Source organism: Acinonyx jubatus, chromosome B4 (assembly GCF_027475565.1).
Source record: "Acinonyx jubatus isolate Ajub_Pintada_27869175 chromosome B4, VMU_Ajub_asm_v1.0, whole genome shotgun sequence".
Lineage (NCBI taxonomy): Eukaryota > Metazoa > Chordata > Mammalia > Carnivora > Felidae > Acinonyx > Acinonyx jubatus.
The window spans coordinates 138,785,238-139,031,621 of record NC_069387.1 but is presented as its reverse complement, the minus strand read 5'-3'; the positions used below and the strand labels follow the sequence as shown (position 1 = coordinate 139,031,621).

The 246,384-nt window shown below is 54.4% G+C and overlaps 7 protein-coding genes and 5 long non-coding RNA genes across 22 annotated transcripts; 5 read left to right on the top strand and 7 right to left on the bottom strand.

Moving 5' to 3' along the window:
* Nucleotides 1-2,938: 2,938 nt before the first annotated feature.
* On the bottom strand, nucleotides 2,939-10,519 carry PANX2 (pannexin 2). The gene is made up of 3 exons (XM_027070390.2): nucleotides 10,239-10,519; nucleotides 4,760-6,217; nucleotides 2,939-4,231 (listed from the first exon to the last, which is right to left on the bottom strand). Exons 1-3 carry the CDS (start codon nucleotides 10,462-10,464, stop codon nucleotides 3,888-3,890), a joined length of 2,028 nt encoding a protein of 675 aa, XP_026926191.1. The 5' UTR covers nucleotides 10,465-10,519; the 3' UTR covers nucleotides 2,939-3,887.
* A 1,571-nt stretch (nucleotides 10,520-12,090) lies between these two features.
* Nucleotides 12,091-21,218, top strand: LOC128311006 (uncharacterized). Its single transcript, XR_008288934.1, has 3 exons — nucleotides 12,091-15,458; nucleotides 19,578-20,483; nucleotides 20,911-21,218. It is a non-coding gene; the product is annotated as an uncharacterized LOC128311006 (long non-coding RNA).
* MOV10L1 (Mov10 like RISC complex RNA helicase 1) lies at nucleotides 18,399-90,280 on the bottom strand. 7 transcript variants are annotated; one of them, XM_027070392.2, is made up of 27 exons: nucleotides 90,123-90,280; nucleotides 88,456-88,640; nucleotides 77,772-77,934; nucleotides 70,986-71,098; nucleotides 70,248-70,435; nucleotides 67,791-67,934; nucleotides 67,058-67,299; nucleotides 66,512-66,644; nucleotides 64,988-65,182; nucleotides 62,310-62,424; nucleotides 55,519-55,696; nucleotides 55,172-55,242; nucleotides 52,009-52,100; nucleotides 45,210-45,268; nucleotides 44,702-44,799; nucleotides 33,593-33,701; nucleotides 32,955-33,133; nucleotides 31,570-31,716; nucleotides 31,000-31,121; nucleotides 29,526-29,625; nucleotides 28,437-28,601; nucleotides 25,511-25,684; nucleotides 20,697-20,846; nucleotides 19,756-19,863; nucleotides 19,035-19,172; nucleotides 18,853-18,944; nucleotides 18,399-18,656 (listed from the first exon to the last, which is right to left on the bottom strand). In XM_027070392.2, exons 1-27 carry the CDS (start codon nucleotides 90,220-90,222, stop codon nucleotides 18,647-18,649), a joined length of 3,570 nt encoding a protein of 1,189 aa, XP_026926193.2. In that variant the 5' UTR covers nucleotides 90,223-90,280; the 3' UTR covers nucleotides 18,399-18,646. The 7 variants fall into 7 exon arrangements, with proteins under 7 accessions (XP_026926193.2, XP_026926194.2, XP_053055535.1 ...); XM_027070393.2 differs by having other exon boundaries at nucleotides 33,602-33,701; XM_053199560.1 differs by lacking the exon at nucleotides 90,123-90,280 and adding an exon at nucleotides 89,407-89,979.
* LOC128311004 (small nuclear ribonucleoprotein G-like) lies at nucleotides 40,665-44,690 on the bottom strand. Its single transcript, XM_053199566.1, has one exon. The coding sequence runs from the start codon at nucleotides 42,106-42,108 to the stop codon at nucleotides 41,920-41,922; it is 189 nt and encodes a 62-aa protein (XP_053055541.1). The 5' UTR covers nucleotides 42,109-44,690; the 3' UTR covers nucleotides 40,665-41,919.
* Nucleotides 90,281-90,589: 309 nt separating the features above from the next.
* On the top strand, nucleotides 90,590-116,881 carry MLC1 (modulator of VRAC current 1). 3 transcript variants are annotated; one of them, XM_027070395.2, is made up of 12 exons: nucleotides 90,591-93,402; nucleotides 93,780-94,023; nucleotides 95,553-95,642; nucleotides 97,030-97,083; nucleotides 97,465-97,566; nucleotides 103,701-103,799; nucleotides 104,300-104,371; nucleotides 105,291-105,407; nucleotides 108,697-108,753; nucleotides 109,399-109,521; nucleotides 113,429-113,581; nucleotides 114,730-116,881. In XM_027070395.2, the coding sequence occupies exons 2-12, from the start codon at nucleotides 93,844-93,846 to the stop codon at nucleotides 114,898-114,900; spliced, it is 1,218 nt and encodes a 405-aa protein (XP_026926196.2). In that variant the 5' UTR covers nucleotides 90,591-93,402; nucleotides 93,780-93,843; the 3' UTR covers nucleotides 114,901-116,881. The 3 variants fall into 3 exon arrangements, with proteins under 3 accessions (XP_053055540.1, XP_026926196.2, XP_014941428.3); XM_015085942.3 differs by having other exon boundaries at nucleotides 90,594-93,402; nucleotides 114,826-116,881; XM_053199565.1 differs by lacking the exon at nucleotides 93,780-94,023 and having other exon boundaries at nucleotides 90,590-93,402.
* Nucleotides 107,924-114,610, bottom strand: LOC128311005 (uncharacterized). Of its 2 annotated transcripts, none has more exons than XR_008288933.1 (4): nucleotides 114,026-114,610; nucleotides 113,142-113,628; nucleotides 112,317-112,583; nucleotides 107,924-111,945 (listed from the first exon to the last, which is right to left on the bottom strand). It is a non-coding gene; the product is annotated as an uncharacterized LOC128311005 (long non-coding RNA). The 2 variants fall into 2 exon arrangements; XR_008288932.1 differs by having other exon boundaries at nucleotides 114,040-114,610.
* A 1,456-nt stretch (nucleotides 116,882-118,337) lies between the features above and the next one.
* Nucleotides 118,338-176,453, top strand: TTLL8 (tubulin tyrosine ligase like 8). The gene is given in 14 exon segments (XM_053199557.1): nucleotides 118,338-118,785; nucleotides 125,996-126,087; nucleotides 129,373-129,511; nucleotides 130,167-130,240; nucleotides 132,006-132,134; nucleotides 133,226-133,340; nucleotides 134,787-134,894; nucleotides 141,015-141,201; nucleotides 153,454-153,602; nucleotides 155,666-155,909; nucleotides 157,907-158,342; nucleotides 158,932-159,412; nucleotides 175,832-176,103; nucleotides 176,105-176,453. Coding segments are annotated over 14 exon segments (2,640 nt in total). The 5' UTR covers nucleotides 118,338-118,643; the 3' UTR covers nucleotides 176,177-176,453.
* Nucleotides 176,454-180,462: 4,009 nt separating this feature from the next.
* On the top strand, nucleotides 180,463-205,253 carry IL17REL (interleukin 17 receptor E like). Its single transcript, XM_053199558.1, has 17 exons — nucleotides 180,463-182,390; nucleotides 186,935-186,962; nucleotides 200,041-200,190; nucleotides 200,370-200,479; nucleotides 200,710-200,824; nucleotides 201,082-201,126; nucleotides 201,381-201,520; nucleotides 201,721-201,792; nucleotides 201,873-201,927; nucleotides 202,414-202,577; nucleotides 202,646-202,690; nucleotides 202,976-203,033; nucleotides 203,225-203,388; nucleotides 203,582-203,662; nucleotides 203,849-203,906; nucleotides 204,622-204,810; nucleotides 205,084-205,253. Exons 1-17 carry the CDS (start codon nucleotides 182,076-182,078, stop codon nucleotides 205,107-205,109), a joined length of 1,815 nt encoding a protein of 604 aa, XP_053055533.1. The 5' UTR covers nucleotides 180,463-182,075; the 3' UTR covers nucleotides 205,110-205,253.
* Nucleotides 194,500-203,190, bottom strand: LOC113602668 (uncharacterized). Its single transcript, XR_008288931.1, has 3 exons — nucleotides 201,398-203,190; nucleotides 200,022-200,994; nucleotides 194,500-195,141 (listed from the first exon to the last, which is right to left on the bottom strand). It is a non-coding gene; the product is annotated as an uncharacterized LOC113602668 (long non-coding RNA).
* A 10,967-nt stretch (nucleotides 205,254-216,220) lies between the features above and the next one.
* LOC113602669 (uncharacterized) lies at nucleotides 216,221-222,481 on the top strand. Of its 2 annotated transcripts, XR_008288930.1 has the most exons (4): nucleotides 216,221-216,302; nucleotides 217,916-218,048; nucleotides 218,369-219,168; nucleotides 220,128-222,481. It is a non-coding gene; the product is annotated as an uncharacterized LOC113602669 (long non-coding RNA). The 2 variants fall into 2 exon arrangements; XR_008288929.1 differs by lacking the exon at nucleotides 220,128-222,481 and having other exon boundaries at nucleotides 218,369-219,376.
* Nucleotides 222,482-231,006: 8,525 nt separating this feature from the next.
* Nucleotides 231,007-233,943, bottom strand: PIM3 (Pim-3 proto-oncogene, serine/threonine kinase). Its single transcript, XM_027070400.2, has 6 exons — nucleotides 233,576-233,943; nucleotides 233,352-233,461; nucleotides 233,197-233,247; nucleotides 232,744-233,113; nucleotides 232,025-232,201; nucleotides 231,007-231,940 (listed from the first exon to the last, which is right to left on the bottom strand). Exons 1-6 carry the CDS (start codon nucleotides 233,658-233,660, stop codon nucleotides 231,753-231,755), a joined length of 981 nt encoding a protein of 326 aa, XP_026926201.1. The 5' UTR covers nucleotides 233,661-233,943; the 3' UTR covers nucleotides 231,007-231,752.
* A 7,782-nt stretch (nucleotides 233,944-241,725) lies between these two features.
* Nucleotides 241,726-244,830, bottom strand: LOC113602864 (uncharacterized). The gene is made up of 3 exons (XR_003424393.2): nucleotides 243,305-244,830; nucleotides 243,024-243,197; nucleotides 241,726-242,749 (listed from the first exon to the last, which is right to left on the bottom strand). It is a non-coding gene; the product is annotated as an uncharacterized LOC113602864 (long non-coding RNA).
* Between the last annotated feature and the right edge of the window lie 1,554 nt (nucleotides 244,831-246,384).

Here is a 246,384-nt window from a genome sequence, read left to right as displayed (position 1 = left end):
GGTGAATAGCAGGGAGGGATGCCCTTTAGAAAAGGAAGAGGGAGACATGTCTGCACTTCGGGGCCCTGGGACAGGCTGTTCTCTGGGGCCACTGGCTGGAGTGGGGGCCTCAGTAGTGCCTGCCTGGAGCAGGCTGTCCCGCCCCCAGCCTGGAGCCGCTTGGGAGTGAGGGGATAGTCCAGTCCAGACCGGCACCGGGATTCTCCTCAGGTTCCAGGAAGAGAGGCGGTGGCTGCAGTCCCAGGCTTCTGAGCGGCTCTGGCACTGGTGGCTTGTAGGGGTCACAAGCTCCCCCGGCCACTCCTGGTGTGCGGCTGGGGCGCTGGCCGGCAGGCTGGGCTGTTTGCCGGCTGAGCTCTGTATACGAGAGACTGCATGTGGGGCCTCCGGGCTGACACTTCTCTCCTGCAGCTTCTTGGTCCCCAAAGGGCCTAGCTGGCCTCCGGGTGGCCTCTGTCCTAAAGGAGGACACTCTGGCCCGTGCGCCTCTGGTGCGCGCTCGTGTCCAGCTATCGTTCTCCCCTGGGGGCCGGTCGTGTCTGTCCTCCCGACCACCTCGGCCATCTTCACATAGGAGAGCAGCAGGGTTTTGCCAGGCAGTATGCTGAGGGGTGGGGGCACTTCCCCGGGGTCTGGAGTGAGTCTGGTTGAGATGCCCCCGTGGTGCTGGCGTGGCCCGTCTGGGGCACGTGGGATGGAGCGCGAGGTCTTTCCTGAGCCGTCTCCTCTGAGCCGGGGACGGTTGCCCACACCTGCCACAGTGCCCTGGCCAGAGGGAAGGAGAGAGGAGATGGGGCTTCAGATGAACACTGGAGCCCGTGGGGCGCCCCCCTGCCCTCACCGGGTTGGGTGGCGTCCCTCAGCACCTGCGCTAAGAGGTGTGCTTCTGTGGGATGATTACGGGGGCTCTCCTCTTCCCCAACAAACCAGGGCAGGGGCTCAGTCACACTCCAAGGACAGACCTCTGGATGAGACTGGGTCTGAAGTGTCCTGCTCGGCCTTGGCCCAGGGGACAGGTGGCCGGCAGCCTGGCAGAGCCATCTCACCCAAGACACGGAGGTGGCTCCGTGGGACCGGGGGGGGGGGACTCTCCAGCAGGGGTGCCCCTAGCCCTGCCTGGACCTGTGTGTGTGAGGATGTCCCTCACCCAGCGGTACCTGTGTTCGCTGGCGGGAGGAAGGGTGCGTAAGGCAGACTCGCCGCGCCTCTGCGGGGCCCTGGGGCCGCATCCACTCTGAGTCCACTCTGAGCAGAGCCACGGGGCAGGATGAGCCAAGCGGGGCCCGGCTGAGCTCTGCATGTGGACGGGCGGCAGTGGGGAGGTGAGCGTGGCCTTGGAGGGTTGGGGACTCCAGCTCCACTCACGAAACGCCAGGGAGGCTGTGGCCAAAGCAGCCGCATGAGGCCAGCACGACTTGAGTGCCCCAGGTGGACACAGCCACCCCGCCCAGGGTCACGGGGTCGGTTGATGGCGGGGGGGCCAAGGGGGGCACTGCCGAGGGGCCAGGGGCCGGTCCCACCCTGTAGGACCGGCTGGGCTGCTCAGGTCCTACGGGGACACAGGGTCTCTTCCCTGGACACATGGAAACAGTGAGTGCCAACCCGAGGGGCGGTGGGCTTCACGGCCTGGGATGCCCGGCCGGAAGGAGTGTCGTGGCTCAGGTGAGGGGGGTGCTCTCCGGGGACAGGGTGTATTAATGATGCCTTTTCGTTGCCTCGTGTTCTGACACCGGGCTGTGCCGACTCCTCCCCGGGCTGGCTAATTCCTAGAGACAACAAACTCCCGTGTGCAAACCGGCCAATCCAGAGTCGGCCCAGCACCCCCTCTGTGGGACTCCCACACTCTCTGTCACCTGCCCCCACCACCCAGGGCGGGTGCCCGACAACTAGGGGAACCCCGGGGCCCGCGGACGTGACTCACACCAGCCAGTTCTAAGCCTGCACCTGCCTCAGCCACAGGAAAGTCTCCCTCTCTCGTTCCCGCTCTGCCTCCCGACCGCCTGGTGCTTCCCCCTGTGGCCCCCAGCCTGGGCACGTCGTGCCCCCTCCCCTTGGGGCCTGTGAGTGATGAGCTGTCTTTCCAATGGCAGTTGTCCCCTGATCTGCTGGCCTCCCCAGACCAGAGTGATGGTGAAACTTGCGTTCGCAGTCAATGGAGGGATGCAGTCCTTTGCTTGTGTCTCTGAGTGATCACCCAGCTCTGGGGAAGGTCAGGCTCCCCCCACGGACAGGCCTGCCGAGGGGATCCCAGGGGGCCGGGCCAGTCAGGTCTCTGTGGCACAGCAAGTGGGCCCGCTTGATCTCTGCCAAGCCTGACCGTGTGAGGCCGGCACCCGCCTGCCCTAGCGCCCACAGTTTGCTGGTCTGGCTGCCCCAGCTCGCTGCCTCCAAGGAGCCCCTGTTCAGATTCTCGGGGTCATCAGCCTTGGACTGGAGGGCGTGTGGCTGCAAGGTGGACCCATGGGACTGCCCTCAGCCCCAGCTGAGTCCTGGGCCCAGTGTTGAAGGTGCCCTGTCCTGGGTCCCTGTAATATCATGAGCACCCCCAGACCACATCGAGGGTGCCTCTTCCGGGAAGTGTTCTCGGCTCTCCCTGCTCCCCTGAGTGTACCCAACAGGCCCCTGCCCCCCAAGCATCCGATGGAGGGGACAGCTTCCTGGGGGCTCATGCCTTTGTCTTTGCTGCGTCTGCGAGCCCCGATGGGGCAGGGCTCACCTGAGTCACCCCATGGCGCAGAGGGCGGGCATGTTAGAGGCCACGACCTGTCAACCACAAGTGATAAACGCTTGACTGTGGGTGCGGTAGAACCCCCAAGGTGACCTGGAGGGCAGCGGGGCACCTCCCACGGCCTCCCGTGACCGTGGTGAGCAGAACCGCCCTGACGCAGGAAGCTCAGAGCACAGGCCTCCTGCAGACGGACCACACGGGACTCGGGCGGTATCAGAATAATATTTATTGATATGCTCGGTGCTACCTTGTTAATACTGTCACGTTGTCACCGTGGCTGAGGTAATAGGGACAGACCCTCCGAGCGCCAGCCCTGGGTGCCCACGGGAAGCAGCGTGGGCCCTCAGGTGGGGGGCTGGTGGCCTGGGTGGGGGGACGTGGTTATTGCGTTGGACTCCTTCCCTTGCACGCTGGCGTCCACACCGTCTCAGCCCCGTGCCCAGTCACACACCCGTGCATTCGCGCTGGCGCCCGCCCGCTCGTGCCCACTCACGCACACATCCACTTGCACGCTGGCGCCCTCACCCTCTCGCTCACGCGCCCACGCACACGCCGTCCTGTGTCCTGATAATACGTACACTCGGTAGTTACAGTAATCATAGTAAAATAAAGTACGGGTATGTCGGGGTACGAGGAGAAAGTGCATATGTTGATCTGATGGAGGGTGGGCCCCGGCACCTCCCGCCCCGGGGCTCCTGGTCCCTGCAGCGGGGAAACCTGAGCATGGCCCCTCGGGCACAGCTAGGCCTGGTGGTGTGCTCACCCCCAGCCTCCTTCCAGGCTCAGGACCAGAGGCGTCCTGCCACAGCCTGGCCCCTCAGGGCCGGCATCCTGGACCCAAGACAAAATGGACTAAAAAAATACACTCTTCAATCTCACAGCTGAGCGCCTGCTGCGGGGGGAGGGGGAAGGCGGCTCCAGGCCTTGCCGGCTGGGGGCTCCGCTGGGGTCGAGGCCAGCCCCTGGTCCGGCCGGCACCCCGGCGGTGCTGCCTCGGGGGCCGGGTGGGCAAGGTGCCGGGCCCCGTGGCATGCGGACAGGAGGCCAGGAGGTGCGGGCGGTTGGGGGGCAAAGCAGAGGGGCCACACCCACTCGGGGCTGCGGTCAGCGGCACTGCCGGGCCATGCGCTGCTCTGTGGCGGCCGGGCAGCCCTGCCCCTCAGAACTCCACAGTGCTCACTACTGTCCTGGGCTCGTCAAAGGTGGCGATGAGCATCTGCTGGGGCGGGGGGATGGCGATGAGGCTGCCCACGTCCGGGGGAGCCCGGGGACCCCCGTCCTCCTCTTCCCGGGCTTCGTACAGCGTGCTGATGTGCAGCAGCGGGTGCGTGGCGTTGCGGCTCAGGATAGCCAGGGGGTCGGGCTTGCCCAGGCTGGCTGGCGACAGAGGAGCTGTGGCGGGGGCTGCGGGGGGCGAGCAGACGTGAAACGGGCCCCCGGGGGGAAGCGTGGCGCGGGCCGGCTCTGCGGGGTACAGGATTTCCTTCTCGGGGAGCGGAGCGTCTGCCAACAGCCAGGAACACAGGCACGTCACACCCTCGGGCCACTCCTCTCTCCACCGGGGCAGACCCACCGCGGCAGGCAGGCTGGCCGTGGGAGGGCGGGCTGTGGCTTAAGGCCCCCCCCCCCCCACCCCGAGTGCCCCGCGAGGGCTTGATTCTCTCTCTTTCAGCCTCCTTAGCCAGGCGGGGCCAGGCCGACCCCCTCTGCGCCACCACCTCCCACTCAGCCTGTTTGGGCTCAATCTCCCGCGGCCTCGGGAGCGGCAGTGCCCATTTCCAGACCCTTCTCTGGAGCCGGAGTGACCCTACTGTCCTATCCCCCTGGGGCTCTCCTATCTGCTTCACGGGGGCCCGGTAGGGCCCGCCTGCAATGTCCCCTCAGGTTGGAGGCTGCCCCCCTCCCCCTCCCCCCCAGCCGCCCACCAGCTTCGCGCACCCAGCCGGCTCCTCAGCGCCTTTCACACGGTTCCGGGAGGACGGCGCGCGGGGGGGCTGCCTTCCCCGGGGCCCGGGGTGCCCGGCTGCCTACCTTTGGTGGGGGCTGCGGCCAAGCCGAGCGCGCACTCCTCCGCCTGGGACAGGAAACCCCCTTCCTGGCTCCGGGAGGCGGGCAGGGCGGCGGCGGGCACGGCCTCGGGCTTGGCCTTCTTGGTGCCCAGGATGTAGGGGTGCACGTCCAGGGAAAAGTGGCGCGCATGCTTCTTGTCGGGGGCGGGCCCCGCGTCGCCCCCGCCGCCCTTGTAGTGGTGCGCGGCGCGCGCCCCCGCGTCCAGCAGCGGCGCGATGAGCGTGTCGGTGGCCGTCTTGCGGCGCACGGGCTTGGGCTTCTCGGCCTTGCTGTTCTCCACGCGCATGATGGCCAGCGGCTCCTTGAAGGGCTGGGGCAGCGGGTTGCTGGTGGGGATCCACTTCATCTTCTTGCGCGGCCGCTTGACCACGGGCGGCTCGGCGGAGCCCTCAGGCTCGGCGGGGTTGGCGCTGGGGTCGACGGTCTGCACGCCCGCGTCGCGCACGGTGGGCGTGGCGTCGTGGTTGGACTGGGCCAGCGCGGCCAGCAGCTGCCGCACCACGTTGTCGTACATGAGGTCGCTCTCGTTGGTGATGAAGTCCAGCCGGTTGAGCGACTTGATGTGGTCGCGGTTCTCGTTGCAGAACATGGCCAGGATGTTGATGTCGCAGAACTGCGAGCGGCGCCACTGCCGGCGCGTCTTGATGCCCACCTTGTGCAGCTTGTCGAAGATGAAGTTGCTCTTGCGGAAGATGAAGAGGTGGATGAGGTTGACGAGGATGATGAGGTTCATGGCGCACAGCAGCACGATGTCCACGCCCGCCACGATGCGCTGCAGCTGCACGGACGGCAGCTTGCAGCTGACGCGCACGGCGGCCGCCCCCGCCGCCGCGCCCCCTGCCGGCCCGTCCGGGGACGCGCCCAGCGCGCACGTGAACTCGTTCTGCTTCTGCGTGGCGTAGTAGGTGCACAGGTAGGAGATGGGCGCCACGCTGAGCAGTAGGATCAGCAGGTGCCGCGCCAGGTACAGCTTGGCCAGGAAGTTGCTGCGGCCGCGGCGCTCCAGGTACTTCTCGAACAGGTTCTGCTCCGGGCTCTTCTCCTTTTCGGCGTTCTCGATGATCTCGCGCCTCTCGCGCTCCGTGATGCCGGGCCCCTTGGACTGGATCTGCTTCTCGATCTTGGGGGCGCGGCCCTCGGCGGCGCGGTGGTAGCAGTTGTCGATCTCCTGCAGCAAGAAGTTGAGCTCCGAGGTGAGGCGGGTGGAGGCCAGGAACTCCCAGCCCAGCGCGGGGACGTACATGATGGCCGCGAAGGCCAGCAGCGAGTAGGGCAGCAGCTTGTGCTCAAACAGCGACGGCCACAGGCTGGCGTCCACGCCGGGCAGCGCGTCCCGCAGCTCCGTCCAGCAGTAGCCGCGAGCGTACAGCGCCTGGTCGCGAGTGAAGTTGTGCGGCGTGTAGCAGTAAATGGGCTCCTCTGGGGGCAGACAGGAGACTCGGGCTGGGGTCTGCTGTTCCCCACACAGAAGGGCTCCGGGGCCCAGGAGATGCTCCATCCCTTACGACCAGCCCGGGGCACGGAGGTCTCACCCAGGTTCCCCCCACCCCCCAGCAGTTGGCTGTGGCACAGGGTGGGGGGGGGGGTGGGTACAGCCCTGCCAGTCCCAGCCCCCACCCGCGACTGACCTGCACTTCAAACCTCAGGTCCCTCTCCGTATCCAAAGAGTCTCTGTGTGCACCGGGGGAAACCCAATCCCAGAGGGCAGCAGGACAGGCCCCTGGGCCCAGGGCCCTTTTCCGGCGGCAGAGTTAGACCCCTGGCCCTGCACTGCCCGCGGCTTCATCTTTAAGAGGGCAGATGGCCGGGGCAGGTCCCACCTGGCCAAGGGCACTTATAGATGTGGGCCCTGCCTGCCGTGCAGGGGTGAGGGGTGCCCGTCCAAGACCCATTGTCCCGGAGAACGGCAGACCTGGGAATCCCAGACGCTAGGTGGGCAAGGGCAGGGACCTGGAACCTGACACGAAGCCTCACCAGCAGGACCGCAGTGTCTGCCACCAGGAACAGTGGATGCTGCCCGAACTGCGAGAAAAGTGGCCGTCCCTGGGCTTTGTTTTCCCTCCCCGGTGATGACGGGCACAAAAACCACAGCAAAAGAATGCGTCTGGTGCTGCAGGGGGCCCCCACCTGGCAGGCTCGGTGCCGTCTGCAGCACTGGCTCCCCAGGCTCACGGCCGCTGAAGGACCCGGCCACTCTGCCATCGGGCCAGCTGGACCCCTCTCACCATGCAGAGCGGGTCAGCGGCCTTCCTCCAGTGCTGCCGAGATCCTACCCCCAGACCTGGCTCGTGGCCGCCACGTCCTCCCAGGGAGACTTGGCCCCTGACATGTGTGGCACCCCTCCCCCGAGACCATTCAGCGCCCCCCACCCCCACCCCCCCAGAACCTCAGGCTCACCAGTCCTGGGAGGGGCAAAGCGTTTGCCTTCTTTTCTTTTGGAAAAGGGCACACACTCTGGGGACACCTGCACGCCTCCAGGGTAGAGTGGCACACCCAGGTCACGTGGGGCCACTTCAAGGAAAAGCAGTCGTCGGTTCCCCTGCGCGGACCCTGTATAACGTCTGAGGAACCCGGCTTCCCTTGAGGCTGTCTGCCCATCTGGCCCCTCTGTCCACTGCTCAGGGGTCAGTGCCGGTGGGGGGGGGGGGGGCTGCTCGCAGCAACCCCGGCCGGGAGCCATGGGGTCTTCCTGCTGCCCGCTGCCCCCCACCCTGGGGATGTGCCAGGTTCTAGGCCAGGAGGCCGGTGCCACCGCATCAGCGCCTCACCACGCTGGGTGGTGCCACAATGTTGACTGTCGTGTCCCCGATGGGCAAACCCTGCTCCAGGGGGACCCTCACGCAGTGAGGACCCAGGCACCGGGCATCCACCCTGAGCAGGGTCGGCGGGGGAGTGTTGGAGGCCCATGCCCCCAGCCAGCTCCCAGCAGGCGGGTCATGGATCCTTCTGGCTGCCACAGGGCACATGCTGGACCCTTGCCCCTGGGCCGACACCTTCACAGATGGATGCTGATATGGTGCTGGGGGGACGGGGTCCCCAAGTGTGCTCCTGTCCGGGGTGGGGGCTGGGCAGAGGGGCCTCCAGAGCCTCTGACCTCATGTCTCTCTTGCAGTCCTGCCCCAGCCCGTCCCCATGTGTCGTCGCAGGGTCTCTCTTGGAAGTTCACCCTGTGGACATGTGGTTCCTGCCTGCAGGGCGCTGTTTCCTGCGCCCCACTGTCCTTGGGCCTGGGGAGGGGGAGGGGACGTGGGTGCTTCTAAGCTCTGTGTGAAGCACCAGGAGATGGGTCACTTCAGACTACGACAAAGCCACCGTCCTGCCTCGAACCTTAGTCCAGGCGAGGGGAGCGACCACTGGAGCAACGCATCTCAGCGACGCAAGAGAGAACACTTGATCAGCTGGTGCCAGCCCTGCTTCGTTCCGTGATCTGGGACACACTATCCTGGGGCAGCCCTGGACCCCCAAGGCCAGGCGTGTTCCCCGGGGCATGCCAGGTCACAGGGGGCCAGGCTCACAAGGCCTGCCTTGTCCATGCTCAGGACCCAGGTGGACGCGTGCATGTCAGTGTGCAAATGTAGGTCAATGTGGAGGGGCAGGCCGGCACAGGAAGGCTCAGGGCGCCCCCCGGACCAGGGATGAAGGATGAACTTGGGAAACGCCAACAGCCCAAGCCTGGCTGGATGCAGAGGGGCACTGAGGCTCCACACGGGGTGAGCTGGACTCCCAGAACCTCAGAATGGAGGAGACAGGAGAGTCACCTGAGGATGACAGTCCTGAGCCTGTCCCACTGTGCACATCTGTAGGGGACAGAATCGTGTCCCCCGAAAAGATGTTCCAAGTCCCGACCTCTGGTACCTGTGAATCTGACCTTGTTTGGAAATAGGGTCTTTGCAGATGTGATCGAGATCAGATCACACTGGAGTAGGGTGGCCCCAACCCAATGACTGGAGTCCTCGTAAAAAAGGGGAATTTGGACCCAGACACCCAGGGAGGAGGTGCCCTTGTGAAAATGGAAGCAGAGACTGGGTGAGGAAGCCGCAGAAACTGGAGAGACAGGAGGGACCCTCCCCGGAGCCTCTGGGAGCCAGGCCCCGCCCACACCTGGATTTTGCACCTGTGGTCCCCAGACTGTGACAGCTGTTCTGTTGTTTTGAATCACCAAAGTTTGTGCATATTTGATCCAGTAGCGTTAGAAACGGAACACATCCACATGTGCCCTGAGTGACACTTGTGGGTCACACCTGTGTCTGAGCGCATGGAGCCTCCCGTCCCCGAGGGAATGTCCTGTCCTGGGCATGTCTGAGTGTCTGGGCACGTACTCCACTCAGGTCTGAAGTTCCCAGGTCATGAAGACCCCTAAAAAGCGAGCCCTTTGAGGCAGAACCAATGCAGAGTGCAAGAAGGTCTGCCAATGTCACTCAGGGGACAGGGTCACATGTCCCTCCTGGAGGGGTGCACAGGAGCCCCCACCCCCTCTGCCTTGGGCCGGCACCTCTGGCCCTCGAGCATGGCCAGTGGAATGCTGAGGGGCCCCCGTGGACCCATCGCCAGCCAGATCTGGGTGGGGGGGCGCCACTCCCTGCCTCCAGCCAGCCAGCAGCCTCCGCCTGGCCGACCGGCTCCTTAGGGAGGGCAGGGGCACTGCCCACCACTCTCCTCCTCCTCACCGCCCCCCGGCCCCGTGCCTCCTCCCACTCCTCAACCCACCTCAACCAGGGTCTTCCTGGTGCCCCCCCTGACAGCCACTTGCGGCCTCGACATCTCGGACTCCCCCTGTGCTGGTTCCCGTCTCTGCCCCTGTCGAGCCCCGTCTTCCACCTGCACCGGCCTCACAGGCTCCCCGCCTCCGGCTTGCCAGGAGGGTCCACTGCCCGCCAGCAGGGTGCTCGGCCCAGCCTCCCGGACCTCCGCGGCGTCCCTTCGCGGGCTCGCGGCGCCCGGACCAAGGCCTCTCCCCGCCGCCGGCCGGAACCCGCCCGCTTCTCAGGGACCCTCGCGGCGAGCCCGACCCCCCGCACTCCGCCTGCCGCGCGGGCGCTCTGCCGGCCTTTGGCATCAGCTGTCCTTCTCTCCACTCCTCCTCCGCTCAGAGCCTGCCCACTCCCCCTCCCGGGCTCGCCTGCCAGACCCCGAGCCTCATTTACACCTGAGACCACCGGGTCCCGGACGGGTCCACCCGCTGCTGGCGGGGCGCGCGCGGAGAGTGGGAACAATGCATCCGAGGCGCGGGGCGGGGGGGGGGGGGGGGGGTCGGTCTCGCAGGCAGCCCCGGGCGCCTGGCGACACAGGGGCGACGATGCGGGGAGGAGGGGGGCGGCCTTCGGGGGCGCGCTGGGAGGCCCCTCACCCCCACCCCCAGCCCCAGCCCCAGCCCGGGCCCGAGCTAGTGCCCGGCGGCGGGCCGCCGGGGCGGGGGCTCGGGGCGCGCCCCCAGCCTCACCTGCGAAGTTCTTGGTGAAGACCAGGGTGACGAGCAGGATGGGGACCAGCACGGTGCCGATGGTGACCACGCGGTCGAAGGGCAGCTCCAGCTTGAGCTGCAGCAGCAGCGCGGCGAGCGCGCCCGCCTTGTCGTCCTGCGCGCCCGGCAGGATCAGCTCGCGCAGCTTCTCCCCGGCCAGCAGCGCGGTCGCCATGTCCGCCGACTGCTGCAGGAGGTGGTGCATGGGGGGCGGGGGCGCGGCCCGGGGGCGCGGGCGGGGCGGCGGGGCGGGGGGCGCGGGGCGGCGGGGCGGGGGGCGCGGCGGGGGCGGGCGCCGGGCCGGCGCGGCGGTGGGGGGCGCTCGGCCGCCCCCGCGGGCAGGGGTCCGGCCGCCCGCGCCCCCGCCGCCCCCGCCTCGGCTGCAGCCCCGGCCGGGCCTGGCGCGTCCCTCCGGCGGGGGCGGCGGCCGCTGTCCCTGGCTGGGGCCGGGGCCCCGCTCCCACCGCGGGGAGGGGGCTGTTTACCTGCGGCGACTCGCGGCGTGGCTCCGCCCCCCCCCGCCCCCCGCCCCCCCTTCCCCCCGCCACGCAGCTGCGGCGCGGGCGATGACTTTGCAAAAAAGATTTAAATTAAATAAAATGAATTAACGCCGGCTCGCCCCTCCTCCTCTTGCTCGGGGTTGGGGGGGGTGGGGGCCTCGCCCGGCTAGTGGCCGCGGGAGCCGCCCCGGCGAGGAGGGGGTGTCGTCGTCCCGCCTCCGGCCGCCTCCGCCAACTCCCTGCCCGGGGCCTGGACGCGCGCGCGGGGGCCTGGGCACCCCTCCCCGGTCTGGGGCCGCGGCCCGCGGACACTGCGGGGCGTCTTTCCCGCCCGCCCTGCATCACCTCCCGCGGCCCCGCTTCCTACCCTGCCCTGCACCTCCTCCCTGTCACCCGCCCCAGCCACTTGTCCCTTTGCCTCATTCGACAGACACGCTGGGGGCCGGCCTGTGCCAGCTCCCGGGGGAGGCTCTGGGGTGCTGGCACCCCTTCCTGATCTTCGTCCCCGCCCCCGGGCGTCCTCCCGAACAACTGCGCGCACACTTCGGGGTCTGCCCCGCTGCCTGCAAGACCCGCGGCGGTTCGTCAGTGTTTCCTTGGATTCTTTCATGGCCGGCCCCCTTCCCACTATTTTGGGACACACATGTGCTGCCTTTGTGAGATACTTCTGGTCGCAGCTTTAACTTGCTTCTGCAGTTCCTGTGTCCTGGGCACCAATGTTCACAGGTCCCGGACCACTGCGGTGAGCCAGTCAGCCCACAGCCCCGCGTGGGGGCTGACCGAGGGGGCGCCCGGCACCAAGCCTGCACTCTGTCCACACTCTGCATGTCTCCACCTTTCTTGAGGGTCTCCGCACTTTTCACGATTATGTTTCTGAACGATGGATGCCCACCCTTGGCTTCCAGCCCGTTTTACTTGTCTACTACATACTGAGGGGGCTGCCTTCAATTTCCTATCCCTCCGGTAACACGGGCACCCACCCCCTGCAACCCAGACACCCACATACAACCCAACTCCCTTAAAGCCCAGCTGCCCCTGGATAAGCCAGCCACACCCCCCAAACCCCTGATGCCCCCCATAACCCTCACATCCCCCAGATAATCCAGACCCCCCCCCCCAGATAAGCCAGACACCCTCAAAAATAACCTAGATGGTCCCTAGATATCCCAAACACTCCCCATCTAAACCAGGTGGCCCTGGATAATGGCATGGACATCCCTACAGCCCTCTGGGACACCCCCTCCCCCCTTCCTCCCCCCTCCTCCTCCCCCTTCCCCCCCCTCCTCCTCCCCCTTCCCCCCCTCCTCCCCCCTCCCCCTGCCAGCGGTCCTGCTGGGCACTTACTAGGTTGCTTTCCAGAAAGGCTGGACCACACTCTTCCCCAGAAAAAAGAAGTTCTGTCCCCTAACATTCCCAGCTCTTGTCATTATTTGCTTTCTGGTATGTGTCATTCTAAGGGCTGGAATGTGGTTTCAGTGTTTTCAGTTTGCCTTTTTCTGGTTACCAGTGGGTTATCGCCTGGTCAAGCCTTCTGCACATCGAGAGTCCCTGTCTGTGGTTCATTTGGAAGAGGTCTTGGACTTACATCAGCCTTTTGGTTAATCCATTGTAAGGCCTTCTTCAGGTCTGTCTGTTGGGTCTATCCATGGGATCTGGATAGGAATCCTCGATTTAGATGTAGTCAAGACCACTGTTTTATTTGTTTGTTTTATGGTTTGTAGTTTTTTTTCTTTGTGAGATCTCAGAGGCATCCCAGTGTCCCTCTAGGAGCAGGACAGCTTACCCTCCACACTCATTCTTCCATGGCCTTCAAGCAGATATGTTGAAATGTGCTTCATTTTGGTGTTGCCGTGAATTGGTGACGTAATCTCTAATCTGGAGATTTCAGATGACTGTACCAGAAGATTGCAACCCAAGCAAATTCCATAGGTAGTATTACTCCTTTAGCAGATACATTTTTAGCTGGAAGACCACGTGTGGAGGTAGAAATGCAGCTTAGTTTTTCTCCATAAAATGAGCTGGTTTTCCCCACACTGTTGACTAAGCAATATATCCTTTCTCAGACCACCAGGTGTCATCACCACATCTGGAACGGGTTTGTCCTTGTGATGGCTTTGTCATATACCAAATATATGGATCGGCAGGTACCCCTTTACTCCTTCTCAATTACCATTTAGGTACTCATGACCTTGACTTTTCCACATATACGTCTCAGAAAGACTTTGTCAAGTTTCCAGAAAGGAAATCTAGCTGGAATACTGAGATTGGCTTGAACGTATACTAACTTGGGGACGACTGAAATGTGGACAATTGTTAAGTTCTCCTATCTATGAACATAGTATGTTTCTTCATTTATTTAGATCTTCTTTATGTATTGTCATAAAATTATAATAATTTCTCTGTAAATATTGTTGCATGGGTTTGTTAGGTCATGTCCTAGACATAATTTTTGTTCCTCTGTACACGGCATCCCATTTTCTGCGATGTGTTTTAGCTGGTTAATCTGGTGCAGAGGAACGCTGCTGACCCCGGTGTGATCGCCGAGTTGGCCTGTGGGCATCAGCAGGTTGTAGAGTGCAGTCGTGGCGGTGACCCTGCATGCTGTGAGAAAGGCTAGGCTGCTGTCCCATCCAGCGGGGGAGCGTCTGGACATCATGGGAGGGGCACCCAGGCAAGCTGAGGCCGCCCCCCACCGCCCCATGGCAGCAGCTGTCTTACTGCTGTCCTCGCTCCCCAGCCTGGATGGGGCTGGGGTGGGGGCCAGAGCAGAGTGTCCGGGGATGACACCCCGGGCCAGGCTCAAACCCTGCAGAGACTTGGAGCCCAGCCCTCCTTTGTTCTCTCCCCAGGAGAATGTGCAGGAAGCACTGGGGAACAGGGGCTATTGCTGTCCTCGCCCCGGGCTGGCTCGGCCAGGCTGAACTGGAGGGATCGTGCTCCACAATCCTGTCTCCAGGGAGGACCACACTGGGGAACAGCTTGCCCGTCTTGTGGTGAGACATTAGCATGTGGCTTTTCACACACGGAGGGATTCTGAGAGATCGAGTGACAGTACTGTGGCCAACGTTTAATCCAGTCATCTCTGTAAAGGCAAAACCAGAAACCAGAAACCGAAGTAATGATGGACCCTTACTGCAGCTGTAAGCCGTGCTCTGCCACAAACACGGACAGCGTGTTAACCGATGCCTTCCCAGGGCAAGTTTACTTCTGCGTTTACTCACGAACACCTACAACACACGTGTGTCATTTTGATTAAGTACTTACGGTAACTAAAGAACAAGAATCCTGGTGAATTTCTTGTTACCAGGTTCAGTCTTACGGTTTCACGGATCAAAACTAGTGTTTCCCTCAGGGCACCTGGGTGGCTCAGTCAGAAGAGTGCACAGCTCTTGATCTCGGGGCTCAGAGTCGGAGCCCACATTGGGTGTAAAGATTACTAAGAAAAATTAACTTGAAAACAAATGGCTGGGTGCGGGGGGGGGGGGGGGGGGCTGGGTGGCTCTGTCGGTTGAGCATCTGACTTTGGCTTAGGTCATGATCTGACCGCACGTGAGTTCAAGGCCCGGGCTGGGCTGTCAGGCGCAGAGCCTGCTTCGGACCCTCTGTCTCCTCTCTGCTCCCTCCCCCCACTCTCTCTCAAAAGTTAATAACCATTAAAAAAAAAACCCCACAAATGGCTGCCTCAATACACATATTAGGTCTGGAGAAGAAGCAGAGAGTGAGCAAGAGGCCAGGTAGGAACCAACAAAACAGCACAGGGTCATTCTACCCCACACTGACTATGGGCTGGCTGGGAGCTCTGTTCCGGTCTGTCCCCTCATTCTGGGGACTAGCAGCCACCGTCCCAGGGGTACAGCTTCACACCTTTGTCATTTCTGCTCATTCTTCAGGAGCCAAAGCTCATGCCTGGGGCATCTGTGGGGTGTGGGTGGCTGGCACACACACCGCGTGCCCCGGAGAAGACGGTCTGTGATGCCCTCAACGTTCAACCCAGTACATTTTGCAATGGATATACTTGGGCGGGCAAAGTTCTACGGGAAGGGGGAATAAGGCAGAGCATCCAGCCACAAAGGGTCAACTTGCTGGGTCCTTTTTAAGTGGACCGGGGCACTTACAACGTGCTGGGAACCAGTAGTCTTAAACAAGAGAAACGGTAGGCAACTTAAAGTAAGTGACAGTACACGGCTTCCAAATTTCCTTTCCAGGATCCCCAAGCACAGAACTTAAGCTCAGTGTACCTGCCTGCAGGAACCTCTTCGCTCAGTTTCCCCAGGAGTCCTCGCTGCTGTAGGTGGCCTGGCCTCCTGTAGGCGGGGACTCTGTCAAGGGCAGACCCCGTGCACTTTATCCTGTGCTCAGCAGAGCCTCCGGCTTGGTCACCGGACCTGGCCTCCCACCCCGTCTCCTGCCTGCTCCAGGCCCAGCGAAGCTGCACTCAGTGCCCTCCTGCCCAGGTGCACCGAGTCCTCTGCAGAATGACCCCACCTGGTCTCCCACCACCCCCGATAACCCCTCTGGACCGTTGCTGAAGAGCATCCTGGCCTGGGACACCCGCCCTGCGCGACGCCAGCCCAGCTCCTGGCTGCCTGCAGGACCCTGATTGCTCTGGCGCCTGCCTCTCCACAGTACAAGCCCCGCACCTGTGGCCTCTTGCAAGCGTGGACATCCAGTCACTGCAGAGCCGGGCAGGGCTGAGCAGGTGCAGACCTTTGGGGGGGGGGGGGAGGGTCGGCAGGGGGTTGCAGCCCTGGGACGCAGTGTGGGTGGGAGCGAAGGGTCAGTTCTGGGCCCACAGTCTCGGGGGTGGTGGGGGTGGGGGTGGGGCCAGGGGGCAGTGGCACTGGGACTCCAGCAGCTGTCCCATGAGGCCACTCAGAGTGCCTGGCTCTGGGGCAGCCAGTGCAGGAGGCCAAAAGTGGTTTTGTTTTTTTTTTCTGTTTATTTACATTTGAGAGTGGCAGGTAGGGGCAGAGGGAGACACAGAATCCAAAGCAGGCTCCAGGCTCTGAACTGTCATCACAGAGCCCGACATGGGGCTTGAACCCATGAACGGTGGGACCATGACCTGAGCCAAAGTCGGACGCTCAACCGACTGAGCCACCCAGGCACCCCCACAAGTGGGTATTTCTTGAAGCAGCAACACCAGCATGTTCTCCTGTCGTGACAGCTTTGTTCCTGGGTGCAGCCCCTTTGCCACCAGCTGACCCACAGCACGCAAGTGTAAGGGGTCTGGGGTCAGGAGAGCCCCATCCTCGGGCAGGGCGCCAGCATGGGCTCTGGGCTGCACCACTGGGGCCCCTGTCCCCACCTGTAAAGCGGGAGGACGGGATCTCCAGGGCGGCAGCAGTGGGCTGAGGGACAGAGCCTTGATTAGTGCCCTGAGGTCCTGAGGTGACCTTGGGACCCCCAGTGTGGGGAAGGTCTTATCTTCCTCCCCTCCCTCCCTGTCCTTGTCCGTTGCAGGACCAACAATTCTCATTTGCCTACCTGCAGCCTCTGAGGGGCTGGTGTCTCACGTGGGTCTGAGTTCAATGATTCCAGAGGAAGGGCGTGTCTCTGGCAAGGCTGGTTTGGGTCTGCGGCAGACACAACTCGGGCTCCCCGTGGCCGGTTCCCTTTCCTTCCCGCTGCATGGCTCCCTCTTCCTGCCACAGCCTTGGGCTCTGGCTGGTGGTGGGGGGAGGGGGCGAGAGGACATGGGGGGGTGGGGGGACTCGAGCCGCCGCCCAGGCCCCAGCTGGGCCCGATGCTGTTGTTGCCACCAGAAATCCTTGATCGTTTTACCCGATGGCACTTTGTACATGAGGTCGCTGCCCCGTGTTGCCTGAGAGCAGAGAATTCTCACTGACCCACGAAGGTTTCCAACCGCTTGCTTTTTGAGGCTCTGGCTGCTCCTGTGGAACTGTGGTCCCTGAGGCCCAGAGAAGGGCACTGGGTCCCACGCGTTCACCGCTGCCCCTTTTGCCCCTGGAGTAGCATAAGCAGTGCGGGACAGGGGCCTGTGCACCCACATCCCATTTCCAGGACAACTCTGGGTGGCATCGTGGGGCCGCACGGGCCACAAGTAAGCCCCTTCCACAGGCCGCAGGGCATCAGCGTGTGGGGCTGTCACAGGCAGGCACGCACAGAGGTCTGGACCCCAGGCTCGCCTCCCCAGGGCGGGGCCTCCGCACAGAGAGCGTCAGGGACAAGTCCCAGACGTCCCCGAGGCCTGGCCTCTGCTCCCGCCCTGTGAAGATGTGCTCCACGACCAGAGAACTCGGTCCCTCGCTCAGACCAGCTCTCAGTGTGTTTTATGCATGTGATCCCCGCCCTGCCCAAGAAGTGAGTGTGCAAGGTAGTTTCTGGTCAGGCTGCCTCCACTCCCAAACAGCTGTTTGCTCTTGGTTTATTCAGGAGCATCCAGGGTTCCAGAACCACCACCAGCGACCAGCTCCCAGGGCACCTTCCCCAGATCCTGAAGCCAAAGTTGAGAAAAGACACACAGACCCTTCCGGAGTGCTCTGCCTCGGCAAAAGACCCTGGGAGTGAGGAGAGGACCCGCCCAAGGCCCAGACCCTCAGGAGGCCGGTGTGAAGGTCTGGGAGGGAGCAGAAGCCCTCACGTAGCCAGAGGAGTATCCCCATCTGCCTCCAGGAGCAGACGCCGCAATGGGGCAGGCCCCTGAACCGTGGGAAGGGGGAGTTTGGAAGTAGGTGTCCCCGGGAGGGGCGGTGAGCACCCAAGAACCCCATGTTCTGGCGACAAGGCCTGGCCCTGGGACCTGCACTGCTGGCCTCTGGCCTGGGCAGGACAGCGGAGCAGCAACCCCACCCCCACCCCCACCCCACCTGCCCCCGGGCTGCTTGCTGCCCTGTCATGTCTGACTCTTCCTGGGAACAGCTGGCCTCATGTCTGGTGTGCGTGGGGTGGGCCCTGCCTGGGCCTCCACACACTCCCCGTGCAGGGAATCATCCTAGCTGCCTTCCTGGAGGAAGCAGTCATGTACTCTAAACACAAGGGGGACTCGGAGCCTCAGTAAGGAGTGGTACAGCCACCGCAGGCCCCCGTGTCTACGCAGTGGCCTGTGTCTTCATGTGGGGAGTCCTCTTGGGCACGAGGGCTGGGGGTCATGGGCCTCAGTGTCTGCTTCTCATGGACGGTGAGGGTGTCTGTCTGGGCATCTCGGAACCCAGGGCTCATCCTGTCTCCTGTGCAGGCTGCTGTGCACCCCTCCCCCCACGCCCCAACTTCACTGGGAGGCACGGCCAGAGACTTCATGCCTTCACTGGGCTCCTGGGTATGTGGGTCCCCAAGCCTGGTGCTGTTCACACAGGCGCAGACCCCAGTGTGTAAATGCTGCCTGCCCTTCCTAGAGGATTTGCACAGATGGGCCACCTTCTTGGCCAGAGGGGACGGGTCCCACCGAGCTGTACCAGGGTTCTGGGTGAGTGGGATGCTGACCCCACTTCTGCATGGCCACCCATCCCCAGACAGAAGCCCCATAGAGGCCCCGGGCTCTACACGGCTGGCAGGTGAAGGGAACACTGGCTCAAGGACCCGGAGAATGTCTGTGAGCCTGCAGGGATCAGAGGCCACACGGAAGCACAATTGCTTCCCAGCACCCGGTGCATTTCGAGCCGGAAAGCCACACCAGGTGTCCCATGTGCACATTTATTTTGGTGATGGGTTGTAGTAACCGTCCAGTGGCGGGAACGGGCTGGTGTGGGAATAGCAGGTTCCATCGGACCCCGTGGCCCCTACGCTCATGGCCAAGGCTAGGGTACAAGGCAGGCTGCAGGGGCCCCAGCACAGAGACGGGGACAGCAGCTCCCTGTGGTATGGCACCAGGCCCAGCAGCCCTGCCTTACCAACTGTGGCTGTGGATCCGGTCCTGGGGGCGCATGTCTAGCCACAGCTGCACGTGGGGAAAGGGGAGGGGGCCAGTGAGCTGGGATCCCCACAGCAGCTCAGGCTGGAGGCCTGGGGGCTGTGGCCTCTTGCAGGGACCCCAAGCGATCTGCATCATCCCAACACTGGACAGAAAGCAGGTGAATGAGGTGGGCTGGCAGGGAGGGGCAGGGCAAAAGCTGGAGGACAGACACAGAGCTCACTCCGGCAGTGACTGAAGTTCGGGAGGTAGATCGCACCCCGTGTAGACACCGTTCGTAATGCTGTATTCCAGTAATGCACCAAAACAGGGGTCCTGTTGAAACACCGAAGAGCCCGCCTCAAAACCCCAAGCCGTCCCAAGCGGTGCCTTCTACCCAGGCCCTTCCCTCCTCGGCAGACTCACTTTGACCAGCACGTGAGGGTTTCCCAGCACAATCAGCAAGGCTTTGGGTCTGGTGATTGCAACATTAAATCTTTTTGAGTTGGACAAGAAACCCAAAAAATATCTATCGTCTTCAAACCTGTCTTCATTTGACCGCACCTAAAAAACACGAAAATGAATAAAAACGGTATCGTATCCATTTTTTTGGCATGGAAAGAAACTCGATATTTAAAAGCATTTAAAACTGTTAAACATCAGCAGAACCCCATTTTTAGTTAAAGAAGGAAAAAAACACCAGTGGTGTGGAGGGAGCCTCGTCGCCATCGTCTACACAGGAGACCCTCTATCTCTGGGTGTAGAGTGGTAGGCGATTCTGACTTCCATCGTCGTGTCTGAATTTCCTAACTTATCTGCTGCTCACACGTTCTGTACGAACATGGAGTTTTGAGAGTCACAGCGGGTTCTCCTGGGGCGGCAGCACCGAGCCACCGTGGCCCGCGTGTGGGACCTTTACCAGCACGTTTACTGCTTCTTGCTGGATTTCGGTTACTTTTTTGTCTGCAGGTGTCGCGTCTTCTAAAGAGCTCCCTGCAGTTACGGCTCGAGAGGGCTCCGGAACATCTCCGTCCTGCCAGTGGTCGCCTGTGCTACCGACCAGCCTCCGCCGCTTTCGACCGGAAGGACATGAACCTCAGGTGGTGTCACACACACCGTCACCCCCACTCAAAACAGGAATACCTACGGTGGAGATGATGATGATCAAATATTCTTGCCCTTGAAACTCCTCTACCGATCCAACCTTTATGTCCATCAGATCAACATTTCGCAAAAGAATTTTGATTTTTTCCACCTTTGAAGCAGACAAAAAAAGGACAGAACTTTACAAATCTGACCATTTCTTTACATATTTAAGCACAAGGCAGATATTAACCAACATGCACTGTTGCTTATCACTTCCAAATCGTATTTCATCTAAGTTGATTAGGACACAAATTCTGATTTCAGACACAGTGCACTGGGGAAAGGGAGAGGGGGCAGAGTGTCTGGAGTGACGTCTCCCTCTCCCCACAGGTGCACATGCCTGCTGCTGGGCGGGCCTGGCCATCTCAGTGGGGACGGTGCTGGGACCCACAGCCGGGCAGGCTCCAGAGCGCCACACCCCAGGGGCCTGAGGGGCTGGACAGAGGCCCGGAAGCAGGCTCTGCACAACAGCAGCCGGAAGGCAGGGGCAGACGTCTTTGTGAAAGAGCCAGCTCCTGGGGGAATGGGAACGGCTGTCACAGAAGCAGGATGCCGGGTTCTGGACTGTGTGTCTAGAGACCAAGGTCTCCAATGGGTGCCGGTGAAGTAAAAACCAGTTTGCAACCTTGGAGAAAAGTGCGCAGAAGACGAAAGCTCAGTGCTAGGGGGAAGCTTGACTGTCCCCCAGGAGGACGCGGATGGTGGCCCACTGCCCGCTCCCACTGCCAGGTAAGCCCAGATGGAGCGCCCCAGCCCCTGGGAGCAGGGTCTGAGGGTCCGAGCACCAGGACACGGGTGTGGGGCAAGGCTAGCGGGGGTGCGGGGAGGCCGGGGGTGCAGCGGCTGTGGAAGGACTTGGTGCCCCCTGAGGGAGCTGGTCTCCACCCGCCTTCCGGACTCTGTGAACGCGACAGCTCAAAGGAGCGGTGGGCAGGCCCATACCTGCTTCCGGTAGGGTGTGATCACACCAATATCGCTTGCAGACACCTGGCTGGAGATGCCCCTGGCCAGGAGGCAGCAGTAGCGCATGACCTGGACGGCTTCGGCCGCGTTGAACCAGGACGGGCTCCTGCCTTCACGAGCTTCGCTGCCCTGAGTTACAATTCGGAGATAAGAGAATGGCACACCCAGCCCCCAGACTTCATTTCCTCAACAGGTGCTGTGAAGGGGGCTGTGAACAAGGAAGGAGCAGAGCAGGTGTCGGGATACGGCACGTGTGAGGCAGAAAGTACGCCCGTGCTCCTGCAGACCTCACACCCCGGTGGGCAGACTAACTTCAGTCACGGTCACGTCCGCCACGGCCGCAGCAAGGGCCCCGGCGGAGAAGGGCTGCTTGGGGGCGGCCCGCGATTTGCTGACAGGAGTGGATGGGCGGTGATGCACGTGCAGGAATTGCCAGGCAAAGAGCAGGGTGCTTGGCGAGGGTGGGGATGCGGGCCCTGCCGGGGAACCACAGGGCGTGCCACAAACAGGCACAAGCAACCGGTGCGGCCCAAACCTTGGGAGCCGGGGCCAGAGCAGACCACGGGGCCTGCAGGGCGGCGGCCGGCTGCAGTCAGGCAGGTGGGCACGCACTCGGGGCCCCCCTCCCTCCCCACGTGTAGGCCTGGGCCCTCTCAGCCAGCCATCAAAGGAGCGTGCCTCCGACCCACACGCACGCACAGGTGCTCAGCGTCACCGATAATCAGGGAGACACAGGTGAGAGCCACAAGGTCCCCCTCACACATGGTTTCTACGAAGAAACAAAACAAGCGTTGGGGAGGATGTGGAGAAACCGGACCCCTGTGCACGGCCCACGGGAATGTAAATCGGCACGGTCACTGTGGAAAACGGTGTGGCGGCTTCTCAAAGAACGACACCGGAAATCCGATGTGATCCAGCAATCCCACTCGAGGGTCTCAGAGACATACCGTATGCCTGTACTTTGCAGCATTCCGAACAACAGCTACAACGTGCAGGCGACCCAAGTGAGTCCGTGAGTGGATGGACAGATAAACCAAAGACGGTCCATCCAGACAATGGAATGTTATTCGGCCTTAAGAAGAAAGGAACTTCTCACACCCGTGTCCTGAGGACTTTGTGCTGAGTGAAATAAGCCATCACAGAAGACAATACTGGAAGACTCCACTCATAGGAGGCACCTACAGGAGTCAGATTCACGGAGCCAGAAAGTAGTTGGTGGGCGCCAGGGGCCTGGGAGCAGGAAGGGAAGTGAGTGTTTAATGGGGACAGAGTTTCGGTCTGGAAAGATGGAAAAGTTCTAATAACTGGATGCAAAACAATGTGAATACGTTTAACACTGCTGAACTGTACATTTGGAAATGGCTAAAGTAAGTTTTATGTCACATGTTATTTTGGCACAATTAAAAAAAAAAGAGAATACCAGACACAGCAATTGGACTGTATTAACCTTGAGGATGTTTTTTGCTGTTGTTAAGCCGTACGTAATTTATCTGGGGCAGAAAGACAGGGAGACACAGAATCCGAAGCAGGCTCCAGGCTCCGCACCGTCAGCGCAAAGCCCGGTGCGGGGCTTGAACTCACGAACCGTGAGATCGTGACCTGAGCTGAAGTCGGACGCTCAACCGACTGAGCCACCCAGGTGCCTTTTTAATTTTTTTTAAAGTTTATTTTGTAATCTCTACACTCAACATGGGGCTTGAACTCACAACCCTGAGATCAAGAGTTGCATGCTCTTCTGACAGAGCCAGCCAGCTGCCCTGTAATTTATCTTTGAGATTGACAATAGAGAACTACAAACAATTTCAGCGTGATGGTGCTTAGGCAAGAACTTACTGAAAGAGAAAAAACGCCGAATAGCGACCAATCACCTACAAAAAATAAGGAAAAGGAAGAAACCATGAAAATTGGTAATAAAGGTGAAAATGAAGGAATAAAGGTAAGAAAGCATAGGTTGGACTGACTCATCTCATTAAAATCAGAGACTCTCAAACTGGGTTAAACATGAAAATGAGCTGTTCTAAGAAAGATACGTACGGTAAGATGATGAAGAGAGAAAAAGAAGGGCTACGATACCAGATAAAAAGAAACAAGCAACGGCGACATTAGTATGAGTTACCAGATGGAATTTCAGGCGAGAAACAAGAAACAGTAGGGAGAACGTAACATGAGGAGGAAGACAATAGTGACTCGTATGCAGGAAACACCTCGGCAGTTAAGTCCCTAAGGCAGAAGCGACTGGAATTCACAGAGGATTTGATAAAAAAGCACAACTATAACGAGAGACCTCACCGCGCCTCTCCCTCCGCGGGCGTGCCGACATCAGGACACAGGGGAGCTGAACCACAGACTCCAAACGTTTGTTTAAAAATATACACGGAACTTGCATCCCTCAAATAGAGCCTATACCTTTCGGGGGTATGTCCTCAGAATATGTACCCAACCTGATATCTAGTTGGCCGCAAATTTTTAAAAGCAGAGAGTTTACAGGCCATTGTTCTTGACCACCTAATAAAATTAGAAACAACAAAAAAGAGGTGGCCAAAGAATTCTCAGCCACTTGAAAATTAAGAAAAAAATACTCCTCTGTAACCCTTGGATCAAAAAAAAGAGAAGAAAGAGAAAGTTATAAATGTCCAGAAAGTTGTGAAAGAAGATCCCTCAGCAGACACACGTGGAAAGGAAGGTACAGGTCGGCATCCCCGGCGTCTGCCTAATTCAGAGGATGAGGAGTTACAACAAACAAAATAGATACGCACGTTAGCAGGGGGATGATTAAAGACAAAGCAAGATGAACGAAGCAACGAGACAAAGCGGAGAAAATGCAAGTCAGTCCGAAGTTGGCTTTTCAATTAGACCAGGGCTTGTCACATCTCTCCTGTCAGGGACCAGAAAGTATCCCAGGCTCTGACAGGGCTATGCTGTCCTACTCCACTCTGCCATGGCATCAGCCACCTGTCCACTGCGGTGCAGGCTTCCGACCGTTTCTCTAGGAGGACAAGACCACAGCTACCTTGGTGGCTCCTCCTGGGCCGCCCCGGGGCTCAGCCCTGCCCCACAATGTTCACACGGCACGTTCTGCTGTGCTCCTTCTGCTGAGATGTGCTGGGCTCGGGAACGGAGCAGGAGTCAGACAGAGGTCCTTCCAGAGCCTCCGCAGGGGAAGCGGTCAGTCAAGGTAACACTTCAACGAGGGGGGCACCTGCCAGGGAGGGGGCCTGCCGTCGCATCTCGGGGACTGGAGCGGCCTGCAGGAGCCACGGGTGAGGGTGCAGACGGAGTGCAAGGGGCAGGCCTTGACAGCAGCCCTGAGGCCAAACCCTTTTTGCTCAAATGATGGCAGTCGACTGTTCTCCGCAACCCAGCCCGAGGCCTCATCACCCGTTTTATGCTCAGGGCCCAGAGTGGAGCCTGGGACACAAGTAGGCCCTTGAAAAATTCTTACTAAATAAATGTTTTTGGACTGTGTTTCACTGCCTATGTTTTTTGGTTTTTGGTTTTTTTTTTTTTTTTGAGTCTACAAGTATGCTTCTGTTGGCTATTGCTTGTAGTATATCTAACTGGCTCCGTATCTCATTCTGCTACAAACACTTTTTGCACATTTAAAACACATCTGCACGTTTATAATCCATTCATTTCTCATGAAAAAACCCGTTGTGACTTCTATGTAGACTTCTATGCATTAAATATAGGAATTAATTTAGGCAGAACAACACTGGCCTGTCTGTTCATGAACATCACCTGTCTCACTTCACACGCTCGGGTCCAGTTTTCTCCCTGCAGCCATCCTGCTTACTTCTCCTTAGGCTGAAGTCTAGCGAATGTCAGGGAGATCTCCGACATTTTCTACACTTTCTGCTACATTTTCTAACTTGTTTTTCTGACATACAGGGAAGCTTCTGAGGACGGACAGAAGAGGGGCAGGATGTTCCCGGGAAGGGGGACCGGCACACGAGGTTGGGAGAAAACACTGGTCAACAGGGCTCTGTGGCGGGTGTCTCAAGCTGAGAGGGACTGGTCTCTTTCCTTGAATTCTCTTTTGTCCAAAGGGTAGCCCCTCCACAGCCACAGCTGAACATGCAACCCCACCCCCTTCCATCCACTTCTGAGAGAGCACATGGCAGTGGCACCGTCACCTGGATTCACGCACCCCCAGCCCCACCGGCGCCTCCTGTCCCGGGGTTGGGGCGCAGCCCCAATTCTGGATGAGAACTCGGGGGCAGTTAATGCAAAAGATGACTTCTGGTTCTAACAACAACCAAATTTCAATACGGAGTCTCTGATGTTAGGGCACAGTTGGCACTTTTTGGGCTACTGAGCATCTAGCTCTTGCCTACTGGGGAGCCCCCCACCTGGTGAGGCCATGGTGACGGGCAGGTGTCCCCACCCCACAGCAGTCCCCTCGCCTGACACAGGCTCACAAGGGGTGCGGTCCTTCTTGGTGGGCACGGGGCCTCCTGGTACCCAGCTCCCCCAGCTCCGCATCGCCCCAGCCTCCCCCTCAGTCACACGACGCCTTCAGGCCCCTCCACCCTCCAGTGCCCACTTGGGCCAGCACTTCCGAGTCTGTTCTGTGTATAGTCACCTGAGTGGCCGACGGGCCGGCCTTGCAGGGGGAGAAGCCCTCCTTACTGGTTCTACTCTTCGGCATCAGCGTGGCCATCTGCCCACTGGCAGCTGGTGAATGCCCCACTAACAACGGACTTGAACAAACCACATGTGATGAACACGCACAGACCCACGAACAGCACTGAGGGCTCACGCGGCCACTAGACCACTCTCGGCGCACGACTCACCCTCACGCCGTGGAATATGAGCGGGAAGCCTTTCTTCGGTAACTTCTCCCAGCCCAGCAGGGAGGTCACCACCTTGGGGTCTGCGCACACTTCGAGCTCTCTGTGGTAGAACAGCCTGGATGGCAGTGCCAGCAGAGCTGGGTGGGATCTGTAGTTGTTCACGAGCTTTGTCACCTGCAAAGAGAGAGATGGAAACGGGTCCAGAGCCAAACTGGCACACGCGTGTCACACTTCTGTCAAAAGGAGAAATGCCGAGACCCAGCTCAGATTGTAGCCCTGGGGGCGCCTGCTTCTGCCTGTCCTCCCTCTCCTGGCCTGTCACCTGCCAGCTCCTCAGGAAGTGCTCCCGCACCTCTAACGACTTTTTGAACAGAGGGTTTGGTTTCTTTTAATTGAAATATAATCAACGTACGGTGTTATATTAGTTTCAGGTGTACGATATAACTATTTGACAGTTTCCTACGTTTCTCAGGGCTCGTTAGGAAGAGTGCATTCTTTTTTTAAGTGTATGTTTTGGGGGGGGGAAGGGGGACGGAGAGACAAAATGCGAGTGGGGGAGGGGCAGAGAGAGAGGGAGACAGAATCTGAAGCGGGCTCCAGGCTCCGAGCCATCAGCACAGAGCCCGACGCAGGGCTCGAACTCACAAACTGTGAGATCGTGACCTGAGCTGAAGTCAGACGCTTAACCCGCTCTTCTCGCCCCCTCCCTGCCCCAGCCCCCTGGACTGGTTTGGCTCAAGGCTTCTCGACCCACCTCCTCTTCTTTGTGGCTCCCCCGTCTCTGGGCCCAACAGCTTCCCGGGTGTCGCCGCTTTCCCGCAAGGCATCGCCTGCTCGCCATCTCAGCCTCCCACCGGGCGCCCCATGCTTTGATCCCACCACCACGCCGCAGGCAGGGGGGGCGCACCGCCATCCTGCCCTGCTTGCCAGGGCCCGGCAAGAGGGAGGGAGGCTCCCTGACAAATCAGGTGGTAGGGCAGCTGCTGGGAGGGGAGGCCAACCACACCTGGTGGCCTGCTGGCATCTGTGTGGCTCCGCAGCACGGTTGGAGGCTCCCACAGCTGTGGTGGCTGTGGCCGTGACTGGGACCTGATAGTGAGGCAGGAACATGCTCAGTGCTGCCTGTGATGCCTGCTGGTGGCTGTGCTGAGTGCCCAGGCTGGGCTCCCCACTGGCCACCGAGGCGCCCTTGCCCCCACTGGACTCCTCACTGGCACTAAGCATGAAAAATGCGTCCTCTGTCCCAAGGATTTTAGTGTCCACCACTCGACAGGAATGCACTGTCGCTGCCAGGAGAGCTCTTCACCTGGAAAACGCGTTCTGGACTGCAAAGCCCCAGGACCTACGGACCTGATGACACGGGTTTGCTGAGAAGTGCAGTGCTCGTGAGCGAGCCCCTCTGAACCCACGGGTAGGCTCAAGGGCCTGTTCTCACAGAGAAGGTGGACGTCAGGAAAAGAGAAGAGGAGAAAGCTACTCGCTGGTCCCCCGAGTCCAGACAGCTGAGGGGTCTCCCTCAGGGGTGGAGGGGCTGGTTGTGCATCCGGCCGCACACTCCCCTCCATAGCCACTGTCCCGCAGCCCCGGTCTTTCTACGAACTCATGAAGCCTGGTCTCATGTCAGTTGCAGGCAGCCACTGGCTCCTGGACCGTGGGGCCCTCGTGGCTAAGGGCACATCCCCCTAAGCCACAGCCAGCTTGAAGCCTGGTTGGGACCTTGTTGCGAGCCGCTGGTGACGTCACCAGCACACAGAGCGAGAGTGACCTGTGTCCTGCCTCCAACTGGCCTGGGGCCTCATTGGTGGAGGGGGTCTTCCCTCATTCCGGGGTGAGAACCCGGTAGGCCCCAGGACTTTTCTGTTGATCCACGGTGACAAATTTCAGCTCCGCAACTACAATGTGTTCAGCCTCCAAAATGCTAATCAAGGCCCCAAACTCAAACTCAATTTGGCATCTCAGCTCCTTGCACCCCAAGCCAGGCCCTGTGTCGGCCTGTAGAGCACCTGGCGAGAGAGGCCCTCTGCCCCCAGAAACTCGCTGCAGCTTCAGGCGCCCTGGGGAGAAGGAAGGTGCCGCGCTGTCAGGCAGAGGAGGCTTTGCTGCCTGTGAGCCCGGGGGGGGGGGGGGGGGGGGGGGGGGGGGATGTGGATGCCAGGGGGCGCACATGCGTCTCCCACAGGCAGGGCGCTCTTCGCTGCCCAGTCTGGGCTGGCATGAGCCCACTGCTGCCCTGGGCTTGCCTTGGGGCAGTCTTCCACGGCCCTCAGCACCTCCGGAGGGTCCAGCTCTCCCCAGCCCATGCCACTTCCCCTGCTGTCTTGCCCCCTCTGTTCTCCAGGTGGGTAAAGGGCCTGAGGGCCCATTGCCTGGCACAGGTCCCAAGCCGTTTCCAGGAAAACCTGCCCATGATCACCACGCCTCCTTTCTGTTTACTGTTAAAGTTTAGAAGGAACTCTCCTTTTGTGCTGCAGGAACTTACAGAATGTGCTACTTGGCTCACTTTAACGAGGGACCCCAGAGACCCAAGGCTCCCAAACTCCAGTGTTCCTGCGGGGGAGGGGGCTAAAATGCAGATTCCAAGGCCCATCCCTCTGAAGCGGTCACAGTCTGGCTGAGAAGGGAATCTGCAGGTTAACCAGCAAACTAGCACCGCAGGAAGGAGACACGGCCTCTTCTTTCAGACCATGAACTAGAAGGCTCTTTCCCGTTTTCCCACATTAACTCAGATTTAACTCTTCTCGTGTTTGGCCCCACAGAACCTCAGCCATCAGCCTTAGACGGGACTGCCTGGAACGGCTGAGCTACTGGGACAGAGGTGCTGGCAAAGTCCCTTCTGGGATGGGGGAGGGGAGTGTGAGCTCAGTGCGCACGGGGACTGGGGTGGAAGGCCATGAGGAACCACGTGCCACGGGGAGTCTGTGCTTACCAACAAGGGGTTGTAGGCGCCACAGGCACCGAAAGCGTCTTCGTCCCTCATATACACCGGCCGAGACATCAGTCTTTCCAGCATAGACACATTCAGCCCGTAGGCCATGGCGAGTCTGGACTTGATAACCGGGCCGAGCTGCATGGGGTCTCCGGCAAGGACAATCTGTGGCACACAGGCGGGCACCCACACTAGTGCAGGGACACAGACTCGCAACCACAGCTGGGAAAGGTTTGGGAAGTGGGTCAGCCACGTGTGCACCAGGCTGGCCTCCGCCTTCTGGTGGCCGGGCTGGCTGAGGCTCCCTGAGGGCAGGCTGGGAGGCGGCCGGCCCCCACCATCACTTGGGCTCCAGAAGACGGGGGACGCAGCACGGCTGCCCGAGCAAGGTGGCAGAAGCTCAGATGAGGGCGGCAGGATGTGAAGAACAAAGTGGCTGGGTGGCCTCTGTCTCTGTCCCCTGGAAGTGCACGCTGGGCCCCTTCCCCTTCTGCCTGCGGGCCCTGGCCCACGCCCACCGCCCACGGCCCACGCTGCAGCTGAACCAGGTCTTCTCCCTGCTCTCTGTGCTGCCCCCACACCAGGCAATCAGGATGGGAGGAGGCAGGTGTCTAGGGGACCAGGAGAAGCTAGGAAGGGCCCTCCTGAGTGACGGACGTGTGCAGAGGAGAGGGCCAAGGGAAGCCTGAGAGGACCCCAGGTCACCATCAGGGGGAGTGCTGGAGGAAGCAACAGGTGTTGAGTAGGAAAGAGCCAAAGCATCAGCCTGGGATAAAAGGGGTTAGCAGCAAGGGGCAGGGGGGGAGCAGAGGGGTTAGAACGCTGGGCGGTGAGCCAGGAAACGCCTGGATGTCCCTGTCTGGCTGCACCAAGACTCTTGGAGTCTGTTTCCCAAGCGAATCAATCTAGGCAGAGCAGCCCTTTCTTCCTCGTCCACGCAAGGCCCTAGCGTCACGGAGCCTCGGGGTCCGTGGTGCCTCACCTGAGCCCGTCACCCCTGTGACACCTGTCTCACCCTGTGCTGGGGTGTGCAGAGCGCACGCCAGAGCAGGGGAACGGGATGAGAACCCCACAGCAAGCAGGCCTCACCTGGCCGTTGGCGTCTGAGACCAGCCCCAGAGGAATAAGGCATTCCGGCTCACTGGCCTGTCCTGCTTCATCCACAAACACGTGTGTGAAATGTCCGACTCTAGAACCAAAGGTGTACTGAATGGTCATTTCTGTCTAAGTGTCTTAGCCAGCGACACCCGACTCACACGGCAGGGCCACGTCTGCCCCAGGGCCTGGCAGTGGGGCCGGGAAGGTGGGTGTCACCTGGGCAGATTAACTACAGGCCACGGGCCTGTCAGGAGACCTGAATGAAGTCCTGTCAGCACCTGGGACTCTACAGGACGTAGGTGCGTGTGTAAACAGACGCAGGGGGACAAAGGATGAGGGTGGGAAGGAACAACTGAGGAGAGGCTGGGGCGGGCAGCTCCACGACGGGGCTCACAGCACAGCAGGCCCTCCTCGGTCCCTTGAGGCTCGGACTGACAGCACGCCGGGAGCGGGCAAGCCTGGTTGGAACGCTGCTCCTCTACTCACGGACCGTGTGACCCCGTGCCTCAGTTTCCCCCACGTGACTGCTGCCCTCCCCGATCCCCCTCATGAGCGTGCTCTCGGCCAGGACAATACCCCAACCTTCCAAGCCGACGGGGGTGGGGGGGGGGCGGGGGGGGAGGGGAGGGGAGGGGCCAGGGGATAGCGCAGAGCACGTGTGCACTGGGCCCCAGGCAGCCTGCAGAAAGATCTGCGGCAGGGACACGGTGCCGGGAGCCACAGAGCCACTGGCGACAGGACAAACTTTGGGCCGAGACCAAAGAGCCGCCATCAGAGCCCAGTGGTGTGCGGTGAAGTAGAGCTGGACCCTGACTTTCTCCTTCTGCTGGGAGTCAGGCTGCGGCCCCACAGCAACACCCACAGGTCCCTCCCGACCAAAGGGGGAAATCGCAGGCTTCCGGTTTTCTACCCCATGTCCCAATTCCTGCTGAAGAAACGCAACATTATGTACCTTTCTTAGAATATAAGCAGCACTTAAGTTTTCAATTGCATTCCTCAGTTATTTAAAGTTACTTAAAAAAAAATTTTTTTTAATCTTTATTTTTGAGAGAGAGACAGAGTGTGAGCAGGGGAAGAGCAGAGAGAGGGTGACCTAGAATCCGAAGCAGGCTCCGGGCTCCGAGCTGTCAGTACAGAGTCCCAGAGCCCGAAGTGGGGCTCGAACTCACGGACAGTGAGATCATGACGTGAGCCGAAATCAAGAGTCGGACGCTTAACCGACTGAGCCACCCAGGCGCCCCTACTGAAAGTTACTTTCATCAGTCGGTACTGTTCCTTTTTACTTGCAAGCCTCCTGCAGCCCCAGCTGCCACAGGCTCCTTCCTTATCCTTTCCCCCCTCTCGCCGCTGGGGTCTTGGGGTCTCGGCACGAGTGTGGCTTCCCTGCGCCGCCGCCCAGCAGGCCAGCCTCCCCTCAGACAGAAGCTCTGGGAGGCCAGAGACCCCGGCCGTGCCTAGTGCCTACCTCACTCCTATTTGGTAAAAGAGCCCCGCACTGCTGCACGTTGTGATTATTATCCTGAAGCGCGAGGCCTTCCAGATGTCTTCTCCATCTTTGCAATACGCTTTGATAGCATCGACGATCATCTGGAGGGAGGGGGGGGGGTCAGTTTACTTTCCAGAGAGTTAAGTGTTTCTTTCAATTGGACATAGTCACAGAGCTGAAAACAATTCTAAAAGATGATGTCGTCCTAGTCCCACTTCTTAATTAAAACTAAGTAAATGACTGAAGATTGTTTTCTTAAATCAAAATATTTTATATTTTCATACCAATTTAGTCCATGTTCTACAGACTCTGGAGCCATGAATATAACACAACATCCTGGAGATCCTTCCCCAAAACAAGTGCATACGTTTTCTAGATTCAGTTTCTTTTGTTAAGCAAACCAGGAATTTCTAATTTTCCCAAAGGGACAGCAGAAGTGCTGCTATTTAATAAGCTGCAAATGCTCATCTCGCAGAAGCAGCAGGAGAAAGGACCTCGAGTTGGGTGCGGGTGGGAGGGCCTCCATGGCAGCAGGCGGGGACGGCTCACCTCCTCGAACCTGCAGGTGGCATTCACCCGCACCATGGCGCCCGGCCGCAGCACCTGGCTCTCATGCAGTCGCAGACACACGAGGTCGGCTGCACTGTTGGAGGGCGCACACACCAATATGCGACTGTCCGGCAGAGCGCGGTGCACCTTCAACCAGGACACAGGAGAAACAGAGGTGGTAAACGTCAACCTGCCAAGTACGGACACGGGTCGGGAGGCTGACGCCAACGTGCGCGAGCTCACTACGCGGGTTTGGCCGTGTGGGCTCACGTGTGGGCTCAGACTCACGCAGGGATGATTCTTCCCATCGGGTGCACATGCCAGCAAGACACGAGGGCAGGCGAGGGAGTTCTCTGTCCTCCCAGACCCCAGGCTACCCTCCCACCGCAGACACAGCGTCAGATTATTCTCGTGTGCACGGCTCGCGGTACGGTGCCAGCTGCACACTCAGCACACACCTGCTAATCTGAATCCCGAATGACACAAAAATACTACACGCGATCTCCACCAATTCAACTTTTAAATAATGGAAATACCAGAAACTTCTGCAGAACGGTGGCTGAGCTACTGTAACGGGAACTTACTTTCTGCAGGAAAATTTCATGATGTGATGAGTCAATGATGATTCTTTTTTTTAAAGTAATCTCTACCCCCACCATGGGGCTTAGACATCCCACAACCTCCAACACCAAGGGTCAGGGTCGTATGCTCCCCTGACCGAGCCAGCTGGGCACCCCAGAGCGACTGACCGTTCTAAGAACAGAGTCCTTTCTACATTCCATATACGTATATGTTTGTTTATTCATTATTTCCACCTGAACAATTTCCATCTTTAAGTGCCTGGCACGATAGGCTACACTTTATTTTTTAAATTTTGTTTTATTTGTTTGCTTACTTACCTATTTGTTTACATTCAAGTTAGTTAGCATATAGTGCAATAATGATTTCAGGAGCAGACTCCAGAGGCTCATCCCCTACGTATAACACCCAGTGCTCATCCCAACAAGTTTTCTTCTTAATGCCCCGAGCCCATTTGGCCCATCCCCCCTCCCACAACCCCTCCAGCAACCCCGTTTTTTCTCTGTATTTAAGAGTCTCTCCCTGTTTTTGTATTATATTTGCCTCCCTTCCCTTCTGTTCATCTGTTTTTGTACCTTAAATTTCACATATGCGGGCAACAGAGTCCTTTCTAAACCGATGAAATAAGCTTTGAAAACCCTACATGCTCCCATAAACAATACAGAACAGACTCAGCTAAACGCGAAGTAACGGGTTTTTGAGCCTGTCCCCGCTTTCTGACTCTGCAGGAGCTAGCACTTCCCAAGGACGTGAAGGCCCAGTGTAGAGCCGAGTTTACTGGTGGCCGTGTCACCACCTGTGGTTACCTGTAAAACAGCCTCTATGATTGTCACTGTCTTCCCGGTTCCAGGAGGCCCAAACAGAATGTACGGGAGCGGGCGGCAGTCGCCACTGAGAATTCTTCGAACCGCTAACTTCTGGTTTTCATTGAGCACGGGATTGAAAAATTCCTTTTCTCTCGCCTTGGGGATCTGGGCTTCATTTACTGGATTCAGAGTGCAGAAATGGTGTTAGGCACAGCCGGAGCACGGGTTAGTACGGGCCACCATGACAGCCGGGACACTGCCAGTCAGGCAGGGGGGCTCCTTAGAGCCCACTGCTGAGGCGCTCTTTCTAACAGCCTCAACTCGGGCAGGCAGAGTGGGGAAAATCAGCTTAGCCGAGGGCAAAACCACCGGCCACTTAATTCATTTTTCTGCTTTACACGTGCAGCATCACCTAGCATGTTGGAGACGCACTCTGGGAAAGGTCAACGAAAATAGCCCGTCGTCACATCTCAGGTCGAGGACCTAACCTGAAACCTCACGTCCCCAGTCTTCAGTGGAGACAAGCGTTCGTTGCTCTGGCTTGTGGTCAGACCACACACACCTCCCGACCCGTCTCGCTTCTGCAGGAGCGGGCCGCGCCAGGGGTCGGCTCGTAGGCAGCCCCTCGCAATACGCACCCAGGTTACCTGGCTTTCTGGCAAAGGCTGCCAGCCCCAGTGCGTCCTGGGCACCAGCTTGCCTCTCCTTTGCTGCGTGTTTACTTTGGTCCTTCGTGGATTTCCAATTCTAGAAACAATCATGCAGAAAAACAGCCTTAAAAAAACCCTTGCGTTTGTTTACACAGCTTTGAAGAGTGAACATAAGCACTGCTGACGTTCTACTTTTTTTTTTCTTTTTTCATTTCTTTTTTTTTCTTTTTGCCTGGATCCCCCATTCTACTTGTTTTATTTACTTAACAGGTCTTTGCATGGATCACAGGTCACGTAGTTTCAAAACATAATAAAAATACACGGCATCTGATAAAAAAGCTGCTAAAAAGGTGTATGTTTTTTTAAATCCCCGTACAAAAATAAATATAACAGACTAAATCTTGTGATGGCGACTCCAGAACAAAGGGTTACATGTATCTAAGGTGTATTTTTTTTCTGCATCCTCCCCGCTGCACCTGCTCACCTACCAGGGAGATCCCGCAGTGGCTGAAGGCAAGTCCTGGGGTCCCTTGCTCCCGTGGAACCCTTCAGGCAAAACCCTTTTCTCTACAATGTAAACAAGCCCTCCCAAGGACAGCTCAGGTTAGCACTCACTCTGAGCATCACGCGCCTCTCAGGCACCGCCAACGGCTGGCGGTGCTTCTCTACCAGTGGTGTTCCAAATCCTATAGAAGAACCGGTTCTGGGTGAATTGAAACATTAACCGAGTTTGTCCTGGACCGAGGGAACTGGTTTTCAAATTTCCCGTTACATACAATGCTGTAAGTAACACACAGCTCGGCACATTGATCACAGGATTGCATCACAGGATCACTTTCCTAGGACAAATCCTGCAAGGAAAATTGTTACTAAAAATTTCACTGAGGGGCGCCTGGGTGGCTGAGTCAGTTAAGTGCCTGACTTCAGCTCAGGTCATGATCTCGCAGCACGTGGGTTCAAGCCCCACACCGGGCTCTGTGCTGACAGCTCACAGCCTGGAGCCTGCTTCGGATTCTGTCTCCATCTCTCTCTCTGCCCCTCCCCCACTCATGTTTGCTCGCTTACTCTCTCTCAAAATGCAAACACTAAAACAATTTAAAAAGTAAAAGTTTCACTTAGAAATTATACACACGTTGCCAAATTTTTGTCCAGAAGGACACAGCAATTTACCTTCCCATGCGGTGTATGCCTCGAAAGTGGCATGACAAGTATGGACAAGTCGTGTCACGCGTACACACGACACTATCACGATTCGACAAACACTCCTGGGCTCATAAAACGTCCCCCGCTGCCAACAGAGCGCTTCCAGTTCCTAGAATGCTTCGTACACGGAAGCCTCGATCGTGCACTTTTTGACATCTCTCCAGTGTGACGAACCGTCCTGAGGCCCACCTGTGCCACCCCTCTCACTGCTGAGAACCACTGCGCCAGGAGAACGTCACGCAACTCCTCTACCCACTTGCATGGGAACGGACCCTGGGCTGGTCCCGCGTTGGCCAGGACTGACAGCGCCGTTGTCAACGCTTGTGCGTCACTCCTCGCACGTGCGTTGCCGGGGCCAGCGCCACGAGCGAAGCGCTTGGACCGTATGGCAAGTGCAGGCCTAGCTTTCTTCAGGAATTCTCTTCGAAAGCGGCCGTGCCACTCTGCATCCCCACCGGCCCGTGCCGGGCTCCAGCTGTTGCACACACGCACGACCCTTAGTGGGGTCGGTCCCGTTAATTCCATTTTCGCCATTTTAATACCGGTGTAGTAGCAGAGTTCCCTGTGTTTTAACCTGTGCTCCCTAGGGACTAACGTTATCTTTTCATGACTTATCATTTGCATACAGACAGTCCCTGACAGTGGTTTGTCTTGTGATGGTGTGAGAGTGGTACACGTTCTGTAAAAACTGTACTTGGAGTTTTGAATTTGGATCTCTTCCTGGGCTAGCGGTATGTGTGGTGCGATCCTCCTGTGTTGCTGGGCGGCGGCCTCAGCCCCCGGTCAGCCCACGATCACAAGGTCAACAACCATCCTGTACCCAGACAGCCATTCTGTTTGTCACTGAGAGTGTAGCACTCAGTACGTTACACGAGGTGTTCGCTTTATCATCAACAGGCTTTGCATTAGCGGATTCCGCCCCACTGTTACGAGCGCGTCTGAGGAAAGCCAGGCTAGGCTGTGATGTTTGGTAGGTTAGGTGTTTGCTCCGTCAACTTATGGCATTTTCAACCTATGCTGAGTTTAACAAGACGTGACTCCACTGTAAGCGGAGTAAGATCTGTATATTCTTTGGTGAAGTACGTGTTCACGTCTTGGGTTCAGTTTTAAGAGCCTCATGCTCTGGCGACAAGCTGGCTGGGCACTTTGTAGTTGTTTTAAGTTGAGCACTTCTTCAATTACTGAGTGTACACACTTCTTTGTTCTCAATACGTCTTTCCTCAGATATGTGATTTGCAAAGATTTTCCGTCTTGTCATCTGTCTTTTCATTGTCTTTAACCAGGTCTTTTGAACAGCAAAATTTACTTCATTGGAGTCCAAATTTATCAGTATTTTTTCTTTATGGATCACATTCTTAGCATCTTATCTAAAAACGCTTTATCTTACCTAAATATATTAAGATTTTCTATCACGTGCTTTTCTAGAAATTTTATGGTTTCAGGCTTTATATTTAGGGCTACGATCTGTTTTGAGTTAATCTTTGTGCAGGCCGTGAGGTATCATACCTCTGTACACAGACACAACTGTCATGGCACCTTTTGTTAAAGGTTATCCTTTCCCCACTTTGACCACCTTTGCACGTCTATTCAGTCAATTGTCCAAATTCCCGGTCTATTTCCAGGCATTCCATTCTGTTCCACGGATACATTTGTTTGTCTTGATGCCAGTGGCACACTGTATTGATTGTTGTAACTTTGCAACAAATCTCCAGATCAGGCAGGGTGAGTTCTCCGAGTTTGTGTTCTTTTCCAAAGTTGTTCTGAAAATTCTAGGCCTTGTGCATTTCCATACAGACTTTGGAGTTGGCTTGTCGGTTTCCACAAAAATGTCTGGTGAGATTTGGACCTGACTGGCACAGAGTCTGGAGGCCGGTTTGGGTTTCTGATACATGAACAGTTTCTCTCATCAGTGTTGTGGGGACTCCAGGGGTACAGTCTTGCACATCTTCTGTCACATTTACCTCCAATGTTTAAGAACATTTGGATACTACCTTATATAGTATTAAAAATTTGATTCTGGGTGTTTAATGCTAGTGTGTGTGTGTGTGTGTACACACACACACACACACACACAATTTATTTTTGTATACTGGCCTTGTATCTTGCAAGTTTGCTACCCACTTACTAATTCCACTAGCTTCTTTTCAGAGTCCATCGGATTTTACACACAATACGGGTGCCTTTTATTTTTCTTGCTGCAGTGCTGGTCTATGACCTCCTGTAGTGTCGAAGGTTAGTGGCAGGAGTGGACGTGTCTTGATCCTCACGGGAAAAGTGCATTTGGTCTCTCACTGTGTGGGTTTTTTGTAGGTAAAGGAAGTTCCCTTCCATTTCTAGTTTGCTAAGCCTTTTGATCAGGAATGGATGTTGGGTTTTGTCAGATGCCTTTTCTGTATCTATGGAGATGATGGTTTTTCCTTTTTGGGTTGTTAACATGATGAATATCACAGACTGACTTTGGAATGTTAAACCGGCTTCTCATTCCTGGGATGAGCCATTCTCCTGGTCTCCTCCATATACACACCCATACATATGCATATGAGTTCTCTCTCTCTGAGTTCTCTAGAGAAACAATCAACAGGGCATACACGTATAAGCTAAAAAGAGATTTCTTAGAAGAAACTGGCTCATGTGTTGACAGAGGCTGAGAAGTCCGGGGTGTGCCCCTGGCACGCTGGAGACACAGAACTGATGGTCCGAGTCCAAAGGCAGGCCAGGACGATGTTCCCACTAGAGGCAGTAGAGCAGGGGGTGTCCCGCCGGGCCTGCCTGCTCCATTCAGGCCTCCCAGGAGGGATTACCCCCCCGGCCCCCACCCACCATCAATCCTACCCAGAAACACGACTGAACTAGGTATCAAACACCCTGGGCCCCAGGCCAGCTGACACGTCAAACGTCAAGAGTCCCCCAGGACTCTTCCTCAATCTTCTTCAAAATCCGCAGCCCACAGTGACGTCACCTATCTCCTCCCGGATTCTGGTGACCTGTGTCTTCACGCTTTTCCCCCATCAGTCTTTGAAGTTTATCAATTTTATTGATCTTCTCTGAGAACCAGCTTTTGGGTTCACTGATTCCTCTACCGTTCTTCTGTTTTCTATTCCACTGATTCCTGTACCAATGTTTATCATTTTCTCTCTTTTGCTTAGTTTGCATTTTATTTGTTCTTATTTTTCTAGTTTTCTGAGGAGGAAGCTGAGGTCACTGACTTGAAGCCTGGTCACTCAGCACTGTAAATCTGCCTGACGAGGGCTCTGGCGGCCCCTTAGTGTTGGAGGTGCTGTACCGTCACTTTCACACTGGGAAAAACACTCGCTTATCTACTGATTTCTTCTGTGATCAGTGGGTTGCCTATGAGTGTGTTTTTGGTTTCTTGAGATTTGGGGATTTTCTGGAGATCCCTCTGCTATTGATTTCTAACTTGAGTCCACGCGGTTACACAACGTATCTTGTATCACTTTCATCCTTTTGCATTTGGTGGCCTTGTTCTATGGCCCCAGATAAGGTCACCAGTAGTGCGTGTTCTGTGTCCACCTCTACACAAAGTGTATGTATTCAGTTCTTTCCAGGTGGGGTGCTCTATAAACGTCCCCCTGGGGCGCCTGGGTGGCTCGGTCTGTTGGGCGTCTGACTTCGGCTCAGGTCATGATCTCACGGTTTGTGGTTCTGAGCCCCACACTGGGGGCTCTGTGCTGACAGCTCAGAGCCTGGAGCTTGCTTGGGATTCTGTGTCTCCCTCTCTCTCTCTGCCCCTCCCCACTCGTGTTCTGTCTCTCCTTCAAAAGTAAACATTAAAAAAAATTTTAGGGGCACCTGGGTGGCTCAGTCAGTTGAGTGACCGAGTTCGGCTCAGGTCATGATCTCACAGCTTGTGAGTTCGAGCCCCGCGTTGGGCGTTGTGCTGACAGCTCAGAGCCTGAAGCCTGCTTCGGATTCTGTGTCTCCCTCTCACTCTGCCCCTCCCCCACTTGTGCTCGGTCTCTCTCTCTCTCTCTCAAAAATAAACATTAAAAAAATTAAAAAAAAACAAACAAACCAAACATCCCTCAGGTCACAGAGGCTGACTATTGTTCTGTTCCCTTGCACTGATCACTTTCAGTCAGTCTGTTCTGTTATTACCAGAGGGAGGGGTGCTGACGTCACTGACCAGCACACGAACTCGTCTGGTTCTCCCTGCAGTTTTATCAGTTTCTGTTTCGTGTGCCCTGAGTCTGTTACTAGGTGCAGAAGTGCCTAGGATTGTTAGGCACTCCTGAGATACTGTGACACCACCTTGATCCTCCCTATGCTCCGAAACCTACTCTGACATTCACACAGCCACCCCGCCACCCCATCCTGTGACTGTTACTGTCTTTCTTGTTGATACCTCTTCCCATCTTTTACTTTTAACTTATTTGTGTCTTTATATTTAAAATGTGTTTCTTAGTGGGGCGCCTGGGTGGCTCAGTCGGCTGAGCGTCCTACTTCAGCTCAGGTCACCATCTCTCGGTTCGTGAGTTCGGGCCCCACATCGGGCTCTGTGCTGAAAGCTCAGAGCCTGGAGCCTGCTTCGGATTCTGTGTCTCCCTCTCTCTCTGCCCCTCCCCTGCTCACACTGTCTGTCTCAAAAATAAATTTAAAAAACTTTAAAATGTGTTTCTTATAGGCAGCATATAGTTGGGTCTTTCCTTTTTATCCAAGCCGGCAATCTCTGCTTCTTAACTGCCGTGTTTGGACTGCGAACACATGATGTGATTACTGATGCCGTTACATGTAACTCTCTCACTTTGCCATTTGTTTTCTCTGTGTCTCAACTGTTCTAGACACACAATCGTAGCCAGAGATGTCAACGCCCACTCTAAGTAAATCACTGCACAGGTGGGTGGGAATTAAGTAAGGTCATGGTACAACTGTCCATGTGTCCGTCTTTTTCTGGCTACTTTTGAATTGTTTTTATAATTCCATTTTATCTCCTTTGTGGGTCTAGCTCTTTATATTTGTTATTTCAGTAGTTGCTCTAGGATTTAGAGTATATATCTTTAACTGATCACAATTTACTTGAAGTAAATTACACCAATATGGTATAAGAGAAGTGACACTCTCTTCTCCCATCCCTTGTTTAGATCTACGTATGTTACAAACTACGTAATACGTTGCTACTATTTCAAGAACTTAAAAAATCAATTATCTTTTTAAAAATTATTTAAGTATCACTTAAAAATGTTACCACGGTAAGAACATTTCACTTCAGATCTTCCCTCTTAAAAATGTTCCTATGTACAGTATAGCATGTAATGCAGGTCAGAGCTGTAGAGCAGACCCCCAGAGCTTGCCCCCCTGTAGGACTGAGACTTTGTGCCCACTTGTCAGCAGCCCTCCATTCCCTTCCCCCAGCCCCTGGAGCAGGCTCCAGGCTCCGAGCTGTCAGCACAGAGACTGACACGGGGCTCGAACTCACGAACCACGAGATCATGACCTGAGCCGAAGTCGGACGCTTAACCAACCGAGCCACCAGGCTCCCCGTGGGTCTTATCATTTTAGAGATCTCATATGCTGGGGCGCCTGGGTGGCTCAGTCGGTTACGCATCCGGCTTCGGCTCAGGTCATGATCTCACAGTCCGTGAGTTCGAGCCCCGTGTCGGGCTCTGTGCTGACAGTGCAAAGCCTGGAGCCTGCTTCGGATTCTGTGTCTCCCTCTCTCTGTGCCCCTCCCCTGCTCATGCTCTGACTCGCTCTGTCTCAAAAATAAATAAAAAAACATTAAAAAAAATTAAAAAAAAGAGATCGCATATGAGATGGATCCTGTAGGACATGGCTTATCTCTCTGAGTATAATGTCCTCCAGGTCCACCCACGTCATCACATTTTATAGGATTTCCTTCTGTTTAAAAAGTCAGTTACTGAGTGCCTGGGTGGCTCAGCTGGTTGAGCATCTGACTCTTGGTTCCAGCTCAGGTCACGATCTCACAGTTGTGACTGAGCCCCGCATCAGGCTCTGTGCCAAGTACGGAGCCTGCTTGAGACTCTCACTTTCCCTCTGCCCCTCTTTGCCGTGTGTGTGCTCGCTTTTAAATGAATTAAAAAGTTAAAAACTCAGTTATCTTTTAAAGAGGATTTTTTTCTGCAACAAAACATTCTTTACATGTCCACACCCACTTATCATTTCTGGTCCTTTTTGCTCCTCCAGGGAGGCCATCGTGTCCCTCTAGGGCGGTTTCCGTGTGCTGTAAGGGCTCTCGTGGCTGGTGGTACAGGTCAGCGGTAACTCCTGCCCCATCTTTCAGCTCAGGCACGTCTGGATAATTGTGTACATCCTCTTCATTTCTGCAGTGTAGGTTGGGCACAGAGTTCCAGGCGGACAGTGTTTCCTGCCAGCACCTTCCAGAACCACCCCGCTGCTATCAATAGGAAATCTGCTGCCGTTCCTTGTTCTGCTCCCCTGCTTATAATGAGACTTTGTTTCTAAGGTTTATAAGTTCTTTCTAAGCAACTTTCAGGCATTTGATTGTCATGTGTCTTGGTGCAGTTTTCTGCAGACTTCTTGTACTTCAGGTCTGTTAAATTTCCTGGAGATGTGTGTAGGTTTATAGTTTTCACCGAATCAGGAAAGTTTCCACTGTTTTTTCTAGTATTTCTTACACTCCCCTCTCTGGGACTCTAATTGTGTGGATGCAAGGCTGTGGGTACTTGTCCCACAGCTCACTGATGCTTTTTTGGATTTTTTTTTTTTTTAAGATTCTTCTTTATTGTTTCGCTTTGCTGAGTTTCTATCCGTGTTCAAATTCACTAATATTTCTGACTGTAGTCTCTAGTCTGTTAGTTGTCTGATATACTTTTCATCTTAAGACCTTCAGTTTTTGTCTCTAGAAAGTTATCTTTTATTGTTTATATCTCCACTGAATGTGGAGCATATGGAGTATAATTATAATAACTGTTTTGACGTCCATGTCTGCTAATTCCTACCACTGTTACTACTTTTTTGACTATTACAGAAGTTTATTTAACAAGAAAGTTCAATATGAAAATGCACAACCTGATTTTTATATAGTAGGAACATGTTTATATAGTAGGAGCTACGGAGAGGGGACACGTGGAAGCCACTGGTTTCTTCCATAACACACCCGTTGTTAACAATGCTCATTCCAAGGCTTCTAACAGGATGACACAATTTCCTGGAATTACCACCATTCCAATGTCGTTCTGCTGCCCACTAGTTGCCATCTCCACACGTCCATCTTTCCCAAGATTCATGAAGGGACTGAACCCCCGCAATATTCCCTGGACATGTCTGCCACCATTTAATCTCAATGACAATTTCTCGTCCATAAATTTTTCAACTTAGGAGGGTGAGCTTTGTTAATGGTGTCTACTCGGCAAGCTCAAAGACACCCCCAGATGGAATTCATGGCATCCTTCACGCTCCTGCATTATTAGGCCTGGCATACCACTATTATTTTCTTTAGTTGATTTCAACTGATGGAATTGTTTTTTAAATTTTTTTTTTGGTATGGAAACCAATTTGACAATAAATTTCATATTAAAATAAAGTAGCAATGTTAAGTCCTTAAAAAATAATTTTTTTTTTTTTTAAAGAGCACAAGCTGGGAAAGGGCAGAGAGAGGGTGGGGACAGAGAATCTGAAGCAGGCTCTGCGTGTTATCAGGGCAACCCAACGTGGAGCTTCGAACCTACAAATCGTGAGATCATGACCTGAGCTGAAGTTGGACGCTCAACCAAATGAGGCACCCAGGCGCCCCTGAAATTCCTTATTATGGACAGTGTTTTTCAGTTTATTTCTGGATTAGATACCAGCTGTTGTGAATTTTACACCTTGTGGGTATGTACTCCCGCAACTATCCTTGACCTTGGCTGTGGGATGTGGCTGCACTGCTTGGAGAGCCACTCTCCGCTGGGCCCGTGGATGGGTGGGGCTGGCAGGCAGTGTAGGGCTAGATTCTCCCCACCCGCAGGCAACACCCTCTGAGGACTCTACTTGTTGCCCTGTGAATTCTCTGGCTTTGGGAACCAGTCGTTCCGGCACTGGGGGAAGGGTGGGGGTGGGTTCAGGCTTCCTCTCTGCTTTCCAGGGCTTCTTTCCCAGGCATGCATTCGTGACACAACTCTGGGGCGGGGGGCGGGGGGGGGGGTGGCTCTGCAGACCCTTCTTGTCCTGTGCTCTCCCCCAGTCCTCTGCCCTGTGAATGCCATCCACCTTGTCCTTACGCTGCCACCAGGTGTGTCTCCTCAATTCTGTAGACCACTGGCCTCCCTTTCTGCTCCCTGGCCAGGGAGCTCTGAAGATCGTAAGCTGGGGCAATCACAGGGTCACCTCATTTGCTTCCTCTGTCAGAAATCACTGTCCTAGGACATGCGATACACAAGTATCTGAAACTGTTGTGTTGTGTGCTTTGTCTGAGTTTTGATTAGTTAAGGTAGGAAGGCAGATTCAGTCTCTGTAACTGCATCTTGGTTGATGTGTGGAATGACCTCAAGTTCATTTGCGACCTAGCTTATCCATAAGAAGATCATGTTCTGCATTTAAACATATTGAGGTTCAGCTGATGAGGAATGTGACCCACACAAACAGCACCACCTCCCCCACCTGGCACCGAGTCCCCATCAGGGTGACAGACCCTCCCTGAGAATCAGGCCACAGGGTGGACGGGCGAGCGGGGTGCTGCAGGTGACGCTGTGTCTGTTCCACTGAAGATCCTTTGCTACTTTTAGATCGGGTAAGAAAGAAAGGTGATTTTAATGGAAACTTTTTAATGTTTCCTTCATAGGATTTTCTGTGAATATGTAGGTAAGTATTCTAAAACTATCAGTTTTGCATTTTTGGAGAGGGGCTACAAAATGGTGAAAGGGTTTCTAAATATTAGAATTAAAATTTTGTATTTTTTATATATTTAAAGCATGTTCAAAAAAGCAAATTCGAACAGCACAGTACTCTAGGTTACAACCCCCACCACAGACATGGAGAGTTTTTCTCATTACTGGAAACACAATGATAAATAAAACCATTTCTGTTTTACTCATATAAACATTTGGACAGCCTAGACGATAGCTGGCACAAAACAGGCACTATGTAACTATTTATGGAACCGGCTTCCATAAGTGAAAAATAAACTATCTTTATAATCTTCATAAAGATTACAAATGTTGGGGTGCCTGGGTGGCCCAGTCCGTTAAATGTCTGACTCCTGATCTTGGCTCAGGTCATGAGCTCAGGCTTTGTGAGTTTGAGCCCCACGTTGGGATTCTCTCTCTCTATCTCTGCCCCCCCCCCGACCCCTCCCCTGCACGCATGTGCATATGCTCCCTCTTGCTCTCATAATAAATAAACTTAAAAACCCACAAAAAAACAAAGATTACAAATGTTAATCATTTGGTGGACGCATGTTCTTCCAGACATTTTCTATGCATATATAATCATATAAATGTGCTTGTGCCTGAGTGTATGAGAAAAGCATATACTTTTAAAATTAAATGATAAGCTCATATAAACAGATCTGCACCTTGGTTTTCTCCACTTACTGTACCGTGTAACTGTATATAAACTTCACGCTAAATCTGTTGTTTGAATACCTTAGCTTTTACTTATTTACCGCGAGACAGAACAAATGCGCGCACATGCATGTGAGTGGGGGAGCGGCAGAGAGAGGGAGACAGAGAATCCCAAGTAGGCTCCGTGCTGTCATCACAGAGCCCAACACGGGGCTCGATCCCACAAACCACAAGTTCATGACCTGAGTCAAAATCACGAGTCAGACCAACTGAGCCACCCCAGCCGCCCCCGAATATCCTAGTTTCATTTGAGCTGTGATCTTGGGCTATATTTGAACGACACCCCTCTAAAATTCCAGGCCATTGAGAACTAACGTACCATCTACGAAATATTTCAAAGTCATCGAAGCAATACCTTGCTGGTGGGCTGGCCATCACGTTTGGTGTCTTGTACGTCGTTCCAGTTTACCGTCACTTGGGGAGACTGTAAAATGATTTCTTCTGGAAACAACACTTTTAAAACGAGATAAGAAGGTAGGTGTTACCGAAAGCTTGAAAACGATGAATGAACAGCAGCAACCTAGGCTTTTCCCATCTGGGTCCCGTACTTGGTTTCTCGGCTACAGCAGAACAGCAGTTCTGGGTACTGCTCACAACGGAGCCCTGTGCCCATTTGGAGGCACAAAAGTTAATTATGTTACGGAGGGACAAGCACAGGGCAACGGCTTCAGTTTCAGTAATTTCCACACAGATTAAATAGTAAAGAGACACTGAAACTTGCCAGTGGCAAAGAAAAACGTTGGCTATCACATAATTTTACTTGTGATATACGACCGAAGAGACTGTGTTTTACACAAAATTTTACATGGAACTTGTAAAAATACTCTGGGAAGAAGTGAACTATCATTCCACAAAAATAATACCTTTAACACCTAAGTGGATGACGTGTTCAAGCGCAAAGTGACACCGTCTGCTCGTGGTCCTGCCAGAGAGAGAATATCAAATAATTCACCTCCAGTTTAGAAATACTGGCCTAGTACTGGTCGTGGAAATCTAACCTGTACGAATACTTATAGAGGGGCCGTCTTAGAGTCAGAGCCCCCGAGGTTCTCAGAGGCCCCGCCAGGGAGTCTGGAGCGCAGGGGCTCATTTTTCAGTGGGTGTCTGTCTATACACAACATGACAACATTAGGAGGTTTACAGAAGAACTTTAAACAGAGACATCCCATGTATGGGGACAGCAGGGACTCCTTCCTTTCTGGGAGTATTTCTCTTTTAAATATATAAAGAGAACAAGTAGGGGGAAAAAACAGAAAAACAGCCTAAAATATTAATACCACTATCTCAACAACAAAGTAATTTTTATTGTAAAGATTTAAACCTCTGAAATTCACAAGTCAAAGTTAAAACATAAACTGAGGCTTATTAACAATTTTAAGACTCTGAGTAAAAACTGATCCGAACCAGGCAGCATCCCAGGCAGCGGACAGAGGGGCTCCGAGGAGCTGTCCGATGCGAAGGACTCCCGCAGCCAGAAGGCAGCGGGCACGGCACGAGGGAGTTATCCCGGGAAAAACAGGGGGGCCGGCTCTCCCCAGCTCGCTTTCCGTGGGGGCGGGCAGGGGTCCGGCAGGTGGAGCCTCACCAGTCCTGACCAGTCCTGACCAGGCAGTTCCCGACCGACCAGCCTAAGATTCCGTTTCGGGGGAGCCAAACCGGTAATCGCCTCCCTGTTTGGTGACGTGGCACTCAGCATAAGCCACTCCGTTGTGGGCCTGTCTTGTTTCTTAACACAACAAACAGAATTAAAAACGTAAAATAAAACCTCATCTTCAATGAAATGGGATGACCAAAGCTCCAAGGCACAGTTGAAGATGGACGTCTGTTCCAGAAAGAACATCTGGCCTTCAAAGAAGCAAAGGTACAAGAGCTGCTCCATACCAGCTCAGAAATCGGGCCGCATACAGGTTTCTGGAAAATTCAGACTGAGGTGTAGAGCAGACACTTCACGGTCGCCCTCCGGTGAGTCGTGGGTAGGGGGTGGGTGGGCGGGTGGGGGTGTGAAGCTGGCAAAACCGAATGCACAAGCACAGCCCTCAGAGGCCCTTCCTCTGGGGCCCCGCGCACGAGGCTCCTGGCAGCCCTGCTGTGTCCCCGCAAGGACTCTTCACACACAGTTACCTGGGCTCCAAGACACTCAAGCGGATCAATTCAAGGGGAAGAAACAGAGGAACGGCCAGGCCTTCCCGGGGGAGGCTTTCCAAGCTCCGTGCCTGGCGAGCCGGGGCCATTCCGCCTCTGCCCGAGAAGCAGGAGGGGAGCTTCCGACACCTTTCAAAGGGCACAGAAGACCGGGACATGTCACAAAGGTAGCGCCAGGCAAACTAGACAAGCTGGTCACCCTGCAGGATCACGGCCTTCCTTCTAAAGAGCACGCCAAACGGGAATAAACGGTTTCTCAACAGATCCCAGAAGCACACTACAGGAGGAATTCACCAAAATAAAAGTAACATGTTTTTCATCCTACACACACAAGAAAGGTCTGACCCGAAGTTATCCAGTGGAAATACTTCATCTCATGAGCACGCCGAAGGTAAGCAATAATGATCTCGAGAAATGCCAAAAAGGCAATGAGCGTAATAGCTTAAAGTGGAGACCGATGAATCATCTCCCGACCTGACTGATCTGAAAGACAGCAAGATACTAAGTGGTAAAATCCTAGAGTATTTATTTGCACTAAAACGTGAAACAAGTTAGAGGTGGAAAACCATGAGGAAAACGCTAGACAAGACTTCCAAAGGAGGACAAAGAACAAAAGGAAAAAACACGGAAAGCTCCGCTAAGTGCACCCCATGGTTGGAAAAGAGACTCCACGCTGCCAAGATGCCAGTTCTCCCTACATCCACATCACTGTGCAGACACGGAAGACGACTTCCTGCCTCACTATTCCTAACAGCAAACACCTGGCAACCGAACTGGGCCCTGGCTGGGTGACTTGTGCTCCGACCTTCCACAGGACAGCACTCAGCACTCACCCAGCACCAAACTCCAAAATCACAAAGGAAGAAAGGTCTCACGTCAATGACCTCAACTTCCACCACCAGAAACTAGAAAAAGGGGAGCAGATGGAACCCCAAATAAATAAAGAGCAAAGCAGAAGCCAAAGAAATAACAAGTAGAAAGAGCCTGCAAAATATGAATGAAATCAAAAGCTGGTTTCCTCTTCCCTCATAAGGCTGCACTGAGAAGCCTGTAGCCAGACCTAAGAAGGTAGGTATTCCCACTGTCAGGCACGAGAGAGGGGGACATCATCAGTACAGATTCGGAAAGTACTACTGCTAAGGAAATACTAGGCTATTTCACGCAAATGCACTACTTGGATGAAATGCACAAATTCTTTTCTTATAAGACACATACTGCCAAAGCTCACTCAACACACAATTGGTAGCCTAAATAGTTACTGATTTATTAAAGAAATCAAATTTGTAGTCAGAAAGTTTCCTGCAAAGAAAGCTCCAAACCGAGAAGGCTTTACTGGCAAATTGCACTGAACGTTTAAGGAAGAATACCAATTCTACATACTCTACACAAACTAGCCCCCAGAACGGAGGAGAAAGTGATGATTTTTAACTTATTGTGAGGCCAACATTATCCTAATACCAAAATCAGAAAAAAGATAATTTCAAGAAACCACAGACCAACACACCACATAAGCATAGATGCAAAAATTAATAAAATTCTGGCACACCATATCAAACGTATTAAAGGAAATTACATTAGGGCCAAGTGAGGCTTATTCCAAAAATGCAAAGTTGATTTTACATTAGAAAACCACTCAGTATAATGATCTTAATAGACGAAAAAAAAAAAAAAAAAAAAGGAAAACCACATGACCACCTGGATACAGAGAGAGCATCTGACAAAACCCCATACCCAGCCATGACTGAATGCTCGCAGAAAACTTGAGGCCATCTCCTCAACCTGATGGAGGGCTGAATACAAAGGGCTTACATCCAGCTCACGTGGTGCCTGACGTTCAAGACTGAATGGATGCTACACCCTCAGGTCGGGAACAAGGCCACTTCCGTGAAATGCTATTCTAGCCAGTGCAGTCAGGCAAGGAAAAACAATGCATTCAGATAGGAGAGGAAGCAGTAAAGCTCTTTACTTGAACAAAAAGGTGGTCTATGTAGAAAATCCCACATCATCTGTAAAAGCTACTAGAACCATCAGATGCATTTAACAAGCTCTCGGGATACTAAATTAACACACAAAAATAAACTGCATTCGTGAATAGCAGCTAGAAGCAACTTGAGGTTAAAATTACTTACTGTTTACCACAGCATTACATTTTTTTGAGAGCTGGAAAAATCTGACAGAAGATAAGCAAAACACTCCCGGTGAGCGGTGCAGACACTGGTCAGAGAAATGAAACACAGCCTGACTAGCTGGAGAGAGGGACCGTTTTCAAGGGCTGGAAGTCTCGATATGAAGGTGCCAATTCTCCCGTGAACGGACCTAAAAATTCAACGTGATCCCAATCAGAATCTCAACAGGTGCCGTGCAGACACCGGCAGGCTGAATCTAAAAGGCACACAGGAGCACCAAAGACCCCAAAGAGCCCCCACAGCCTGGCAGGCAAGAGGAGGAGGACCAAGAGGAGGGCTTCTACTGCCTGGGCTCAAGACGCGGCAGCACGAGAACACGCATGAACGGCAGCGAGCACATGGAGAGCTGCTCAGCTTTACTCAGGAGGGAAACGTGCACCCGGGCCACAGAGAGGCACCACCTCCCAACTAACAGAAGGACCGAAATTAGCAGACTGACCGGCCCAAGGCTTGTGAGCAGGTGGGGCGACGGGACCCTCACACGAGCTGCTGGAGATGCAAATGGTGTAGCTGCTTTAGAAAACTGTTTGGCACCACAGGACCCAGCCATCACACCGCCCCACCCAAGAGAAAGGGACCTGGGTCCATCCAAACACCTGTACGCAGACGTTCACAGCAGCTCTCTTTGGAACGACCGACGTACGGAAAAACCCAATGTCCACCCACAGGTGACTGGACAGGTGAGCTGTGGCAGATTCCTCTAACGACACACACTACTCAGGCCTCAAAAGGAGCCAAATCAGAATCACTGTTATACACCTGACAACTACCATTTTCAAAAAGGCAACAAAGTCATGTAACAGTACGGTCAAATCTCAAAATAATTCTGCTAAGGGAAAGAAAGATGCCAGGCAAAAAACAGTAGGTCCTGAACGTTTCCATTTATGTAAAACTGTACAAAGTGCAAACAAACGTGCTGCCCGTGGCCCGGGAACGGTGGGCGGAGAAGGAACGAGGAAGGGGCACAGGAAGTGTCTGCGGTGGTGGATGTGCTCTTTCACGGGATGTACACACGTCCAAATCCTCAAACCGTACGTTTCATCAGGCACAGGTGACCACACGTACGTTGTATCTCCGTAGGCCCACTTCTTTTCAAACAGGAAACTTCCTATGGGAAGCAAGCACTCACAGAGACGTGCGGCCCACCTGCCCTGTTCAGAGGCCCCACCCTCAGCTCTGTTCAACCCGTGGAGCAGCGGTGCTGCCCATCTTCCCGTCTTTCTTAACAAGTGGGGAACGTACATTTTTTTGGAAGTGAGAATTCTGGTTTTCCGTAACTTAACACAAGCAAGCAACCTAAACCCTAACCGGGACGGGCAGAGGCTCCAGAGAGGCAGACAGCTCCAGGCTGTCAGAGGTGGCAGCCGGGCTCGTGCTGAGGTGCCCGCCGCTCCCACCCGGTCTCTTATCTCTTCCACCTTCCACCTGGCCGCCCACCAGCCTGCTCAAGACCTGGGCCCGTGTCTGTCCATGCGTTCAAGATCGCTGCCTTCCAGCAGCCCCTTGCTGCCGGTACCAGGCCCACAGACCCTCTGGCTGTTCTTGGACACCTTCTCTCTGGCTCAGCCCCACGGCCTGTCACACCTGCCCTCTGTCCCGCGTCCTTCCGCAGGCCAACTCGTGCACCGCCTTCCGCCCGTGCTCTCTTCTCCCTCCCTGCCTTCTCCTCCCTTTCAGTGGGCCCACTGCACGGTCCAGGGGGACACTCGGTCAGAAACGTCCACGGACAAATTGGCTCTTTCGTCCTGCCAAGGACCCCTGTCCCACCTGGCCAGGTCCACCTCTTCCCACACATGCTTCCTCACCCCTGTAACCCCTGCCATTGCAGGGGCTCTACTGAGCTGGTTTCTCTCATTTCAAGAACCGTCCCCTTCCTGGACCTCACCTAGCTCCCACTCCACCTGCTCTGCTTCCATGGCCAGTAACGGCCTCTCCCTGCTGACCCTCAACCCATTCACGCCCAACACACTTCGAGCTGGTGGCAGTCCCAACACTCAAATGTTCCTTAAATAAAATTAATATAAAAAAAAATCTCTGATCTATCTTAAAATTAGCACCTTCTCATACTTAAAAGATGCAATGAAACAACAAGCAACAGATCTAGAGAAGTTCTCTGTAGCATGCCTACCCAGGAACAGCACAGCACAAAGGACACAGAAAGGACTCCTACAAATATCAAAAACCAAATTACTCAGAAGGAAAAGATATGAGCCAGTATTTCAGAGAGGAAGAAATCTTGTGGCCAAGAAACATGGAAATTCTGAACTCTATATGCAGTCAGAGAAATGCACCTCCAGACCATAAGGAGACATTACATACCTAGCAAGCTGGCACAAATTTAGAAGGCTAACGAAGCCAGGTTTGGGCTGGCATGGATCAAGAGGTTCTTACAGATGCCGGTTCTGGGGATCTCTCATGTCACCACAGGTAAAAGCTGAAATGTACATCCCCCAAACCACAGTCTCACTTCTAAGTGTACAGCCCAGAAAACATGAGTGTCTGTGCACAAGGAGGGAGAAGGTACCCACAGAAAACCTTCAGAGCAGAGACAGGGCCAATGTCCGTCCACACAACAAGTAGAGTAGTGGACTCACCCGGGGCGGGGGGGGGGGGGGGGGAAGCAGTAGGTGACACTGAACAGTGACACACAACATGGAGAATCCTGGTAACATGCCAGTGAAATCCTCCTAGACACTAGGGACCGCAAGCTCAAAACAAACCCAAAAAATACTTGGGGCACCTGGGTGGCTCAGTCAGTTGAGTGTCCGACTTCAGCTCAGGTCATGATCTCACGGTTTGTGGGTTCGAGCCCCGCGTGGGGCTCTGTGCTGACAGCTCAGAGCCTGGAGCCTGCTTCGGATTCTGTATCTCCCTTGCTCTCTGACCCTCCCCTGCTTGCGCACACTTTCTCTCTCAAAAAATGAATACACGTTAAAAAAAATTTTTTTTAAATACATTTTTCCTGTGTGTGGGTGTATGTGTGTGTGTATAAAGATGCACAAACTGTTTTTTCTTTTTTAAAGCAAGGGAGAAACAAATACAAAATCCCAGTTAGTTGGGGGGGGGGGTGCAGTAGATGAAAGGGAGGGGACGGCAGGTTGGCAGGGCCACTGCTCCACGCTCGCAATGTGGTAAATGACAAGATCTCAACGTACTTAAAGTCCAGAAATGAATGAAGAGAAAATGTTTGCAACTTTGGAGTCGTGACCTAGAAACACGAACACCCCACGCTGCCTCCCCCACCCCGGCACTTCCGGGTGGAGAGACGGACGGAAGAGGCTGCTGCCATCAACAGCGAAAACGCGCTTGCAGGAAGAGACACCGAAAGCCTCACCGGTTATATGTAAATTCCACATCCATGGGTTCAAAGTTATATGCTTGTTCAAATTCTGGGTTAAGTTTAAGAGTTACTTCTTCTTCGTGAACCTAAAAAGGAAACAAACAATTTAATTTCCATACTTTACATTGGATTCGTTGGGACAATCTTCTATCTTTAGTAACACATCATGAAACCCTTTACAGATTTGAGCTACACTTGGGCATTTTAAATCCCTGCAAAAATAATCAAGAGGATTAAATCACAGTGTTGTTTGGTGTCGTTACACTGTCCACACGGGAGGACCTGGTCGGTGGACGCACCCACACCAGCACACTTACTGAGCTTCTCACTGGCTGCACCCTAGAGATCTGGGCTCTGGGGAAACAGTGTGCCACACAGGTCTTCTCTGAAGAAGACGAGAAAGCAAACAATGACCAATGCAGCGAGGGGTACCTGCCGCAAAAGCACCTCCGTAAAGAGGTCATTCCAAGACTTCCCCTTCCAGAATAGGGAACCTATTATCCTGGGACCCTCCAGCCAAAACTAACGCCTGCACAAAGCTGTTCCTGGACAGGCGGGGCAGAAAGGGAATTTCTAAGGGAGCACGGGAGGAAAGAAACAAACAAAAAAAAACAGGAAGGAAAGCCCTGAGTTGAAAAGGGGTGCAAACTGAATGAGGGCTGCCAGGCGGCGCGGGCTTCACGGAGGCCAGGTGACCGGAGCCGGCTCTGGTTTGTGACAGGAGGCCGGCAGGCACACGGTGGTGGAGCTGCCCCGTCAGCAGGGCCCCTCCCTGCAGCAGAGCAGAAGCCACAATCCCTGTGGACGGAGGGGGAGCCCGGCACGGGTCCCCAGGTTTCCCAGGGATGGAGACAGATGAAAATGAATCTGTAATTAAAGATCACCAAGCACACAAGGAAGCAAATCACCAAGAGTGAGGGTCAGCAAAAACAGCCATCACAGATCTGGGCCCGAAGGACTTCACATACTGACAGTTATTTCTAGAAACCTGAAATACTACATATGAAATTTTTAAAAAAATCCATAAAGGAAAAGATAAACAAACCTAATATAAAAACTAAGAGAGCAGGATACCCGGGTGGCTGGCGGTCGAGCATCCACTCTTGATTTCAGCTCAGGTCATGATCCCAGGGCCATTGGGATAGAGCCCCAAGATGGCTCTGCACTGAGCATGGAGCCTGCTCAGGATTCTCATTCTCTCTCTCTCTCTCTCTCTCTCTCTCTCCCACTTTGCCCCTGCACCCCCCCCACCCCCGCTCATGCTGTCTCTAAAATAATAAAACAAAAAAACTCACACCTCTCTCCCTCCAAAAAAAAAAAATCCAGGGCACCTTTAATAAATCAAGCAGAGTGCTTGGAGATGAAAATCATGCTCAATGAGATAAACTAAGCAGGAAAGGAGGACATGACCATGTCTGTTTCCAGGCACATGCTCCTGGCAACAAGGAGGCCCCTCTGTGGAGGTGACTATGGTGGCAGGGGTCAGTGCTGGGGCCCCCCGGACTAGCATGAGTACACAACCTGCCAGATGCACAGTGGCCTCACTCTGGAATGTCCCCACCAGCTGCTGCCAGGGTGAGAACACTGTGCCGCCTGTCAAGGAAGAACCAATCTGACATCAACGGAGTAAGTAAGTACTCATCCTGGATGCATGTCCTCTGCCCACCACACCACCTGTGGGGCTCTCCTGAGGGGCTCCTGGACCATCATGGTTTCCTATGCCACTGCACTGGCCAAAAATGAAATTCTAGAGAATCAAGTACAGCGATGGGCTGAGGCCTGTAGAGTTTACTAACTCGACCATGAATTCCATCACTCAGAGGCAGATGACTTTGTGGAATATCCCACCGAAGGATGAGTAAGGGTGCTCCACACCCCCAAGGCTTCAGTGTGGGTTTGTCAGCTTATGGTGCTGGCGCCCCCCCAACCAGTGTTCAGGACCCAAGGGGGCCTTGTACCTTCAATCTCTGGCCCTGCTGCTTCTGAGGCTTTAGTCCCCAGGGCTTCCTCCCTGAGGGGCACAATCGGGTCTACTCTTTGGAAGCTAAGACTGTGCCAGTTGGCCATAATGGGCTCCTCATACCTCTTGGTCGACAGCCAGAGTGGTTACAGCTGGGGAGGTTCAGGCTAAGTGGCCACCACTCTGCAGGGGGAGAGAGGGCAGCTCGCTGTGCCGCCACATCCCTGAGGACAGTCAGCGGGAGCAGCTGGCAGGGCGCCAAGGGTCGGCTCCCTCCCTAGTCGTCCCCCTCCCCACGACCAGCTGCACTGGCCAGGGCTGGCGCTGGTGTGCTGGTGCAGAATGCGGCAAGCGTGGCTGCGGAGGCTGGATGTCGCCCCTCTTGCAAATCCTTACCAGACCCTTCTAGTCCCCGCAGCCCATCCCCACTCCAGAGGCAGGGCGCTGGTGCGTCCTCAGTTAGTTTTCTGCCTGGGGCAGTGAGCAGGCTTCCCCTGACCCTTCGCGGCAGTGCTACGAGCAGGGTGGCAATGGAGACCAGCTGCCGAGTCACACAACCTTGCGGTGGGCCAGGAGGGGCTAGAAAAGCCAACAAATCTCCACAGAAGCAGTAAGAGCTGTAGACTTTTAAGTGCATTTTTCCTTCCGAGGCTCTCTCTTCTGGAGCACATTCAGGATGCCCAAATCTGACTAAATGCAAACATCACAACTTACACTTGATATGTTTAAAAGGTAAATATGGCTATACGGCTTACGTGATTGAAAATTACAGGACTTAAAAATTTTTTTAATTTATTTTGAGAGCACGTGTGCGAGGGGTTGGGGGGGGCGAGGAGAGAGAGACAGAGAGAGAGAATCCCACCCAAGCAGGCTTTGAGCTGTCAGCACAGAGCCCAAGAGCCCAACGTGGGGCTCGAACTCATAGAACTGTGAGATCACAAGCTGAGCCCAAATCCAGAGTCAGACAAGACACTTAACTAACAGAGCCACACAGGCACCCCAAAAAGTATGTAATTTTTGAAAAGCTATTAAGTTCTCTTTCTGCGTCAAATTTATTTAAGTATTTACTTCATCCTGCATCTTCTGAAGTACCGTCAAAGCCTGAAGACGCGCCTCTGCCCCAGCCAGGGTGGGCAGGTGACCCCCGACTGGCCGGAAGGGCTGGCCCAGCACTAGCGGAGCAGGCGCGCCTCTCACCTCAATCACATAGCCGATGTACTCGATGACATGTCCGCTGTACTCTTGGCTTTTTAAGACCAGCTTATCACCTAGTTAAAAAACATAGCGTGACATGTAAAACGATACAATCACAGAGCTTTGCTGCTGTACTATAAAATCAAACGCTGTGAACAAACGTCAGCGGGGGTCAGCTGCTTAGGAATCGTGTCACCACGGCCAAAGCGCAGGGCTGGGTGCACGGAAAACTCTGAGCCAAAGCAAAGGAAGGGAGACGACGGGACTGCAGTATTGCGGTTCACGCGTTCTCCCCCAAAGGGGGCAGCGTCTGCGGTCCCTCTAGAAAACAGGACACGTAACAAACCCACCTGCATACAGAGAAGGCCTACTTTCAGCCAGTCCTGGGACCTCCAGAACCAGCAAATCCCCATTTCTTTTCAAGGTGACCCCACTCATGTTATACTCTTTCAGTTCTATTTCTGCATGAATCTCCTCAAGCCAGAGCAAAGTCGAAAACTTCTCCTTGTAGTTTGACATGTTCAAAAGCTGAAAAAAAAACCCAGCAAGTTAGTGAGAGCAGGGTCACACGTCCGACACGCCCGTGCCCAGGAAAGCGGCGGGCACTGGAGCCGCTGTGTCCAAGCTGCTGAAACTCAGCGGACCGGGGAGAAGGCAGCTTTCAAACACCGACCACCACCAGCATGGGACAGTGGCCCGTGTACCCCAGGGAGCCTCGCGACGGCCCCGGCTGCCACCTGAGAGCTGCCAGGCCCTGGCGCAGAGGGCCAGGGGAGCTGTGTGGTCTCTGCACTGAGGGCATGGAACTGGGGTCCAAGGAGGCCAAGGTGGCAGAGCGCCAGGAAGAGAGAGCGGCACAGAGGTGTGGAGCACTTCGGAGGGTCCCGTCCGGGCTGTCAGCCGAGCACTGGTCAGTGCACGAGTATAGGAAACCATGTCATGTTGGGACACCCAACTAATGGGATAAGAGCAGGGCTCGACCAGCACCCGGGCTGCCACCATTCTCTGGGGTGGGGGCCGTTCTGTGCATCGTTGGGCACTTACCAGCATTCCTGGCCCCTACCCACTTGCTGATACTCGCGCCCCCCCCCCCCCCCCCCGCCCGTCATGACAGCCAAAAATGTCTCCAGGGCTGAGAGCCACTGGATTAGATGGAATAATTCCTAGAGCTCACACAGGATCAAGAACAGAGTGGTTCCCATCAGCCCCAATGGAAAGGCTTGTAATAGACGAGACATCAGACCAAGCATTCCAACAGGTATTGGACCCACCTAACAAAGCCTTAAAGCCAAGCTTGAAAGTATTTGTTTCCAAGTAACTTAACTGCATCCCAGAACAAACTTAAAAATATTTTCAGGAACGGAAAAATATCCAACAGCTGACAAGATAAAATCCAGTGTCTGGCATTGAAAACTTACGAGGCTTAGGGGTGCCTGGGTGGCTCAGTCGGTGGAGTGTCCGACTTCAGCTCAGGTCATGATGTCGTGGTTCATGAGTCTGAGCCCCACGTCGGGCTCACTGCTCTGAGTGCACAGCCTGCTTTGAATTCTCTGTCTCCCTCTCTCTATGCCCTTCCCACTCTTGTGAGAAAAAAAAAACAAAAAAAACCCAGCTCTCCCTCAAAAATCAGTATAACATTTTAAAAAAACGGTCAGCAGACTTAGAAAGAAACAGAAACTACAACTTACAACGGGGAGAAAAACCTCTCAACAGAACCAGATATGACATGTATGACAGAATCTGCAGACAAGGACACTGAAATAGCTGTTCTTTGAAGACCCAGAAAAGACTGAGCGCGTGAAGTAGACACACAGAAGATCTAAAAAAGAGCCAACTGAACCGGTGGAGAGGAGAACTATCATGTGTGACATTAAAGCACACTGGATCAGACTACACATTGCAAAAAAAAAAAAAAAAGGACTAGTGAACTTGAGGACTGGCAATAGGAACCTTCCAAAATGCAGAGGCAAGTCCTGAAGACATCTGAGCAGAGCATCTCTGAGCTGCGGGGCGGCTCCAAGGAGCAACGGGAATCTGAAGAAGGGGCTCAGCAGAAAGACTATCTGAAGACAGAATGGCCAAAAAATCCCCAAATTTGAGGAAAACTGTGAGTCCATATATCCAAGAAGTTTAAGGAACCCCAAGCCCAGACATTGGAAGAAAACTGTCCCAAGGCATGTTGCAAATTATTTTTTTTTTTACAACTAGTGATAAAGAGAAAACCTTAAAAGCTGCTGGAAAAAAGTGCACGTTACATGCAAGAGAACAAAAGGTAAGAAGGAGAGCAACGAGCCAGAAGACAGCAGAGCGGCCTCTGCAAAGCTCCAGCCTAGAATTCAAGACCCAGCAAAAATCTCTTTCAAGAATGGAGGTGAAACACTCTTCCAGACACACAAGGGCCGAAAGAATCGCTCACTCGCAGATGAGCACCAAAGACGTTCCCTTTGTTTAGCAGAACAAGGACCCCATGGGGGGGTGTGGGTCCACGCAAAGCAGTGGACCAAGAATGGGAATTACATGGTAGGCGTCAGAAAAGACTTCTCTTTTAAAATGCTTTTAAAAGATAACGGACGATATATATGCAAAGTAAACACGGTAAAACACAGCATGAATCTCAGAGCGTACGTAGAAGCCGTATTTATGACATTAGCAAAATGTCCAAGAAAAGAGACCGAGAAGGTGCTGCCATGGGGGTCTCACCATGTGGGACACACTAGACCCCTAGATGCTTCAAGCTTGTGCTACGCCGACACGACACCACCTTCCACACGCAGCTACTCAACGCTGCACTGAAGTAAAGTTAAACAGAACTGAAGACTCCATTCCCCTGGTGCAGCAGCCACATTTCAGACGCTCCACAGCCACCTGTGGCCAGTGACTGCCATGTCAGAGAACACAGATACAGAACATGTCTATTGCAGCAGAAAGTTCTAGTGCATAGCGCTGTCAGAAACCCTGAGGCGACAGGACACACGCTGCAAAAGAAAAGTTACCAGCCGAGAGGGGAGATAAACGAATTACAAAATAAAAGCAGAAAAAGAAAAAAAAAGGAAACAATGAACAAATACAAATAGCAAAATGATAAATTTAAACAAAGTCATATCAGTAACCACACAAACGCGAAAGTAAAAACAGCACAATTAAGGCAGAGACTGTCAAATAGGTAAAAGAGCGAGAACCAACTGAGGGCTTCCTATGAGAAACACGTTTTACTGACAAACTTTTTTAAGTATTTATTTATTCTTGAGAGAGAGACAGAGTGTGAACAGGGGAGGGGCAGAGAGAGAGAGGGGGACACAGAATCCGAAGCGGGCTCCAGGCTCCGAGCTGTCAGCGCAGAGCCCGACGTGGGGCTCAAACTCACGAACGATGAGATCGTGACCTGAGCTGAAGTTGGACGGTCAACCGACTGAGCCCAGGTGCCCCGAGGAACACACTTTAAAGATAAAGTCATAAATGGGGTACCTGGGTGGCTCAGTTGGTTGGGTGTCCGACTTCAGCTCAGGTCATGATCTCGCAATTCGTGAGTTCAAGCCCCATTATCGGGCTCTGTGCTGACAGCTCGGAGCCTGGAGCCTGCTTTGGATTCTGTGTCTCTCTCTCTCCCCCCCCCCCCCCCCCCGACTCACTCTCTCTCTCTTCCTCGAAAATAAACATTAAAAAAAATTTTTTAAAAAGACTTAAAAAAAAAAAAGGTAAAATCATAAACAGGTTAAAAGTAGGACAAAAGAAACACCATGTTAACACTGATCAGAAACAAGTTGCATAAGCTACACGAGTATCACACAGAGTAGATTCCAGAACCAAGAACACCAGGAATAAAGTGAGACGTTTCATGCCGAAAAAGGGGCTAACCAATGAAGATGACATGATAACCATGAATATTTCTGCCCCTAATTACAGAGCTGCGATACAGGAAGTAAAGACCGATGGCCTGGCATGGACAAACAGACACGTGTCTACGGCTATAAGTGACACTTGCCTCTCCAGAAGTGGTGGGACAGGAGACAGATGTCAATTAGGACACAGAAGATTTCAACAACACTACTGACCAACACACCCTGATTTTTACAGAATAACCCACTACTAATGGCACAAAGCATGTTCTTTTCAAGTGTGCAAGAAATACTTAGCAAAACAGATATTTTAAGCTATGAAACAAATGTCAATAAACATAAAAGAGAACAAATGAAACCAAGTAAGCAGAGGAAAGATAGTAAGAATCAGAGCAGACATCAATGAAAAAAAAATAGAAACAATAAAATTAAAAGCTGACTCTCTGAAAAGATTAGTAAAAATTTATAAACATCTAACCAGAATGATCAGGAAAAAAGAGGTGCAAATTACCAACATTATAAACAACTTCATGCAAATAAATTAGCTTAAACAGTAACAAAGTCCTTTAAAAAAAAACAACCCACAAAAGCTCACTCAAGAAAGAAGCTGATTTGCCCTATCACTACTAAAGAAATTGAATTCCTAATTAAAAATCTTCCCACAAAGAAAACTGACCTGAACGCCTTGCTGGTAAATTCCGTCAGAGATTTAAGGAATGAGTAGTACCACTCCTACATACACACTCGTAGGAAAATAAAGAGGAGGAGACACCCCAAACCATCCTAGGAGGCTCACGCTACGCTCGAATCAACACAGGACAAAAGTGTCACAAGAAAACCACACTACAGACCAACGTGCCTCGTGAACACAGATGAACGCGTGTGCACACACGTGAGTGCTATCAGAGGAACAGAAGGCTGATCTAACATCTGGAAAATCAAAGGAATTCACCACGTGAACAGACTGAAGAAAGAAAACCACACGATCCTTGCAACAGAGGCAGAAAAAGCAGCTGAAACTCACGAGATGGACCATTTTCAGGTGGACAAGTTAGCGCACCGAGCACATTCACGGTGTGGTGCGGCCACCTGTAATGACAGCCTGACCCGGTCGGCACTGCCTCCCCCGGCCCCCTTCTTCCGGCCCCTGGCTGGAAGGCAGCCCGCCAGCCTCCGTGGCCAGGTGTCTTGTGACACACAGCCATGCAGTGTGGGACTCCTCCTGTGTAGCATCAGTAGGTGAGCTGAGGAACGCGCTCCCGTGGCAACGACACAGCCCTAAGAAGCAGGGACACAGCAGTACCAACTGTGACAGATGTGACCTCGCCTCACGGCGCTGAATCCCAGGTGTGGGTATGGCCGCTTCCTCCTGGAGGCCCCCCAGGGAGAAGCACGTCCTCCTGCCCGTTCTTCTCCGAGAAGCGCCACATCCCCACCATCACGGGCCAACCGGCCCGTCCACCTCCTGGGGTCCGACCCTCCTGGTGCCCTCCCACAAGGACTCCTGGGCTCCGCTGGGTCGCCTGGAAAATCCAGGGTCATCTCCCCCACCTGCCGAGTCCCCTCGACCATGTGAGGTGACCCCGGTCAGAGGTGCCGGTGTGAGTCGTGGACATCTTTTGGGAGCTGTTCTTCTGTCTACCACACAGACGGACCTCAAACCAAAATAACTACGCCGAGTTAAAGGGCCAAAGAAAAAGAATACTAGGATTCTGTTTGTAGAATTCCAAAAAGGAAACAAAAATCTGGCGACAGAAGGTGGAGCATGTGAAGCAGAGAGATGGGGTGGGGGCACACAGAAATGCTGGGGGGACAGAGGCATCCCTCATCTGGACCGCGGTGACACCGTGCTCATCAGAGCATGTGCCCATACTCACGCGGGCTGCGGGGACGCTGACCAAGGGCACGTCTCACGGGCAGTTACATGACTAAACAGACCACACCCGCGACACAAGTCTGGAACCTTCAGCCTCACAGCACTTTTCACAACTGGTACCATCAACGTTATCGCTTCAATTTTCATCTGCGAACTTCTGCCTTCATGAGGAAGGTCCCTTCCCGGTGCCCAGGCTCACGTGAAGGGGAGTCAGGGACACACAGGCTCTCATCATGGTCCAGTCACTTGGCCTCAGGGTGTGCCCCCTCCCCCCAACTATTTCTACGGCCAGCCTGCTGCCACGGAACCTAGTTCAGACCCGGAACTCATTACGGATACCACAACACCTTCCTAACAAGCTTCCTCGCTTCCAGTTTGCGGCCCGCTCCATCCACGCTCTGCAACACTGGCCCCTCCAAGTGGCCATGCCAGCGGCCCAGCCACGCAGGGCTGTCCCACCTGCCCGGTGTCTCCATGTGCTACTCACCGTATGTGGCCTCTCTCTCCCTCTTCCAGAAGGCTAGCAAGTCTGGGAGGGGGGGCCCCTCTGACCTGTGCCTCCCGAATGCACGCCACGGCACCGCGGGAGCCTCCCCTGCCCGGCCGCTGGGGGCCCAGAGCCTCGCGGGAAGGAAGGGCCCCACTACCCCTAGGGGCATCTGCTCTGGTTCAGACAACCACTCCCCAGGTCCTCGCTTCCCCCTAAACCTTCTTTCCTCTGCACACAGCCCCACGTCCACCTGTTCTCCCCTGCCACACGTGCTCAGCGCACATAAGGGCGCCCTCCGGCTGCTGTCTGGTCTCCCCGTCATCACCTGGACACCGCACAGGCTCGTGGACCCCCGAACCCCATGGGAAGTGCCCTCCTGTACACCGGGCAAGTGCTCTCCCCACCAAGCAGATGGACACTTTCCTTTTGCCTGGACTTGGTTTCCATGTGCTCACAGGCATGTGTTCCCTGTCCCTGGGCTCCTCGGTGCCACCCCTGCCCTGCAGGGGCCCCGCTCCGGGTCTGGCTTCAGCCACCACCTCTAACAGTGGACAGGCTGGACGAGACTTCCTCCGGGAGCCACCAATGGGCCCGAGCACAAGGCAGCACCATGGCACCTGGCAAGGGCGGCAGCTGTGTGGCCCTGCCGTCCCGGCTCTGGTCCCCGCCCTGGTCCCGATGGCTGCAGGGCCTTCCCACACATGACGCCTTCCCAGCTGCTGAGAATCTGACTCTGGAGGGAAAGCCACGCCAAGCAGAGACAGGCCGGGCTGCCGGCGTCCCCACAACTAGTGTCGGCGGCAGGAGGACCTGTCTCCCATGAACTGGAAATTCCCAGCCAACTGTGGCAAAAAATGAACCCGGTAGGCTCCCCCTGATTCCGTCAGAAAACTCAAGTTTTTTCTCAGTGAAGAGTATTTTCTCAGACCCTTTCCCTACCTCTGCAAGTAACGGCTGAAAAGTCAGAATGTCGATTTTTTGTTCCACACATTTCTTAAGTCTATCTGGTATTGGATACTGTGGAAGGAAACTTGGAAGTTGTCGTCTTGAGTTCCTTAAAAAAAAAAAAATTCCCGAGTCAAAAGTAATTCTTAATCACCCACACGTTTTCCACCAGCCCTTTTCACTAGACGCCCTTGTCCGCTTCAGAAAGGCTAAAGGTCAGTCAGTAACCGAAACTAACACGTGGACTGCTGGTGTCCATCCGTAGTTTGCAAACTCAGCTGCTCTGGGGCCCTTTCCGTCCCTGGGCCCTCTCTTGTCCTCAAGAGGAGAGGGGCTGCAGCACCCAAGGGCCCCTCGGGTCCCGTGAGTCTGAAACAGCCACTCTTAAGCTTCCCCTCAGCTAGCTCTTCTGCCACTTCGAGCCTGTCAACGCCAGAACCATCCCCGCAATGCTGCAGGACCACACGTTCGGTAGAGGCTGCTCTGATGGGCCCTGCCTTTCCGGTTTCCGCCTGGAGCTTCTCTGGGGAAACAGGCCTCGGCTCGTCCCGGAGAGGGAGGTGCGCAGGTGTCACCGAAGCCGGCCACCGCCAGGATGAGGAACATCACTGCTGCCATAGGTGAGTCTGATAGAGAATGACCAGGAAGGAAGCAGCTGGAAGAAGAGACAGTTGGAAAGACGACAGGGGTCACACGGGAGGTCCGGTGAATCTTCGATGCCAGGCTGTCCAGCCGCGTGAAGTGAAGAAAGGCACTGGGCACTCCTCCCTCATTCCAAGTCCTGCTTCCAGCTCAGGCCTGAGCGCAGAGGGTGGGACACCCGTACCCCCGCCTCCTTACTCCACAAACGGTCACCTCGGTTGTACGTCCCTGTAGCTAGGCTCTGGACGGGAAGGCTGCTTAGAGAGAAGCTCTGTGGCCGAAAGGCCCCTGGAAGCGCCAGAGCCACCAGCAGCAGCACCGGGAAGGGCCGCCACCTCCCAGCTGAGACACGGGTTGTGGCAGGAGCTCCATCAAAGCACAGTTCGAAGTACACGTCAAAAGTGGAGGTGTTCGTAAGTGGCAGCAGAGGATTAACTACGCACATGGACAGCATAAAGCGGACAGGATCCTCGCCACACACGCGTTTAGACAAAAGGCCTGAACAGTGTCACGACTTGGCCTCAAAATGCATGCTGAGTTAACAAAACATGTCTGTTTACAGCCTAAAACGGTTGGGAACTCAGCTGAGAAGGTCCTGGCACAAAGAGGCCCTCAACGGACTGGCTAAGCAAACACAGACAATGCCATTCCGGGCGGGGAGCAAAGGTGGCAGGATGTGCGTGGTGGGGTGGTGGGCAGGTGCAGGTACTGGGAGTTCCAGGAGGCCCACGCCAACCAGGACACTCTGGGTCACTACCTTGCCAACAGGAAACCAGTGTCTCCTGGTTTAGAGACATTCCCACACAGCAAACAGGGAAGCAGCTGATCAGGGGACTGTTGGTCTAGTTCATTCCTCTAGTTAAAGCCAAATGATAACTAGAAAGTTGCCTGGCGTACCACTATGTGACAATCTGGGGTTCTTAAACGTTCCTATAATTAAGGCCCTATCATTCAGGATGTTTTCCTGCCTATAGGCTATGGTAACTGCTCTCGTGTTCCACGTTCCATCCCCAGAACATGTCCTTTCCACGACCAATGGTTCTTACTCCTTACTGATCGCTACTGATCACTCCATGTTGGAAACTATGTCTTTTACATATCTCACCTCATTTAATCTTTGTAACCAAGTGAGGGAGAGACTATCGTTTTATGAATGAGACCGAGGTTCAGAAAGGCTAAGAAACGAGCCCAAGGTCACACAGCACCTTGGTGGCAGTGCTGGATTCAAATAATGATATAAACCCAAAGCCAACCACATACCACTCTAATAGTTTTTTTCTTTAGTCTGCAAATTAGCAACATCCTTCACACCTTACCTGAAATTGTTACTGGGCAAAAATGTGACCTGACATCCAGGGTTTTCTAATATTAGAAGGGAAGTACCCGTTACTCCAGGAACTCTGGGCAGGACCGAGGTTAAACCTGTCAGTTCCTACAGCGGGGGGTGGGGGGGGGGGTGGGGGTTGGGGCGGGGGGAGTCTTCACATCACTGAGCAAAGTTGGGAATCGTCCTCACATCCCTGTCCGATTTTCTGGCACCAAACTTCAAAACAATCTGCTTTGTGGAGATTTCTGGGTCCAGCAGCAGCAGACGGAGCATGTTGTCCTGTAGCACTTTGTGGAAGCCTCTCCCTCAGTCCCTGCCTGGGCGGTCGCCCACCAGCCACATCTTGTGGCCCCCTTGCTGACGGGTGCCTCTGGGTGCCTGTGTGGGATGCGGGATGTCTCAGTAGCCAGGCTGGGCTGCTGGGAACATAGGAAGCTGGGGGGTGGGGTGGGGAGCAGCCGGGGTGGAGTTGGGGCGGAGGGGGGGCACAGCCTACTACTCCGTCCTCACACTGTAGAGCCATTCTGCAGACAAAACTTGACGAGCATTGTGAAAACACACCCCTCCCCCAAGTAAGGCGACTGAAAGAGGCGCCCGCCACAGTGCCCCCCCACCGCCGCTCTCCAACAACACAGCAGCCACACGCGTCTCTCACACCCCACGAGCGCACTGTGGATCCTGAGGTCTTTTCTGCTCACAGTACCTTTTCTGTGCGGTCACGACAACTGTAGTTTTTGTGGATGTTAACGTGGGAGTAGTTTTAGACTTCTTCCAGGAAAACGGTTCTCGGACGGCTATTAGAGACTCCTCCCTGCTGACCACGTTCACCTCCAGGAACCGCCCGATCGTGAAGCTGGAGAAGCAGAGCAGGAGGAGCTCCCTGCAGCGGCCTGGGCTCCTTGAGAAGACAAAACGCATCAGAGTTGTGGTCAGAAGACAAGCGGGCCTGACAGAGTTTCCCTTCGTGCGCGTGTGTGACAGGGGCTACGAAACCACGGTCACCCCTAGTTTTTACTAATTCTTCTCAAAGGAAAAAAGGAACTTTCAGAAGCAAGGAACGTATCATTTTCCTATGATCAAATCAGCCACATAAGCTGTAATTCTCAAATTTAAGAACAACGGGAAAGACAGTGTCGTCAAGTTTTAATCAGAACACGTACAATGTTACCAGAAATCTTGTTTTCACTTTGCTTTCTGCCCAATTTCCTCCTGCTGCTGTAATTCAGGTTCTACTGGACGCTCCACACATTGTGCTCACCTACTGCCTTTTCACAGATCTCTTATCGTCACATTAAAGGGATCCTTTAAAGTGGTGGCACCACATACCGCTGACTGAAGGGCAATCTGTGTGAATGGTCAGTCATCCATGGGTTTGAAGCAAGGTGGCGGTTTAATCAGAGTCGCATTTTAATGACGACGATGATGATTTATTTATTTTAAGAGAGACTGCACACGCACAAGTGGGGGAAGGGCAGAGAGACAGGGAGAGAGAGAATCCCAAGCAGGCTCCAGGCTGTTGGCGCAGAGCCCTACGCGGGGCTTGATCTCACGATCCTGGGATCGCGACCTGAGCTTAGATCAAGCGTTGGACGCTTAACTCACTGACCCACCCAGGTGCCCCCAGAGTTCCATTTTAGAAAAGATTTAGAATTAGCAACGTAGAGGACTACTGAGAAAGGAAGAGGCCTGCAGCCCAGATGCCCAGCTGGCGGGACCAGCGGGCAGTGGGGAGCAAGCAGGCAGGGTTGGGGAGCTCGGGATTCAGGAAAGGAGGCAGAGGAGGAGAAGGACCCTCAGGCTCGCCTGCCTGCTGCACGCAGCCTGCACAGGGAGGGAGGCCTCAGCCCCCTGCCCCGGGAGCCTGCATCGGGGCCAGCTGCCCAGGTGGAGGTGGAGGTGGAGGTGGAGGGCAAAAAGGCCTCAGCTGAGGGAGCAGGAGGGTGAGGGGAAGGGAGGAGCAGAGGCTGAGAGTGCACAACAGGACCGAGGGTCAGAAGCCGGGTGAACGGGGTGAGGGCAGCGGGTCAGGCTTGGGGAGCAACTCCTTGGGTCGGTAAACTCACTAAAGCCATTTTCTCCCCGCTGATTTTTCTCAAGGTTTTGTCTCATCAAAATAGTTAGGAATATTCTATAACCTCCAACCTAGAAGTATCACACGGGAAATCTACAGAGACGAATGTACAAATGTTCCCAAAGTAAACTCCCTCCCGACCCTCCAGCCACGTACTTTGCGTCACACACAATCACGATGAGGGTTTTTCCACCTGGAGGGATGAGCCCTCCGGGGTCCAGCTCTGTCGCCTGCTTCCTTGGTGTTGCCTTTTCTTTGTCTCCGTTTTCTCCTTTACAGGTACAGTCATCTGGGAGATGGAATTTAAACCAAAATGAGATCAAGGGGTAGGCTGCTCCTGACGGCAGGTGCTCGCGGAAACGAACGCTCACCCACAGACAGGCACGCACACAGCCAAAGCACCAGACAGCAGCGGACAGCGGGCAGCCTTTCCCGAGTTCAGAACTATTCACGGGAACCAGCACGTCTGAAGCACTTCTGGGATCTGTCGAGCTATTTCTGCTCTTCTCCTCAGCCACAAAACATCAGAGAAGAGCCCAGAACCAAAAAGCTCGCAGTATAATCCGTTGCACCGGCTGGAGTGCTCTGGCCACGCGGGCCCCCGGCCCCCCCAAGAGCAGCTTCACTGTCACGCGGGCCCAGCAGGGCACACAGGCAGCCAAGCCCCAGCTGGCCGAACACGGTAACAGGTGAAACGTCTACCTGGAGAGATGTCTCCGTTGTTCACCAAACTGCTCTCTGACGCCTGAGAGGTTCTGTTTTTTTGGTGGCTGTCTAGAAAGTTAATATTTTTATCTGAAAAATTCTTCTTCTCAGGAATAGGAACAAGAGACCCTGCTGGGCATGTCTGGGCTTTATCCAGCATTTGAAATCTGAATTGTTTAGCTTTATCCCAGCCAGCCAGTTTACAGCTGACTAAGTTTTGAGGAATGTCTCCTTTATTCCTGGAGAAAGAAAATGAGCCATGAATACAGATAAGATCCTGAAGCTAAAATAATCAGCTACCATAAAACACAGAATTCAATCTGATGAGTGAGAGATGACTGTAAATACCTTTGAAAGTAAAAAGAATATTTTAGGCTGAAAAACTAAAAGATTTCCATAAAGGAAAAAATGAACAAAGTAAAGTTGGTTCTACAGAAAGTCTTTAAAAAATTTTTTTTAAATATTTATTTTTAAGAGACAGCACATGAGTCGGGGGGCAGGGGAGCAGGGGAGGGGCAGAGAGATTGGGAGACAGCAGATCTGAAATGGGCTCCATGCTGACAGCACAGAGCACGACGTGGGGCTTGAACTCATGAACCATGAGATCATAACCTGAGCCGAAGTCAGATGCTTAACCAAATGAGCCACCCAAGCGCCCCTATTCTACAGAAATTCTTAAATCACAACTTAAAACCTGTTAAACGTAACTTTATTTGAGCACTAAACTTACTCTATCCAGATCACCATATTTTTACTTTCTCCTTCTTTTAACGTTCCAAAATTTGTCAACCTCGTGACTTCGATGTCACCTTTGTTCTTCAGTAAAAGTGCTCCACAGAACTCGTCGGCAGTCTCTTCAAAGGCAGAGGAGTCCCTGGAGAGAGCACCCATAGAACAGCATCACTGTGGCAGGCGTCCTAAAGCACCACTCCCCCTTCTCCCCAGCACCCAGGGAACTGGGATGGGGAAGACAGCAGGAGGAACTGCATCCGGACAGCAGAAGCTCAGCCTTTGCGCTCATCGATTGGGACTGTCTTTTGGACATTCAACTGGGCAGGCAGACTGTGGGTGTGAGTGGGGAGCACACACGGGGCCAACGCTGTGGAATGGAGTCCAGCTCATGGAGGGAACCCCCACACACACAGCCTTGATGCCCCGTGCTGCCCCCAGCAGCCTCTTCTCTGGGCACATGAAACCTGAGTGGGGTGACAGCACCTAAACTCTCCCAACTCTCCCAGGGCAGAAACACGGGTCTTCTCTGTCCAAGGCAGTACTCCTGGGGCTAGAACAGAGCTGGGCACACAGAGGGCATTTGTTGAGCTTGTGAAGGGCGGGACATTCGTCTGTTACAAACTCGGGAAATGGGCACTGACTGCCCAGTGGCTGTGAGTTCCCTGGGATCCAGCAAATTCCCTTCATCCACCGCTCACCTGCTGACCCCCCGCTCTGACCAGCGTCAGCAACGAAGCGGGGACACTTCCCTTGCCCGTGGAGATGACTATTTGAGGAGGTCAACAGTCAAGGGAGAAGCCTCACGCGATCCATCTGGGATTAGAGGGACCCTCCCCAAGGAGAATGAGCACCCCCAGACCTACATCTGAGTCCACTGCAGCCTGGGGGCCACTTGAGGAGACTCCCCAGAAACTGACCATCCACAGCCGGGGAGCCCACTGGTGGTGCCCCTGCCCACTCAACGATGCTAGTCCACACCCACTGTGAGCCACCAAAACAGCAAATCAGTAAGCCACAGGGCATGTTAGAAAGTAAATGTTTAAAAAAACCCAGATTGGGCAATAAGAATCTAGAAGAGGAGACAAACCGTAAGTCATTCCAATGAATATACTTGACCCTGAGGCCTAAGATGGCAACTGCTTTCTGTCGACGGTCAGTCATGGACCGGTCACCATCCTACAACCCTCCTGTGCCCAGGGCAATCAGGAGCCTAGTTAAATGCAGTGTTGTTTTCAAGCATTTCTGAGCTTAAACGAAGAGCCAGGGAAGCGCCTGTTTTCACGATATGGGTGTTTCCTTAAATTGGGCGGTGGCTCCAAGTGACCAGTTGCCCACTCCTGCCCCAGGGCTTTGGGCTGCTGCCTGGTGGGAGCAGGACAGAGCTAGCAGGAGGCCCAAGAGCCCAACTCAGAGGCGGGCGGGAACCGCTCTCCTCTCGTGGCACCGACCCCGGGCAGCGAGTCCTGCCTGTCTCATGCTCGCACCACTGGGTCCATCAGAGGGAGCTGACACTAGAACTCCTGTGCCTCCCAGGCCTTCTTGGGCTGTGAGAGGAGGTGAGGGCAATGCGTCTGGCTTCACCGCCCCACAGGTGGGCCTGAGTCATTCTCCAGCAGGAAGCAGGGTCCTGTGGGGCAGGGGAACGGGGGGCACTGGGCGGCCAAGGGTGACAGTGATTGCTAGACAGGGTGGGGCAAGGTTCCCACATGGCGGAGTCTCCCCACCCCACACATCTCCACAGCCTTGAGCCAGGCGGTCCATCCTCCTGAGTGTCACGTGCCACCCGTGACCCAGTGGCGCTCCCCGCGGTGCTGCTCCTCACAGTCCCCACATGTGCCCCGCTCCCGAGGTGCACGGACAGAGGCAGGTGCTCAGCGCAGAGCAGGACACAGGACACAAATTCCTTCCGGCATAGAACCTGCATTCTAAGTTTATCCTCTAGGAGAGGATAAACAGAGTCACTAAGGGACACGTAGAGCAAGCTCACTGGAGGTTAAGTGCTAAGGAGAGAAAGTGGGCAGAGGACAGGGCAGGAGGCAGGGCAAGGCTGCCGTTTACACTGGGAGCTCAGGGGAGGCCCCACTGTGTGTCATACACACACGTGGACAAGGTGGGAGGTTACTGGGGACACAGAATGAAAGAAATTCAACAATTCTCAGAACCTACTATGTTCAACACTTTTAAAAAAAACGCCAACCCGTGAAAGATGAACAAAAGATAGAAGAACCCACCAGAATGTGAACACTGCCAATAAGACTAAGGGTTAAGAAGGAACCATTAACTCGAACTTCAATCAGACACAGAGACCGCTGAAAACCTTCCAGAAGATACTCTCCCTTTAACTACCCAGTTCAGGATTTGGACAGGCTATGACCTGAGGTTATTCAAGCAACTCTTAAAGTACACTTATATTGGGCCTCTCCCTTCCCAGAGAAGAAAGCCATTTCCCCATTACCGTCTTTTCACTGGGGTCATGCACAGGGCTCTCCAGACGTAGCATGACTGGCTGCTCTCCACCACCACGGCACTGACCATGTCATGTCTTTGAGGCACATATCCTTCAGCAAGTTTCAGAGAGTCCAAGGTGAAAAAGATGCTGTCGTCTATCACCCCGTTTTTCCCACAGAGGCTAGAAATGCAGACCTGTGAGCACAGCAGCAGACAGCTGTTCAGACGTGTGCGTGCCGGGGGCCTCCCTCCAAGACCAGAAACACTTGTTGAACCGAGGGGCAACACCTTCCCTGGGCCCCACTGTAGACCAAGTCCAACCTCTGGCAGGGGTGGGGGGGCTGGTCTCAGAGAAGCAAAGCCATGATGATTTCATGAACGTGGAAGGACCCCGGAGCCAAGGCCGAGGTAGCACGGTGGGAGCGTGTCAGGCAGCACCCTCAGCCCCAGTGTCCAGTGGCCAAGCACACCCGCTGTCACGGGCAGGCGCCAGTCCCGCACCCACCCCACTCAGTCCCAGCGGTCACACTTTCACGTGCTGTGTCAACTACAGAGCTTAGAGTTTCACGGGATGAGTGAGCCAGGCGACCTCCAATTACGTCCCCGCGGAAACCAGTGCTCTCGGCAGGGAAACGGGGGCTTTTTGGCCAAGACTGAGCCTTACTTAGCTTGACTTCCCAACGCACCCAGAAGCCCGGGCTGTGGAAACGCAGGAGGACGAGGGCAAGCGAGGGCCAACACCTACCCTGTCCACGCGCTTGTACCTCAGCGGCTTCACGGAGATGGCCTCGCTGATCCATGTGCCTGGCCGGATCCAGTACTCTGCCTCCACCCAGTCTCCCTTGCAGGGCTGGAAACCTGCAGGCAGGGAAACCATGGTGCTTACTCAGTAATGCTGGTAATTATCAACGTGTGCAATTCATTCTGAAGTTCTGATTCACCGAAACCAGTTCCGTCCTCTCTAACGAGCAGTTTACCAATCTTAATTCTCATCTAGGTTCACCCAGTTGAACGGAGCAGACGCTGTTACAAGACCAACCTTTCCGCAGCTTCACCTTCTCTTGCCTGCGAGGGCAAAGGCAGGGAAATCGGGGAGGGCTGTGGCCAGCGCGGTCACACACCTGGGCCGCACGGTCTCAGGATCCTATCTGCTTTCAAACGGCGCCCACTGTTTTCACAAGTATTACTAACGACTGCAGCAAAACAAGCTGAGCAGCAAATTTCTTACACCTCCAGCTTCTAGGGAGGGCAGGCACATGTGTGGTTTCTCTGCTAGGTGGGCACGCCTCTGTGCCAACTCTTTCCAGAAACAGTGTGAGTCCCCTCCCCATCAGGTACACACAGAGTACTCGGTGACAAAGGGAAGTGTGCTCAGACCTGAGAGTTGGGGAGCACTCTGTGCCCCTGCCAGATCCCGGGTGTGCCAGGTAGCTGTGCTGTGGCCTGCAGGATGCAAGGTGTCACTGGGCCACAACTGGCAGGGTGGGTGGGAATGTTGGGAAACTGTAGGTTCAGTGACATGACATGGCTTAACCTTCCTGAGGTAAAACACAAGTGGTCTGAACAGGTTTGCTATGATGCTTGGTGTAAAGCTACTACCGATTAGAACCTTTTTGTTATTTTGCAGTAAATACTTCTTTTAAAAATATTTCATTTTTTTAAGTAGGCTCCACCCCCAACGTGGGGTTCAAACTCATGACCCCAAGATCAAGAGTCACATGCTCTACCGACTGAGCCAGCCAGGTGCCCCCGCGATAAATACTTTTGACAGCAATCAGTTCAGAAAACAAAAGTGCATAATTTAAAACTGGCTTTGTTTCTCAAGAAAGCTGGTGATCAACACCTAGAGCCCAAACATCTGCTGACATCTACTGATCAGCACGAGGGCCACGGGGGCAGCACTGGTGGTAAGAAACCAGAAGAGACAAACGTGCTGGAGCACCGGCTTCCACATGAGGTGGTATTTTAAGAGGACACTCCCAGAAGCACAATTTAACAGACCGTAGAGACGCGTTTATATGTTGTTTGATAAACCATGGCTTCATTTATCAAATAACTGTTTAATACAATTCTGCTAAATTTTTATTCCAAATCTCTTAGACATACGTGAAAAATGGAGCAATGTGTCAGTTGGATAAAAGTTACTTCAAAGCGAAAACAGTGAAGCAAATTCAAGTAACAGTTTGATTTTCTTTCCCCATCAGAATTATGGAATCAAAGTAAAGACTGTGGAAGATCACTCTGTCGAAGGAAACATTTCTGACGTCACTGTGAATTCAGTTTAGAAATTCAACACTGGAGGTAACATTATTTGTTTTTATAGTACAACATGAAAACAAGTTTTGATAAAACAGTAATAAAGCACCATCACACAAACAAGATCCCGACACGTTAAAAAAGCCAAGAGGCAGAAATGTACTTGGAACCGTGGTGTGTAAAGTCACGCTTGCTTCCACACATGCCGCGGTGTCCAATGAGCCGGGACACAAGCTGTAGCAGTTAAGATTTAGATGCATTCACAGACACACAGAGGTAGCCAAACCATAAAACTTCTATGACAAAAGTCATCTTAACAAAACAACCAAAACCACTGGGTCTAGCAGCCCTGGTTTGTCTGCTGCTCCACCATCCGAATTTCACAGACGTTTGAACCTTTGCAGATGCACTTTGCAAATCAACCAAACCTACGATGGTGCTCCTTTTCGTTTTTTAAGTGAGACCTCTAAATTTTGGTTACGCTTTGTTCAAAATCAGTTGGGAATATTTAATCAAAGTACTGAATAAAATGTGGAACCAAAAATTTTCAGCTTTTGAAGTTTTTTGTAAGTTGCAGTTATTGAAAATACAGCTTGAGGCAGCCTGGGTGTCTTAGTCGGTTGAGCATCCGACTCTTGATTTTGGCTGAGGTCATGGTCCTGGGGTTGTGGGATCGAGCCCTGTACTGGGCTCCGCACTGAGCGTGGAGCCTACTTAAGATTCTCTTCCCCCTCCCCCCACTCGTGTTCTCTCAAAGGAAGGAAGGAAGAGAGAAAGAAAGGGAGAGAGAGAGAAAGAGAGAAAGAAAGAAAGAATGGAAGAAAGAAAAAGAAAGAAAGAAAGAAAGAAAGAAAGAAAGAAAGAAAGAAAGAAAAAAGGAGATACAGCTTGTAAACAGGAAGACAGTGACACTGATCTGCACCAAAGCAACAGAGGAAATGAAATAATGAGACCCCAGGAGCCTGCATGGCACACGCAGATTAAAGCTGAAGTCTTATGACTGGATTCAACACTATCCCAACTTGTGTCAAAAGAGTCTTCTAGGGGCACCTGGGTGGCTCAGTTGGTTGAGCATCCGACTTCGGCTCAGGTCATGATCTCGTGGTTTGTGGGTTTGGGCCCTGCGTTGGGCTCTGTGCTGACAGCTCGGAGCCTGGAGCTTGCTTCGGATTCTGTGTCTCCCTCTCTCTCTGCCCCTCCCTAGCTCATGCTCTGCCTCTATCAAAAATAAACATTAAAAAAAAATTTAAAAAAAGAGTCTTCTAACAAAGCCCTTTACTTAAAAAAAAGTTTATTTGAGACAGAGCAAGCACACGTGGGGGGAAGGGGAAGAGAGAGAGGAAAAGAAATCCCAAGCAGGCTCCTCACTGCAGCACAAAGCCTGAAACGGGGCTTGAACTCATGAGCCATGAGATTATGACCTGAGCCAACATCAAGAGTTGGACGCTCAACCGACTGAGCCACCCAGGCACCCCAAAGCCCTTTACTTTTTATTGGATAAGTGGATATTCTGCGATGGAGTGAATGAAATTGATGAGACCTATAAATTTACAATATCCAAATTTGGTGTAGCATTCAAAAAAATCATAGAGACAACTTATTTGATAGGTTTTAGTTTATGATAATATTGGAATACCTTTGTACTCATAAAGGCAAACAAGACAAAACAAAAAACCAGTACCTGTAAAAACATCTGGCCTGAGATAGTTATACATTTCAAAAGAAAAAACCCTGGACTTGTATCTTACATTTAGCAGAACTTGTTCTGAGCTTACTAGTATTTCCTCAATTAAAAACGTTACGGCCTACAGGGAGAGCCAATCAAAGGTTTCAGTTTCACATTCATCAACCATACAATACCACTTTGAAGAAGATTCCAGACCACTGTATAAAAAAATAAAATTAAGACACTGAAAAATGCATATTATTTTTTAGAATACCAGTGACATGGTGTTACAAACACTGAGAAACTAAGATATTATGTACCAAGAATGCAATGACTGAGTAATAAATATTAAGCTGTTTTAATGGACCCAAGTATTTTTTTTCTAAAAAGAATTTCAGGTTTTGCAATTTCCGAATTATGCTACTTTAAAGGTCCACCGCTATAGTAAGATCAATCCGTTAATTGATATGCAACTATTTCAAAAATGATTTAATTTTAATTAATTTTAACACCCCTTTCTACAGCTCACCTGTGTACCAATCTTGATCCTAACTTATCTGGTCACCCTGGCTATAGCTCTGGCCACTGGAGAGGAATACAGCCATAGTCACAGCGTGAGGTGGGGGTGTGATCCTAACCTTGCTCGCCTCTCTTCTGCTGACTGGTGGGTGTTGGCTAATCCCAACCAGAAGCCAGAGGGCCAGGCTGGGCAGTCCATACTGGGCAGGCCTGGGGGCAGAAAGGGGTGGATGCAGAAAGGCATCAGAGACTGTGTGGTTCCAAAGGATAAAGAACTCTGGCCAAGGGAGAGGGTGGGTGTCAGAGATCTGTTTTGACCCAGGAAGGAGGGGGCCAGCGACTGGGTAGAGGTTTTCAGACAGAACATCTGAGGACCTCAGGGACGTTGCAGATGAAGAGCAGTCCCTGTAGAGGCACACTGGTCACTAAAGAGCACCCTGACGCAGCGCACAGCACCCTGTATGATGTGTGTGGCATTGGGTTCTTGGGCCTAGTGAAAGATCTCAGAAAGGATCCAAGGGATTCACTCTTTATCTCACAAGTGGGTCCGTAAATCAGTTTAACGTGAAAGTAAAGAAACAACCTGACTAATGACCCAGGCTGAGAGCTCAGGCCACACTGGTTATGTGGATATGCAGGTGCCATTGGGCTGACCAGTGCTCACCCTGGAAATAAAGAAGAAAGAAGCAGATCCATCATACAGACTTTAGACCCATTAGGCCAGTGATTCCCACCCAGGGCCATTGTGTCCCCCAGGGGCCATGTGGCAGCCATGTCTGCAGACGTTCTGGAGTGTCATAGCCAGGGGCTGGGATGGCAGTTACTTGCATCTAGTGGGCAGAGGTCAGGGATGCTGCTAAACACATTGCACAAGTCACAGGCCGGTCACCACAACCGAGTGACCAGCCTCAAATGTTACAAGACAGAGCACGACAGAGCCTGCTTTAGGCTGAGTGTTTAACTCCCTTTCTGCCTTGGCCAAAACGGTTAAGGATTCAATGGATATTCATGTGTAAAACAGCTTGAGCCCTGCTACTGATGTTAAGAATTCCTATGAGTAGAAAATAGGGCACCTGGCTGGCTCAATGGGTAAAGAATGTGACTCTTGATCTTGAGGTTGTAAGTTCGAGCCCCATACAGAGGGCAGAGTTTATATTAAAAAAAAAAAAAAAAAGAAAGAAAAAGAAAAAGAATTCCCATGAGTGTTATTTTTGGGCCTAGATCTGAAATGTCATCCACAAAACTGGGCTGATGGCCACCACTACCCCTGTAGTCCGATACTTCGGGGAGCCAGTGATCCTGAGACCCTACCTCCCACCTTCACTGTTCAATATTCACAGGTTCCCACCTCTCCCCAGTGACACCCCTTCCTCAGTCACATCTTGTCATCCTCCTCTGCTCAAGGTACTGTACATAACTGAACTGACTCACCCAGGTTACCTTGGAAGGTTTGGGACATAATCTGTGCTTCACCTGGACCCTCCCCACAGAGCCCTTGATCTGCTCTGCACTCAGGGAGGCTGAGCATTCCCGTGCCCTAGAGGCACCCCAAGCCGGTCCGCCTCCTGTCCCATCACGTCACTCACGCAGTTCTCGCAGAGCAGAGAACACTGTGCTGTCGACTCCCCCTCCCACCAGAACAGATTCTACGAGCAGTGGGTCGGGAGACGGCCTTCCAACATCTGCTGAATGGCTGCCAAGAAAGAGACCGTATATTCTGACTCTGCCTTAGGGGAACAAAACACCTAGCCCAATTCTTCCTCTTCTTACCTTCAGATCAGACATTCGCATGGCAGCCTGCCTCCTGTTCTCGTAAATAAACCTGCACCTTTCCGCTCAGGCGCTGCTGACCGCTGTGTCCATGCTAGCCCCAACCCAGAGGTAAGGAGCTAGCAGAGAGCACGTGGCCCACAAGCTCTACCATCTGGCCTTATCCAGAAAAGGTCTGCAACCTCTGCTTTGGATTCCCGTTACCTTTCTTCATGTCGTGTTTTCTCTTTCAAGAATGTTCTTCTTGCTGTCTATGGCAGGTCATCAACAATTTGGACTCTCTCAGCTCAAGAAGACGGGAGACTGTGCTGGGAAATCCCTCCACCTATGCCTCAGGTGCCAGTCCTCGTGGTGAACTACTTCTGTACCTTCCAGCAATCGCTGCAGCATGAACCATGTCCCAGTCTGGGAGTGACTTCCTATTGGCATAGTTACGGGGACCTAGGGATTCCCTTTGGAGCTGAGCAACTGTAGGATCAGTTTTTCCAGAACTGACAGTTTCTCTGACAGAACAGAAAATTTTAAATCCCAGCCACCTAACAATTTCATTCCGGAAACTCCTAGGGTTATCAACAAAGGTCAGAGTCCTGGCTTTTACATCCGAGAAAAGCAGACAAGCAAGCTGGCTGGTGGGCTGACCTAATTGCCCTCCTGCACTGGGCTCCCTGGCAGCCAAGGTGGGAGAGAATTCCGGCTCTTCTCCATGTCTCTATGTGGGGCTGGCAGGGTGAGCAGCTGGAATTCAGCTCAAGAAGCACCTCCACCAGGCAGCTTTTCCAATTCCTGCCCAATTCCAAGACGTGTACAGGTCTGTCTCTCCTTGGGAGAGAGCAGGTACACAATAAATGGTTGTTGAGTCAAACTCAAAAATGGCATCGACAAATTCTTCATTTAGATATAAAAACAAAATTTGAGTTCAGCTAAAAAAAAAAAAACAACCCGACACATACTTGTGGAGAGGTACAAAGTTATCCCCAAGCCCTGTGTTAACCCATTTGAAGTACTGTGAGAACAGTCCCCTTATACGTCTGCAACACCGTTGACTTACGTCAGGAACAATACTTCTGTGGAAAGAACAATTACCTGGAAGATTGTGACTCCATTCAACAAATGACACAAAACAAATCACAGCAGTCTATACCACCTACACCACTTGGAGCCAGTGCCCGGTGAAGCCGTTCTAGTCTAAAACCCTCGCAACAAAGCACGCTCAAATTTGACCCTTTCAATATGTATAGCCATCTCAAATCTCAGTCATAAAATTAAAAAACCCCCCACAAAACCTAACCTTAAATTTAAGTAGAAACCCATCTGACATACCTTCACAAACACTCTCCAGAGAGAAGTACGTGGTCTGACTGATGTAGCCAGCACCTTCCATCAGCGACGTCACACAGCCAATCAGCACTTGGGGGCTGGAGTCTAACAGCCCTCTGCTGCGGTTTTTGCCGTCATCTTCCCATTTATCAGAGACAGCTTCCACCTGTAAGACAAACGAACCACTATTCAAACCGTAAGAGGACCACAAGAAAAGCAACTGCAGGCCAGTATCTCTTAGGACATAAGTATTAAAAATGCTCCATCAAATACCAGCAAACCCAATATGGCAGTGTTTTAAAAAGGTTACACACCACACTCAAGGCGGGTTTATTCAGAATGCAAAGACAGTTCAACATACCAGTCAATAGAATACACCTCACACTGGGTAGGCATTTGACAAAACAACATCCTCTCACGAGAGAACACTCAAACCAGGAACGTAAGGAGACTTCCTCAACATGATAAAGCCCATGTATGAAAAACCCACAACTAGCATCACGCTCAATGATGGTAAGACTAAAAGCTTTTTCCCTAGGATAAGGAACTAGGCAAGGATTTTGCTACCTCTGTTTAAAAAAAGTGTTGAACGATATTTAGTCTTCCAATCCATGAGCACGGAATGTTTTTCCATTTCTTTGTATCTTCTTCAATTTCCTTCATAAGCTTTCTATAGTTTTCAGCGTACAGATCTTTTACATCTTTGGTTAGGTTTATTCCTAGGTATTTTATGATTCTTGGTGCAATTGTGAATGGGATCAGTTTCTTTATTTCTTTCTGTCGCTTCATTATTGGTGTATACAAATGCAACCCAAAGCGATCTACACATTCAATGCAATCCCAATCAAAATTGCACCAGCATTCTTCTCAAAGCTAGAACAAACAATCCCAAAATTTGTATGGAACCACAAAAGACCCCGAACAGCCAAAGTAATTTTGAAGAAGAAAACCAAAGCAGGAGGCATCACAATCCCAGACTTTAGCCTCTACTACAAAGCTGTAATCATCAAGACAGCATGGTATTGGCACAAAAACAGACACCTAGACCAATGGAATAGAATAGGGACCCCAGAACTGGACCCACAAATGTATGGCCAACTAATCTTTGACAAAGCAGGAAAGAATATCCAATGGAAAAAAGTCTCTTTGGCAAATGGTGGGAGAACTGGACAGCAGCATGCAAAAGGATGAAACTAGACCACTTTCTCACATCATACACAAAAATAAACTCCAAATGGACGAAAGACCTGAATGTGAGACAGGAAACCATCAAAACCCCAGAGGAGAAAGCAGGAAAAAACCTCTTTGACCTCAGTGCAGCAATTTCTTACTCAACACCTCTCCAAAGGCAAGGGAATTAAAAGCAAAAATGAACTACTGGGACCTCATCAAGATAAAAAGCTTCTGCACTGCAAGGGAAACAGTCAAAAAAACTAAAAGGCAACTGACGGAATGAGAAAAGATTATTTGCAGATGGCATATCAGATAAAGGGCTACAAAAATCAGTTGTATCTGTATGCATTTGCAATGATCATTCCAAAAAAGGAAATTAAGAAAACAATTCCATGGGGCACCTGGGTGGCTCAGTCAGTTAAGTGTCCAACTTTGGCTCAGGTCATGGTATCATGGTTTTGAGTTCGAGCCCCGTGTCAGGCTCTGCACTGGCAGCACAGAGCCTGCTTGGGATTCTCTCTTCCCCCCCCCCTCTCTTCACCCCTCCCACATGCACGTGTGCTCTCTCTCTCTCTCAAAATAAATAAACTTAAAAAAGAGAAAACAATTCCATTTACAATACCATCAAAAAGAGTAAAACACTTAGAAATAAAGTTGACCAGGGGCACCTGAGTGGCTCAGCTGGTTAAGTGTCTGACTTCGGTTCAGGTCATGATCTCAATTTGTGAGTTCGAGCCCCACGTCAGGCCCTTAGGCTGACAGCTCAGAGCCTGGAGCCTGCTTCAGATTCTGTGTCTCCCTCTCTCTCTGCCCTTCCCCCCTCACACTCTGTCTCTCTGTCTCTGTCTCTCTCAAAAATAAATAAACATTAAAAAAAAAAGCAAAGGCAATTAAAAAAAGGATAAATTGGATTTCACCAAAATTTAAAACCTCTGTGTACTGAAGGACACTATCAAGAAATACTGGGAAACTAACCCACAGAATATGAAAAATATTTTGTAAATCACATATCTGTTAAGAGATTAACATCCAGAATATGTAAATTCTTTTTTTTTAATTTTTTTTTTTTTTTGTATTTGAAAGAGAGAGAGCACGTGTGCATGAGCAGAGGAGGGGCAGAGAGAGAGGGAGACACAGAATCTGAAACAGGCTTCAGGCTCTGAGCTGTCAGCACAGACCCTGATGTGGGGCTTGAACTCACGAATCATGAGATCAGGACCTGAACCGAAGTCGGCCGCTTAATTGACTGAGCCACCCAGGAACCCCTGTAAAGAACTTCTCTAACTGAACAAGAAAATAAACAAGACAAGGGGCGCCTGGGTGGCGCAGTCGGTTAAGCGTCCGACTTCAGCCAGGTCACCATCTCGCGGTCCGTGAGTTCGAGCCCCGCGTCAGGCTCTGGGCTGATGGCTCGGAGCCTGGAGCCTGTTTCCGATTCTGTGTCTCCCTCTCTCTCTGCCCCTCCCCCGTTCATGCTCTGTCTCTCTCTGTCCCAAAAAAAAAAACAAAAAACAAAAAAAAACGTTGAAAAAAAAAAGAAAATAAATAAGACAATAAAAATATGGTTAAAGGACTTAAACAAACATTTCTCAAAAGATGACAGATAAATGGCTAATAAGCATATGAAAAGATGTTCAACATCAATGATTATTAGGGAAAGGTAAGTCAAAACCACAACAAGATACCACTTCATATCCACTAGGATGGCTACTGTCAAAAGAACGTAAAGTAACTGCAATCCCTGTGCATTACTGGGGGGAATATAAAATGGTGTCTGTGCTACGGAAAGTTTACGGTTTCCTCAAAAAGCTAAACACAAAATTACCATATGACTCTGCAATTCCACTCCAAGGTATATACCCAAAAGAGAACAAGGACTCTAAGACACCTGTTCACAGCAGCACTATTCAGAATAACCAAAAGGTAGAAACATCCCAAGTGTTCATCAACAGGTGGGTGTACAGGGGCGCCTGGGTGGCTCAGTCGGTTGAGCGTCCGACTTCGGCTCAGGTCATGATCTCACGGTTCATGAGTTCGAGCCCCGCGTCAGGCTCTGTGGTGACGGCTTGGAGCCTGGAGCCTGCTTCAGATTCTGTGTCTCCCTCTCTATGCCCCTCCCCTGCTCATGCTCTGTCTCTCTCAAAAATAAATATCATAAAATTAAAATACAACAGATGAGTGTACAAAGTGTAGTCTATACACACAATGGAATATTATCCAACCATCAAAAGTAATGAAATTCTGATACATGTTACATGGATAAACCTTGAAAATATTCTGCAAAGTTTGATAATGCAAACACAGACGGGCAACAATCACATGCTTCCACTGAGACACTAGAAGTGTCAAATTCAGAGACAGGAAGTAGAATAGCAAATTCTTGTTTTAGGGATGATGAAAAAGTTGTGAAAATAGTGGTAACGGGTGCACAACATGAATGTTCTTAATGTCACTGGACTGTACACCTACAGATGATTAAAATGGTAAATGTATGTATATTTTACCACAATAAAACCTACATAAAAATATGCAAAGAAACTGCACATCCTTCATGAAATCAGTCAATACTACCTAACATTGGTAAATCAAGCAAAGGTGTAAACATATTGTTCAAGTGAATCAGGAATCTACTGATGAGCTAAGAACAGAAACCAAGAAAAGACATTTCCCCAGAGAAGACATCCAGATGGCCAACAGACACTTGAAAAGATTCTCAACATCACTCGTCGTCAGGGAAATACAAATCAAAACCATGAGATACCACCTCACACCTATCAGAACGGCTAAAATCAACAACACAAGAAACAAAAGGTGTTGGCGAGGCTGTGGAGAAACGGGAACCCTTCTTGCATTGTTGGTCGGAATGGAAACTGGTGCAGCCACCGTAGAAGACGGTGTGAAGGTTCCTCGAAAAGTTAAAAACAGAATTACCCTATGATCCAGGAATCACACTACTGGGTATTTACCCCTAAAACACAAATACCCTAATTTAAAGGGATACACGTATCCCCCAGCTTTATAGCAGCATTAGCTACAAGAGCCAAAACATGGAAGGAGCTCAAGTGTCCACCGACCGATGAACGCGTAAAGAAGATGTAGTAAATACATACTGCGAAAATTTACTCAGCCATAAAAAAAATGAAATCTTGTCATTCGCAACAACATGGGTAAAGATACGGCATAACGGTAAATAAAAGAAGTCACCTAGGAAAAGACATACAATATGATTTCACTCATATGCAGAATTTAAAACACAAAACAAATGAGCTAAGGGGGAAAAAAGGAGAGACAAACCAAAATATAAGACTCATAACTATACCAAAAAAACTGATGGTTACCAGATGGGAGGTGGGTGGGTGGGGGATAGGTGAAATAGGTGATGGGAATTAAAGTTTAAAAAATTAAATAAAAATGAAAATGACACTTGAATCCTAGTAGTGTCTCTGCTAAAGGTACAGCAAGCCAAGGATGGGGAGTGGGAGAAATGAAGACTGGACAGGCTGATGAGGTGAGATCATGCTTGAAAAAGAAGCTATGCAGAAAATTCTGCCCAGAGAAAAAGTTCCTGTTTTAAAAGCTTATGGCAGATTGTGGTAACCGTTGCAAAACTCTCTGAATATATTAAAACCCCGAATCGTACACTTTAAATGGGTGAACTGTACAATATTAATTACATCTCAATAAAACTCTTACCAAAAAGAAAACTCTAAATTTCCCCATATAGAAACTTTAATTTAAAAAAGCTGAACCCAACAAAAAAGGGATAAAGAACATAAAAAATAACTCATGGGAAAAATGTAAAAAATTAATCTGCTTTAAGGCTTAAATTCAAGTTAAATTTATGAGGTCACTTTTCACTTATTATTAGAGTGGCAAAGATTTCAGAGACTGATAATATACACATCCTTGACAACTCTGAATAACAAGCAGTCTCTTTCTGCTCCTGTGAGTATAAATTAATTTGTATATTACTGGACGATAATCTGATAACCACTGAAATGTTGGGTGTGTATATACTTTGACTTAACAATTCCACTTCTAAACATTATAGCACAAAAATACCATTTTTAAATGGAAAAAAAAAATGAACAAAAGAATCCACTAATTATATTTGCTAACTGGATAACAAAGGGTCTACTCTTTCCACCATCTTGGAGCCTGTGGAGGTCTGCTGGGAACAGGACTCTGAAAGTGACAAATACGTCTGGAAAGCTGTGGTCCAAAGTCATTTTTGCTGGCTGCAGCGGGGTCTCTGGAACCAGAGAGAGCACACAGCTCTTCTTAAAAGTGAAGGTGTTTATGCTCCAGATGAAACTGATTTCTATTTAGGCAAGAGATATGCTTACATGTACAAGGCAAAGAACAATACAGTGACTCCTGGTGGCAAATCAAACAAAACCAGATAGAGTAATCTGGTGAAAAGTTATGCTCATGCTCATGGAATCAGCGGCATGGTTCTTGCCAAATTCTGAAGCAACCTTCCTGCTAAAGCCACTGGGCACAGAATCCATGGGATGCTGTACCCCTTGAGGATTTAAAATAACTGGAAAGTAAATAAATACAGGTGTAGATTTGTTCTCTTGTATTTAGAAAAAAGGGTTCAATGATTCTTTTTTTAAAAAAAATTTATTTTTAAGTAATCTCTACACCCAATGTAGGACATTTTCAAACCCACAACTCTGAGATCAAGAGTTGCACTCTCAGGGACTTCAACACCCCACTTACCGCAATGTATAGATCATCTAAACAGAAAATCAACAATGAAACAATGGCTTTAAATGATACACTGACCAGATGGACTTAACAGATATATTTAGAACATTTCATCCTAAAGCAGAATACACATTCTTCTCCAGTGCACATGGAGTGTTCTCCAAAATAGATCACATACTGGGACACAAATCAGCCCTCAACAAGTACAAAAGGATCAAAATCATACCATGCATATTTTCAGACCCCAATGCTATGAAACTCAAAATCAACAACAAGAAAAAATGTAGAAAGATAAATACTTGGAGACTAAAGACCATCCTACTAAAGAATGAATGGGCTAACCAAAAAGTTAAAGAGGAAATTAAAAAGTACACAGAAACCAATGAAAACGATAACACCACAGCCCCAAACCTCCAGGATGCAGCAAAGGTGGCCATATGAGGGAAGTATATAGCAATCCAGGCCTTCCTAAGAAAGGAAGGAAGGTCAGATACACAACCTAACCTTAAGTCTTAAAGAGCTGGAAAAAGGGGTGCCTGGGTAGCTCAGCCGGTTAAGCATCCGACTTTGGCTCAGGTCATGATCTCACAGTTAGTGAGTTTGAGCCCCACATCAGGCTCTGTGCTGACAGCTTAGAGCCTGGAGCCTACTTCGGACTCTGTGTCTCCCCCTCTCTCTGCTACTCCTCTGCTCACACTGTCTCTCTCTCTCTCTCTCCTCCAAAAATAAATAAAAAATAAAAAACACATTAAAAAAAAAAAAAAAGAGCTAGAAAAAGAACAGCAAATAAAACCCCAAACCAGCAGAATACAGGAAATAATAAAGGTCAGAGCAGAAATCAATGCTATCTAAACCAAAAAAAAAAACCAAAACAACAACAAAACAAAACAAAACAAAACCAGTAGAACAGATCAATGAAACCAGAAGCTGGTTCTTTGAAAGAATCAACAAAATTGATAAACCACTAGCCAGTTTGATCAGAAAGGAAAAGGACCCAAATAAAATCAAGAACGAAAGAGGAGAGATCACATCAACACGGCAGAAATACAAAGTAAGAGAATATTACAAAGAATTTTATGCCAACAAAATAGGCAATCTGGAAGAAATGGACAAATTCCTAGAAACATATAAACCACTGAAACAGGAAGAAATAGGAAACTTGAACGGACCCACAACCAGTAAAGAAATTGAATTAGTAATAAAAAATGTCCCAAAAAACAAGGGTCCAGGGCCGGATGCCTTTCCAGGGGAATTCTACCAAACATTTAAAGAAGAGTTAACACCTATTCTCTTGAAGCTGTTGCAAAAAACAGAAACGGAAGGAAAACTTTCAAACTCTTTCTATGAAGCCAACATTACCTTGATTCCCTAAAAGGACACCTAAAAAAGGAGAACCATAGACCAATTTCCCTGATGAACATGGATGCAAAAATCCTCAACAAAATACTACCCAACTGGATCAAATAATACATTAAAAAAATTATTCACCAGGATCAAGTGGGATTTATACCTGGGATGCAGGGCTGGTTCATCACATCAATAAAAGAAAGGACAAGAACCACGTGATACTCTCAATAGGTGCAGAGAAAGCATTCGACAAAATACAGCATCCTTTCTTGATAAAAACCCTCAAGAAAGTAAGAACAGAAGGATCATACCTCAAGATCATAAAAGCCATATACGAAAGACCCACCGCTAATATCCTCAATGGAGAAAAACTGAGAGCTTTCCCCCTGAGGTCAGGAACAAGACAGGGATGTCCACTCTCGCCACCGTTATTCAACATGGTATTGGAAGCCTTAGCCTCAGCAATCAGACAACACAAAGAAATAAAAGGCATCCAAATTGGCCAGGAGGGGGTCAGACTTTCACTCTTCACAGATGACATAATACTCTATATGGAAAACCCAAAAAATTCCACCAATAAACTGCTAGAAGTAATCAACGAATTCAGCAAAGTCACAAAATATAAAATCAATGCACAAAAATCAGTTGCATTCCTATACACCAATAATGAAGCAATAGAAAGACAAATCAAGGAACTGATCCCATTTACAATTGTACTAAAACCCATAAAATACCTAAGAATAAATCCAACCAAAGAAGTGAAAAATCTACACACTGAAAACTATAGAAAACTTATGAAAGAAATTGAAAAAGACACAAAAAAATGGAAAAATATTCCAAGCTCCTGGATAGGAAAAACAAATATAGTTAAAATGTCAATACTACCCAAAACAATCTACATATCAAAATAACACATTCCTCACAGAACTAGAACAAACAATCCTAAATTTGTATGGAACCACAAAAGACCCCAATTAGCCAAAGCAATCTTGAAAAAGAAAACCAAAGCAGGAGGCATCACAATCCCAGACTTCAAGCTATACTACAAAGCTGTAATCATCAAGACAGTATGGTACTGGCACAAAAACAGATACTCAGATCAATGGAACAGAATAGAGAACCCAGAAATGGACCCAGAAACGTGTGACCACCTAATCTTTGACAAAGCAGGAAAGAATATCCAATGAAATAAAGACAGTCTCTTCAGCAAATGGTGCTGGGAAAACAGGACAGCGACAGGCAGAAAAATGAACCTGGACCACTTTCTTACACCAGACACAAAAATAAACTCAAAATGGATGAAAGACCTCAATGTAAGACAGAAAGCAATCAAAATCCTCAAGGAGAAAGCGGGCAAAAACCTCTTTGACGTTGACCGCAGCAACTTCTTACTCAACACGTCTCCAGAGGCAAGGGAAACCAAAGCAAAAATGAACTATTGGGACCTCATCAAAATAAAAGCTTCTGCACAGAGAAGGAAACAATCAGCAAAACTAAAAGGCAACCACTGGAATGGGAAAAGATATGTGCAAATGACATATCAGATAAAGGGTTAGTATCCAAAATCTATAAAGAACTTATCAAACCCAACACCCAAACAACAAATCCAGTGATGAAATGGGAAAAAGACACTTCTCCAAAGACATCCAGATGGCCACCGACTCACGAAAAAAATGCTCAACGTCACTCATCATCAGGGAAATACAAATCAAAACCACAATGAGATACCACCTCACACCTCAGAATGGCTAACATTAACAACTCAGGCAACAACAGATGTCCGGGAGGATGTGGAAAAAGAGATCTCTTTTGCGCTGCTGGTGGGAATGCAAACTGGTGCAGCCACTCTGGAAAACAGCATGGAGGTTCTCAAAAAATTAAAAATAGAACTAGCCTATGACCCAGCAATTACACTACTAGGTATTTACCAAAGGGATCCAGGTATGCTGTTTTGAAGAGGCAGATGCACCCCCATGTTCATAGCCGCACAATCGACAACAGCCAAAGTATGGAAAGAGCCCAAATGTCCATTGATGGATGAATGGATAAAGATGTGGTATATATATACAATGGAATATTGGCAATAAAAAAGAACGAAATCTTGCCGTTTGTAACTACAAGGATGGAACCAGAGGATATTATGCTAAGCGAAATTAGTCAAAGGAAGACAAATATCATGTGACTTCACTCATATGAAGACTTTAAGATACAAAACAGATGAACATAACGGAAGGGAAGCAAAATATAAAAACAAAACATAAGAGGGGCGCCTGGGTGGCGCAGTCGGTTAAGCGTCCGACTTCAGCCAGGTCACCATCTCGCGGTCCATGAGTTCGAGCCCTGCGTCGGGCTCTGGGCTGACGGCTCAGAGCCTGGAGCCTGTTTCCGATTCTGTGTCTCCCTCTCTCTCTGCCCCTCCCCCGTTCATGCTCTGTTTCTCTCTGTCCCAAAAATAAATAAACGTCGAAAAAAACAAAACAAAACAAAACATAAGAGACTCAAATACAGAGAACAAACAGAGGTTGCTGGAGGGGTTGTGGGGGGGTGGGCTAAACAGTAAGGGGCTTAAGGAATCTACTCCTGAAATCACGTGCTAACTTGGATGTACATTATAAAAAATATGTAAATTATAGAAAGTAACAACAACAACAACAAAAAGAGTTGCACTCTCCACTGACCGAGCCAGCCAGGCACCCTAATGATTAACATTTTTAACAAATTTTTAAAAGACTATAAGAAATACTCATGTTGGGGCCCCTGGGTAGCTCAGTCAGTTGGGTGTCCGACTCTTGATAACTGGCTCAGGTCACGATCTCACGGTTTGTGGGATTGAGCCCTGAATCTGGCTCTGCACTAATAATGGTGCAGAGCCCACCTGGGATTCATTCTCTCTTTCTTTCTGCCCCTCCCTCACTTGTGCATGCGCATGCACGCTCCCTCAAAATAAATAAGCATTAAAAAAAGAAATAGAAATGTTGTGTTCTTTTCCAGAGCATAAAATTACCAACGAGCTTTACTTCCTAAATTACAAATTTCTGTAGTCTGAATAACATATGATGACCACCGTTAGTTTTTTAAGGCAGAAATCATTATAAAAACAAAAGCAGCCCCAAGAAGGTACATTCCACTCCCTGTCTCTCCCACGTTGTCTGTAAGAGGTTAACTAAACAGAAGGATGGATGGGCACCTGGGTGGCTCAGTTGATTAAGCATCTGACTTTGGCTCAGGTCATGATTGTTCGGGGACTGGAGCCCTGTGTCAGGCTCTGTGTGGAAGCTCAGAGCTGAAGCCTGCTTCGGAATCTGTCTCCCTCTCTCTGCCCCTCCCCCCTTGCGCTCTGTCTCTGTCTCAAAAATAAACAAACATGAAAAATTTTTTTAATTGGAAAAAAAAAAAGGATGGAAACATAAAGCCCCATGGTGAAGAGAGACTTCACAAACAACTCAGGCCTTACCCTAATTGCTTTCAGTCCACTCGACACTTTATCTTCTTGCACAAGTGCAATAACTTCCTGTCCAACATTCAGAAGCACTTTGCTAGTCACAGCCTCACTGGAGAAGTAGATCAAATCATCAATCATGCCATAATCGCCGCAGTACCTTGTAACCACACCCTGGACGGTTTTCAGCTTGGCGTCACCTGAGATGCATAAACAAAGACGTTACAAGGCCCATGAGTAAAGCAAGCCCACCCTATGATTAAGCCCCACCAGAGAAAGGTGGAGGACAAGCGCATCCAATAAGTTTGGAACCCTCTGCAGTTGGGGGGGGGGGTAGTCTTCAGAAAGCAGGGTGTTTGAGGTAGACTGCCCAAGTTCCTCTGAGGGGTGTCACAGGCAGCAGACTCAGTGGGGGGAGCTCAGACTCGAGAGCCACACCACCTGGGTTTGAGTCCCAGCTCTCCTGCTGCCACTTTATCTCTGGGCTAGGTCCTTCCCCATTAACCGTGCTAGGCCTCTTCCCAATTGTAAAGTGGAGGCAGCTACAGTCTCCACCCAAGACAGCTGTCTGGGTGGCGGCGGCGAGCGGTCCAGGGCACAGATTTCTGAGCGGCCGGCCCAGGTTATAAAGCACCACTGTCCTACGCTGGCGTCTGGAGAACCATCTCCCTGTGCTGGGATTACCACCCTCCCGTCTCTCCAATCCCGCCGGCAAGGCGTTAGCAGATTCTGTGTCCCCTCCCCAAACGAGGTGCTCCAGGAGATTCCGGGCTTGGGGTGAAGTCTGGCCCAGAGACAGGGCACGCGCCCGTCCACGCGGCGCGCCTCCCCACCGCCGCCAGCAAGCCGGGCGCGGGAGCTCCGGCCGAGGTTCCCAGCCCGGATTGAACCGGCAGGCCCCGGGCTGATTGAAGGGACTGGCTCCAGGTTATAGATGGCGATGCGGGCGTCAGCAGGTCTGCGTACATACGGCTCGCAGCGCGCTGCCCTCAACTCCTAACGCGCCGGCTGCGGCTTCGGGCCCTTCTCAGGAGGACGTCACGTCTTCAGAGGCCAGAGAAAGCGACTGCACAATCAGCACCCTGAGTCCAGTCAGCTCAAGGTCACCAGGTACCAGAGTCCCAACACAGTCCAGACCGGACCAAGAGAACCTTAAAGGCCTTCTCGAGAGGAAAGGCAGGACAACATAGGACTGCGAAAGGACAACTGCGACAGCTCAGGGTGAACTGCGAAAGGACAACCTGGGACAGCTCGGGCTGCACTTTTCAGAGCTTTCCAAACACGCAACCGCAAGTGGCGGTGACGACAGAAACTAGAAAGCCCGCCGCACTTAACACTTCAAAGCGGAAACAAGAAGGACCCGGAGGCGGCGCAAACCCAAAGGAAGACCAACGCCCTAAATCATAGTCCACACGAGGCCTTGCTCAGCTACGGTCACACCTTCGCTTTGACCTCAAAGAGCGAACGATAGGCGGCAGCATCTCTCAGAGCGCGCTCACGATGCACAGCGGCTCGCGGCTGGAAACTCCATCAGGGACCCCGGGACCACGACCTCACGACCTCCGGCTCTTGTCCCCCTCCTCCCACTTCCGAACAGCCCCGCATTCTGTTTGGCCTCAGGCTCCGGCAGCTCGAGCAACACACCCCGGGGCACCCAGGCCCCGGGCCCTACCCCCAGGCACCTTCCGCGAGCTCGGGCCCCGGCTGCCCGGCCTCCTCCCCCTCGGCGCCGTCCGCCCTCCTCCAGAAGAACGCCACCAGCTTGGCCGCGAGGCGCAGCATGGCCCTGCCACCTCTGTAGGTGTCCTCACGCGGGCAAGCGGTCCGCTGCCCAGGACCAATGGACTTGTCGCGCCTGCGCCTGCGCACCCGCTCTCTCCCTCCCCCCACCCCCGCTTTGAGACTTCGGCCAATGGGCTCTCTCCGCCCGCGCCTGCGCAGGCGCCCGCCGTCTCGGCCAATGGGGTTGCTGCGTGCGCCACGACCGTTAGTAGTCGGTGGTTGGCCGTTGGCGACCGTTGACACGCGCGGCTCAGCTAGGCGAGGTGCCAGGTGGGCGAGAGGGCCACGCGCTGTCGCGCGGTGGGCGGGGCCTCTTGCGTGCGCGCGGCCTACGTGTCCGTCCGCCTCCCTTCAGCGCGCACGTCTCCGCTGCGAGGAGGTTCTGTTTCCGACCTTCTGGAGTGCGTAGTGCGCCGCCAGTGGAGTTTTCTCGAATGCTGGTGGCCGCGCCCTTCTCCAGTCTGGGGCTGTTGGTAGGAGCCGGTGTCCCTGACTCTGCCGCGCCGACCGCCCCCTGCGCCTCCGGGCCAGAGGTTCCCCGACTTCATCCGTCTCTTCAGAAAGCGTGCGTCTCGGTGTCGGTGCGAACTGTTATTATTTCCTGCCTTTTGTTTTTTTCTCATTTAATTTGTGTTTTTCTAACGTCTTGAGGTGACACGGAGTTCTGGAACTTTCTTTTGCTCAAACCTAGGCATTTCAGGCCGTAAGCGTGTCTCAGCTCGAATTCGGCCGCATCCTCCAGAATGTGACCCGTAGTTTTGTTTGGCTTCTCGCCGCCTTTGTGGGTGTTGCTTCGAGTCCTGGGGCTTCCTTGTCTGCAGGAGCAGTGGTTGCCTTCCGGGTGTTGCCGGCCTTCGTGCCGGGGTCGGGGAACCCGGGCACTGGCGGCTCGGGACGGCCCTCGTGGTTCCGCCCGAGCGCGGTGTGAGCGGGGTTCCTCGTCCGCGCGGTGAGGACCCCGCGCCCGGAGCATGAAGGAAGCCCTGCTGAGTCCTGGCCGTGCACTGGGCGCTGGGGACACCCATGAGCATGAAAGGGTGCCAGGGCCCCCCCGCGGGTGCGCGGGGTGTGCAGCGCATGCTGCCCGCCGGGGGGCGCCACGGACGGGCTTCTAGAGCGAGGGTGACGCGCAGCAGGAGTTTCCACTTCCTAGGACTGTCCCGTGTGTCCGCCAGCCTGGATTCGGGACTCTCCACCCCAGCTTTTCAGTGCGACCACCTGGATGCCCAGCGGAGCCTTCGGTCTCATGGCGAGAAGGACGCTGCGGACCCTCCCTCCGCACCTGCTTCCCCCAGTCTTGTGAAGGGTCAGGTGGGACAGCCGCACCTGCCCTGCTCAGACTGAAGCCTTCCGCCCCCCTGAACTACTGACCCTCTCGCCCCACGTCTTGCTGACTGCAGATCGTGTTGGCTTTTCAAGCTCTCCCCGAAACCTGGCCGCTCCTCGAAACCGCCTCTGTGCCCCACCTCAGTCCCGGCCAGCACCTGCTCTCTTGTGGCCTGTTGTCCACCCAGCAGCCGCTTGCTCCTCCACGCAGAACCTTCCGGCACGTCCATCTCAGAGTCCAAGTTAAGGTTGTCTCCATGCCCACAGGTGCCTCCTATCTGGATGCCTCACCTCATATGATTGCTTTGTCCATCGTCCTCCAGCCTGGTCACCTCAGGACCTTTGCATCCGTGGCACCCTTGCTCCAGCTCTCTGCGAGACTCCCCTCTTTGCCTTCTGCATGTCTTTGCTCAGATGCCTCCTCAGTGAGGCCTGCCCTGACTCCCCCAAGCAGCAACCCCCATTCCTTCCCTCCCCCACCATAAAGCACACTACTTATCTTGTGTGCTTCTGTCCGGCCATTAGAATGTAAACTCCAGGCGGGAGGGACTGTGGACTGCTCTGTTCCTTCTGTAAGCATTCATTGAAGGACAAGGGAAACGTTGAAACATGAGTAGGATCTGAGGAGGCAGGGAAAGGAGGAAAGACGTTTTAGGAACAGTAGTGTATGTGAAGATACCGTGGAACACAGGATTTGTTCTGAACGTTGGTATTGCCACTGGAAACAAGGAAGCATTTTTCAAGTGACTAGGACTCCAGGGCCTTGAGTTTGCTCCACAATTTCTGACTCAAGGCAGCTTGCATTTCTTAGGGGTAGAACAACCTTGGAAAGGCACAGAAATGGTGAAATTTGCTTGACGTTTTCTTCAAACAAGAAGAAACACCAAGGGTTCAATCTCGCCGCACCAATTCCTACTAATTCAGTTATCATTTAAAAGGGAGTCCGTAAAGAAGTTTGGGAGGTTTTTCAATCTGTTCAAAATCCCTTCTTAACTTCCCGGGTTATAGTTTGTGAAAACTCTAATCTTTGCTTGGTGGAAAAGCTAAGACAACAGAGCATCCCATTATGCAAAACCAATGCCTTTGCTCAAGCTTTATGTGGATTTGCAGTTTGAGGAGCTGGTTTTTCAGAATGCTTTGATTCGAGCTACTTTATGGCTCCCATGTCAACAAAGAAACTGTCGCTGTAACTGTCAGGGCGCCAGTGTCTGGGCGAAGCATACTCCCGTCCTTTTTCTTTAGCAGAAATAAAAGGCACAGCAGGACTGCTAGGGCTGCCCACGGGAGCCAATGAGTCAGAATTCCAAGCAGTTCAAGGGCCACGCCAGCCATGTTAAACGTGCAGATGTGTATGTGACCTCGTGAAGAAGGTCTTCCTCTATGATCTCAGAGCATCGATGGAAGAAAGCTGCTTTGAAGGGTGTATGACAAGGTGTTTGGATAGTAAGGTGTTTCAGAAACGGACACCCAGCACTCCACCCTGCCCGGACTGGGTGCTTCGTGTTGTGCTACTCTTAGGTACACTTCTTTCCTGTGAGATGCCTGCCGTGGCACCTGTGTGTGACCCAGCTGCCATCAGTGGAACTGAGGGACCCCTTAATTTTTGGCAGAGTTGAGACGGCACGGAGCAGTGCTCTGAGCCAGCAGTTACACAACCACCGCGGAACTTTCCAGGGTCACTCTCTTCATCTCATTGAAATTCAGGAAGCGGCACTCCTTCCCCTGGCTTAAGTGCAGTTTTGCTGGGCTTTTGTTCCATTTGTGAATAGTTCTTGCTGGAAGCCCCGGGCAGGATGACTTGGTAACGGCCCCTCACCCAGAGACCAGCCCTCCCAGCGCCAGAAACCACCGGAGGTAAGCGTGCCCACGTTAAATCGCTAAGTGTGTGTGTGTATTTTGTGGTCTCACCTTGAGCAATTTAATGTTCTTTGATAACCAGCACGTCATGGAACTCGTAAGTGTAGCTGCTAATGAGTGTGAAGCTTGAAATGTTCTGGAGAGCCCGGAACAGTGAGGCACTTAAAACCTAAAATTCCACCCTGAATCCAGACCGTTCAGGGTTGTTTTACTGGGAAAGTGATTTTACTTATAGACTTGGGTGCTAACTTTTTCTTCAAACTTGTAGCATCTTGGTATGGATGGTGTTTCTTTTGCTGGAAACAACGTGCTTTAATTAGAGTTGTTTATTCAGTTGTTGAAAATAAATGATAATTTTGTTACTGGTAAATAAGCGGCAGCAGAGGTGACTCCAGAGCTCCAAGTGCATCTGTTGTGTGGCTCTGTCCCCTGAGCACCATGGCACGGGATGAGCAGTGCAGGGAGGAGCTCAGTTATGACCGGATGCCCACCCTGGAGCGGGGAAGGCCGGAGGCCGGGAGCTACACCTCAGACGCCAAGCCCAACGACCTTCAGCTGTCGACAAGGCTGCCTCCATGCTTCAGTCACAAGACATGGGTTCTCTCTGTGTTGATGGGGGTGAGTAGCTCTTCACCATCCACCACGAGGTGTCTTCTGCTTTGGGTGCCATTCCCAAGTGGCCTGGGAGAGGGCAGATCCTAGGTTATTTCTGCTTCTGGAGAGTCTCATGTGTGCTGATGTGCTTACTTTGCTTATTTTTTCTGAATTATTTTTCTCGGTTTGCGAATATTTACCACAATAGCCCTGTTGGCCTCTGGCTGTGGCTTCTCTGTGTCCCACCAGGGTTGGGACAGTCCATGCTGACCATCTGCTGTTGGGGTAGCCTCCATGGCCCTCCACTCCTGGTGGGGGGTGGTCTGGAGTTGCCCTGCAAAGATGGGAGGAGGGGCTGTGCTCTTAGGGCAGACCTCTGGCAGACTGAACAGTGGGTCAGTGTCCCAGGATGGGAAGTCAGGGCCATGGAGCAGGAGAAAGCCCAGGGGCTGGAGGGACAGGGTCAGCAGAGAGCTGGGGGCAGACCTGGTGCCAGGACATTTGCCTTCAGACATGCTTGGGTGTGCACTTGACCCCTAAAGGGGTCATTTCAGCCTGAGTGCAGGCTTGCCTGGGGCTGGGCCATTGGATGCACCTCTCTTTAGGCAGGACCCCAGGTCTCCTGTGCGACCCAGGCTGAGAGCCAGGATCCTGGTGGGGACCTCGCCCCTCACCGGGCTTCCCCAGGCCACCCTGCAGCACCCCCAGTGGTCCTGCCCACCCTCTCCCTGAGCTGTGACCCTGTCCTACTGAGACTGGAACCCCCATCTGTCTGGGGTGCAGAGCAAGTTCCTCGTCCCTGTTCCTGGGGCTGACATCACACAGCTGCTCAGCCTCCTCGCAGTCCCAGGGCTCTGGACTCTGTGCGCTGCCCACAGCTGCCTGTAGCCAGGGTACTTAATCCTGCTCCTCCCCTCCTCACTTAGGTGTGTACCATGGTCTCCCTGGCTCCCCAGGCCCCTGTGTCCCAGTGCTCCCGTCACAGTGGGGCATTCATGACTTCCCCCCAGTCCAGACCCTTTGTCTGAGTCGTTTAACACTGACCCCTGCCCCACAGCCTCAGCCTCTGTAGTGAGTTTCTGTCTCTCAGACGTGACCTGAGGCCTGGGTGTCTCTTGGGCCTGCAGCCCCTGACTTGAGCATTTTCCAGCTGTCCACTTGGATTAGCTTTGCAGAGAGCATGGGGTGGGGCTGTTTGCCAGCCCCCGAGGCTGGCCCTGAGTGTGGGGGGTTATCCTAAACCCCCTGAAATTGTACGTATTGGGGTAAGGGTGTGTTCTGGGGAGAAGTGCCGTTTTTGCTTTAAATTTCAACAGAGACCTCTCCCTCTCTCGCCCAAATAAATGTTGAGGCCCTTAGTCTGGCGCTGGAGGGAAGAGTGGGTCATGGCCATTCTTCAGGGAGGAGTCAGGTCTGGCGGAATCCAGGCATCAAAGTTGGCATTGTACAAACTGTTGAGTTTGACCCAGGAGGCAGTCAGAGGACTAGTTGTTTCGCTGTCTGATTTTTCAATGTGCCTGTGTTGTAACCTGAATTGTGCTGCTATTTTGCAGAGCTGTCTGCTTGTGACTTCGGGGTTTTCGCTTTATCTGGGAAATGTGTTTCCTTCCGAAATGGATTACTTACGTTGCGCTGCAGGATCGGTAAGCATCGTTCCTCAGTTGCATCTTTTAGTACCGAAATTTGAGGTTCTGAGTTTCTTTGCTCCAAAATTTGCTAGTTGGCTGTCCCTTACTCCTCATTAAGAATGTCCTCATCTGGGGCACCTGGGTGGCTCAGTCGGTTAAGCATCTGACTTCGGCTCAGGTCATGATCTCACACTCCATGAGCTCGAGCCCAGGGTCGGGCTCTGTGCTGACGGCTCAGAGCCTGGAGCCTGCTTGGGATTCTGTGTCTCCCTCTCTCTCTGCCCCTCCCCTGCTCATGCTATGTCTCTCTCTGTCTCAAAAATAAATAAAAACGTTTAAAAAATTAAAAAAAAAAAAGAATGTTCTTACCTGACTTTAGTTTTAAATGAGATTTGTTACTTTTGAAAATGATTGATGTAGCAAGTCTGAATGTCACTCCATAGAGTCCCACGCAAGAAATGGCACTTTGATTTTTAACTTACAGCTGCGTGTCGCTTCGGGCTGTCCTGTGGGCTGGCAGGGAACCTGGCTTCTGCCCTCTTAGGACAAAAGTCCTTGCAGAAATTTGACCCATTTCCTACTGTTCTCTCTGGAATCTTCTAGGTGGTCCCTTGTCACTACTGGAGCAGTCCTCCTTGGGGAGGGGGTCACAGTGATTTCTGACCCCCATGCTCGAGGACAACACTGACCTGGGATGGGTATCTCAGCCAAGTCCTTGGTAGTGCCCTTTACCTTCAGAAGGGACAGGCTAGGGAAGCAGGTCACATGGTCCCACCAGCTCCCCCTCCCCTCTTGGAGGCATAGCCCCTGGGGCCCCCTCATCCAACTTCTGCTCTGCGTCCTGCAGTCTCTGGGATCCGTTTCCATGGCGTGCTGTGCTCACTGCGGGGTCTGCAGGGGTCGTGTCACCCACAGGGGCAACACCTGGCATGGCCCACAAGGCCCGAGCTGATGCCCTTCCCTTCACCTCCCCACTACCCTGACACCTTCACTCTTGCCTCTTTCTTTACTTCTGTGGGGATCAAGCCTCCTAGTGACTCTGAGACCCCTGTTTCCACATTCTTCACATGTAGATGTTTTTCCCTTTGGGGTAATTCTTGAGGTAAGATGAAGTCTGCTCTTGTGCAATTGGTAGAGGTGACAGTTCGACGTCTAAGTGTATTTAGTGAGAATAGGTTTCACTATCTGTCTCTTTCATCTCTTCAGAAAAACATTTTCCAGAATAAGTCATTTTGAAAGTCACGGGACCTTTCACCATTGCCAACGCTCCTGTGCCCAGTTGACTGGTGGCACTTGTTTGGCTGGCATGTCTTGGGTCGTTCTGGAAGCTTAAGCCTTGCAGTGCAAGTACAGATGTCTAGGTGATTCGCCCCTGGCTCACGGAGCTCTGATTTCTTTTCAGTGCCTTCCCTCGGCAATTGTGAGCTTTGCTGTTTCAAGGAGAAACATCAATGCGGTGAGTCCGGCTTTCTGTGCGGTCTCTGCAGATGTGGGGGCAGCAGTGTGGCTTTGGGCCGTGGAAGAGCCTCGGATGGCAGAATGCACCAGCAGTCTGTGGACCCAGGAGGCAGGCCCAGGCCACCTGCAGGGCTGAGGGGCACCTGCGCGCGTGTGCATGCTGGGATGTGCCTCCACTGCCTGTAGCCCTTGTGCCCCCCACTGCAGGGCTTCCTGGAATACCCTGCCTCCTGCCCCTGAGGGGCTGCAAGGGACCCTCCCTGGCTAATCCTTATGTGTATGTGTCGTAATCTTGGGGTTTTTAATTACCTAGAATTTGATTCAGTGATACCTTTATGTTAGTTATGCAAAAAATAGTGAACCCCTGTTTTTTTTCCAGATCCCTAACTTTCAGATCCTGTTTGTGTCCACGTTTGCCATCACCACTACATGTTTAATCTGGTTTGGATGCAAACTGGTTGTGAACCCCTCAGCAATAGACGTGAGTCACTGGGTAGTGCTGTGGGTCCCAAACGTTTTCCTGTTTTCTCCTGGACATGTCTTCCTGCTGATGCAGATACCAGGGGTTCTGGTCCCACTGAGTCTGGGCCTGAGACAGTGCTGTCATGGGGTTGACACAGTACATGTGTGTCATAGCTCTGGAGTCTAACAAATTCTGAGAATTTCGTTTATGCTTTTGAGAATTGTCTGTATTTGATTCTTGCATTGACTACAGCAGATGGATTTATTGATAGTATTTCTAATGTCTCTTTGGCAACGTATTTCATCAAATTTGTGATGCTGTTGATTGGAAGTTAGACGGTTACTTTATGAACCACTAAGAAAAACGGAAAAACCTTACCATTTAGACTATGATGCCAGAAGAGAATCCCAGTTTCCTAAGAAACGAAGACTCATCAGAGATACCTCAAAAAAAAAAAAAAAAAAAAGCCTCTGTTTTGTGGGAAATGTTGAACTCACTATTTTCAAGATCAGGAAAAGGATGGGGGGCCCGAGGAAGTCTCAGCCAGGCCTGTAAGGCAGAAACATGAACACACGTGGACCCAGAAGGGACACTCACACTGACATTGTCTGCAGAAGAGGGGTTCCCACTGACTCCACCTTAGAATTGAGCACATGTGGCAAGGTTGCAAGGTGTGAAAATCAGAGTAAAACAATTGTGCTAGCAACAGAAGACTTTGGAAATGTAATTTAAACACAGACATTATTTTATAGAGACAAGCCTGTGAAGTTCCTGGGAATAAATGAAGCAAAAGTTTTGTGAGGCTGTTTTGTAGAAAATCATGAAGCCTTACTGAGAACCGGTACTTCTTCATTAAACCTTCATTACGCCAGGACTTCGTTAAAGTCCCGGCTGAGGGCCGGTGAGGGCGCCTCTCAGTGGGTCCAGAGCAATAGCACCTGTCATCAGGACCCGACACGTTTAGTGACCAAGGGCCAGGGAAGGCAGCCTCTTGACAGCAGGCCGGGTACTCAGCCCACAGCCAGGGGTTACTAAACAGCGGTCCAGGAAGGCAGGGGAGCCCTCCTGGACCAGGCTAGCCTGAAGCCACCCCGCGTGCGCCAACCATAGTCCTGGACTTGCACGTAGTGGTACTGCGCCCTCGTGTTGGAGCCTAGCCAGGGGAGACGCAGGGGCACACGCTGGAAGGAGGACCTGTCCCAGGGTGTGTGGGGAGCTCCCGCTGCAGATCTAGGGCACCGGGCTGCCTCGGGCACTCGCCGAGGAGGAAAGCCCAGTGCCACCAGGCAGCTGGAGTGACTCTCAGCCTCACTATAATCAAGAGGAGGTAAATGAAAACCGTAAAGAGTTGCCATTTCAAGCATCAGATGGGCAGAAGCCCCAGGTGCTTGCCTCCCGTCTGGGGCAGCTTTTACACCCTTTGGAAACAGTCCGGCATCTGCAGGTACGTTCCGAAGAAGCACACGCGCTGTGACTCCATGTACACACCCCCGACAGTGCAGGCCTTGGAGATAACACTTGCATGCTCGACCAGAAAGTGTGGCTGCTAGCAGCACTGGGCATCGTGGCAAAAACCCCAAACCAGAACACATACTCGAATGCCCACGTTGCCTAGGGCAGTGCCCCCGAAGACCGCAAACAGGTAAATAAATGCTGAAAGGTGGGTGAAGCCGCATGCCACCCGGCCTTCTCCTCAAGTGTGGCCGTGGCCACAGCGCCACCTCTCCTGAAGCTAGAACTCCAGTCCCCACCGTGCCCAGGCCACTGTGCCAGAATCCATGGGTAACCAGGCCCTCACATAGTTCCTGTCACATGAAGGTCAAGCCACACAGCACTGAAAGTGCTGTCTGTGGCACTAAGGACGCGTGGCTCCAACGTCCGAACCACCGGTGTCTGGGGGCGCGTGCGCACGTACACGTGGGGAAATAGAAAACCACACACGGGATGGGACCCTTGGGACTGTGGCTCCCACACCCCTTCTCCCTGCTCGTGCCGGGCCCTGGATCCTCAGCCTCCACCCAGCTTCCCCACACGATGTATGCAGGGGAGCCCTCCTCCCCCACACGATGTACACGGGGGAGCTTATCTGTTCCTGCTGTTCTGCCTGCACTTGGGGGTCCATCCAGCTCACGATGAGGCTGCTCACCGTTAACACTGTGCCACATCCACTGTGGGTTCCCCCATCTACCCAGCATTCTTTAGGGGTAGATCCAGAGGGTCACCTGTGATGCCCCACTGCCGGGAGCAGGTGCAGACACGTGTCTGCAGGGGTCTCATATACCAAGAGGTGCCGTCTCCCTGGACTCACTTGTTCAAGAACAGGGCCCTGTTCTCACCCTCACTGCATGCGCAGGCTTCTCAGGGCCCAGACCTTCCCTACGTTTGGGGTCACCGATTTTCTACTGTGTCCAGTCAGATGACTACAGCGGGAGCTGCTTGTTACTTCCCTTCATGTTTTCTCATCACTGATGCTTCTGAGCACCCCCTCCTCTGCTTTTATCTTCTAGCTTCCTTTGCTGTTAGTTGCCTGCCCTTAACATCGGCTTATCTGTAGATGGAGGTTGTCTTTCTCTCCTTGAGTCACAGAACTTGCTTCCCCCCCCACACACAGTGTGTCAAATTCCCACGCAGAAGTGATTTTGCCACTGTTTCTCACCAGTTTGTCTGTTACTGGGCAACACCATGCTTTTTATGAGGATGCCCTGGGCAGGCCTTAATGTCCTGTGGGAGAGCCACCCCCCCCCCCCCCCACTTCACAGCTGGCCTCTCTGACTTTAAATAGATTTTAGAATAGGTTTACTGAGTTCCTCAACAGCTGCACCTGGGATTATGCTATGATGATTTTAAGTTGATATAGTAATTTTGTGAAACTTGACATCTTCGTTATGTTAAATCATTCTACCCGGGAGCATAGATGGTCTGTATTCACTCAAATCATCTTCTGTGTCCTGTATTAGGGTCTTAATGTTCTGTTTATTCTTGGTTAAGTAATCCCTAGATCATTTACAGATTTTGTTGCCAGTATGAATGGTGCTTATTTTTTAAGTTAATGTTTTCAGATGAATTATCAGAATGCAGAGACAGGGTATTGATTTAATTTTTTATTTTGCAATATTTTAAGACTCAATCATTTGCACAAATACAGAGAGTTCCTGTGTGCCCTTCACCCAGCTTCCCCAGATGACAGCATCTTACATAATCAGAATATGTCAAAACCAGGAGATTGACGTTGCTGCTATGTATTCACTTAAGTACAAACCTATTCAGACTGTACCAGTTTTTAAATCAAAAGGGAATTTTGTCAGTAGATCTTGTGTTTGGAAACCTTGCTGAACTCTCTTATTCTTCATAGTTTTGTATTGGTTCTTCGGTGCAGGTGATTACATCCTCTGCAAACAATGACCGTGCGAACATCCACTTCAGTGCTACCATCTTTCCCTTTCTCGGTAGCTGTGGCAGGGTTCCCACCGCAGTGGGAACCAGTGGGGCGTCTCTGTCTCATTCCTGACTTTAAATGAGTTGCATCGAAAGAGTCTCTGTTAAATTCTTGATAGGTAACTTTTGCCAAATTGAAAATGTTCTCTTCAAGTCCTGGTTTGTCATGAGTTTTTCATTTTAAAGATATGATTATGTGTTGAATTTTAATAGTTTGTTTTTGCATATGTTAAGATGACCTTTCCTCACTTTATTAGATGGACAGATGTTTCTGGTGTTGAGCCTTTCTTTCCTGGAATAAACCTTACTCAAACACAACAGTATTATTTTAGATAGTCTTGACAGGGTGACTAGCTGGTATTGTGTTCAGGTTTTCTGCATCTCCTGGGTGAAATGGGCCTAGATTTCCTTCATCTGGTTTTAGAGTCAAGGCTACACTGGCCTCGTAAAGTAAGCGAGGCAGCACTGATTTCTTGTGTTTCAGAACGACTTGATAGAATGAACTGCTTCTTGAAAGTTGGGTAGAACTTGCCTGTGAAGTCCTCTCCACCCAGAGCTGCTGCTGAGGGAGGGCTTCATTATTAGTATCGACGTGTTCTGTGTCGTCTTGTGTCAGATTTTCTATTTTATTAAAAGTTCCTCCAATATCATCCAGTTTTTCAAAATTACTGGCACGTAGTAGATAGTGATATAGCTCCCTATTTTATTTTATTTTATTTTATTTTTTTAACGTTTATTTTTGAGACAGAGAGAGACAGAGCATGAACGGGGAAGGGTCAGAGAGAGGGAGACACAGAATCCGAAACAGGCTCCAGGCTCTGAGCCGTCAGCACAGAGCCCGACACGGGGCTCGAACTCCGGACCGCGAGATCGTGACCTGAGCCGAGGTCGGACGCTCAACCGACTGAGCCACCCAGGCGCCCCAGTAGCTCCCTATTTTAAATGTGCTCCGTTTTTAGTTCTTTCCTTCTCTCCCCCACCCCGCCCCCCCCCCCCCCGAATTTAATTTGTGTCTTTATTGTATCTCATTCTTTTCCAAGAACTAGCTCTTGGGGAACCTCCTTTGGTTTGTCTCTGGTTGCCGTTTTCTCTTTCCTGGAGTCTGTCATGTCCTTGCTCCCTGTGTTTTTGGGGCTGCTCCTCGGTCGGTCGGTCGGTGTGTCGGTCAGTGTGCTACACCCGTCATGGGCTGAAAGCCCAGCCCGGCGGGGGTGCCTCTGGCCCTGTCTCTCAGCTCCAGCTTAGGTGCATTCCAGATTTGACGTGACATGGATTTTCATCGTTGTTTGGTCCTACGTGTTTTGGTCCCTCCAAACCTACTTCCCACCCACTGTCTCCCTGTCTGTCCAGGAGGTGGCATAGGTGGGCTGGTTCCGCTAGCACTTTGCCTTCTGGCCTCCGTTGGGGTCAGCCCATGAGAGACTCTGGGCTCTGAGCCTTCCCCTGGCTCTGAGCCTTTTGGGGGTGTAGTTGGATGGAGGCTGGGTTCTCTCTCTCGGCCACTCCTTCCCTGCCCTTGTCCTCAGTAGTCAGCACTACCCTTCCAGGTTTCCCTTCACCCTGGCCCAGACTTGAGAGCTATCCTCTCATTAAATCTCCTCTAGCCCCTCCTCTTGGGTGTCCCTCTCTTTCTCACCAGGACCTTGATAAAACAGACATACGGGACTGTCTTTCACAGTCTTCCATTGGTGGTGGTTTTCCTGATTATGTTACAGTCAGAATGCCCAACCTGTAGTGTAGGTTCTTTGGAATTTACCAAGGCTTGTTTTGTGGCCTAATAGATGGTCAGTTTTTGTTAGGGTTCCACCAAATACTATAAAAGAATGATGATTCTCTGTTTTCAATTTTGCAGGTAGAGTTCTATAGATCGAATAATGAATTTCGTTTGATTTTAAACATAGGTTTTATTATCACTGTGGTCTGGGGAGGCCAACAGATCAGGGGACAACTGCCATCGGAAAGACAGCTCATCACTCACAGGTCCCAAGGGGAGGGGGCACGATGTGCCCAGGCTGGGGGCCACAGGGGGAAGCACCAGGCGGTCGGGAGGCAGAATGGGAACGAGAGAGGGAACCTTTCCTGTGGGTGAGGCAGGTGCAGGCTTAGAACTGGCTGGTGTGAATCACGTCCCTGGGCCCCAGGGATCCCCTAGTTGTCGGGCACCTGCCCGGGGTGGTGGGGGCAGGTGAGGGAGGCCCTGAGTGTGGGAGCCCCACAGAGGGGGTGCTGGGCCAGGGCTCCATATTGGCTGGTTTGCAAATCCTATAGTTAAATTTACTTTTTTTAGTTTTTTATTCATTGGTTACGAATACAGAGATGGATTCCTTTAATTGCCAACACAATTAAGACATGGAACAGTTTTATCACCTCTGAGGCCCTGTTCGGTTTTTGGCAGTTATGCATAGGGCTATGTAAAGGTGTGCGGGTTTTCAAAACGTCCTTAAAGACCCAGGGGGCAAACCACTAAGGAAGGTTTAGATGGGTGAGTAGCCTCCAGCTCAAAGGCCACAGCAAGCCCTTGAGCTAAGAATGGTTTAAACAAAACAAAAGAGACACACTTGAGTCAGAGGGGATGTATGGCCCCTGTGCCTGGCATCTGGCCTTTGACAGAAAAAGACGCCCAGAGCTTTAAACAGGCGTCTAAGCCTCTGTCTACGTTTACAGAAGGAAAAGGGAAGAGAACCAGTCTTACAGACCTTTGTGTTCTTTTTTGGCAGATAAATTTTAATCTGGTTCTTCTCCTTCTGTTGGAGCTTTTCACGGCAGCCACGGTGATCGTCTCAGCACGGTCGAGCGAGGCGTATTGTAAGCAGAAGGTGGGTGCAGCCCTGCGCCGCACGGGGCATGCAGCAGGCCCCCCAGAACACTCACCCATGCACACGAGGGTAGGCTGCCCCAGGGCACCGCACGCGGCCCCAGCCCGCCAGGGTCTCACGAGGCCGATGGCCTCAGGAAGGCAAGGTAGAAGATGCGACACAACCTGCCCATGGTGCGATTCTGATCAAGTACCGGTGCCCCATCATTTCCCGTCGAGAGACCAGGTCTGCTAAAAGTGTCACCTTGTAAACTGGGGTCACAGCAGCTAATTCTGTTTTCACATGCAAGGAATAGGTCAAGTCTAAAGAGCCACCAGTGGCTCCCACATGCTAGTAGTTTAGAACCCGGCCGAAGTGACAGCCTGGACGTGGCCAGCCAGTGCCAACAGCCTGGGCAGTGGGCTGCGAGGGTGCACCTCTCCCTCCCCACCCCCCCCGCACCCCCCTACCACAGCACATGTAAAGTCACCGGGCCAAACATTTTGTCTGTCTCTCTTTAGGGTTCCATGTCAGATAGCACCAACATTTTGTATGAAGTGGCATTTCCTGCTCGGGTCCTGAAATCCTATTCAGTAAGATAAACTTTAAATTTTTCCTTCTTATTTTATTTTATTTTATTTTATTTGGGAAAGGTCCATGGTGACACACTGTCCTGAGTGACATCTGCCATCCACAAGGAATTCTTAAGTTCACCCTGTCACTCGGAATTGTCCTGCTTTGAAGGATAGATCATGTGGCTGCCCTCTCTTGTAAACTGTATTGCAAGTCTTTTATGTGTTTCTAGCTTGTTTCTTTGGTTCACTTGTCCTAATACTGTGGAAGATGTGTTAAGCCCCCTGGTCTGAGCATAGTGCTCGTGATTTCTGTGTGTGGTTCCATAGCTGTTTGCCATGGGTTTTTGGGGCTTTGTCATGTACAAGTTCACAGTTGTTTCCTGTTCTCACGATTACTTAGCAAATCTGCCCTTGCTGATGGCTTTTGCCATAAAGTCTGTGTTGACTGGTCAAGTGCACAGCTCTCTTTTGGTTAGCACGGGCAGGCTGTGTCTTCCTGCCCTGACTATCAGCTTGTCTCGTCCCTGTGTTCAGGATGCTGCTGTCACAGCATGGGACTGTGTCTCATCCTTCCCCCATCTGTCACCCTCTCGGTGGCCTCACCTGTGAGTCTGCGTCCTGCACTGCCACGTCTGTACTTTGTTTTGCCACCTTTCTGTTTCCTAGTCTCCGTGCCTTCTCTTGCTTTTCCTGCCTTCCTTTGAATTGATGGGAGCTTCATCCTTTCTTCTCCCACTTTTTTCCTTTTCCAGTAATTTTGAGTTGGGAGCTACGCATTTTTTGGTGTTCTTTTAGAGATCATCCTCAACATTTCAACATAGGGCCTATGGCTACTTTGCCCTGAGCTCTTTAGAACATCCTCTTCATGTCCCCCTGCCCACCTGCAGCATGAGAGACACTCCCTCGGTGGCCCTGCCTATGTGCTCTGTCCCTCCAGGTCATCGAGGTGATTGCTGGCGTCTCTGCCGTCCTGGGTGGGGTCATCGCTCTGAACGTGGATGATGCTGTCTCGGGACCACACCTCTCCGTGACGTTCTTTTGGATCTTAGTGGCCGTGAGTACACCCTTGTGGCCCTCATATGTGCGCGGGTCACCCGGCCCCTGGCCGAGCCCTGGCTACTGTCCCCAAGACAGTCACTGCCAGTCTTGGAGCTCAGCTTTGGTGGATTTCAGGCAAGGGAGCAGCTGGAAGAGAAGAGGGTGGAAGGTGGCTGCTGGCAGGCCAAGCAGGACGCTTCTTGGCTGCCGTGCCAGGGTCCTTGCTGGCCCCACAATTGGAGGAATTTGAGAATCAAAGATAAAATGGGTCAGAAGGTTAACTTTTTTTTTTTTTTTAATGTTTATTCTTGAGAGAGAGAGAATGAGAATGAGCTGGGGAGGGGCAGAGCGAGAGAGGGACACAGAATCTGAAGCAGGCTCCAGGCTCTGAGCCGTCAGCACAGAGCCCGATGCGGGCTTGAACTCACAGACCATGAGATCATGATCTGAGCTGAAGTTAGATGCTCAACCAACTGAGCCACCCAGGCACCCCTGTTAATTGTTTTAATGCGAATCGATATTGTTTCATGTTTTTATGTTACTTTTTCTTGAAGAACGAAGAATCATTATTTTACATTATTTTACATCAGGTCTAGAATACGTAACATATTGTTTCCCAATGTGTGTTTTGTAAAATGTAATATGTTTATGCTATTATTTTATATTAAATATTGCTGTGGTAAACTCCCAGCACAACGTTTCGTGCGTGCATGATAAGTGCCCGATATATGTGGTCACTGTGTTACATATGGCTCGTTCATCATTTTATGAGCGACTAAGTTTGTTTGCACAAGTTAATGTCGTTTAGTGTTTAACGGAAACGCAGCCCGTGGAGCATCTGACCCAGTGCCTCCCATTTGGGTAGGGGCCTTGGCTGGTGTGGGCTCCTCCCATCTGCATGGAACAGTTCAAAGCAACCCCTGCGTGCCTGAAATCCTACAGTCAAGTGACACATCCCAAACACCTGCACCCTGTGCTTCCGGGCATCGTCATCCCATGACTATTTTGCAGTGTCACTGTGTCACATGGTGATGCCTGCGGGAAGGGCCTGGTTTGTCCCACCCTGCTGTCCGGGGTCATCCTGGATGAACGACTGAGACACAGCATATGCAGCTCGTCCACATGCTCTTCTTCCTGATGCTGCCTCGAGAGGGTGGTCTTTGTCCCGACCACATGTGCATTCAGCTGCGGGAAGGCCGAGACTGGCGTGGCTGGGCTGCAGCAGCCTGTGTCGGGTGCTGGGGCTGGACTCCTGCTGCGTCCTGGGGCTCAGCAACACTGGGGGTGCCTGTGCCCAACCTTGCTGAGCCCTAGGTACTCCCCGAGGACTGGAGCCTGGGGAGAGAGAGCAGGCAGGGAGGCCGTGGGATGGGGTCACGCACCTGGTCACCCGCTGCCAGTGTGCAGGTGGGACTCACAGAGTGCTTGCCTCTGTGCCTGCTCCAGTGAGTGAGGCTGTGAAAACGGCGCGTCTGCATGTTTAACTTCTGAGGTGACATGGAAGCACTTGGAATTATGTCCTTGAGTGACTGAGGACGGAGACCCAATATTGCCCTAAAGCTTATAGTGCAGAGCTACTTGCCTGAACATCCACCACAGAGGCTGTGGCCGTCTCCCCCACACCCGGCCTCCCTGGCCCTTTGTCTGCAGATGCTCCTCCCTCTCTGCCCCGGGGTGGGAGGGTCAGACAGCTCTACCTGCCCCAGTCCTGGTTGGAGGAGACCGTGGAGAGGCCAAGGACGTAGACCAGGTGGGGGTCCAGGGCTTGGGGCCTGGCCGAGAGCCTGTCCCTGCAGCCTCCCTAGGCCTGGTACGTATCTGTATACGAGCGGGAGTGTATCAGCTGCCCTCCTCCCCATGGGCCAGTTTCCTGCCAGTCCAGGGGGTGGTAAGCAAACTTGGGCCCCCACCCCGCCACGTTTGTTGGGGCCACTCCAGTCACTTCCTGAGTGGCTGTTCCACATCCGCAGCCCCTCCTCTGCTTACAGCCATAGAGCCCTGATGGAAACGCCAATCTGGGGGGAGGTTCCTGCATGGATACCTTCACCTCTTGCATTCCTTAGAGCGAGCAGACTCCCTGGGCCAGGCCCACCCACCCCTGCAGCCATACCCACACCCCTGTCCATAACGAGCTTATCTGTCGCACCCACACCAGGGCCTCCAAAGTGCTGCTCTCCCCGCCATCCTTGGCCTGCTCCCCTCTCAGCCCTCTAGCTGCTGCCGGGGATCTCGTGGCCTCAAGGCTGCCTCTGTCCCACTCACCCTCAGGCCAGATTCCTGAACAAGTATAGATGTCCCCCCCGGTGTCCAGGGTGCTGAGATCCTCCCACGAAGGGGAGGAGTCTGCTGCCACCCAGCGTGTGGTCATTTCCTTTGCTGTGCGTGTGGCCAGGTAACTAGACCTTGGATGCACCTGGGCCCATGGGCTCAGTGGGTTTAATAGGTTCAGCACTCGGCACCTTGGGAAGGACGTGCCCTGCTATGCTTCCCTCTCTGCTGGAATGGCGTGAAACTAAGTCAAGCTTCTTAAAATAAGTGGAAAAAGACGTTTATTGAGTATAAAGAGGAAAGGGCCCTCTTAGTGGAGGAGAGCCACTGAAGAGCCCACCTAACCGCTAGGTCATAGTGTAGTGGGTGGCCTGGCGGGGAGCCATGTCTCCTGGGGCTCCCTGAGTCTGATGATGAGGAAGCACCAGACTGGCCCCAGCTAATGCCCGTCTGCAGCTAGCTGGTGTGCTCTTCAGGACCTCTGCATCTGACAATGACCTAGGTCTCCCTGGTCAAGGGGACTCATAAGCACATTGTGATCACTGATTGCATCCTAAACCAGGAACAAAGAACACGTATGACAGGACATCACTAGGGTAGTTGGGAGAATCTGAATACAGATAACACACATAATCCGTATGACATTTCCTCAGTGTGATGCTGAATTGAGATGGTTCAGGAGAATGGCCTCAGTTTCAGCAGGCACACGCACGCATACTCAGGGCAGGTGTCCCCGATCTCAGCCGAGGTGGCAAAATGTCACAGGCAGCAGTTCCGGGACGTCCCGGCCACTCCTGGTGTGGCTCTTGCAGCTTCTTTGCAGACGTGCATTGCAGCCATGGAACAGAGCACATGAGGCCTCGGAGAGGCCACCCCGCTTCCCTCTGGCCCTTTCCAGCCCTGCCAGCCCCCTAGCCAGGAAGGCAGCCTTTGGCTCTACTGGCCACAAGGATGTGCCCATCAAAACAGGAGCACGTGATTGGAATTAACTTCCTTGACTGTCACCTCTGAAATCTTTGTGTTTTGTTTTCTCTTAGTGTTTTCCAAGCGCCATTGCCAGTCACGTCACAGCTGAGTGTCCAAGCAAGTGTCTGGTAAGTGAGGCCCTGTCCCCAGGTACCAGGGACCTGCTGTGCACTGCTAGGGCCTGGCTCACCCCTTCCCGGGCTGCCATGTGACAGGGCTCTCCCCCACGATGATAGGGCTGCGGGGCTGAGCCTGAGAGGGTGCCGAGCCAGGGGCGGCCTGGTGAGGGCTGTGTGGCACTCTGAGGGCTGGAAGTGAGCACATCTGGTGTGAAAGGAGAGTCCTGTGACTCAGCATAGGAAGGACGACACCTGGTCCTTCCGGCCCATCCTGAGTCTTGTCAGGTCTGTTGTTTGACAGTGACACCTGAGTTCGTGCTTTATCAGCACCTGCATGCAGCTGTGCGGCCTCCGATGTGGGTGGGGTTTTAAAAGAACAGGGTTTAGGGCAGCGGGAAGGCCGGCCGTTCGTTTGTGTTGCTCTTTGAACAGAGTGGTTAGTTGTGCGCGAGGCAGGGGATCTGGTGGGACACAGCCACGCGTGGAGCTCATGGTGACCGAGTGTAGAGAGCCTGGTGAGGGCCTGGTGCTGAGCCCAGGGCCACGTCCACCCTCCCTTCACGTTGTGGCAGACGTCCACCCCTGCCTGTGCAGACAGCGGCTCCCAGGCCCCTCGGGCCGGCCAGACCCGCGTTCTCACCTGCTTCCCGTCAGGTGGAGGTGCTGATTGCCATCTGCAGCCTCACGTCCCCGCTGCTGTTCACTGCCTCTGGGTATCTGTCGTTCAGCATCATGAGAATCCTGGAGATCTTCAAAGACTACCCGCCAGCCATCAAGGTATGCGTCGTTCTGTCAGAACCCTGTGGGAACCTGGTGTTGCTGCCAGAGGCTGTGTGGGAGGAGGGTCTCGAGGGACAGGTGGCCCGCGTGAGCGTCTGACCTGCGTGCAGCTGCTTCTGCATGTGGCACGAGGCCACGTCTAATTTGCTTCTCTGCGCGGACAGCCAGGTGTCTGCACTCCCTTCTCTGATGCCCATGCAGTCTTGTTCCGTGCAGGCTGCCTCTTCTTCTAACTTCGGGCGATTCTGCCTGGTCTCAGGCGGCCCTGCGTCCCACCCAGACACCCCTCCTTCATGATGCTGTTGGATTTTCTCAGCCCTTCTTCCTTCCGTTCTCACTTTGGAAGCTATCCTTCATCCAGTTGTATGAGAGACCTTGTTGGAATTTCCGTTGGAATCACAAGTTTATAGATAAACGTGAGGAGAGTTGGGTCTCTTTGCACATACAGCGTGCCTCTAACTAGAACTTGTCTGGGGTCTCTCGGCACTTCACTGTCTCCACAGGCTCAGACACACGTCACTAGGCTGGTTTCTTAGATGCCTTACGTTGTCACCAGCACGCGTGGTATTTGCTCCCAGGTGTTTTTCGTGGGCCATTTCCAATGTACAGAAAAGTTGAGAGAACACCGCAGTAAACACCAGGATTCTAAGTGCTTTATGTGTTGTGTGTACATGTGTGTTCATACTGACGGGTGGGACCATTTCTCGGGAGCATCTGAAAGTGAGTGGCAGGTGTGGGACAGCAGGACCCTTTACCTTAAATACTTTAACTTTTCTAGAAGGACTGCCTCTTACACACGCACAATCCCACCACGGCATGTGAGAGGCCCAAAATCATGCAGTGTCACGTTCAGTGTTCACAGACCGTCCCAAGAATGTGCCTCATAGGCTGAAGCTCGCAGAGCAGGACCCGCTGAGGGGCACAACTTGCCGTCGAGTCTCCCTCGAGTCCGGACAGTCCCCACCTTTTCCCCTGTGGCCCTGATAGTTTGGAGTCCTGGCCAGTGGTCTGGGAGAAGGTCCCACGTGTGGATCTGTTTCCTGTGACACCAGTGGGAGTGAGGCCAAGAGCACGTGCTGTCACCTCCCGCCTGGTTGGGCGGCAGCCGCCAGAGTGTTCTTGGTGGTGGCGGTGGGTGGGGCTCTCACAGGAGGGAGACAGCCATGGTGTCAGCCGGACACCTGCGGGTGCCTTGTCCCGACACCTTGTGCGGGGCCAGCCCTGGTGGCTGGCCCCGGCCTGAGCGCTTGTGTCACACCTAGGGGTGAAGAGAGGTGATAGACGCCCAGCTCTCCTGTCCCTCTTCCCTTCCGAGCACCGCCAAGGACTCACGGGTTTTTGTTATCTGCACAGTGCTGCTGTCATTATTCTCTGATGCTCATGTTGGCCAGCTGTGGCTGGAGGGAGCACCTTGCAGCCCGGTGCTCCCTGCAGTAACCCGTCAGCCTCTCCTTGCAGACGTGGGGGGTGACCCAGGCTCACCTCATCCTGCCTCGCCCCAGACCCACGCAGGCCCCTCAGAGGGAGGCGTACATAGACATCAAGATCTGAGGGCTGTGTGTGCTCATTCATACGGGGGCATCATTGCTTCTCAGCCTCCGTCAAGATCCTGAATTGATACTGTATTTCCGGTTCAGAATTACATGCTGGATTTTTTGTTGTTGTTGTGAACTTCTGTTGTTTTGTATTAGTATTCTTTTTACTCCAAAATCTCGTTTCCTGGTAATATTGAGGGTAGCTATTATTTTATCTTGTATGTAAAAATTGTCACAATTGCACCACCAACGTTACCACCAGCAGCACACCTGCCGAGCGAGTTTACAGCTCGCTTTCACCCCACTCAGGAGAGAAACAGCCCCCTTTCTGCGTGTTTGTAGTATTGATTTGATACCTGGTCGACTTCAATATTTTCTGTTTGCATTCTTCACATCGAGGACAGGAGCTTTTCTGTGTCCTTTAATTATACATGCACATTGTGACGCCACACAGTTTTCCCAGCCTGTCCCCAAAGGGTGGAGACGGATTGCTCCCAGTTGCTGCTGTTGTTACGAATAACTCAGTGCCCACGCCTGGTTTGGAGTCTGTGTGGTGCGACATTAGGACAGTGAGCTCGGAGAGGGGTTGCTGGGCCAGAGGGCAGACACATCTCTGGTCTGGGGAAATGGTGACGAGTCCCCCTCACGGGAGGCCCTATTTTCCGTCCCACCGCTGGTATGAGCACCAGCCCAGCACAGAGCGTTGTCACCCAGTGTTGTCACGTGGGTGAGCCAGCGTGCCTGGTGGGGCTGCAGTGTGCGTGTCTCTGGACACGAGACTCTGGGCCTTTGTGCCTGGTGGTTTTGGCATTTCTTTTCCAGTAAGCTCTGTCCCGTCTTTTGCTCACTGTCTAGTGGACTTTGAGCTTCACCAGTATTTGGGTGTCTTCTCTGTAACAGAAGATTTGGATAGTGGCTCCCACGGGCCAGCTGGTTTTCGTTCCACTCGTGATTTTTGTCGTGAGGAAGTTTTTTGTTTGTTTGTTCTTTGTGGTCAAATTTATCAACACATTTATTTGTTGCTTTGGGATTTTAAGCCGCAACTAGAAAGGCTACTACTTGATTTTGGCTCAGGTCACGATCTCACGGTTTGCGGGATTGAGCCTCAGTGCAGAGCCCACTTAGGATTCTCTGTCTCCCTCTCTCTGCCCCTCCCCTGCTCTCTCTCACTCTCTGTCTCAAAATAAATAAACATTTAAAAAGGAAAAGACGACTACTTGTGTGTCCAGTGGGAGTTTATCCTGGAGCATAAGGAACTCACCTTTCCTCTTCGGGGCTTCAAACACCCATCGTTTTCCTCGGTCATCTGAGATGCTGCCCGTATCACACGTTAAGCTTCTGTCTGTGTCTGCACCTGTCGTTCTCCTACATCTGCTGTCTGGTGCCGCCCTGTCCCGATTATGGAAGCTTTCGAACAGGCTTCGCCAGCTGGCGGGCTGGATGCCCAGTTCCTGATCCCTCTGCTCTTCAGGGTTACCTCACTTTTGTTGCGTGTTTTTTATGTAAGTTTTAGAATCAACTTCCCTGGCTCCAGAAAACAGTGGTTTTTGTTGTTTTTTTTTTCAAATGGGGCTTGTGGCTAAACTTCTACATTAGCTTGAGGAGAGGTGTTTCTGTTCCCTCCCTCCCTCCCTCTCTCCCTCTCTCTCAACAGTGACACAGTATGGAGCTGGGGGTTTTGTGTTATCATTTGGTTGCTTTGTGTCTCTGCCGAAGGATGCCTGCGACTGGGAGGGCTGGGTGCTCACTGGACCCTTTGCTCGCCAAGGCTCCCCCACGCCCCCATCCCCCCCTCTGACCCCAGGCACTCCTCAGCCCCCTTCCCTCCAACAGCTGCCAGCCTGAGCTCCAGGAGAATCTGCTGATGGTGTCTGTGCACCAGTGCCCAGGGGCCCCGTCTCCGGCTCAGAGCCCTCGTAACCGGTCACTTCACCCCATACGGACACCCTCTGTGTCACCGGCTCTATTGGTGGTGGTTACAGGATGTGGGAGACTTGACTGTGAGCCCCCGGGCTACCCACAGGGCTCCGCTGCTTGTGGGCCATTCTTATGGCATCTGTTAAACCCGGGGTGACGACTTACAGAATTGATTTCTTTGACTCCCACTCACGAGACAGAATGATTACTGCTCAGGTTCCTGAAATCAGCAGAAGTGTCCGTACCTGAAAACCTGAAATCGATTCACACCAACTCACTCAACTGCTCTGGGAAGGTCCTGGGGAGAAGGGGGGTGTGCGGGAGGAGGGGAGCTGCGTGCACGGCTGCCTGGGCTGGAGGGCGTGGCGTCTCTGGTGCAGGTGGCAGGCCCCGGGTGGCTGAGAGCCAGGGGCCGGGGCGGGCCGTGAGCTCACCGCCTTGTCTCCCACCAGCAATCCTACGACGTGCTGCGGTTGCTTCTGATGCTGCAGCTGCTGCTGCAAGCCGGCCTCAACACTGGCACCGTCATCCAGTGCGTGAGCTTCAAGCTGGGCACGTCCTGGGATGCTGCGCAGACCGGCCAGCAGGAGCGCCCAGCAGGAGAGGTGAGTGGCCTTCAACACGGTGATCTCCCCGTCCTTGTGGGGTGGCCCTAAATACAGATCCAGTCCTGAAAACGGTATAGACTGAATGCCTTCAGTTTTACTCCTGCGAACATGGATAGGAAGCTGGCCAGGATCCCCAGAAGCCACAGAAGTTCCTTCTCTGGCCCCTCTCAGGGGCATGGCTCTGATGGGAAGGGGTGCCCACTGAGCTCCCTATAGATGTGGCCTCAGTGATCTCTGTCCGGCAGGCTCTGGAGGGTCATGCAAGCCCCTCTGCCAGTCTCCGGGCCACCGGGTCTTGCCCACCCCCCACAGTTGGAGGGCTGAGGGGGCCAGGGTCTCCTCCCCAGGAGCTGCTGGCTCAGAGGTGTTTACGCTGTGTACTGGGGAGGCTGCCACAGGGTCCACGAGGGACACCGTGGGTGGACCAGACCCTCCTCCCACCTGGTACTACCAACCACGGGGCCTTTGTGCGAGTGTGCCTGTGTTCCCGCCGTCAGCTCTTCCTCAGCAACCCTGGCCTTCATCCTCTCCTGCGCTTTCCTTCATTGAAACCTGCAGATGGGGTCATTTCCTTGTTTTTACCAGTTAGGCCGGGTCTCCTGTGGGGATGGCTTGGCCCCCAGGCCCTTTGAGAGACCCACCTGGTTCTTTGCGGGGTCACCAAGTCTGGTGAATGCGTGCTCCCACCGGGTTCCAGAACAGAAGGTTCTAGAGGCTCTGGGGCCTGCAGCTGCCCTCCCTGTTTCTGGAGGTGTTTGGTCACCTTTGCCTCAAGTGCCCTCCTTCCCTGGGTGTCCCACCCCCGATGGTGCCTGCATACACGCAGGGCCGGACCCGGGGCCTTCTGTGTGGGGGCACCCGTCCCTTAGATTGATGGCACCATCTGTGGGTATGTTTTGGGCACCCACTGTATGTAGTTGCTTGCTCTGCCCTATGCTGGGACGCAGGCCATGTCCCGTCAGCTGTCAGGCAGGTGCTCACCCCATGGCAGCCTGCCCCCCCGCCTCCCCCCCACAGCCCACCCCTGCCCAGGCTGTGTTTCTGCGGGGACCGGGACAGAGGGGCTGGTCTGTGGGAGGGTGGAGGAACGGGGGCCTCTGTGTCCCCTCGGGGCTCCAGGGCTGTTTCCTGTCCTTTTTTCACAGGCTGAGAAAAGCTCTCGAGTTAACAGAGCTTTCCCACCTGCCTCCTGCACTCGGGTGGCCCCCGGAAGAAATAACACTTTGCCTGTTTGGCCACAGGTGTCCAGAAGCCCCCTGAAGGAGTTCGACAAGGAGAAAGCGTGGAGGGCCGTCGTGGTGCAGATGGCCCAGTGACCGTGGGGCGGGGAGACCGAGGCAGGAGCAGGGCCCCTGCCTGGCTAGTTGTCTTGAAGCTACCACTTTCTAACTTGCCCTTCACCTTCATCCAGGCCAGGCTGCAAGGTGGAGTCTTCATTTCTTTTAGTAGTTTAGTTGTTAAATAGGCAAGTGTTGACCATTTTGTGCTTAGGAGTCTTTCAGTTCCTCACCCCCAAGGCGCCACCGCACGCACCGTGGTGTGGGGCTCTCAGGTGAGGAAGGGGCTCGTGCTGGAGCCAGACCCTCCCGGCACCGACGCCTAGGCAGGCCTTGCACGTGCGGCCAGCCGCCCGTCTGCTCCTTCTTCACCTCGCTGGCTTCCCGGGCCCATTCTTGTTGAGCACTTACCTTAAGCAGTCGACAGCCGGGCTGTGGATGGCCCCACGTGGGTCTTACCGACTCGGGCGTTTCTCTCTGGAGACGTGTCTGCCAAGCACCGTCTCTGACCACAGAGCAGAGCTGTGTGGGGAGCCCCTTCTCCGCAGGACCGTGGTCACAGGCAGCCCCCACACCCACGGCTGTGCCTGTGTGGCGCTCACGTGCCCGAACTTCTGCCCTCTGTCTTAGACCGAGCCGTTCCAGAAGGACCCTGCCCACTCACTGGTGCCGGTGATGTCCGTGTCATGTGTGATATGCAGAGCCCAGGTCAGCAGGGGCTGTCTGCACTTGTGCTGGGTGGTACCCAGCTCCTGAGCCCTTTTGTCAACACCCACACTAAGAGTGACCCTGGCCACTGTGACAGCTCAGTGTTCTTTGGGGTGGGGCCAAAGGTAGAAACTTGGGCCACGTTTCTGGGTCTCGTTGGCTTTGGTGATGCAGGTGGGGCTGGGCCCCCTACCTCCTCTCATGGGTTCTGCTGGCACTCCCATTAACATTCTCGAGACGTGAGACAGATGCCCCCCAGAACCCTCATGGGGGTCATCACTGGGCATTCTCCAGCTCCCTCCATTTCCTGACCTCACTTACCTGAGGTCCAGCCCAGGCCACGGGTCTCTTCCATCTGTCACTGCCCCTCCTGCCAGACAGCGAAGACGGTTTGGGTGTGAGAATAACATTTGCTTCAGTTAAAATCACCGCCAAGAATTGTGTGCTGTCTCCTTGTCCCCTGAGCATACCTGGAATTTTCTGGAAGAACGATTAGCTTTTCTCAGTTGACATGGGCACTGGTAAGTCTCCAGTGGGCGGGGAGCACCTTCTGAAAATGGAAACGTTCATGGTTTCAGGAACTGTCTTGGGGCCAGTATCTGCATTCACAAGGCTGCACGTGCAAGTGGTTGTGTCTGTCTGCTTCACGTGAGGAGCTCAGCGGTTGTGCGGGAAGGTGCTGACGTGTGCTCTTTCCTGTAGCTTGTTAGGATTGGTGGGTGCTGACTGGGTATAGACCTGGGGGGGGGGGGGTGGGATTCAGGGATCCTCCCTGGTTTCTCATTGCTCAGCACGAGTGACTGGCTGCCAGGGAGTCTTCACAGCATTCACGGCAGGTTGGGTCGGGAAGAAGGCAGAAGAGACATGGGAAAGGGGGAGAGTGCCAGCCGAGGAGGCATTGTCCTCAGCCAGCCAGCCCCTGTCTGCTGTCCTTGGCCTTGTCCCCAAGTAAGCAAGAGCAGGGGAGATGGCTCTTTCCTGCACACATGCAGGCCCCCCGGCCACAGTCGAGGTCACTTCCCCTTCCTACAGCTCCCAGGCGAGGAGGCCAGTGGGGGGATCTGCTCAGGAGCCTGGGACGGGAGCCACGGAGACAGCACAGGCCACTCTGATATTTCCTTGGATGTCCCAGAAGTCTGAGTCTTAGAGCTGGAATTAGGCACCTAGGGCTTGGTACTGGCTTGCACTTTATTTCAGATAGAGCTTGAGAAATCCAGATAAATGGGGTTTTAAAAATGTACGATTCTTTTTCTGTCAATTTACATTTGTTTGATATAGTTTAATGACTCCTGAATAAATGCTAACATGTAAACGTGGCCTATGTTATTTTGAGTCCCTTAGGGATCTCTTTGTCCAGGGCTTGAACTGAGAGGAAATTATAGGAGGGCTGGTGGAGGTGAGGGCCACTTTTTAATTTGTCCGTGATTTATGTAATCCCTGAGGCCAGGTGGAGGTGGGGACCCCTGAGAGCCTAGTGGCTGGAGTGGTGAAGACTGGGAAGGGGCGCAAAGACCCCTCCCCACCCAGGGGAACTGCCTGCCGGCACTGAGTTGGCCAGAGCTAATGCAAAATGGGAGCCGAACCTCACTTTTGGGTTATCCTGGGAAGTTAAGTGCAAAATAAAGAAGCTTTAAAACCAAAAAAAGATGATGTTTCAGAAATTTCCTGCCAGCAAAGACCATTGATTGGGTGGGTGGGTCTTTCCTACTCCCCCCTCCCTCCATAAAGGCGGGAGGAAGGAGGACACGGAAGGCTGTGGAGGGATTGGGTGGCGTGGGATACTGGGCGCACTTGGAACACGTGGGGTGACGGCACAGGCCTCCACGAGTGAACCTGGGGACACCAAAGCCACCTCAGGTTCTTCTGCGGGATGGAGAAGCCGTCCTGACCACCCCGATTCCCCACAGCCCAGGAAGGGACAGCCAGTGTGCGGCCCCCCAGCCCTGCGTGTCCACCCTGGGGACTATGATCTCCCCCTCTGCTCCCCAAGCGCGGGCCTCTAGGGCCAACGGGAGTGAGGGTCCGAGGGAGACCTGGGGTGGGGTCCAGGGCCGGTTGTGACTCTTTCGAGTCTTTATGACTTGGGGGGCCTCTGATTGCCAGGGCGGGTCTGTGTGACCCCGACAACCCGCGCCGGGCGGGGCCGTGTGACCCCGAGCGGGGGCGGCGCGGCCACCCCTCCCCGTGGACACCATGGCCCGGCGCCCCGGGCCCCGCCCCTGCGCCTCGGACCGCAGCCCGGGCCTCGGTCCCAGCGCGCGCGCCACTGACCGCGGCCCGCGGGGATCAGCGCCCCCCGCGCGCCGCCGTCCGCGCCAACCCCGCCGCAGCTGCTCCCGGCGCCCCCTGCCGCCCGCGCGCCCGCGCAGCCCCACGCCCCGCGCCGGCCACCGCGCCGCGCCCCCAGGGCCCCGCGGGCCGAGCACCCTAAGCGCCAGGGTTGCACAATGCGCCGCACCGCCCCGGCCCGTTGCCCCGGGCAACCGCAGGACGCCGGGCGGCGCGGCGGGGGGCGGGGGCGCGGCTTGCGCCACCGGGTCGGTCCTGGGTGAGCACGCGGCCCCCTCCGCGCGGAATCCCGACCTGTGCCCCCGCGGATGCCAGACAGGACCCTGTGCCCCTCCCCACTTGCCCTTGCAATCCCTGACCCGCCCTCCCCCGTCCCGGGACTCCAGACCACCCCCCCCCCCCGCCCCCAGGATTCTAGACACCCCCGTCGGAACCCCAGAACGACTCTGCCGTGGAACGCCAGACCTTCCACCCCACCCCAGACCTACCCACCACCCCTCCACCTGTCCACGCTGCCCTCGGGAGCCCAGACCTGATTCCCAACCCCTCGGCCCGCCCTCCCGCTCCCCTTGGAGCTCCAGCCTTGCCCACCCCTTCAGTCCTCGGGAGCCCAGACCCACCCCGGAAGTCTAGACTTGCCCCCCCCCCCCGGGGACCCCGACCTGCCCTTACAAATCTAGACTTACCCCGTCCCCCTCTCCCCCCCAGACCGGCCCGACGCTACACCTTCCCTCCCCTCAACCTGGCTTCCGAGCCCAGGCCCAGGCCCGCCCCGCCCCGCGGGGATGCCCTCCCTGACGCCCCCTCTCCTTGCAGGGGCGCGAGCGGACGCGAAGAGGGGCGAGCTGCCGGAGACCGGAATGGAGCCCGGCGAAAGGAGGAGGCTCTCATCCGCCTCCCTGGAAGGAGACCTGAGAGAAGAAAATAGTCAGTGTCGTGCTCGCCCCCTTCTGGCCGCCCGCGGTTTAAGGCGCGAACGGGGTGGGGGCAAAGGGCTCAGGCGCAAAGCACAGGGCGCTGTGTGGACTAAGGGCGTCCAGGGGCATGAAGCTCCGCGAGGGCGGTCGGGGAGACGGGCCGCAGAGAGTGTGCTGGGGACCCACCTTCCCCTCGCCTCCCTGCCCCCTCCACCCCTGCTCCGGACCCCCCCTCATCTTCCAGCCCCCTGCCCTCCACCTTGCTGCCCTCCAAACTGGCCGACCTCAGAGCTCCTCTTGGGAAACTGGTGCAAAGTCCAACGCTCACGTTGAGGCGCTGTCCTGGAGGACTGAGTAGCGGCGAGCCCTTTTCTGGGCCCGAGTGAATCCCTGTGCATGTGCTCGTTCCTGTTGGTAAATGTCTCGGGGTGGAACCCCTGCGTCCAGGCCCGTGTGTAGCTTTATGTTAACCCCCGGGGGAGAAGAGGCCAAGTGGCTCCACATCCAGGCCAGTAATAGGTATTGTCCTGTTCATTTTGGACATCGGGTGGGTGTGTAATGGCACCTCACCGTGGTTTCAATTTTACCCTCCCAAAGAGGGTCAAGCTCAATTTTACATCTCCCAAAGAGATGTCAAGCTCTTTTCATGTGCTTGCTCGCCATCTGGGGCTCTTTTGTGGAGTGCCTTTTCCAGTTTTTTGGCCGTTATTAGATTGGGTTGTGGGTCTTATTGAGTTGTAGGAATGCCTCGTCTATTCAGGATACCAGTTCTTTCTCAGATAGACATAAATACTTTCTGGTAGCCCGTGGCTGGTGTTTTCAGCCACTTGATTACTTTTGAGAATCAGAACCTCTTAATTGTAAGGAAGTGTAACTGTCGATCTTTTCTTCTATAGTTAGTGGTTTTGGGATCTTACTAGGAAATCTGTACTCACTCCATTGTCCAGAAAATAGCATCCCATGTTTTCCTTTAGAAACTTTATAATGTTACATTTCACCTCTACCGCCACAATTCATAGGGATTCACTATATTGTATGGAGTGAGGTAAGGGTCAGAGGGCAAATGTTCACTCTTCCCCCATATGACTATCTAATTGACCCAGTTTGTGCCCTGTAAACAATGTCATCTTTGTGGAAAATCAGACATAGTCCTACTTTTTGTTTTCCATTCTGTTTCATTGATCTCTCTGCCTATCCTGAGTCCATACTACCCTGTTTTAATTCCAGTAGCTTCATAATAAGTCATAATATTTCATAGTATGACTTCATCATTCAAGACTTGTTAAGGTTTTCTTAGACTTGGCATCACCATGTAAGTTTTAGAATTAAATTGTTAATTTAACCCCCACCCCCTACACACACACACACACACACACACACACACACACACACACAAATCCTGCTAGGATTTAATTTTGGTTACAATGAATCTATGGATCAATCTGGGTGAAAATTAACATTTTATCAATATTGAGTTTTCCAACCCAAGAACATTTAGTTTTTAATTCTTATCAATAGTATTTTGTAGTCGTTAGGGTACAGGAATGGAAGACCTCTTGTGTTAAATTTACTCCTAGATACTTGATGTTTTTTTAGAGATCACATTATTGAGTTTCATTTTCTAATTGTTCCCAGTATATAGAAACACAATTAACTCTGATATACTGACTTGGCATTTGGTGACTTTGCTTACTAATTCTAATAGGTAGTAGATTCATTTAGATTTCTTAGGTATACAATCATCATCTACAAATCTTTTCAGTCTTTATACCTTTTATTTCCTTTTCTTGCATTATTGCATTGGCTAGTACTTTCAGTATGATGTTGAATAGAAGTAATATACTGGACGTCTTTTTTTTGTTCCCACACTGAGGGGAAAAGTGCTCAGTATTTCACCACGAAGTATGATGTTGCTACAGACTTTAAAGGAATTTCCCTTTTATTCCTGGCTTACTGAGAATTTTTAAATGAAGAATTATTACGTGATAAAATGAATAGTTATTACATTTTATCACATGATTTCTTCATCTGTTTAGATGATGATATGTTTTTTTTTCTTTTAGTCTGTTAATGTGGTGGATTATGTTGATGAATTTTCAAATATAAACCAACTTTGTATTCCTGGAATAAACTTCACGTGGTCATGTATTTTATATGTCACTGGATTTGATGTACAAATTTTTAAGACTTATACGCCTATTTTTATTAATGAGATTGGGTGTACTATTCTTTTCTTGTAATGTCCTTGTTAGGTTTTGGTGTTAAATTTATGACCACCTAAAAAGAGTTGAAAGGGTTTCTTATTTCCCTAGTCAATGAAATGGCTTATATAAGGTATTTCACCTCCAAATGTTTGGAAAGATTGATCTGTGATGCCATATAGACCTGGAGTTCTCATTGTAGGAAACTTTTTAATTATGGAATTAATTTCTTTACCAGAAATAAGCTTACCTGGATTTCCCATTTTATGTCAGTTTTGATAAAGCTGTATTTTTCAAGGAAAATGTTTATTTCATATGAACTGTCAAATTATTGGCATAGGGATGTTTATAATATCTTATTATCATTTTAATATCTGTACAATAAGTAATGATGTCCCCTTTTTAATTCTTGATATTGATAATTTGTGTTTTCTTTTTTCTTGAGCTATTTAGATATTTGTCAATTTAAAAATTGTTTCAAAGATCCAACTTTTGGTTTATTAATAATTTTCTCTAGGGCACTTTGGTTTTCTGTTTAATTGAATTCTGCTCTTATCTTCATTATTTCTGTCTTCGTTCTTTTTGTTTAATTGTTCTCTTGCTAGCTTCTTGGGATCGTAGATTAGACAGTTTTCAATTTGTTTTCTAATATATGAGTTTAAATTTATAAATTTCTCTCTAATCCCTATTTTAGCTGCATTATAGTGCTTTGAAATGTCATATTTTTATTATCATTCAACTCAAGTCATTTTTGAGTTTTCACTTCATTTCTCCTTTGGTCTATGTTTAATTTTTAAAGTGTACCACTTAACTTGAACATTTGAGAAAATCCTGGTTACGTTTTGTTATGAATTTCTAGTTTGATTTAAGAGTTTTCAGAGAACTTAATCTATATCATTTCAATCCTTTGAAATTTATTGAGACTCTATGGTCTAGGATGCAAGCTATATTGGAAGACACGTTAAGTGAAGAAAATATGTGTCTCAAGTTGTGGAGCATGGTGTCTATGTACATCATTTAAGTGCAGATGGTTAATCATGATGTTCAAACCTGCTACAGTCTACTGAGTCTTTGTTTAATCTTTCATTTACTGAGAAGTAGGTCCAATATCAATATGATTGTGGATTTTCTATGTCTTTTTTTTTTAGCTTTGCCTACTTATACTTTTATATACAGTGAAGTTTATGCCCATTTGGAACTTTTATTTCTTCCTGACAAATTGATCCTCTTGATATTAAAGACCATCTCTCTTTTGTTTTTAATAATGATTTTATTAAGTTTTCTTATTATTGATAAGTAAACATTAGTATGTATCTAAATATTTACTAAGTGTCTCTAGAAATGACATTTTTTACATAACTAAACTCTTTTTTCCCATTTGGTAAGATGGACAATAATTCCTTAATAAAATCCAATGCCCAGAATATATTTGTATTTCCCCAGCAAGTCCCAGAGCTGGTTTGTTCAAATCGGGATCTGGTCAAGGGCCACCCGCTGCATTAGGCAGTCCTGTCTCTCAACTATCTTTTACCCTTCTCTTGCCTTGTGCTTTCAAGAGCTAGACTTACTGATGAGAATAGCCTCTTGTTGTGTAGACGGTCCTACCTTTGGGACTTGTCCGGCTGTTGCCGCGTGGTGGTCTCCTCTCCTCCTCTGTCGCCGGCATGACCCTTGTGATCTGGAGATGAGCTCCGGAGGCTTGATGAGATTTGGGTTGAGTATTTTGTCAAGGCTCCTTTGGGGGTGGCGCTGTGCCCCTGATTTGCCCACCGTGTCTGGCTGCCCCGTCAGCAGTCACTGGAGCAGTGCCGTCCGCACCCCTCCCTCGTAGAGCAGCCTTCCCCGAGGCCACAGGAGGGGTGGTGCTATGGCACCTGGTGACTGTCCACGTCCCCTGTGTGGGGTGGGGTGGGGGTGGGGGGTTCCCTAGCGAATCCCTCTGAGGTGGGACAGGGCTGAGGTCTCCTGGATCAGTGCCTGCAAAGTCCTGAGGGAAGGAGGCCTGGGCAGGGGGTAGAAGGGGCACCATGACGATGCTGTAGACTGTGGTGGCCCCGGCCCCAGCTCTGGCACCCGCTCACCTTCCCCCTGGCTCCAGCTGCCCTTGGTGGCCCTCGCATGAATGGCCGTTTCTCCGCACCGAGGAGGTGATGAGCTGCGGTCTGTGAGAAGTGCTCCCCTCCCGGGCAGGCCTCCTTGGCCTCCGCGAAATCCATGTCCTTCCAGAAGGTCTGCTTCGGTGCCTGTTTGTGCCCGGCAGTTATGGGTTCCCAGGGAAGCCGCTGGAATGCCAGGCCTTGCCGACGGCCTCAGGTGAGGGTTCTGTTGTGGCTTTCTCACCTCTGAGAATCTTTCTGGACGTCTGCACCATGTCTGGCCAGTCACCATCACGTTTTGTGACGCTCCGGCGGTCCACACTCAGCCCCCTGCCTCTGTGTTCCCATCTCTTTGCTGTCCCTCCATCCAGGCTGTAAGTGCGTCAAGATGCCCTGTATCGCCTGGGGCGTCCGGTGTCCCCGACCGGGAATCCCAGCTCTCCTGGGGCTCGGGCCCTCGGGTTCAGGGCCGGGCGCGCTTAGAAACCAAAGGCCGGTGCCACGAGGGTCACTGCCAGGCCGGTTGTGGGTGTCTTAGTCCACCAAGAGCTGGCAGCCTGAAGGGAAATCAGGGCCTGTGAAGACCTTTCCGTGTCTGTTGGGATGGGATTTACGATTTTTCTTCCCCTCTTCACTTGGTGAATCAGGGTTTGCTTTTCTCATGCAGCCTTGAGACTGCATGGCCGTGGCCGTGACGTAGTGACTGTTCTCTGCATCGCTGGGTGCAGTTTGCTCCTCGTTTGCGTATGATTCTGTCATCCGTGGTTTCAGTCACACTGGCCTGTAACACGCTGGCCTCGCAAAACAAGTAAGGCATGGCCACACTTTTTCTTCTCTCCAACGAGAGAAGAAACTGTACAACGAGTTGTACAAGATTAAGTGTTGGGTAGCATCCACCCATGAAGCCATTAGCCCTGGAGTTTTACTTATGGGAAGGTTTTTAATTACATTTTTATGCCTTTTCTCTTTTTTATTAGTTGATCTCACCAATTGTTTATTAATTTTGTTAGTTTTAAACCTTTGGCTTGATTAAGCCTCTTTATTGGATTAAAAAAATTTTTTTAATCCTTATTTTATTTTTGAGAGAGAGAGAGAGAGAGAGAGAGACAGAGTGTAAACAGGGGAGGGGCAGAGAGAGAGGGAGACACAGAATCTGAAGCCCATGAGGTTTGATACTTGGTGTTTTGATTATCATTTGGGCAACAACTATGCAGCCCTTTCCCCTCTGCCTCCCTGACACGTGTGTATTAGGATCTGTGTATTAAACGTGCAGGAGTTTTCTGGGACATTCTGTTCTGTCGCTGACTCCTCAGTTCATTGCTCTGTGGCCAGAGGACAAACCAGAGCCTCTCTACGGTCTATTTTAACCCATGCTCCCTGCGTCCTGGAGGTCGCGTGCGTGGCTGCTGTTGAGCGGGGGCCCCGCGTGTGTTCACGAGGCGCTGTCCTGAAGATCTTAGTCCTCACTGCCCCTGGCTTGAGTTTCTGTCAGTTCCTGGCGGCTGTGCCTGCACGACGTGTGCCCGTGGCTTCCGTGGCTTCCGTGGCTTCCGTGGCTTCCGTTTCTTGTCTGTTGTTCTGCTGAGCCTGGCGTCGCGCGTTCCAAGGCGATGCTGTTGGACTGTTGGTGCCACGGGCAGTTTCCTCGTGCCTTCCCCCTCCCCCCCACTCCCTCCCCTGTTCTGGCTTTTGTCTCCATGGGTTAATCTTGCTCCGGAACCTCACGTAGATGGAACCACTCGTCACCTTTTGTGTCGGGCTTCGTCTGATAGACACATTGTGAATATTTTTCCCCCGATCCGTGCTTTCTATCTTTCCATTTCCTTAACACAGCCGAACGTTTTCACTTCACCAATTTCAACTTTTACAGTTAGTGCTTTCTGTGTACCTCTCAGGGATTTTTGCCTGACCCAGGGCGGTGCTTTCTGCCAGATGCTTTGTGCCCAGCATTCACACTGAGGCCCGTGATCGACTTCAAATTAATTGTGTGTGTTGTCAGGTGGGGTTGGGATTTGCTTTCTCCACGTGGATGTGTAGTTGTTAGAGCAGCATCCCCACTGAATGGCTCTGCTGCTTTTGTCTGTATTGATGGGCCGCGTGGCTCCACAGGGCGAAGGATGGGGGGTGGGGGGTGGGGGGATGTCTGCTGCTGGCTAGCCCCGCCTCCGATGCTCCTGGGATATCCAGGCACCAAGCGTCCAGGAGGGGTCAGGAGGCCGGGTGGTCTGCATGGAAGGCACACATTCCAGGGGCCTGGGGGCACTGGAATTTAAAGCCACCAGACAGGATGAGATGGCCCAGGGAGTGGGTAGGGACAGCACAGCATGGAGTCTGAGGCCCAGGCCTGGGCACCTCCAAGGTTAGGGTGTGGAGAGAGGGGAGGGGCCACAGTGAGGAGGGGAAGGGGGGCCCAGGGGAGTGACCATGGGACCAGCTTGTGTGTGTGTCCATGGTGGAGCCCAGCAGGTGAGGGTGTGGAGGGAGGCTGAAGGCAGGAGTGTGCAGGACGGTGGCCTGCAGAGAGGAAGGTTTTCATTTGAATTTTTAAGGCGTTTGCACTAAAACTGGGTGTGTGCTGATGGGAGTCTGGTGGCCAGAGTCAGGGACAGGAGCAGGGAGGGGCTGGTGGAAGGAAGGGCTGACCTGGACAGGTGGGGGGTGGGGGTGGGGTTAGGGTGAGTTGGGGCCATGGTCTCCAGAAGGAGAGAGGGTGCCCCAGCCAGAGCTGCCCAGAATGCAGCCTGGGGAGGGGCTGAGGAGTTGCAGGAGGAGGGTGTGGGGGCCGGGGTGGGGAGGGGGTGGGGGGAGGCGGGCCGGGAGGAGGGCCACGGGGGTGGGGGTGGGGCTTCTATGATTAGGGCTCCTTCCCAAGTGTCACCTGTGTGCTTTTACCTTTGCCTTGATGCCTGTTTCTCTTCTGCAGAATTAAAGCGGGGAATTTCCCAAGACTTGACATCTTCCCCCAAATCAGACAGATACAAAATAGCAAGACAATTAACAGAAAAGGCCATCAAGGTAAAATGCGCTTTGGGGCTGGGGGGGGATGGGGGTGGGGAGCACCTTTTTTTAAAGTTTCATTGATGTAAGTAAGCTCTACACCCGGAGAGGGGCTCGAACTCAGCACCCTGAGATCAAGAGTCCCATGCTCTTCGGACTGAGCCAGCCGGGCGCCCCAAGGCGGGGGTACTTCTTAAACACGGAGATTTACTTAGGAATTTGGAGAGGGACTGGGTCGCCTTTGAGGCCCTCGGCTCCCCTGCTGCCCTCGCCTCCAGCAGCCTTGGTTCTGCCCTGGCTCCCCAGTGCCAGCCCCCAGGTGGCTGGGACTGAGGCAACCGCTGGTGACCTTTTGTGGGGGCAGAGGGCTGCCCTCGCTGGGGAAAAGCCTGCGTTCTCTGGCTTTGCCCTGCCCAGCTCAGAAGGCCGGGCGCATAGGAGCTCCGAGGATCTCAGCACGTCACACACAAAATGTGGTTCCAAAGCGTGAACGCACAGCCCACGTGTGACCGGCGGGGTGCACCGAGTGTGCGCAGCCAGACCACAGCCACCGCACTGTGACGGGGCGCCTGCCGCCACCGGCCTGGTCCTGGTGGCCGCCTGGCGTGCTCTCTGGGGTTTCATGCCAATGGAACCATGCCAGCTCATTAATTTTCAGGTTTTCTACCGAAACCTAAAAACATGTGAACATTTGGGCTACAAATATCCCTTTAAGTATTGCGTTAGCTGATTTCACAAGCTTTTTTTTTTTTAATATTTATTTTTGAGACAGCGTGAGAGAGAGAGAGGGAGACAGAGGATCTTAGAAGCAGGCTCCAGGCTCCATGCTGACAGCAGGGAGCCCGATGTGGCGCTGGAGCTCACGAACCTCAAGATCATGACCTGAGCCCAAGTCAGACGCTCAATCAGGCGCCCCTGATTTCTCAAGTTTTCATAGTACTCTTGTTGAGATGTAGTTCAAAGTATTCTATAATTCATAGATTCCTTTCCCTTGATTGTGGGTTACTTAAAAGCATAGTTAATGTCCATCCTTGTGAGGTTTTTCTATGTATTTTGTTGCTGATTTCTAGCACGGGTGCACTGTGGGTGAGAATGTCATCTGCGTAGTGCTATTCCGTTGACGTGGGTTCCGACTCGCTGTATACCCGGCATCGTGTGCGTTCACGTGAAGGCCGGTGCGGGTTCTCCATTCAGAGTCGTCAGGGCTGAGATGGTTATGTGCTCAGGTCTTGGAGTCTTATTGCAATCTTTGGTCCGGGAGAGAAGCTGGTCAACGCCCGGTGATAACCGTGGATTCCTTCACTTTGTGGGAATGTCAGTTTTGGCTTTATGCCGTTACAGCCCCCTGAGTGGCTGCGTACAGAAGTACCTTCCTGGTGAGGTGAATCTTTTTGTAAATTATGGGATGATTTTCTTTAGTGGCTTATTTGTCCCAAAGGATATTTTGTCTCATATTTAGATCCTTTTATGTTCTACCTGTCTGTAGGCTCAGGCTTTTGATTTTCTCTTGTAAACAGCATTGATTGAGATTTTTAAAACTCCAGCCTGGAGCCTTTGCTGCGTGTATCTATAAGTGCAGTCCTGCTGTCCTCAGGTATCCCCATGTGTCCCGTCTCCTTGACCCACTCAGTTTTTCCTGGCTGCCCGGCTTCCCCCTCATTGTGTGCCTCCTTGTGGACCGATGACTTTTAAAATTCCATTTCCCCTCTCTTACATGTTACGGGTCTTGTACTCTGTAGTTCCCCGAGGAACTGTATTCTGTCGATTAAAATTAATTAGCTTTCCTAAAGTTGTTCAATTTAACTATAAGCAAGCCAGGTGTTGGGGTGGCCAGGAGGTCTTGCTGGGGCACAGGGTGCTGACATTCTCACAGGTGGTCAGTGGTCATGTTCCCTGCCCACCTCTCCATCAGGGCAGCCCCTCTGTGGCCAAGTTTGTCCACATCCCTCTGTCCTGGTGCACAGTCCTGTGGGCGGCGAGGACAGACTTTGGACAGATTTTCTGAGTAGAAGGAGGCTCGGAGAGGCCCTCTGACCTGCTGGGTCTGTCACGTGGGTGCTGGAACTTGAACTCACGGCTTCTAGTCCCAGGCACACGCTTTATCGTATGTGTTCCTGGGTGTGGACACATCCTAGGATGTGTTAGCTATCAGGGCTGTGTAACAAATCACTGTGAACTTAGCCGCTTAAACATTTGTTATCTCACAGCTTCTGTGCGGTCCTCCGCTTAGGGTCTCTCAAGGCTGAAATGAGGCATCAGCTGGGCCGGGGTCTCATCCGGAGTCTCAACTGGAGAAGGACCTACCTCCAGGCTCCCTGGGCTTGTTGGCAGGATTCATTCCCTTGTGGCCATAGAACTGGCTTCTTCAAAGCTAGCAATGGGGCGAGGTCTCTCCTGCTTTGAATCTCCAACTTCAGGGAAGCCCTGGACCCCCTTTTAAGAGGTGCATCTGATTAGGTCAGGCCCACCCAGGATAGTCTGTCTTCTGGTCAATTCAGTCAGCTAATCAGGGACACCAGTGAGCTTGAGCCACTTGCCCTCTCTGCCTGCTCCCACAAACTCGCAAGGCCCTAAGCTCACTGCTGACTATGCACCTGTTTCCTGACTGCCCTGCAGCTGTCACCCTCTGTGACCCTAATGCAGGTGAATGTGTCCAGGCTGTGCCCTCAGCAGCATGAGACCCAGGGGCTCCAGCATGACCATTACTCTCCCGTTCCCCAGCTGCAAAAGCCTAGGTACACTCCACCAGCTGCCATCTGCCTGCCTGGTGCCCAGGCATCTGCGTTCATTCCCACAGTGACTGGAGGAGTCCCCAGCCTTCCTGGTGCTGGCACTCCTGTCCTTCAGGCCCTTCCTGGGTGGATGAACGACTCCTCCCCCTCATCCCTCCTTAAACCTCGGGCACCCATCCTCTCACCCCCAAGCATGAGGGACTGTTGCCTTCGTCGAGAAGAGAGAGTGTAGGTCGCACCCCCTCCAGGTTCTGCCGCTCCAGGCCCAGACCTGCCCTGAGCTGAGGCTACACCCCTGGTCCTGCTTGTGCTGGACCTCTGAGCCTTTGTGCGTGTGAGGCCCATGTGTGTAAGGCCCACGAAGTGGACACACACCACAGAGGAGGACCCAGCCCCATGCCCGTGTGAGTGCGTTCTGGGTGTTTCCGGGTGTTTCCTTGGAGCAGGACATGAGTGTCATCCCACCTGCTGATGCAGTCTGTCTGTCCCTCCTGCTCTGAAGGCTCCTCTCAGAGAATTAGCTGCCTTGTCTTTCAATTCTTTCATTTAAAATATGCTCTTGCAATTTGAGGAAAAGAAGATTTTCTCCATCTACGGGCACTACCCAGTGATACGGGCCGCCCTCCGAAGAAAGGGCTGGGTGGAGAAGAAGTTCCACTTTCTGCCCAAGGTCCTCCTGAATGTGGACGATGACGGTGTGGGGGTGACAGGTAGAGTATGGAAGGCGTCATGTCTCTCGGAGTAAGGCACGCGTGTGTCTGTCAGAGGACCAGATGAGTCACACTGCCCCGGAGATGCTGTTCTGGCCGCAGGGCCTGTGACCTGGGCCTCCGCCCCAAGTGTCCCGGTCACCCTCCTGGCCTGCCTGACCACGCACTGCGCGTGTGCTCTCACGCCCTGGTCTGCTTGCTTCTCAGTGTCCCACTGCCCATGCCAGGCGTCGTCCTCCCGGGTCTGCCCAGTTGCCAGGCTCCTTCAGCGCCCCCGCCCTGCCCTGCCCGGCCCTCCTCTGGCCTCTCCCCGGCTCGCCCCGCCCGAGGCCCCGCCTCCCGCTCCGCTCCGCAGACGGCAGGTGCACCCTCAGTCCCTGGGGTCTGCGCAGGCCCGCTCCGCACATCAAAGCCCAGCCCCCTGCCCGCTCCCTGCGCCCCTCTCCGCCACGCACGACACACGCCCGAAGGCCGCCCCGCCCCACGCCGGTCCGCGACCCTGGCGCTGAGCCCCCGGTGGAGGGTTCGTGCGGCTGACGCTCAGCTCAGACGGGCGGAAGTGGCCCGAGCCCCGGAAGGTTGCTGAGGAGTCGCGAGTGCGCTGTGGCCGCAGGGCCCTGCCGTGCTGACGACTCTCCGGGTGTCGTGTTTGCAGAACAGAAACGTGCGGAAGGCAGAGAAAACCAAGAAGCGGCTCCGGAGAAGACAGATGACATCCACGATGTGATGGTAGGTCCCCCCGCCTCCTCACACTATCACCTGCCCGGTGTCCTGGGGACAGGCGACAAGGCCAGGCAGGCCAGGCAGGCCAGGCTGCAGGACACATATGCGTGAGCTTGCTGGTGTGCATCCGTGCACGGGCTCATTGCGGGGTGGGGGAGGGGGCATGTGCGCGTTCTCCTGTGTGTCCGTATGCTCCTGCTCTCCCGTGTGTATGTGTGTGCCTGTGTGCGTGCTCGTGTTCCTCTGTACATGCCCTTGTTCATGTGCTTGTGTGTGCCCTGTGCACGTGCTTGCATGTGTCCATGTGTGCGCATGCGTGCAAGGAGACAAGCTGTGGCTACAACTCTGTGGAAGCCATGGGAAAGGACCAGAGCAGGCAGGAGGGCACACAGGCCACTTGGTGAGGCCGCGATGGTGGGGACAGGGGTGCGCAGGCAGGAGGCAGAGTCAGGTCCAGAGCAGGGCCAGGCTTGTGGGGCCTCACCCAGGTCAAGGAGCAAGGTCAGTGCTGAAGAAGCAGCGGCTCCTGGAGACAGCACTGGGAGATGGTGCACCTGCCGGGGTGGGGGTGGGGCGAGGGGGAATGTTGCAAGTTGCCTGATGTGGGGGAGGGGAGAAATGTAAAACCCTGCCCAACAGCTCCACAAGGAAGACAGCTGATACCTCTGACGGTTGGAAGGAGGACAGGTCTTCTGGGTCCCCGGAAGACCCCTGAGGGCAGCTGGGAGGCCAGCCAGAGCGGGGCACTCCACGGACCTGGGGCGATCTAAGGTCCAGAACGTGTGCAGGGCTCACAGAGGAGCAGTGAACAGACACACGGGGAAGTGGGCCCAGCCCCAGATGCAGACACTAAGCTCCAGAGTTGACTCGGGGAACCCTGAGGAGGCGCCGTGTGGAGTCAGGGGGCTGAAGGTCCAGGCCCTGCTAAGACAGTCCGTCCCACATTTGAACAAATGGGACTTGCTCCAGAAAGTGGCAACAAAAGCTAGCCGTCACTCTGGAGTAGGAGGAAAGGCCATGCGTCCAGCACTGGGATGGGTTTTAGGAACTGATGCTGCCGGCCAGCTCCCTGCTCCCTCCGGGCGCTCGTGTTGGCATTGGGGTGGGGGGAGCCCGGTCCTGCCCTCACATGGGGTCCAGGTAGGCCAGGCTGCGTTGCAGAACATTAGGTGTGCCCTCAAATGCTGGTCTGCTCGGAATGACCCCGAAGGGTCTTGAGGGTGTCAGAATTTTGGACGATGTTTTCCTTTCCTTGTATCTCGTTGGTAAGATATTTTGACCAAACAGGTGCTTGTACTTGTGAACAAAAGCATAGCCGCCAAGGCCACCCTGGGTCTCGCTCAGTGGCCCTGCCTCTTGATCGGCAGGACTGGGGAGGAGGGGGGGAGGCCGTCTCCCATGGCCACTCAGGCCGCGAAGCAGAGAGTTCACCCCATGCCCACGTGTGGCATGTCCCCAAACCTCACGTGGGCATCCACAGGCAGGCAGCTCAGACCTCACTCAGCCACACACTTTTGGTGCCCCTGCAGCTGCCAGCCGGAGCCCCGCACTTGTTTCTTGAGAGCAGGGCCCCTGTGTGCTGGTTGCTCCCAGCACAGCACAGAGTAGGCCCTCAGGGAACAGGTGTCTCTAGCTTTCCAGACGAGAATCACAGAATACACACTTTAAGTGTCATTTAAAATATGATTTCCTTCACTCTTACTGACACCCCAACACCCAAAGATATGAACCTTGGATGTTGGGTTTTGAGGAGGGTTTTTTTTCTTGCCAGTCCGGGTTGGTCAAAAACGAAATGCCGTACTTCCTCTGGACCATCAAAAGGGATGTCGTTGACTATCACAGCTTGAACTGTGACCAGATGCTGAATCACTATGGGAAGACGGCTTCCTTCACCACCAAGGTGAGTGGGAGGGCTGGCGGGGAGGCTGGTGGCACAGGAGCCCCAAGCACCAGGGCCCTGAGGCTGGGAGGACGACATGTGGACTGGTCACCTCCGGGCTCCTCCCTGGGACCGCTGCCTGGTCAGAGGCCACACCATGCAGTATCGGTGTCCAGAGTCCCTCAGCACCTGCCCCACTGCTGTTCCCAGGGCCCCAAGTGCCCTTTGGCCTGTGACTGTCCTCTGGGCACGCAGGCCAAACCCCAGGCAGGGTGGTGGGGGTTACCGGCACAGCCCGACCTGGGCTTTGCACCCCAGAGGGGCTCTGGGTCTGAGGGAGAGCCAGGCCACCGCCCCTGCCCTGGGGCTTCCGGCCCCTCCTGTCACCCCCTTTCAGTCCCATGGCCCCCTCCCTGCTACTTCAGGGGCCTGAGGTCTGCCCAGGGTAGACAGGCCTGCATGTATCCTCTCGGGAGAGGCTGGGTAGAGGGGCTTCCTGGCAACAGGGATAACCCGGAGGCTCAGGGGTGAGGCTTACACTGCCACCAGTGCTGCCCGTGGGGGTCTGGCCCCTACACACCCTCGCCAGGCCTCCTGGTGACCTCCTCTGGGGTGTGGGCCGTGCCCGCAGGTGGCACAGTCAGGCCAGAAACCCCACAAAGACCCCCTGACAGAGTAGCCACCAGTGTGCCCAGCAGCCAGTGGGTGCTGCATTTCCCGGCCACTTGGCACTTTTTTCCAAGTGGGGCAATGAGCTGGACCGTGGGGTGCAAAGCTGCCAAGCCTGTGTGACAGCCAGTGTTACTTTTGTGGGGCAGCCGTGAGTGTGCCCATGAGCGAGCCCACTCCCTCCTTCCTGGGGCCTGGGCCCAGCACCATCTAGGCACCTGGGAGGTGAGCACAGGACCTACCACCCCTGTCTCCTCCTGGCCTGCACATCGGCCGGCACAACCAGCTGACCGGGGGTCAGGAGGGACTGGGAGGCCGGGGGGGGGCACCCCCACCTCCTGAGAGCCCCTTGGAGCCGGTGCTGCCGGCCGGTGGGCGTTCAGGCTGGTCTGAGTGGACCAGCACACGGCCTGCGGGGGCCTGACGTGCCGCTGTCTCTGGAGATCGGGCTGTGTGTGAACATGCGGAACCTACCATGGTACGTCCAGGCCGACCCTGACTCCTTCTTCCCACGTTGCTATGGCCTCTGCACCGAGAACGAGAAGCAAGAATTCCTGGGTAAGTCCGTGGCTGGAGGCGAGACCACCGGGCATCAGGCGGCCAGGGCCCCTCTGTGGCCCACTTTCTCGCTGAGGTGGCTGCAGAAGCCTTTGGAAGGGAGGGGGGGCTGGGCCGCAGCTGCAGGGCTGGACCGGTCCCATCCCAAGGCCCGGGGGCTCAGCTCCGTCTCACGTGGTGAGGGCCGGTCCAGACGTTTCCATGGGCCGCAGCTGCAGGATGGGAGCAGGAGGCTGACGGGGGCTGTGGAGCCGAGCGTCAGCAGCTTGGTTCTGACTGGGCTTCTGGGAGAGGCTGGCGTGGGGCTGGTCCTGTGGGTGACAGGCTCTGGCCTGGGGACAGAGGGAGGACTCCTGGATTGACCCGCCAAGGGAGGAGAGAGAAGGGGAAGGTCAGGACAGGTGAGCACTGCCCTTTTGGGGGTAACTTGTGTTTCCTGAGCACGGGCCTGGGGCCATGGAGATACGGTATTGCCTTGCCGTGTGATCTGACCCCACCCTGGAGCTCCCAGGAGCAGATGGCTACAGGCAGGACAAGGTGGGGTCTGTGCGGGCTGGAGGTGAGAGGTGTAGGGGAGGAGAGGGTGGTGAGCAGGGGCCTCTCAGACCCAGAGGACAGGAGCTCGGAGGGGACCGGGCCGCAGCGGGCAGTGTGCCTGAGTGTGACGGGCAGAGGGGCTACGGGTCAGCAGGCGAGCTCAGGGTCTTTGTTCCGGTGGACAGAGGAGGCTCAGGAGAGAAGCTCTGAGGTCCTGGGGAAGCTGGGGAAGGGAGCTCAGGTTCCGGATGTTTCCCACATGGCAGCAGCTGCTGGGCGGGTGGTTGGGGTTGGGGTGGGGGGCAGCTTCCTTTGCAATGAGGAAGGGCAAGTTTTGGTGAGAAGGTGTGTGAGTCTCTCGCGGACCTCCCCGAGGGCGCGGGTGGGAGGTGAGTATGGGCTGGCTCACGGGGGTGCTGGCCGCCTCTCCGGGCACGAGCCAGCGCTCCGAGCCAGGCCAGCCCCCAGCCTGCGTCTGTGGGACCCAGAGCTGTCCTCTGTGCCCAGCCCCTCGGTCCATGCACGCCAGGAGCTGTGGGAGCCAGCATGTCCAGGGAGGTGCAGAGAGGCTTCTGGGGTGGGCAGGGTCCTGGTGTGTCTGTGGGGGTCTTCTGTCCTCTGTGCGGGGCTGAGGGCACAGGAGCAGGGGGAGGTGGTGAGGGTGTCCATGCACTGTGGCCCCGGGTGGGGGGTTGGGGCGAGCAGGAGAGAGGCAGGGAGGGGGTGCGCGGGTTCTGCTTCTGGGCCTGTTGACAGGGCCCATGAGAGGCCGGGGCAGAGGGAACGGCCCCCTCGAAGGCAGCGAGGGGGAGGTGAGGCCTGTGGGGCGCCTGGGCTGAGGACAGCTGGTGCTGGCCGAGGTCCCTGGTCCCCGGCCGGAGAGGGGGCGAGGCCTGGGTGTCCTTTCAGATGACTTCCGGCGGACGGTGGCCTCCAGCATCCTCAAGTGGGTGGTCAGGCACCACAAGTGCGGCAGCAGCGGGGAGGCCGGCGACCGCGGCCCCGGCAGCAAGAAAGGTGTGTGGGGCCCGAGGCTGCACCGTGCGGGGAGAACAGTGCAGGAGGGGCAGCGGGCCGTGCGTCCAGGACGGGGTCCTCCCTCCCTGCAGAAGAGGGAGACGGGGCGTGGCTTTCCCGCGTGGTGCAGAGCCACTGTGGCATTAGGCCTACGAAACCCAAAGAAGTTGTTGTTGATTTTGATAAAGCAGCTTTTGGTTCGCAGTGCACTTGCGCAGAAGGTGCAGGGATTTCCCATAGGCCCCCAGAGCCCCCTCCGCCGTCAGCGTCCCCACCGGCTGGTGCCTTTGCTGTGACGGATGCGCCCGTCGTTCTCACGGCGTTTGTAGCGAGCTGCGGTCCTGTACGCGGGGTGGGTTTGGACAGCTGTGTGAGGGCGCGGGCTCGCCGTCACGGTACCACAGTGCTTCCGGTGCCCTGATGTCCTCGTGCTCTGCCTACCAGTCCCCGCCTGGGGACGGGCCCCTGGCCCCCGCCCCTGGCCACCACTGGTCCTTTCGCTGTCGCCGTCATTCCGCCTTTTCCAGATGTCATATGGCTGAAAGCATACATACGTAGCTTTCCTTTGCTTTTCCTTTTTATTTATTTTTTTTAATTTTTTTTCTTCTAGTTTTTTTTCCTTCTTTTTTTCTTTTTTCTTTTCCTTTTTAAGTTTATTTACTTATTTTGAGAGAGACAGAGAGAGGGGGGGCTCCCACATGAGCAGGGGAGGAGGAGGAGGAGAGGGAGAGTGGGGAAGGGCAGACGGAGAGGGAGAGAGAATCCCAAGCGGGCTTCACGCTGTCAGCACAGAGCCCGCCATGGGGCTCGAACGCTCAAACCGTGAGATCATGACCTGAGCTGAAATCCAGAGCTGACGACTGAGCCCCCCGGGCGTCCCCAGACGTGGCCTTTTCTGGCCTCTTTCAGTCAGTGATGCGCAGCTAAGGTCCCTCCAACTCCGTCATGGCTTGGTAGCTCATTTCCTTTTAGTGCCACATCACACTCCATTGTGTGGATGGCCCACCGTGTGGCTGACTTCTCCATCACCTACTGAAGGGCATGTTGGCTGCTTCCAAGTTTGGGCAGTTATGATCTGGGTGCAGGTTTTTGTGCAACCGTAAGTTTTCAATTCGTTTGGCTAAATACCACAGAGCCTGATCGCTGGACACGATGGTAAGAGTGTGCTTTGGGGCACCTGGGTGGCTCAGTCGGTGAAGCGTCCGACTTCGGCTCAGGTCATGATCTCGCGGTCCGTGGGTTCAAGCCCCGCATCGGGCTCTGTGCTGACAGCTCAAAACCTGGAGCTACTTCGGATTCTGTGTCTCCCTCTCTCTCTGACCCTCCCCCGTTCATGCTCTCTCTCTCTCTGTCTCAAAAACAAATAAACGCTAAAAAAAAATAAAAAAAAAAAAAAAGAGTGTGCTTAGTTTGGTAAGACACCACCAAGCTGTCCTCCACAGTGGCCGCACCATTTTGCACCCCACCAGCAATGAGTGCTTCGCGTCCTCCCAGCGCTCGTGGCATCCGTGGTCTGGATTTGGGCCACGTGTGACCCAGGTGACAGGTGTGCAGTGTCTCTTGCTGTTCTCACCTGAAGTTCCCCAATGACGCGTGGCCTTGAGCATCTTTTTTTGCTTTTCAAAATACACTATTTTTATTTATTTACTTATTCATTTGTTTACTTATTTATTTGTATGTTTTTAGAGAGTGTGTGAATTGGGGAGAGGGAGGGAGAGAGAGAGGGAGAATCTTTTTTTTTTTTTAAGTTTTTTATTTCTTAGAGAGAGAAAGCAGGAAAGATGGGCAGAGGGAGAGAGAGAATCTTAAGCAGGCTCCATGCTCCGTGTGGAGCCTGATGTGGGGCTCTAGCCCATGACCCTGGGATCATGACCTGAGCTGAAATCAAGAGTCAGACTCTCAACCGACTGAGCCACCCAGGCGCCCTGTGTATCTTTTAATATACTTCTTTGCCATCTGTAAATATAGTCTTTGGTGAGAAATCTGTTCAGCTTCCCTACCATTTGAAAATGTTTATGGTTGAGGTTTAAGAGGGGTTTTGTGTGTGTGGTGTGTGTGTGTGTATTTCGGATAACAGCCCTTTACCAGATGTGTCTTTTGCAAATATTTTCTCCAAGTCCTCGACTTATCTTCTCATCCTCCTGACTGTATTGAGTCCTGCTTATCAAGTATTTCTTTCATAGACTGTGCCTTTGGGAATGTGTCTAAAAACTTATCACGGCACCCAGCTTCATCTTGGTGGTTTCCCATGCTGTCTTCTAGGAGTTCTGTACTTTTGTGTTTCACACTTGGGTGTATGATCCATTTTGAGTTAATTTCTATGAAGGGTGTAAAAGCTGTATCTAAATTTTTTGTGTGCTTTTTTTTTTTGCACCTGTTTTAGCACGATTTGTTGAAAAGACCACTTTTTTTCTGTTGTATAGCCTTTGCGCCTTTGTCATGGATCAATTGACTATATTTTTGTGGGTCTATTTCTGGGCTCTTTATTCGGGTCCAGGGATCTATTTGTCAGTTATTTCACCAGTACCACACTGTCTCGATTACATAGACTTGTGGTAAGACTTGAAGTTGAATAGTATCAACTCTCCAGTTTATCCTTCTCCTTCAATATTGGGTTGGCTATTCTGTATCCTTTGCCTCTCCGTGTAAATTTTAGAATCAACTTGTCAATATCCATAAGATGCCTTGTGGGATTTTGATGGGGATTGCATTGAATTTATAGATTGAGTAGGGAAGGACTGACATCTTTTTTTTTAAGTTTATTTATTTTGAGAGAGACAAAGACAGTACAAGGGGAGGAGGGGCAGAGAGAGGAGAGAGAGAGAGAGAGAGAGAATGCCAAGCAGGCTTTATGCTGTCAGCATGGAGCCCGACGCGGGGTCTGATCCCACAAACTGTGAGATCATGACCTGAACCGAAATCAAAAGTCTGATGCTCAACCAACCACGCCAACCAGGCACCCCAAGAACTGACGACAGTAAATCTTTCCTATTCGTGAACATGGAATATCTATTAATTTCATTCTTCTTTGATTTCATTTATCAGAGGTTTGTAGTTTTCCTCATATAGATCTTGAACGTATTTTGTTAGATTTATTTATTTATATATTTATTTAAGTTTTTGGGTGCTAATGTAAATGGTGTTGTGTTTTTCATTTCAAATTCCAGTAATTCATTTCTGGTATGTAGGAAAGTGATTAACTAATCACTTAATAGTTTTAGGAGTTTTTTGTCAATTCTTTCAGATTTTCTACATAGATAATCATGTTATCTATGAATAAAGACAGTTTTATTTCCTACTCAATTTGTGTACCTCTTATTTTCCTGTCTCATTGCATTAGCTAGGATTTCCAGTATGATGTTGGAAAAACAGTGGTGAGAGGGAGGAGGTCCTTGCCTTGCACTTGATTTTAAATTTTTTTTTTAATGTTTATTTATTTTTGAGGCAGAGAGAGACAGAGAACGAATAGGGGAGGGGCAGAGAGAGAGGGAGACACAGAATCCGAAACGGGCTCCAGGCTCTGAGCCGTCAGCACAGAGCCCGACGCGGGGCTCGAACTCACGGACCGCGAGATCGTGACCTGAGCCGAAATCGGACGCTTCACCGACCGAGCCACCCAGGCGCCCCATCTTGCACTTGATTTTAGAGTGTAAATTTCTCATTTCTCACCATTAAGTATAATGTTAGCTATAGGGGGTTTTTGTATATATTCTTTATCAAGTTGAGGAAGTTCCTCTCTATTCCTAGCTTGCTGAGAGCTTCTATCATGCATGTGAGTTGAGTTTTGTCAAATGTTTTTTTGTATCGATACGATCATGTAATTTTTCTTCTTTAGCCTTTTGATGTGTAATAGATTACATTGATCGATTTTCAAATGTTGAGCCAGTGTTGCATACCTAAGATAAATCTTACTTGATTATGGTGTATAATTCTTTTTATACATTGTGGATTTGACTTGCTAGTATTTTAGTGAGGGTTTCTGTATTATTATTCATGAGAGATTTTAGTCTTTAGTTTTCTTTTCTCATGTCTTTCTCTGGTTTTGGTGATAGGGTAATGCTGGCTTCATAGGACGAGGAAGGAAGTATTCGCTGTTTCTATCTACTGAGATTGTGGAAAATTGTTATAATTTCTTCTTTAAATGGTAGAATTCACCAGTGAACCCATTTGGACCTGGTGCTTTCTGTTTTACAAGGTTGTTAATTGCGGATTCAATTTATTTAGTAGATATAGGTCTCTTCAGAGCATCTATTTCTTTTTGTGTGAATTTTGAGAGGTCGTGTCTTTCAATAAATTGGTCCATTTCATCTAGATTATCAAATTTGTGTGCAGAGAGTTCCTAGTATTTCTTTACTATCTTTTCAATGTCCATGAGATCTATAATGATGTCTTCTCTTTTTAAAAAAAAAATGTACTTATTTTGAGGGAGAGAGACAGAGAGCGAGCAGGGGAGGAGCAGAGAGATGGGGAGACACAGAATCTGAAGCAGGCTCCTCACTTTCAGTGCAGAGCCTGAGGCGGGGATGACCTGAGCCGAAATCGAGTCTGATGCTTAAGTGACTGAGCCACCCAGGCACCCCAAGAATAATAAAAATATTCTTATTAAAAATAAGAATAAGAAAAATAAAATATCAAGAATAAGAAAAGTAAAAGTTTGTACTTTACCTTCATTCATTCCTTTTCTAACACTCTTCCTTTCTTGTGGAACTGACCTATGTTATTTTCCTTTTCTTTGAAAAACTTGAGATTTCTTGGCAGGTCTCCTGGCAAAAAAAATTTCCTCAATTTGTTTTAAAAATTTTGTCTGAAAGAGTGTTCTATAATCTCATGATTAGGTCTCAGTCTTTAGTGAACCTGTGCCCCCGGACTACGAACGTCACTGTGCTTCTCAGTTTTTACCCCCTTTGGCGGGACAGAGGGCTAGCGGGGGCTGGAGTGGGGTCTCTGCCTTCTCCCAGCAGGTCAGGCTCTGGGCAACTATTTCTCCTGAGGGCGGGCCTCCTGAAGAACAGAATGCTCTGGCAGTTTGCAAGATGGTCCCCTTTCCCTTTCCTTGCCAGAAGCAGGAGGGGATTTTTCTCCCATACTCACTGTGAAAACCAGGTCAAGTTGCCAGAGGTAAGACTGACGCAAGCATGCGGGCCCCCTGAGCCAGACGGTCCTGGAATTACAGTTCAGGGTTCCTGTCCGGGTGTTGGCATCTGGGGGGTTCTGACCTGGTGAGGTGTGGTTCGCTGTATCCACCTGACTGTCTCTGCAAATTTCGGGGACGATGGTTTGTCCGGCGACCTCAGCTCTGAAGCAGCAAAGAAGAGTTGTTGGTTCTTTTTACTTGTCGTCAGGCCAGGTTGACAACTTCCAGGCTCCTTATGTGCCTGATCAGAAAACAGAAGTGCGGCTTTCCCCTTGAAAATGGTTACTTTTATGTTCTGTGAATTTCACCATAATGCAGGTTAAAAACGCACATTGTAATGTCTACAACAGCCGTGTGAATGCAGCGCTTTCTCCCGGGCCCAGCACTGCCGGGGTCTGTGAGGCCTCCGCCCATGCAGGGCCTGACCCCCATGCCTACCCTGCCCCAGTTTGTGGAGTTGTTTTCATCCCAACAAGCCTCCTGGTCCCTGGGTTTACCTTTCTTCAGGCTCCTTCCCCATAAGTGCGCGCAGACACATGCTGGCTGTGAGCTCCCTCTCCCTCAGTGGCTTGGGGGTGGGCGGGCCCAGGCCCGGGCTGCCTCGCGTGGGAGCTTGGCCTCTCGACGGTCGCTTTCGCCTTGCCGGGGGAGCTCCCCGTGCTTCCTGAGACCCAGGGGTCCAGCTTGACTCTGGGGTTCCAGGAGAGTGAGATGCTGGGTAAGAGTGGGTAAGCTCACAGTGGCTCGCAGGCATCAGGCAGGACTGCTCACCAAGTACTTACCGGACACCAGCGTGGGCTCAGGAAAGCCGGGCTTCTGTAGCAAGTCAGGAAGTAGTGTCGCGTTCGTGGGTGCTGAGTGTGGCTGGAGGGCGGAGCAGCGGGAAGGCCAGACGCAGGCGTGGTGCCCAGGTTGGCCGGGCTGGGGCGGCCTGTGTCCGGTGCCCCAGGTGGTCCCCCCTCCACGAGCCTGTGTTTGGGTTTCAGTTCCCGAGAATGCGGAATCCAAGCCCATGGGCCTCTCGGGGGAGCTCGTGGACACCGCATGCAAGGTGTGCCAGGCCTACCTGGGTCAGCTGGAGCACGAGGACATCGACATCTCCAAGGACGCCGCCCAGGACCTCACGGAGGACGAGTGGAAGGACCTGACGCAGCAATACTACTCCCTCGTTGAGTAAGACGCGCCCTGTGTCCCCCGTTCAGTAAGACGCACTGGGCAGCAAGGCTCACCTACACGGGGGGGCGGGGGGCGTCTGGGAGGGTGGGGGCTTTAAGAGCTGTCCAGGGAAGTCCACCCTGGGACACCTGGGGCGCCTGTCCGGGGTTGGGGCTCCTGTCAGGGTGCTGGGGTACGCAGATCCCACCAAGTCCCTGTTGGCTCATAAAAGGATGACACTCCCCTGGGGGCTCCTTTGGGTTACGTCGCCTAAAGCATCTTCCACACGGTTCTTGTCTTTTACCTCATTTGAACCCCATGAGTGGGCTCTGGACAGAGCAGAACGCTTGCTCGGCCCAGCCCAGCTGACTCTCCACGGCCTTCAGGGCTCCCTGCCACATGGGAATCCGGAGGCTGAGCTTGGCTCTCCTCCCCGTCTCCCGAAGGGAAGGCCGAGTCCTTCCCGGGGGGCGGGGGGAGACCCAGCACCCCCTGAACAGTGGCCAACAGAGGAGCTGGGGCAGAGGTGACCCAGGCGCCCCTGCAGCAGGAGCAGGACTGTGAGGAGGGTCTGCCCAGAGCCCCCCGCCCCCACCCCCCAGGGGCACTGTTGTTCTTTCCTTCCTTCTTTACTTCTTTGGGATCAATTGAGTATTTTCTTTTCCTTTGGATCGAGTACAGCTGCGTGTGCTGCTATCTGTCCAGCCGGATGTACTTCTGCACATGTACCCACCCGGCGAGACCACCACCCAGCTCGGGATGAAAACCATTTGCAGCCCCCGTCAGGCCCCCTAGGCACCCTCCCAGGCAGAGACCCCACAGAGGTCGCACCTGACTGCTACCGCTGTAACCAGTTTCGTTGTGGGATTTCACGGTCACGGACTCACGCAGGCTGTGCTCTCTCCTTTGTGACTTTCGCTTGACACGGAACCTGTGGGGTTCATCCACACTGCGCGCGTAGCCGGGTTTTCTGCTATCCACAGGGCACAGAACTTTCTCTCCTGACACGGGTGAGCAGCTGGGTTCCTCCCGGTGTTTGAACATTTTCCAGAGTGGTTCCACGTGTCCAGATACCAACAGCATTGAGCGTGGGCTACGCTTCCTGCACGTGGCAGGCAGCCTTGTCGCCACGAGTCTTTTCAGTTCTCTCTTCTTGTTCTTTGTTTGCACTCCTCTGACGACCAGGCGGTTGGATATCGCTTCAGATGCTTGTCAGGCATTTGAGTATCTTCTTTAGGGAGGTGCTTGTCCGCGTCTCTTGTGTATTTACAAATCAGGTTGGTTGTGTCTTTTTAAATCGTATTAATTAAAAAATTTTTATTGATTATTTTCTTGTCGTTGTTAATGTTTGTATTATCACCGTCACTTTCCTATTAGCTTGGCAGCCTTTTTAAAATGTTCTCTGTGTCCTTTTTAAAGTCCAGTATAGTTGGGATACAGTGTGATGTTAGTTCAGGTGGGCAATCTGGTGACTCAACGCTTCTATCCGTCACCCAGCGCTCAGCCCAACAGGCGCACCCCTCAAACCTGATCACCGGTTTCTCCCATCCCCCGCCTCCTCTCCGGTGGCCATCGGTGTGTTCTCTGTAGTTGAGTCTGTTTCTTGGTTTGTTTCCCTCATTTTTTCCCCTTTGCTCATTTGTTTTGTTTGTTGAGTGAAATCACGTGGTATTTGTCTTTTTCTGACTTCTTTTGCTTAGCATTATACTCTCTAGCTCCATCCATGTTATCGCAAATGGCGAGATTTCATTCTTTTTCATCACTGAGTAGTATTCCACCGTGTGTATGTATACATACCGCATCTTCTTTATCCACTCATCAGTCAATGAACACTTGGGCTGTTTCCATAATTTGGCTATTGTAGAAAACGCTGCAGTAAACATAGGGATGCACGTATCCTTTCGAATTAGTATTTTCGTATTCCTTGGGTAAATACTCAGTAGCGCAATTACCATTTTTAACTTTCGGAGGAACCTCCACACTGTTTTCCAGAGTGGCTTCGCCAGGTTACGTTCCCGGCAGCAGTGCAAGATGGTTCCCCTTTCTCCACATCCTCACCGACACCTGTTACTTCTTGTAGCTATTCTGACAGGTGTGAGGTGGTATCCCATCATGGTTTTGATTTGTATTTCCGCCATGATGAGTGATGTGGAGCATCTTTTCATGTGTCTGTTGGCCATCTGGGTGTCTTCTATGGGGAAATGTCTGTTCATGTCTTCTGCCCATTTTTAAATTGGATTATTTGTTTTTTTGGGTGTTGAGTTGTATAATTTCTTTATGTATTTTGGATACGGGTCCTTTATTGGATATGTCCTTTGCAAATACCTTCTCCCATTCCAAAGGTTGCCTTTTAGTTTTTTTGGTGGTTTCCCTCACTGTGCAGGAGCTTTTTATTTGATGTGGTCCCAGTACTTTATTTTTGCTTCCATTTTCCTGGCCTCAAGAGTGGTCGTCACATCTTTAAATGGATTTCTAAGAGTACTCTAAGCATTCCTCATTGAGTCCTTTGTTGGATATGTGCATTAAGAATACCCTTTCAGGGATTGTTGGGGGGTGGGAAGGAGGGGAGGGTGGGTGATGGGTATTGAGAGGGCACCTTTTGGGATGAGCACTGGGTGTTGTATGGGAAACCAATTTGACAATAAATTTCATATTTAAAAAAAATAAAAAAACAAAATAAAATAAAGAATACTCTCTCAGGGTGCCTGGGTGTCTCAAGTCCGTTGAGCATCTGACTTCGGCTCAGGTCATGATCTCACGGTTCATGGGTTCAAGCCCTGCGTCGGGCTCTGTGCTGACAGCTCAGTCTGGAGCCTGCTTTGGAGTCTGTGTCTCCCTCTGTCTCTGCCCCACCCCGACTCATGTCATGTTCTGTCTCTCTCTCTCTCTCTCAAAACTAAACATTAAGATAAATAAAATAAAGATTAACTATACTATATAAAAAAAGAATACCCCCTCTTAGTGTATGCCTTGTCTTTTTATCTCTCAATGATTTCTTTTCTTTCTTTCTTTCTTTCTTTCTTTCTTTCTTTCTTTTTTTTTTTTATGAAGCCCAGTGTTTTGAGTTTTTCTATTATGGTAGGGCTTTTAAGAGTCCTGTTTAAGAAACCTTTACTTGTCCAATGTCATGAAAGTGTTCTCCTCTGAGTTCTTCTAGATGCTTTAATGTTTTTTCTTTCACTTTTAGCCTTTTACAATTAATCTTAAATTAAGTTTTGTGTATGGTAAGGGATAAAGATCAATGTTCTGTTTTCTATATACAGACATCCACCACTGATAAACAATAAACATGAGAGACCATTAGCATAATTAAATGGACATGGGTTTCCGGGGCAGTAGGCCTGAATTCAAACCCTAGTTCTATTAAAGTGTGGCCTCGGGCCCATCACTTAGAAGAAGGAGAAACATGAGTTTTGTTGAAACTTGCTTTTGGCCCAGCATGTGATGTGTTTTAGCAAACCTCTCATGCAGACTTGAGGACTAGTAGTGTGTTCTGAAAAGTCAATTGAGTCAAGTTTCTAAAATCTGTATCTTCGCTGATAACGTTGCCTGCTTGTTCTCTGAGTTACTGAGAGAACAGAATTAAAATCTCCAAATACGTTTGATGTTCTTGCATTTCTGCTTTTAGCTGTGTGATTATTCACTACATCCAATTCAGGACTGTTTTGTCTTCCTGTGGTCGGACCTTTTCCTCGTTACAGAATGTCCTCTTTAATGCTATCGATAATTCTTGCATTAATTCTACTCTTTGTGACGTTAGTGTAGCTTTCCTTTGGTTGGTGTGTGCAAGGTGTATAGCTTTTTCAACCTTCTTACTCCCAATCTGTTGGTGCCTTTATCTTTTGAAGTGGGTCTCATATAAAGAGCATATATTAACGGCCAGGTTTTGCTTTCTGCCCAGTCTTACAATCTTTTTCTGTTGGAGTGTTTTTTCCGTTTACACTGAGTCATTATGAATATAACTGTCTTTAAATTTACCATCTTTCTCTTTGTTTTCTATTTACTGACCTCCTCTTTGTTTCATTATACTTCCTGTCCTACCTTCTTCTCATGAGTGAACTAGTTCCAATTATTCCGTTTCATCTCCTATACTCTATTTCAAGCTATATATTTTTGTATTTTTAGTGGTTACACTAGATATTACAATATGCAATTTTGACTCATCACAGTCTATCTTAAATTTTTTTTTTTTAGCATTTCTTGGACAATTTGAAACCTTACAATAGTTTAGCTCCATTTACTGCCTTCTTCCCTCTATGCTGCTTTGTCATACATTTTACTTCTGTGTAGATGCAAACCCGACAAGACATGACTGTTACTGTTGCTTTAAACAATCATGGGGCTTGCATCGAGCTCTGTGCTGATGAGAGAGAACCCTCCCTCCCTCTCTCTCTGCCCCTCCCCCATTTGTCTCTCTCTGTCTATCAAAAATAAATAAAGTATCAAAAAAATTTTTTAATAAAAATTAAAAACACAAATGGCCAATAAGATGCTCAATACCACTGATCATTAAGGAAATGAAAATCAAGCCTACAGTGAGATACTACCTCACACCCATTAGAATGGACATCATGCTTTAAAAAGCACAGAAAATAACAAATGTTGGCAATGATGTAGAGAAATTGGAAGACCTGTACACTATTGGTGCGGATGTAAAATGGTGCTGCTGCTGTGGAAAACGCACGGCGGTTCCTCAAAAAGTTAAAAATACCATTACCGTATCACCTGGAAATCTTACCTCTGGGTATGTGCCCGGAGTAAGTGAACGCAGACTCTCGAAGAGATATTAGCACGCCCCTGCTTATAGCAGCATATTCACAATGGCTAAAATGTGGAAGCAACCAAGTGTCCATTGACAGACGAACGGATAAGCAGAACGTACTACGTACACACAACTCAATTATTATTTACCCTTTAAAAGGACGGAAACTCTGACAGCTGCTACAACACAGATGAACCTCGAGGACAAATGCAGTATGGTTCTACTTGTATGAGGCGCCTGGCGTAGTCAGATTCACGGGGACAGCAATTAGATGGTAGGGGCCAGGGGCTGGAGGGAACATGGGGAGTTGGTGTTTAATGGGGACACGGTTTCAGTTTTCCAGGATGAACAGAGCCGTAGAGACAGAGGTGGCGATGGTCACACCACATTATCGAGATATTTAACACACTTAAGTGAATATTTTTAAATGGCTCAGATGGCAAATTTTGTTACATTTCTTTTATGACAATGAAAAACGGGAAAAATGTAAGTAGAGGTGAAATAAATGACAAGAGCATAGCAAATGAGAAGGGAGTGAATGGAGTCCCCCTGCTGGGATGCTGTTTGGGAACTGGTAAAGGTCTGACTGAAAATAAGCAATAATAAATCAAGAATGTATATTGTAATCTCTAAGGTAAACCCTGAAAGACAGAAGCAAACGTGCATAATTAGAAATCAAACATAGAGATAAAGTGATTAACAACATTTAATTAGGATGCTTCCCTATTTAGGTCATAAGTAGTAAGCGGTGGCTACCTGTCATAACAAGTAGGAAAAAAAAACCCAGATAAATTGCAAAATTCATGTTTTTCAAAATGTCGGAGGGTTGTGGAAATGAGGAGGGACAGGTGAGCTACAAGTGGCACAGAAAAGCCGCTCCTGGGTGAGCCGAGTTTGTTGGCCAGGTTATTCCCTAGGAATATCTGACAAATCCGGGTGAAGGTTCAGGTCCAGGCTTGGCCTGAATTTCTTAAGGAATGAAAAGCCACTTGGCCATGTCAACTGCCATGAAAGACCTAAATCTAGAGGTCAAAACACACGGCCAGTTTTTCCCAGGGCACCGAAGATGGTCTGTCTGGGCTGAAAAGACAGTGAAGCCTTCTAGTTCCGAGGGATTGGGGAAGAAGTTTCTCCTGAAGGACAGGACCTGCAGCAGCATCTTTCAGTCCTACTCTGGAGACACCTGACGCCAGAGCGCACTGAACCTGTCCAGCTACAAGCTGGCTTCGCTCCCGGCTGCCCGGTTGAGGACGTGAGCGCCACACCATATCTACGACGGACGAGAGTGTGAGCCCACCCTGGGGAAAGAGCGTAAACTTCCGCCTTGTACGCCCTTTAGGGACAGGAGCCAGCATACAAACATTACGAGACTGAGAAGAGGCAGGAAAATCTGACAGAGAGTAAGGGCAAAGACAAGTGATATAAGAAGGATGGTCCTCATGCTGGAGTTAGAGCTGGGTAGATGTAAAATCAGCCCGGAGACAGTAGAAGACAAGGCTGGTAAACCTCAGGATGGGCCCATAGAAAATATCCAGACTTAACCTCAGAGCGGAAAAAAGAACGATGAAAACAGCACAGAGCAAAGAGACAGATGAGCCACAGTCACACGGGCCGCTATGCATATAACTGGAGTCCAAGAAGGGGAGGAGCAGAATGAAGCAGAAGGAACAGTTGAAGATAATGGCTGAGAACTTTTCCAAATTGATAAAAGACTCCAACACACAGATTGAAAAACTCTGAAAACTCTAGGCAGAGGACTACAAAGAAAACCACATTGAGGCACCATAAAGTCAGACTTCTAAAAAAGGAAAAAAGAAACAAAGGACATCTTAAAAGGCAGCTTGAGGGAATAAAATCAGTGTTTCAGAGCAGCGGTGGTAAGACTGGGGGCGACAGCTAATCTTCAACAGAAACCACGAACGCTCAAAGACGATGGAATATCATCTCCAGAGTGCTGGGGGGAGGGGCGGGGGTGGGGGAGTGGGGAGCTGCCACTACAACTCTTCACCAGCGGAAGGACCTTTGAAAATGAAGACAAACTAAAACCAGAGGGTTCTTTAGCAGCAGAACATGACTGTAACAGATATTAAAGGAATTTTGTCACCCTGAAAGAAATCATCTCAGAGAGAATCACATAATCGCAGAAAGGAATGGAAAACCCCATGATTGTTGTTTTTTAAACATTTATTTGTTTTGGAGAGACAGAGAGAGACAGAGCACATGAGCAGGGGAGGGGCAGAGGGAGAGGGAGACACAGAATCCGAAGCAGGCTCCAGACTCCGAGCTGTCAGCACAGAGCCCCACGCGGGGCTCGAACTCACAAACCACGAGATCATGACCTAAGCCTAAGTCGGACGCTCAATGGACTGAGCCAGCCGGGTGCCCCTCTTATTGGCCATTTGTAGGTCTTCTTTGGAGAAGTGTCTGTTCAAGCCCTTTGCCCATTTGTGAATCAGTTTGTTCAGTTGTTGAGTTCTCTGTTATGGATATACAGAGATGCATCTAATAGCCCCTATCAGATACATGACTTGCAAACACTTTCATTTCATGGGTTGCCTTTTTATTCTGTTGATCATATCTTTAATGCACACATTTAAAACTTTTCATGAGGTCCAATTTGTCTGTTTTTTCTCTCGTCGTCGCCTGTGCTTTGCTGTCATAGAAATTGCTGTCAAATGATGTCAGAGAAATCACTGTGAAATTCAATGTTTTGAAGATTTTGCCCTGCGTTTTTTTCTAAGACTTTCATAGTTTTTTTGATCTTACATTTAGGTCTTTGATCCATTTTGAATTAATTTTTTCATATGGTTTTAGGTAAGGGCCCAAATTCATTCTTTTGCACTTGGATATCCAGTTTTCCCAGCACCATCGTTAAAGAGTCTGTCCCTTCCCCGTTGAATAGTCTTGGCTCCCCTGTCACTGGGCTGTCTGTTCTATTTCATTGGTCTTATGTCTGTCTTTATGCCAGTAACGCACTATCTTGATTCCTGTAGCTTTGTAGTAAGTTTCGATATCAAAAAGTGTGTGTCACCCACCTTTGCTCTTCTGTTTCAAGATTATTTTTGGCTATTTGGGTCCCTTGAGATTCTGTTTGAATTTTAGGATGGGTTTTTTTTATTTCTGTGAAAAATACCATTGGTATTTTGATATTGTATGGAATTTGTAGATCATTTTGGAAACTGTTAACACCTTAAACAAAATTAAATCTTTTAATCCATAAACATGGATGTGTTTCCATTTATTTCTGTCTTCTTTCAAGTCTTCCAGCAATTTTTTGTTTTCGTTGTGCCTTTCACTTCCTTGGTTGGTTCCTACACACTGTGTGTTATTTTTCTTGATGTGGTTGTAAGTGGAATTGTTTACGTAGTTTCCTTGTTTCCTTTCCAGATTGTTCCTTGCTAGTGTATAGATACACAACTGATTGTGTTATTGCTGTTGACGTATCTTATTACTTTGCATTTCATTTATTAGCTGTAACAGGGTTTTTTTGTGGTGGACTTTTTAGGATTTTCTACATATACAATCATATCATCTACAAACAGGTCATTTTACTTCTCCTTGTCCCGTTTGAATGCCATTTATTTCTTTTCCTTGCCTGACTGCTCTTGCTAACACTTCCATCAGTCTGTTGAATGTTGAAAGTGGCATTCTTGTCCTATTCTCAGTCTTAAAGGAAAGCTTCCAGTCTGTCACCACTGAGGATAATGATTGCTGACGTTTTCATACACAGCCTTACATTGAGGTAGTTTCCTTCTGTTCCTAGTTTGTTGAGTGTTTTTATTAGGAAAGGTTGTTAAGTTTTGTCAAATACTTTTTCTGCATCAACATGATCATGTAGGTTTTCTCCCTTCGCCTGTTTTTTAATTATTTTATTTTATTATTTTACTTTATTTTATTTTATTTTTAGAGAGAGAGTGTACAAGCAGGGTGGGGTAGAGGAGGAGAGAGAGCAAGAGAATCTTAAGCAGGCTCTACACTCAGCACAGAGCCCAGTGTGGGGATCAGTCCCACAACCCTGGGATCATGACCTGAGCCGAACTCAAGAGTCAGGCGCTCAACCAATTAAGCCACTCAGGTGCCCCTCCCCTTCTCCTGTTAAGTTGATATATTAACTCAATCAGTTTTCACATGTCGAACCATCCTTGCGTTCCAGGAATAAATCCCACTTGGTCGTGGTGTATAATCTTTTAATATGCTGCTGAGTTTGGTTTGCTAGCATTTTGTTGAAGTGTTTTTGCATCAGTGCTCATAAGGGGTATTGGTGTGTACTTTTCTTATAGTGTCTTTGTCTGGCTTTGGTATCAAGGCAGTGCTGGTGGCCTCCCTCATGGAATGATTTAGAAAGTGTTCCCTCCTCTTCAGTTTTTAGGGAAAATTTGAGAAGGGATGGTATGGGGCTTCTCTAAATGTTTGATAGAATTCACCAGCAAAGCCATCAGGTCCTGGGCTTTTCTTTGTTGGGAGATTTTTGATTACTGATTCAGTCCCCTTGGTAGTTATAAATCTATTCATGTTTTCGGTTTCTTCATGATTGAATCTTGGTAGGTTTTGTATTTCTTGGGGATTTGCCCATTTCATCTAGGTTATTCCATTCGATGGTGTACAACTCTTCATAGTACTCCCTTATAATCTTTTTTATTCCTGTAAAATCAGTAGTAATGTCCCCAATATCATTTTTTTATTTTAGCAATTTGTGTGTTCTTTCTTTTCTAAGTCCATCGAGCTAAAAGTTTGTCCATTTTGTTGATCTTTTCAAAGAGTCAACTTTTAGTCTAATTTTCTCTTTTTTCGTTAATTCTGCTCTAATCTTTATCGATTACTTCATTATGCTAGCTTTGGGTCTAGTTTCTTTGTCTAGTTTCTCTCTTTTAAAAAAATGTTTATTAATTTTGAGAGAGAGGGAGAGAGAGAACACTAGCTGTGGAGGGGCAGAGAGAGAGAGAGAGGGAGAGAGAGAGTCCCAAGCAGGCTCCACACTATCAGTGTAGAGCCCGATGCAGGGCTTCATCCCGTGAATCTTGAGATCATGACCTGAGCTGAAATCAGAGTCAGATGCATAACCAACTAAGCCACCCACGTGTCCCTCTAAGTATTTTCTAATTTCCTTGTGATTTCTACCCATTGGTTATTTAAGAATGTGTTAAGGAGCTCCTGGGTGCTCAGTTGCTTAAGTGTCCGACTTTGGCTCAAGTCATGGTCTCATGATTTGTGAGATCAAGCCCCATGTCGGGCTGTCTGCTGTCAGAGCTCCTCTGTGCACCTCTCTCTCTGCCCCTTCCCTGCTCATGCATGCCTGTGCACTCTCTCTGGCTCTCACAAAAAGAAACATTAAAAAAAAGGAATCTGTTAATTTCCACAAATTTGTTTCTCCTCTTGTTTAGGTTTTTTAACATGGATGTCAACAATGTTTTGTGGTTTTCAAATTGTGCATTTCTTTTGTTAAATGCATGCCTATGTATTTTATTCTTTTTGATACTCTTATGAATGGAACTATTCTCTTAATTTTGTTCTAGAATTTTTTTTATTGGCAGAATATAAAAATACAATCGATTTTTTTATATTGGTCTTGTAACTATGACTTTGCTGAACCCATTTATTATTTCTAGTAGTTGGTACTGTGTGTGTGTGTGTGTGTGTGTGTATTCCTTAGGATTTCCTACATATGGGAAGGATATGTCATCTGTGAATAAAAGCAGTTTTATTTCTTTATATCCAACTTAAGTTCCAGGAACTCAAAATTGGTTTAACGAAGTTCTGGTTTCTGCTACAATATGAATGAATCTTGAGGACATTATAAGTGAAATAAGCCAGTCAAAAAATACAAATATTGTGTGATTTCACTTGTTTGAAGTACTTAGAGAAGCCAGAATCATAGAGACAGAAGGTAGATGGTGGTTACTGGGGTCTCGGGGAGGGAGACCGGGAGTGAGTATTTAATGGGGACACAGTTTCAGTTTGGGAAGACAGAAGACTCCTGGAGACGCATGGGGGTGATGATTGCACAACAACATGCATATTCATAATACTATTGAACTGTACCCTTAAAATGGTTAAGATGGTAAATTTTATATGTATTTTCCCATAATGAAAAAATTTTGAAAAAAGTCAATTGGTAGATTTTATTACATTTACAGAAGAAGAAAACCATATAATAATTCCAATAGATGCAAAACATTGATGAAATTCAATACCTGTGAAATACCTTGTTTTTTTAACAAACTGGAAAAAGAAAGAAACTTCCTGAATTTGACAAGTTTATCTACAAAAATCCTGAAGTTAATATCTTTCTTAATGAAATTGTTAGCACACTTAATTGAAAGTGTCCCTGGAAATCAGAATGAGATGTCCACTATCACGGCTCCTCAGTATTGGCTAGTCTGTTTAGTTTAAATAATGTTTCTGTTTAGTACAGAAAAAAGAAATAAGAGGCTTAAGATCAGAGAGAAGCAAATACTGATGACCTGATTATGTGCATAGAAAAATTTAAAACTCACGCAGAAAGTTCATAATTATGTGAGTTTTGCCAAGTCAATATACAGAATTCCATTGCGTTTCTATGCATAAACAACCACCATGAAATGGGATTTTAAAATACAACCTACAATAACAGCAAATATCCAAAAAAATATAATAAAATATATTGAAGACCCTAAACACATTATAAAATTAAACAGAGAAATTAATGTCCTAAAAAGTGTGTGTGTGTGTGTGTGTGTGTGTGTGTGTGTGTGTATAAAACCGTGTTTGCAAATTAGAAAACTCAGTGGTATAGAGATTGTTTTCTTCCCAAACTATAGATTTTCCAATCTGTAGATTTAGTGTAATCCCAGTCAAAATCTATGCAGGGATTTTCCTTGAGGGCTGAGGTAGAAGGAATTGACAAATGATTCCGAAATTTATTTGGAAATATAAATGATTTAAGAAAAGCCAGAAAACCTTGATCAAGGAAAACAAAATTAGAGGACTTCTACCCGTATTTCAAGACTTACTATAAATCTACAGTAATCACGACAGGGTGGCAATGGGCTGCCTGCACTAACAGACCAGTGTAACTGAACAGAGTCTGGAAGCAGATCCTTGTGCACGTGGTCACTTAAGATCAAGGTGCCACCTGCAGATCCACAAGGAAGAGTCAGTCCTTCCACTAAATGGCACTGGAGCAAAGAGCATCCTTACAAACAAAAAAAGTGTATCTTGAGTCCTGTCTCATAAATACACAAAGATTAATTTGAGACGTATCATGTGATATGTGAAAGTTAAAAAAAAAATTGGAGTATATTTTCATGACCACAAGGAAGCAAAGGTTTCTTAAATAGTTCACCAAGAGCACTAATCATAATAGAGAAAGTTGATAAATTGCATTTTGTTGACATGAAAAATGCTGTTTATCAAGAAACACTACAAAGAGAATGGACAGACATGTCACAAAGTGGAGGAATATGCTGACTACATGCTTACGCGACAGAGGTCTCACGAATCTCACGGACTCTCTGGATCTTGCCTTGTAGCGGTGATGCTTTCATCTCCAATTCGAGAAATCACTTTTCGCAGTGCCAGGCCCTGCTGAACAAAATCACGTCTGTGAACCCTCAGACGGAGATCGACGGGCTTCGGAACATCTGGATCATCAAGCCCGCAGCCAAGTCCCGCGGCCGAGGTGAGTGGAGGCTGGGGGCCGCGAGCGGCCATCTGCCGCCCCCAGAACACAGTGCGCCAGGTGCAGGTGTGCGGGTGCAGGTGTGCGGGTGAAGGTGCTCAGGGGTGCAGGTGCATGGTGCAGGTGTGCAGGTGCACAGGTGCTCAGGTACAAGTGCGCAGGTGCACAGGTGCATGGTGCAGGTGTGCAGGTGCTCAGATGCAGGTTCACGGGTGCAGGTGCTCGGGGCGCAGGTGCAGGTGCACAGGGCAAGTGTTTAGGTGCAGGTGCACAAGTGCACAGGTGCATAGTGCAGGTGTGCAGGTGCACAGGTGCTCAGGTACAAGCACACAGGTGCGGGTGCTCAGGTGCATGGTGCAGGTGCGCAGGGCAAGCGCTCAGGTGCAGGTGTGCAGGTGCACAGGTGCTCAGGTGCAGGTGCGCAGGTGTGCCGCTGCAGGCTCGAAGCAGGGCAGACAGCTCCATGACACTGGTCTTCACGCCTGGGTTCCAAGTTTTGCGCATTAACTAGGATGTTCCCAAGTTAAACTGGGCTGGAGTTTCTTTTTTTATATCACCTCTCCCAATGTGCCAGCTGCTAGGACAGATTGAGGACTTCCATGTCAAACAACAGTGGAACTCCTGTCACTTGGTTATTTTTTAAAACTCACCTGTGAGCACCCGTCTCTGTTGGAGACACGTCCTTAACGCCTGTAACTTTTGTCTGTGGCTTTTGTCCGATGGGCTCAGGTTTTTCACCTCATTTTGTGTTGTAGCTATGACTGTGTTCTCTTTATTCCTAATGGTGAATACTGTGTGTTCTTTTTTAAAAACAGATTTTCAAGGTTTTTAAATCTTAATTGTGCTTGCAGAGAACCAACCTTAGGTTGCAGTTTCCCAATTTCCTGTGAGGGATTTTTTACCCCCTTGGCTCTGACTTTAATGCTACGCCTATTTATTTACAGTCTTTCTTGTACAATAAAAGCCTTAAGTCTATGAAATTTCCTCCAAAGATGGTGCTCGCTGCAACCCCCATCTTGTTAGTGTTGGAGGGTGTTCTCACTCTCCTGAGTGTCTAAGTAGACTTCCCTTTTTTGTTTGGATATTTCATTTTCCCCTTGAGTTATTCGAAGCGTTTTGTTGTTTCAAATTCATAAGTGGTTCATTTTTATGAGACTTAAACAGTTTCATTAAGTTGTGATGCTACTGCATTTGGTCCTGCACCTCTGGGCCTGTGCCCACTCTCCCGGAGGGCCTCCTCCCCTCCAGGCTGGCCCAGGGACTCCTCCCCTCCAGGCTGGCCCAAAGGCTCCTCCCCTCCGTGCTGGCCCCTCCCCTCCAGGCTGGCCCAAGGGCTCCTCCCCTCCGGGCTGGCCCCTCCCCTCCAGGCTGGCCCCTCCCTTCCGGGCTGGCCCAGGGGCTCCTCCCCTCCAGGCTGGCCCCTCCCCTCCGGGCTGGCCCCTCCCCTCCAGGCTGGCCCAGGGGCTCCTCCCCTCCAGGCTGGCCCCTCCCCTCCAGGCTGGCCCAGGGGCTCCTCCTCGGGCTCTATCCTGAGCCTGATCCTCTTGCCACTAGCACCTGTCTGCTCCCTCCAGTCCATCAGGCCCGACCTTCCTCCCACTGTAGAGCGTGGAGCCTGCTTGGGATTCTCTCTCTCTCTCTCTCTCTCTCTCTCTCTCTCTCTGTCTCTCTCTCTCTGTCTCTGTCTCTTTCTCCATTTCCCCCACTCACTTGCTTTCTCTCTCTTTCAAATAAAAAGACAACAGATGGTGACAGATTATCTTTGTCACTGTGATAAAAAATAAATAAATAAAAGTGCCTCTGTCCCCATCTCTGCCCCTCCCCACTCTTGTGTCCTCCGTTGAGACTTGTGTCCTCTGTTGAGACTTGTGTCCTCTGTTGGGCTGGCCCCCTGCTGGGAGAGCGCGGGGGATGCTCTGGTTGTGGCCTCCGCGTGAGGACAGAGCCTGCCTGGCTGCCCAGCTGTGCTGTCTCCTGGTCCTGGATCAAAGCCGTCTTGGGTCTCGGGGCCGAACCGCGACCATGTGTGCCGTGCCCCTGGGCTGAGCGCGGACCTCTTGCAGACATAGTGTGCATGAACCGAGTGGAAGACATCTTGCAGCTGGTGACCGCAGACCACCCGTCTGCCAAGGACAACAAGTGGGTGGTGCAGAAGTACATCGAGACGCCGCTGCTCATCTACGACACCAAGTTTGACATCAGGCAGTGGTTCCTGGTCACCGACTGGAACCCCCTGACCATCTGGTTCTACAAGGAAAGCTACCTGCGGTTTTCAACACAGCGCTTCTCCCTGGACAACCTGGACAGGTCAGTCGGAGCGTCAGCCCAAGGGGGCGCGTTGGGCGCAAGGGGTGCGCGGTGCGCTCCCGCCAACAGCCGCGGGAGATGGGCGGGGCGCCAGGCCACGTTTGCGGCACCCGTCACCGCCTGAGGCACCACTGAGGAAACCGAGGCTCGGGTAGGTTCAGTGATCTCCATCCCCAAGGGGCAGGCCCAGGCCGACTGTCCTTCAGACCAGTGCTCTGCACCCCCGTGATGTGGGTGTCTTCTCCAGAAAATCCTAAAAGCACCATTGCCATGTGCCCACGAGGTGCCAGCTGGCCTGGGCATGGCGTCTCCACAGCGGGTCCAGAGCCACCCTCGTGGCGGCGGCTGCACCCTCTGCCAGGAGGGCTGCGTGGCCGGCCGTGTTCCCACGCACACCCCCAGCTGGCCATCTGGGTGTGCACACCCGCCCGCCTCGCTGGCCGTCTCTCTCTGGATCCGCCCGACACGCAGGCCAGGGCACTTTTGGAGGTTCCCAGGGCACATGGGCTTGTGCCAAGCCCTCAAGCCCCTTCAGTAGTCCCTGCCGTGCCTCCTCTTTGTGAGTCCCAGAAGCCCTGGGGTGGGGGGTGGAGGGTCCTGCAGATGGGTAGGGGGGCTTGCTGGAGCTGCGGGGGAGGTAGGGGTGCAGCCCCTGACGGGGAAGCCTGTGGGATGTGACAATGCCTGAGGGGTCCTCTGAGGCCCCTGGCCGTGCCAGGCGAGCGGGAGCACCTGAGCCAGAAAAGGCCAGAACAGTGTGAGCAGCACCCCAGATGTCAAGGCCCCCGGGGGGGCAGGGTGCTGGGGAGGGTGTCTCATGGAGGTGCTGAGCAGAGGCTCCGACATCCAGGAATGGGGTGCCAGGGGTCGGTGACCCCACACTTGCCGGGATCTCCAAGTGGGCAGGATGTGTGTGTGTCAGAGATGGTGAGGGCCTCTTGGCAAAGCCTCAGGAACACGCTATCCTCAAGGCGGAGAATTTCCACGGACTCTGTCCAAACCAAGGGTTCCCTGCTCTGCTCTGTGACCCCGTCGGGCGTGTGGGGCTGGGTGCCTAGGCGTCCTGACCGGGGGCTTTACAGGGGAGCCATTGAGAATTGGGAGGACTGACCACTGTTCAGCTACTAAACGGGGCCCCCAGGCTAGGGGCTGTGGGGAGTGGAGGTTCCGGCTGGCCGCTCACGGAGCGAATTCGTCTCTACCGGGCCAGGGGCTCCTGCACAAGCGAGTTGAGCTCACTGCACAAGAGCCTCCTGGGCAGCGAGAGGCCCACGGAGGCCCTTCCAGCCCTCCCGCCCGAGGCCACCTGGCCCCACCAAGCCCTGAGGGAGTGCCTGGCAGAACTCTTGCCCTCTCTGAGCCCCATTTCTCCATCTGGGACCATAGCCCTCGCCCCAGGCAGAAGGAGATTCCCCGAAGTCGTTCTGACAGGGCATCGCCCAGCCTGGGACATTGGCACTGTGGGTCGGTCCACCACCCAAACTCCACTGTTTTCGGGTTGGTAGACCCTTCCGTGTGCCTATATCTTGTTTCTTCTGTCTGTCCCATGGAAGTACGACCTATCCAGGGTCACAGGACAGGCTTCACCATCCAGATCCAGATGGTTCATCTAGGCCAGGGTATCTGTTTCAAAACCTGTTTGCAACAAGGCAAGAGTATCAATTAATTAATGAAACTTTTACAGAGACGTTTTCTCACTTTGTCTCACCTGACCAGCTTTTCAAGGGCCCCATGTCCATTGCCAGGTGCAGATGGGGAAACTGAGGCTCTGGGAGCTCTCTAAGCCCCTCCTGCAGCCGCCCTGAGCCAGGGGGCGGGGCCACGAGAGCTGAGTCCCCGAGGGGGGTTGGCGGTGGCGTGGGGGTCCGTGGGGGGAGGTGTCTGCGCGGGCGTCAGGGTCGGTGGGGCATAAGGGTTTTGGGGGCCTAGGTGGCAGGGTCCGGGCCGCAGGTCCAGAGTCCCCGGGGCCACGGCCTGACCGTGGCCTTGGCTCGCAGCGCCATCCACCTGTGCAACAACTCCATCCAGAAGCACCTGAAGAACGACGAGGAACGCAGCCCCCTGCTGCCCTACCACAACATGTGGACCAGCACCAGGTTCCGGGAGTACCTGCAGAAGAGGGGCCGCGGGGCCGTGTGGGCCAGCGTCATCTACCCGGCCATGAAGCGGGCCGTCGCCAACACCATGAGGGGGGTGCAGGACCACGTGGAGCCACGCAAGAACAGCTTCGAGCTGTACGGGGCCGACTTCATCCTGGGCCGCGACTTCCAGCCCTGGCTGATCGAGATCAACTCCAGCCCCACCATGCACGCGTCCACGCCCGTCACGGCACAGCTGTGCGCCCAGGTGCAGGAGGACACCATCAAGGTGGTGGTGGGTCGCAAGGTTGACCGCAACTGCGACGTGGGCAACTTTGAGTTGCTGTGGAGACAGGTGAGTGGGGGCGGGACGGGGGGGGGGGGGCGGTCGCACCCGCTGCTGCCTGTCCCTCCGTGGCTGCAGCCACTTCAGGCAAACTGGGCAGTGACTCCGGACGCCCCCCACCCCCAGGGGAGACTCCCCCGGCTCCAGCCACCTTTGCTCCGCTCCTCCGCAGCCATCCCCCCGCTCTGTGGCCACCACAGGGAGGGCCCCTGCCTGGACTCGTGGGAGGTCCATGGTGTCCAGACTCCGAATACTAGGCTGTTCCTTCCCAGCCTGCAGTGTCCCCCCTCCTCCCCCCTGATGAAAACCGAGTCCTCCTTCAGGGGTCTTTCCGACGCCCACTCCCTGCTGGGAGTCTTCCTGCCGGCCAGGCCGCGGCGCTGGGTGTTCACTTTGCGGGGCCCTCTGGCTGCCGGGGGAGGACCCCGTGTCCGAGCCTCCTTGGAGCAGGGGGCGGGCGCGGGGAGGGGGGCTGGTGGGCAGCCCAGCCACAGAGAAGCTTCTCCAGCCAGCGGGCCGGCCAGCAGGTGCGGGACAGGGGAGCACGGGTCTCTGGGCAGGGCCAGCCGCACCCCCAACGCGGCCCTCCTCCTCCCAGCCTGCGGTGGAGCCTCCGCCCTTCCACGGGTCCGACCTGTGTGTGCAAGGCGTTGGTGTGCGCAGAGCCAGGAAGCCGATGCCGCCCGTTTCCGGCGCTGACTGTCCATCCGCGCTCCCGGACCCTCAGCCGCCGAAGGTGCGGTCCCCCTCCGCCGTGCCAGGCCTGGCTCCGGGCCGCCCCCCGACGGCTGTGCGCGGGGACTTGAGGCCGGACGACGCACAGGCGCCCGCTTGCACCCTGCCCGCGCCCCTCAAGAGGCCGGCCGAGAGACGCTGCGAGGCGCAGTCCGCCAGGAAGTCAGCGGTCGCCACTCGTGACTTTCAGCTCGCAGACTGTCAGGCCCCGAAAATCCGCCTTCCCAAAGCCGAGTCCGACAGACGCTCGGGGGCCGACACGGTAAGCGCGCGGGCACGGCTGGCCGTGCTCCCGAGCGTGAAGACACCGGAGGGCGCCCTGTTTCAGCCGCTCACGCCACCAGGTAGCGCTGCGGGGGCGCTGACGCCGCGGGCTACTCGGGGTGGCCTGCTCCGTGGCCTCCAGGGCGAGGCGGGGGCGGGGAGCGTGTGCCGTGGGGGCACCGGCCCCGGGCCTGGGACTGGCCGGGCTGTTGGGGTCGCGGGGTCCCCGCAGCAGCAGTTCCCAGGGCCCCTCACAGGAGCGGGTGGGTGGCCTCTGTGTCGCTCTGCGTGCGGTGTGGCGCGCATCGGGTCGGGTCGGGCGCCAGCGGGCCACTGGGCTCCTGCACTCAGTTTTCCGAGGTTCCCAACGGAGCCGACCCTGCGTGACCTGCCAGCCTGCCCTGGGCCCGGGCTCAGGGCACAAGACAGGTGTGGGGCAGCCCCGAGTCTCTGGGGGGTGGCCCTGCCAGGTCTGTACCTCAGTGCCCTTCCCCAGAGTGGCCGGAAGGTATGCGTGAGGAAAAGGCAGGAGCCCGGCGGCTGCCACACCCCTGCCTGGTTCAGCTCCTCCTGAAACACACCTGCTGTTCCCTCCACCTGCCTGGGTCTCTGTCTGTCTCTCTCCCCACACCTCCCTCCCTTTCTCCCCCCCTTTCACCCCACCCCTCCCTCCCTGGCACCAAAGCGTCCTTGCCGTCCGTCCGTCTGCTGGCTGGCTCTCTCCCCTGGAGTGCAGGTCCCTAATGGCAGCGATCTTCTGCTGTCTTCACCGCTCACCCCGGCAGCTGGGGCTGTGCGGGGGCCCACGGGCGGTGCCCGGTAAGTGTCTGTGGGGCGAAGACACAGGTTGTCCTCAGCGCTGGCCGGCCTCGGCCGGGAGGACACCCCCAGTCCCGCCCACTCTCCTCACCTCATGTCCAGTCTGCCACTGAGGCCGCTCGGCCCTCCCGCTCAGCATCTCGCCTCTTTCCGGGTTGTTTGCTGTCACGAAAAAACACAGCGTGCACCTTTCCGCAGGCATCTTTCTAGAAGCGTAGCGTTGAGGGGTGCACACAGCCTCAACTTAGCTGCGGTAACACAGCACTGCCGACGGCTGGCTTAATGACAGAAAGGTGTTCTGTGAACGTCCTGGAGCCTGAAGTCCGGAGTCAAGGTGTTCGCAGGGCCGTGCTCTCAAGGCTGTAGGGAAGAATCCCTCCTGGTCTCCTCCAGCTCCTGCTGGCTGCTCGTAATGCTTGGTGCTCCTTGGCTTGTCCTTGGGCCACTCCAGGCTGCGCCCCGTCCTGACGTGGTGTTCCTTCTCTGTGTCTCTGTGTCCAAAGTTCGCTCTTGTAAGGACACTGCTGTTCGATTGGAGCCCACCCCCTCCCTCCAGGGTGCCATCTTAACCTGATGACATCTGCAAAGGCGGTTTCTAAATAATGTCAGATTCACAGGTTCCAAGTGGACGTGACTTCATGGGGAGGGGGTCTTGAACCCGGTACACTGGGCCTTATGAGCACGGCCAAAGGGGCTGCACTCTGACTGCATTCACACCGGGGCCGTGCCTCCTGCTGCTGCCGACACTTGGTGTCAGCATGTGTCTTCGTGTTCGCCTCTGGAGACAGCGCGATGGCGCTCATTTGCATTTTGCTGCTTACCAGTCAGATGGCCCATTTTCAGGCGTGTGTTTCCCCTCCTGAGAAGTACCCACTTAAGCCTTCCGTCCAATTGTCCGTAGACTCTACTTCCGGAAGGGTCTCTTTCTTCTCGACTTGGAGGAGTGACGTCTATTCTGGATTCTCCTTTTCCGTTGACTGTTGCAAATACTGTCCCCACTTTGTGATTTGTCTTTTTGCGTCCTTATGACATGCAGAACCACCTTGATTTTGATAAACCCAAGCTGGTCAACCTTTTCCTCTACGGTTGGTGATTTTTGTGGCTGGTACCCTTACCCTGAGCTCATGAAGACAGGCCCCGGTGGCGGCTTCTTCTGTAAGTGCCACTTGCTCGTGCATTTCGGTCTTTAACGCTCCTGGAGTTGATTTGGCGTGTGGTGTGAGATGGGTTTGATCGCAGTTTTACGGGGCTCCCCACTGTGGAAAGGCCCTCCCCACCTACCTGCAGCTTGCTGCTGTCACGGACGGTGTCCCTGGACTTTCTGGTCTGTCCGTCTGCCCTGGGCCAGTGCCGCAATGTCCTCCTTACTGCAGCCCACTAGGGCGTCGCTGGGCTGGTCAGGCAAGTCCCATGATCTTGTTTTTCTTCCTCAGAAACGACTCCGCTCTTCTGGACTCTTGACCCCTTTACTTCCATACCAGTTACAGAGCCAGCTTGTCAAGACGCACCAAAAAAAGTTTTACAAACATCTTTAAAGGATTTTTACATTTTATTTATTTCTGAGAGACAGATGTGAGTGGGAGAGGGGAAGAGAGAGAGAGGGAGACACAGAATCTGAAACAGGCTCCAGGCTCTGAGCCGTCAGCACAGAGCCCGATGTGGGGCTCGAACTCACAGACCGCGAGATCGTGACCTGAGCCGAAGTCGGACGCTCAACCGACTGAGCCACCCAGGTGCCCCTGTTTGCACTTTTTTAAAGTTAGATTTAGTCTTACATGTGTTTTTATTTTTGATTCTAGGGTAAGTAGTATTAAAATTTGTGTTTTTTCTACAGATTGTGGCTGGTTGATAGAAATGGAATTGATTTTTATGAACTGATTTCTTTTTAATCCAGCCATCTGGCTAACATTTCTATCAATTCTGTTAATACATCTGAAGATTATTTCTCTGAATAATTTTATTTCTTCTGAATAATCTGAAGATTATTATTATTTCTCACATACACAGTTATGTCATCTGAAGAGTTTTCTTTTTCCTTGCCATCATTATACCTTTTGTATCTTTTTCTTTATTGCACTGTGTACAACTTCCTTCATTCATTGCATCTCAGGTGCATATGCTCTGGTTGGTCATAATCCTTGGTTCATGGCATAGTTTCATGGTTTGTCCTTACATGGCCCATTCTTATTCAGATTGTCTTAAAAACATATTTAGAACCAAACAGTATCTGCACCCACCCGTCTCTGGCACCCCTGTCTTCCTGAATCACCCCTGAGGGGACCATTCTCCTTTTGTTGCATCTATCAGTATTCTTCAAAGATTTTTCATTTTAAGCTGTTTTTACTTCTTTAAGAAGGGCATCGCGCTTACCCATTCGCCAAATATCAAATTGCTAAAATTCATCTGTGCTGCTGAATCTTTACGGTAGCTCATTTCTTTGTGCGACTATCTCACAATTATTCTTCCGTGTTCCTGTGTTGTGTATTTAGATCGTTTCCAGGCTTCGCTGTTGTGATTGATGACTCTTGGAACATTCTTGCATGTGTCTCTTGTGCACAAGTGAGTGTTTCTTGTGAGTAGATGCTTCAGAACGGGATTGCTAGCTCATTTTCACCAACCAAATGGACCTAAGAAAGCAGTCTTGTTGTGATCTTGATTTACGTCTCACTGGTTGTGTTAAATATCTCAGTGTGCGTTTGTTAATTATGTAAATTCCTCTTCTGGGAAATATCTGTTCATCTCTTTTGCCTGTTTTTCTGTAGGGTTGTTACGCTCGTAGTATCTGTTGTGAACAGTTTCTCCCAGTTTGTAACTGCATTTTCAGTGTTTTAAAGGTATCTTTTGATGAAAACTGTGAATTTTAATGTGGCCAAAGCTATCAATATATATTTTTAAAAGTGCTACTTTTGTCTCGAGAAACTCAGGGGCGCCTGGGTGGCTCAGTCGGTTAAGCGTCCGACTTCGGCTCAGGTCATGATCTCGCGGTCCGTGAGTTCGAGCCCTGTGTCAGTCTCTGTGCTGATGGCTCAGAGCCTGGAGCCTGTTTCAGATTCTGTGTCTCCCTCTTTCTCTGACCCTCCCCTGTTCATGCTCTCTCTCTCTGTCTCAAAAATAAATAAACATTAAAAAAAAAAAAAGAAAGAAAGAAACTTTTCCTTAGGGAACCTGGATGGCTGGTTGGGATTCTCTCTCTCCCTCTCTCTTTGCTCCTCCCCTACTCTCATTCTCTCTCTCTCTCTCTCAAAAGAAATAAATAAAATTTTTTAAAGAAAAAAGATAATTTTCCTTACCGTGAGGTTTAAAAGATTATTTATCTACATTTATTATTAAGAGTTTCAAATTTTGTCTTTGACATATAAGTCCTAACCTATCTGGAGTTGATGTTTGACTATGGTGTGGTAACAATCAAATTTTATCTTTGGGGTGCCTGGATGGCTCAGTCAGTTGAGCGTCTGATTTCGGCTCAGGTCATGATTTCACAGCTCGAGTTTGAGCCCTGCCTCGGGCCTGGAGCCTGCTTCAGATTCTGTGTCTCCCTCTCTTTCTACCCCTCCCACTCTCTCTCTCTCTCTCAAAAATAAATAAACATTTTAAAAAATTTTAATTTAAAAAATTTATTTGAAAAATTTTATCTTTCTCCATAGGAATAACAACTTTGTTTCATTTATTTGTTGAAAAATGCCTTTCTTTCCCACTGTGAACTGACATCTCACTCTGTACATGCATGGGTCTGTCTCTGGAGTGTCTGTTCTATTCCACAGATGAATCTGCACCCCCCCCCCCCCGCAAGGTTGTACTGTCTTCACATCTGAGGGACAATTTGCCTCTCTGCCCATCTTCCTAAGTGTTCTGGTCCTTCTTGGATTCATTCCCTTCTATATAAATATCATAATTGTTTTTATCAAGTTCCACCACAAATCCTATTGAGATTTTGATTGGATTTGCGTTGAATCCCTAGATCAATTGGGGGGAAATTGACAAATTAATGAAATCTTATCTTCCTACCAATGAGCGTGATATATTTCTCCATTTACTTATGTCTTCTTTAAGTTTCACAACGTACCCAATAGAGATTGTGTCCATCTTTCATTAGGGTTATTCTTAGTACCCTGATAGTCTTGTAGCTGCATGTGGTGTAATTTTCTCATTGCTTGCTGCTGGTGTGTAGGATGTAACTGCTTTTCATATTTTAATTTTCTATACTGCCACATTTCTAAACTCTCTCACGGTTTCTAAAAATGCGTACGTATATTCTGAGTTTTCTACGTAAGTAATTCTATATCACGTGCAAATAGCTTCATACCTTCCATTCCACCCTTGTCTATAATTTCTTTGTCTTGTCATATTTTCCTGGCTAGAACTTCCTATACAGTATTGGGTATTATTTTTGAATTCCTGATTTTAAAGTGAAGGTTTCTAACATTTCCTCATTGATAATGACGTTTTTCCTAGGTCTTTGTAAGTCATGGCTATAAATGTAAATGTATCGACACTCTAGCATGTTAAAGAAGTTTCGAATTCTTACCAATTATTACTCTAATTCTTTATAATTATTCTAATTTCTTTCAAATTTGTATTGTATGTGATGAATTTTCTCAAAACCGTTTTTTGCATCTGTGAAGTTATCATCAGCTTTTTCTCCTTTGTACCGTTGAAGTAGCAATAACATCAATTGGTTTTTTAACTTTGTGTGATGTTGGACTTGATGTACGGCTGGATTTTTTTTTTTTCTCACGTGTAGTTAAAATTCATTCTCAACCAAAATTTGTTCACACTACTATTTCTTGGCATTTACGTCATTTCTGATTCAGACGATTACAAATAGCGCTGCTATGACTGCTCTTCAGCCTGGGGAACACACATCTACTCCGTTCCGTCGCAATGGAACGCGGAGTCTTGGATTCAGCTTTGGCAGGCGCTCCTAAGGAATTTCCCAGAGCGAATGTGCCAGTTTACATCCCCAACGACGTGAGGGCATTCCAGTGGCTCCGTGCTCCTACCAACACTAGCTGTTGTCTTTCGGTTTGGGCCATTCTGTAGACGAGCGGTGGCTTCACATCGTAGCTTCGGTTTGCCTTCCCTGATGACTAATGAAGTTCGGCACCTTTTCCTATTTATGTTCCATTTGAACATACTCTGGTGAAGTGCCATTTTTGCATTTGGACAATGTTTTTGGTTATTCTACTCCTATTGGCTTGCAGAAGTTCTCTAGATAGTCCAGATTCAAGTGCCTTGGTGGGTTTAGCTATTAAAAAGATCTTCAAGGCACCTGGGTGGCTCAGTCTGTAGCCCATGTGACTCTCCATCTCAGGGTTTTGAGTCCCACGTTGGGTGTAGAAATTACTTTTGTACTTTTATTTTATTTTCACTTTTTGAGAGAAAGAGAGCACAAGCAGGGAAGAGGGGCAGAGGGAAAGAGAATCTTTTTTTTTTTAATGTTTATTTACTTTTGAGAGACAGAGACAGAGTGCAAGCAGGGGAGGGGCAGAGAGAGAGGGAGACACAGAATCCGAAGCAACTCCAGGCTCCGAGCTGTCAGCACAGAGCCCGATGTGGGGCTCGAACCCACAAACCGTGAGATCATGACCTGAGCTGAAGTCGGACGCTTAACCGATGGAGCCCCCCAGGCGCCCCTGGTTTTTTAATGAGGTTCCTGCAGGAATCACGCTACATTGCAAAGGCACCTTTCTCCCCTACCCCATTGGCATTTATCCAGCAAGCATTTATTTTTCACGTGTCTTCGGGTCAGCTGCAGCAATGCTGGGTTCAGCTGGGGAACGCTGATCTGGACTCCAGCCTGCAGGTTGGTTCAGATTTGCTCCATGTGTCTCCTCCTCCGGGGATCTGTGGCTCCCCAGGGCGTCTTCTTCACGCGGCAGGTGGTATCAGTGTGAGAGAGCAAGCCAAACCGTGCAGGCACCTGGAAGCTTCTATCACAGCTGCACACATGGCACCGGCCAGACTCAAGTCAGTAGGCGAGGAAGGACACTTACGACAAGAAGGAGGAGGAGGAGAGGAGTGAATATGGTCTGAACAATAACCAAATGTACAACAATCCAACGTCTTGGTCACCAGTATTCACTTACCTTCTACAGAAAAGATAGGCTCACCGCCTCCTGCTCCAAAAGTGTCCCAATCACGGTCTCAGGCTCCAAGTCCCAGACGTGACGACCCTACATCTTCTGGATTCTACATCCTCTCTCCTTCCTCCAGATAGCCATGAGCCACAAAGACAGATCTGGTCTGGGATTCACTTGGCCCGTGGCTGTTTCATGGATGCTGGCAGAAGACATGAGATTCCTAGATCAGAGACAAAGGACATTATTATTCGCTGCACAGCACGGGTAGCAGCACGTCTATGACAGTCCCACGAAGATGATGTGATATGGCCCAGGTGTGTGCTGCACACAGTGTGTTTGTTGTGTCACTGATTCGGGGAATCCGCCACTTTGGTTTTTTTAATGTTTGTTTATTTTGAGACAGAATGCACGTGTGCAAGTGAGTCGGGGAGGGGCAAAGAGAGGGAGAGAGAGAATCCCAAGCAGGCTCTGTGCTGTCAGCGCAGAGCCCCACATGGGGTTAGATCCCACCGAGCTTGAGATCATGACCTGAGCCCTCTGAGCCACCCAGGCGCCCCTGCTGCTTTAGTAGCAAGCAGTAAGCAAGCCTGCTCTCGGTCTGGAGGGAGAGACCATCTCATCCCTCAGGACTGCTCACTGCAAACATGACCCTGAGAAATGGCCCGGGTAAAGGGCAGTCAGGGCCTTGCGTTCTTGGCACACCCAACAAAGCGTGTAGGGTGCTCAAAAGACCCGTGGAGGACCGTCCCTCCCAACAATCCCCCCCATCGGTCCTCGGCCTCTGGCGAGTTTTGACACGAGTGTCCACTCTACTGGCCGCTCAGATTAGTCTGGCCGACAGAGACTGACACCAAATCCGTTCAACTTGTCTGGTACGTGTTTGTTCAAGGCTGCCTTCGTCAGGCTCCAGGTGGCGGGAAGAGGCCCACCTGCGGCGCTGACCTCAGCCGTGTCCTCCACACCCAGGACTCGCGTGCGGTGGGTCCCAGGGGGCACTGGCGGGTCTTATTTCGGACAGTCAGGGCGCAGTCCGTGGCAGACCTGTTACTCACCAAGACCCACACGACGGAGTTGAGACCTGATCTTTGATGTCATTGCCAACATGGGGTGCAATAGACGGGCTGAAAAGCAGCGCCCCACGCCCCCGGAGAAGCTTCTGTCCGCTCGGCTCCCACCCTTCACGCACGGCCTGGAGAGCACAGGTCTGTCCAGTTGGGCTTTGCTGTTAAACTTGCTTCGGCTGTGCCACATGGGCCGTGTGGCTGAGACGCTGCACCTTGGTGGCCGTGCCTGCCATAACCCAGCTGGTTTCACAGCCCACGGATGGAGGTGGGAGACCCAGTGGCGGGTCACACCCAGTCACAGCCGCTGCTGGACGGTGCCTCTGGGCCGCATGCCGGGTCTGCAGGACGGACAACACCCGACGGCCCCATCCTGCACCTCCAGGCTCTAAGAGCTCCCCGCAGGTGCATGCTCCTGTCCCCCATCCATGGCCACAAAATCAGTCCTCCTTTTCTTCCACCATCCCTTACTCCCTTCTGGAACATTCATCTGAAGGGCCAGGGCTACTGGGGATGGACCCTGTTTTGGTGCTCAGGGACCCTGCCGCCCCCACAGGAGAATCCGGGTGGCAGAGCCAGAACTAAGCCCTCCTGGGGCCCAGCTGCCAGCGGAGGGTGCAGAGACCCGGCGGCCTGGGGCAAGCTCCGTGCCCAGCAGCGAGGAGATGGCCGCGTCCCCCGGAGGGGGCGAGGAAGCAGGGCGCGGGCCCAGCACCGCCTGCACAGTACCACACGGGTGGCAGGCGGCCTGGGGTGCCACCGAACACCCCAACAGTCGCCTGTTGTTGGTTGCCAAGGCGACAAAAGGCACACCACCACATGCTGGGTCAGGGGTCGGCAAACCGCAGCCTGTTTCCATGTGGCCTGTGGGCCAGGAGTGGTCTTTACCTTTGTAAAGGGTTGTAAAAAAATAAATACATACAAGAGCGAAGAGGCGACAGACTTCCCTCTGTCCCTGTCATGGCGTCTGCTGCCCCCTCCACAGATGGCGACCGAAACCCAGCTTGCTGCCCCTGAGCACTCCTGCCGGTGCCGCAAGCGGATCAAGGGGATCTTCTGCCTCCTGAGTCACCGCAGCCGAGCCTCACGCTTTGCCGCCTCCTTGCACAGGTGCCCCTTCCGGGACAGGACACGTCCCCACCGCCCGCCAGCTGTCCCCAGGCCAGCACCACCTGTCCGGGGCTTCTCTCCGTTCCGGGCACCGCAGAGTGAGCCAGGAGTCCGCGGTGAGCATCCCACGCGGCCAAGGGCTCCGGCTCGCGGGACAGAAGCCAGCGTGTCCCTGCCACGGGGCGGCAGGTCGGCTGCGCCGGGAGGGCTCTGTGCAGGCTAGCCCCGGGCTTCCGGGCCGCCAGCCGGGCCACCGGCCAGCTCCACGAGACCCCTCGTCCTCCCGGCAGGTCTGTGTTCCCAGAGCCAGCCGGCCAACCGAGCGGTGTGCCTGGAGCCTTCGCTGCACCGCGACCCTGGGCCACAGCAGGTCCCCAGCAGGCGGGAAGCACGTTGTGTTCAGGGGCTATTCTCGGTCCCCTGCGTTTCCGCAGAGATCTCAGAATCAGCCTGTCGACTCCGGAGGAAGGAAGGAGGGAAGGAGGGAAGGAGGGAAGGAAGGAAGGGGAGAGAAGTTGCTGGGGTTCTGTCTGGGATCGCCCTGAATCTGCAGGTCACTCTGGCGAGAACTGATGCCTCTCTCATTGCGTCTTTCAGACCGCGATCACGATCTGCTCCTTTCAACTGAGGCTTCTCCCCTCGGCTGTGTTTTGCGTGTTGGCGGTAGGGGTCCGGCACGTACTTCGCCAGGGTTCTTTCCCCAGGCATCGGTGGCTTTCATGCCGTAGCGAACGGGACCTGTTTTTACAGCGTGTTCGAGGCACGGCATGCACACAGTGAGAGCAGGTCTTGCACAGACACCTGCGCCACCCCCGCCTGGGTGAGGGGTCCCCGCTGCGGGAAGCCCCTGCGCCCCGTTCTGTACTCCGGCCGTCGGCGACAACCGCTACCCGCTGGTCAGCACGGATGGCTTCCCACCGCGCGCTCACACCGCCTGTTGCACCCGGCCTGTTGTGCGTCTGCCACGCGGTGGTGCGCTCGCTGTCCCCGCAGAGGTCCGGGGGTCCGCCCGCCGCGCCTGCAACGGCCGGGGGCCTGCATCCCGTTCGGCGCGGCCGTGAGGGCACCGGTCTGTGTGTACGCCAGAGGCCGGTCCTCCTGCTTTGCCGGCCACCGCGAGGCTCACCCTTGGCTTTGGAAGAAACCGCCGGTTTTCCGCCGTGGGCCCGACGTTCCGGGCTCCCTCCCTCGTCTGTGAGTTCTGGCTGCCGCGCATCCTCGCCCACCTCGGTATCGTGACCCTTAGGTTTGTGGCCACTCTGGTAGGCGTGCTTTAATTTGTGTTCCCCTGACGACAAATCATGCTGGACATGTCGCCCTGCGTTTGCCGGCTCTGCAGGCGTCCTTGTGAAGTGCCCGTGGCTGCCGTCTGCCCACTTTTAAATTAGGTCGTTTGTCTCCTTATTATTTATTTGGCGCTTTTCATATAGGCTGTCAGGGGTCTGTGTATTGAGAATCGTTTCTCCGAGTCAGTGGCCTGCCCTTTCGCTTTCTTGGTGACGCCGTTTGAAGGCTAGAAGTATTTCACGGAGCCTAATTTGTCCGCTTTTCCTTTTGTGACAGGGCCCTTGGCATCTCGTCTGAAATGGCTTCGCCCACGCCCAAGTCGTAGAGATGCTCTCCAGTGGCTCCTTCTGGAAGCCCTGTGGCTTTGACCTTCACAGTTTGATCTGTCATCCATCCTGAGTTAATTTTCGCGCAGGGCGGGAAGGCGCCAAGGTCCATGTGGTTTTCGTAGCGACGGCCAGCGGACCCGGCGCCGTTGCCGAAAGGGCTGGCTTCTCCGCCCTGAACTGCTTGGCGCCTCGTCAGAAACAGACTCTCCGGAACGAATTCTGGCTCCTCTGTGCTGTGCTCTGTTTCAGCTTACCTTTCCTTGTACCAACACCACGCTTCATCACTGTCTCCACTAGTTTGGAAAACTGTTCTGGAATGCGAGAGGGCAAGTTCTCCCGCACGATTTCCTCCTCAATGCTGCCCTGGCTGTTCTGCGTCTTTGGGTTTTTCTGGTTTGTTTTGTTGTTTTCTCTACAAAAATCTTTATTTTAACATTTAAAAGAAAGCTATTCTCTGTCTTTTGAATTTTCCTATAAATTTGGCCACCCGCTTGCGCATCGCTCCAAGAAAGACCTGGTGGGCTTTTGACTGGGATTCCATCAAATCTGCAGGTCATTTCGGTACGGAGACGTCCAGCGTGAGGCGTGACGCGTCCCAGGCCACCTACGTGCTCCTTGGGTTTCCTCTGTGATGTCTTAGCACAGAGTTTTTTGTTTTGTTTTGTTTTTTTTAACGTTTATTTATTTTTGAGACAGAGAGAGACAGAGCATGAGCAGGGGAGGGTCAGAGAGAGAGAGGGAGACACAGAATCCGAAACAGGCTCCAGGCTCTGAGCTGTCAGCCCAGAGCCCGACACGGGGCTCGAACTCCCGGACCGTGAGATCATGACCTGAGCCGAACTTGGACGCTCAACCGACCGAGCCACCCAGGCGCCCCTAGTGCAGAGTTTTTAAGTCAAACTTACTCAGATGTATTTGATATATTCTTGATACTTTTATAAATGTATTCTATAAATTTTGATACTTTTATAAATGGTGCTTTTTTATCTTTTTTTGTTTTTTTTGGTGAGAATATATAAAATCTACTCTCTGACAAATTTCAGTTATTCCATACAGCGTTCTCAGCTGTAGTCACCGTGTCTTACACGACGTCCTCAGACCGTAGTCATCTGTGTGTGGACCCTTTGACCAGCCTCTCCCTGTGTCCCCTGCACCCAGCTCCTGGCAGCCACTTTTCTGCTCTGTTTCTGGGAGTTTGACGTTTTTCTTTTGAGATTCCACTCGCAAGTGTTACAAATGGCATTTTAAATTTTATTTTCCAATTCCTTGCGCCAAGGTATAGAATATTCCATTGTTTTTTGTACATCGACACTATAGCCCAAAGTACTGGTAAATTCACTTCTTGGTTCTCGTAGTTTGTAGATGCCTTTGGATTTTCCACAGAACCACATCACCCCGTGTCTTCCTTTCTCGCCTTTAGGCCTTTGTTTCTCGTTCTTGCCTCGTTGCACTGAGAACCTCCGGTAGTGACAGTGGGCAGGAACCCACCCGGGTGCCGGCCGCGGAGTCTCCATGCACACCTCGTCACGTCTGTCAGACGCGGCTCCCGCCACCCCCTTGTTTGCTGAGTGGTCTTCCCCTCCTTCCTCCATCCTGCCCCCGCCCTCCCTCTTGGCTTCCTCCCTCCCCCCCCCTTCCTCCCTTCCCCCCTCCCTTCCCCCCTCCCTTCCCCCCTTCCTCCCTTCCTTCCTCCCTTCCTTCCTCCCTTTCTTCCTCCCTTTCTTCCTCCCTCCCTCCCTCCCCCCTTCCTTCGTTCTTCCTTCCCCCTTCTTCCCTTTCCTTCCTCCTTTCCTTCCTCCCTCCCTCCCTCCTTCCTTCCTTTCCTTCTTCCCTTCCTTCCTCCTTTCCTTCCTCCCTTTCTTCCTTCCTCCTTCCCTCCCTCCCTCCCCCCTTCCTTCGTTCTTCCTTCCCCCTTCTTCCCTTTCCTTCCTCCTTTCCTTCCTCCCTCCCTCCCTCCTTCCTTCCTTTCCTTCTTCCCTTCCTTCCTCCTTTCCTTCCTCCCTTTCTTCCTTCCTCCTTCCCTCCCTCCCTCCCCCCTTCCTTCCTTCTTCCTTCCCCCTTCCTCCCCTTCCTTCCTTCCTCCCCTTCCTCCCTTCCTTCCTTCCTCCTTCCTTCCTTTCCTTCCTCCCTTCCTTCCTTCCTTCCTTCCTTCCTTCCTTCCTCCCTTCCTTCCTTCCTTCTTTCCCTCCCTCCCTCCTTCCTCCCTTTCTTCCTTCCTTCCTCCCTCCCTCCCTCCTTCCTTCCTTCCTCCCTTTCTTCCTTCCTTCCTCCCTCCCTCCTTCCTTCCCTTCCTTCTTCATTTCCTTCCTCCCTTCCCCCCTTCCTTCCTTTCCTTCCTTCTTCCTTCCTTCCTCCCTCCCTCCTTCCTTCCCTTCCTTCTTCCTTTCCTTCCTTCCTTCCTCCTTCCTCCTTCCTTTCTCTCTCCCTTCCTTCCTTCTCCTCCTCCCTTCTTCCTCCCTTCCTTCCTCCCTTCCTTCCTTCCTTCTTTCCCTCCCTCCCTTCCTTCCTCCCTTTCTGCCTTCATTCCTTCCTCCCTCCCTCCCTCCTTCCCTCCTCCCTCTCTCCTTCCTTCCTTCCTTCCCCCTTCCTTCCCTTCCTTCTTCCTTCCCCCCTTCCTTCCTTTCCTTCCTTCCTCCCTTTCTCCCTCCCTTTCTTCCTTCCCCCCTCCCTCCTTCCCTCCCTCCCTTCCTTCCTCCCTCCCTCCTCCCTCCCTCCCTCCCTCCCTCCTTCCCTCCTCCCTCCCTCCTTCCTTCCTTCCTTCCCCCTTCCTTCCCTTCCTTCTTCCTTCCCCCCTTCCTTCCTTTCCTTCCTTCCTCCCTTTCTCCCTCCCTTCCTTCCTCCCTCCCTCCTTCCCTCCCTCCCTTCCTTCCTTCCTCCCTCCCTTCCCCCTTCCTTCCCTTCCTTCTTCCTTCCCCCCTTCCTTCCTTCCTCCCTTTCTCCCTCCCTTTCTCCCTCCCTTCCTTCCTCCTTCCCTCCTCCCTCCCTCCTTCCCTCCTTCCTTCCTTCCTCCCTCCCTTCCCCCTTCCTTCCCTTCCTTCTTCCTTCCCCCCTTCCTTCCTTCCTCCCTTCCTTCCTCCTTCCCTCCTCCCTCCCTCCTTCCCTCCTTCCTTCCTTCCTCCCTCCCTTCCCCCTTCCTTCCCTTCCTTCTTCCTTCCCCCCTTCCTTCCTTCCTCCCTTCCTTCCTCCTTCCCTCCTCCCTCCCTCCTTCCCTCCTTCCTTCCTTCCTCCCTCCCTTCCCCCTTCCTTCCCTTCCTTCTTCCTTCCCCCCTTCCTTCCTTCCTCCCTTTCTCCCTCCCTTTCTCCCTCCCTTCCTTCCTCCTTCCCTCCTCCCTCCCTCCTTCCCTCCTTCCTTCCTTCCTCCCTCCCTTCCCCCTTCCTTCCCTTCCTTCTTCCTTCCCCCCTTCCTTCCTTCCTCCCTTCCTTCCTCCTTCCCTCCTCCCTCCCTCCTTCCCTCCTTCCTTCCTTCCTCCCTCCCTTCCCCCTTCCTTCCCTTCCTTCTTCCTTCCCCCCTTCCTTCCTTCCTCCCTTCCTTCCTCCTTCCCTCCTCCCTCCCTCCTTCCCTCCTTCCTTCCTTCCTCCCTTTCTCCCTCTCTTCCTTCTTTCCTTCCTTCCTTCCTCCCTCCTCCCTCCCTCCATCTTTCCTCCCTCTTCCCTTTCTCCCTCCCTTCCCTCATGAATGACACAGAATGTATCAAGTGATCTCCCTGCTTCTGTTGAGATGATCTTAGTATTCTGCTGATGTGGCAAATGGCACTGATGGATCCAGGAATGTGAAACAAACCTTCCCCCTTCCCAGCCTCTTCCTGTCTATAGCAGGATGATGCCACTGTCACCTTTGTTCCTGACACTGGTTACCCGCCCCTGCCCTCATCAGTCAGGGTTTTGTCAGCTTTCACTTGGCTTTTTCAGAGAACCGGTATTTTGTTCAACTTTGTATTTCCCATTTTGCTTACTTTTGTTTTTACCTTTACTATCCGATTTGTTCCTTTAGTAACTTCTTTAGCTGGATGGGTGGCTCATTAACTTGCAACGTTTGTTTTCAATACATGCATTTAAGAATCTGTTTCTCTTTATTTTCTACTGTAACTGCATCTGAAAATTGTTGAATATCGTATATTTTGTACTGTTTGGTTCAGTATTTTCTGATCTCCATTACAATTATTTCTTTAATCCTTCATTATTTAGAAATTGGTTTCCTATCAATGTGTTAACATCTGGTTTTATAGTTAGCTTTTGTTTTCTTGTTAGAGTAACTGTATCTTGACCAGAGACTATGGTCTGTCTCACTACAATACTTGGGCGTTTGTGGTAAGTTGCTTTGTGTGGTCATTTTTTGTCAGTGCTGCTCAGTGCTCAAAAATAATGTGAACCCTGCAATTGTCGGGTAAAGTGGGATCAGGTTTGTTCATTGTGTTGTTCAAATCTTTTGTGTTATTAACCGAGTTGTTTTGTTTTTTTTTTTTTTTTTTTGGTCTGCTTTTTCTATCAACTGCTAAGCAAAGTACAGTAAGAATTTTGGGGAACGTATCTGTCTCTCATAATTCTGTCCACTTTTGCTTTATATTTTTTGGACTGTGATTGATTTTATTTTGGTTAGAATTTGCCTGGTGTATCTCTTCCTTTCAACCATTCTCTAACCTTATATTTTATCTATTTCTCTGCATAAAATTTGACTTTTTAATTTTTTTTAATGTTTACTTTTGAGAGAGACCGACTGTGAGTGGCAAAGGGGCAGAGAGAGAGGGAGACACAGAATCTGAAACAGGCTCCAGGCTCTGAGCTGTCAGCACAGAGCCTGAGGCGGGGCTTGAACTCGGGAACGGCAAGATCAATACCTGAGCCGAAGTCGGATGCTTAATCTACTGAGCCACCCAGGCGCCCCTAAAATTTGGTTTTTTTAATCCAGATATTGACAACACTCTTTTAAGTGATGCATTTAATATTGACGTTTTCTGTGATCATTTACACACGTGTATCTGTATATTCTGTAGTAATCTATTATTGCATAACAGACTAATCCAGAAGTTAAGCAACAAGGCCCCTGGGGGGCTCAGTCGGTTAAGTGGTTGAGTGTGTGACTCTTGGTTTCGGCTCGGGTCGTGATCTCACAGTTCACGGGATCGAGCCTCGTCGGGCTCTTTGCTGACAGTGGGGAGCCTGCTTGGGAGCCTCTCTCTCTTTCTTTACCCCTCCCCCACCTGCTGTCTCTCTCTCAAAATAAACAAACGTTTTTTAAAAAGTTAAAGCAACAAACACTATCCCGTGAGTTTCTGGGGGTCAGGAATCCAAGGGGGGCCTAACTGTGCAGGGCTGGCCCCCCAGTCTCTCTCACGGGGTCAAATGCTGGCTGGGGCTGTATCCGCAGGCTTGAAGGAGGCCGGGCCCACCTCCACGAAGGCCCACTCACGCGGCTGGGGGCCTCAGCGCCTTGCCACGGGGCCTCCGAACACGGCGGCCAGCTTCCTCCAGAATGGGTGAGCCGGGAGTGCAGGCCTTAGGGAGTGCAAAGTGACGGCGTCCTGCTGGTCCGAGGGCACAGCGGGCAGGAACCTGGAGGCCGACAACTTCACTTACCTGCTTGGATTGTTTTTTTCTTTAACTGTTCCTTCTTCCAGTTTGGAGGTGATCGCTCTATTTCTGGTCCTTCAGGGGCTGCCTCGAATTACTAGTTACCAGAGTCTGAAGTTAAGAAAATCGTCGTCTACCCCCGCCCAGCCCAAACGGTGACCCTCCGGCCCGGCAGGTGCCACACCCCTGGTTTCTTGCAGCTGTCGTCTTGCAGCTTAATCCTGTCTTTATTTTAATCCCACTAGGTGTTGTTCTTATCACTGCTTACACCGTCTGGGTCTTTCTGTATCTACCCACGTACATTCCTCTCGCCCTTCATGCCTCCACGCGTCTCAGACTTTCAACATGGACTCTGCTCAAGTCAGCTCTAGAATGTCCCTCGGGCGGGGCCTGGGGGCGGCACGCGCACCCTCCTTTCGGGGCCGCAGAGGTCTTTCTGGCTGGCGCTCCAGAGGCGGCTCCTCCTCTGCCGTGGAGTCCCCCCACTCTTACTCGCTGCTCGGGCCTGGCGGCTGCCTGCCTTCCTCCCCAGGAGAGCCCTCTGTTCCGCCCGCTGCGTCCAGCTGTGCTGTCCTTTTTTATCCTCCTAACTGGGACTTCCTTAATCTGCATACTGGTGCCCTAATCAGTTACGGAAACTCGAAGCCATTGCCTCCTTCCCTGGTGGCTCGATGGTGTTTGTGAAGCCCTGTGGCTCGCCGACCTCCAGACCTCCCATCCCTCGCTTGTTTGGTCTCTGGAGCGGCCTCCCAACATGTCTCATCAGTGCCTGGTACTCTGTGATCCCGCCCCAGAAATTCTAATTTTAGTTATCTTATAGCTTCACTTTTGAGAAGTTCTGCTTTCTGATAAAGCTATTTGGTCGTATTTGTGGCTCCTTTCCCTGCCGGTGAGCCCAGAACCCACCCAAAGGCACGTAGCTCGCAGTCTGTAGGCTGATGGCCCGTAATTCTCATACTTGAAGTTTGGGGTCAGGCTCTCATACACTTCCTGAGGCTCGCTCACATTTTATGACAAATGCCTCATTTTCTTAAAATAAATTACTTGTGGGGATTGGGGACTGGTGCCCCCGCTGCCCCCAGGAAGGCCACTCGTTTTAAGTCCAAAGCCTGATGCTCTGGAACCCTCACCCCACCCTCACCCCAGCCCAGGGACAAGAAGTTGTCATGAAAATCTGTTCAGAGGCTAGCTCAGGGTCCGTTTCCTCTGGGATTTCCACGGCACTGCTCAGCACCACGTGGCACTCTCAAAGTCCCCGGGGCGCAGGGCAGGGCAGGGCGGGATATTTTCGTTCACCTTTGCACCTAGGGTGGGTGTCTCTCACCCCTCTTCTGTCCTCCACACCCCATGAGGCCTTGGAACCTTGGGCTCCTGGTGACCCTGGCTGGCAAAGCCCCAGAAGAAAGGCCCACCTGCCCGCAGCCTTGTTCAGATAATTCCTTGCTTTTTGCCAGTGTTTTGTTGCTTTTAAGAAAATGCTTTTCATATTTTATGCCCCGGGTCCGGTGGTTTCCACCGCAAGGGTGGTCTGGACCCCCATCCAGCGCCCCCCATCCAGCGCCCCCCACCTTCCCTTTCACACCCGCAAGATGCCTGAGGCGCGGCTGTCCTGCTGCTTAGCCCTCCCCCCAGCCGGGCCCAGGGCTCAGGGTCAAGGCCTCTCCTTCCAAATCCCACTCCCTCCACCCACCTCTGGCTACCAGTCCCTGGCCCCGTCCTCCTTGGCTTGAAACTGGCCTGGCCTCTGTCCCTTCTGGCCCCAGGGCGGGCTCTGTTTGGCCCTGGGGTGCGTTGGTGGGCAGAGCTGCTGTCCTTGGCCAATGTGCCTGCCTGCACCCCCGCGTCTCACACCCTCGTGCCCCACGCAGGCCCTGGCGTGTCCTGTGGGACAGGCTTGTCCCAGCCCCTCAGGGTGGCATCGTGCCCGGGCTCTGGCTCAGTATCTGCTCGAGGCTCCAGGAAGCCCTCGGCTGCTTTGCATAGGGGTTGGGTGGCCCTGCTCCCACCCACCCCGCCCAGACCCCCGGAGGAGTGACTCAGCACAGGCCATTGGCGGTGGGTGGCTCTGATAGGCGTGGCGTCCCGGCCCGTGGCACTCCTGGGCTGGGCGGCTGCTGGCTGGGGAGTGCCCTGGCCCCCAGGCCAGGAAAGCCTGGGGAGCCCTGCCCTGCCCCTGCACGCTTGCCAGCTGGGCTTCTGGGCCACGGGCAGCCCGAGGGCTGACTCAGGCCTCAGCACAGCGGGGGAGCGGAGGGAGCTTGGCCCAGGCCCACCCCACGCCCTAAAGAGGGCTGGCCGGACCCCTGGGGGCGACCTCGGATCAAAGGCTGGAGGCCAGGAGGACAAAGGCAGAGGGAGCCTGGCCAAGGTTGCAGCTTCTTGGAGACCTTGACTGCCCCCCCACGAAGGGCACACGATGTCACTTGCCTGCTGGCCTCCCCCATCCTGGGGTGTCAGAGTAGCTGTGTGGTTATCCTGAAGCAGCAGCTTCAGCACAGGGGGATGACCTCTCCCTGTGGACGGCCAGCCTGCCCACCCTCACCTGTCACGGACACTGCCGGGCCACCCGTCCGCAGCCCTGCTGGCCACAGCACCGTCACCCGACAAGGTCACCACCTCCTGGGCCAGCGCACTGGTGTCCGGGGGGCGGGGGCCAGCACAGAGACCAGCCTGCCTGTGAGGTGGACAGCTCCCCCGCGGGGCCAGTGCCCCCACCCCCAGGCAGCCAGTGGGCAGAACAGCAGCACTGAGACCAGGCCTCATCTGTCAGCTCTGGCAACCCCCGGCCCCAACATCCCAGCCTCCCTTCAGAGCCCCTCCAGCCACTGGGCTGCCCGGGGCTCTGGGTCCTGACCCAGGACACTGGCAGTGGGCATGGGGGGCTGCCCTCACCTCTTGACACCCAATTGCGTGCCCACAGCCCATCTTGGTCCAGGCCCAGAGGGGACAGGGTCTGAGCTCAGACCTGCCAGGGCAAGTGGAGCTGGGTCCTTCTGGGCACAGCCTGTGCTGAGGAGGGCTGGGGGGACTAAGGAGGCTAGAGGACAAGCTGGAGACAGTGGCCCCTCTTCAGGCACCAGTGGGAGAGTTCGGGGCAAGAGGGCCAGAGGTCTGGGGTTCCCGCGGCCCCCTCCATGCCCACGTGGCCCGGGAACCTCCACCCTTCGCAAGCAGGCTCCTCCCTGGCCTCCTAAGCAAGGGCTGCGGGACATTCCGGGGGCACTAGGCAGGTGCTCCTGGGCCCTGCTCCAAGGGGGGACACCAAGGCTGGCTATGGGGAGCAGGGTCATGGGTGATAATGGGGCTGTGGGCTCCACCGAGTTTAAATGTGCTCATGACCTCTACAGCAAGCCCTCTGCTTGCCTCCCTACAGGTGGAGGGCCAGGGCCGCTTAGCGGGCGCCTAGTCTACCTGGCTAGGACCACCCACCCCTCGGGAGGAGAGAACAGGCAGAGGGTTGTGAGGGCAGATGAGCAGGGCAAAGGGGACAATCCCCAGTCCCCACAGCCTTCACTCCAGGGATGCGCCTAGACACGGCCCCCTTGGCCTTGAGTGTAAGTCTGGGGTTTTCTGAAAGCCGGGGAGAGAAGGTTGGGGTCTGTGTGGAAGTGGGGGGACTTGGGGGCCGCTGGGACTGGACTAGACCCTGGCCTTGCCCAGGGTGGCCATGAGGTAGGCGCGCCCTAGGGAGCAGCGTCAGCAACCAGCGAGAGTGTGGCCAGGGTTAGGGTCTTAGGGCAACAGGTCTCTGGGGCCAGCGGGCCTGCTCCGGGGCGGTGGGCGTGACTTCCCGGCCGTAGGGCCGGGGGCTCGGCGGGCGGGCGTGGCCGGCGGCGGGCGGGCGTGGCCGGGGCAGGTGGGCGCGGTCTCAGGGCCTCTCTCTCTCCCCAAGGGCTGCCCAGGGCCCTCCCAGCGCCCTGCCTAGTGTGCCGCGGCTCGCTGCCGCCCGCCCGGCCCTGCAAGCGCTGCCGCTCCTTCTGCGCCGCGGTCCTGCAAGGCGCCTCCTTCGTGCCCTTGGGCGGCGGGCGGGGCGGCGGCGCGTCGACCCCGTGACGCCGAGGACCAGGACGCCGAGGACTGGGATGGGACAGACGCGCCCTGGCCCCGCGGCCCCTAGAGCGTGGCTGGTTTCTCTGGAAACCGACACATAGATGTGAGACCTTGTATACGGAGCTATTTTAGCGAAATTGTGCGACTTTAGCATGGTATTTCTTACGGACCCCCACCCCATCGCGGCGCCTGCGCCCCACAGCCATACACCCACGTACCCCTCCTCCGCCAGAGGAGGACGCCCCGCGCCGCCCTGGGCAGAGAACACAAACAGCCGCCTGGCGTCCCGGGCTCCTCCAAGGAGCCCCCTCCTCTGGAGCCCCTCCTTGCTGGAAGGCGCCCCCTCCCCGCCTCCCCTCCCCCCACCCCGTGTCCCAGCCGGAGGTCTCGGGGAAGGCGTTATTTATTCACTCATTTATTCAACAAAACTCTCGCTGTGCTGGTCCAGGTTCTTTACACCAACCTGGTGCCGAGTGAGGGGCGTGAAGGGGGTGCCCTCCCTGGGTCAGACCCCTCAGAGACAACCACAGTTGGACTTCTGGGCCATCTGGTCATCAGGGGGCCACTCCGGCTACAGAGGCTCCTAGGAGGGTGAGCCCCTGCATCCTCTTTGGGCCCAGGCTGGGTGTCTCAGCCCCCCCAAGCCTACATGGAACAGTGGGGCTTGTGAGGAAGAACCAGGACCAGTACTTTGTGGACACGGAGAGAGTCCATAGCCTGCCCTTGCCCCCAAGACAGGAGCCCCGGCGGGGGAGGGGGGAGCGGAGGGAGGGAGTGGGGGCGGTGGGGGGTGGGCATCCCCAGTATGCTTCTCCACACCCCCACCCCCGACCACGATGGCATGTGGTCGGTTGGATCCGCCACCCACTTCTGGTCACCTGCATCCCTTTGGCACTGGGATGGCGCATTCGGGGTGCCACGTGGTCACCTAGCAAGTGGGCCCATCCTGGGGCAGCCACAGAGCAGGGACTTGGGGCCTGAGTGGCCATATGGCCTCGCTCGAGGAAAGCCTGTGCCCTTGAAGTCATGTGGTACCCCAGTTCCCACTTGAGTCCACGCAGCGTGAGCCCCTTGGGGAAGCACATTTTCTTCTGACTCAGCCCATCTGGCTGACCCAGAGGCTGAAGGTGCTGGAGGCGGGCTAGACCAGGGACAGTCGGAAGACCAATGCCTGGCCTTCCTCGGTGACCCCCAGACATGCCAGCCTGCTGCCACTCTGCTACTCAGCACAGTGGCTGGCGTCGGGCTCTCCCTCTCCTGGGCATCGCGGCCACAGGGGAGCACACGATAGGATAGGAGCCCCATCTCTGTTCGCTCTGCCTCACCAGCAGCGTGCGGTGGGGTGCCCAGAGCCCAGCAGGGACCACAGAAGTCCCAACCCGTGCATGCTATAAACCAGATGGGGCAGAGTTGAGGCCCTGGCCCAGCATGGAGGGAGGCTGGGTTGCAGGCTCTGGAGACTGGGCCAGGGTTGCGGGAGGGCAGGGACCACGGCCTTGGGCGATGTTCATGGGCAGGTGCTAGGGGCAGAGGCTCCTTCGTCCTGGGTCACTTCGTGGAGCACGTGGGCCGGTGCAGCTGCACCGTCCCAGGGGCCCACCCGTGCAGGGCGCCCAGCCTGGGGATGGTGCCACTCAGAGTCAGCTCCCCTCCAAACCTGGGGTGCCCTGTTGGGGTTCCAGGCAGATCCCTAGCCGTCTATCACTTCACGTGCCCCCACTCGGAGCATGGTGCCCCCCCCCCCCCCAGGGTCGGAGACGCTCACACCTGCCCACCAGATGCAGGAAGGAGCCCAGACACGGAGTCTGGGCTTGCCCAGGCGGGGAGGAGACACAGGGGTCCCAGAGCCATGCCTCACTTCTTTCCTTCCTGCTGCCCTGAACGGAGGCTGGAGCAGACTAGGTGCCATGAGCTTCTGCCTGGAAACGTCCATACACAGAAGGATTCAGATGAGAAAAAAAGGCACAGGGTGATTCCTGAGCAGAAGCCAGGCCCCGGGTGTCGCCCTCTGGGGTGAGGGCTCGGCGGAGGGGGCAGCCTCTCACGTCTGAGGGGTGACGGGGACACGCTGGAAGTGGTGTGGGGTCCCAGGTCCCGCTCCAGGAGAGAGTTCTCCTGCACGGTTGGCTCTTGGTACCTGGGAAGACCCAGCCAAGCCTAACAACCGGGGTCATCGGCCCCCCATCCATCTCCCACCATCAAGATGAGTGCCTGAGAAATGGGGGTACACCCAGGAGCCACGGGGCACGGGGGACAGCTCCCCAACCCCATGGGCGCACAGCCAGCCCTGATCCAGAGACTAGCCCCGAGGGGCACCCAGTAACCTGAAACCCCAAAGACTCGAGGTTCCAGATGCCTCCTTTGGCACCCTAAAACTGCGTGGGCCTCTGGCCAGAGTCCGAAGGCCCCACAGCCCGAGCCAGGACCTGGCAGGAAGTTATGGGGCTGTGGTTTCAGCCAGCCCACTTGGGCTCCTTTCCACCAGGATGGGGAGTGTCTGCCCCAGGGAGCAAACTCACTCAAGACTCTCCCGTTTGTCTCTGGGGCTGGAGTGCAGGCTGCGCAGGCAAGCGGCAGCTTCACAGGACCTCCCGCAGGCTCACCCCCATGCGCGCGCACACCGTGCTCCCTGGCAGCTGTCACTCGGGCCGGATGCCCGCTGGGCACGCTGTGGCGCTCCTGGCCCTGACCTGGAGCACTTACCGGAGCCTGGCCATCCCCCAGATTGCAGAATGTGGCCTCTCCTGTTCTCAGGTGAGCCCCGGCCCCCCCCCCCCCACCCCTGTGCTGTGCATGGTCAGGTGGCCTCCCCGGCTCTCCGGTGCGAGGGCGTCGGTTCCTCCACAGGGGGCACTGGCCGGGCACCCCCACACGAACACGGGCGGCAGGCAAGGGGCGCGGGAGGCCCTGGGCGATGAGGAGGCCGAGGGGGGCCTGGGAGCCCCTGCGGGGTGCCGGGCCCAGCCTGCAGCGCTGCCCTAGGAGATGTTTGCTGAGAGCCCCGGGGTGGGGGCAGGCTGGTGTACCTGCGAGCCGTCCCTCTGCCAGGAGCCTCCCGTGGCTTCGGCAAAGCATGTTTCGGCATCCACGGTGCGGGGCTTGCGTGCAAAGCCCGCTCCGGGAAGGCTGCGGGAGTGTGCCCCCCTGGACCGGAGGGAGCCGCGGGGCAAGGATGCAGCCCAGGAAGGGTGGTGGTGGTGGCGGCCCGGGACTTTCGCAGGGGCCAGCTGACTCAGCCTTACCTGAGGGAGGCGTTCAGCAGCACCGTGTCCCAGGTGGTGCCCCCGGCGCCCACAACTGGTCTCGGCGCGGTGGGGACGCAGCCTGGAAGGTGTCATGGGAACAGTGGGCGATGCAGCAGGGACATGCGCACAGAAAGGACATGAACATGGGGCGGAGGGAAGTCTGAGGGCCCACTGCGTGCCCTGTGACCTCGGGGATTTGTGTTCTAACTGGTACAGCGCACAACAAAAGATGTTGGTGGTGGTGACTGTGAAGGGGACTGGGGTGGCCTCCAGGGGCGGTGCCCAGGCCACCCTGGAGGCACTTGAGGACGAGTTCCCTCTTCTGGGAGGAACAGCAGCCTCACAAGCCCTGGGAGTGTATCCAGCAGAGGGTCCGGGGAGCTCAGCGAGGGGCTTGTGGGGGGGCGGAGCAGGGGGCCAGGCAGGGGCACCGGGCTCAGATCCGAGGTGCAGGGACCCGTGAGTGCCCAGGACAGTCTCCCTCTGGCGGCTGGTGGGACCGGTGGGTGCAGAGGAGACAGCTGGGTCCGGGGGGGGGGGGGGGGGGGGCGGGGAATGGTGGTCTGGGCCCCACCCACAGGGAGCTGGCTTGGCCGGGGGAGGATCCCGGGCACAAGGCGACATCAAAGTGGACCCTAGAACCCGACTTCAGTTTCTTGGCTGCTGGAGATGCTTCCTGAAGTGGGAGGCCCGGGGGAGGGGGGCAGGTTTCGGGGAAGGAACCTTGGTTTTGCAAGGTGGGGTTTGAGAAGCCCATCAGACATGGAGAGCTGAGGGTGAGGGCAGCTGGGTGTGAGTGGAGGCCACGCTGGGCCCCAGCCGAGGTCCCACATGGGGACAGGACGGGGTAGGACTTAGCCCCTTCGACCCAGCGGCTGTGAGGAGGAGAAAAAGTCCTGGAGAAAAAGGGAGGAGGGATAAGGGGAGAGCGGGGGCCCGGAGGGGGCAGGGTACGCAGCGCGGGGAAAGGGGGTCACTGCGCACTCAGCCAGGCCCCGCGGCCACCTCGGTGCCGGGCTGGGGGCGGGGTTGGGGGAAGAGGGGGTGAGGGGGCAGCTGAGCGGTGGGGGAGGGGCCCGCAGCGGGCTCAGAGGAGGGGTTTGCTCGGGAAGGGAGGCGAGCAGGGAGAGGGGGGCAGCCTCTGGCGACCCCCGCGCCTGCGCCCAGACCCTTCCAGCCCACAAGTTCCCACGGGAAGACTGTTCCGGGGCCTCGGGAAGCGTTCCGTGAAAACCGTCCTTGCTGAGCTGACTTGGAGAGCTGGGGGGACAGAAGCAGAGGACCCCAGAGCCAGCGATGCCCGCGGCGCGGGGCAGGGGCCTCGGTGCTGAAATCGCCCTGGTGCTTGGGGTCACGGCACCGTGGGCTGCGCAGAGCAGACCCGCTGGGGCCGGTGGAACCCAGGACAAGGTCCTGTCCTCCGGCTGGAGCTCGGGGCCGGTGGGGGCAGCTTGGGGGGAGGGCAGAGACGCAGATCCCGCCCCAAAGACATGCTCCTGGAGGGAGGGTCCCTGCGTACAGACAGCCCCCAGCCTGGCCCGGGAAGCCCCGAGAAGTCCGACGGAAAACCCCGGGGAGGTGGGGGCGCGGCTACTTCTCTGTCCCCACCCCACCCACGGCAGGGCCCTGGGGCTCTCAGCCAGCCCCCCCCTCCCACGCCCCACTCCCTGCCCCACTGGAGTTCCTGGTACACCAGCGACCCTGGGCCGCATTGCCCACAGGTGCTTTTCTGGCCTGACCTTTGTCCCTGCTCATCCCTCTTTCTGTGTCCCAGAGGGGAGAGGGTCTGGGCGCTGAAGGGCCCACCGGCAGACGGCAGACCGCAGCCACCAGTGGGGGTGGGCATAGGGGGGGATGTTGCTTAAGACACAGGGGCAAACAGGCAGTCCCCAGAGGGCAGGAGGTGCCCAATGGCCAGGACACAGGCATTCCACCTCTGGGGAAACACCCGGGCCCCTCTCCCTCTTGGAGCTCCGGGGTGGGGGTGGGGGGCGGTTTTAGGCTCAGGTCACAGGTAAGACAGTGCATGCCAAGGAGAGATTCCCAGCATCTGAGGCTGAGGCAGGCAGCGAGGGTGGCCAAGGGCCCAAGCCACTGCCCCTCCCTCATCCCCCTGGGGCCGCAGATGGGGCCCTGCTCCTGCTTCCCCTTGTCCCACCTCCAGGGCCTGCTGGACTGGGCTGCCCACTCCTACCCTCCCACCCCTGGGCTGCCGTGCCCCGGGGACCACTCCGTCCCATTCTGGAGAGGGCACCCCGGTTGGCTCAGCCCTTCCATCTGAGCAGAGCCCTCTTGCCACCCCCTGGGTCAGTGCCCTTGGGGTCCGGCCGTCGGGGTTCTGCTCCTCACCAGGGGGCCATGGGCAGGGCTGTCGGGGTCAAGGCATCCAGTCTGGTCTGCTCCTCTGACCTTGGCAGGTTTTGGGGGAACTGGAGATTGGGGGGGGGACACATCAGCAGCCTCCAGGGAGATAACGGTGGCCAGAAAATGGGGGTGGTGACAGCGGGGTGAAGAAGGGCAGGGAACGCGGAGTATAGCATCACACAGAAAACAGGTGTTGGTGGAAAACGAGTTGAGCTGACTCCCTGGCTTTTACAAATGCACCATCGTGACGTGGGATATTGATATCAGGGGCAAACTGTTGGGGCCACCTTCACAGCTTTTCTGTACATCTAGCACTGTCCCAAACTAGAAAGTGTATTTGGACCGGGGGTGGAGCAGGCGATGCGGCCACCAGTAGCCACGTCTCCACGGATCCAAGGGGCAGGAGTGGGCCTGGCTTGTAGTCTCCCATTTCCCCACCTGTGCTACCAGAGGCAAGTGCCGGGGCTCCGTTCTGAGCCCCCCAGCTGTCCGTGCTTCCTGGGTCCGCGGAAGGTCAGCTCTCCCGGAAGGGAACAGAGGGTCGCCGCTCCTCGCTGCCACGTGTGGGGCCGTGGCGCACAGGCCCGGCGCAGCGCGGTGCCCCGGAGCCCCAGCCACCCCGCCGCACCCCTGCCGGCACTCTCCCCAACTCCGCCCTGGGGCATCACGGCCCACCCGTCACAGTGAGGTCCGCAGCCTGGACGTCCAGCCGCCTCCCCCCGGTGCCCAGTTCAGACGCCCCCTGTCCACGGGCCCCTCCGTCAGGCAGCGGTCTGGTGGGGGTAGGAGCCGCGGAGGGGGGAGGCCAGCCTGGACAGGGAGTGTTCACGTGCTGTCAGCGGCCCTTGCTCCGCGTATTCCCGTGGCCCACAAGGCCCTTGAGCACGCCTGCAGATTTCCTGATTCCTCTGGGGTCCCCCACACCCTTCCTCAACGTCTAACCTAAAGTGTAGTTTCCCAATGTCTCACAGTCTGGGTTGTGGCCCCGGCCTCAGAATGCAGGCTCCTCGAAGGCAGGGTGCTTCCCCATGTTCTTTCATTCGCGAACCCCAGCACCTAATCAGTGCCTAGGAGGTACTCAACCAAGGTTCGCCTAAAGAATGAACTGGGGGGTAGGGGTGCCTGGGTGGCTCCGTCGATTGAGCGTCTGACTTCAGCCCAGGTCATGATCTCACAGCTTGTGAGTTCGAGCCCCATGTCGAGCCCCATGTCAGGCTCTGCATCGGGCTCTGCGCTGACAGCTGGGAGCCTGGAGCCTGCTTCGGATTCTGTGCCTCCCTCTCTCTCTGCCCCTCCCCCACTCGCATTCGGTCTCTGTCTCTCTCAAAAATAAACATTACAATTTTTAATAATAAAAAAAAGAACGACCTGGGGAAGGGGGAGGGGGCGCTGGGGAGCTTCCGGCACCGGGCACCAGCAGCGGAAGTTGGGAAGTAGTTGGCTCGGGGCCGGTCTATCAGGTCCGGGTCCCACAGTTTACTGACTGACCACTGAATGCAAGACCTTGGGCTGGGCTTTTGCGGAGCCAGCACACGAGGACACGGAGGAGGAATGGGGGACTGTGGCACCCCCAGGCCCCTGCAGAGAGTGAGGGGCCGGGTGACTCTCCTGGCCCTTCGGGGCTGGGTTCAGGGGGCGGGACAGCAAGTGGCGGGGCTGACCTGTCACCCTCTCTCGTTCTGTCCTCAGGGCTTCGCCTGCAAGAACCGAGTGAACCGTGAGTACATCTCAGGCAGAGGGGGACGGGCTGCCTTTCCAGCCCTCATCCACCCAGGTCACCAGGGTCCCCTGTCCCCTCCCAGGGGCCAGAGCAGGGAGGCCTTCCTGCTCTGCACGGGCCTTCCCTGCCTGCCTCACAGGACAGAGCGTCCCCCGGATGTCCCTGCCCACCACCTGGCGCACATGGGCAAGGCCCCCAGCTCACAACAGCGGTGTGCCTGGAGACACAAGTCGCCCCTTCCTACTTCGTTGGACGAGGCCACTTTCCAAAGGGGCCATGCAAGTTGCCACCCCAGCAGGAGTATCTGGAAACCTCCATTTCCTCTTGTCAACTTTTCCAGTTTTGTCCAATGCAAAATGGCCCCCATTTAAATATAGCTTCGTTGTCAGTCACGGCCTTGGCCCATGGGTGTGGTCTGGCGTGTCCCTGGGGTGCCCCTCCCACCAGAGCGCGTCCCCGTTTCCCGTTGACCCGTAAGGCCACGTACGAGTTTTCCAGTTGGACGCGGTCTCATTTACCAGTCTCCTCTTAATGGGTTTTGTGGATGTGGGGGGATCTTTCAAGAAATTCTTCCCGGTCCTGAGGTGGTGACACCGTCTCCCTGTTTCGTGCTTTGCTGTGTTTCTAAAGGTTTTCAGGTGTCGTTTTCCTTTAGCTCTTTAATTCCCTGGGGTCTGTTTGCCGTCGGGGCTCCATCAGCGGCCCGACCACTTACCGCTCAGGTTGTGCGCTTACTGCGCCCACGTGGGTCCGCTTTTCCAGCGGGGGGAGGGGGTGGCTGCCTCTGATCCCAGCTGGTTCCCGACGGAGCGGAGCGAGTCTCCCTCGTTCCTTCCTTTCCTCGCCTGTGCCGCGAGATGCGGTGGCGGTGCGCGCCCGCGTCGCTGAACCCGCAGGTGCAAACTGGACGGTGGGGGTGACACGGAGGCGTGGCCCCGGGTGAGCTGGCTTACCTGCGGCTGCGCCCCCGATGGCGGGGGGGGGGGGGGGACGGGGGCACAAAGCCCAGGGCTTTGGGCTGGGCTTTTGCGGAGCCAGCACACGTGGACACGGAGGAGGAATGGGGGACTGTGGCACCCCCAGGCACAAGGCCTCCCAGCCATTGATGACCCCCCGCGGGAAGGCGCACCTGCCCCCTACCCCGGCCCCTAGACCCGCGGCGGGAGCAGGAAGGCGCACCTGTTTCCCCCACCCCCAGACCCGCGGCGGGAGCCGGGTGTCGGCGCCCCCCCCCCCCCCCCGGTGCCAGGACCCCTCGTGAGACGGCCCCACACCGGGGAGCTTGAGGTGCCCTCGAGGCCGAACAGAGAACAGAGCGAGGACCGCAGAGGACGTGGACGGGGCGGGGGGCAACCGTCACCCCGCTTCCAAACGCTGCACCAACACGACAGGAGAGGGCGCTCTGTGGCCGGAGCTGCGCCTCCTGCGGGAAACTCAGGAAAACTGGTGTCAGGGACAGAGGCCAGACCCCTCACGGTGACATAAAAGGGTATAAGGAATTTAACAACGTCCCAACGGACAATGGAGGTGCACCAGAAAGGCACGCAAACTGTAAACTTTTATTTCAAAGTTAGAAATTCTCGGAAGCGAGGTGACAGCACACAGAATGAGAAATAAAGGAAAAATAATTTTAGAAATGAAGACTTACAGTAGAAGAACCTGCGTGAACAGACCCGATATTAAACACCCAGAAGGGATACAAGGTGAAAAGGGGAAATTTACAAAAATGAACTGAAAAAGAGGTTAAAATGATGTGTGAATAGATGGTATGTGTCGTAGGTTGGCAGAGAATGTCCAAAATATGGCTGATGTGCATTTCTTCTTTCTGAAGAAGCAAACCAAGGCCACAGAACAGATACTAAGAACTACACTTCCCGGAAGATTTCAAAAAATTTTTTCTTGAAACTAGCTATTGAAAAGGCAAACCATGAACCCAAGAATATGGATTCTGAATATCTAACACCAAAACGCATTCTAGTAAGATTACTGGATCATAAAAAGAAAGAGAGAAATCTTTTGGGCAGGTAGGCAAAAAGAGCAGACAACTTACAGTGGAAAGAAAAGTATATTAGATCAGACTTTTCAACATTTTCCACCAGAAGGACAGTCAAACTGTAACGCACGGTGCAGTGAATATTACCACAATGTTGTATTCCAATCATCAGACTTGCTAAGGGACTGGATCTTAATGATCCCAAACTCAAAATAGTGAAGATAATTATGTGACCCAGTAGAGGTGCGGTGGACACATCAGCCATACTGTAATGTATAAATGTGTCAGATCAACGGGGTTGTGTATCTTAAACTTACACAATGTTGTGCGTCAAGTATATTTCAATAAAACAGCCAACGTTTGTGTACAGCACAACAAGCAGGGACACCCGGAATATTTCCCCCAGGGGCCCCTATGAGGCACCTGCTAGGAATCTGTTCCCATGAGGAACAGCCAAGCCGCCTGATGAGACGAACGTGGGAATTAGGTGTGTAAATTACATACGCGGCTATTTGCGAGACTGAGACTGTATGTTACAAGACAGTGTGGAATGTCACGGCTTTATGTTCTGATGATGTAGGTAGGGAACAACCATGAAAAGTGGGGAAAGATGAGAAAAGTATATGCCAAGACATGTTTTTACCGTTTCTCATCATCCTGACTGTTGGTGCCGTGACTAAGACTTGCGCCTGTAATGTTGTTTGCATACAGCCAACGACAGTTAGGACGGGTTTGCCTTGTATTATCTCATGTCCCTGAGCATCCACATTTCAGCATGGAAGAAAGGAGAGGCAGATGTCATATAGAAAAGGCGAAGTAAAACCTTTACTCTGAATTGGTGACATAAGTATGACCTCGTGAGTCATACTTACATTTATATAAATATATTGCCACTCTTTCCACAGAAAAATTCTAGAACCAGTGACCAACACATAGCCATGAGCCTCCCTAGTGCCCAGACTGTGGTCTTAAAATACCATTTCCCACCAGAAGGAACCAGGCAGGGCTTCTGAGGGAAGGGGCTGATTCCCAGCCTGGGGCAGAATGAGTATGGAAGAACCTGGGACATCTTGTCATACCAGAGAGCAAGGAAGCTGTCAAAGACTGTGGTGCTTGTCAAAGGTACTTGGGAGACATCCTGAAGACCCCATTAGCCAAGTGGGTATTATTTGAGCTTTAAAAAAAGAACAAGAATTGCAATAAATTGCAACCCATGTGTAAACCCATGTATTCATAATGATAACGTTCAAAAAAAAAAAAAAAAGGGAACTCTTCATCCTCTCTGGAGGACAGGGAATCAATTCATCATCTTGAAAACTGGGAAAATAAAAGGAAACAATCAAGCCTTGATTCTGCCTTGTGTGAATGCCACCTTGGAGTAAGTAGGTATTCCAGCTCGTGAGTGGAAACGAAACCGTAGAATTCGATCACCATTTTGCATCTCCCGGTGACAGAAGTGCTGGTGACAGCTAGCGCTGTCACAACGTCACATGTGGCCGAGGTCCAGACACAGCATGCCTCCTTGTGATGGCATTCAACACCAGCTCTAGCCTGCTAAAGATCTAGACCCTGAGAGCAACCAGACCTCTGGGTCCTGCTGCTGATTTGCCAGGAATACAAGGGCCTCAAGACGGGTGCTGGGCTGCACCCCTGAAGGCGCCTGGCCGGGAGGCTGATTCGGCAAAGGGGAGGAGACATGTAGACAGACTGGATAAGCCAAGTTTGACAAACGGACAAGCCTCAGGTATAGTGTGTGAAGAGTGTGATCAAACCATAAAGAAGTGCAAAATCGTTACTACGGAAGTCAGCGTGCTGGTTTTGGAGTGAATGACAGGGTTTGATTGGCTGGGGACTGGCTGTCTGGTGATGATCAGGCCATCTGCTCTGTAATAATTCACAAAGCTGTTTTTTGGGGTGAGCTTTTCGGTATCTAAATTTCATTTTTACATTAAAAAGCTTTAAAAAAAAGGGTCCTAACATTTTATATGCTCTCACTCCTCCAATATGAATTTTTGATTATTTGTCAAATTTACTGAAAATATCAGTAGGTATTTTCCAATGTGTGTATTTTTTAATATTACCAAATAATTAACTCAGTTCCATGTTACCTGGACCATCAGTTTAGCCTCAGAGCCCCCAGGTTAGAGGGGCTTACCTCATTAACATAAACTCAGGTGTGGTTGAAAGTGGTTTGTTATAAAGGACCAAAGACACCTTCCAGGCTCTTATCTCTTGGGAAATTCCTAGGGTTTTAGGATCTCTGCACCAGATAATGGGCACAGACCAATATATATTTATTATTAGTTACAACATTACACATTTTGATAGGAATTGCATTGAATTTATTACTTAATTTGACACAGAAATGACATCAGAGTTGAGTCTTCCAACCATGAACATGGTATGCCTTTCCATTTATTTACGTCTTCCTCAAAACATTTATTTATGATCTTTAGAGGCAGAAGGATACTGTAAACGGTTTCCTTATTTTATTGTATTTTCAGGTTGGTTTTGCTTGTGTAGAGCAATGCTGTTTTTGTATATTGATCTTGTGCCCAACACATTTGTTAAAAACTCTTTGTTATTTCAGGGATGCCTGGGTGGCTCAGTTGGGTAAGCGCCCGACTCTAGATTTCACTCAGGTCATGATCTCACAGTTCATGAATTCGACCCCCACGTTGGGCTCAGTGCTGGCAGCATGGAGCCTGCTTAGGATTCTCCTCTCTTCCCTCTCTCTGCCCCTCCCCAGCTCCCTCTCTCTCTCTCTCTCTCTCTCTCAAAAAACAAAACAAAACAAAACACCTCTGTTATTTCTAATAAATTTCCTGTTGAGTCTCTTAAGTTTTATGTATAAGTAATTGCATATTCTACAAATGATGACAGTTTATAAATGTATGATTTTTGTTTGTTTCTGGTGTTATGGCCCTGGTTCCAATCACCAAGACAATGTTAAATGGGGAACCCTTGTCTTAGTTCTGATATTTATGGCAACGACTCCCAAGGCTTACCATCAAATATTAGGTGTATGAGGCCTTTGAAGTAGACGGCCTTGATCTAGACAAGGAGATGCCTTCCTTTTCCTAGTTTTTTAAACATTCTTTTTAAACTTTGTGCATCTGTGAAGATAATCATATAGTTTTTCTCCTTTAATCTTTTAATGAGGTGAATTGTCCTGATAGATTTCCTCATGTTGACCACACTTACAGTCCTGAAACAAATCCTATCTGGTCATGTCTACTAAATTATTAAATCAAGTTGCTAAAATTTTATTTAGGATTTGCAACCATGTTCATAAGGGAGACTTTTACTTTATTGTGTGAGCCTTTTCAGAGCTAGCTGTGACCTCTGTCCTGCCCCTTCCCTCCCCTTCTGGGACGCCCTCAGACTCATCTTGGCCATTTTACTTCTTTCTCCACATTTCTTCATGTGTCTGCTGTGTCCCCCCCACACCACACCCCCACCTTTTTTCTCTCTGCCGCCCTCTGGATCATTTGCTGTGATCATTCACTTCTCTAAGTCTCTGTTTGCTGAGGTCCAGTCCGCTCTTAAAATCGTTTGTTGCATTTTTAATTTCTATTTCTGTGGGCTTCATTTCTAGAAATTCTGTTTGTTTCTTTGGAATGTGCTTGGTCCCTCTTTGTAGTTTTCCCCACTGCACGTTTTTTCGAGCTTGTCTCAGCATGGTTGGTCTGTAGCTCACATCCGAGGTACCTGTCACCGGAAGGCTCTGGGGGTTGTCCAATGCCTGTTTCTGCTGGTTCTCCCTCTTGGCACTTTGTTTTCTGGCCTATTTATCTTTAAATATGTCTGCTCGCGCCTGGGTGGCTCAGTCAGTTAAGCATCCAACACTTGATTTTGGCTCAGGTCATGATCTCATGGTTCATGAGTTCAAGCCCCCGTGTGGGGCTCTGCGCTGACAGGGAGGAGCCTGCTTGGGGTTCTCTCTCTCTGCCCCTCCCCCACGTGTGCTCTCTGCCTCTAGGGCTCTCGCTCTCTCTCTCTCTCTCTCTCTCTCAAGGTAAATAAACTTAGAAAATAATTTGTGTGCTCAATGCCCTTGAGAAATGATTCTTGGCATTCTCCAAGGCCTACGATGAAGGGGCTTCTCCAGACCAGATTCACGTCTGTTTCTGAGCGGTACCCAGGGGTAGTGCCTGACTGTCAGGGCCATCGGGACCATTTTGAATTGAAAAACAGGTTGAGGTCTCTCGGACCTTCCTAGAGATGCAAACCAGGGCTGGGAACCAGCACCCTAACCCACCAGAGGTTGCGGGAAGCTCTCTCTTCCTCCCTGCCTGCTCAGACCAGCCACCGCCGCACGGGGCCAAGGGTTGGGGTGTCCCTCCCGGCTCCCCCCACCCAGGGCGACACGGGGGCAGCTCTGTGATGCCCTCAGCAGACGTGGCTTCCTGTGCACTGCATCCCTCTGCCCTTTCTCAGGCTGTGGCCTGAGGATCCTGATTCTTTCATCACCTTTCACAAGCTTTGGGGAGGCTTTTTATATGTACGGCTTTTCGTCCAGCAGTCGCTGTCTTCAGCAGCAGGCTGGCCCAAAGGGCTGGGTCCACCGCGTCGCGGGAAGCGAACCCCCGCTCGTTTTTAAACACACAGAAGCTTTCTTTCTCCTCCTCTTCCTTTGTCAATATGCATTTGAATTCACCATCATGTTTGATCAACTCCTGTGTTCCCTGTTCCCTTTTGTAACCTACTTCTTCCTTTTGGGGTCCTATTTCTGCTTTTTAAAATACATCTGTTAGGCCTTCTTCTAGTAAGGCCCTGCGGCAGTTCTGAAAACCGTTTAGAGACCACGTGTGTTTACTTCTCCCTGGGTCTTCGTGATAGACTCGGGGTTCACAATGATATCCACAGAATGACTGTCTTGTTTCCCGGTTTTGCACCACAAATAGTCTAGCATGCCTGTATCTCTTCGCCTTTCCTCTAGATACTCTCTCCCCATTTTGTCAGCTAATTGGGGACAAGAGCCTACTCTTAGACATTTTATTTTAAATAAGCAGCTGTCCGGGGTGCCTGGGTGGCTCGGTCAGTTAAGCGTCTGACTTCTGCTCGGGTCATGATCTCAAAGTTCGTGGGTTCGAGACCCACATTGGGCTCTGTGCTGATGGCTCGGAGCCTGGAGCCTGCTTTGGATTCTGTGTCTCCTTCTCTCTCTGCCCTTCCCCCACTTGTGCTCTGTCTCTCAAAAATGAATAAATGTAAAAAAAAATTTTTTTTAAATAAGCAGCTTCCCATCCATATAGTTCACTATTTTCCACGCTGACCACGAGCCTTTCTTTTCAATGGCTCTACCTTTTTTTTTTTAAAGTTTTATTTTTCAGTAATCTCTACACCCAGCGTGGGATTCGAACTCCCAACCCCCAGATCAAGAGTCACGCGCTCCTCCAACTGAGCCAGCCAGGCGCCCCAAGCCTTTTTAAAAAAATTATTGCTTTATTTTTCCCACTTTTGGTCTTGTATAAATTAAAATTTTTTTAAATGTTTATGTATTTTTGAGAGAGAGAGCGAGTGGGGGAGGGGCAGAGAGAGAGAGACACACACACACACAGAATGCAAAGCAGGCTCCAGGCTCTGAGCCCCGAGCTGTCAGCACAGAGCCCGACATGGGGCTCAAACCCACGAACTGCAAGATCATGACCTGAGCTGAAGTTGGACAGCTAACTGACTGAGCCACCCAGGCGCCCCATGGTCTTGTACAAATTTAAACTGGGTTGGGAGAAACCCGCTCTTCTGGGGCCCAGCTCAGCACGACATCTCGCCAAGGACACCACCTGCCTCTTGTGCATACTGTAGACGAACAGGAAGGAGGAAATTGCTTTACGGCATTATTGACATACAGCCGACCTAAAACAAACTGTATATATTTTAAATATCCAGTTTGCTAAGGTTTTACGTGAAGCCTGTGAAACCATTACCTCCGTCAGGATAATGGACACCACATATCTGCTTTCTTTCCATAGCGATTAGCTCACATTTTCTCAAATTTTAGACGCATGGAATCAGGCATTGGGTACTCTTGTGTCTGGATTCTTTTGCTCTGCGTAATGATATCTAGATTCATCCGTGTGTGGCGTGTGTCAAAAGCCCATTGCACTGGATGGCTACACCACGATCTGTTTGCCCACTCACCTGCTGATGAACATTTGTGCTGTCTCCAGGTTTTGGCTTCTAAAAACGAAACCACAATCAACATTCATGGGCAAGCCTTTCTCATCACTCTGGGGTGAATATCAAGGCATGGAATGTCTGCATCGTATAGCAGGTGTATACTTACCTTCTAAAAAATTGCCAAATTGTTTTATAAAGTGGTTGTGACATTTTCTGTTCCTGCCAGCAGTGTGTGAGGATTCTTATTCCTGGACATCCTTGTCTACACTTGGTGTGGTCAGTCCTTTCCATCTGAGCCATTCTACAAGGTAACACTAGCTCATTGTGGCTTAAGTTTGCATTTCCCTAACGTCTATCGATGTTGAGCATTTCCTCACGGGCTTCTTTCCCACTTTTATCTTCCGTGGTGAAGAATCTGTTCAATATTACTCTTTACTGGGTTGTTGGTTTCCTTGTTATTAAATCTGGAGAGCTCTTCACAGGTTCTGAATACGAGTTCCTTACCAGGTATATGATTTGCAAGTATTTTCCCTCAGTCGGTGACTCGTCTTTTCATTCTCTTACCAGCATCTTTGAAAGATGAATCTTTGGCAGGCATCCAAATGTTTTTATACGTTGTTTTTTCATTTTCATTCAGTTCAAAGTAATTTCTTATTTCCCTTTTCATGTCTTCTTTGTCCCAAGGGTTATGTAGAAGTGTATTGTTTAGTTTTCAAATATTGGGAAATTTTCCAGAAATATTTTATTGATTTCTAATTCCATTTTGATCAGAGAAGATGGTTTGATCTGAATCCTTTTGAATGTACTAAGACTTTTATGTGCCAAAATATAGTCTCTCTTGATAAATGTTCCATTTGAAAAGCATGCAGACTCTGCTGTCGTCGGTGGGGTGTTCTGTAAATGCCAATCAAGTCAAGCTGGTAGGTTGTGCTATACAAGGTCACTCTATTCTTTCCGGTTTTCCACCTGCTAGTTCTGTCAAGTATAGAGGAAAGACTATTGCAGCCAACTATAGTTGTGGGCTTGTCTCTTCCCCCCTGTAGTTTTATCAGTTTTGTTTTATGCACTGTGAAACTATGATATTATGTGTATAATATCAATTCTGGATGTTGTGTCCTCCTGATGAATGGTTCCCTCTATTACTGTGAAATGAATATCCTTATCCCTGATAATATCCCATTCTTGGCCATGAAATCCATGTTGTCTGGTAACAGCTACTCCAGCTTTCTTTTGATTAGCCTTAGCATGTTGTGTCTTTTTGCATTTGTGTCTTTCTATTTAAAGTGTATATCTTATAAGCAGTTTACAGTTGGTCTTGCTTTTCTGTACAGTCTGAAAATCTTTGCCTACCTGTGGTATTAAACATTTACGCTTAATATGATTATTGAGATGGTTAGGTTTTTTAAATTTTTAAAATGTTTTTATTTATTTTTGAGACAGAGAGAGACAGAGCATGAGCAGGGGAGGGGCAGAGAGAGAGGGAGACACAGAATCCGAAGCGGGCTCCAGTCTCCGAGCTGTCAGCGCACAGCCCTATGCGGGGCTCGAACTCACCGCGAGATCATGACCTGAGCTGAAGTCGGATGCTCAACCGACTGGATGTTGTGTCCTCCTGATGAATGTTCCCTATTATTGTGAATGAATATCCTTACCCTGATAATATCCATTCTTGGCATGAATCATGTTGTTGAACAGCTACTCCAGCTTCTTTGATTAGCCTAGCATGTTGTGTCTTTTGCATTTGTGTCTTTCTATTAAAGTGTATATCTTATAAGCAGTTACAGTTGTCTTGCTTTCTGTAGTCTGAAATCTTGCTACCTGTGTATAACATTTACGCTTATATGATTATTGAGATGTTAGGTTTTTAATTTTAAATGTTTTATTTATTTTGAGACAGAGAGAGACAGAGCATGAGCAGGGAGGGCAGAGAGAGAGGGGACACAGATCCAAAGCGGGCTCCAGTCTCCGAGCTGTCAGCGCACAGCCCTATGCGGGGCTCGAACTCACCGCGAGATCATGACCTGAGCTGAAGTCGGATGCTCAACCGACTGAGCCACCCAGGTGCCCCGAGATGGTTAGGTTTAATTGATCTTCTTCCTATTTGTGTTTTGTTCCATCTCTTCTTCATTAACCTTTTCTTGTTCTGCCTTATTAGTTTTCTCTCTCTCTCTCTCTCTCTGTGTGTGTGTGTGTGTGTGTGTGTGTGTGATTTCATTTTATCTTCTTAGTTGACTTATTAGTTCAAACTGTTATTTTAGTGATTGCTTTGGTGTTTTTTTGTTTTGCTTTTTGGATTTTTTTTTTCGCATTTATAATATACATCTTTAACTCCTTTGAGTCTCCCTTCAAGTGATAATGCAGCACCTCACAAATAGCCTACGATCCTACCCTTGGCAGCTCCACTTCTGCCCTCTGGGCATTTGTGCTGTTGTAGTCACACCTTCTCCCCCTCATGATTTTTTTCATCTTTCTTACACTTGGCACTCACCAAGCTTCCTGGATCTGCGAGTTTACAGTTTTCATCAAGTTGGGGAGATATCTATCACTTCTTCAAGATTTTGTTTCATTCCCCCTTCCTCTGGGGATTCCAATTACACGTGCATTAAGTCACTGAAGTTGTCCTGCCAATGCTTCTACTATTATACCATCATCATCATTATCTCTTTCCATTTACTTTTGGATACTTTCTATTGCCATGTTAGGTTCCCCAGTCTTCTTTTTTTTTAATATCTCATCTGCTATTAATCCCATTTGATGTATTTTTTCATCCCAGACATTATAGTCTTTCTCTAGAAGTTGGATTTGAGATCTATCTACATATCTATCTAATCTTCCATATCTATAATTAACTTTTCGAACATAGGGAATATAGTTATAATAATTGTTTTAATGTTCTTGACTAACGATTCTAATACCTGTATCAGTTTCAGTTAATCGATTCTTCTCATTATAGATTGTATTTTCCTGGTTCCTTGCATGTCTTGTAATTTTTTATTGGATGGCAGACATCGTGAATTTTACCCCGTGATGTGCTGGATATGTATTTTTGTTCGTACAAATACTGTTGAGGCTTTCCTGGAATACAGTTAAGTTGCTTGCAAACAGCTTAAACTTTTTGGGGTCTTGCTTTTAAGACATGTTGGGCGCGATGAGAGCAGCAATCAGTCTGAGGCTAATTATCCCCTATTGAGGCAAGACTCACGTGTGTGGCACCTACCCAGTGCCTGGCTGAGAACAGGAACTATTCTCGGCCCCGCACGAGTGCAGGACACTCTTCCCTCAGATCCTCTGGGCCGGTTCCTCCCCTGCCTCCGGTGGTTCCCTCACATGCGTGTGCTGACCTGTGCCTGGCAGGGTGGACGTTCTTCGTGGTTCTTTCCGAAGCCTTCTCTCCTGTCTCACACTCCGTCCTGCTAGTGCTGGTGCTTCGGTCGGCCCAGGCTCTCTGCCCGTTTCCTCGACTCGGGGAGAGTGCCAGGCTCCCCTGGATCCCCTCCGTCCACCACAGCCTGAAAACGCTCTCAAGACACTGGTGCATGTGCGGAACTCATGTATGTGTCCCCTGTGTCAAGGACACCGCTCTCCTTCTTTTCCTCGTGTCATGTCGTGAAACCACCGCTCCACACATTTTGTCTGGTTTTCCAGGCTGTGTCAGGCAGGAGGGTAAACCTCACCACCGTGACTCCATCTTGGCCCCAGTGGGATCCACGGAGCTGGACTTCTTTCCCATGAACGTATTCAGATCTCATGGAGTCTGTTTCTGAAGCCAGTCAGTATGGGCCCTGTTGAGTGACAGGCTCCACGGTGCCTCACCTACCACAGCATGTTTGCCCGTGCCCCCGTGGTCGGGCCACTGCCCTCCTGCAAAGACCTGCCTTCTCCATGGACCATCTGCTTGCATTCCATCTGGAGAAGGTCCCTGAGCGGAAGCAGCCTGTGGCCCCAGGCTTGGGGACAGATGGCTGCTCTGTGCCTTCAGGTCAGCGCCTCAGGCCTCGAGCGCTAGGGCCTTTGAGGAGCGTCCGTTCCTGCCTCAGTCTCACCGCAGAGGCGTCTGGTCGCCATCTTCCTCCGCCTCCCCCTTGATTTGCACATCAGCGCCTCAGCCTGGTCTGACAGGCTGTGGTGCCTGCACTTCCCCTGAGTTCTGTCCCCGGTGACGTCCTCCTCATATGCCCCGTGGGGGCCCTGGGGGTTCTGAGCCCCCGAAGCACCCACCGAGCACACGCACCTTCCCCTCCCTGGACACATGGTCCCACCTCGAGGTTACTCCCTCCACCTCACGTGGCACCAGGCCTGAACAGCATCTCTCATGCCTGCAGACGAGCCACAGCCCTGCACGCAGGAGGACACCCGGGCCGCTGACTCTGGGGGGCACAGGCCTCCCCAGGGCTCCACGGCTCGTGTGGAACTAACTCCACTGTCCCCCAAGTCCCCAGCTGCAAGCCCGGCCAAGTGAAGGCCACGACTGCTGCTCAGCCCCAGGGCCTGCCCCAGCCCCAGCCCCGCCAAGGCCTCCGGGCCAGTCCTGCCTGCACTAGGGCAGCCGCTGGCCCGTGAACAGAGCCCGAGGCTGCATGACATTGGGGTCATGACCCAGGGGCCCCTAGCAGGCCTTTTCTGTTGCTCATCTTTGAAGACGGGCGATGGGGCTTGCCAGCTTATGGGAAGGCAGGCTCCATTCACCCCTGCACCCCAGGCAGGGCAGCAGCTACCCACACTCAGGTGTGGCCTGCTCCTGGGCCTGGCCCCACTCCTGATCCCCAACAGACAGTTGGCTCAGGGGCGGGTCCACTACTCACTGGGGGCCAGCTCCCTGATGGCTCTGGGGCGAGATGGTGAGGACCCCTCCCCAGACATGCAGCCCGAGGGCTCCCCCCAGGCCGGGCCACCCACACAGCCTAACCGGGGTGCTGGGGGGAGAGCCCTGTGGCACTCACCCTCATCTCCCCTCCTCAGGGAACATTCTTAGCAGCTTCTGCCGGCAGTCCCCTTCGTCCATGTCCAGGTCCATCCTGGAGGCCCTGACGCTCTCCACTGCCATGAGGTGTGCCCCCCACGACGGTTGCTCCCTGCTCCTGCGTGTGCAGGCCTCCCTCACGCTGCACGGTGAGAGGTCTCGGGGTGTGCTGACCGTGAGGGGGCTGGGCTCCGGGCTCCTTTAGCCCCCACCATCCGACGGCCCGGTGGGGCAGGGTGGCCCCGCTAGACGCACATCGCGGAGAGAGGAGAGGACAGGATTCACCGCCCCATCTGACAAGCCCTGCCCGGTCCCTCCCTTCACCCAGAGAGCCTGCGGGGCCTGGAGGCCTGCTCCATGAGCCTCGACACCCAGGAGACCCAGTGTCAGAGCGTGCGGGTCTCAAGGGCCTCCCGCCGACTACATGTGGGGCAGCAGGTGAGGCCAGGGCCTGACCCACACCTGCCGGGCCACCCAGCCCAAGCCTTTGTCAGGCAGGAGCAGCTGTCCCGGGGCTGCCCCCCCCTTCCTCGACACCTGACCGACCCGATGCCCAAGGAACGGGCACCCTTCTGCGGGGCTCCGGCTGTGCCAGGCGGGGCTGGCCTGGCCAGGGGTGGGTAGGTGGAGACCCCAGGTGCGCCTGGCTCACACCTGCACCTGCCCAGCTCCAGGTGCACTTTGAATGCTTCAAAGTAAGCGTGGCCCAGAGCCTCTACGTCACCCTGAGGACAGTGCCCCACTTCTGTGGGGTCCGGCTGGACCAACAATACCATGTGGAAGGTGAGAGTCCCTGGGGCGGGCCCCGCACGGCTGCCTGCCGCTGGCGTCTAGGGACCGACTCGGGGTGGGACACGCGAGGCAGGGGGCAGGGCCCCATGCTGCACAGCTCCCAGCAAGCGCCTTGGCTTAGCTCCGGGGTCACGGCCTCCCTGGAGAGGCGGGACTTCTTTCTGTGGAGCACATGGGCAGAGGCCCACCCGGGTGTGCGGCTCCTGGGGACAGAGTGGCTGGACCCACCGCTGCCTATGCGTTTGCAGACTGCAGAGACCAAGACGTGGGGAGGAACCTGCCCTTCTGCTTTGGTGAGGCCTCCTCCCCGGGTGGGACCACAGCCCCGCAGCCCCTGGGAAGCCCCGCAGGTTGCTGCGGGCACCCACCGCCCTCCCACCGGGATCTTCTGCCCGCCCCACTTGGGAAATCACGATGGGTCCCCAGGTGCCTAGGGCTGGCAGGGGTCACCACCTCGAGGCTCTCAGGACAGGTGGGGACCTGTGTCCAGTGACCTCTAGTCCCAGCGTGGCCTCCACCTGCCGCCCGCCCGCCCGCCTTTTTGTAGCCGGGAAGTTCTCCTACTGGGTAGACCGCGGCCGCAAGGTCATTCTGGTACAGGTGCCCGAGGCTCCCGCGGACTCCGACTACTACGTGCGGCTCTGCCTCAAGTGGTTCACCTGTGAGGACGTGGGTGCCCCAGTGCGGGTGAGCCCGGCCGCGGACACCGCCTCCGGGCCCAGACCAAGTTCCGCCCCACACCCGAGCCCGGGCTCCACCCGCCCCGGGGCCGCGCCCCACAAGCCCCTGGCCCCACCCACCCCGGGCCGTCACGCCCCGCCCTGTCCCAGCCCAGGCCACGCCCACCCACTGGGCCCCCAGCCCCTGAGCCCTCCACTCCGCTGCAGGTGACGGTGAACAGGGTCTCCCGCGCCGTCTCTCTGCCCTACGGCCGAGAGCTGCCGTGCCTGTGCCTTGAGGTCAGTGAGCGTGTGGCCTTCACTGCGGGGAGGAGACGAGGGAAGGGCAGGACCTGCGCTGACTCCGGCCCCTCCCGCAGGGCTGGTCTGCGACCCCTGACGCAGTGCGGATGCAGGCCTGTCCCTTCGAAAATGGCAAGTGCCCCGTGGGGTGGAGTAGGGGGCGGGAAAGGTGGGCGCGTCCAAGGTGCCTGCCAGGGTGGGGGCCGGGCCGGCCCAGGTCCTTGAGCGTGCTTCGGGCAACACGTAGCCGAAGGGGTGTCCCAAGCAAGCCCTTTCAGCGGCAGAATCTGCAGACATGGGTGTGCCCGCGTGCGCGCGCCCAGCGTACACGTGTGCACGAGCCCCGGCCCCGCTCACCCGGAAGAAGAAGCAAGTGTTGTCGAGGGCGGCTCTCTGCAGGGTGGAGGAGTGTTACCCTGCGCTGGGCTCTGCTCCCTGACACCGCACAGGCACACGGACACACACACACACACACACACACACACACACACACACACACACTTGGCCAGGGCCCAGAGACCCGCAGGGAAACGGCACCTGAGTCTCGACGTGGCCCAGCAGTCCCTTAAGCAGGCGCTGGGCTCAGCTGACTGGAGCCCCCGGGGAGGGTCCCTGCAGACACAGAGGCACTGTGGGACGCCATCCGCTACCACCCCGGAAGCCAGGCACTGAGCTGGGAGCCCGCCTGTCCCGTGAGCGGCCACGTGAGCCTGTGCTGGCGCCCGGAGCCAGGGGCCCTCTGCCACGAGCTGGAGCACTCCGGCCGGTCGGCACGGGGCAGGGTGAGTGGCCACCGGGCGGGGTGGGGGTGGGCACGGACGGCCAGGGCCTGACCCGAGCCCCCCCGCAGGTGCAGTACCCGCTGGTGGACACACAGCCCCAGCTCTGCCTGAAGGTGAGTGGGCCGGCGCCAGCCTGGCGCTTAGGGAGAGGCAGCAGGGAGGCCGGCAGAGGGGTCGGCAGAGGGATGGGGGGGGGGGGCGTGGGGGCGGGGACGTGCAGCCACACTCACTCCAGACCTTGCCCGGCCCTGGGGTCCAGCCTCCCAGGGACCCCCGTGCCCCCCCCCCCCCGGTCTGACAGCGGGTGCAGCTGAATGGTTCTGCGGGAAGGAGGCCAGCCTGCCCGAGGCCCCGGCCACCCCCACCTGCCACAGCTCGCCCTCGTGTCCTCTCTGCAGGTCTCCACCAGCCGGGGCTTCTGGGTGAGGTGCCCTTTCGAACGACTAGGCTTCCCAGGTGAGCTCTCCATGGGGCCGCAGGGCAGGGAGGGCGCCTGGGCCTTTTGCTGTGCGGCTGCAGCAAATAACGCCCTTTTCTGCGCTCCGAGAGATGCCTCGTGGCCAGGCAGGAGGATGACAGGGTGCCGGGTCAGTGAGAAGGGGAGTGGAAGTGGGGGGGGGTGCTGGGCCTCAACCTGCACCCCACAGCCTGGAAGATGACTGTCCGACCAGCCGCGTCTCAGGGCCGCCTCCGGGTCACCTTCTTCTCGCCCAGCGCTGCCAGCTTCAAGGTGCACCTGTGTCACCAAAGGAAGATGTGGCCCCCTGCCTGCCACCCAGCGATCCCCGCCACGCCTCTCCCTCCAGCTTCAGTGAGCCAGGCGGGGTGGGCACCTTCCTGGGGAAGGTGGTTGACCCCTTGGCTTCCCTGGAGACCGCCTGGTGTGGAGGGGTGCAGGGCTGCTCTGCCGTGTGCGACGCCTGTGTCCCTGTGCCATGGCGACACACTACGGCCGGTCTTGCCCCCACCCCCACTTCCCGCGACCTGCCCCTCTCCCAACCCAGGGTGGCTTCATGGCTGACTCCGCGGTTGCCTTCGTGGACATCCCCAGGGACGAGGCTTGTGTCCCCAGCACCTGCATCCAGGTGGGTGGTGCTGCCCCACCCCGCCCCCACCCACCATCTCCAGTCCCAGACCTGTTTCCCTGCCATCAGCCCACAGGGGAGCTCCTGCCCCCCAAAGCTCCTCTCCAGGCTGTCGCTCTGGGGGACATGGTTGGGGTGCAGGGAGGGGGCCGCGGGCTGACCGAGCCGCCCCCCCTCCGCCTGCAGGGCTGGAGGACCGATGTACGCTTCTCCACCCCCCAGCAGCTGTGTGATCTTCAATGCAGTGAGTGCCGGGCCTGGGCCCCGACCCCGGGGGTGCGGGGGCAGTGGACGCTCACGGGCCGCAGGAGGCCGGGGCTGGACCCCATCCTCAGCTCGGAGCCGGTCGCTGGCTCTCACTCTCAGGGCGGGGCTGGTGTGCGCTGCTCGGGAGACTGGGAGCCAGTGGGGGACAGAGGGGCCACCTGCCTTGGAGTCAGGCCAGGCTTCTGAGCCAGGGCGAAGCCAGGCCGGATGCGAGCTAGGGGCCCGGCCCCACCCCCACCCCCGAGGTCTATCCTTGGGCACCCGTGGTACAGCTTCCTCCTCCCTGCGTGTCCACCACCCCCGGCCGGGGTTCTGGTTCCAACTGTCGGGGACCTCGGGACGTCCATCAGCCCGCCTTCACCCACCCAAGCTGCTTAGGCCCAGACTCCTGGGATCTCGGGCTTAGCGAGAGGCAGAGCGAACCGTGTAGGTCCTGGGTGTGGCCCAGGAGGGTGGCCTCTGCCTGCGGGGCCTGAGAAGGGCACCGGGCTGTTAAGTGGGAGCGGGCATCGCCACCTGCATGTGTGGAAGCCCTCTGGCTGCTGACGGAGAATGGACGGCAGGAGCCCTGGAGGGAGAGGGAGATGGGAAGGGGCGGGCTCGCACCCAGGCCTCCGGGCGGCTCGCACCCTTCCCAAAGCTGGTGGCCTGGCCAGGGCCTCTTAACACCCGTGTCTTCCAACCCCTCCCAGCCCCCAGAAGAGCTTTTCAGTCAAGTCTGGGCCCCCGTTCCTCAGCCAAGATCCCCTCCAGCAGATCACAGGCCAAAGGGGCGACGGTCACCCCTGAGGGCCCGTATCTGGGGCGGGGCTCCACCGCCTGCCAGCCAGGTGACCTGGGTGCTGACCCCAGCCACTGCCAGAACCTCCATGCCACACCGGGTGAGTCCCAGGGTCCCAGGGACCGGCCTGTGAGCAGAGAGACCGGGCTGCTTTGGGGGTCTAAGTGGACTGCCCCCGAAGAAAGGACGGGCAGCCTGGAAAGGCCTGGAACGGCCTAGAAGGGCCTGCCCAGTGAGCCCGGAGCATTTGGAGCCCATGGCTCCCTCTCCTTCCCCCGGCCACACAGCTGGGGGTGAGCTGGAGGAGGCTGTGCCCCCAGACAAGGTTGGTATTGTGTAGACTGAACCAGCACTCCCATCCCTCTCTTTCCAGCTGCCACCCAGGGGACAGCGGACTGAGGCCAGGAGCCTCACGGAGCACAAGCAGGTGCCCTGGCTGAATGCTGGGGTGCAGAGGGCTCACATCTGGGGCTCCGAACCTCTGGCAGCAAAAGCCAGGCCTCGGAACTTAGAAGTGGCTCGCCTGCACACGGGCTGTGGGGCCGGCCACCTTGCGTCTCCCCAGCCGCGCACAGCTCCCTGGGGGCCCTCAAGCTGGGCGGGGAGCTTTGGGTCAGATGAAGGGCCCTCAGCCCCTCCCTGAACCCCCTGCTGAAGGCCACGGAATGGCTGGGTGGGCTGCCCTCTCTGCTGGATGGCCTGGCCTCTGACCTGTCCCGTCTCAGCTTGGTGCAGGCTCCCTCCGGACCACCCGGGGTCACGGCCACCATCCCTGGCCCCTGCCTGAGCGCTGGAGAGCAGAGTGCGACCCCACACTTGCTACGGCTGACCAGGCTCCGTTGGCTCAGGACCACCCCCAGCCCCTGCCCAGAGCGCTCCCATACTGACTGTCCACATGCTAGCAGGGCGGCCCCCCCACTGCCCAGGCGGGGCCTCCGCCCGGCCCCCTGCACCCACCCTCCCAGAGCTCAGGTCACCTTGCGCAGCCCAGCCAGTCGGGCCAAGGCCGGCCACTTCCTCTGGCCTCAGGGGCCACCCGCCGGGATGTGCCCTTCCCAGAAGTGTCATTAAGGGCCACTGTGTGCCATCTGTGCTCAAGGACCACAGAGGGACCCCTTGGCCCTGCAGCGTGATTTCCACACCCAGGCCAGGGGTCGCCCAGCGGCCGGCCCGGCAGATGTGCCCCCACAGAACTGTCCTGCTTGCTCACAAGCACCGCCAGGCTGTCCCTCCTGCATCTGGAGTCCGGCTCGTGCCCACCTGGCCACAGTGGCCCCCCAGCAGGCACCCCGGGCCTGGCCCCCTTCCTGCCTTTCGGGGGGTGGGGGTGGGGTGGCTACAGCAGACCAGGGGTGGGCAAAACCAGTAAACACTTGTGCGCCGAGCTCGCCTCTTCCCTTGAGGACAGACACGGGGTCTGCAGGGCGACGGAAGCCCTGCGTCAGGTGGGGTGGGGGAGGGTTATGGCGCCCAGCTGTACCTGTTAAAATGGGGGGGGGGGGACGGGATTGCCGAGGAGGCGAGGGCGGAACCACAGGCCACAGACAGAGCCTGCTGCCCTCCCCCCGCGACCCCCACCACGTACGAGCCCCAGGCTGTCCCCCGAGGACACCCCATAGGCTGGAGATGCCAATACCTGGGCGACCTGCCCCGGGGCCACGTATGGGAGGGACAGTGGGAGGAGAGGGGTGTCCCGCTGGTTCACCCCTGCTGGCGCTCAGCCCGGAGATCCGCCCCCCACATTGAAGGGGCGGAGCAAGGGGGCGCCCTTTCCTGCAACCCCCTCCAGCCTCTGGTCCCGGAAAGGGGCCGTGAGAGGCCGGGTCAAACAGGAGCTGAAAGGAGGATGAAAGGGGGGTGGGCGGAGGGGCAGAGAGGCCTCACCCTCGGGTGCCAGGCCGCCCACCCCCATCCCAGGTCAGGGTTTCGGGGGTGGCGGGCTGTGGTCTGCGCTCACCACGTTTTCGCATCGCCCGGCACTTGGAGGCGAGGGGTCCTCTTACCCCCCCAACACCGTCTGCCCGCGGTGCCCCCTCCCTGTCAAGGCGCAGGGCAGGGAGGGGGACTGAGCGCTGGCTACGGCTGTGCCGCCCCTGCCCTGCGTTCCTGCTCCCCTCACCTGGACCATCCGGGCTCGGGCCCAGGGCTACCCCCGAAAGTCCTCACCTGCCGGGAGGTGGAGCAGGGAGGGGGTGCGGGAGCAGACCAGAGGCGGGCGCCTTCAGGACTTGCGGGAGCCCTGGCCTTCCACGGGTGGGGGAAACCGAGGCCCAAACAGGCCATGACTGCGAGCCTGTCGAGGACATTCGGGGCTGTAGGGACTGGGGTGAGGAGGGGCCTCCTCGGGCACGGCTTCCCGGCTGTCCGCGTGTGTGCTGCCACCAAGTGGCAGTGGTGCTCAAAGATCAACCTCCAAGCCAAGATCCTAGGCCACACCCAGCGCCCCCTGGCCTGGCAGGCCCGCTTTGACCAGTAACACCCTCCCCCATCCCAGGCCACTCCTGCCCAGGAGAAAGACGCTGAGGAACTCAGGCCCCAGGATGGGAAGGGCTAAAGGTAGGTGGCTAGGTCACCCCGGCCCGGGCTCTCACTTGACCCACAGGGAGTCTTTGGGACATCTGTGTGCCTCATTCATTCACGCATTCATTCACCCATTTCTCAAGCAGGTGCTGAGTACCACTGGGTGCCCCGCTGACCCAGCATCAGGAAGTAACATTGACAAAGATCCCCGCCCTTGCAGCTGGGGACCAAGCCCGGGTCTGCCCTAGACCGAGGGCCTGACTGGGTCAGGATTCTCAGTCCTGGAGCCCAGGCAAACGGGGACCGTTCATCACCCTGCCAGGAGCTGAGTTTTGCGTGCGGGAGACAGACGACTAAATACATACGTTATATGGGGTGCCCCGCGCCAGGCTGAGGCTGGGGAGAACGAAGCGGGAAAGCAGACAGGAAGTATGGGAGAGGGCGCCTTGTGAGCCGAGACTGCAGAGGCGAAGGGCCATGAGCTGCCTGGTTCTAACGGGATCTGACAGGTGAGAGATGGGATCTGACAGGCAGGCAGGTGGGGCCATGGGACGTCCAGCATGGACACCATGGGTATGAGCAAAAGTGACCGGCATTTCGGCCTCAGTGACTGGAAGGCAGAGCTCCATGGGCTGAACAGGGGACACAGCAGCTATAGTTAGTGTTTGGACCTGGTGAGTTTGAGCTGCCTATTGGACATTCATTCATTTACCAGGACTTATGTAGTGACTGCTGTTCCCTCAGTGAACAACATAGACACAGGTCCCTGCCCGAGGCAGAGGAGCAAGGCAAAAAAACATAAAACAGTGAGTACATTATCTGAGATGTGAAAAGGGCATTCAGAAAAGGCAGAGGGGTGCCTGGTGGCTCAGTTGGTTAAGCAACCGACTTCAGCTCAGGTCATGATCTCCGCAGTTCGTGGGTTCGAGCCCCGCATCGGGCTCTGTGCCGACAGCTCGGAGCCTGGAGCCTGCTTCCGATTCTGTGTCTCCCTCTCTCTCTGTTCCTCCCCTGCTCTTTCACTGTCTCTCTCTGTCTCTCAAAAATAAATAGACATTAAAAAAAGAAAGAAGGGAAGAAAGAAAAGGCAGAGCTGGATAAGGGAAGGAGCTGGTCCTGGGGGCATAGTGGCAGGTGGGTCTCATGCAAAGACAAAAAGGAGATAAGGGAATTAGAGGACACCATTGGGACCAACGGTTAAAAACAGTCTCCTGCTGGGGCGCCTGGGTGGCGCAGTCGGTTAGGCGTCCAACTTCAGCCAGGTCACGGTCTCGCGGTCCGTGAGTTCGAGCCCCGCGTCGGGCTCTGGGCTGATGGCTCAGAGCCTGGAGCCTGTTTCCGATTCTGTGTCTCCCTCTCTCTCTGCCCCTCCCCCGTTCATGCTCTGTCTCTCTCTGTCCCAAAAAATAAATAAACGTTGAAAAAAAAAATTAAAAAAAAAAACAAAAAAAACAGTCTCCTGCCAACCCGGTGAGTCCTCTCTACAAAGGCTGGGAAGAATTGAACGGTTTTGCTATTGAATAAGTGTTAAGAGATTGCAAGGCAGAAAACTCACCCTCTTACATGAGCTGGGCAGGTACAACCCTTTTTATACACAATCGTGAGAAATGATAACTTGTCCAAAGGGCACCTGACATACAGCCTATTTCGTGTGATAATAATACAGGCACCCCAGCTTTCTTTCATTACAGTTTGCATGGGATATCTTTTTTTTTTTTAAATGTTTACTTTTTTTTGACAGAGAGAGCATGGGCGGGGGAGGGGCAGAGAGGGAGACAAGGACCCAGAGTGGGCTCTGCACTGAGAATGGATGCAGGGCTCCAACTCACAACTGTGAGATCATGACCTGAGCCGAAGTCAGATGCCTAACCAACTGAGCCCCTCAGGCGCCCCTGCATGGAGCACCTTATTCCATCCTTTGACTTTCCACCTCCTTGTGTCTTTTTATCTAAAGTGAGTCTCTTGTACAGCGTGTCACAGGTGGATCATGTTGTTTTATGCACTCTGCCAATCCCTGCCTTTTAATTGGAGAGTTTAATCCATTTACGTTTAAAGAGATTCCTGAAAAGAAAGGATTTACTTCCACCAGTTAGTCATTTCTTTGCTGTGTGTCTTACATGGTTTTTCTTCCTCGTTTCCCCGCTACTGCCTGTTTTTGGTATTTAGTTGATTTCTGTATGGTACGATTTTGAGTTCCTTCTCCTTTCCTTTTCTGTATATTCTTTTCGGTATTTTCCCAGTGGTTGTGTTGAAAGTTACAATTGAAATCTTAGAATTATAACACCATAGTTTGAAGAATACCAGTTGAGTCTCAATAGTGTACAGACATTCAGCTCCTATACATCTTTTTCCCTCCCCCGTTGTTGTCACAGATATGAACTGTGTGCCCACTGACAGATTGCTCCCTGCATTTCTAAATCATATGGGGGAAAAAAGGACGACTTACAAACCAAAACTGCAGTAATGCCAGCTTGTATGTCTTTGTAGTCACCTGTTCTGTCTCTTCATGCAGCTTTGAGTTACTGTCTAGGGTCCTGTCATTTCGGCCAGAAGGACGCCCTTTAGCGTTTCTCATACAGGACGTCTACTTGCGATCAACTCTCTCAGGTCTTACTTATCAGGAAATATCTCACTTTCCCCTTTGTTTTTGGAAGACAGTTTTTCTGGATACAGAATTCTTGGTCGACAGCGTTTTGTTTTTGTCTTTCATGACTTTAAGTATGTCATGCTACTGCCTTCTGGTCTCCATGTCTTCTAATGAGAAATCTGCCTAAAACCTTTTTGAGGATCTCTTGTATGTGACAAGTCGGTATCTCTCTCGCTGCTTTAAAGATTTTCTCTGACCTTGGCCCTTGATAGTTTGATTATAATGTGTCCTAGTAGGGACCTCTGAGTTTATCCTGCTTGGAATTTGCTGAGACTCCTGGATATACAGATTCTTACCGTTCATCACATTTGGGGAGTTTGGGGCCATTATTCCTTCAAATATGTGTACGTCCCATTCTCTCTCTTCTCCTTCTGGGATGCCCACGATGTGCATGTGAGTAGTCCTGATGGTGTTCCCTAGGTCTCCCTTGCCCTTCCCTTTTTCTTCATTCTTTTTATTTTTGCTTCTCAAACTGGGTGATTTCAATGGCTTCATCTTCCAGCGTGCTTAAACGTGTTGTAGAATCTCCCTGGTGAATTCTTCATTTCAGCCACTGTACTTTCCAGCTCCAGATTTCCTATTTGGTCCCTTTTCACAATTCCTGTCTCTTTACTGGAATTCCCTCTTTGTACCTTGTTCCCCTGATTTCCTTTAACTTGTTACACAAATTAAAGATGTTGATTTAACATCTGTGTCTATTAATTCCAGTGTGTGGACTTCTTCAGAGCTGGTTTCTGTATAAATCTCTTTTTCCCCTAAGAACAGGCCATATTTTCTATTTCTTGGAATACTTTGTACTTTTTTGTTGAAGACTGAACGTTCTGAGTGTAATGTAACTCCTCAGATCACATTCTCCTGGGCAGACGTCTGGTGGGCTCAGTCAGTGGAGCACACAACTCTTGATCTCAGGGTTGTGAGTTCAAGTCCCACGTTGGGTACAGAGACTACTTAAAAATAAAAAATCTTAAAAAAAAAAAAAAAAGACCACACTCTCCTGCTCCTCATGAATTGTTGAGTTTTGCATATTGAAGGCTAATCTTCCATTTGTTTAGTGACTTTTCCAAACTATTTATGCAAAGTCTTTATTTCTTGTTATATGTGGTCATTGAATTTCTGGTTCCATTATTTCTGTGATCATTCAGTGACTTAATAGAAATTTCCTTAAATGTGAATATGTATATCCTCCAGTAGATGCCACAATTAGGAACAAAAGGCAAAACCCAGCAAACTACACTCAGAACTAGTAGGAGGAAGGAAGTAACAAAGGTTAGCGTGGAAATAAGTGACACAGAGAGTACAGAAATAGAGAAAATCAATGAAATCAAAAGTTCATTAAAAGTACCAACAGAATCAACGCACCTCTTTTTAGTCAGATTGACTAAGAAAAAAGAGAGAAGACTCAAATTATGAAAATCACAAGTCAAGTGAGGATATTACTATTAATTTTAGAGAAATAAAAAAGATTACAAAAGCATGCTAAAAGCAATTGTACAGCAACAAATACAGGGTAACCTAAATGCAATGGACAAACTCCCAGCACGCAAGCTACCAAAACCGAGTCAAGAAGAAATACAAAATCTGAACAGACAAAAAACAAGAGATTGAATCAGTTATGGAAAACCTCCCAACAAAGAGAAGGCCAGGAGAGAGGGCTTCACTGGTGAATTCAATTAAACATTTTAAGAAGAATTAACTTCCCAACTCTTCCAAAAAAATAGAAGGGGAAATATCCTAACTCATTGCCAATTCCAAAGCCAGAAAGACACTATAAGAAAACTACAGTTCAGGGGCGCTGGGGGGGGCTCAGTCGGTTTAGCATCTGACTCAGGTCAGGTGATGATCTCAGGGTCATGAGATCAAGCCCTGTGTTGGGTTCCACATTGCAGGTGGAGCCTGGTTGGAATTCTCTCTCTCTCTCTCTCTCTCTCTCTCTCTCTCTCTCTCTCTCTCTCCCTCTCTCTCCCCTCCCCCACTCACACTCTCTCTCTCAAGACAAACTTAAAAAAGAAAACTACAGGGGCGCCTGGGTGGCTCAGTCGGTTAAGCATCTGACTTCAGCTCAGGTCACGATCTCGTGGTCCGTGAGTTCGAGCCCCGCGTCGGGCTCTGGGCTGATGGCTCAGAGCCTGGAGCCTACTTCTGATTCTGTGTCTCCCTCTCTCTCTGCCCCTCCCCCATTCATGCTCTGTCTCTCTCTGTCTCAAAAATAAATAAAAACATTAAAAAAAATTTAAAAAAAGAAAACTACAGTTCAATACCCTTGTGAGTATAGGTGTCGAAATCCTCAACAAAATACCAGCAAACTGAATTCAGAAGCATCTTGAAAGGATTACACACCATGACCAATTGGGATTTACTCCTGGAACACAAGGGTGATTCAATATCCAGAAATCAATCAATGTAACACACCACATTTACAGAATGAAGGGGAAAAAACACACACGATCATCTCAATTGGTGCAGAAAAAGCATCCTTCTTTCGTGATAAAAACTCTCAATGAACTAGGAATAGACAGGAACTTCCTTGACATGATAAAGGTCACCTATGACAAGTTCACAGCTAACATCATACTCAATGGTGAAGGGCTGGAAACTTTACTCCGGAACAAGACGAAGACACTCTCAACATTCAACTCGGCACCAAGAGTGCTAGCCAGAGCAATTAAGCAAGAAATAGATATAAAAGTCATGGAAATTGGAGAATTAAATTATCTCTATTTGCAGATGACATGATCTGATATGTAGAAAACCCTAAAGATTCCCCCCAGAACACTTCTAGGACTGACAAATGAATTCAGCAAAATCGGACACAAAACCAACACACTAAAGTCAGTTGCAACTTGGGACCTGGGTGGCTCAGTCGTTTGAGCATCCGACTCTGGCTCAGGTCATGATCTCATGGTTCATGAGTTCAAACCCCACGAAGGGCTCTCTGCTGTCTGCACTGAGCCTGCTTCAGATCCTCTGTCCCCCTCTTTCTCTCTGCCCCTCCCCCCCTCAAAAATAACTAAACACTTTTTTAAAAACTCAGTTGGATCTATATGCATTCGCAAAGAACACTGGCAAAAGGAAATTAAGGAAACAATTCCATCTACGATAGCATCAGAAAAGAATACTTAGAAATAACTTCAACCAAGGAGGATGGCGACTCCTACGATGTAAACTACAAGTGTGTTTCAGCCTCTGTGGAAAGGCATCTGTGTTCATGGATTGGAAGGTTTAATACTGTTACGATGTCAGTACTACCCTAAGTGATCTACAGATTTGAAGCAATGTCTTCCATGGTGTTTTTGAAGAAACAGAAAAATCTATCTTAAAATTCATATGGAGGGGCACCTGGCTGGTTCAGTTGGTAAAGCACGTGACTCTCGATCTCAGAGTTGTGAGTTCAAGCCCCATGCTGGGTGTAGAGACTACTTAGAACAAATCTTTTAAAAATAATAATAATAATAAGGGGCGCCTGGGTGGCTCAGTTGGTTAGGCGTCCGACTAAGGTTCGGGTCATGATCTCCCGGTTCATGAGTTCGAGCCCCCATGTCGATCTCTGTGCTGACGGCTCAGAGCCAGGAGCCTGCTTCGGGTTCTGTGTCTCACTCTCTCTCTCTGCCCTCCCCTCACTTGCGCTTTGTCTCTCTCTGCCTCTCAAAAATAAATAAATATTTTAAGATAATAATAATAGATAAAATTCATATGGAATCACAAGGGAACTGAATAGACAAAATATATACTGAAAAAGAACAAAGTTGGTCTCACACGTCCTGATTTCAAAACTTACTACGAAGCTACAGCAATCAGGAGTGTGGTATTGGCTCAAGGACAGACACACAGACCACTGGGATAGAATCGAGTGTCCAGAAATAAACTCTCGTATATGTGGTCAATTGATTTTCAACAGGTGAAAAGACCATCTCAATGGAGAAAGGGTGTCTTTTGAACAAACGGTGCTGGGAAAACTGGATCTCCACATGCAAAGTAGTGAAGTTGTAAAGTTGTACCCTCCCCGTGTGCCCATCGACGGATGAACCAAATGTTGCGTATACACAGTGGAATATTAGCATTGGAAGGAACGAGGTCCTGACACCTGCCTCCAACTACAACAGGATGAGCCTCGAAAACACTACCCTCAGCGAAACAAACCAGACACAAACGGCCACAGGCTGTGATTCCACTCATAACAGCTGTACAGATAGGCACCTGAAGACCACAGGTCACCGTGGCCTGAGGGACGAGGGGTGGGGAGTTTCATGGGTACAGAGTTTTTGTTTGGGATGATTAAAAAGTTCTGGAAATAGGGGCGCCTGGGTGGCTCAGTCGGTTAAGTGTCTGACTCTTGATTTCAGCTCAGGTCATGATCCCAGGGTCATGGGATAGAGCATCGCGTTGGGCTCTGCACTGAGCAGGCGCTCTGCTTGTGATTCTCTCTCTCCCCCCCCGCCCCTCCCCCACTCGTGCACGCTCTCAAAACACAAATGGTGGTAGTGGGTGCACAACAACGTGAGCGTACCTGATGCTATTGGATTGTACCACTTAACCATTGTTCAAATGGAAAACCTTACCTTAGGTATATTTTACCCCAATAAGACTTTTTCCCCCCAAAGGCTTGTTTTTTTAAGTGTTCTCTAAACCCAGCGTGGGCCTCCACCTTCCAACCCAGAGATCGAGAGTTGCGCGCTCTCCTGACTGAGAGCCATAAAGCCTTTCTTCAAAGGACTTGTCAGCGCCCTGTGCGGCACGGTTCACTGTAAGTTTACCCGGCGATTGGGTGGTCATTGCGGCGGCTGTCCGCTTTCATTCCAAGCAAATTTTAAATGACCCTATTTCTGTGACAGCTAGTATCCACTTGGGGCCAGGCTTCTAAGTCCCAAGGGGGAGGGGTACCTTCCCTGTTGTTTCCATTTCAAAGAGATCCTCTGAGACTATCACGAAAAACGTTGCTGGAAGGCAAAACTGGCCCGAGGCTTGTTTATAGCTTTTCAAAAAGTTGCATCCATCTCAAAGGGACAGAAAGAACTTACTAGTTTTCTATAGGAAATGCTCTAAGAGAAGGGAGTGGGAAGCCTTTTTCCATGTTAACAGCAAGGAAAATTCAAGTTTGATTTGTAATTCTGCTTACTACACGTAGAGGAAAAACGTTAGGGGAGAGGGAAGAGTCAGTGCAAAGGCCCGGGGGGTGGACACGGACAGAGTCACAGGAACCGAAGAGAGGGAGGAGGGCAGGGAGGAGGAGGGGCAGAGCGGGCTTCCCACTGACAAGCAGTGGGCTTTCTTCCCCCGTGAAGGGTGTGGGAGGGGCCTTGGACTCCGTGAGCAGGGGTGCGGGGCACGCAGAAGCCTGGAGAGCAGAGCCGATGCGAGCCGCTGCAACACCCGGAGCGAGAGGCCAGGGGGTCGCCCTGCTGGTGGGGAGGCACAAGGGGTTCGGAGCGGGGGCGAGGCAGGGGCGGGGCGTGTCCTCGGATCCCGGTCCGGGGGCGGGGCGGAACCGGGGGAGGGGGTGGGGGTGGGAGGGGGTGGGGGTGGGAAGCGACGGGGCGGGGGCGGGGCGTGTCCTCGGATCCGGGGTGGGGGCGGGGCGGACCCGGGGGAGGGGGTGGGGGGGTGGAAGGGGCGGGGCGGGGAGGGGCGTGTCCTCGGATCCGGGTCCGGGGGCGGGGGAACCCGGAGGAGGGGGTGGGGGTGGGAAGGGGCGGGGCGGGGCGGGGGCGCGGCGTGTCCTCGGATCCGGGTCCGGGGGCGGAGCGGACCCGGGGAAGGGGTAAGGGTGGGAGGGGGTGGGGGTGGGGTGGGGCGGGGCGGGGGCGCGGCCTGTCCTCGGATCCGGGTCCGGGGGGCGGGGCGGACCCGGGGGGAGGGGGTGGGGGTGGGAAGGGCGGGGCGGGTGGGGGCGTGTCCTCGGATCCGGGGGCGGGGCGAACCCCGGGGGGAGGGGGTGGGGTGGGAAGGGGCGGGGCGGGGGCGGGGCGTGTCCTCGGGTCCGGGGCGGACCCGGGGGAGGGGGTGGGGTGGGAAGGGGCGGGGCGGGGGCGGGGCGTGTCCTCGGGTCCGGGTCCGGGGCGGACCCGGGGGAGGGGGTGGGGTGGGAAGGGGCGGGGCGGGGGCGGGGCGTGTCCTCGGGTCCGGGGCGGACCCGGGGGGGGTGGGAAGGGGCGGGGCGGGGGCGGGGCGTGTCCTCGGGTCCGGGGCGGACCCGGGGGAGGGAGTGGGGTGGGAAGGGGCGGGACGGGGCGTGTCCTCGGATGGGGGGAGGGGGCGGGGCGTGTGCTTGGAGCCCGGGGGCGGGGATGGGGTGGGGCGGGGGTAGCCTCAGATCCGGGGAAGGGGGTGGGGCGCGGGCTCGGGTCCCGGGGTCGAGGAAGGGGACGGAGCCAGGCGACCTCGTGGTCATCCGCCCACCCCAACCCCCCATCCCCCAAGGCGATTCCGAGGTCCGGTTTGAGCACGGGTCTCGGGGGCAGGCTGGGGAGGGTCGCCGCGCGGCGCGGGGGAGGCAGCCAAAGCGGGCGGGGCGGGGCGAGGGAGCAGCTGCGGGGGTTGGGCCCGGCGACCTCGGACGCCCCCCGAGCGGCTGGGGGGGGGGGGGAGGGAGCTGTCCCGGGGGAGGGGGCTGGGGCTCGGCTTCCGGCCCCGGAGGGAGAGAGTCCTGCGCCACGTCTGTCGCGGGGAGGGGGCGGCCCTGTGAGCCCTCCCGAGTCCTGTGGGGGCGGGCCTCGGGGGCCAGGGAGGTGGCTCCAGGTCCCCCCTGGCCCCCAGCCCCGCTTTGGCCTTTCCCGGGGGAAACGTCTTTGAGGACGTCTCGCTTTTCTCGGCTCCTGCGAGTGGCTCTCTCGGCGCCCCCCCCTCGTAGCGCCGGCCCTGACCCGCGAGGGACCCCCCCCCGCCCCAGGGTACGGGCGCGCCCCGGAGCAGCTGCGGGGCGCAGGAGCACGGCTGCGCCCTGGTGGGATCCCCAGGCGGAGGGGGTCCCCGAGGAGGTGACCGCCCGTCCCCCTCTGGGAGAACTCGCTCCAAAGAGAAAGCCCGGCGCACGCAAACGAGGCCTGAAACGTATCTTTTAAAAATCTTTTGTGCGGCTGATTTTTAATTATCATACTGAAAAATTGCCACTTTTATTTGTGTGGACGGTTTCGTGGACTGTTGGGACAGTCGTCGCTCGACCGGGTTCGGAGCAGTTCCGTCACCCCAAGGACCGCCTCCTGCCGTGGCTGGTAGACCCCCCCGCCCGCCCACCCCCCCTCCACCCCCTCACCCCACCTCATCACCCCTCATCCCCCTTCACCTCCGCCTCACCCCCTTCACCCCTTCACACCCCTCTTTACCACCCTTCACCCCTTCTTCACTCCCCCTTCACCCCTCACCCCCCATCCCTCCTTCACCTCTCCCAAACCCCTTCCACCCCCCCTCACCCCCCACCCCCTTCGCCCTGAAGCCCTGCTCTGGTCCCCCGGCGGCGGCGGCGGTGGCGGTGGCTTGGTCTGCCCTGGGCCCTGGCCCCGCCCTCCAAGCGGCGGCCGCAGCAGCAGGCCTCGATTCACCCGGGCGCTTGTGTGTGAATCCACAGCTTGTTCCTCTCGGTGCCTCGGTGTCCCGCGGTGTAGACGGGTGGCCGTTCACGCACTGAAGAACGGTCGGTTGTTGCCTCCTATTGCACACAAAGCTTCCTACCACGTTCGTGCCCGGTTGTTGTGTGAACGTGCATCCCGTGTCCGGGTGACCGGCCAGGGCTGGGATTGCCACATCCCGTGTCCGGTGGGAAGCGGGAGCCGAGACCGTCATCCGGGGGCCGCTGCCCGCCTGCTCCCTCCACAGCTGCTCCCTGGCCTCCCGCAGGCCGTGGGGGCGCCTCGTCGGGGCTGGGGGGTGGGGGGCTCCCCGGCGTCTAATGACACCGAGGTCTTCTCGTGGCCTCTTCGTCGTCCCCGCATCCGCTTTGGATCAAGACCTTTCCTACGTGCAGGTAGTGCTGTCTCAGTGTGGACACTATGCGTCCCTCCTCCGACACGGGGTTCACGGCCCCTGTTTCCTGTCGTTCTCTTGACAGTGTCTCTGGGGGAGCAAAAGTCTGCGTTGGGATGAAGTCCAGTTTATCAGTTTCTTCTCCGATGGCGTCTCTCCAAACTCCGAGCAAGCCCATGTCGTGAAGATCGCGTCCCGTGACCTCCTGCGTAAGTTGTGTATGTTGTGCACTTAAACCCGGGACTCCCTTTGAGCTTACCTTCGCCCGAGGTGTGGACTGGAGGTACAGGCTCCCCCCTCGCGCGTGGGGGACACTGGCCCAGTTCCATTTGCTGAAATAGCTGCTTGTCCTACGCTGAGCCGCACTCACACGGCTGCCAGAGTTTTCCGTGGCTCTGTTTCTGGACCACCCATCTGGTCGGCGCCCGGGTCCCTCTAACACCAGTCCCACCCTGTGTTGCTCAGCAGCTGTGTGGTCAGTGTTCCAATCAGGTGGCTTCCAGCAGTTTTGTTCTCTCTCCAGTTGTTTCACTTCTAGTTCCATTGCCCTTACATATGCATTTTAGAATTTGCCCATCTCTGTCTACAAAAAAAAATCTTGCTGGAATTTCGCCTCGTGATGTGTGAAGTCTATAGATCACTTTGAGGAGAAATGACATCTTTGCTATGCTGAGCCTTCAGATTCATGAACATGGTAAGCCTTCCTATTTATGTAGATCGTATCTGATTTCTTTCAACAGCATTTTGTCGCTTTCGGTACTCAGAACCTTTTCGTACTTTGCTAGATTAGCACCTAGACGTTTTGGGAAGCTTCTGTAAAAACTGATAGTCTTAAAATTTTGGTCTCCAATTATTCATTGCTTGTATCTATCTGGGCATACAGTTGATTTTGATGTGTCAATCTCGTATCCTGCAACCTTGCTTAAACTCACTTACTGGTTCTAAGAGTTTGGTTCTGTTTAAAAAATAGATTCCCTGGGATTTTCTACACAGATCACTGCATTGTCTGCAAATAAGGACGGCTTTATTCTTCCTTCCCAATCAATATGCCTTTTATTTCCTTTTCTTGCCCCATTGCACTGGCTGGAGTTTCTAGCACTGTGTGAAATAAGAGTGCTGAGGGAGGGCACCCTGGCCGTGATCCTAATCTCAGGTGGAAGCATTCAGGCTTTCACATGAAGTACGATTTAGCTGTAGGACTTTTATCAATGACCTTTGTCAGGTTAAGGAAGTTTGCTGGATATAGAAATCTGAACAATGATTCTTTTCTTTCAGCACCAAAAAGATACTGTATTAGCGATAAGAAAGTCCGGCATTCAAATCATCGTTCTTCTATAGGTAACACATCATTTTTCTCTGGCTGCTTTTAAGATTTTTTTTCTCTGTTTTTAGTTTTCAGCAATTTGATTATAAAGTGTCTTGGTGTGGGGACGCCTGAGTGGCTCAATCAGGTAAGCGTCCTATTTCAGCTCAGGTCATGATCTCACAGTTCGTGAGTTCGAGCCCCGCATCAGGCTCTGCGCTGACAGCTCGGAGCCTGGAGCCTGCTTCGGATTCTGTGTCTCCCTCTCTGACCCTTCCTTGCTTGTGCTTTGTTTCTCTCTCAAAAGTAAATAAACATAAAAAAATTTTTTTAAGTGACGTGGTGTGGATTTTTTTCAGTTTTTCCTGGGTGGGATTTGTTTTGTTTTTTTAAATTATAAGTTTATGTCTTTCACCAAACTTGTGAAGCTTTCAGCCATAATCTCCTTAAATATTTTTTCGGTCTCACGGTCTTTCTCCTCTCTTTCTGGGACTCTAATGAAACAAACATTAGCTCTGTCGTCCTGTGGGTCCCTGAGGCGGTTCATTTTTTTAAATCTTCTCTCTTGCTCAGATGAATTTCCGTTGCTGTGTCTTCAAAGTTCATTGACTCTCTTGTCTCAATTCTGGTATTCGATCCCTCCATGAGGGTCTTTTTCCCTTTCGGTTATTCTACTTTTCAATTCCAAAATTTCCATTTGCCTCTTTTTTTTTTTTTTTATGTCTTTCCCTTTGCTGAGCCGTTCTATTTCAATTTGTGTCAAGACTTTTTGCAGTTTCTGGTTAAAGCATTTTAATAGCGCTTGAAAGTCCCTGTCAGATCATTCAAACATCGGTGGTATCACATCATCTGTGTCTGTTGTCTTTACCCACGTGAACTGAGATTTCATGTTTTTCCAAAACTTAATCTCATGGGCTAATTTCCCTAGGTTTCTTTCTCTCCATTATTTTCCTGGTACTTTCCAGTTACCTGAGGTTCCTTTTTCCTCCACCAGAAACTGTCCACTTCTGCATTTGTGACGCATTTGGGGCCAAGTGGCAGGACTTAGAGGAAAAACTTCTGCTAATTATCAGGTTCAGCACGGTTCCAGGATCCAAGGTCAATATACAAAAACCAGCCACATTTCTTTATGTTAGCAATGAGCAATCCAGCGATAAAATTGAGAAAAAATTCCATTCACAACAGCATTGAAAAGAAAGTAACTAGGAGTTTAACAAACAGAGTGTAAGACTTGAACACTATGCAGCATTTCTTTTTTTTTTTTTTGTAATAATGATCTATTTTTGAGAGAGACAGAGCGAGAGGAGAGGAGGGGCAGAGAGAGAGGGGGACACAGAATCCGATGCAGGCTCCAGGCTCCGAGCTGTCAGCACAGAGCCCGACGTGGGGCTCGAACCCACGAACCAGGAGATCATGACCTGATTCAAAGTCGGATGGTTGACTGAGCCACTCAAGTGTCTCTCTTTGTTTATTTTCGAGAGAGAGAGAGAGAGAGAGAGAGCACAATCGAGGGAGGGGCAATAAGAGGGAGGGAGACCCAGAATCCGCGGCAGCCTCCAGGCCCCGAGCTATCAGCATAGAGCCTGACGCAGGGCTCGAACCCACAGACCATGAGATCACCACCTGAGCCGAAGTCGGACGGTTAAATGAGCCACCTAGGCGTCTCCACAGCATTTCTAAGTGATATTAAAGAAGATCTAGATAAATACAGAGACACCCACTGTTAATGGGCTGGAGAACTCAATATTGTTCAAGTGGCAATATTCCCCAAATTGATTAATAGATTGAATGCAATCCTTCTCAAAATGAGAGTATTTTGGGGTTTGGGGAGCAAAATTAGCAATCTGATCGTAAAACTTGCATGGACATGCAGAGGACACAGGACAGCCAAACAATTCTGAAAGGGAACAAAGTTGGAGAATTTACACATTCCAATTTGAAAACTTACTACACAGTAACAGCAATAAACACAGCGTCTTCTGACATAAGGGTTGACATATGGGTCAACGGAACCGCACTGAGAGTCCAGAAATAGATTCATAGGTTTATCGTCAATTGATTTTTGACAAAAGTGCCACGGCTTTCAAGGGGGGAAATGCTCTTTTCAGCAAGTGGTGCTATGACAATTGGAAACCCATGTAAAAACAGAATTTGGACCCCTACCTTACGCCGCACAAAAATTAACTCGAAATCAACCATAAACCCGGGTGTAAGATCTAAAGCTATAAGATTTTTGAAAGGACACATACGAGAAAATCTTTGTGACCTTGAGACAGGCAGTGTTCTTAGGTGCAACGCCAAAAGCAGGAATCCCCACGAAAGATGAATCCGAGTTGATCAATAGTGCAGATTCTGTGCTTCGAGTGACGATAAGATAACGAAACTGGGATAAAATGTTTGCAGGTCAGATGTAATAAGGGGTTTGTCTTTAGGACACTTGCCGCTCAAATACAAGACAAACGTACGCTTTAGATTATTAGGTGTATCTTACAACAATTAAAACCAGATATAAAATTTAAAACAGTAATCATAAGACATCCAAGCAAGTAAAAAAAATTGGCAAAAAAAAGTTAGCCATTTCATCAAGGAAGGAGGAGGAACGCCGGGTATCTTCTTTGGTGAAACGTCTAATCCAATTTGCAAAGATGCTCGGCACCAGTAGTGACTAGGAAAATCCAAACTGAAAGCGAACGCGTCACCACCTCGCACACACCGGGGTGGCTGTACCACGAGGAAGGCCCGACGCAAGTGTTGACAAAGGTACGGAACACCGGAACCCTCCTACGTCGCTGGCGGGAAGGTAAAACGTGCAGCCAATTTCTTCCAAAGTTGACACAAACTTCCCACACGAGCCAGGATTCCACTCCCAGGTGTTTACCCAAGAGGAACAACAACGTGTGCACCCAAGAGCTCGTACATGAAGGTTCACAGCAGCTACGTTCGTAATAGTCACACTGTGGAAACAACCCGAATACCCATCGACTGGTGAACAAACCACGTGTGGTGTATCCACGCCATGAAGCATCATGACGGGGACCAACATGGGCGAACTTCGGGACGACTATGCTCGGTGAGAGCAGCCGGACAGCAAACACCCCACGTGGCACAATTCCGTGTGCGTGGAACGTGTGCAAGAGGCAAGTCTGTGAGGACAGAGAGGGGGTGGCTGTGGATGGTCCAGGAGACCTTGGAGGTGAGGGCAGCGTTCTAAGTTGGACTGTGGTGGTGGTTGCACAACTGGGTAAATTTACTAAAATCATTGGCTGGTGGGTGGATCACTGAAACTGTTGAAAGTGGGTGGATTTTATGGTATGTAAATTACACCTCAATAAAGCTGTTTTAAAAATACTTCTCAGGGTTTTTCTTTTTTAGATTTCCATTTAATTCTCTGAGCAATGTTTAAAGTGGCTCAGAGCATGCGTTTAAGAAGTTTTTCGTTAAAAATTTAGCTGAAAGCAAGAGCCTGACCTGGACCCTGCCCCTGGGGCCGTGCCCTGGTGGAGGTCTGCGCCCGGACCGTCCCTCCCACGTTCCCCCCACCCCCCCGGCAGGGCGGCCACCCCAGCACCCTGTCCACCCCCCTGTGCACCGCGGGGCCACCAAGCGCTGAGCACTCCCCACCCGCCTTTCCCAGGACTGCGGGCCCTCCTGCCCCTCCCCACCCGCTTCAGGACCACCACCACCTCCTCCTCCGGGAGGTCCTCCTGGATCACAGCTCCAACACCACCTCTTCCCACTCCCCGCCCCGCCCCGCCACACACACCACACTCACCGCACACCAGACACCGTACACACACACACACACACACGCACACCACATGGTGTGTCTACCGTCTTGCACACTGGGCCTCCTTCTGTAGGGACCTCGCAGAGCTTGGCCAGTTTGGAGGCTGCGGGGGGGGGGGGGGGGTGGGGGGGGAAGGGCGGAGGATGAGGCCCGGGCCGGCCTGGCTGGAGGGAGCAGAAGGCCCCAGGACCAGGACGTGCCCGCCTTCAGAGACGTGGAGACCTGGACCGTTGCTCCCTGCCTGCCTCCCCGTGTGGGACCAGAGGGGCGAGAGAGGTTGGGGGGCCCCCAGGTCGCGGCCGGTGGGCAGGGCCCGTGTGTCGTCACCTGGGCTCTGATGGCAGAGGAGGTTGGGGTCGTCTGACCGGGTCCTGCCGGCAGCTGCCCACCCGGACGGGCACAGCTGAGTGGCAGGCGTGAGGGGAGCAGAAACCGGGGGCCCGTGGGGAGTGGGGAGCGGGCCCAGGGGGTGTGGCCCCAGGGGGGCACCAGGCACATCGTCCACGGTGGGGCTGGGTGAGCAGCACAGGCCGCGGTGGACGTGGCCCCGAGGCCTGGGCCACAAGTGCCTCCACCCCCCCAGCTGCCTTGGGCTCTGCCCTCCCAGGACACCTGCCTCCAGGCCGGGGCTCACCCGCTCCCGCCCCGTGGCCTCCAGAGATGGGACTGCTGCGGTGGGCTGGGGAGCGAGGCGACAGACGCCCTGGCCACGTGGCCACGCGAACCTACTGTGCGCCGGCCCCTGCCTTCCTGGAACCTGGCGGGCCCCACCAGCCCCGGGGTTCCCCATCTCCAGCCCCTTTCTGCCCAGGCGGGAGTCAGGCGGGGGAACCCAGTGCACCCAGAACCAGGCTTTCTGTGGGTCGCGGGGCCAGGGAGGCCCTCGCGGGGGCTGGGTTCGTGGTCCCGGAGACGGTGTGCCAGCTGGTCCTCCTCCGCCTGCTTCCCCCCTCCCCCCACACCGGGGTGGTGGCCGGACCCCGGTTTCCCTGGGCTGCCGCTGTTGGTTCCAGCGCCCCGGCTCCGGCTCCGGGCGCCCACAGCTAATCCGCCCATCAGCTCTTGATAGCTGCAGGCCGCAGCCCGGTATGGGGGTCAGGTGCTGGGCGGGGTGGCCGCGTGAGGTGAGAACGGGGACAGAATGTCCCAGAGATGAACCAGCACGGGGGTGGGGAGGTCAGTGGGGCATAGGTCTGAGTCCTCGATTGCCCCTGGGCCTCGAGCCCCTGCTCACCACGGGCAAGAGGCCCCCTCGGGCCGGGCCGGGTCTCTTGCACTGGCCTGAACCAGAGCGGGCCTTTGTGGGCTGGCGGGGGCTGCCTGGGTGCGCGGACGGGGTCCTCTCAGGCCTCCATCCCTCCTTGGGTGTCACCGACCTTGTACCTTCCAAAGCACCCGAACCCACCCCATCTTGGTCTCCGAGGACACGCGGCCCGGCCGCTGAAGATCCCCCCCCACCTCCGAGGGGACTTGGCCCGGTCTGCCCCACCCCCAAAGCCTGCACTCCCCACCTCCTCACCCTGCAGCTCCCCTCGGCTCCTAGACCCCACCTCCTCCTCAGATCTCAGCCCTCTGGGAACCCCTGCTTCCTATGACCCCAGTGCCCTCACGGTGGCTCCCTGGCCTTGAACTCTGTGAGGCCCAGCAGGGGCCCAGGGATGTTCTTGAACACACTTCGGGGCTCCGGGCGGTCGACGAGCCTGGTTCACAGGTGACAGCACTGCCACCCAGAGCTGGGGGGGGGAGGGCTGGGGGGCAGGGCCTGGCCCCTTGCTCTGTCTCCTCTCTTCCCCCGCCACGTCCCCACCCCCACGTGCTGCCGCGCCTCTGAGGGGTGTGTGGGTCACTAGGGGTGGAGAGCGCCCCAAGTCTCTGCAGCAGGCTCCGCCTGGGTGCACACGCACGTGGACACACGTGTGCACAAACCGTGCCACATCACACACACGTGCACGTACACACGGGCGCCCCCTCTCCACACCCACGCGCACACACACTTGGAACGTGCACAGGCACACACACCTACGAGAGCACTCACAGGTGCACACGGTAGGCACGTCGCACGCACCCTTGTGGGCATACACGTACCATTTTTGTGGCCCGATGGTTCTCCTGGCCCTTTCTAGAGGGGAGACTGAGGGGGCTGCCCCGAACTGGACTCGGGGACCCCGCAGCAGCCCCTGACCTGCTTCCGCGTTAGCCCAGGTCACCGGGCTAGCCGAGGGGCCTCCTCTGGGCCCCGGGTGTGGGATGCCCTCTGCCATTCTGGGCCCTGGTGCCGGGGTCCTCGGCACCCCACGTGCGGGATTGCCACCCCTGCTCTGTGCCGGCGCCCGCCTCTCCGCGGGAGGAGTGAGGGGGGCAGAGCTGCTGCAGGAGGGCCAGCCGGCCCCGGACTCTGGTCCGGAGCTGGCCCCGCTGTAGCGGGTTGTTGGGGGGATGCAGGCTGCGGAGCGGGTGTGGGGAGGAGCCCTGAGCCGCGTGCGCCCCGAGGAAACTCTGCAGCCCCTCCCACGCCTGCCCTCCTGCTCCTTCATGGAGCAAAACGGGTCGGGGCTCCTCTCTCTGCCTTTGGGCCTTTGCACCTGCTGTACCCGCTCCCAGAGCCCCTCTCCCTGATCTCTGCAGAGAAGCTGATGGTGACCCCTGAGAAACTCACCGCCCTGTCACATCCTAAACCTATCATGCCAATGTGCCTGGGTCACTGCCCCTCTGGCAGAGGTGAGCCCCCAGGAATCTGGACTGTCTGGTTCTCTCTGGAGTGAAAATATCCCTTTGAGCTCATGTGGGAGAGGCCTGGTGAGCAGAAACCAGACGACGCGGGGAGGCCGGGAGCCCTGGGGTAGACCACACCTCTGGAGCGCACCTCGAGGTGAGGGTGTGGACCCCAGCACACGTGCTCCCTAGGATGTGGGGTGTCTGCTGGGCAGGCCGCGCCGTGGCCTAAGTGCTGATGTGGGCCTCCCGGGCTCCTGGCCCCCAGACAGTGGAGGATCACACACCACCCCCCCCCCCCCCCCGCCCGGAGCAGCACCCAGGGGCCCGGGATCCCTGAATCCTGGCTGGCCTGGCCCAGCAGGTGGGGCTTCCCAGCCCTTCCTGGACTCTGGGTCCCAGGACCAGGGGCATCTGCGACCCAGAGAGACCCTGCCACCTGCAAGACAGGCACCTTCTCATCCTCAAGGTCCAGCCCTGGGCCAGCAGCCCAGGCCCTGGCAGAGGCCACAGGGGCCCCAGGAGCAGGAGAGCCAGGCCACTGGGCTGGGCCTGGCCGTGGGCACCGGCACCTCTGCTTTCCACCCCTCCCCCTTGCCGAGGTGGCCAGTGGGGTGGGGGTCACTAAGCACAGCGTTTCTGGGTGAGGAGCTCAGGGCAGCACGGGTGGGCAAGGCAGGGAAACCTGAGGGTGCTTCCCGCCAGGTGGCCGGGACCCATGACATTGGCCTGAGCCTCAGATCAGGGCTGGCGGCCTCCTAGCAGGACAGCTGACAGGGCCAGAGGCCAGATCAGAGGGCGCTCGCCTCCGAGTCCCGTGCTGGGAAGATGAGGTTGTGCCCCAGGGTGACCTCTTCCTCCTTCCTGGATGAAATGGGTCCACTCGGCTGCCTGTGGCCTTTGGGGGGTTCCTGACCCCCCTGAACCCCGGTTTCCTCCACCTGGCTCATTCGGTGTTGGGTACAGGTGACCCACCCCGCAAGGAGGCCCCTATTCATCGATCCAGGACTGGACCTCCCATCCCTCCCCACCTTCTCCTGGCCACTATCTGGGGCCCAGCCTCCAGGGAAGAGCTTTCCTGCAGGGAGCAGGCCAGGAGGAGGGCAGTGACCAGCGCTGGAGGGGCAGGCCCTGCCCCCACCCTGCCCGGCAGGCCTGACTGCCGGGAACTCCAGGGGTCAGTTGTGTAACCGAAGCCCGGGGTTTTGCCAAGGTTGCCTGCAAAGCCGGCCGGCCTGGAAGTCATGTGCCAGAGGCTAAGGCAGAGCCCCCCGGCCCCCCTAATCGGAGGCCTCCGGAGGGGAGAAGGGCCCACCGAGGAACCCCAGGGCTAGCACTTCCCGTGCGTCCTGCACCCCGTCACCCACAGCCAGGCGTCAGGAGATGAATGGGGGCCCATCCCTTAGCTCCATGGAGAGGAGCCAGGCCTGGCCGACACCCTCCCTGCGGCTTGCCCAGGACCTCAGGGCTGCCCATGCCCAGCGCTGGGCCCCTCCAGAGGCCTTCTCCAGAGCGGCCAGGGCGCCTGCAGAGGGGGCGCGCGGCCCTGCCCCCTCCTCCGGGGCCCCGTGTGGTGCGGGCATCCCCTGATCTGGGTGTCCCTCCTGGCCACCGGGCCCCACGGCCCCTGGCCGTCCAGGCCTCCACCGCCGGCCCCAGGCCCAACTGCCCCCTTCACGTTTCCTCCTGGCACGGCTTCCTTAGCATGGGGACTCCCACGTTAGCATGCCAGCTGGGGTCTGCATGCCCAGAAGGGGCAGGTGGGGCTCCGGGGCCCCTGCCAGGAATCACTTCCTTTTCTGTGAAGCTTTGGCACCAAAGCCACGCCAAGGTTTCGTTTTGGGGGGCCGCACCGGAGAAAAGAAACTTAACACGGCTCCGACCCGGGTCTGCGTCCCAGCCGCTCTCGTCCGGGGGCCGGGCCGGTCTCAGGCCAGTGGGTGAGGGGCCAGGAGGGGCGGCCTCCGACGCCTCCCCCCGACCCTGTGGGCACAGCCAGCACCCACCCAGCCGCCCTCAGAGGGCCTGGCCATGAGCAAACCAATCAAAGCCGCCCACAAATAGAGCACAGGGAGCGCTCCAGGAGGGAAGGGCCCGGAGGAGCGGACGGCAGAACCTGGTGGGCGGCCGCTCGGGGTTTCTGTTCCTTCCATGAGGACTTCTGGGTTCCACGCCACACCTAGCGGAGTCCCTGAAGGATGGAACCTGGGAACTCAACCCAGTGGCTCTAAAGAACCCTCCACGTTAAATGGACCCAAGATATGAAAAGACGGCGAGATGGGCACCAGCCCAGTACAGGACCGTCAAGCCCCTGGGCAGAGGGAACTGGCATTTCAGTTCAGAGGGAACTGGCCACGCTTCCCTCTGCAGGGAGAGGCCAGGAGTGCAGGGCCTGGGGGGTGGAGGGGCAGGGGGCAGGCCAGCCCCTCGGGTCCTGACAAGCTCCAGGCTTGTGTCTAGAAGCAGGGAGGAGGGTGAGGGGCCCACACAGAGAGAGAGGTGGCAGGGTTGGGGCAGGGCAGGGCCTGCCTCAGCCGCAGCTCTGAGCTTCTGCCTGAGCCTCAGACCCGGAGCTCTGCCCACAGCGGAGTCTCGGAAATTTCGGGAAGGGGCTGGGAAAGCCCCCCAGACAGTGCTGCACCCTCTGCCTCTCCGGGGTCCTGGAGGTCCGGATGCAGCCAGGCCCACCGTTCCCCCGCTCCCCCAGCCTCCAGCCTGGCTCTCAGCGGCGACTATGTGCAGGGACACAACAGTGGGGCCAGCGTCCTACTCCAGCACCTATAGGAGGTCCTGCCACTTGGGCCTCAGTTTCTCCAGGCATGACCTGGCTGAGCCCTTGCCTGCTGGAGCTGGGAACTGGGAGTACAGACAGCATCTAGCCCTGGACTGGGTGGGCCAGGTAGGGGGGAGGGTGCTTTGGGGGTGCCCGGGCTTGTTCAGTCAGCACTGAGGCAGAGGGGGGCAGGGCTGGGCCGAGGAAGTGGGGGTGGCCCCGCATGGGCGGCGCCAGCCCCCCACCTTCTGCCCACCCTCGAGCCCCAGACCGAGGCCACGTTCCCCATTGGCCTTGACACACGCAGGCCAGCACCCTCTCCCTGCCTACTCTCCCCTCCATCAGAGGGGCCTCCCCGCCACAGGCAGGGGGCCGCGTCCCATGTGGCCACACCCATGAACCCATCGATGGCCACCCTCCGGGCCGTCTGCCCAGCGCCAGCCTGAGCCTGCCACACCTTCAGAGGTGTCACTGGGCACACAGGCCGAAGGGCTGAGGAGCCTCAGGGGAGGCTGGCAGAGCCCCCTGACCGCCAGGGACCCCAAGGAGGGCAGCGTTGCCCAAACTCGGCATGGCGCTGTGCCCTCTGTCCCAGGGGCAAACTCAGGGACACACTGTCCCCCAGGCCCCTCCTGAATGTCCTGGAGACTTGGGATGTTCAGGCCTTACAGATAAGTGGGCGGCGGCCTTGGGCCAGCGGCATGGCCTCACCACGTGGGATCGGGGACGTAGAACAGTGTGTCCCCCTGGCACGGGCCCGGCCTGCGGGGGCTTCCGCGCTCACCAAGCAGGGCGAAACTCCCCCACTCACCTCTGGACTTTGCCCGCACACGTGCCTCTGACCCCGTGTCCCTGAGCATCCTCACAAGGTGCCTCCTGTGGGCAGGATACCCGCTGTACCGGGGACCGGCCTTCCTCGGGCCGTCCAGACCTTACGCCTTCCCCACAGGCTGCACTCAGCACCCCGGCCCTCTACAAGCGCTCGACTTGGGGTCCCCCACAAAGATGAGCTCAGTGAAGGATTACTGGAGCTTTAGGTGGGTGGCCGGATGGACAGAGGAGGATGGGTGGACGAGGGGTGAGGGGTGGTGCCCCAGACCGGCCCAGCATCCTCAGCTGGCAAGTGGGGGGCTGGGATCACAGGGACGCATGAGTCACTGTCACCAGAGTAGAGGGCGGAGGCCCAAATGCCGCAGAGACACCACGCTCAACTCTCCGAGTGTTCCCCCAACAAGCTCCAGCCCACACGGGCAAGGCTGTCTGAGGGGCCCTGTCCTCGCAGAGGGTGGGGGAAGCACGGAGAGCCCCAGCGAGTCAGGGGGTTGCCAGGGCCAGGGAACAGGTGCACTGTCTCCCCACGCAGCCCCACTGCCTCATGCAGCTGCTCGGGGGTCCCTGGGGACCCCTGAGCCTTAATGATTCCTCAGGAAAGGCCGGCCAGGCCCCAGCAGGCCCCAAGCACCCACTGAATCCCTGCAGGCCCAGGCCCCACCACAGCCCCCCCCCCCCCCCCCCGCTTCACTTTCTCTAGCTCTGCTTTCTAAAACTTCCTGTCTGCTCTTGCCTGTGGTCTCAAGATGCTCCCTTTATCTCACTCTGTGCTCCCAGGGACGCACTGGCAGGCACACAACGGTGTGCGTGCTCTGAGCACAGGCACATGGCTGGCACCTGGGCTGTGGGACACAGGGACAGGCCTCCAGCTGTGTGCGGGGACCCGGGACACAAGACGGTCACCCAGCAGGTGCCCCGCTGTCCCATCACCAGGGGCTGCTGAGCAGATGGCCCCACAGAGGGGCGGGACGTGACCAGACCCCCGCTCAGCTTGCCCTGCGTGGTGTCTCGCCCGTGTTTCCGCATCTGAATCTGGCCGCGGCTTCTACCCTAACCGTTCAACCGTCAGGCCAAGGCCCAACCAGCCAGCACTTGCCCCCTGACCCCACCCACCCCTGCTCTCTGGGCTTGGAATGTCTTCTTACACCCTCCACCCAACAAACTTCTACTTATCCTTCAGAACCCCTTCCCTCCATCTATGGAACAGCACAGACTCCTCTCCCTGGACGCTTCTGCCCACGTGGCCTGAGCAAGGGCCGTTTCCTCCTCCCACTGCTGACTAGGCATCCCCGGGAACAGAAACCAGAGGTCCCCTTGTGGCCACCCCCAGACACAGCCTCCAGACTAGCGGTGGCAATGTCATCCCAGGCCGGGGCTCCCTGCCCCCTCCCAGAAGACCCTGATAGCACAGCCTCCTGCCCTTGTGGAGTGGGGGGCGAGAACGGGGTGGCAAGGAGGCCAAGGAAAGAGCCTAGGTCCCCACCATGTGCTACCTCCCCACAGAACGAGGAGGGGGCTGCCCAGAGACCCCAGGCCCCTTCCTCCAAACCTCCCCGCAGCCTCCCTGCCTCATAAACACGGAGTAACTGTTATATACAAAACGATTTAATTGAAATACCTGTATAAAAAATAGGATCTCCAGACATCTCACTTTTGAACCGAAAGAAACCCCATCCACGGTGCGCATGCACCTGGACTACAGAGACAGCTGCTACAATAAATTAAAGGCTTGAGACTCTGTCCCCCCACCCCCCAGCCTCCAGAGCCAACAAGCGGACTGTACAAGGTCAATAATTTAAACCCCACCCCACCCCCCCCCACGCCCAGGCGCAGAGCCACGAGGTGGGGGAGGCACCCTCTCCCCCCAAATTAGCCACTGTACAAGTCCACCTTCCGACAGACACAGGTAGGACCGGGACCTGGGGTCCACACACACGGCCACCACCCCCACCCCGGGGCCTGCAGAAGGTGGGGGCGCCGGGAGGAGGGAACGCCCGCAAATAAATTAAACAATAAATAGCCCTCCTCAGGGTCAGACCATAAATAGACGTGCCCGCGCATAGGCGGCGGAGGCCCCAACGTTGCATTGCTAGTGCACAGACGTGCCCGGACGAACACTGACGGACAGGCGGGCGCAGGAAGGGGGGGGGGGGGAGCGGGCACCAGAGGCCCCGTGCCCCCCGTGAGCTGAGGCCACAGGACATGCTCCTGGTCCGACACAGTCCAACAGGCCTGCCTCCCGGAGCAGCACAAGAGAGGGACGGTCTCGGGGCCCCGCACCTGCCCAGGCCAGGCCGGACGGGACCCCGCCTGGACCGGAGCGTCTTTGGACAGACAGAGCTTGAAAAGACTAAGTCCCGCGAGAGCAGCGTTCGAAAAGGCACTCAAAGCGAAGGAAACAGCCCGGTGCCGAAGGCAAAGGTCACCAGGAGTCAGAGGTCACTGCCTGTGCAGGAAGCAGACAGCCCGGGTGGGGTGGGTCCCTCTGGCTCCACAAGCCAGGCCCGGGCCCCTCCTCACAAGCTCTCGCTGCTGGAGGTGGTGCTGGCCCCGTCGTCCACGTCCAGCGTGCGCAGCCGCAGGTCACAGCTCTCTGCGGGGCCACCCTCCGCCCCCAGCATCCAGGGGTGTGCGGAGATCTGGTCCAGCGACGGCCGCTCCGAGGGCCGCAGGGACAGACACCACTGAATGAGCTGCTGGCACTCTGCGGAGAGGAGGGGGGACGGTCAGGAGGGGGCGGGCTCCTCGGGCTCCGGTGCTCTCCGCGCCCCCCGCAGCCGGCACGCACCTGGGGACACCCTCCTCCGGAAGAAGAGGCGGCCTCGCAGGATCTCCTCGTCCTGCTCGAAGGGAATGTCCCCACACACCATGTCGTAGAGCAGCACGCCCAGGGACCACACCGTGGCCGAGCGCCCGTGGTAACGGTGGTAGCGGATCCACTCCGGGGGGCTGTACACCCGGGTGCCTGGGGGGACGCACGCGGGTTAGGACGTCCGCCCGGGGGTGGGGGGCAGGGGGCCGGCGCCCCACCAAACGAGCACCGAGGCCCTGCGCTCTACGCTCTACCGAGTCACCTCCGAGGCCCGGGCCGCGGGAGGCAGGGAGGCAGCCGGCCTCGAAATCCTGCGCGTCATCACCCTGGAAAAACCCGGCGCGCGGCCTCCCCAGCCACCCCGCCCGGCCGGGGGAGGAGCGGGTCACATGAGCGAGGGCTCGGGTTTCACAACAAACAGATGCGAGCCGAGGCTCGGGAGGCGGGCGGGGCGGGCGGCCCCGGCTTCCCCGCGCTCCGCAATGCGGGGATTTCTGCGGCGCCGCCCCCGCCCCCGCGCGGCACGCACGCGGCCCCCGCCCCCGCGCAGGGGGAGGCCCCGGCACTCCCGGCGCACACCCGCGCGCGCCCCGCCCCCGCCCGCCCGCCGCGAGCCCGCTCCCGGCGCGCGCGGCCTCCAACAGTCACCGGCCCCTCCGGGCGCCCCCGCCCGCCGCGGCCGCCGGCGCGCTCACCGTCGAAGTCGGTGTAGACCGTGTCCTTGAGCAGCGCGCCCGAGCCGAAGTCGATGAGCTTCAGCTCGCCGGAGCGCAGGTCCACCAGCAGGTTCTCGTCCTTGATGTCGCGGTGCACGACCCCGCAGCCGTGGCAGTGGCGCACGGCGGCCAGCACCTGAGCGAAGAAGCGGCGCGCCAGGGGCTCGTCCAGGGCGCCGCGCTCCGTGATGAAGTCGAAGAGGTCCTGGGCCGGCTCGGGCCGCTCGAGCACCAGCAGGAAGCCGTCGGGCCGTTCGAACCAGTCCAGCAGGCGGATGACGCCGCGCGCGCCGCCCGCCGCGCCCACCTTGCGCAGCAGCACCACCTCGAGGGGCACGGCCGCGCCGCCCTGCGGGACACGGCGGTCAGCGCGCGCCGCGCCGCAGCGGCCCCGACCCCGGCCCCGGCCCGCCCCACGGCGCCCGCACTTACGATGGTGCCCCACTCGGTCACCCGCTCCTTCACCACGTGCTTCACGGCCACCTGGGGACGGGGGTGGGGGGAGGACGCGAGTGGTCAGGCCCGAAGACACGCGACGACGCGCGCGGTGGGCGAGAAACCCGGGTCCGCCCGGCGGCCCGACTCACCGGGAGTCCGTCGGCGATGCGGCTGCCCGCGTAGACTGTTCCGAAGCCTCCGCTGCCCAACACGGCGCCCACCTGGTACACCTTCTCGAAGCTCTCCTTGTCCGCCTTAACTGTGGGGACCGCGCGCGGGTGGGGTTGGTGCGGCCCGGCGCGTCCCGGTCCCCCTCCCCCGGCCCGGGCGCCCCGGCTCCTCCGCCCCCGGCGCCCCCCAGCCCCGCGCGCACCTGGCTGCAGGATCTTCACCGGGAGGTGGTCCACGCCGCCTGGCCCGCAGAGGTGCGCCAGGGAACCGAACTTGGAGAGCAGCATCGCGGGCGGCAGCGGGGCGCGGGCCCGCGGCCCCCGGGCTCTCCGCCGCCTCTCACCCGGCCCGGCTCCCCGCGCGGCAGCAGACGCGAGAGGGCGGCCTCCCGGCGCCGCGCGGAGCCCCGAGCCTCGGACGGAGGCGGCCGCGGCGGCGAGGCGGGAAGCGCTGGGACCCGCTCGGGCGAGGCAGTCCGCGCGGCGCAGGGGCCCCGGGCCGAGCCGCGCGTGGACCGCGTGCGCGCGCAGCAGCGAGCGGCTCACACGCCCCGGCCGCCTCGCCCCGGGGTTTTGGGCCGCGGCGACCGTATCCCTCCGCGGGGGCGGGGCGATCGGAACCCCGCCCCCTTCCGCGGGGTCTGAGCACCGGGGGGCGCTCCCGGGGGCGCGCGCGGGCGGCCGAGACGACGGCCTGGCCGGGCCGGGCGCCTCCACCTGGGGTTGGCGAGGTCTGGTGGGCCAGGGGTGCGCGGAGAGACGCCCGGAACTAGCTCGCTATAGTGGAGCCGCGGAGGCGCACAGAGTGGCGTGGCGGTACACGTCACCCCCCTCCCGCGCGCGCGCGCGCACACACACCGCGCACGCGCAGCTCCTGCGCGGGCGGCGGCCGAGACGTGTGGGGCGGGGCCGCGGGAGCCAATAGAAGTCGGGGTTTTCAAAGGGCCCCGAAGCCCCGGCCAATGGTGGTGTGTGGGCGGAGCAGGGACTCACCAGCCCCGCCCCAGGCCTTGCCGGGGAAGGTCAGCCGCAGAACCCGCGCCCCCCTCCGCCGCGTCCCCAGCGGACAGCTAGACCACGCGGGCTGCTGTAGGTTCAGGGTTCCGAGCAGAGGCGGGAGTCCTGGAGGCAACCCCCGTGGGCCCCGGACCGTGCGAATAGGTGTCCGGCATTCCGCGCCCAGCCCGAGGAGGCAGTGCCGCCCTCTCGGGGACCCCCGCTCAGCCGCTGCGCTCGGGAGATCGCAGCCCGTGGCGCGGGCGAAGCGCTGACCCTGTCTCCGGCGTCCCCGGTTCACCCCCCCACCCCCCGTCCCCGGTTCACCCCGGGGCCGTTGTTCTGACCGGGACTTGACCTCGAGCCCGCAGCCTGAGGTCCCTGACCACGCATCCCCTCCTTGGAACCTTTGCTCTGCTGTCCCCATGCCTAGAGCACCCTTTTCTGCCCTCCACCCACCTGGCTGTTCTCCAGGTCCAGCTGCTGACCACCTTTCCGAGGGACTCCACCTTGACCACTACACATGGCTGTAGTCTGGACCCGAGCCTGTTCCCTGACCTCAGTACCACACAGAATCACCTGTGTGGAGTGGTCAAACCTTGAAGGTTGCTGACCTCGGCCCAAGGTCACCAGCCTGTGCTGCTCAGGACTCGAATGTGAGCCGCTGTCCGCCAGTTACAGTAGCAGTAGCGCAGTCTCCCCCCACCCCCACCCCCTCCCACCCCCCACCCCGCTGTCTCGAAGGGGGTTGAGGGTTGGGGGAGCCAAGGGGCCGAGGCGCTGGCATTGCAGGTGCTCTCTGTGGACCCTGCCGTCCAGCCTGGGGTCTAATCATTGCAGGCACATCCCTGGGCCCATTTGGGGTCCCCTTCAGGTGTGCCCCCCAAGGATGCACACTCAAGGGCCTCAGGGGCCTGGGCTGGCCTGCTGGCTCCTGCAGCACACCCAACCTCCCCCAAGCCACCCCCCTTCACTGCCATTCGCTGCCACTGTTACTGCCCCAGGGCAGAAAGTAGGCCCTTCACCAATCCAGCTCTCAGATTCTCTGTCCACCGTCCTCCTGCAGCATGGGCCTGTGAGGGCAGGGGGCCCCACAGGGTCAGATCCAAGGTAGAGGGCAGGAGCCCACCCCTTCAGCCAAATCCACACAGCACCTGTTGTGGGGCTATCGTCCACTTGTGGGTCCTCCCGAGGACCAGCAGAGGGTCCCAGGACCCGTCCGCCAGAGAGTAGTAAACCTCAGGTCAGGCTGTAATGGGTTCCTGGACCCGGCCTCCACCTGCACTGGGCTGGGGAGGGTGGGAATGATGGAGGGTGTCCTGGGTGTAGGTGATAACCATGGCAAGGTGTGGTTCTGAGATGGGCCTGGTTCCACCGACAGGAGCTGATGTCTCCAGTGGCCTCTCTGGTGTGCCCCCAGTCCATCGTGTGAATCTCCAGGCCAGCCCTCCTCACGTGCCCTGGCCCCGTGTGCCCTGTGGGTCCCTCATCTTGGGAGTTAGCCTTGGGAGGCCAGCATCCCAGGGGCGGAGCACGCCCCCACCCCCAGCTCCCGGGTCTTGGTCTGAAAACCTCGAGTCTCCCCAAACTCAGAGCAGGGTTCACTCATACTTCTTCAGAAAGCGGTGGAATGAATATGTGTCCTGTCTACAGTCCCTCAAGCTCTGAGGATGGTCTGGGCCATCTGTGGAAGCCTCTGGAAGGCTCCAGGAGTGGGGAAGGGGTTGCTGGCCTTGTCTGGGAGGTAGAGGACGGGGCAGGAGGCAGCCTTTTTTCTGGGGTGGGGATTTTCTCAGAGCCCTTATCCGTTGTAGACACTGCCCTGTGTGTTGCCCGTGTGCTGTCGTGTGAGCCTGTGTGTGTGTGCACGTGTGGGCCAGTGTGTGCGTAGCCTTCCCCGACTGGGAGCTCTGCGAGGGATCGTGCTGGACCCGGGCCCTCCACCAGGGCCTGTCCATGGCTGTCAGGGTCTCTTTCAGCCTCCCTCTGGCCTGAGGAGTGGGCAGGGGGCCGGTATTTCTGCCTGTGCAGCCACCCAGGGCCCCAGGTCCACTCTGGCAGGGCGCCGGGGACCTCTCCCCGCCCCTCCCTGCAGTGGGGCACCACCCACCCCTTTCTCAGCTTGGCAGACGGAGGCTCCGAGGGATTCTTCCAGTTGTGGAGTCTCTGTCCTCCTTGGTAGGGGTGGTGCAAAGCCGGATCAGAGTCAAGGAGCTTTTGCCCTTCTGCCCTGGGTGTGGCTCTTGGAGATGACCCCAGGCCATCCCATCCCTGCAGGTCTGGTTCCCACCACACCACCAGCAATGTAGATTGCCAGTCCCTGCTGGTTTTTTTCTCCTGGTTTCTTGAAGGCCTACCCGGTGGGCTTTAAAAATAGCTCTGAAACCCACAGGCAGGTGTGGCCCAGGCGAGGACCTCCATGAGCAGCAGAGCTGGGGACAACTCTGCTCACAGACAGGAGAGGCCACCAGATGGTGGGCTCGACTGGGGTTCAGGTACCGGGTCCTCAGCCTGCTGCCCCACCGACCACGGAGAGCCAGGCCCTGTCCCTTGGCCTCTCGTGGCCCTTGAAGGCGTCGGAGGTCAGGCCAGCGTGCTAAGGGTGTCTCCATCCCGGGACCATCCTGCCGAGAGTGGCAGCCACAGCCGGCTTCCATAGGGCAGACCCTGCGAGAGGGTCCCTGCCCCTGGTGCTGGAAACAGCCGGCCCGTGGGTCACCCTATCCTGCTGGCAGGAGGGCTGCACTGTTGCTATGGTGACTGGAGCCAGGCTCGTCTCCGGGACAACGAAGGGAGAGGGAAGTGGACAGAAGATGGCCTGGGTCACTCACACTCTGTGCCTCCTGCACACACACAAACCCCGCACAGACACACTTGTGCAAACATACATTTGCTCACACGCTTCTGAACATGCCCACAGAGCTGGAGAAGGGGGGGCGGGGAGGGAGGGCACACACAGGGGGCTGCCCTCCAAGCCTCCAGGCCCCCTCAGGCCTCCCCCGGGCCCTCTTCCCTGCTCTCTGGTGGTCTTGTCCACCCCAGTCCCCGTACCAACAACTAAGGCCTCCTCAATCTGCCCCTTTCCAGCTGTCCCTGACACCCCACAGGTTTGCTCGGCCCTGCCTTGGCCTCGAGATACCCCTCAACCTAGGCCATGCCTCTGTCCCATCTCCCTAGCCGCCCCCCACCAGCCCACCCATGCTCCCCCTGGACCCCCTCCCTGCTTCCAGCCTCCAACAGCCCAGTCTCTACATCCTCTGCAACCCGTCTTTCCAGCTCCTGCCTTCTGCCAGTATGCTGCCACCAGGACTGCCCTGGCCGGCAGGGTTACCCCCGGTGACTTGGCCCACGGTCACAGCCACCACCCTAAGCCACCTCTGGCCTCTGCTCTGACTGCAGGAACCCCTGGCCTTCCCAGGTCTGTCCTCTCCCGGGCCCGCACACCTGGCTTGTTGGCTCCCAGACAACACCCAGCTCTGTACCAGCACCCGCTCCTGCCCCAGCCCCCAGCTGGGCCCTGAGAACTCGGTGACACAGCCCGGCGCCCCCGCCCCTCCTCCAGCGTCTGCACAAGCCGCAGCAGGGGCGTCTGGGTGAGGCGGAAGGGCCTTCCCTCCGGCCTCCACTTGCCTCACCTCCGTTGTGGCCTCTCACCCGCTAGGGAGGGGAGCCAGCAGGACTGGGCCAGGGTTTTGTAACATTTCCCAAAGGCAACAGGGGTTAGGGCCTGGGCTGGGGTGGGGTGAAAATGCGTGGGAGCCAGTGGGCGGCGGTGGCCTGTGTGAACTCTGGCCTCCCTGCCCAGGGGGCCCCGGTCTGGCCTGACCCCCGGCCAAGGCCGGCCTGCGTTCGAGAACTGTCGCCCCCTCTTGATGGCACACCCACGCCACCGTGGACCCTTTAGCCAGCGAGCCCCCTCAGGCCTGGCAACGGCTGCCCCTGCTTCTGGTGGGCAGGGCCTGAAAAACCGAAGAAGCCGGGGGAGGGTCCAGGCCTAACCTGGGGAGGGGCCAGGTCCCCAGTAGAGCTGACCCGAGCACAGCTGGACTGGACACCCCAAGCCCAGCCTTGAGGGTGGCGGTGATGGGAACGGTGACCATCTGCCCACAGAAACCCTCTCCCCACAGAGACCCTCAGGCCAGCGACGGGGACCAGGCTGGCCCCGGACGGTGGGCATCAGCTCCCCGGCCACTTAGCTAGGGCCTATCTCCTCCCTCCCTTGGGACCGCCCTCTGACCCAAGCTGAGTAGCCTCAGCTGGTCCCCATCCACCCCTCAGGCCAAGTCCCTGCTCTGCCACCAGCCCATGCCAGGACCATGGGCACATCCCCACCCTCTCCTCACCTGGGCCTCCCCGTCTGCGGGAACTCTGATCACCCTCGCGTGGGTCCGGAAGGAGGACCCAGTGAGGTGCCTGTGAGGTGTTTCCCACACGCAGCAGAGGCTGCGCAGCAGAGGCAGCAGAGGCTGCGCATCAGAGGCCGCAGGAGGCCTCTGATGGACATGACTGCGGGGTCTCTGTCTGTTGTCCTGGGCACGGGCCCTGGATTTCATCGATAGAGTCAGGGGTTTCCCCGGGACCAGGAGACATGGGACGAGGCCCAGTTCACCCGGGCAGCTCCACCCCCACCATGCTGAGAACCTCAAGGCCAAGGAGCCCTGCCTGGATTAGGGGAGGGCTGTCCCACATCCCTCCTGCTTGCCCTGGGGGCCTGGGGCCCCAGGGGCTAGGGTGGCCGTGCCACCCTCTGCGGGGACCCCACACCCTGTCCCCCCAGGACCGGGTGCAGTCTCTGAGAACCTAGCCAGGGAAAGTCCTGCAGCCTCTGTGGATGACGTCCAGGCTGGACGGGACCGTCGCCCCACTCCACTCCAACCTCCAGCATGCAGACAAGGGTGAGGTGTGGCAGGGGCTATGAGGGTGATCCTCAAGGAGCCAGAAGCTGGCTCTGCCTGGGTTTGCCTCTGATTTGCATGAAGCTCCCACTGGCCAGGGTTCAGGATCCACGCAGGCAGTGGGTCCCATGTGGGATCTTCCTGGAGGAGGAGGCCCAACTCAGCCGGGTCTCCAAGGCTGACAGAACAGAGGGAGGGCGTGGGGGGCTCTCAGCACCTGTGACCTCCAGGGCCCAGGCTGGGGCAACAGCGGGGCCAAAGGTGTGGGGACAAGACTTGTGCCATTTGGAGCCAGTCAGGGAGTCTCTCTAGAGCGGACGGGGCTGGTGTCCTGAGTCCCAGAGGGATTCAGGGACCTTGGGGCCCCGGGGCCCAAGCAGTGATGACGTAGTCTTGGGCCAGTCCCGGCACTGGCCCAGGCCACTCAGACCACACTCAGGTCGTGGAGGAACTGTCCCCTGCAAATGGACCCCCAGAGTGTCCGGAGCACAGACCCCCTGAGGGCCTGGTCACAGCAAACATGAGCTCGGGACACAGTATGGCCTCGGATATGTGCGTTTAGTGAGCACTTCCTGCATACCTGCTGTGCTCCGTCACTCACATACCCCCACTGCAGCCCTTGTGGGGATATTGCTTTTATACTACAGCAGAGACAGCAGTGGTCTTCGGGGACACTGAGGGGGAAGCCTGAGGAAGGATGAGCCCACGGGTGGCCACTGGCCCAGCCGAGCGCACAGGAGAGTGTCACTGCGAGGGCAGGAGCTCCACCCAAGAACAGGTGAGGCTTGGGAAGAACTTCAGGTCAGGCCTCAGCTGGCCCCTCCCTTCTGGCCCCAGGCAGCACCCACACAGCTCTGAGCCGGTAAGCCGGGGAGCACTGTGGGTCTTCTCCTTTAATGGTTCGGAAATAGCCAGCCTGGAGCGAGTCCCCCGATGCCCAGGCATGTCAGTGGTTCCAAGGAAGGTCCAGTGTGGCCCAAAGTTCTGCTCCTGGCTGAAGGACGAGACCGGCACTGGCTGAGGCCCGTGAGGTGCTCAGCACCCTGGAGGCCTGAGGTGGCGCACAAGCATCCGTGGACCCGAGATTCAGCTGGCCCCTGCTTTCCGTGCCCGCTGGGGGTGGACCCGGGCCGTGCGCAGGGGCCGGACCCCGGGGGGCGCAGGCTGGAGCAGGGCTGGGCAGGGCAGAGCACATCTGCCAGGTGAGCCCCAGGAGGCCCCATCTAGCCTTCCAGACCCTCCTCACTGCAGGTTTTGCCAGAGGGACCAGGTCTGGCTCCCGGAAGCGTCCCCAGTGCCGGCCGGGGTTGGGCACTGAGAGGCACGTGGGCATTCGGATCCCAAGGTACGGCAGGAGTGTGGGGGCTCAGGATGTGGGCCCGCTGCGGGAGGTCAGTATTCAGGGGCTGCTGGCCGCACCCGTGAGGGAGGAAGAGGATGGTCTGGTCACCCTGAGCCCCAAGCCTGGGCTAGAGGACTTTCCCGGCTTATCATGTTGTTCTGTGGGGAGGGGGAGTGCGGGGCAGGTAAAGGAGAAAGGGTTTGGGGCTGCTGTGGCTCTGCCCCCCACCCTGAGTCTAAGCTCCAACCCAGACTGGGGGCGGCCAGAGAGCCCACCGAGGCCCTGTCTCTGTCCCCAGGCAGGAGGTGACCTGGACAGAGCATCTGGTTCAAAAGAAGTAGCTGGGCTGGCTTCCACCTCAAGGCCACTCCCCTGTTCCTGAAAGTGACAGTGGAAGGGGGGGCAGGGCCAGGGAGGACCCTAGCCAGCGCAGAAGCTGAACAGGCCTCTGGTGAGGAGATGCCCCCATCCCGCGTCCCCCTGCTCACTCCTGCTGACCCCCAAGTGGGACTGGGCCACCGCGGGGCTCCCCAGGTATTCTGGGGCCCAGGAGCTTAGAGGGACCCAGTCTGGCTGGGAGGACAGCACAGAGCTCCCCAGCGGCTGGTCAGCCTGCACCAGGGTTCAGATGATCGGTAAAGCACTTCGAACAGGTAAGCACACGGGTCTGTGTGCGTGAGGCCAGCCAGCCCGTGTGGACCAGGCAGGTGGTGACCAGATGTCCGTGGTGGGCACTCCAGCACGGGGGCTCCTTATCACGTGTGCTCCCTGTCTTCCCAAGCCCCTTCCCAGCCAGCTCAGGCACCCTGGCAGGTGGAGCAGCCCCCTGGCTGGAAGCAGGACAACTGAGTCACGGTGGGGTTGCGGGCAGGGCCTCGCAGACCCTGTGTGGACCCTCCCCCCCCGCCGGCACTGGCACCCACGCTGGGATCCAGGGCCCAGCACCCTATAAAAGCCTGGAGGCTGGAGTCCAGGCTGGGTTGGAGATGGGTGTGGCCAGGGTGGGGGACCAGGACGGGGAGAGCAGCGCAGGGTGGAGGGTGGGGGCTGAGCTGGGCCAGGCCACACCTGACTGGGAAGAGAAGTTGGGCTGCAGCACAGCGGGGGGGGGGGGGGGGGGGTGCGCTCACCCCACGCTAGAGGTCAGGCGCCTTCCGGGGACTGACGCAGTCACCCGGGGTGGGGGGCGGGGAGGGGGGGAACAGCTACTGAGTCACCACAGAGAAATGGAAAGAATTCTGTGCTTTTACTCTCTGGCTAAGCTCCCCTACGCCCAAGAAATTCCCCATCCCAAGCCACCAGCGCCTCCCTGCCCAGACCCCCTTCCTGCTTCCTGTGGGCCTGGCTCCCCCCCACTGCCCTGGGGGGGCAGTTTCCTCAGGGCACGGTGGGGGGGGGCGGGGGGCAGCCCTGCGCAGGGGGCCGGAGGTGGGGGGGAACCAAGAGGTGCCTAAGAGCCAACCTGGCCCAGAGTGGACCCTGTGCCAGCTCCCTCTACCTCCTTTTGGGCCCCCCCCAGGGCCTGGCTGGGCTCCAGACGGGGGCCTTGTCTCTCCTTCATCAACAGCACAGCAGCGTCAGCCCCTTGGGGGTCTGGGCCCCCGGGGCTTCCGCGCTGAGCCTGTCATCACCCAGCACTGCCCGGGAGACCCGATGGGGGGCGTTGCAGGTGCCCCCCACTCGCAGCCAGGCCAGGCTCCTCCCTTCCGGCCCAGGCCCCACCCTGGGGACTCGGTCCTTCCCCTGAGGGCCCCAGGCAATATCCGACACTGACCCTCTGCCCTCTCACCCCCGTCTCTGTGCCGCACCCGGGGCGTTCCCAGAGTGGCTTTCCAGGCAGCGTCAGCCGGAGGGGAGCCGCTGACTTGTGGTTTCTGGGACGCGCTGCCAGTCCGGGGTTTCGACCCGGCCCTGGAGTCCCTCCCAGGCCGGCGAGGCAGCTCCTCTGGGACCCAGGGCCGAGCCCCCCCCCCCCCAACTACAGGGGCCCCGGTGTCCACCCCACCCCCGCCCGGCCCTCCCCCAGCCCCAGCGCCCAGGCTCTGCTGCTCTCGACCCCCGCTGGCCCTCCTTCTCGGGACACCTCTGGAGCCTGCTTCCGAACACCACTCCCTGGCTGGAAACCTTCAGTGGCTCCCTCTCGCCTGTGGAGGAAAGACAGAGCCACCGGGCCTCAGTTCTCTGAGCTGCAAGATGGGTCTCCTGGGAGCGCCGTCTGCCCCCACAGAGCCGTTAGGGGAAGGTGTGGGTGGGGAGGCGCCTGACGGGCTGGGTGGGTAGGGTGCCCATAGTGTCCTGCAGCCCGGTGTGACCCGCTTCTGTGTCTCCCGCCCCTTCCTAGCACCCAGACCCTCTGCCGATGCCCCTGACTTCTAGGCACTAAAACACACCATTCCCATCCCCCCATCCAGGCTTCACCTGGGCTTTGCCTCTTCCCAAGGCCCAGAGCCCGGGACCAGGGCAGGGCCGGCTGGGCAGGCTCGGGGTGCATGTTGGCCTGAAGTGGGGCGGGGGGGGGGGGGCAGCTGCGGGAACTAGCTCAGGCCTGGGGGGCGTCCTTCGGGTCCTGGATTCCAGGTACCGGCATCCTTCCTGGGGCCGAAGCGTATCTGTTGGTGAGCAGGGGCAGGACAGGGAGGGGAGGCAGAGAGCCACTGCCACACCTCTGCGCAGGACCCGCCCATCACCCCTCTCTTCACGTGGGGCTCTCAGGGCAGAGATGGGGCATGCTGTCCTCCTCTTGCTCCCCATTTACATATTGGGAAACTGAGGCTCAGGAGCGCAAACAGCCAGCCAGGCCGCGGTTGCCGCCCCATCACAGGCTAGACGCCTGAGGCTGGGGCTCACTGGGCCAGGAGCCAGGGGAGGGGAGGTACGGGAGCTTGGGTGGGTGGCCAGGCCTGGGCTCCGTGCGAGTCCCGGAGGCCGGGTAGGAGGGGCTGGCTGCGCCCCCGGCTGGCGTTCCCCATGTCCAGCACCACCAGGGTGCAGGTGGGGGGTGTCTCCCGTGGGGACGATCTAGGGTCCAGGAGGCTGGGAGAGGAGGTGGGGGCAGAGGGACGCCAGCCAGGCCAAGGGGAGGTGTCTTAGCGAGGCCTGCGGGGACAGGGTGGCAGGAAGGAGCCCAGGATTGGGGCAGGAGGGGCGGGCTGGGCCGCGCCAGGCAGAGGGCCTCTGTGGACGGTCTGCGGTCCTGAAGTCTCCCTTCCAGGATTTGGTGACTCCAGCGCAGGCCGGGCTGCGGCGCTCTCAGGGAGGCGGGCGGGGGCCGGTGTCCGGGCAGCCTGGGCACCGTGGCCGCAGGCGTGCCGACGCAGGGCAGCGCGTCGACACTGATGCTGGCCTTCTCTCAGCGAGCACGGGGGTCTGGAGGGCACGGGCCGGGCTGACCTAGGACTGAGAGTGGGGTGGGCAGAGCCAGGGCAGGGCCGCAGAGGGCGTCTTGGCAACTACCCGGTGGCCAGGCCCCGGGCCATATGTGGCCTCCCGTGCACCTGTCTCTGTGTCTCTGACCTGTGGAGGGGAGCAAAGCGGCTGCCTCCCAGCCCCTTGCCCCCCCTCCCTTGGCCCGGCCTTCGGGGCTCTGCTGCCTGGTACAGCCCTGCCATCTGCCGCTGGGCGGGGGCCCTGGGGTGCTGCCCATGACGCACGCTGCGGCCTCTGTTCTGCCTGCCTCCTGGCAGGATCCCAGCGCATGTGCGCACGTGGACATGACCCCCCCACCACACACACACACGGTCAGACCGGTTCTACATGGCTGGCTGTTGGCCTGTGTCGGACAAGCCTGCCTCACGGATGTCCGCCCCCTCCTTCACCTCTAGCCTTGGTTTCCCCACCTGAGACCTCAGTGGGCCGGGCCCGGGAGGAGCCTCACAGCTGCAGGGGGAGGGGAGCAGGAAGAGGGCAGACCCGGGTCAGTGGGGGACCTTGGAGACCCCCAAATGCGGCTGAGTGGCGGGGGGGTGATCACACACGTGTGCCCGCCCCCCTGAGTGGGTGGGTGTACCAGCTGGGTCCTCCCCTGGTGGGGCTGACCCACAGACCCCAAGTCGCTCCAGCAGGGTGCCCGAGTCAGTTCATCCCTGTCGCTTAGGTAGCTGCTCCGCTGACTCATTAACAACACACCTGCCCCATGGCTCACCCTGTCCCCTGGGCTCCCCTGTGGTGGATGGTGACACCTTTCCCCACCTGTCACTGGGACCATTTAGGTCATCCTGGCTTGTGGGTGCCCCCCTCAACCGCTTCTGGCCCCTGCGCCGGAGGGGTGCAGGTGGCCCCCCCACGAGCCCCCCGTCCACTGAGAAGCCCCGAGGCCCCGACACCTGAGCTGCTGCAGCCCTCACAGCTCATGACCAGGCCTCACCCACAGGCTTCCTCTCTGGGCCAGCGTAGCCAGCCCCGCCCCCCTCGCTGGGCAGCAGTGTGGCTCTCCCATGAAGGGACCCCAGCCCCGAGCCTGACAGAGGGCACCGAGGGCCTACACTTGTCCCCTGCCACCCCCAGGACCCTTGGACCCACCCAAGCAATTGCCACCTCTCGGGCCCCCTCCAGCGGGAAGCCCCTGCGGCCCAAGGGGCTCTGCTCTGCTCTTGCCCTGCCTGGGACAGTCGGTTAAGAGGGTCTCTCGCCCTGGGTGGGGCAGAGGGGAGGAGAGGGGGGCGGCCCCGGGGCACTTGGATGCACCACCAGGTGGTGTCTAGGCAGGGAGTGGCACCAGAGATCAGGATCCAGGAGGCCTGGGCCCAGCGGGCAGGCAGGGTGTGGGCTGTCAGGGGCGTCGGGGACTGGGATGAGGGACAGGCTAGGGGCATAGGCCAGGGCGTGCAGCGGGGAGACGGTGGGTGGTGCGGTCAGGAGGCGGGGGCGGAGTCGGGGGGATGGGGGACCCGGTGGGAGCCTTGTGGCCTGTGGCTGTGGGGCAGGGGCAGCTGGGGACACAATGGGCCCTTGTCCGGCCTGCTGAGGCTCCTGGGTGCCGAGCAGGGACCCGTGGGGCGCCCTGAGCAAACACACGCCCTGTTCCGGCTGCACACGGTGTCCTGGGACAGGCGGCCATGGCGCGGGGCCAGCAGAGAGGGTGAAGGCAGGGCCAGGGCACAGCCACCAGCCGGAGCTGCCCCTGCCGGAGGCCCGGAGTCTCCCCCTCTGAGCGCGGCCTCGACCCCTGCCAGGCCCGGATGCTTCTGCAGCCACACGGACCCTGGCAGAAGCCCTCGCCTGGTGGCGGTGGGCTCTGTCACTTAGCGGGTCTCCCCAGGCCTGGCCACGCTGGACCCTCGTGGCGACTGGACCCGGAGGCTGCCCACCTCTGGCACTGGCTCACCTGGGTGGCCCAGTCTGTGCCCTGGACGGGCAGAGGACAGGGGTGCGGCTAAGAGAAGACTCACCTTGTGGGGAGACACGCCCTGGCAGGCTCGGCTCTCAGGCCAGGCCGGGCACCGAGGCTGCGGCGGGGCTGAGTCCCAGGCCAGCATGGGTGTCCCACGGAGGCCCCGCTGCTGAGGGTCTCTGAGCTGTGCCGCCCGCCCTGGGGGGGGGGGGGGGGGGGGGAGGTGCGCAAGACCCAACGGATCCAGCAGGGGGCCTATCTTAAGCCCAGGACGCACCCGGATGGGGGACATCTTTCCAACACTCTGGGGTGGCTGGTGGGGCCCCAAGAGGGGGCGGGGCGTCTACAAGACAGATGAGCTCCCTGGAAGGCTGCCCCGCTCAGGAGGCCCCAGCGTGTGCGTGTGAGTGTGTGCACGTGTCCGTGAGCATGTGTGCGCGTGCCCGGGGG

Bases quoted from the DNA above. Each gene is read 5' to 3' on its own strand.
- LOC128311004 (XM_053199566.1), bottom strand. From the start codon at position 42,108: ATGGACGAGAAATTGTCATTGAGATTAAATGGTGGCAGACATGTCCAG.
- PANX2 (XM_027070390.2), bottom strand. From the start codon at position 10,464: ATGCACCACCTCCTGCAGCAGTCGGCGGACATGGCGACCGCGCTGCTG. The intron at 6,218-10,238 runs GTGAGGCTGGGG...GTCTGCCCCCAG, and splicing joins CTTCACCAAGAACTTCGCAG to AGGAGCCCATTTACTGCTAC. The intron at 4,232-4,759 runs GTAGGCAGCCGG...GGCTGTTGGCAG, and splicing joins GGCCGCAGCCCCCACCAAAG to ACGCTCCGCTCCCCGAGAAG.
- MLC1 (XM_027070395.2), top strand. From the start codon at position 93,844: ATGGCACGGGATGAGCAGTGCAGGGAGGAGCTCAGTTATGACCGGATG. The intron at 95,643-97,029 runs GTAAGCATCGTT...ATTTCTTTTCAG, and splicing joins TACGTTGCGCTGCAGGATCG to TGCCTTCCCTCGGCAATTGT. The intron at 97,567-103,700 runs GTGAGTCACTGG...CTTTTTTGGCAG, and splicing joins TGAACCCCTCAGCAATAGAC to ATAAATTTTAATCTGGTTCT.
- PIM3 (XM_027070400.2), bottom strand. From the start codon at position 233,660: ATGCTGCTCTCCAAGTTCGGTTCCCTGGCGCACCTCTGCGGGCCAGGC. The intron at 233,248-233,351 runs GTGAGTCGGGCC...CCCCGTCCCCAG, and splicing joins GCATCGCCGACGGACTCCCG to GTGGCCGTGAAGCACGTGGT. The intron at 233,114-233,196 runs GTAAGTGCGGGC...CGTGTCCCGCAG, and splicing joins TGACCGAGTGGGGCACCATC to GGCGGCGCGGCCGTGCCCCT.
- MOV10L1 (XM_027070392.2), bottom strand. From the start codon at position 90,222: ATGCTGCGCCTCGCGGCCAAGCTGGTGGCGTTCTTCTGGAGGAGGGCG. The intron at 66,645-67,057 runs GTAGACGTTTCA...TCCATCTCCCAG, and splicing joins CAACGGAGACATCTCTCCAG to ATGACTGTACCTGTAAAGGA. The intron at 55,697-62,309 runs GTAGGGAAAGGG...TTTTTTTTTCAG, and splicing joins TTCAGCCGTTACTTGCAGAG to CTTTTGAACATGTCAAACTA.
- IL17REL (XM_053199558.1), top strand. From the start codon at position 182,076: ATGGGGCTGTGGTTTCAGCCAGCCCACTTGGGCTCCTTTCCACCAGGA. The intron at 201,127-201,380 runs GTGAGGCCTCCT...GCCTTTTTGTAG, and splicing joins GAACCTGCCCTTCTGCTTTG to CCGGGAAGTTCTCCTACTGG. The intron at 201,793-201,872 runs GTCAGTGAGCGT...CCCCTCCCGCAG, and splicing joins TGCCGTGCCTGTGCCTTGAG to GGCTGGTCTGCGACCCCTGA.